Source organism: Eutrigla gurnardus (genome assembly GCF_963514095.1).
Source record: "Eutrigla gurnardus genome assembly, chromosome: 13".
In the NCBI taxonomy this organism is placed as follows: Eukaryota; Metazoa; Chordata; class Actinopteri; order Perciformes; family Triglidae; genus Eutrigla; species Eutrigla gurnardus.
In genome coordinates, this window is record NC_139936.1 from 18,242,997 (window position 1) to 18,531,354 (window position 288,358).

General features: G+C 42.4%; 8 protein-coding genes across 15 annotated transcripts; 3 read left to right on the forward strand and 5 right to left on the reverse strand.

Annotated features, from left to right (window-relative positions):
- Nucleotides 1–1,366: 1,366 nt before the first annotated feature.
- rasgef1ba (RasGEF domain family, member 1Ba) lies at nucleotides 1,367–88,046 on the reverse strand. Of its 2 annotated transcripts, XM_084024221.1 has the most exons (16): nucleotides 87,930–88,046; nucleotides 75,832–75,879; nucleotides 68,323–68,376; nucleotides 18,490–18,672; nucleotides 18,083–18,205; nucleotides 17,839–17,973; nucleotides 13,038–13,253; nucleotides 12,209–12,283; nucleotides 11,343–11,438; nucleotides 10,967–11,069; nucleotides 9,236–9,315; nucleotides 7,960–8,055; nucleotides 5,617–5,712; nucleotides 4,697–4,820; nucleotides 4,308–4,380; nucleotides 1,367–2,629 (listed from the first exon to the last, which is right to left on the reverse strand). In XM_084024221.1, exons 1-16 carry the CDS (start codon nucleotides 87,996–87,998, stop codon nucleotides 2,605–2,607), a joined length of 1,596 nt encoding a protein of 531 aa, XP_083880347.1. In that variant the 5' UTR covers nucleotides 87,999–88,046; the 3' UTR covers nucleotides 1,367–2,604. The 2 variants fall into 2 exon arrangements, with proteins under 2 accessions (XP_083880347.1, XP_083880348.1); XM_084024222.1 differs by lacking the exons at nucleotides 68,323–68,376; nucleotides 75,832–75,879; nucleotides 87,930–88,046 and adding an exon at nucleotides 25,020–25,279.
- LOC311022710 (zinc finger and SCAN domain-containing protein 32-like) lies at nucleotides 28,350–31,291 on the reverse strand. Its single transcript, XM_084024223.1, has 3 exons — nucleotides 31,164–31,291; nucleotides 29,525–30,160; nucleotides 28,350–29,251 (listed from the first exon to the last, which is right to left on the reverse strand). Exons 1-3 carry the CDS (start codon nucleotides 31,210–31,212, stop codon nucleotides 28,743–28,745), a joined length of 1,194 nt encoding a protein of 397 aa, XP_083880349.1. The 5' UTR covers nucleotides 31,213–31,291; the 3' UTR covers nucleotides 28,350–28,742.
- A 21,972-nt stretch (nucleotides 88,047–110,018) lies between the features above and the next one.
- tmem175 (transmembrane protein 175) lies at nucleotides 110,019–116,822 on the forward strand. Its single transcript, XM_084024997.1, has 10 exons — nucleotides 110,019–110,389; nucleotides 111,189–111,227; nucleotides 111,360–111,457; nucleotides 111,547–111,598; nucleotides 111,986–112,021; nucleotides 112,103–112,186; nucleotides 112,659–112,823; nucleotides 112,994–113,072; nucleotides 113,160–113,295; nucleotides 113,639–116,822. The coding sequence occupies exons 1-10, from the start codon at nucleotides 110,186–110,188 to the stop codon at nucleotides 114,306–114,308; spliced, it is 1,563 nt and encodes a 520-aa protein (XP_083881123.1). The 5' UTR covers nucleotides 110,019–110,185; the 3' UTR covers nucleotides 114,309–116,822.
- Nucleotides 116,823–116,961: 139 nt separating this feature from the next.
- cds1 (CDP-diacylglycerol synthase (phosphatidate cytidylyltransferase) 1) lies at nucleotides 116,962–139,024 on the reverse strand. Its single transcript, XM_084025000.1, has 13 exons — nucleotides 138,724–139,024; nucleotides 131,763–131,920; nucleotides 128,508–128,604; nucleotides 128,277–128,374; nucleotides 127,271–127,410; nucleotides 126,000–126,058; nucleotides 124,810–124,892; nucleotides 124,404–124,491; nucleotides 122,844–122,912; nucleotides 122,343–122,495; nucleotides 121,624–121,743; nucleotides 120,605–120,708; nucleotides 116,962–119,470 (listed from the first exon to the last, which is right to left on the reverse strand). The coding sequence occupies exons 1-13, from the start codon at nucleotides 138,790–138,792 to the stop codon at nucleotides 119,347–119,349; spliced, it is 1,362 nt and encodes a 453-aa protein (XP_083881126.1). The 5' UTR covers nucleotides 138,793–139,024; the 3' UTR covers nucleotides 116,962–119,346.
- A 1,452-nt stretch (nucleotides 139,025–140,476) lies between these two features.
- Nucleotides 140,477–224,979, reverse strand: wdfy3 (WD repeat and FYVE domain containing 3). 5 transcript variants are annotated; one of them, XM_084024845.1, is made up of 67 exons: nucleotides 224,796–224,979; nucleotides 207,373–207,583; nucleotides 205,773–205,896; nucleotides 204,099–204,208; nucleotides 200,418–200,651; nucleotides 199,696–199,888; nucleotides 198,550–198,736; nucleotides 198,294–198,460; nucleotides 193,937–194,416; nucleotides 193,217–193,327; nucleotides 191,460–191,653; nucleotides 188,353–188,624; nucleotides 187,696–187,893; nucleotides 186,443–186,526; nucleotides 184,675–184,864; nucleotides 184,188–184,402; nucleotides 183,163–183,275; nucleotides 181,135–181,372; nucleotides 177,520–177,620; nucleotides 173,859–174,077; nucleotides 172,740–172,921; nucleotides 171,219–171,450; nucleotides 170,954–171,114; nucleotides 168,919–169,030; nucleotides 168,587–168,777; nucleotides 168,291–168,443; nucleotides 167,895–167,972; nucleotides 167,626–167,783; nucleotides 167,331–167,425; nucleotides 167,088–167,208; nucleotides 166,131–166,348; nucleotides 165,044–165,240; nucleotides 163,994–164,128; nucleotides 162,511–162,690; nucleotides 161,703–161,936; nucleotides 161,475–161,574; nucleotides 160,722–160,882; nucleotides 158,981–159,210; nucleotides 158,368–158,477; nucleotides 157,970–158,152; nucleotides 156,696–156,853; nucleotides 156,537–156,614; nucleotides 156,046–156,276; nucleotides 153,204–153,372; nucleotides 152,900–153,063; nucleotides 152,552–152,700; nucleotides 151,320–151,440; nucleotides 151,144–151,229; nucleotides 150,790–150,870; nucleotides 150,617–150,671; nucleotides 150,406–150,525; nucleotides 150,190–150,307; nucleotides 149,954–150,060; nucleotides 149,406–149,559; nucleotides 149,201–149,292; nucleotides 148,900–149,112; nucleotides 148,515–148,656; nucleotides 148,179–148,333; nucleotides 147,073–147,231; nucleotides 146,818–146,997; nucleotides 146,469–146,651; nucleotides 146,291–146,384; nucleotides 145,997–146,140; nucleotides 145,646–145,921; nucleotides 145,418–145,529; nucleotides 144,968–145,165; nucleotides 140,477–143,965 (listed from the first exon to the last, which is right to left on the reverse strand). In XM_084024845.1, exons 2-67 carry the CDS (start codon nucleotides 207,550–207,552, stop codon nucleotides 143,845–143,847), a joined length of 10,701 nt encoding a protein of 3,566 aa, XP_083880971.1. In that variant the 5' UTR covers nucleotides 207,553–207,583; nucleotides 224,796–224,979; the 3' UTR covers nucleotides 140,477–143,844. The 5 variants fall into 5 exon arrangements, with proteins under 5 accessions (XP_083880971.1, XP_083880969.1, XP_083880970.1 ...); XM_084024843.1 differs by lacking the exon at nucleotides 224,796–224,979 and adding an exon at nucleotides 217,684–217,701 and having other exon boundaries at nucleotides 167,626–167,787; nucleotides 167,899–167,972; XM_084024844.1 differs by lacking the exon at nucleotides 224,796–224,979 and adding an exon at nucleotides 217,684–217,701 and having other exon boundaries at nucleotides 165,050–165,240.
- A 5,100-nt stretch (nucleotides 224,980–230,079) lies between these two features.
- On the forward strand, nucleotides 230,080–234,061 carry LOC311023396 (C-C motif chemokine 19-like). The gene is made up of 5 exons (XM_084025205.1): nucleotides 230,080–230,209; nucleotides 232,751–232,913; nucleotides 233,001–233,115; nucleotides 233,318–233,430; nucleotides 233,595–234,061. Exons 2-4 carry the CDS (start codon nucleotides 232,853–232,855, stop codon nucleotides 233,424–233,426), a joined length of 285 nt encoding a protein of 94 aa, XP_083881331.1. The 5' UTR covers nucleotides 230,080–230,209; nucleotides 232,751–232,852; the 3' UTR covers nucleotides 233,427–233,430; nucleotides 233,595–234,061.
- Nucleotides 234,062–241,122: 7,061 nt separating this feature from the next.
- On the forward strand, nucleotides 241,123–243,539 carry LOC311022997 (C-C motif chemokine 19-like). Its single transcript, XM_084024628.1, has 4 exons — nucleotides 241,123–241,309; nucleotides 242,617–242,740; nucleotides 242,835–242,949; nucleotides 243,169–243,539. The coding sequence occupies exons 1-4, from the start codon at nucleotides 241,246–241,248 to the stop codon at nucleotides 243,199–243,201; spliced, it is 336 nt and encodes a 111-aa protein (XP_083880754.1). The 5' UTR covers nucleotides 241,123–241,245; the 3' UTR covers nucleotides 243,202–243,539.
- A 2,191-nt stretch (nucleotides 243,540–245,730) lies between these two features.
- rusc2 (RUN and SH3 domain containing 2) lies at nucleotides 245,731–277,991 on the reverse strand. 3 transcript variants are annotated; one of them, XM_084024847.1, is made up of 13 exons: nucleotides 277,872–277,991; nucleotides 262,662–264,380; nucleotides 260,066–260,651; nucleotides 254,614–255,303; nucleotides 253,569–253,784; nucleotides 253,082–253,255; nucleotides 252,572–252,648; nucleotides 251,809–251,983; nucleotides 251,533–251,638; nucleotides 250,732–250,778; nucleotides 249,518–250,592; nucleotides 249,165–249,335; nucleotides 245,731–248,710 (listed from the first exon to the last, which is right to left on the reverse strand). In XM_084024847.1, exons 2-13 carry the CDS (start codon nucleotides 264,198–264,200, stop codon nucleotides 248,503–248,505), a joined length of 5,064 nt encoding a protein of 1,687 aa, XP_083880973.1. In that variant the 5' UTR covers nucleotides 264,201–264,380; nucleotides 277,872–277,991; the 3' UTR covers nucleotides 245,731–248,502. The 3 variants fall into 3 exon arrangements, with proteins under 3 accessions (XP_083880973.1, XP_083880974.1, XP_083880975.1); XM_084024848.1 differs by lacking the exon at nucleotides 277,872–277,991 and adding an exon at nucleotides 269,818–269,835; XM_084024849.1 differs by lacking the exon at nucleotides 253,569–253,784.
- Between the last annotated feature and the right edge of the window lie 10,367 nt (nucleotides 277,992–288,358).

Below are 288,358 nucleotides of genomic sequence, written 5' to 3' on the forward strand. Positions count from 1 at the left end.
TCATAGTATAGTATGTTGAAAATAATCATAAAAAGTCAAAGTATAGTATGTTGAATAAAGTCATAGTGTAGTATGCTGAAAAAATCATAAAAAAAAGTCAGTATAGTATGTTGAAAAAAAATCATAAAAAAAGTCATAGTATAGTATGTCGAAAAAAAACATAAAAAGTCATAGTATAGTATGTTGAAAAAAATCATAAAAAAGTCATAGTATAGTATGTTGGGGGAAAAAAAAAAGTCGTAGTATAGTATGTCGAAAGAAATCATAAAAAGTCATAGTATAGTATGTTGAAAAACAAACTCTTGAGTAGAAGCCTGTATTCGTTTCATATTAAACATTATTTGCAACCTGGCTGTCCACATTTAAGATGATTCTTTATTTGTCCCATGGTAGTTGGTCCAATACGAGAAACACCAGTTAAAAAATCATAGGCCTATAATTAACAAGTAAACATAGCATAAGATATAAGAGAACTGTTTAATCACATAGAGAATATGTGTAATATGCAACAGTCAAATTGACTTCACAAGGAGGAGCTGCTGGACCTGAAGGAGCTGTTGTATAGATTTTGTAGTCCATCATTGCAGCTTCACCTCCGCATCATCAGGTGACATTATAATGACGTAGCTTAGTGAAAAGGCAGTCAGATTCTCTGAACACCGCCGTCGTCTTTTCCTAAATCCTGACAAGCTTTTCCTCTCTCCTTGACCTCATGACATTTTCCCTCAAGTTCAAGGAACAAACGAAAATAAAACGTTTGGTTTTGCACCGTCATCACCTCCACGCACGGCTTTCATTAGACTTTGCTGATCTACACACTCCATTGTTAATTTTATGGAACCTTACTTTGGTGTTATGAACCTTTTTCTCACATCCTATGAGCTAGTTTGTGACAAATGTCATAAGGTAGTACTGTACGTCATCAAAAAGCTAGGTTGAAAAACGTCATAAATGCCATGATTCATTTATAGACTGCAACTCTTTGAATGCAGTTTCTTCTTTGATGTTCCAGAAGGACACCTGAGCCGGCTGCACCGTTTGAAGACGTCTGTGTGACGTGGGAGCACGCTGAGAAAAGTGACAAACACAACCACTCAATACTTTTAAACATCCTTTTTATTAACTCTTTTAAACACTACTAATTCATTTTTATAAACGGTTCCTCTATTCCATTTCAACAGTCCAAATACGAGTGAATGAACACCGGGAGGAAAATGAAACAAACACAGTATGTACACGATAAACCACAACGAACGGCACGGCGTGTTGAGGGAGGAGCGGTCAAGGCAAAGCAGACATCAGTCATTCAACATCATTCTCTGAACAAGTACCTTGGAAAATAAGTGTTTCATACAAACTTGGATACAAAAATAATAGTAAAGCCGACATCTGAGCACTACTTCAGCTATGTTATGTACCTAGTACAAAATTAAATAACAAGAAAACAATAGTACATATTGGCATGAAGACATAATCTGACTACACAAATAGATTCATAAATAAAACAAACATGGAGGAAACTTCTCAATAATATGAAAAAAAAAAAGATCATTTAAGGGTTTAAACAGAAATCCTCAGTTCACATTATTCAACCACACAAAATCCAATCACTTTTCTGGCTGGACCAACAGGGGGCAGCACAAGCACACTCATCTTCTACATTAGAGCAGGAACAAAAAGGGGGAATAGTCGCCTTTAGCCCGGTTTATATTCCCAGCAGCAGTTAAACACCAATCATCAGGAAACTCTGCATCGTCACACCTTCTATTCAAGCTCACTGCTGAAGGCCTCCGTGTGCTTTCAATGCAGCCTCTTAAAGCCCATCTCCGAGAGGAGCAGCTTTAGATGATCCAACACACTGGTTGAAGTCTACTGACGTCTCGAGTGTGTCTAAGCTACGCTAGGAAGTGGCGTTCCTGCTAAAGTCAAACCTTTTATACAACACAAACCAAAAAACAAAACCTCAGTTACATCTCATTAATGCAGCCAGTGCATTTTCTTACACATCAATAAACAAAACATGACGTGACAGGTATCATACAAAAGGAAGGAGCATAAACAAAAGTAATAACGAGCAGCTCAATGGTGAACAACAGCGTTCCAGGCAAGTTCTTTTGTGCTGGTTCTCCATACAAAGACTGCTGGCTTATGGAACCGGCACAAGTAGCGTTTCTGTTGAGTTAGCCAACCAGCAGCTAACGTTGTAGCTTCAGTGGAAAAAAAATGTGTTGAAAACTAGCGGGGGGACAAACGACCCCAACGACTCCATTTCACGCTCACAGAAGGTTCATCAGGGCGAAATGTTTCAGACAGGAAACCTCGGCATCCCGCGGTCTTTTCTGAGAAGATTTGTAGCATTTTAAAAAAAGACTACAAAGTCATACAAAGAGGAAAAAACAGCTGTCCTGAAATATACAGCACAGAGAGGCGAAGGAGAAGCAGAGCTTAATAGAAATCTGAAGCTGGGGGGAACAAAAAAAACATCCTCGCCAGTCAAAGTACAGATTGTCGTTTCCCTTCCAACACGGGATACTTCGTTTAGACAACGGCAGCGTCGACACGGCGCTGGTCGCTGATCCTCAGGGTTCGTCTTCAGTCTAGAGTCTAGACCCGGCTTATCAGAGTGGATCTGTGGAGACGAGAAACAGGATTCAGAATTTTTATTCATCTGCATCGATCCATGAGAAATTTGCAAAAATATTCAAAAACGATTAAAAAGTTGAGCAAATTTTAAAAATTCAAGGCAAATTCACCAATTCTTACATTTTTGGGCACAACTACAAAAGATTTTGCCAACAAATAATCTTTTGATATATTTACAAAAAATGCACATTTTAATGATTGACTCCCAGATATCATCATAAGAGTAACATGAAACTGTACTGTTCTGGGGTTTGTGACAAGGATTTTGTAAGCGGCTTTAAATTGTTTAGTTTCAACTTTATATTTTTATTTTTATAGTGTGCTTAAAGTCTAGAGAGATGAATTTGATTTGACTGTTGAAAAGATTAACTCATGACCTCTAGATCTGTGCAGTGAACACTTGTCATATTTAGTTTTACAGGGAAAAGAAGCAATTGATTTTTTGTCGGCATATGTGATCTGAAAAGGGATTTTTCACTTCAGCTCTGTACCAAATGTTAGAAATTTTGGACAACTGCAGCCAATTATATTGATAAATAGACATTCATATTAAAAACATGGTGTAAATGTTTCAGCCCCAGCAACAGTGGATTTGCAGGTTGATGAGTGTGCAGAGAGCCAGCCTGTGTTGTGTTGAACAGAGGAACGCTGACTCAGCTTGGAGAGAATTAAGTGACAGATCGTGTCGCCGCGGAGGCAAAGCTCAGGGGAACGCAGGGAGGGTTGGCAGGCGACCAGGAAACCCGACCACACACTCATCCTGGTTGGGCTGAACCCAACACTCACTGGGCTCTGGGTCCAAGACCTGCTCTCACCCCCGACCCCCGCTAGCAGCTCTGACTCGTACGTCTACGTGTGGGTGGTTAGATCTATGGGGTCCGTTTCTGTCAGCTTGTCATGTGATCTCTGTCCATAAATACTGGCTGTTTTTTTGACCGGCCTGTCATGTACTTTCACATTAGTTTGACGTCTTTGTAAAAAAGCAGTTTACGGCCGGGGTCACACCAGGACGCTTCGCTACAGTAACAAAGTTTCTAGCGTCTCCTCTCTGTGGGATCAGGCCGATCTGTCCTGTGAGTTAAAAAAGGAAATCCTTTACCGTTAGCGACGCACCGGACAGATCACATGATTGCTGTACGAACCGTTTTGTCACCGCGGCAAAACAACAAAAGTCCCAGACTCGGCTCGTCAATTAAAGTTCAGCGCGCAATGCTGAATCGAGAGGAAATGTTCCTCCGTCAGCTCTCCGGGGCTTTCATCGGCGAGACCAGAGACGACGGAACAAAAGGCGAGTTGCTCTCATCCCTCTTCAGGAACGCACGCGTCCAGCGAGCCGCCGCATCACGCCGCTTGGATGTAATTCAGTGAAAATGAAAATGACTGATGTCCTTCGTGCGTGTCTATGCAAGCGATGGTGTGACAAAAGAGAATGATGAGCACCTGTGTGTCTGTGTGTGTGTGTGTGTTTTTAATGGATTTATTGAATAGCATGCAGGTCAGCATCATGTGACCTACATCCCTCTGTGTCTGCCTGGTCAGCGGAGAGGCAGGATGTGGATGTGGGGTGACAGCTATGATTGAAAGACTCCAAAGCCCCGAGGGTGGATGGTTGAGTGTGTGTGTGACAGAGAGAGAGACGGGGGGAGGAGGGGGTTCATACACACCTCAGAGTCTTCCATCTGTCCTTCTCCATGTTGTTCTCAGGACCTTCGCTCTCGTACGATGCCAGATACAACGCTGCAACGAGGAAAACAACCTATTAGCCTTTCTTATTGCTAAAGTTGAGGCTGATTATACTCAGGAAGTGAAGTGAAAAATACAACTAGAGATCAAATGTGAGTCTATCGCTGGAAAATGATGGAAGTTGTCATTTTTGGAATAATAGATATAGCTGGCTGCTGTAAAACAGATGTTTTCATCCTCACTTTTACTGACTGGTCTGTGTTTTCTACTAGAAAAATATTCATCCAGCAAATCCAATGTCATGTCAAATACATGAATTCACACATTGTTGGATTTTGACTTTGGACACTTGATTGATTGATAAACGTACCGTCTTCGGTGAAAACTGGAGCCGTCAGCAGGTACTGCAGGATCTTGCGATCTTTCTCAAACGGACATTCCACTTTCTTCCAGGCCATGAACTCGCTCACTTGTTTGGCCAGTTCCCAGAATTTCTGAAAAAGAAAATCAGACATTACAGGTTAAATTCAGAAGGAATCAACACCAGTGCTTCCCAAACATTTTGCATACCTTATCTATAAAGTGTGAGAAGAGCACATCTGTGTGTAAATTAACGTTTTTATAGATGAATCACAACGTTGCCTTATGCATGTGTTATTGAAAACATAACCTGAATACTTTATATATGAGACTAAACTAAATGCATTTAGGCAGATCACAATCAGTCTCGATATCCTCTCATCAGTTTAACAAACAGAATAAATGCTAGACCTCCATATTAGGATTCAATGTTAAAAGTAGGCAACAGCTATCAGAACAATACCAACATTCAGGTTCCCTCGTGTGGCTCAAAGGTGAACTGCAGATATAAATGAAATAAAGGACTATGGTGACCCGGTGACCTAATGCACTGTGGTCACATTCAGCTCTCCTGAAGTGTTCATGTGTTCAAATGTACTGTATCAAAGTCCTAACAGGGCAGAAGAAGGAATAAACAGATGTTTCCAGGAAAGGATGAATCCTTAAAATAGTGGCTGATTCAGGCGAGCTGTGAGACCGGTGGAAACACGTAGGAGTCTTTGTTCCATGGAAACACAGCTGAGCTTTACACACTCAGCTCGCTTCTTTATTCTCCCACAGTCTTGAGGGAAGTGAAAATAAATATCGCGGCCATGTGTGGTAAATAGTGAGGTTTTTCTGACAGAGAAGTCAGCAGGAAAAATGAAAACAAATCTGGTGTAGTGTGTTTGCAGGGAAACTCCCTCTGGGGAAATTCAAAATTCAGTTTACCTCAAAGTTGATGTGTCCGCTCTGCAGCCTGTTGGCGCATCCCTCATTGAGGAAGTAGATGTCTTTTATGAGCAGGCTGAAGAACGGGATGACGATCTGCAAGACGACAGAAAGAGAAAGGGATTTTATTTCACCGTGAAGGTGCGACGGGGGGATTTCCACACGACTCCCAGGTGTTTGATTCCCTCTGAACAGCGGTTCAAAGGGGGAATGATTACAATAGACAAAGAGAATCTCTGATCACGCTTAGTATCATTTCCAGGGAACAAACAGACCCTCGACTCTTCTGATCACAAACATATCCAACAAAAGAAAAACCCCCAGCATTCCATCTCACAGGCCTGTAGCGACCTATAATACCTGGAAACATTTACCTCGGAGGAAAGCGAGACCAGAGGACGTTTTCCAGAGAAGAACTGTTTTCCCTTTAAAAGGCCCTTAAATAATGAACTGGCTTACTCAAACGAGGATTCAGGAGTGTGTCCAGACACACCACAGTCCATTCAAATAACGCTACATTCTATGTTGGTGGGATTTCCCCTTCGTGTGATCACAGAATCAACCACCAGGAATCGAAATCGGCCATTTATCAGTTGCTTCGGCTGATAGGTGATAGACACCATTTTGTTCTTGTGAGTGCTAATAGATCGCTGCACAGTGGCCTTGGGGGAAAAAAGGCAACAATTGAAAAAGTTGATTCAGAAGCGGCACTTTCATAAACGACGTTCTTTCCAAGCAGCTTTTTCTTTAACCCTGTTCTTGGCCGACTCCCACTGTCGGCTTGTTTGTGTGAAATCGTCCACGCCATCCTTTAACAGAACGGAGTCGATGAAGTCTGCACACCGTGTACTGTGGAGGGTCTGGAGGGGCTGGAGGATGTTGTTTACACGGTGCATGTTTGTACCCATGATATGAAGACACACATGTCTGAACACACACACATGAGCTTCTCTCTCTCTCACTAAAAACAGAACAGCAGGAGCAGAGAGGAAGTCGTCGTCACAGTCGAGGATGTCGAGGGTCTGGAGCCAGAAGGGCGCCAGGTCTGGATTTGGGGCAAAAATAGATCCACTATAGAGGATGTGTCTATTAAGAGCTGTTGACATCTATTCACTTGTATTTCTTTGAACAGCTGATCAATTATTTGTCCTTATTGGGAGGAAGATAAGCTTCTCCAGCAATTTGCAATTTTGCATTCATAGAAATTAAATTAAAGCAGAAGGGGCATCAAAGCAGCATTGTTCCAGTATGTTTTCATGCCATTTTAAGAGCGTTAAGAACATTAGGATTATTAGGATATCACCAAAACACTTAACAATTTTCTTTTATATTATTCCTATACGCATTGTATTTCTATGTCTGCAGTGCTTTGCATCGAGCCGTCTCACTGGGTGTAAATACTCTTTACGTTCTTCTTCGTAAAAAGTTGAGCTTTTTGTTTCTAGTTAATCACATCTTCACAGGGAACTACAGCAGAACCGCATGAATGGAGCATAATTTTGGCTTTGTTATTCCTCTCAGAAGGTCAACGGCACAGTGGACGCTTGGAGGAGCTCATAAACAACCCCTCCTTTAAAGGAGAGGTCAGCAGGGCAACAACATACCAGACTTCTTGGGAACTTTCCGTTTCAGGACCTCGACCTCTTGTCCCGCTTCTATGTTTGCATTTCTGAGCTCCCCAAGAAGAAAAGAAAAGCTCCCTCACCAACGTCAGGGAGCCAGACACATATTGACAGTACACTTTGTCTCAACACATGATGTACGAGGGGAGACTAAGCATGAACGAGCTCTGTGCAGGTTCAGCTCCGGTCAGGCCGGCGACTCGAGGAGCAGCAGAGAACGCTATGTGACCTGGCAGCCGGCCGTGTGTTCCTTCTCCTCCCTCGTAGGGTACAACATGTTTGACGAGGAGGAAACCAAGACCCTCTCGTATCTTGACCCACTTGTAACGCCGCGTCCCCTCGGAGCTGCGCTGTTATGTAACCGCTGTCCCTCGTCCAAGTCCAGCACAGCGGCTGCAGACGGCGTAAACACGATGGGAATGCAGCCGCCAGACGATAACAAGGGACGGCACTGTCGTCTGTTTTTCTGCGCTCGGTGTGATAAACATCTCCACTTCTTACATAACTGGAATCAGAGCGGAGGGCTGATTCTCAAACTGAAAGGTCACTGTTGGGTCCTCGACCCGAACCCTAGATTATTCACCCGATGTGACTCTGGATGTTGAAATGGAAACCAAACTGTTCTTCTAGCATCGGCATACCGTACAACAACACTACAGTGGCCTACAGTCACACTATCTTGGTATGGTACAGTGTGTGTGTCTCAGTGTCGAGGTCTTACCTTCTCTCTGCTGCTGTTGGCCGTGATCGACCTCTGCGTGGCTCCTCTCAGCGCCGTTCTGTAGTTGTAGAAATTGCTGGAAGGATCCATCTGGTGCTGCAGAGGGAGGAAGATGGAGTCAGTGTGGGTACAAAAAACAAGCGAGAGGAGGAAGAGGATTCTTAAAGCTGTCGATTTAACATATTTAAGCCCCTTTTCCCCAGGGACTAGGAGCCGTTCTTTTGAGTTCAGAGGACAGTTTACCCCCCAAAAAGTATCTGGTCTGGGGGGGCAGTATGTTCTTAAAGCACAGGAGCTTCCTGGGTGTATGTCTATGATGTTTGCAAAGCACAAATAAAAAACCATGAGTCAACAGAAGATTTACTGTGAAGATGGACGCTCTTTATTTCACTTTCCTTCTTTGCATTTTGGATTGGAAATGATAATGAAAGTAATCATTAATTGCATAATAACACGCCTCCACCCTGCACATGATCAAGTAACTCAACGTCTGAGTTAAGTGAGGGAGGAATCAGGAGATATGTCGAGTCCGTGACCTCGAACAAACCGAGGAGTGAAATTAAGTCACAACTCTTTGGGACGGAGAGTTCACCTCAACTGAGGCTCACGGGGACAAAACAGGATTGTATCATCAAATAGAGTCAAGAGCTGAGGAGACATGAGAGATGGGGATGAACTCCGGTGAGACATGAAGGGAATCTAAAGGACCGAGTCCCAGCCCGACTGATCTCAGGTCTGCTGGTTCAAAGGGCGACTGGTGAGGAGACTGCAGGGAGGAACAGCCGTCAAACGGCTTCACGTATCCACAGAGGATGCATTCTAGGTCACTTTGTTTTGTCTTAAAACCAAACTAAAACAGTACTTTTTATAAGTTTGTGAAATTGTTACATATGACACAAATGTAAGGCTTTTTTTTTAACAAGCAATCATATAAACTGGGGAAATTTGCTCTATTTTGGGGCTGAAACTAAACTTAAAACCTAAAAAATAAAAAAGGAAGTAGAACAGATTCGAACTGCTTTTATCCAGCTATCAGACATCTGTCTGCTCTTCTACTCAGAATCATGTTCAAAACAGCTTTCAGCACGGCTTCCATTTGGAGTCAAATAGACCATAAAGCAGGGCATGCTTTGGGGCGGGGCTACTTTGTGATCGACAGGTCACGTTAATTGTTGCGATCACATCATTGGAGGGTCTGATAAATCTTTAAATTAAGGACATCATTTTTCAAATCTTCACAAGTGCATGCAATTTCAATCTTTTCAGTCAAACTTACTTCTAGGATGTCAAACTTGGCTGTTTTGACTTTACTCCAGGTCTTCTTAAGCCGGGATACAGGACTCATGTTCATCCCAGCTGGAAAACAGACAAGGAGGAGGAAAAAAGACAATGAGAGAGATGACTCATCCAAGAAAACACCCAAACATGATCGCATTGACACATGCCGTTTTCCCATTCAGCCAGACAGACGCGTATCCCCCCCCCTCCCCCTCAGCCCCTCCTCCCATGGCATTCATCCTTTAACATCCCTCCACCTCCCCCCTTTTCTTTCTGCTGTTGTTGTTTCTTCTGATGCAGCGAGGCAAAAGGCTTCAGGAACAATGGAGTTAACACACGCCTCGTTTCCCCTCCCAGCGCTCTGCTTCCCATATGGTAATCCTCTGTGTGCAGGTTCAGCACCGAGGGTCACCGTCGCACAACAACACACAGCAACCCTCGAGGACACAAGGAGAAGTCGCATCCACAGACGGACATATGAAACGCTTCATTTTCTTTCCTGCACTCACTTCACTTCCCAGGAGACGCTTTGAGTTCAAACATGACACTCTAGTGCTGCAGGGACCCAAAATGAATGAAAGTCCGACCGCAGAGGTTTACTAGATCCAGTCTTGACAGGGAAACCATCCACTCACAAAGACCCCAGTGTGTGTGTGTGTGTGTGTGTGTGTGAGGACATGTGTTGGCTGAGGTAGTCTCCCCGCTGGGACACACTCCACTTCCTAAGAACGTTTATTTATTGTTGATGTCACAATTTTGCAGAAGCAAAGAAGCGACACTGACAGGTCAGGTGTTTTTCATCCCAGTGGTATCTACTGCTGCAGGATATTGTTGAATACAACAATAACACTTGTTTTTGATACCTTGGACAAACTATGTTCTCTATTATACTGAATGTATGTCTTGTTTTGCTTCTATGGCAATGGTGTAGCTACCGTAAAGCATCAAACTGGGTAAGATGGACATAATTTGGTTGGACCCAGCCCTAATCATGAGTTCAGGTCCGAACTATATTCAGATAATATATATATTAGTTCTGTACTTCGTGGGTCCGTGTGTCAATGCATCCAATACCCAGAACCAAGCCACCTGGCTATTTAAAGGTGACTTGCCTTGCTAAGCTGTGTGAACTAACCCTTTAATGAGACCATTATACATTGTCTAACCCTGGTGGTTCTCTGGAGACGGACGAGGCTGGTGGAGACGGGGTTTGCCTCCGGCATTCTCTCGACAGCTGGCACTCCAGTATCCTCTCTGCCTCTCCTGAGCCTTCACTCTCTCTGCTCACTGCTTACCATCTGCCTGAATGGTTTGTTCTGCATCCTCTTCCAGTTGCCCCCCACCCCCCCTGCTCTGGACACACAGATCCCCCCCCCCTCCAGCCTGTGAAGATGACCAGATGCTCTCTCGTCTGAACACTGGGTCTCTTGGATCCACAAGAGTCCGTCAGCTGGACCTCCAGTCAGGTCTCTGAACTGTCCGAGGGGCTTCAGGGCTTCTGCGTTTTATTTCCATCTTTATTTAACCTGATTGTTTTAATCACTAAAACTTATTGAACTGGAGTCTGGCTTTGAGGAGAACATATTATTGTTTGTTTTGGGCATTAATTAACTATTTTAATTGCCCAAATGTTGATTTTATTTGTGATATATATTCACCTAAATGCCTGTCTGACTGTCGGAACAATAAAAGCATTAATCACATGTCAGGAAAGTAGAGCAGAACTCACATATGATGGCCATGAGGGAGTTAAAGTTGCCGATGTTGAAGCATTCGCGCGCCACGTCGATGAAGAACTCGATGACTCGTGCTCGGTGCTTCTTCTTCACAGGCTGTTAACAAAATGGTGAACATTAGAACACGGTATTAGCCCTCGGGACAGACTGCACTGTCTGGTAAATGTGTTTGTGGGAAACACACCAAAAGTGTATGCTTCATGGAACAGTATTAGGGTATTTGGTGCCTTTATTACCATTTTTAATTAAATATATTTTGGTCAGACACCATTTATTTGATGAAAGTATTCAGTATTTCCAGCCCATTCCTCCGGTTTTCCTCTTTTTTTAATGGAAGAAAGTGAAATTGTCCTCGTGTTCATTACTCACCATGCAGATTTCTGTCGCCACCAGATAACTGAGTCTGTTGAACCATTCGACATAAGCTTCCAGGTTGCTGGCCTTCTTGTGATCACTGAAGCAGCTCTGCAACAACAATAGACTTTCAATTAGCATTCGAGTTAATTGCAAAGCAAAAAAAATGGGAAAATGAAGCAGATATTTACTTTTTCCCCTCCTCAGTCAATCACGCTCAACTTCACTCTGCTATTATCAGCACAATTTATGCATGCTGGTCCTTTATGCGAGTCCCTCTTGATCTGATTCCACACATTCCTTTGGCCTTACGCCACTCGCCCCCATGAAGGGTTTCCCGCCAGTGGACACGTCGCATTTTAACATGCAAACGCACATTCCCGTCTCTTCCAAGTGGCTCGCTGGAATACGAGGCAGGCGAGCCCGAGGCACAAAGGCAGCTTTAACCCCCCGTCACCTCGCTTCCAAAAAGAAGGTGCTGTTGCCTAGCAGCCGAACGCCACACACACAGTCACCCCTTCCCAAAACAAACTCTTGGCGGTGGTGGTTGCTAGGAGATGCAGTGCATGAATGCCCATCTCATCCAGACAATGTGATGATTTGAGGAAATTGTTGGTTAGGTGTGTGTGAGTGTGGGTTTCTGAATTTGTGTGTGTGTGCGTTTGCGGTAAGAGCGGATATTTAGTCTGCTGCTACAGTCTAGAAAATCCCCTGACCTCACTTTGACCTGAGCAGCGGCCAGTCTCTCTGTGTTGTGTAAACTTAGCATCCGTCTGACAGAGAAACTAGGCCGTCTCACTTGTAACCTCCCCAGATGGAGCCGGATACTGAATGCTTGTCTTATCTGGACCTTTATTCTTAGAAAAGCATGCAGACGTTACCTTATCGTTGTCCAGAGGGTCTTTCTGGACAAAGGCCTGGACAAATTCCTCAGGTCCGATGTAACTTAGTCTCTCCTGAGAAGAAAGAGAAAAGGGGAAATCAACTCCCTGCTTCCACCTGTAGTTCTAGGGTAGCCTTTGAGGGTAGCACCGTGTGGCTAAAACAATGCCTTCAACATTTTAGCATTTACCATTATCCTTCAGTCATATGTGGACGTTCATCTTCAGTTACATTGGCTTGTTTTAATAAATAAATTGGTTGATTTGGCTGAGAGTACTTAATGGATGGTAGAAACGTATGATGGATTGGTGCAGTTCTATTCAAATGTTGCACATTTCTGCAAAATCAAATGTGAATTAACTTTCTCTGGTGGAGCATGGTTGCAGCAGGACAGTGAATACTTTGCCTGCATTTAATAGAAGCAAAGAGATACTCCAATGTCAAAGTGCATTAGATTTTCTTTTCAATGCAAACGGTCGTAATGAATATAAAGCTGTGTCAAACGCTGTGGTTAAAAATCAATGCTGTGGCAGGTCAGACGTGGGAGGAGCTATGATGTCCGTTTCACCTCGACCATCACGCTGATCTCTAATCCATCATACGTGTCAGCTGTCCCCCCTCTCACATGTTCTCCTCTGGCACTCATATCGACCAAACCGATGCTGTAGTCATTTCTGATTGTTCTTTAGAAAATAACATTTACATCTTAATTAGGCTCGACGTGTCGCAGCAAATGTTGGGGCTGATTTTAACGTTCAACACTGATGTGGATCGATGGGAAACGCCCTTCTAGTAATAGTCAAATGAACACAATAAGCACATTCTCACCAGTTCTATGTGTGTGAGCTGTTGGGCGACAGTGAACGGGTCGTTGCAGATGGACAGCATGTCTCTCTGAATGGTCCCCTGGGGCTTCGCCTTCAGGGCCGTCAGTCGCTCGGTCGCCGTGGCGTTGATCTTCACCAGCGCCTCCTCGTACTGGCTGAGCACCGTCAACCTCCTGATCAGACCCTGGCTCATCTGGCCGACCGCCTTCCTGTAAACCTGATGGATGGATGAGAGCGGGGGGGAGGTGGAGGGAGGTGAAAGAAGAGGAGCAGTTAGTTAGAGCTGAATGTTTAGGAGCTTATTCACTTCCAACATATTCTTTGTTGAACCCCTTCCAGCATATCAAGGTTCTTTTCACTCTGCTTGGATCATTGAGGAACCTTTATCAACCCTGAGTCTTTACCACAAACTCTGCACTGGTTGGAGACATGATGCTGTTCGACAGTTACATCACTGAGAGCATGAGGACCGCTATTACAGCGGTAATGAGAAGCCGAGTGCGATATAAATTCGACCACAATCTCCAGAAGCATGCATGCAACCGCCCTTATTTAATCCCCAACCACTCATCCGTGGCGGAGGGTGAAAACAACCTCACTGGGATGTACAACACGCACATGTTGACGACATGTCAGCAGAGCTAGCTGCACACGGACGCCAGCTTTGGCCCAAACCACAGAACGACCCTCCAAATGGGACCCGTCCGAGTGTTTGCTTTGCAGAAAAGCATCTGTCTGGTCATGCACTGGGTGGGTCACTGGCCATGTTATGCAAGCGTCTTCCTGTCGCCCTCATTCAGGCCACTCAGCTTGACCAGCGGCAGAGGAGGGAGACTCTTGGCTCCCTGGCCTCAAGAGGTTGAGAGGTCATCCTGTTTTGAACCTTCGCCTGGACTCCAAACAGGCTGCAATTAGATAAGTGTTCCCTCGCTGACAGGGATTAGCAAAGACGTTGCATAAGAGGGTCTGTAGCGGGAAGAAGGACGTGTGTGTTTGATTTTTCTGCATGTGGAGGAACAAACCCGTCTCCTACTAAAGTACACATACAACTAAACTGCACTTTCAATTACATTCAATTTCCTTTTTCTTATCACCTCTTCCCTACGTCGACTTCCACGGACTCTTTTGAAACTAAACTGTGAAACGTCAGGAGGAAACGTAATCCAGGACAAAATACAGTTCCTTTTCAAAAGGTAATTCACGATGCAGTTTTGTTGTGTGGGAACAAAAATATGAGAAATGTTCCCGTTCATAGCCTCTTTCCATAAGAACTGAACATATGAAGCGATGAGGCCCCTTTTCTCACGACCACAACCCTCCTCCATTTCTGCAGACTCAGCCTCCAGAATCCAGGTTCTACAAACAAGATTCCAGTTGGGGAGAAACCCAGACTTATAATGGATGTGTGAGGACTCCCTTCACTCAGGGCGGGACCTTTCATGAAATTCCCTCCCCAGGGTGAGACTAATGCATCCGACTGCTGCTGATGTGGCTTTGATAGGTGTCACAGCACGTGAACACGCACATTTGCATGTCAGCCAATCTACTGTGGCTCTCTGGATAATGCTGCAGTTTTGTAATGACTGCAAGAGCACAAGGCAGCGAGAAGGAAAATAAAGTTGAGGGGGAAATGTGCAGGTTTTCTCTCTTTTACATCATTGTTAATTGAATTTCTGAATTTGAATTTGAATGCTTCATATCCATCTCTCAGAATGATTTATTTTACTATGAAGCAGTTGCACAGAAATTAAAATCTATATTAACAATCCTGAGTTGCAGCCCTCCATTCGGTTTGGTACTATGAGTGTAAACACTGTACACACGCTGCTAATGCTTGACCACGCTCCTGCACAGTTGGACGACAGCGAGACACGCCACCAGCGAAAACCGCTCCAGTTGCCGCTTCAAAGACCGCCATCTGCCGCAGCTTCTGTCGCCACTACAAACGGAGGACGAGCCGCGGTCGGATAAATATAGTTACAGATCTTGGAGACAACAGCGCGCCTGACATTTCGAAGCAGAGGGACTCATCGCGAACTATTGGCGTTACGAGTGAGGGGACCCGGCAGGAGGCGTTCCCTACGCCGGCGACCCTGGCGGTGATCCCGAGGTGACAGACGGCTGCTCAGCACAAGTCGCCACAACCGAGTGCGTGGTAGCTCCTGTCACCATAACATTGGAGGTCCTGTTTTCCTTGGCTGTGTGTCGTTACTTCCTGTGGAGCGCCACCTGACCCACACAAGAAGCCTGCCTGTTCTTAGCAGGTTAGTCAGGCTGCACTAATGGAACAGATCGTTAAAGGGTGCACTGCATGATGGGGCAGAAAAACTCACCCAACTGCCTACTAAGATGCACTAGCATTCATTTGCTACAAGTCCAGGTCCATTCTGGAGTCGTTCCAGCCAAGTCCAGTGTTTGTACGCAATTTGCAATTCTAATGCAAGTCTCTCAGGTTTCACACAGTCGAGTCCCTTTCATTCAAAAGTGCTGGAAGCATTTTATCCCTAATACTGGCCAGCAGCAACTTCTCAAAGTGCTTTGTTTTAAGGTGGAGCTGAAATTAAGGTTCCATCCCTGGTCATATTGTTCACTGGCTATCCAGAAATTGAACTTCTTAAAGCAACATAAAGCAGACAGGCACCTGTCATCAAAGGAAACTGTGCATGCACCATTTGGCATAAACAAGATATCGTCTATCCAGAAATCTGCCTTACATCAAGTGTACCAGGCATCCAAACTGGATATATACTGTGGGGAAATTAAAAAAAAAAGTAGTGCAGAATAAAAACTGCACATTTTGAGGGAAGGCAAGAACTCTGGACCGTCCAATGAGGTCAGATCCAGATCACAGCGCTTGTTTTCCTCTCGACTGCCGCTTCCCCATTTACCCGACCACATCCATAATGACAGTCTTACAACACAGATCAAGGTCCCGGAATGTTTGGAGTGTGGTCTGGACTCGGCTTTGACCAGATGTTCGGGACATCTATTCTGGACTCGAACCGTTTCCCAGAGCCATGTGGTCGGCGCTCTGAAGAGTCCGCGTTTAACTCGAATCTCGAGACCCGATCACGGTTACACATTTCTATTTGGCTTTTGGAGAATCTGTGAGAAACACGAAAACAATTACTTCATCAGACCGTTTTCTCACACTCCCAACAGCTGGGCAGAATTGTCGCGTGGTGTTCGCACTACTCAGATGTTATCCTGTTTTATTATCACGGGTTATCATCTGTGGATATATGAATGAACAATATCAAATCCTCACTTGCACAACATTTCTGATAACACCTCGAAGGAAAGTTCCAGGGAATCTTGTGAATCTACGTGACTCAATTTAAAATCATCACAAGTATCTATTGAGAGCTGGCATCAAACCCAACTGCACCAATCTACTGTGAAACCAACCAATACACATCTGTGTGTATGAGTATGAATGAGGGAGTGTGTATTACTGGGGAACATGTGTTTTATAGTCGGGGGGATCATGTGAGAGGCGTATTGATTTCTAGATTTAATCAGGATCAATACTGGAGCTTGTACTATTGACGAGTCATGTGAAACCTGCATTAACAAACAGCGGGGATGGGCAAGCCGTGTTTTTCTTGCGTTGAAGAAGGGATGGTCAACTAATGGGACGAATGGATGTTTGTGTCCTCAATCACTGTCTCGTCCTAACAAGCCATCGCTGCCTTCTCGCCCACGTAACTCCACCGTGCTGATCTTTCCCGAGCAGAGGACGCCAAAAAGGACATAAACTGGAAGAACCCTACTTCATGACGACTAACCCAGTTTGTCCAGACTTGAGAAAAGGGAAGTGGGAGCGGTACCATGACTGGTGAAATGGAGGGGAAAGAACATTTCATACGAAGCAGAATAAACCAAATTCAAGTGGTAAAAAGATTGAGACTGTTTGTGAAAACTCTGAGAGTACTGTATATACTGGAGAGAAAAGCTGGCAATGAATCGTTACACTACATCACTTCCTCTTTTTACATTTGTTTTTGTCACACAACGAATGAGAAACTAAATGACAAAATACAGGTATTTTCACCTAAATGTTGTAAGTTAAAAGCATAATTTTGATGCAAAATTAAAAGTCTAGATCCATAGACAATTTTGTGTTTTAACTTTGGACAGGCCAGCTGTCACTTCCTGCTTCCAGCTGTTAATGCTAAGCTAATCGCCAACCATAAATCGTCTCATCTAACTCAAGAAAGCTTATTTTTCCCCAAAATGTTGGCTATTCCTTTGGAGGTGCAGGTGACCGTTTTGTTGTCACGTTGATGTTTCCTTTCATGGCACACAGAGCGTGACTCACTGCTCCACAACGCAGCTTTTCTGGATCTGAACGTGTAGCGGCGGAGGGTCTGCGTGTGCAACAAAGATAATGGGACAAAACCAGTTCTACCTCACTAAATAAACTTTGATCCAAACAGCGTAGCAGAGGCTAACGGCGCGCTAAGCCAATGACATTCAGCTGTGCAGCAGTGAGACAATTAAAACGCTGCCTCGGAAGCAGAGCCACATAGACGACCAAAGAGCCACCTAGCCGGCAAACAAAAGGGCTTTTCTCTCAACTCAGCCAGCCTCGAAAAACGGCTTTGTTGCCACAGATACCCCCCTCCACCGCTATCGGCAAATAAAATCTGCCTGCCTGTAGCTTTGCTGCACACGCCGTCTACAAAACAGCACCACACGGCTCAGTGATAACACCTAAACACTATCCAAGTCTTTTGTTACTCAACTCATTTAGAATGAATAACTATTCCGTTGCAGTGGAAATAAAATAAGTGACTGACCTCGTCTCCACACAGCCGGTGGGTCAGCTCCTTCAGGCTCCTCATCATCCTCTCGTCCCTGAAGTCGTACGGGAAGGTTTCCGTCCACTCCGTCAGCAGCTGGAGGATCTTTGGGGCGATCTTCCTGATCTTCATCTGAAAGAAGAAAAAGTGGGATGAGTGAACACACCACTAGGTTTGGTAGTGGGTTCATGGGTGAATGTTGAAACACGATTCCTAAAACTAGCATTTCCATGTGGCGTACCTTGTCGGCTTGGGGGTCAGTGAGTCGCTGTTGCTCCATGCACAGCTGACACACCTTTGACATGAGTTCGTACGGGCGGATAAAGAGACGAGAACTGAGCAGGAAGGTGAAGATGTACGTTCTCTATGGAGGAAAGAAAGACAACACATTTAAAATTGATCATTTAACTTTGATAATGGACTTTAAAACAACATGAAATGAAAAGTCAGTGTGGAGGATGCCTAAACAACTAAATGTATAAATAGGAAGTAGGGGGATTAAAATGTTTAATCTGTACGGTAGGAGAGGGAGATGTGAGGAATAGGGATGGATGATATAAGAAAGCACCAGAGCTTTTTTCCTTCTGACTTTGGTGCACTGCAAAGGAAAAGAAACCACCCGTGATAAAAATAAACGACAATACTCACATCTGGATAATAGTCTCCAGTCGGGACCAAGTGTCGAATGAGGGCCTCCAGGGACCCGGATGCCAGGTTGTTGTCATGGTAATAGAGACCAGCGTAGCCGTCCTCCTTGGTCTGGTACAGGTTCTTGTTATAGCTGCCGGTGTTCAGCTGCCCCGTGAACGGAGGTGTCTGAGGCATATTGTCCTGTAAAGGAGAGGACAAACGGGATCGGTCAGCAGACACTCTCACTCTCTGGTAGATGTTGAACCGCAGACGCTGATGCACGGGTGGCCAGACAAATCCTAAATAGCTCTCAGACGCAAAAGGTTTGGATGCAGCCAACCCCCATTCCTCCTCTGGATCTCTGCCGTCCAGTTCAAGGCTTCCGGGTTTAGTTTATTTGGACGCACAAATGGTTGACTGAAAAAGTTGAAATGCAAACTGCGGTTGAGACACAAAAAGCATGCAAGAGAAAGAGCGAAAAAAAGAGAAAAAAGCAGGACGTTCGTGAGTCCTCTGCATCACAATGACATACACTGGAATAGACAGCTCCCAGATGTTTAATTCAGTTCTGACCCCACTGAGCCTTACAGGGAATCAAACCCTTAACCCTGGCAGCATAGTGCCTTGCCAAACCACTTGCAGGATCATAGTGTAAATTCTCAGGAAACAAGACAGATGGAGGTTCCAGATAATTTGTCAGTAAACTATAGAGAGACAATTCATTAATTCAAAAAGTCTTCTGACTCACTGGCATTTAACGACAAGAGATCTCATTATGCTTGAATAAAAAACCATCATGATGACCTTCCCTTTACCCTGAAAGCACACTGTACCCTCACGTTGCCTGTTTACTTCCACTAACACGTGTGCGTGCACATGATTCAAAGTCAGGAGGCATGCGAGTGTCAAGGAGGCAGAAGAGACCCATGATGTAATGTAGCGGAGGAGCATGTGTGCAGCCCTGTGCTAACGTTGATCAACAGAAAATGCATAAATGCAACTTACTGCTGCAGCGTTAACTGCTTCTCATCAGTCCATTCATTCCAAACACCTGATCGTGTTGGCAGCGATTTGATTTTCAGAACTACTTTAGTCATCCCATTATACTTCTACTTCTACTTCACATGCATATGAAATAGACACTTGAGAGTGAGAATGCATTGACCAGCAGAGTGATGAAGGGAAGAACTGTAGTGTGAACAGAAAGAGGACTGAGGCTCCATCAGGCTCCATCAGGCCCCGATCACACCAAGACACCTTACAGCAGGTGCATCCGCTTCAAAACACCCCTTGGACAAGTGTGTCAGCAAACCACCTGATCAGCCAGTAGTGTGGGCAGCAAATGTGGAATCCAGCAGACGTGGAGCTCATGCTGTTGGATGAGGAGGAGGGAAGAAAGGCCATAACAAGAGGAGATTTGTGGTTCTAAAAAAATATACAGTTCTTTGGAATTACAAAAAACACTAATATCAGCCTTTCCAGTTATCATGTTCCTTCGTTGAAGCCATGAAGCCTGCATCTGATAGGCAGCATGGGGCAAGTGTGACTCCACGCCTGGCACTGAAAACGTACCAATATTTAAACTTTCTAGTTAAAACCACAAGAAGAAACGTGCCGCAAGAAAGTAGCACCCACCAGGCTACAGGTCCACTTTAACAGGAGCACGATTGGTTTGTTAAAAGAGGGCGACGTGTGAGAACAACCTTAATGTCCTCACTCGGAGGTCTAAAACTCCAACCGGTCCTCACAAAGACAGAACAACGAGCTCACACACACTTTCCCCCGCCAGCCTTCTGACCTCTGAACCTGGCACTTCAGCTCAATCCCACGCCAGGCAGACTTATGTTGGGGGAACACAAAGGGCTTTTTCACACTGGGGGTGGCGTGGGGGGGGGACCCCGCCCCCACACACCATCACAACCCTTCACCATCTCGACAACATGCCGCCCGGTGGCTTCCTGCCGAGTCAGGAAGCCTCTAAAACAGTGCGGTGCTGCCAGGGCCGGATCCGGGGATGCCAGGAGGCGTAAACTACACCTGCCCACACACCGGCGAGATGAGTCCAAACACATCTCTGTCCTGTGAGGGAATTAGGATTTGCGGAGGAGGCTTATGTAAGAAAGAAAAAAGAAAACCAGGGATGAACGTCTCCTGCTCAGACCAGAGAATTAACCGACGTTATTTTTTAGCATTTAAGGAAGAAGTCTTGACCTTTAAAAATCACACGACACAAACAGAACGTTTGCTTTTGCAGCAGCACGCGGCTCCATACGGAGACCTAAACAACCTCTTGTTTATTCATAAGTTCACTTAAAGCCTCCGGCCACCCGTCCACATTCACACGCATGCCGCTGCACAATGCACACGTGCACACAAAGACCATCATCATTCAGCCAGACAACCATGGGCATTTCCATGAGAAAGGCCAGTGCGAGGAGTCAGAGCATCTGCTGCACCATGTGGCCTCCATGCGGACCAGGAGAGACCAGGATCACGAGCCTGGTGGAGGGATACCCCGATAAAAGTCAACTGGTTTCAGGTCTTTGTTAACTACACAGATGTTGTTTTTTTTAAGCAATACTGAACCACAACTTATTTCCTTACAGTTTCTTATTTAGTGGCATCCAAGTAGAACCACAGAGGTCCACGGTCCCAGCACGCTGCTGGGGATCAGGAGACGACATCAACAGCAGCAGGTGATCGAGGACTCAGAACACGTCCCGCTCCCTTTTCCCAGCTGGGCTCTAAACCACCAAAGCCCTGATCCCACGCTCGCTTTTATGCCATTAAGATGGGGGTTGTTTTGCTTGGATGTGGAGCTCAAGTGACTAGTCAATCAGCAGAAGATGATTTAAATTATTCTTGATTTCCTTGAGCAAGTGGATAATTGTAGATCCCATCGTCTCCCATGTGAGGATTTGGGGCTTTCCTCTGCCGTCCTCGAGGGTTCTGGCTCAGATGGGTTTTCCTTTTAAAATTGCTAAATCCTAATCTTGCCTCTACATGTATTTACTTTTAAACTTGGGTCTTAAAATGTTGTGTGTTCGTGGTTTCATTTATCCTGTTTCAACCCTCCATATTGCATGGTTGTTTTGTGTGACGGTATTAAATAAATCCCACTATTGTTTAGACAGGAAAATCGCCGTGGGCAAATGTCCTTATTGTCTGACATTTTATACATAAACCATGACTTGCAAAAAGAGATAACTGATGCAGCAATCAATGATTGGAATCAGTGCTGGCACCAGTTATGTCAGCCAGTTTAATGGAAGTCCAAAGTGAAAGGGAAAGTCAAATTAATCTTTGTACTTAAATCGAGCTGAAACTGCATTCGAAGAGCATCTATCTTCCATACGGTGACGTATCTCAAGTGAAACAGGACCGGCAGGAGGGACACAATGTTGGGAGGAATTTGATTTGATGCCATGATATTATTGGCTGGTACTAGCTGATGTAAGCATTCATCATATGTAGGACAACTTCTTGTGATAACTGGGACTCTATTCTCAGACCCCCCAAAGAAACCCGCTAATTAGTTTGGTTTAGCAACAAAAGGATGCTGCTATGCACCACGATCCGCATCTCTGCATTAAAGCCGAGAGTCCGCTCTGCCAGCAGCGACAGCTGAGACACACTGATATACATGTGGCTTCCAGGTGTCATGTTTAGTAGCAGTAGCTGTGTTTATTTTTTTTGGGGGGGGGGACCACATGTGAAGTCCTTAGGCCCGACAAAAGCAAACTCTTAGCGCGTTGCTGTTGGTTTACACGCTGGCTGGGTGGCAGGAGAAGCTAAACAAACAAAATGCCACAGCTTGCCTCCCCACTTTTAGGAGGGTTGGATGGATGGTTTTAATTATAGGCTGTGTGTGTGTGTGTGTGTGTGTGTGTGTGTGTGTGTGTGTGTGTGTGTGTGTGTGTGTGTGTGTGTGTGTGTGTGTGTGTGTGTGTAGCCATCTGCCTCCATGTGTAAAAATGAAGTCTGGTTTGGACTTAAATTGGATTTAAAAAACAGAGGATATTCAATTTTCGGTCTGTTTCTACTCGAAAGATGTTTCTGTTCTTGAAAAAAAAACAAGCAAATAGTCACACAGAATTTACTCACATTTTCTTTGAATTACTGTATTCTTCAAATATACAAACAGGACTATTTTTAAGCTCATGCAGATCCTGTTCCCACTTGTTTTTTTCTAATCTGCTGATTATCACATGGCACTGAGGCTCTCAGATGATTCAGGTATATCTAGTGGTAACCCGGACTTTCCGTCACATACACAAATAAAAAATGAAACAGACAGACGTTGTCCCGATCACGAGTGGTAGCATTTGTAGGAATAGTTTCAGGCTTCACAGAAAGGTTGTAGAAATGTCAACATTTCCTCTTTTTTTGTCCCTGTAGGGATATTTTGAAGGGCAGTGGCTTGAAAAGCACCAAAACTCCCCAAGCAAATGTCATATCAGGACTGAAACCCAGTAGTTTATGAGACATTACCTTCAGGCTAAAGAGCTCTCAATGACACTAGTTTGCAGGTAATTTTGCCTCCAAACGTTTGGGTGGGGGGCTGCTTCCCCAGAGGGAGAATAATAGAGGTACAAGCGATCAAAGAGCCGGCGGACGCTCTTCCCGCCCTGCCCGCAGAGTTAACGACCGCTGGTGATGAGCGGCCATCAGCAGTTCAGAGGCTATAAAAAAAAGCCTGAACACAAAGAATATCATTCCCGCAGTCCACGAGAGGAAAACAGCCAGACGCTCATGTTTAAGCACTTCCCTGATGCCACTTTCCTGAGAAATTTCCAGGATTGTCCTACAGCCAGACACACAAACAAGTCAAAGCAAGAAAACGCAGAGATTTGTGATGTAATGTGTCCGAGAAGGGGTGTTTCCACAGAAATGAAAGCTGAGGAGAAAAGGTAAAAAGGTGTTTCGTTTGGGTTTCATTTGGGCTGGAGGAGGAGGAATGTGATGCAACAAAGTCAGTACCCCCCCCCCCCCCCCCCCCCCCCCACTGTGTAAACACTTAACGGCATGAGGAATCTCACTCATCCGTGGCTTGAGGAAATGAGGGTGGGAGATAGCGGAGTGGCTGAATAGTAGTAGTAGTCCACATAAAGACTCACTGGTGGTGTTTGAACTGGGAAGCAAATACACCTGTCCAAGGACTGCGATCAAATAAGTGGAAGAAGCCACATCTTCACATCCAGTAAACATGTGACTCGAGTCACAGTGAAACAATTCCATAACAAGTCCACAAACTTAAGATTAAAAGTGTAAAATACAGAGCAGAGAAGAGCTCCCTCAGCCATTTAACCCTCCTGACTTCACCCACAGCATCAACGAGTGTTCTGCAACTGTGGCACCCAGTGGTAAAAATCACAGCTTCCATGAAGAACTGTCAGCTGGCGTCATCAGTCCTCGACAGCCACATGAATCGCCCCCTGCAGACATTTAACCATCCCACACACAGCAGAAACAACACCTTTATTTACTCACGATTCAGTGGGCAAGGATTCAAGTACAGGTCGGGATTAGATCGTCAAAAACAGTCAAATTTCAACTTGCTTTGTTTGGTGGGGTGGACTTAGTGTATTGAGGCTTCATTTAAGATGCGTCTGGACTGGGAAGTTCCTGACCTCAGAGACTTCTCAGCAACAGTGATTTGACAATTCACAAGTCAAAAGACATGTAGTCATCCATGTCGAAACAGGGCCAAAAATAGTCAGAAAGTGGAAGTTATTTTTACACATCTCTTTTATAAATCCACTGATTCACCACATTTGAAAGATTGTATTCCAGCGCGTAGACAATAACCCGTCAACCACAAACTATCCAAACAACATTTCCGATAAAAAACCAAGCTTTCACTTTTCAACTGATTTTAGTCCAATACACAAGTCAATACATGAGTGCTGGTTCAAACCAATTTCCCCAAAGCATCCGTGTGTCAGACAAAGCCCACCACAACCACAGTACAGTAACAATCATGTAATCCACAGCTGCAATAACTCATTCAAGTGTTTCTAAGAGGAGGCAGCGAGCCAGCGTCCTGCCATCAGATCACCAATAAAGGGATTTAACTTGTCAGCACATTAAGGAAAGCCCACGCTTGTACTACACACGGAGAGCCAAGGAGACGAGGCCGGACTCACTCAGGAGGGATGTGGGATTAACTTGGCTGATCCTTCACGTCTTGCAGGAGGAGAGGCGGGGAAAGGGGGAATCCTCTTAACCAGAAGGTAGTGAGGGTTAAAAATAGTCCGCCATTGACACTGATTTAAGGGAAAAACCACTACTGTGGTGCAGTTTAGGGGTCACCCACGGGAAATAAAAAAAGATATACCACTTAGTGCATGAGACACCAGAACTCTTATAATAGACATTTGCTATAACGGGTCCATTCAAACACGTCCTCAGCTGCAACATTCACATTCGCAGTTAAATCGGTTTACAGGCGTCTTTATATAAAAGTGCGCTCTTTGCATCACCTGCGCTCGTTGCGGCACAAACAACGACATCCAGAAAACGCTCCCACACACCCGACGACAGCTCACCTCAACAGGCAGCGATCCAGGTGCGAACTCCCTCCTCGTATCCTTCCCACAAATGCACCAAAACCTCCTCTTCAACAGCCGCGGAATCAGGGGGTTTCTTTCACATGTGAATAAGCCGAGGCAGAGGAACGAGCCAGAGTCCGGAGCCTCACTGCGGCATCGTCCGGGTGCAGATTATGGGGAATATAACGCGTGTTGTTCGGGTCCAGCTCCGTCTGTGTTGCTGCTGCTGCTCCGCCGCGTTCTCTCTGTGTTTGTGAGCTCCGAAGCAGCGAGCTGCCTCAAGACTTCACTGTGAGGGGAGAGGCAGCAGCCAATCAGAGGAGAGCACCCCCCTCCTCCTCCTCTTCTCTCTTTTTCAATTTAATTTCTGCTTCTCCATCTGAACTCTCACTGTGACGTTTTTTTTACATCCCAATCGTTCTCATTTTCGATTCTCCATTCTGATTGATTTCTTTATCAGCCTACAGGAAGGACGCGTCACATGTTCCCTAAACATCTAAATCCCCCCAAAAAAGTACAGCATGAATTTATCCTATTTTCTCAGGTTTCAGATCAGTTTCTTCCAGTATGTATCTGTGAATATATGTGTTATGTGTATTAATTCTCACGGCACTTTGTGAAATAATAATACATTTAATCGGCTGGTCAAAGCTAGTGACGTAGGATTAAGTATTATTATTAAATATCGGGTCTAACAACACAGGACCAGTGCTGTTATCACTTGGTTTGTAGGTTGTTCATAAATTAAACTACTGGATGATTGGAGAGAGAGAAAAAATACATTTTGGAAATTCAGAGGATCCCCAAAGTTTTTACAATCCATCCCGAGGGGAACATAAATGATTAGTTAAGATATTTCACTAACAGACACTAAAATCAAACTTGTGGTGCGCTACAGTATAAGTCAGGGGATTGTGACTGGCAGAGGACAGAGGAAAATTAGCTAACAAGGTCCTAATTTCACATTTTCACCCTTTTATATATATTCTCCTCACTTTACTCTCTTAATCCCTTCCCTCTCTACCTCTCCTTTCTCCTTTTTTAATCTCTATCTCTCTCTATTGTATATCCACATGCATCACTCTAAGTTGTGGATATAACCACCAGAAGAAGCTGATTTTAATCATACCGATTATATCATTGAAATGAAACCCAACAGCTGAGACTCTTTCTCAGCCTCTAAGATTGCTTGTTTAATCTTTTTGATCTACAGAAAATGTCATTATTACACAATATCTTAAATTGAAAATGAAACTTCCTTGTAGTTCAGTTGCTCTCAACAGTAAAAAGGAAAGTGATTTATACAGAGACATCATACTGGACGACCGTTTAGCTGTAAAAGCGGTTGTGCTCGGCTGACTTTCTCCACGTTTCCAAGTAATAAGCCAACGGTGTAATAACGGCAAATCATCCCCAAATCTTGTCAACATGCAGAGGTATTGCATAATCTGGTATTAGCGCAGATTTGCGTACATGCACTAATCCTGCTTTTCTGTCGCTTAAATGACCGCACAGACTTTTGCCCACAGAGATCAGCATTGCAGTCATTATGTCACACACAAAGACAATATATGCCGGCAGACAACGCTCAGGTCTGAACCGGGATTTTCATTTCAAGTGGATATTCTGGGGCATTCGGCTTAGAGCTGATCAAGAAACAAAATATATTTCCATGTATTTGGAAAAGGTCAACAAGGCTGTGAACCAAAAATATATTTCAGGTTGGGTCGTTGTCTTTTAGTTTAAAAAACACAGAATAAGTCAGAGGAGGGTGTTTCAATTCCCAAACACAACCATATGATGAAGGGCAACAGCAAGAGAAGGCAGTCCTTATTCTATATTTGTCTTCTTGTCAACTAATGAAAAGCACAAAACACTGTGTGTTTTGTGCTTTTCATGTGCTTTATAAAACTTCAGGGAACTATTGTATTTATTTATTTGTGCTTTAAGGAATTTCAATTTTTGTGTGAAGAGTTTGTTTGATTCTAAATTTGGACATCTTTTGACACTTTTTCTTTCTTTTTACTATTTTTTCTTCAAATATCGTTATTGGTCTCCTAGATGAGTAACAATCATTACTGGCCCTGAAAAAGCCACATCGGTTGAATCCTAAACAGAAGTGACCATATTTGGACTGCAGACTGACAATCTGGATCCCTGCTTTACATTTACATTCAGGGCATTTAGCAGACGCTTTTGTCCAAAGCAACATACAATAAGTACATTTGTCAAAAGAAAGAAACCACAACTTATCATTGCCGATAAAGTAACAGTACTGAGATAATAAGACAAGAGAGAAGTAGGGTCATTTTCCACAGGAGTCGCCCCCCAACGGCTGGTAGAGATGGCTGGTAAAGTTTAAGGCACTTCAGTATTGGCATCACTTTTCAGAACCCAGCCCAACAAGTGATGATTACGATCTGGTTTCAGCATTACAAAAGCTAAAGGAAGTAGGGCTCGTTCACACTCCCTGTACCTTCAGGGCAGCCTGTGTTATACGGCCTAGTGAACGATTTCCAGGTTATCTGTCCAGGTAACAATCAGCATGGGGCAGCTACGGCCTGGAGCAGTGAAGACAGGCATCGGGACGTTACAGTTAAATGCTCCCCATCTGTGCTGCCCCCGATAGTAGTTCAGCGTCTTGCCCATGGACACTGGGGCAAACATCCTGAGAAATGATAAACACGGATCTGATTCTACATGTGTGACTCTGGTTGAAGGGCAGATTCTTTTTAGTACATCTTCACTGATGATGAAGCAATAAATAATTATTCAAGATATTTATACCTCCCCCCATTCATATCAGAATTAGCTGTGCTATGTTTATATTTCATGTGCTGATCTTCTTTATGTAAGAGCTTTAAGTTTATCTTGACTTTAATTGTTTAGTTTTGATCTTAATCTTATATTGTTTTAATGCTGTTTAAAATAGCAAACCTTTTTCTACAAGAAGATACGTTGCAAAAAAAAAATGTTAACACATGCCAAACTTACAGAGGGATGTGGAATTGTTTTTGTTGAAGTTCACATATTAAATCACTTGAATCCCAAAATTGAGGAAAATAATACATATGCATAACCATATACTGTACAGTAGATTTCATTTCCGATAAATAATCTAAAATAATCAATGAATAATGTCCCATTCAAATCAAATGGGTAAATAAACCGTGATTTAACCGCCCTGACGCCTGACTTGGTGTGAATGCAGCTTAATGGAAGTGATGAAGACGTCACTTAGTTGTTGAGGCTTCAGCAACGTGTCAATATTGCCAAATATCAGCACACATTAAGACTTTTCAGAAACTGGTTGAAAATATCTTTTTTTTTTATTTGTATAAAAGTGCATGAAACAGTTCCAATACATTCGGTGCAATAAAGTGACACCTAAGAAATTCCCTCGAAGATGTTGTGACTGAGAACAGAGAGAAAAAACAAATTCTCCTTCACACTTGTAATTTCTTCTTTTCCGCTTGTTCAGAGCCCAACTGGCCACTTATTCAGTCAACAATCATCTTCTTTTACTCACAGACTCTTGGAGATTCTTTTCCTAAATTTGGTTTTAATTAAAATTTCACTCTGTATCACTCGGGATTAAGGCCTAATCCAAACCACCCTGAATGTGACTGTTTCTGGATTATCAGTGTCGTTATTTGGTTCCACCTGAGTTAAAACACCATACTTACCCTACCATATTAAAATCCCTGCCGTGAGCGCATCCTAATTTGCTCCCTTGTTCATGGTATGATTTGGACCGGTTGGAGTCTCTGCTACAGTCTGGCTGCCTCCACATTTACACCCTTGTTCTCTGACTAGACTGGTGAGGAGCTCCAGGACTCTGATCTCATGCTCCATGCGCAATTTCTCCCTCCTCTCCTCCCTCTCTGCAGTCTCCCTCTGCCGGCGCTCCTCCCTCTGCAGCCACTGTGCCAGGAGCTCCTGATGCCAGCGAGCCTGCTCCTGCCGCTGGCTCTCCAGCTGCACCAGCAGGCCCCGGGTCTCCGACACCATCCGCTGGAAGCACTCCGACAGGTGCTTGGGGCAGGCGGACTCGGGGTGATGATGGCCAGGGGTGGGGAAGGCGTTGGGGCTTGGATCCGGGTGTGCGAGGAGAGGAGAGGCAGCAGGTTGGGTAAGAGGGGGAGGTGGTGGAGAAGGAGGCGCAGCTGGAGGTGGAGGCGGTACTGCATGTGGGGAAGGAGTGCTCAAGCTGCTTTCCACTAGTGTACCTACGACACAGAACGTAACACAATACAGGTATGAGGTATCGCTGATGACAGGAATTTCTTTGGAGCTAAAACATGCATGTCTCAAGTCAGGTTATAATATGATATAATATAATATATAATATGGCTGTCTCTGATTATTTTCAGATAATTTAGTAGTAGTTGCACTTTAAGATCATAAAGTAGATATTCACAAATTCATTTTTTAATAGACATTCAGCATTTGGTTGGTGCTAGTTTAACCTAAAAAAATTGATTAATCATTACCGTACATACCAGTAATTTCCCGATGTATGGGAGGTTCCAGATAAACTTCATGGTGTCTCTGTTGGAATCCTGTATTGCTGAACTCAAATTCGTCGGTTGAGTCTTCTCCATCCTCCAACTTGATTTCAGAGTCAAACTGCCAAGGCTGATGGCCTCCTCTCTCCTCTAAAGAGCTCAAACGTTGTCTTCCTGCCCCCAAAGAACCAAAATGGTGTCCACTTATCTCCGTGTTTGAATTTAAATCCGGTGGGACACTTCCTGTCCTGTCAATGGCATCAAGATGACACTCTGTCATCCGTTCTGGAGAAACGAAATAGGACCCTCCATCCCCTCCCAGTGACCTGCGGCCCAACACGGCATCCATCTCTGCATAATATTTAAAGGTGCAAGGCTGCGAGCTGTCCACGCTCCTCTGTAGTTTGGCTCTCACATAGTTCGCCTTCAGAGTTTTGACCCGAAGCCGGCACTGGTGTGGGCTCCGAGAGAAACCCATTTCACTCATGCGGCCTGAGAGGTGTTTGAAGACGTGGCGGTTGCGTAGATTTTCTTGCAAACTCTTCTGAATGCGCTCGTCGCTCCAGGCGCACAGCAGCACCTGAGTTTCCTCCACCGTCCAGTTAACGGAGCGCTCGGCATCTCGTTTCCCTGCACATACAGACACACGAGTTTGTGTACAAAACTATAGAAGAGGGAGCGTTTCTAAACACAGATCACCTGGATAGATGCAAGATCAGAAAAAATAATTCCATTTAAAAACGTATAACTACACACTGACTCCAAACCACATATTTAACTCAATCAGGATCAAACTGTGGTCTGTTTAACAAAATGTGTGCAGACTGCAGTTTGTGGTGCTGTTGAAATACATTGCAACATATACAGAGAGGTGTTACTTTCTAAAACATGTCTCCATCCTCACCGATACAAAAAGGGTAGGAAATATTAAAAACACCTGCTACAACATCTCTCTAAAACTGCATGTTTTAGCTGGATGGAATTAATAAGCTGACAAGCTACTTTGTTCACTTGCTGCCCTGTGTACAACAGCAGCTACACACACCTTCAGTATCCTCATCATGACACACAATGACATTGTCACACAAACGCTATCTAATTTATTTAATTTCCATTCATAACAGTGTGCATGTATTCCAGAAGCAACTGTCTATCTAAACTGTCAAACAAACGTATTAACTGACTTCAATAAGGTAAACATAGTGATGGATTATGCTGACAAATCGGCAGATTTGAGGTCCAGCTATTTAAATTCATGTCCATCTTTTGCAAATCACGTATTTACATTACTAATACTTGCTAATTAGCAAGTTGTTCGTCGACACTACGTTACATCGAAGCTAACGTTACCAGGTGAAAAGTTGAGGGTTAGCCAGCAAGCTAATTCAGATATATACGTTATAATACTAGCTCAATACAATCATTCATAACTCAGTCTGACGTGGCGAAAGAAGGACGTTTAGAAACGAATGGTTTAAGCGCTTCACAACTATACAGATGTTTCTAAAAATACAGCTAAGGTTAGCGGCTAACAGTTAGCTAACCTTAGCTACATGGCTGTTTGACACATTCGGACTCGCTGTTGCCTGTTAAACAGCAAACAAAACATGTCGATTGCCTAAACGGCTCTTACTTTTGGTCGTCGAGACGGAGCTGGTCGAGTTGATCATCGGAGGATTCATTTTAACGGGCTGAAGAAAATGTAAACAATCCTCCCATACAGCGACACTCTGCTGTTCCGGGTTACGTCGAGTCCAGCGCCTGACGTCACGGGACGTTTTGCAGAGGAGCGTTAGCATATTAAAAACATTGATACAGAAAAAAATGTATGACAGTTATAACAAAAAATAAAAAATTATGTCTCTCCCATTAATTTGTGCACCCCCAAGCAATATCTTCGCCATGATACTCATTTACATAATGTACTGATATTGCATTGCAGATTCTTAAATTACATATTCTCTCATCTGCAATGTTCCCATTTGCCCTATATTTTATCTTAACGGACCCTATGGTAATTTATGTATATATCCTATGGGATCATTAAAGTTTTATGGTATTGTGTCTAAGAAGGATGCTGTGAGTTTGACATTACATATTCATTCCTTTTTAATATGCAGCATATTTAAGAGCACCAGGAGTGTTGTTAATATTATGGCTAGCAACATAATACACATTCCTGAAGGAAGATGATGCAAAAGAAAAATGATAGCGATATCTAAAGAAATTTGAATGTAAATCACTTTGTTACCACGTAAGTTATTACTTACACCTGCGTTTACCCTGCTGTCACATGCCAAAATGGCTGCTGTGAAAGTTGCCTCACAATAAAAATGTGTCTTTAAAAAAGTATTGGAGCCAGTATATAATTATAATGAGTCCTTGTTGACACATTACCGTGCTAGAGTTAAAAACAAATACAAAACTAGAAATAACATACATATAGCTGTTGGGTTATGGGAGTGGGGTAAGGTATACGTCAGATATTGCATACTTCTAAGTCTGTGTTCACACAGACGACATGAATACATGCAGCCACCTCATTCATTTCAAAGAGACAGCAGTTGGCACAGTGGGGTGCCAATGCAGAGGCCTCAGGCAAAAAAAAGGCAGTGTTGTAAAGCGAAAAGGTTTAACCTGGCTCAGCTTTTGGCACACAGCACAATGCATTGGCCAAGCAAATACATTCAAGTGCACATTCCTTTGTATCGGGAACAATGTAATTCTACCATTTGTCTCGCAATCATAGCATAAAAATTGGTATGCAGTGTATTGCCCCCTTGAATTTTATCTGGTCTAAATGCCTGTTTAGTTCCTGCTTTGACCTCGTTTCTTAGATGCAGTTATTTCCAGATTGTACACAGATTCAGCTGAGACTTTGAAATGTTTCTTTGTTTGAAAAAAAGTAACACTACAGTATGAGACACCTTTTGAGGACAAGGCAAACGTGAGAGTATAATTAACAAAGTAACAGTTACAGTCTTTATTAAAGTAAATAAGTAGCTATATAATCACTTTGACATGACAAAAGGTGGCTCAAGCACAATTCTGCCCCCAATGCATTTTGGAGCGCAGTCACACTGTTAAAGCTGTACTCACGCAATCAAGAGGCATTTTAACTGTTAAATGTGAACACGTCCCCAGAGGCTGCAAATTCATCTCAACTTTGAATAATAAAAGGGAGGCATTCAGAGGAAACGGCTCCTAAAGAGGCTGTGAGGTGCTAATGGGTTGTCGTCTACATTCTCTGGATGTCTGCTGAGAGCATTGGTGTCCCTCCCTATATGTCACTCTTTCATCCACGAACACAGAAATTAGTATGTGTGTGTGTGTGTGTGTGTGTGTGGTGGGGGTGGGGTTCAGCTTTCTTTCCTGCCGTGACATTTGCATTTCGAGCTTTCTGTCTTTGTTCCATTATAGAGTGACTTGGAATGAGTTTAACAGTAATCTTAAAAAAGTAAGAGGCCATTTTCTTCTGTCTACATCTCTGTATAGCGTTGCGGTGCATGCCATATGCAGTGGTGAAAGGTCAAATGTAACTAAGTACATTTACTCAAGAAAAATGTTGAGGTATTTGTGCTTTACTTAAATATTTTCCACTATTTATACCACTTCATACGTCTACTCCACTGAAAGAGATCTACAGACCCTCTTACAGTTTGGTACACTGGCACACTCACTAACACTAAAAGCACATAAGGCTGGCTGTATAAACAGAGCAAGGAGAAGCTCGGATCACAACACACACAGAGGGAGAGTCTCTCGCTGCTCATAGACATTATTAGTCCACTATATCTGTATAGATACAGCTCTGAGAATGAGTGACCGTGTTAACTGGTGACTATTAGAACATCAATTCTGACAACCGAACGTGTGTGTAACACACACACACACACACACACACCATACATTTAGATACTGGCAACGGTTTTAATTCTAAGTTTTAAGCTCGTTAACCCTCTGGAGGACACGGGCAAAACTGCACCTCCTTTGCCAACATGCGTGCATATTTTCGAGTACAGAATCTACCCACATTCTGCGTAATGAGTCCTTTTATTTCTCTCTTCTTTTATTTACATTTTTACTTGTATAACATTTTGGATTCAGGATGTTTAGGTGTAACAGAGTGTTTTATGTGTATTACTACTTTTACTGAATAAAGGGTCTGAGTACTTCTTCCACCATTGGACATATGCAATAGTTTATTTAAAAGAATACTTGGAAGCAGAAGGAAAACCACCTTCATCACCATTAAAAACAGCTGCTTTTCAACGTTAACATTAAATGTGTGATTTAAATACAGAAATGCACAACTGTGGTGAAATGAGAAATGTAATGGTTTGGCTTCCCAAACCCATGTAACTCTGAATAAAACCAGGCTGACTTTGTGAGCTGGTTGAGCTGCATTTAAAAAAAAAACTTTTGACACAGTACAGCTTTTTCCTTCGGGTTGAAAGTAGTTCTAAATCAAACCTAAGCGAACTGAGTTCCAGGCAGTATCCAATCGACACTACAAAGATGTTCTGGGATGACAAAAATAAAGAAGAAAGAGTTATTGTATGGTGATGATTTTTGAACGGGTATTTCCAAATAGAGACTTGATTTCTTTTCGAGAGTCAGATAAAGGATGAACTCAACCAGAAACTGAGAACGACAGAAACTCTGACCAATGCAGATGAAACCGAATGTTCCTGATTGATGAAAGGGGAGTTTCAATGTAGATTTTAAAGGGTGTTGTTCACTATATCAGCCCATGTTGAGGATGTCGGGAAATAAAAGAGCAAGTTCCCTTTCAATCTTTCAACCACAGGAACCGTGTTTAATTTTGGTTCTGTGGAGATAATCCCTCCCAGAGAGTCAGTGCTGCTGGGGCGGCCCTTTCTCATGGTACGATACGGACGTGATACGGATACGATACAATGATACGATAAGGTGATGCAGATATGATCAGTTTACACTGAAATTCCTTTCATTCATATTCAAAAAGTAGGTCAAAAACAGCGGTATAATCCATGTGAGAAATGGCTAACATGACATTGAAACTATAAATCTCTGGACAACAACCAATATTGTTGGGGACATTTTGTACGGCACACCTGAAAATGTCAGTTTGTAGTTTCAATCTCGTTCTTCACAGCACAAAGCACATCACTGAGTGCTTGGGTGCACACACACACACACACACACACACACACACACACACACACACACACACACACACACACACACACACACGTACAAATGATGCGTCTGCCACAGTATAGGTAATTACAGAGGACGAGGGGAGCGTAGACAAGGGACTGGACATTCATCTCATTACTCACGCATGCCTCCAGGCTGTTCCCCGCCGGCCTGCTGAGGAACATCACACACTCCTCCCTCACACACACACACATAAAGGCTTGCAAATCCTTTTCAAAATACTCACGACACATACCTGGACAGTCAGGGCCACAAGCTTGATACATCGCTCCTTATTACATCACTCACTGGCTAATTCAAATTCATGAATGCTCGTTTGGAGGCAGTAGGGTTTCTGCATACTTTTACAACTCAGACCATTAGCTGACCCCATCAGTAACACAGTGGCCAGGAACACTTTGGTGCTACGAGGTTCAAACCTGTGATCATTCTGGCGTGGGAGATGCTCTAATTATTACTCTTTGTTCTCTCGGACTTCAGGGGACGGACAATTTACAAAAGAGGCTGTACATCCAAAAGAAAGAGTATGGGTTTTGATATATGACCGCAATAAATAAATAAGTGCAGAGCCTGCGTTGTCTCCTCTTCTAGGCTGTCTTCTTTTCCCGTCATCAAAGGGGGAGCGGCAGGCTGTAGATCTTCTCCCGGTGCGAGCTGTCGTGCAGAAAAGCAGGCCAGCAAGCAAACGGCCGGGTAAGCTGAGGCAGAGACGGCTCACACGCTGGAGAGTAGTTAACGTCAGCTGGGGCTGCAGGAGACCTGAGGCTTCCCACTGTGGAAGCTCAGGATCGCTGCCCGCATGCTGCTCTTTGGCGTGGCTCCATTCTCCCCCCTTTCATGTCTCCTGACAACCAGCAGCAGCCTCGTTGTTTAGATCAGTGGTTCACAAACTTTCACACCAGCCGCAAACAAAGACTCGACATGGGAGCAGTGCAGCAATTCATGGAATTTTTTTAGCTTGTCGTCTCCCTGAGAGTCAGAGTGATGTTAGTTGGAGCCCTCGATGCAAGAACTCCTGCTGACTGACAAACACTGCACTAAACTGTGAGATTTAACTCAAGTATGAGCGAAATTCTAACGTCCACATTCCACAAGTCAAATCATCCATCATCCCCGAGCTAATTGAAAAAAACAAAAAACAAACATGTCCGGCACACAAGTCACTCTGACTGCTGCTGCTCACGACTGAAAAACACAACCAATGCACTATATTTGTGTGATCCGTCTCTGCTGCAGTGTGGTGAGCGATCAGAAGGCCCGTTTCCAACCTGCAGAGACAAAACAGAAATGCGACCTTTGGAGTCCATGTTCACGGCTGTATAGTATACGCGCTCGCATTTGCAGACATGTTCTAAAGAAGACGGGGAATCTGGTGTCTTTGGGTGGTAATCATAAGCTCATCATCGCCATTACAGAATGCAGAAAACGTTCCCCCGTAGCCGTCATTTGCAGCTGCACTGCACATGCCTCCGTGCCACAGTGGGACGCCGAACCACAGGATTTCAAAACACACATGGAGGAACCACGGCAGGTCATTTATCAGCCATGAAAGTGGTCTTCAGAGTGGTTGTGATGTGGAGCGGCGAGCCCCTCTGCTTTCAAAGCTCCACTCCGGTCTCTCAAATGAGTTACAGAACTCTTGGTCCGATGCCTGGACGCCCTCTAATTTGCTCGCATTTTTATAGTAGCCACCAATTTGCAGAGGCCACTTTGACCAACAGCGAACGTATGGCAGAGCATCTGCTCTTCAAAAACACTTCCTATGAGCACCAGATGCCAATATGAGAAAAAAACCTCCACTGTAATACATTCAACAACACAGTCTGAAATAAAGTGCAACTAGAGATCGTCCGTGGGGTTAAGGATCGGCTTTGGGAGAAACTCGATGGGAAGATGTCGTCAGGACTACGCTGTAAAGTTCCAGTGCAATAGGTCACCGGCGTCACTGCACCAGCACCTCAATCTAATATTATCATCGGTCACACCCCACACTTCCTGTACGCCTCATTTGAGTCACAGTCATCTGCAAAATCTGTGCGACTCTACGGGCATTTCCACCTTGTATTCCTCCTTCCTTTGTTTGCACGGGCAGCAGCTTCAAACAGGAACTGACGAGCTAAAAGAGGAACAAAGGCTTGAAAGATTCCAAAAATACCATCGATAAAACGTCACATTCCACTAAGTTGTTTTTTTTTTACCAAAAAAGGGAAGGACATTCTTATGCAAGGGAGAGAGCCGGTTTACATGAATGGTGAATGTCGGTCATTGCTCTCCGTCCACTGTCTGCCCACAAGCATGAGAGCGAGCCGGTTACATGACAGCGTGCCATGCAGACGAGGCCGACTGAGGCACCGAACATGTAAACAGCCGAAGGAATGATTCCCTTGACAGGCCATCACTCTGTCCACCTGCCGTGGGGGTGTGCAGCTGGGAAAGTTAACGATATTGAAGTTTCACAATGGGCCCTCCGTCATTATATGTCAGGGTATGTTTGTAAGAATAGGCTCTTTATACCAATATGAGGTTAATACATAACTTGTCAATAAGCATTAAAAATGCTAACATTTTATGGATTGGTAAAATTACACTAATTAGAGAGATTAATTATGGTGAGATGGATATCTCAGGATATCAGTACAGCATCAGAGGGAAAAAGGAACGCCTGTCCTGGTTTGGAGCAGTTGATGCCTTAGGCTGTAATCCACCTGTAAACCGAATAGAAGTAGAGGTTGTCAAAGGAGAAGAAACTCTCTCTCTCTCGTATGCAGGTCCAAAGACATGCAGCTTAGGTAAATTGTTAATTAAATTCAATCAGACTCCATATCCCAGCCTCAGACCACCACCACCACCACCACCATCCACCTCCCCCTGCTTCTAGATAACAGGGATTACAAGGAATGCGTCCCACCTAAGTTACCGAGGCGACCCCCTTTTGGTGGCCGAGGAATGCCCGGCGTTTCACTGCTCGGACTGTTTTCACAGCGCAGACAAGCGTCCGCATTACTTCTGGTAAGCTGATCCCGACCACACAAGAGGAGCCCCACACCTCCCTTCACATACAACCCCCCTGACTACTGTCAATCAACACCTAATATCCGAGCACAGCTGATTGAAACCACGTGGAGGGACCGCTGCTTCCAATTGAACCAAGAATGTGCTTGTATAACGGTAAAAACGGGGCCATTTCCACGGCCGTGGGAGTGGCGTTCCTTTGGCTTTGAACGTATAAGAAGCAGACAGTCGGGCAGATCAAAGACCAAGAAAAGAGGGCAAAAGGTATGAAGTAACAAGACGCAATAAGTAAAACCAGACCAGCAGTTTTTGCAACGTCCTTTGACAACCCAACATTAAAAAACTGAATGATAAAAGAGTATATCACAATATTTATCTACATCCCAAACCCACAAAACATTTGGTTTTTACAAGATAAAGCACTGATACAAAGATTTAAAAATGTTATATTATGTCAGTCTGTGTACATTTAAATGCCATAAATCACCATTTGAATATTCTGGGGGGGTCTCAACCTCTGACCTTTCTGAGACACGACTTCAGTGTTGAATTTGAGCGATGCACAAGAATGTTTGGATATGACACCCAACACCATAGATGAGCTGAAAGATGAGGTGATGAGGAAATGGAAAGAATATTTCTGGGGATCATATATATTTTTGGCTGACAAGGAGTGAGTTCAAGTTAAACTTGGGTTAAACCTTCCGTGGCTCAATAACTCACTTTCCAAGCAAACTGTTATATCAGTGCATCACTAAATTAAAATAACCAAAGCTTTGCTCATTGTTTAATTACCTTTAAAATCTCCATTTGAAGTCTCTTCAAACAGGGATTATGACATTTGGTGGTTTGGTGGTTTTCAGCCTAAACTGGTGTTCAAACGAGGATATTATCTCTCTTGATCTCCCCATGTTTCTCCATTTCCTTTAACAGTGCTATCTCTGATGAGATCAGAGCAGTCCAGATTTATCTCCAACAGTCAGGGTGTTTAGTTAAATAATGCTACCAACAAACAGACTTTTAGTTGCTCTAAATGACCCGGAAAAGATTGTGGTTTTGGATAAAAAAGTGTTTGTTATGTAGTTAATTAAAAGATACATGCATGAAGAAGAAGTTACATAACCTACATTGAGTATTTAAGTCGGTTACGTCACAGAAGTGATGCAGTTAGCGATTACTTTCTGCTTCACACTGGTCTCCTTAGTGAAAGTCCTATGTTTGTTTGACTCATCCATCGCACCCCAAACACCACCCCTAGTGGAAATGTATACTCGGCCACCAGCCTTTCTCTCCCCATCATTCCCTCTGACTGTGAATACAACTACAACGCTCACAGAGAGAAAGCTGATTCTTTAGCAAAGCCTCTGTTATGTCAGAGGCTGAGTGTCAATGTTAACTGGAGCAGAGATGGACAGGATGCACGGGAGAGCTGCTTCACATTGTGTGTGTGTGTGTGGGGATATCTGAGTTTACTGCCTCTGCACCTGCATATACTTCAATGTTGAAACCTCCTGAAATGTACTTCTTTCTCTGCTCTGTTTAAAAACTGTTTTCTATCTCATGTGCGACATTTTTGCGTTTTTATGGTTAATGAGAGCTATGGGAGTGAACCATTTTCACATCGGTAGACCGCAGAGAGACGTAGAAAACGAGCGATTAAGAAATGAGCGACAATCTGTGAACCAAATCTGTTTCCAAGCTTGCCTGTCTGCGTTTATTCAGCTGTCCTCACCCCCATTTGGACTCACAAACTGCCCAGACTGTCCGTCTGAACCGTCATAAACAACGTCTCACCCAGACACACTCGTTGCCAGCTCGTGTACAGATCAGCTCCAGATTGTGTTCGTGGACGAGGATGAGACGCTTGTATTTGATGCCCTTTTCATCGCAGGTATTTGGTACCACCTGACCTTGAATGGCATTGTTCTCACCGTCTGGACAAACCTTGCAGCAATGAAGGGTGTCGGATCAACTGGTGGACCATACATAATAAATACAGACATAATTTAAGTTTTTTTGTAATAAATACAAATTGTAAGATATTTGGTTCAATTGTCTCCTTTCAGAACACTGTTAGTGTATTTAAGATACCCTGGTAAGCAGTGATGCAGCATTTATATATCTAGGGCTTTTATTGTGAAAGGTGAGAACAAAAGGAGCTATATACGTGTATTACGAAGGACTTTGTGACCATGTATTTGTCTCAAATTGCTGCTCTCTCTACTCTCGTCCATGTGCATGTTTCTGTCAGTGCATTGCATGATGGTATATAAAGCTCCGTTAGTGAACCATGAGATCGCATGCAGTGCTGCTCCCTCTTAATAACATCCTGTAGTGTGTGATGCAACATTTTTTTCAAAAGTCGCAGCGTGTGCATGTTTGAGATTAGAGAGAGGAACATCTGTGAGGATTCTCTGCATGTGTGTGATGCAACCTTATTCTGAAATGTGTTGGGATTGTAAAACTAGTCTGAGTCACACTGTTCGTTGACAGCCCGACCACATACAGTGTGTCGGGATGAGTTTGTCGAATATTTTTATAGCATCTGTGGTTTGCTTATTATAAAGCTTCAGTAGTAAAACAACCAAGTATATGTGATGTGGAGTGTTGATTGTTCTAAATCTAAGAAACAGAAAGCTTGAGGCATCCGAGCATTTAGACATTTTGTGATTTTCCCTTGTGGTTTGTGTGTTAGGGAAGAAACATTTGTAGTTTCCTGCAGTAAAACACCTCCTGCATCACCTCGTCTGGACGGGAGTAAAAACCATTATTGTCATTTGTCCACCTGCCATCAGCGGTGTTAGAGGAGGCAGGTGCACTGAAGACCCCGGCAGTGTTGATCCAATAATATCATTAAACTGCATAAAAACTGGAGGGGTTACTGGTCTGGGAATGCTTGTAATTAGCCCGAGCAGCTGGGAGGCTGAGGTGTGTGTGTGTGTGTGTGTGTGTGTGTGTGTGTCTCTGTGTCTGTGTGTGCGTCCCTTTTGTCATTTTCACTCATTTTGAGTTCAATTTAATTCACTGACGGCTTTATTAGTTTGACACAGCGACACAACCAATGTCAGAGCTGTTAAACTAATTAATCACTGAATAATATAATAAGAAAATATTTATCTTTTGTTATTTAAAATAGAATTCTGCTTTTGATGCCTGCATTTACATAATAATTACATTTGCCATTATCAGCCACAGCCAGTCAGTTTCAATGACCTTTGGTTGGATGCCAGAACCTCTCCAAACACTCCTGCAGAACAATGAGTCAGTATATCCAGAAACTGCCTTTCAAGAGGATCTGACTTCTGTATCGTTCTATATTATACAAAGAAGAGCTTTCCAGCAGTGAAATATCAGCATCTATCTCTTCTAGGCAACGGTTCAAATATTTCTCACTGACCTCAGAGAACATCTGACTCCCACTCAGTCTCTGTCTGAGTATCTCTGTTTATTTCACATGTTTGCATAGCGGGGGAAGTGACTCGAGGAAACCAGGGAAACAATGAGATGTCGTGAAGACAAACCGCCCCACCCAACTCGACCCCACCTCCCCCTTCTCCTTTACTCCACTTTTGCCCTCCGCCCTCCATGACAACAGCTGGGGGAGAGATGAAGCCCCGCCTCGTATCAATATGAAACCATCACGGTGTATTTATAGGCACTAAAGACTTGAGAGATCCATGTCTATACACTGCAACTATGGTGGATAAAAAAAAAAACATTTAAAACATGACCAGCTTGTCAGGAACGTCTTTTCCTATTTGCTGTGTTAAAAGAAATCTATGTCGAAAAAAAGACAGAAAATGGAATTTGGGTTAGTCATGCTGGTCATAAGAAACCATTACAAGCAGGCTAAAGTTGCCAACCAGGCCAAATGTAGTCGGATTTCTGGCTCCACCATTACTTGATCCTGAGGATCAAATGTGAGCCGGCTCTTGCTGGTCCATATATGGCTGCCAGATTTGTTTTGGTGTGTTTTTTTTGGAAATAGACCACATTGGGATTATAAAGAAAGGTTAGTATCGCCAGAACTGGACCAGAGTATTTAGGCCAACTTCCATTAAAGTCTTGCATGAATGCGGTGACCAGGTGTGCTGGATTTAGGCTGCTGTTGGGCCAAGACATTCAGGGGATGTTGGGAAATGTTAGAGTACTTCTGAATCCAGGATTATGGGCACACTTGGTTGTGCTCTGGCACTAGGGGACCAAACATGGGCCAGCTCTTGCTAGCCCATATATGGCTGCCTGGTGTGGCTAGCTTTTGGGGTTGTGGGCTGACTAAACTATTCGTTGAGACCTCTATCAGCACCCAGAATTACATTTCTGGCATCATTTTGGGGACCGTTGGTCTAAGACACGCTCACTACCTGGAATCTTTATTTGTGCAGTCTGGCGACTTCCATGTGATCAAGTGATAGTGAGATAGTGAGAGAAGATCCTGGCTGGAGGCGGGTGACAAGAGTTCTTTCTTGAAAAATGTGTTTTTTGGAAAATGACAGATGACGGGAGTGCTTCTGTTCCATTACCCAGACCTTCAGTCAGTGCTGGCTGAAGGTCAGTGCAAGTGTTGGCGGCTCTAATTTTCTTGTTAAATTAATCTGAAGGCGTCCCGTTTATCAGAGACACTTTTTGAAGGCTGCATTTTTCTGTGAGAAGGAATGGCGTGAAGGCTCGATCACAACGCCGACCCTGCGTTTTGACGTCCGAGTGAAAAAGCCACATTTTCTACAGTGGTTCAATAAAGTCTGAACGATATTTGTATTTGTGAGTTTGAGTTTATAATAAATATCACAATTTCATATGGTATGTGCACCATGAGTCTTTTGAATAGAGTTCAGAAGGAAAGGAAAATAACAACGTGGCTCTAATAACTGATCGAATGTACTGACTCTCAGTCTTTTCTGAAAGTGTTCAAGCAGCTAATGTAATTGGTCAAACACATAATACACCAAAGAGCAGGCATTGAAGTAAATGGACCTGCATTTATATGGTGCTTTTCAATCACTGATGGAAGTACTCACATTTCAGTACTTGTCGATACTGAGCACCCATATGAGTACTTAATAATACCATTACAGTTCTAACAGTAATTTTGAGAAAATGTTTTATTTTAGATAATAATAAGATAATAGTCACTTTTTCACTGTAACAAATTTAAAATACAAATGACATGATGTAAAACCAGAGAGAGAGAGAGAGAGAGAGAGAGAGAGAGAGAGAGAGAGAGAGAGAGTCATCAGAGGCCTCCCTGAGGAGCCTCCCTTGTCTTTGAATCACCAATCTGGTGACACACAGCAGGAAACAATGGTCACGTCTCCAGTCTGTGTGTACGTGTGTTTGTGTGTGTACGTGTGTGTGTGTGTGTGTGTGTGTGTGTGTGTGTGTGCAGCCTAGCTGGCAAATATCAGCATCACAACTAATGAGTCTCAGGCGCAGCATAACACACCCTCCAACAAAGACACAAACTGGCATGCATGAATTCTTTCATTCTCACACACACACACACACACACACACACACACACACACACACACACACACACACACACACACACACACACACCGCACACACACAAACATTTCATCACCCACTGGCGCTTGTTTGTTGATCTGGAGGGGAGCCCACGGCCGAGGCTCTTCAGTAAAGTTCCACGCTAAGACTTGAGGCCGCCGTCGTCAGCTACAGCTGCGGAGGAACACTACTGTCCGAAAAACAAGCGCCCACTAATCTGCCTGAGTCAGTGTTTGGAAGGAAACACATTCTCCACGCCGGCTTTCATCCCACCATCCAGCCCGAAGACATGGAACCACCCACACAAAGAACATGGACGACCGGACAAGATTACATAATTTGGAGGCTTTATGTAACAGCAAGGGCGAGTCAGTCAGTTGGAACGGACCTTTTTGGGTCTCTTTTCTCTCTCCGAATTCTTTCGCTATTTCCATTCAGGGAGAGTAGGATGGATGGCTGGATGCATGGATGGATGGTTGTGTGCCACTGGCGATGCCCCTTAGCTCTACCTCTGTGACGAAGAATGGCACAGATGGCGGCCCGGGCTTGGCCGGCGTTCAGGGCACCAAATGGCATGCCACAACAGGTCCAGATGGACTCTCTGCTTTAGTTTTGCCTTAGAATAGATGGTGGATAAACAGGGAGAAAGTGTACAACTGTGAAGCAAGAGGGCAGAGACAACAGCCTGCCCACAATGTGAGAAATGTAAAAATGTTTGACCATGAAAAAGCAATTATATTTTACTTAATTCTTTTTAAAGCTTTTCTTTTAAATCTCTTCTTAGGTACTGCAAAATCAGAATCAGAATTCCTTCTCCAATGAATTTGCAATTAGCAAATGACACAATGCCATTCATGTTAGAAGTCTGTGATGAATTGTCCTGTAAGTAGATATGCAGCAATCTACATCAGGTTGCTGCACAAAATTGGTTTATTCAGAGAGCTATAGGAAGCTTATAGTGTTTGCCTACAGCTACAGTCAGAGGGGTCACAGTTGTGTAAGTGTTAGCTGTGAAAATTGTATTTCGTAGCGTCATGAGGTGGTCAGTAAATACAAAAGAGAAGATCTGTATGCATGGAAAACAAATACAATTATATCGGGGTCAGGAAGAACATTTCCCCCCGTCAAATTAACTTCAGCTTCCCGAAACAGAAGTGCCACTCTCTCTTCCTCAAGCTCATTTCCATTTTACCCAGATCAGACCTCCGATAGCTGCTCACAGTTCAAGCCTGAGGAGCCGGTGGCGCTCACAGAGTGCCGGAGGAGGGGAGGAAAAGGAGAAATTGCTTCTTTGAGAAAATGAAAGCAACTCCGTCTCATGCTTATTATGAAATATAATTACCCGAAGGCTGCGAGTGATTGAGTGTTATTTCACAGATCACCCTTCAAGGCAGCGTCCGGGGGAATAGGGTCCTAAGAAAATATTTTCTCCTGCAGAAAATCACTTTGGACAAGAGGAGCCTTATGTGAGTCTGGTGTCCTTAAAAATAAAACCTGGAGGAGAAAGTGAAATACATCGCAGCCCTGAACTTAACCCATGACGACCTCTGAGCATGTGCAACGTGAAATCTGAGGATATTATGGTTTCCCAATGATAACAGCATGAACCAGAAAATATCGGCTCATTTTTCATCCGAATACCTCCGAGTGGAAGGAATGTAAGAGGGACATCTGTCCGGTGTTGACATTCGGGGTAGCACACTTTTAAAAAAAATAGCTCTGCAGTTTAAAGGTTACGTTGTTCCATTCATTTGAGGTGGTAAACCCGCTGCTCCCCGATGGCCGTCCACAGATTACTTCACGTTCCCCGCGAGGAGAAAACATTCTATTCTTAGATAAGTCATTCCTTCGCAATTAGCATCTATCAGTGCAGACCCTCCATAGTAATCTCTGTAGTATAATTACAAATGGAGCTGTATTCGGAGGGCAGCACGGGGTGACACTGTGTGTGTGCTGGATATAAGTGGGAGAGGATGAAACCCAGCATGAGTCACCAGTAATATCTTTTAAATCACTTCTCAAAACCCATATTTGTACTGAGTGGCTTTGATGCGATGGTTTTTTTTTTAACGACTGCTTTTATAGATCTATTTAGAGACTGTTCTTTCTGATAATACCTGGAGGGTATTTTTTAAAAACAGGATCTATTTTTCACCTCTACCACAATAGAGAGCCAGACCGCTTTTTCAATTCACTCGTGACAATACTCATGATAAACTGCGACTTAAAACAAGGATCTTTTAATTTGATAAATATGATGTGATTCGGGTGACCAAACCCAAGTAAAAAAGAATGTCTCAGATAAAAAATAATCAGCTGAAGAAAGAAGAAGAAAAAAAAAGAACAAAATGCTGCCACATCCTCATCACTTCACTGAATGTTCACGGCTCCAGAAATAGAACCACAAATGACAATTAACCACAATAACACAAACTCACTCTAGTCTACTGCGATTACTACCACTACTAATGCAAACTGCTAATGAAGTGGACCGGCCAGGACGCCAGCACCAGCACCAGACCGGCATATTGGTTGTTATGTTGTCACTAGGATGTGTTTGTGTTGCCATCATTAGGTGTGAAATCTGGAGCTGCTCTTTGGAAAAGAAACAAGTTTAAGGAAATGTAGGTCTCCTGCTTCAAAATTGGTGCTATAGGTGCAAAATAAACCCAAACCACACCATATATATTGTTTCGATGCAGCAGCTGCAGGTTTGCACATCCTGAAGGCATCACCCTCACTTCTCCAGTGCTGGATTCTGGTGTTCAGAAAGCAGACCACATGAAATAAGCTATGAATTATTGTGCTGCAGTACAGTATTCCTCACAGAAGAGACCTAAGTAGGACACATTCCAGCCGTGAGACCGGGGGGCTGCTGAGGTTCTTAAGGTGGAATGTGTAGTCTGTCTCAGCAGAACACACTGTACCGTAGCATTATGTACTGTACTGTAATGTGCTGCCTCGTCTGTCTCTACATCCTGTTTCAACCCTGTTCAACTGTGTGTAAGTGTGAGTGTGTGTGTGTGTGTGTGTAAACCTACCTGTACTTTATATGTTTCCAGCCCCTTTTACTGTTTGTAAACAATGATGATGTATGTTCACTGAGTGCAAAAGATTGTCAATTTCCTGCAAGCAACCATGGATGCAATCGGCTGAAAGTCACCAGTTGACATGGTCACTTGTGAAGCTGCAACACCTGTTGCTCTGAAACGGTCCGGATGCTGCTGGGATTCTGTAGAACTTGAGTCTGCTGGAACATCGATTCTGGCGACTGAACATAAAAAAAAACAAAAAAAAACGCCACTTCGGTTTCAAACGTGAACATGCGTGTTCTTGATGACGTTGGCTGAGCAACGGTCTCTACTCACACACATTCACATTAACACACAATATGCTTTTCATGCAGATGTGACATTTGTAAGATGAGCATCAATGAGTGAGAAAGAGAACGTGTTAAGTAGTTTAAAACTACTTCGGCTGAGACGTTAGAGAACACTCCGAACAAATCCATGTGAAAATAACACTTCCGTCATTCACCTTTTCACCATTGCCTTCGCACAAAAACACCAAGCACGCCTTTTTATATCCTTCTATGCGAGACTTGTCATTTCAAAAAGTAGGACGGGTGAGTTCATCAGTGCCTCGATGAAGCCGCCGTCAAGTATCAAGCATCAAGTATTTGATGGATAGCAGCTCTAACAACAGATGTAGAGCCAATATGATTTACTGCTCAATACGATGACGTGACACATGATGTTAGAGCGTACATACCAAGACTAAATCCTGCACAGAGAGAATCAACACACATAAACCTGCAAACACCATCAGACATCCAGTAATTGAACGTCATGCGAAACAAGTTTACACTGTTTTGTCCATTTGCCAGTTTGGTGTGTTCCTCCCTCACAAACAAAAATACTTTTTGGGGGGGGTTTTGATTCATCATATTCACTCTGCACATTGGCACACGTCCAACCAAACAGCAAACACTGTCATAAAAGTTCCACTTTAAAACAAAAAAACAGGCTCAGCGCAGATGTACCATTGTTTTCAACACACAAACACTCAGCGGGAGGCGACTGCTAGCTGTGACAACCAATTTAAAAAAAATCAACACACATGCAAAAGGACAAAAGATGAGTTAAGAGCATCGTTTTCAACACTGGTGGAGACGCACATATTTTGGGTTGTCAAAACACTTTTTACTGATAGGAGCAGAGAATAGGATTTTCAAATTAGGACTGTAAATAATAGGTGTCTGGGTCTTGGTCTATGCTGTATATTTACACCAACAACAAATCATGTGATTTTCATCATATTTCATGCTCTATACCTTCCTGTAAACTCCCTCTTCCTGTGGTCTGTATATTCTCACGAGCACACTTCCATGTCAATCAATGCTAACTACATGCAGAAAGATACGGTTGTGTTTATTTGTCATTTCACTGCAACATCTTTTTGTTGATTGTTTTCATGCTGAGCAACACGATGAAACAAAAGGACAATCTATGTCCTTAGACACAAAACCAGCGACTATTTCACGATACTAGAAGCAGCTGATGATGAAAGTAACAAAACTAACCAAACTGTAGTTTTTGACAATCAACCAAATCATCAAGTCAGATAAACCTAGAGAGAAGTAATACAACCCGAAAGCTTCCTTTTTGTCTCTCATCAGTAACAACTTTATACTTGCGGATCATTTCCAGACACATTTCTTTCCAAACAACTGAACTAAATGAACTTTCATCAAAGGGCACGCGTGCGATGTAGCGAGTGGGATCGCGGCGTCAGATGGACCGTGAAAAGGGTCGATGGGAATATGAGGAGATGTTCCCCACAGTAGGTTAATCCCCGCTAAGTTATATAATCGTCAGATGGAGCACTTTGAAGAAACACCAGAGAGGATGATCCTTGTGGATTACTCAGAGACCACAATCTGCCTCTCCACATAAAGAACCCTGTGTGTCCGTAACAGACATGGTCTTAATGTAAACGAATGAACACAAAGTGTGAGTGCAGTGAAGGAAACCATCCCATCCTGATAACGTGATTTCCCCGAGCGAACGTCCAACGTCGAGTCAACGCCCTTGTGGAGAAAGTTTGTCTGAAGTCGTCTCAAAGAGAACAAAGTTCGCATGAAAAGCAGCGGAGAGGCGTTTCTTTACTGATGTGCACATCAATTAAGCTCTTGTTCTTGCTGGCTGTGTTAATGTGCTGCAGACTGCAGCACTGCACAGACATGATGATGCATCGCTGTGGCAGAGAAGCCATTATATGAGCAGACAGACTTCCATGACGTGTGATTGAATTCTTTTCTAAATCGTAAGTCAGTAGTTCAACAGTGTCATGAGTAACAACAATACTATATAAGTATATGTGTATATGAGCACATTTTACGAGATGTCGGAACACGGCACTCTTAACATTCGGACTGCCATCCCCACATCACAGGCTCCTAATGGATAATCTGTATTTTTGTTTCTGCTGCAGTTGTCGTATTTTCCCTCTCTCCTCCCTCATCTTCTCAGCGTCTGTTCTTCGCTCACCAGGGAATCGTATCCTGACGAGCCCCACCTGTATGAAGTCGGGGGGATGCTGCCTCTCTGCGGGGAGAATAATTAGCCTCATCTTCCTCCGTTCTCCGTCTCCTTCACGCCCTCTCTCATGCCTGTGGCAATGTGTGTAAATGAGCTGCTTTCTGCTTTCATGTGACGGGGTTCCTCTGCTCGAGAGCTCTCCGACGCCTCGCCTGCATAACCAAGACTTCGGTTTCGTTCTGTAAGGGAGTCACACGACGCCGACGTGCCCCAGATTTCCAGCCTCCTCAATGTCATCCTCAAAGAAAACCAATAACTCTTAAGTAATCAGGAAGTGAGAGCACACAGTTCAAACACTGGCTGAGAAGTTCCAGTTATAGACACGCAACAACAAAAAAGTTCACTTTTTCTTTTTGGCATTTGCATATTTAGAAATCCTCTATGAAATCCACTCGCGTTGTCTCAAAATAGAAACTTGTGTTGTGGTGTAACTTATCTGAAGTTATAAACAGGATATGAGTGGTACGGTGTAGGTCGTGTGATGTTTCTCATTTATATTCTGTCTGGTGATCCGTTTTATATCACAATATATTTATTACATTTGGATAATAAATGTGATTTTTTCTTTCAGTGGTACATTTGTCCTGTGGAGCTGCTTGGTGGTAGTTGTAGAGGACTGCACAGTAGTGAGAGGAGCAAATATGCTCAGTCAACATCACCTGGATGGACAGAGGATGAAACAAGGCGTGGATGATTTTACTTTGTACGGAGAACCAACATGACGTGGAAGTCACATGACCGATATCTGCGGAAAGACCCTTTCATGGGCGCGAAGGCAGGGTTTTAAAGTGGTTGTATAACCGTGCAGCCAGGCAAAAGCAGGTTCGTCTCAGCAGGTTTAAACTAATAAAAATAACTGCAAGCCCAATTATTTTTAGCCACATGTGCTATTGGTGTCAATAAAAGCATGGAAATACCACTGCAAGGTTAATTTCTGAAATATTTGAAACCACTTTTACAAGTGTTTCCTAAAAATGATGTTCCTACACAATGAGTGAGTGTGTGTGTGTTTATTTATATATTTTACTTTTCGGGTTTAAAAAGTATGTCTTTAGAAAAAAGGAAAAAGAAAATTGCCAAAGTATGTATGCTATGAACAACATGGACACACACCTTATTGAAGCTTGACATTGTAATATCAATATAAACACTTTGTTCTAAAATGACTCCCTTTTTTTATTTGGCACTAACCGGATACTGGAAAAAGAAGCCTGGGAAGCCGTGATTGACTCGGCTGAGACCAACGAGTGAGTAAAATGTGAAACCCAGCCTGAATCTACTTGGAGTTTGGAGGGTAAAAGACACGATTATAGATATTTGGAAATTACAAATGTAAATTTAACAAAAAGGCTGTGGAGAAGAACCTTTGCAGGATCATTATTTCCCCCCTCGTCCCTGAACCCGAGTAGATCCGATGTATACTAAACATCCTCCACAGTGCAGCAGCTGTGGTCAGCCCCTTCAAAAGCAGCAACGTGGAACGATTGTGCTTAAAGCTGACAGCAGGAGGTTTAAACGTGGCCTTTGCAGATCAAACAGCTACCATCGGCTCCAGGCATCGAAGGCCAGGCTGAACAATTTCAGCTTGCACAGTAAGGCGTGAATATGTAGCTGTGAGTTTGTGATGAAAAAAGTACTCGGATTGCAATGCTGGAAAAATAGAAACATGATGGGGTTGCAGGAGCCTATAAAGTCAACAAGGCAGGAAGGTCAGGCCTGCCAGGATGATCTGGGGAGGGGAAATTACGAAATGCTCTTTCCTCTCTCAGCATTGCTGTTAAGTTGCCCTTGAGCAAGGTACTAAATCCTCTATTGGCCCACTGCAGCGTTAGTAATTGTCCTCAGCAGTATCCAACTGCGAGTGCAGTAGGCAACATTTCAGTTGAGGACGGATGCTGCAGATGAAGCAGATATGCTCAGCAACCTCCTCTGGCTGAGTACAATTTACAAGTCGGGATCATTACATAATATTACACGAGCTGCTCTTCTCCGCCGGTTGATAACACACAAACACTGACGCAACCTAGAGCCGGTTTATGAAAGCGGTTTTAATTGCTGTGTAAGGATTTTTCTGTTGGAACTCTTTATTCAAAGTTTATTAATACTGAATGTGTTATGTGTCCACATTGCACCACTTTCGACACACCAGGCACGTACTAGGAGCTTTTTTAATTTGGGAGTAATTTAACACTTATAAAGTTTTTGTGGTTTAAATATAATCTGATGTTGCTGAAGATCTTCAGGAAAGTTAAGGGTTGTGCCTGTTGATATCCAGGTCCTTCATAAAGAGTAGGTGTGTTTCTCCTTCTTTTCTTTTGGGCATGCATCTCTACTCCAGCTTTGCAAACTGTTGTGCACATGTCAAGGTGATATATACGTCATAAGGCCTAATTTACAATATCGACACAGAATATAACAGGACCCATAATTCTGAATATTGTCATATTCAGAATAATAGTGAAATATCCATTATCCAAGCAAGTTCAGTTGTGTTTCTTATGAATGGTGACCTTTCCTGGTCCCTCTCGATGACCTCGTCTAGCTCTCGTATAGTTAAACTATCAGAAATGATCTGAGGGTCTCAGGGGGAAGGGCCTCAGGCCGTCGGTCACCCATGGTAGCCATCAAAGGCACGTTACATAACCAGTCTTGAACCTGAAGCTGACCCACAACTGTTTATGTAACCCTTTTTTTCCAGAGCACAGTTATGAAGCGGGGCTCCACATGTTTGTGTGATGGCTAGTTGTCAGGCAGATATCAGTCTTGTTCCACAACAGTGAGGAGGGCACAGTGTCGGCTCAGCGGTGTGATATCATACAGCTTCATCTTGTACTTCAATTGGTCTTGGCCCACAATGGACATCAATTTCCTTTGCATTCATTAAAGCTGCGGTATAATTACAGTCTTTACCTTTTCACAAAAATACTTTCTGGCTATTATTCAAAGATATTCATAGATATTCAAAGAAATGATGTTGACCCAGAAAACGATCACAAGCTAACATGTTTATTCGGTCTCTTTGCTCATTATTCTACGTCAGTTGCGTTCCGACCCTCTAATAATGACGCAGGCTTGCAGTGGAGTTATTTGAAAGGTTTCTGTGTCCGGTACAAACGCTACAGAGATCCTCACTGTGTCGATATCAGACGCTGAGGGCCACGGAACAAGGGTCGCGACTGATTTCTAGATCTTCTCTAAGCTTCAGGGCACTGAGGACATTCAGGACCTTGTGAAACTAAATCAACCATATCTGTCATAAATCTCTGGGGCTTTCAACTGGATCTCACTGCCTTCTTCAGCACATGGAGTGGTCGTTTTTGTCTGTAAACCATGTTAAAGGGGTTATGGATATGGTTGGTAGAAGGGATGGGACGACATAGGATTTGATCTCGGATTGCAATAAAAAAACACTCAAAATTAGATGGTGAATTTCCATAATGGGATAAAGAAGGTTCAACAATACATGTATTTATTGATTCTTTATTTATACAATGAGACCTTATGATTTATGGTCATCTTGTTTGAGATTGTTTGATTGTTTTTCACTAATGATGTTGATGTTCACTAAAAAAAGTGTGTCTTATCTGTGACATAATAAACACAAATACGTGTTCCCAAGCTGCAGGGTCACATTCTAATGTTAATCTAGGGCTCTTCAGTGGTAACAACTGAGTTAAGTATTGGATTCTTTATGTCATACTTTATATTGTTTTATTATTAATGTACATATATAATCCTATTAGATTTTATGCAAATGTATAAAAATAAAAAAAATATGGAACATAGTAGTATAAATAAAATATTTATACTACTATAAATATGGAACATAGTAGTATAAATAAAATATATAGTGAAATATATGACCAGAACCAGAGTAAACAGAAGAGAACATTTAGTGCTCCGGACTATAACGGTCAGGCAGAAGTGCCACAAACACGCTGGTGTTGGAATGCAGGTTTTTGATTTATTCATGAATGTATTATTAAGATCAAAGCGCAGTCTGACAATAGTGAGGTCAGCAGAGGGCTCAGAGGCTGTCACTCACCACTGACGGCTGGAAGGTCACCGATTTAAATCCGACCAGCTCAGACCGGCGGCGAGGGAGAGAATGAGAAACATTCTCCCTTCTGTCATTAACTATCGCTGCGCTGGTGTCCACTGAGCAAGACATCCCATCATTAACAGCTACAGTGGACACCAGCGAAACAAGTGTGTAGTCAAAGATCAGTGTGGATGTGTGAGGTGATTGGTTGCTACTGTCGAACCCCTGGCGGTATTGTTAGTATTCATTTCTGTCAAAAACAGGAATACATTTCCCATAAACCCTTTAGCTTTCTGGAAACATTTCAAGGCCACATTTCCAGACTGACTATGTTACAGGCTTTGCTACACTACTTGTTGGTAGAAGTGTGTGTGTGTGTGTGTGTGTGTGTGTGTGTGTGTGGGGGGGGACACAAAGGAACATTAAGGGACAGTTCATTTACCATTTATTGTGTTTAGAAAACATTGGGAAAGCTTTCATTTCTCAAATAAAATTAGGAAAAGACGATACTCGAAGTTTTGATACTCGTAACCAGAACTCGGGTTTTGTATCTTCAGTGGTATCAAAGCATTTCAAACCATATGGTTGGTGGTGGTGATATTAGTATAATTATTAGTAGTAGTAGTATTGAAGGTATAGTCGCCACATTGTCAGCGCTATCTTTCTGGTATAGGTGGAAAAAATCCATCTGGCTTCTTTGCATTTTTTTTTTAAATTAGGGGTATTGTTGTATTTCAGACCAGCATGCCATGTCGACATCATTTCTCAGAAGCTTAATTCAAACTTGATTCCACTTCTCACTTGATTTATTAGCTCAGTAAACGCCGTAAACATGAATTTACCGTCTCAATCACTAGTTTAACGTCTTCTTCAATACAGCATGATGTTCATTAAGTGAATTATGGTCCATTTAGAGTCAAATAGACCATAAAGCAGGGTACGCTTTAGGGCATGGCTAACTTGTCGCTTCCATGACATCACTACTGCAGCCTCATTACCATCATTGCCACGCTACCAAAACAATTAGCTACTAACATGACTTCAACACTTAGCTGTCAAGTTTGCCTCAAACTATGGATGCTTACTATGTTAACAGCTTTGCATCAGAAGTAGTAGTAGTGGTCAGCCTCTTATAAAGTCTTATTTATAATGTGGGATGGAGAGGAAAGGCTTGACTGATTCTTGATGACCCAACAAAAGGGAAAACGGATGCTCGTCTCGCTTCTGTCCGATTATTCTGTAATGTGTCACCTTTGTGGACGAGCCGCCCCAGGTGTTTATGCTTCCCCCTGTCACCTAATTGGTCAATTATTATCATTGTGTTGTGGGTTGCAGACACACACACACACATGAACCCCTCCATTATTCATTCTGCCGCGGAGGCAGAGTGCACTTTTCTCGCCACAGTCCACCTCAGGGAGTTATTAGAGGTTTTGGAAATGACTGAATCCCTGCTCTCCCTGTGACTCTCTCTCTCTCTCTCTCTCTCTCTCACTCACACACACACACACACACACCCACACACACACACTCACTCATGTACAGCACACACACATTCATCAGGAATAATCAGGGGTGTCGCAGTGGGGGGTCAAGAAAATCAGATTTTACATCAGAAATAAGGAAGAATAAATCTGCAACCTAATTTGTCCATGTTGTTTGTCTTAAGATAAACAATACTGTACCATGTCATAACCAAAATAAAGTCAGTTTATCATTCAACAAACCAAACCCTGCAAACAAGCTGCTCACTGACAAACACACTGTATAGAAGAAGTACCTGAGCTTCAGTTATCTTTTATTTGAGGACATTCTGGCGGTCAGGAATGTTGTTGTCATTCTTCTAAACGCGTCTGAGAATGAAGTGTTTCTGATGTCTGTTGAAAAAAAGATGTTGATATCTTAACTGTGTGGATAGACCTCAACATGCTCCCTCCTCCATGAAAAAAAAATCTAAAGTTCTTCACGGACAAGGACTTCTCCTCATTGAACGGAATTTCAAACACTTTTTTGATGTCCTTTACTCGTCTAAAATAGAAAATTCCCTTTGTAAAATCACTGCGCGTTAACGTGAAGATGAAAATAATGGCTATCCGATGTGTGCGTGGCATTAGACTTCCTTTCATTGCCCCACACCAGAGGAAGCTACATGAATTATCCATGTTGCACAAAGCGACTGATATTCAATACAATGCAACAAAGCAGGCAACCAGACCCTGGTCCCAGACCCTGAGGGGTCCCAGACCCTTAGGGGTCCCAGATTCACTGGATAGCAATTTGTTTTTGGTAGTTTGATTGATAGTGCAGCATTTAAGGGAATCCTCTGGCAGAAATGGAATAATATTCCATGTAATGTAATCACCTGAAAACAAGAATCGTCGTGTTTTTACTACTTCAGAGCCGTTTATGTCTCCGTAGGTAGCAGGTCCTCTTCACGGAGCCGAAGCCAGCTCCCTTTAGAACCAGGTTTTTTATACATCTGAACAGTGCATGAGCAGACTCCACTTTCACTGATGGCATGTGAGGGCTGAGCAGGCGGCGTTGCATAAAAGGATGCTCATGTAATCCCGAGGCCAAAGTGAAACTATCAGTGGTATGTAAGCTATCACTGGCACGGAGGCTTCAGCTGCTGCCAAATGCTTTGCGTGGTAAGATAGCAGAAGGATTTTGTAACGTTGTGTCTAAAATAGTGACGGCGATATTCTCTTCCAATACCAATAGAATTGTTAAGAGCACAATATGTCACACAAACTCATTTACATGATTGGATTTGTACACGACGGAGCCCCCGAGGGGATCTGAGTGAATGTGTATTATACATTACAACAAAAATGACCCCCTTTGAACCAGAAACGATCTGCTTTATTTTAGATTTATTTTGCTTTTCCTCATTTTCTCGATATTATTCTCATGAAAACTGAAAAATCACTCCTTATTACTATGCACAGTAGAGCACTGTATTCAATATCCACCTTTTATTTCTTTATCCACTAGTCAGTACCAACACAAATGCACAGTCCATCGTGTCTACACTCATTTCTAGGGGTGTAACACGTATACGGGGCCCAGCGCTAGTTAACGACATAACAAGTCAACGAGGGTTTGAGCAAAAACTTCAACGTCAAGCTTATTGTTTTTGATGCTGTGTGAACGTAGCTTTAGACTTCTTCAATGATTCACTTACCAATCACATATGTATATGATTAAAAAAGTTAGCAAAACAAGTTGGCTACTAAATACAGATAACATATACAAAATAAGCATAAGTCTGCAAGATGAAAAAGAAATTAACTGCCAAAAGAATGTATCATCAGTGGACCTCTCTTCACCCAAAATAAATCAAATAATGATACCAATACTGAGTGGATGCAGCTAAAAACACATTTTGTGTGGTAACGTTATTTCTATTAAATCAACTGCCAAATCCTAATGACTAGGGAGCTTGCTAGTGATTGGTCTTGATTTACATTTTGCAGATGCTGTTTATGTGGGGATTTTTTTTTAATATCTTTGATTAATTATTGCTGTGGCTTCCACTCTTTTAACTCTCAGCCAAAACATTGAGCTCCTTTGAGTCATCGCAGTGAAAGCAAATATCAGTTACTTCCTTGGTGTCGAACCACAGAACTGTTGGACGGAGCGCTGTCTTTGTGTCACATGCATATGCAGTTTTCCCCCCAAACCGCAAATTTTCGTTGCTCTGAAATATTCAAATATTCAACAAATAGCAGAGTTCGGCTGGCGGTCGTATGAATATTGATGGGAGTCGGATGCCAAAAAAAAAAAAAACAGATCGGCAAGAACTGGTCTCATCGATGGAATAAATAAGTGCAGTGGAGTTTCTGCAGTAAGGATATATATTTCTCTCTATTAACAGTTGAGAGACTGAACTGGAAAAGGAGAAGGTGGAGGAGATAAAGACTCAGCTGCAAAGGCGGCTGTCGGGAGGAGGAAGTGAATGTTTTGCTATACAGACGATCCAAACAGATTCCCTGTCGAAGAAGGTGAGGGAGCTCAATTATTTGTTTGGGGCAGGAGTCATAAGCCTCCGCTGAGCTCAGCAAAGAGATGGAAAAGACGGGAGAAAAGCAGGCTCGTTAAACAGAAATGTTCGTTAACAAAGAGAAGGGAGCATGCGATGGACTAGAGGGGCTGAAGAGTCTCAGCAATGCAGAGACCAAACCACACTGGGGTTCATCATAATGTCAAAAGGAAGCAAAAGAAAGTTCTTCAAATAGACCTTGATTCCTTGAGCTCAAGGTTGAAAGAGATCAAAATAAAGCAGCTGAACGTTTTTTGAAAAATAAGATCAACTATCAGCTGAAGGTTGACGGAGAAAGGAGCGACAGCCTTGAGGTTCAGTCCCGAGCTGAAAGGGTGTGAGAGGAGCTGGAGGACTTGAAGCTGAGAAGGGCTCCAGGGGATCCAGGCCCTGGAGAACCAGACCTCGACCAACCAGGAGCTGCTCACTACGCTCCAGGAAGTGGAAGAGGTCTGTCAGGGGCCGAACTCCGTTGGAACTGCAACGTTTGGTCTGTATCGGTACGCATCCGCAAGCTTGCAGGATACGGACAGAAATACGGACGAAATGTACGCAGAGAACGGACAGAAGGCTCCGTCCGTATCCATAAATGAGCCTTAAGATGAGAGCAGGGGAAGGAGAGTTTAGCAGAGAATAGTATGTGAAAATAACTGACCTGAAATCTCAAGTACCGCACTAATGAGTGCTGAGGACCACTGACAGCCAAACGTGATGATGGGAGAGCCTAGACAGGGCAGCCACAGATCAAGAGCTGCTGCATCTCTAACATGCATTACGGTAAACAACTCCTCTTAAATGTCTATTATCTATTATAACTTCTTAAAGGTCCAGTTTCTTTACATTTGGATTACTCAGGCCTCACACCATTTAATGTAGAAACACCTCCTTCTCATTAAGGCGCACATTTGGTTTGCAAATGACATCGCATCGACACATACATGTAATCCAACCAGTGTGTAAAATTCCCCGTCAATCAAACGCACAGTGAAAAAGGAAACAGTCAACGTGCGGCGGCATAATGGGTGAACACAAACAACAAACCTGCTAATTACTCACTCATTAATTATCTGGCAGCTTTACAATGCGGCCCTCTGGATCAGAGAACTGGAAACAATCGCTCCTATTACGCATCTGCAAACAACTGCACACTTGACCTTTCAAAATCAATGAAAGCAGTTCGGATGGCGTTTTGCAGAGCTGCCAAAGAAAAAAAAGAAAAAAGAAAAGTGCTCACACCTCTGGGAGCTCTGAGCGAATCAACGCGTCAGCTGTGAGATCATTAAGGTTTGTTGATGATAATATATGCACATACATATCTAATATAGAGCATCCGCTTTCTACAGCTGATCCAGAAACAGTTAAATGTCAAAATAACATGGTCCAGTGGCTCATCATCATGGAAAAATAAGGCTGCTGCATTTCTCAGACTAAACACACAAACAACGACCTCTGCGGTGGTTTCCTTTGTAATGACTGCAGTTCAGTTGTGACGTAGCTCAGCTTTTATGGTCAAAAACTACATTCTGAAAACTGTTTTATGGTGTCTGATTCTGGCAGATTTCAGTGATGTCTTGAGGTTACTGTGATGTCCCTGTGGACAAAAGCTGGAGTGTTTCCAAGCACCAGAGTTCCTTTTGGAAAACCTCTGTCTACCCTGCACAGTCCTGGTTCTGGGTCTCTCACACCTCCCTTCCGTCCAGTGGACAACAATACGTCCTGGTCCACCAGCAGCCTGGGGACAGCGTTGACTCCCAGTAGGGACCAGCGGAGTGACGAGACTGAAGGAGCTGCTGGGCTGGAGCTCTTCACCTCCCTCCGGAGGTCCGACTGCAAGTCTAAGGCGGCGGGGAAACCAGATCTGGGTCTGAGTCCGCTGCTGGAGTATGAACCGAACTCAGTGACTAACTGATTGGTTGAATGACGGAAACAATTTATTTATTTCTATAACATTCACTGCTTCCAGCTTCTCAAATGTGCTTTACTTTGTCATAAATGACAGCAAACTGAGTTCGAGCAGTTTTAATCTGTCATCTTGGGCTCTGGTAAATTACTGCAGGCATTTTTGGCAATATTTTCTGACATTTGTAGGGCAAAACAATTAGTCAGTTAGTCGTTAGATCCTGTCATTCCCCACTGCACCCCGTGACAGACGTGCCAACAGCCATGCCAGTTGTGCAAGACTGTGCGTGCAAATTTACACGGCTTTATCGTTTTGTACAATTTAACAAATGACTTAACAAATGTAATCTCACTTAACTGAATAAAAAGGCTTTGCTCGCCACAGGCCAGGACTTATCATGAATAAAACATGAACCAGCCCCTCCGCCCCCTTAATATTAAGAGAGAAAATACCCTCTTTTCAGGCTCACAGTAAGATTTATCCTTACAATACAATGGCAAAGAAGACAAACGGCGTCTTATTTGATCTGAATCCCATTTGTGTTAATAGCTGATTTATGCACAGTGCAGCCTTGAGCAACTTTAATGCATAAATTTAAAATACATTTGTTTTCTGAGGCTTTGTGTTGGGACGTGATAAGAGGAGGTGTTTTTCTGCTCTTCATCCTGGAGCTTCAGAGAGCTTTTGATACGAAAAGGCCAATTTGGAGCGAGAGAAATAAAGACGTTCTGACTGCAGGGCTGCAAATCGGTAGATACTGAAAATCATGTTTCCACATATACTTGTGAATTGATATGTCTGCATGTCCTACAATATTAAATGTTACCTGCGCCCGATATTATCACCTGTGCCAGATTTGCATAGCAAAACATTACAGAATACTTACTTTATTTGAATACAGTAATATCAAATAAAGTAAGGATTCAGATAAACAATCATATTTAATGTATAGATTTATTTGATGTATTTGATTGTATTTCATCCAGGTCCAGGTTCATCCATCCTCCCTAAATGACTAATATGAGTGTTTATGGGTTACTGACAAAACTCATTTCCACACTACACGATGTGACTGCTCATATTTAGAGGTGTCTGACACAGGCTTCATTTTCAGATAGTTATCACAGTACACAAGTATGGCATTGGTGTAAATAAATGACCGGACATTACACTTTGTCTTCGTTTGGAGGTATATACAGATTCAGACTTTAAAAAACGTCACATGTTGTTTGTAATTGAAAAGTCAAATCCCACCTGGTCCATTAAATCCATGACCTAAAACCCCCATTGTAGAAACATTGTAGCCAATCAATGCATTCCTAATTAATCCAATTAGCTGCACTTGCAGTGTTTTGTTTGTTGCTCGTTGTACCAGCGTTTGACCACCGGACTCCTGAACAACAATGTGTTCGTATGGTGTCTCCTCCTGTCGGCACTAAATCAGAAATGGAGGCAACAAATCTCTGGTTTGTGGTCACCTAGAGCTCTACGATAGTACCTCATTAGTAGAGACGGAATGACATAAGTGTATGTGTATAGACTGCCTGTATAAACAACAAGCTTGCTGCTGTATTTATTCCTAGACGTTATTTTAAGTGTTTATAGAGCAGAGTAGCCACAGCTCTGATCAAACCCAACTCCATTCAGAAAACAATTTTAAAAATTGTTTGTTTATCATCTTGCAGTCTTACAAACCATGACTTTGGACTTTTTACAAACCATTAACATTATGTAGTTATTTCGGCATCCTTTTATCTGTTTATTGCAATTAAATTACAATACAATAATAACGCGTGAAAGAACGTACATTGGGTCAACGGTCCATTATAAATAAACCAATATGCCTTCTGTGTTTAAACATAAAATCCTATCAGACATTTCTAGAATTTGGCCTGAGCTGAAAATACAAGTTATATAACCTTTTTTTGTGAGCCAACCTTCATAAATGAACTCTCTGTATTCACTCATATTCATAGAGGCAATCTGGATATAGCCTCTACAGTCAAGCTTTAATAAGATAACCCTCTTTTTTGGGGTTAATCAGCTTAAACTGTTCGCTGCAGTCCTATGTGGAGCTCCCTCCCCAAACAGGTCGGAAAGTCACTAAGCCAATTTCATTTCCTCCTGGATTACTGGATTTGGAGAGTGCGCAGGGGGTGGGGGTGTTTGGGTATGATGGCGGGGGCAGCGGGGCGCAAATCTTAATATTAGCCCACGCTGTAATTTGGACCCTCTGCCACACAGAAGGTCAACAAGGGGGGAATTACTATGTAATATGTGTGTGGTGGGGGGCATTAACAGCTCTACCTACAGGTGTGAATGCACCAAAGATGCATCGAGCACACACAAGGTCAGGAAGCTGAGGTCACATTTGGTCTGGGATGCATATTCATTCAGTGAATGTGTCCTGGGCCACAGCTCCACTCCTTCTATTCTGATCTTTCAGAATAAAAGTCCTCAACATATACAAAATAGCTTACCATTATAGGTGGGGATTAGATCCATACAGCATAGTATCGCAATGTTTTCTACGTGGATGCCAATTATCAATATTTTATTATAAAAATTATTAATATTGCAATAAATTGCCTTTTGGCAACAATTGCTTTTTTCTGGTGCAGTCATGTTTAAAGTCAGCGAGATTGGACTATGTAGTCTGTAATAAACTGTTCGGCTTTTTCATGTGCATGATGCAACATTTAGAGTTTTGCAGTTTTAAAAAAGTGGCAATATATCGCAAAATGTTATTGCAATATTGTAAAGATCGTATATAAAACGTAGATTTGAGGGTGACTGCTTCTTTGGGATCACAGTTTGCCATCTGCAGATGTTCGGCTGAAGATAAGACTCCAAAGGCCATGAGTCAGAGGGCAACTTGGTCTTTGTTTTCGGATCAGGAAGTTAAGTGGAAGGAACTGATGTAGAGGTGTAAAGGCCAAAACATCCACCCCGAGTCTTTCATCAAAGCATCCAAGTCTTCAAGTCATGAGACAAATACTCACAGAGGAAGATGGCTCTACTCATCCTCACTGGGCAGAAGCAGAAACATGCACAACACAAACCATTATGGGGAACAGTGAACTGCATTTCTGGAGTTTAGTGTTGAAAACCTGCCGAGGAACATCTGCAGAGAAATATGGACTAATTTGGAGTACAAATAGCACAAATATATTACAAAAGTTGGTATTTTATTTTGTTTTCCTTGGTAGACTGGATATTCTCTAAAATCTTTTGGAACACATTTAAATATTTGTCATCAGTAGGGCTGGATGTCTTTAAACCGATATGGATACGCTGGTCTACTAATTAGGCCATGAGGGTTTCAATCACACAAAGTATCAGAAAAAGTAGCATTGTGGTCTCTGTATAAAAAAACCCTGACACACAGCCCTTATCATTACTGGTAATGAAGCTCATCGACATATCCAGCTGACAAACTGACATTTCATGGAAGATCAAACACTATTTTAACCTCAGCAGGTCACCGTTCCCTTTATAGAGGGACCATTCAGCACTTAAAGCAGAGAACATGTGTGTGCGTGTGTGTGTGTGTGTGTGTGTGTGTGTGTGTGTGTGTGTGTGTGTGTGTGTGTATGTGTGTGTGTGTGTGTGTGTGTGTGTGTGTGTGTGTGTGTGTGTATGTGTGTGTGTGTGTGTGTGTGTGTGTGTGTGTGTGTGTGTGTGTGTGCAGGGTCGTGTCTATAAAAGTTAGGACAGATACTTCTTCCTCTTAGTTCAAAGCCCAGGCATGTGGAGGATTGCAGAGCATGGCATCAGAGACCATGTTTTAAATGAGCACAGCACAAACACACACTGAAAAGAGAAAAAGGAGTCCGAGGCCAACGTTTAGCCCATGACTAATAATCACAAGACCAGCAGGCCTCTGCTTGCGAGTAGCTAACCGTTAACCATAAACACACATCCAAACACATCACCAGATACTCCCACTGCTCGCCAGCCAGCTAATTTCATCCCCGTGGCTCAGCGTGCATCAATGTGTGGATGTCCATGTGAAGAGACGAGCAGCCAGCTATGACGAGGTTACATAACATCTGAGGACGTGTGTGTGTGTGTGTGTGTGTGTGTGTGTGTGTGTGTGTGTGTGTGACATCGTCCAGTCTGATGACAGCCACAGGTTACCAGAGATCACATACTGTACACAATGTTCAGAGGCAGCAATAGCAGCAACAGCAGCAACAGGAGGAGGAGGAGGTGGTGTTCTTTGGTTGGTCTTAACTTAATTGACAGCAGAAAACAGAAAAGGGACACAAAGTCAAAGGCTTCAGGAAGTTTGAGCTCAGACTTGAAGAGCAAGAAGTAAAATGGAACATTTTGATGTGCCCACATATACAATGTACTACGGAGGCTGGGTGCAAAGAAGGAAGTATGGTGATGTTATTACAGAATGCAGATCAAAATATACAACATATCTGAGATGCACTGATGATTTAACAATGACATTACTCTCCATCTGGTTGACGTTACACTGGTGGTCCAACACAGTCTCACAGGGCTTTGTGAAATAGTTACACAATGTTAATTAACTGATTTTTTTTTTAAGTCGAGATTATGCAACAAAACCAAACTTAAGCTTTAGACAACAAAACCAAAGTTAGCTTTAGACAACAAAACCAAAGTTAGCTTTAGACAGCAAAATGCATGTTGTAAGGAAAAACATCACAAAAGCATCACTCAAATTCAGTGTTTGGAATAACGCCGTTTAAAATAACGGCGTTAGGTAACGCCGTTATTTTTTCAGTAACGGGGTAATCTAACTAATTACTGTTCCCGACGTTACAACGCCGTTATCGTTACTGTACGTTAAATGCGGTGCGTTACTATGAATTGAATTTGTCGGTTAAAAAAAAAGTCAGGATCGTGTTCTGCTTGCGCGCCGCTCGTGCCTGGTCTCGGCAGCCTGTTGTCCGTGGAGAAACGTGCAAACTTGCCGCGAGCTGAAGCCGGAGTTTGGGCTGCTGCTGGTCTGAGCGGCGCGCGAGGGCCACGCGGGCCCCGGTGTCCCGCCGTTCTGGTGTTGGACGGGAATCCGGTATAGCTGTGGAGCGCGGATGGTGAAGACGGTGGTGATGATGATGATGATGAACGGCGCAGCGGCTCGAGGCCGCTCGGGGTCATTATGTCTACTGCTGTGCGCTCTGACCCTGTTTTGTGATATATGACAGACACAGCGTCTCCCACTGTATAATTTCTCCTCAAGTTTTAATTATTCCCGCATGCGAGGTGCGGAGAATGCGATCTCAATTATTATACACAAGACAACACGCTACGCGACTATAGTAGTAGACTACAAGACTACAGTTTGCCATCTCATTACAAGAAAAATCCAAATTCTTTGACATAAAGCAACTTTTTTTTTTTACAGTAACGCAAATAGTTACTTTCCCTGGTAACTAGTTACTTTTATTATAAAGTAATTCAGTTACTAACTCAGTTACTTTTTGGAACAAGTAGTGAGTAACTATAACTAATTACTTTTTTAAAGTAACGTTCCCAACACTGCTCAAATTCCAGTCTCGTGTTGAAAGTTCTGTGTTTGAAACAATAGTCATGAGGTGGAGTAATGACTGAAGGAGGGCAGGGAAGCAATGAAGTCATCCCTCTGAATGGACTTTTGCAGTACTGTTCAGTTAAAGATCAATACCTTAATGACCTCTGGATGAGTTCTGGTTCGGTTTACATTGTCTTTCTGTCAGCAGAACAGGTTACAGGTAATCGCCATCCTATTTAATAATTAATTTACTGAGCGGATGACAACATGTCCAAACCAGATGACATCACATCTGCCATTAAAATAATTCAACAGGGCCATGTGCAGTCCTGTCCCCGACGCAGGCTGGCCCGGGAGTTTAATTCCCACAGGGACCTACATGCTAAAATGTCAATGCTCATGGTACTGTATAGTGCTTTGGAATAATCTGTCCTCCAAATGGCGCTCATCACATGTGGGCTCTAACAGGATTACATGTCCAACTGGACCAAAATGTCAGTGGCGTGTCACAGAAGTTCACGCTGTCAAGTATTCTATAGACAGCTGTACTGCCTGTGCTGTTCACCAGGTCTGACAGTAGGATGGGAATCTGTAGGACTACACAGGGATGAATGCCCGCAAACGGCTGCCTGGAACTGACAAATCCATCATAAATCTGAACCAGTACAGCATGCATTTGAAAATGGTACGCAGGAAGGTGAGAATGACGCTAATCTGTCAAGGTCATGACATTTGGAATCAGTCTTAAATTAATGAAATGACTGGTTTATTTCAGGACCTGTAAACACAGAGTGTGTTTGCATGTTGTATCCATGACTTCCTGGCCGATGCAATATCCCAGGCTCATCACTTTAGCTGAAAGGTACCATACACACACACACACACACACACACACACACACACACACACACACACACACACACACACACACACACACACACACACACACACACACACACACACACACACACACACACACACACACACACACACACACAGACTAAGACACAGACACACACACACTCTCATTCTGGCCCTCATCCATGTTCCCAGCAGTGGGTTGCTGATGTTGGAAAAGATCCGGCCTCTGAGAGAACGCACTTTGGCTTCTGATTTCTTTGAGAACCGAGTTTACATAACCAGCGGCCCTTAAACCAGACTTATGCAACCGCCCTGGATTTTAAAGTTAAACACATATCGTTCGTGTGTTACATACTTATCATACCTTTCATGGTTTAGAGTTATGTAATGGATGCTCTGGGTCAGGGACATCAGCCAAGGGAGAAAAGACCAACATTCTAAAATAAGTGAGAACATGTTGACTTTATTTTGGCAGCAGGGTGGTCCACAGTTCAGACCATCCTTTCTTTGAAAGATCCCAAGAACTGACATTGTTGTGTCTATCAATGGGCATCTGCCAAAGTGCTCTTGAGCAAAAGACTGGAAGCGGGGCCAAACAGCCTGTCTTTGTCCAAAAAACAAGAACATCAACCTGATTATTATTATGGAGGATTGCAGCTTAAGTAGGTTGTAAATAAGTTATATTGATAAATCAATTTGTTTATTAATTAGCTGTTAATGTTCGTAGGTATGTTTGGAGAGAGCAAGGCTAGTCTTTATGCTAGGCTAGGCTACTCACGTCCCATTTCTGAGCGGTGTATATTCTGTGGCTTCCAGGATAATTGTGTCATGAAATCTTCATATTGTCCTGTGTGGAGATCATGAAATATTCCAGAACTGCAGGACTCTCACATAATTATGAGACTAATAAAAGAGGACTGCACACAGCTCTAAACAGGTTCAATTGGAGACACAACAAACCCCACCTTCATTAAAATTCACAGTATTTGCTCCTTCAGTCGGCATCCTGCTTTGGTTGTCATGGGAAACCCTTCCTGCTGTTTTATTCATCTGTTTATTCGTCTTTAATTAAAATCAACTAGCTACGCGACTGTCGGCAAATGACGGCAGTAAATTATCTGTCATTACGTTACAGCAGTCGTCAAATTAATTACAGTCGCACTAAAGACGTATCCGTGTTAGATGTTGTTATTTTGTGTTTGTGTGCATGTCGAGTCACAACATGCAGAAAACCTCAGAGGAAATCTTTTTCCCTCCTGTTCTACTTGACAACGTGTGGGAAATGATAGTGTTCATCCCAGTTAAACCTCTCAGTTCAGTGACGGAGGCTCACGAGTCAAACGCAGCTGCATGTATGATTTATTCACTATGCTGTTGCGAGTACAATGTCCATACGGGTGAAAGAAATCAATTAGGATTTAGGCACAATTCTGGTCTTATTATTAGATTAATCCCACAAAGTCCCCTGATGCACGAGAGTTAAGCCGTCTGTGGTGATACCATGGCGGCTGTCTTCTCTGGCTGCATGTCCCACGGAGAGTGCTATTGTTCAGTCTGCATAATGTTAGCATAATCCTCGAGCAGTGCCTGCCCCCGTTCCACCTGTGCCTTCACACTTGAGAGGCTGAGGCAAAATCCAAAGGAGATTTCCATCAGAGAGGGATGGAAAACCTCGGCTAACTTCACAGTTGCTCAAGAAAAAGGGAAATGAACCCTGAATGGATTATCTGCAGGACAGTAACCAGCTACAAACAAAGTCTAACGTTATCTCATGGGGAGGCTCTCGATAGCTTGGGCCCATCAACCCTAAAAGGATAATCTGCATATGGGACACCGCTCCCAATGGGGCACATATGCAGATTGGGGCAATGAGGGGGATTTTAGCCTCATTTTAAGCTATTTGATCTGGATTTGCTTAGAACAAGGTCTTTAAATTATTTGACCTGAAATTAACTTTAAATTACCTTATGACTCATGAATTATCTCCAAATTCCTATTACATGTTTAAATTATGTGCGCCGAGCAAGGCAGGGAGGGTATGGGAGGGGACCTGCTTACCTGGGTTTAGCAGTCATTTCCTTTAATAGGAGGATATGTTAATCTACTCATTGAAAAATATAATGGTCACACTGGGTTCAGACAGTTAGACTTATCAAGCAAGGGTTTTTGGGTTTGCATCAACAATCCAAACCTTAAAGAAGTGCCAGACTTTGTTCATCAGAGCAGCTGAAAAATGTGGACACATTCCAACAAACGCCACCAAACATCTATAATCCGGCCTGGCTTGGGACCAGGTGTGGCTCTTCACGTTCTCAAAGGGTTTTCATCATCAGGCTCTCCGATACATATTGTACCTGGGAGTGAACCGTGGACTACCCATCCACCTGCTGCAGCCCATTACTTAGAGCGGACTAAAACCAGACAGGGTATCCTGCTGAATGCTCACAGTGGCCCAGCGGTGCTTTGGAGACATAAAGGGATGCTTTTATTGTTTTCTGATAAATGGGAAATGGACAAATCCATAAATCTGCCGGATTCATTCGGTGCCGCAGGGCTAAGTAATTAAACAAGTCATGTGCCAGTTGGCACAGACTCACCACAGACTCCCCTTCTCCAGTAGATCTAGAGACAGGCAAACAAGCGGGCAGCCTAATTATTTCCTTTGTTGCTGGTTAATTAGCTTTCTGCGGCGTCTGCCATCGCTATTTGCATTACACAACAACACAGAGACCAAGGAAGTACTTGTTTTCCATCAAAACATGGTATCATCAGCAAAGAGACATGTTTGCCGTCTGTCATGCAGGAAAATGCTTGAATGGTCGAAATTATTTAAAAAACAAAACTAATTAATAAGAACAAAAACTGAGATCCCACCATATTTAGAAGGTAAACTCAGCTCTGGAGATAAAACACACACAAGTAGCATCACAGACATCTGTTGCTACTTTGGAATTTTTTTGTCCTCAGGAATTTTAGGTTAATTAAATTCCAATTACTTTCTGTTTTTCAATTAAAACCCAAATTCAACCTTCCACCCTCAAAACCCATATGTCCTTGTTTTTGTTTCCATCATCATTCAGCCAAAGAAAAATAACCTTCATATTGAAGTGACTCACCAGTCTGCTGTCAAACAGCCCTCTCTCATTGGTTAAAGTCCCAAAGATGGTTGGCTGAGGAGAGGAAAGAGAAGGTTCTGTTACTTTCATGCACAAACCAAAGCACGGTCAGAAATGATGCATCATTGGTATTGATCAGCAACACTTTCACACAATGAGGCAGGAAAATCAGTTATTGATTCTCCAAGGAAAGTCGACTGAGCAAGCTTGTTTTTCCCCATACAAGCCAATTAACAGCCATTAAACATTAAGCAGGTGAACACATTAGTTCATGGGCTGCTGCTGAATGTCGAATTAGTGTTTCACAGGTACACCGATGCAAGAGAAGTTGGGGCGATACCCAGCCTAAAAGACGTTGCGACAAACTGTTTTATTAGTTGCAGTCCTTTAACTATGACAGTGTTTTAATTAAAGTCGTTCCTATGAGTTCATGTGTGAGCAGCTCTGCTAGAGGACTGAATGGATCCACAAGAGGACGGTTTTAACTGCAGCATTAAAAACAGACACTACAGGTACAGGATTTAGCTAGCATAGCTAACTAGGAGGATGGAGTCAACACATGTATATATTGTAATATTTAAGTAGGACACAAAAAGCACTAAGCATAAATGGGGAAATTCAGACTCAGGACCTCTGTGTATCTTCAGTCTCTGCTACAGTCCTGGATCTGGCCTTTTGCTGTAGCTCAATTTATTAAAGATATGTAATAAATGTTAACACATAATTCTACGAGTGACAACAGAAAAGCTGTTTGACCTGTCCTGTTGTGTCTGGACCTCTTTAAACAATACAAAGCCATATATTCCGGGCGCCTACTGAAGATTTTCTCATCCAAGTCTGTCGGTCACAACCGATCCAACAAGGTAAAACAAATAAATCTTTTGGCAAGATGCAACGGCCGCGCAGAAACCTGCTGAGCTGTGGGCATTGTAGCTAGAGCAAACTGACGGCACGGGGGGAAAAATAATTACGCTAATAAAAAATCCAGATTTATTGCGGCTGGGACAGGTGCCTTTGCCGAGAGGACCGGTAGTTCACATGCGTTTAATGTGGACCTGAACGTGGGCGTCACGTGCACGCTAATTAAAGTTCTAAACAGAAAGAGCCGACAGTGCAGAAATAAGTGCTTCCCTCTGCAAGCCAGGTGACGACCCGCCGCTGAGCAAAGAGACGCACGCCAGCCAGATCTCAGGAAGTTCATCCACACGGGCATATAGTCCCTACATGCAGAGGAAGAGGTGGATTAAAAGAAACGAGGCGAGCTCTCCAAGTCAAGCATGTAATTAACAGTGTTTGTCCCAGCATTCAGGGGCAAGCAGATGAGACTATAAACAAATAGGAATTATGGAGAGCAAACAAAGGTGATTTTACAGACTGTTGATTCGGCTCTTTTGTGATTAACACTGCAGCCGGAGAAACAGAAAGGTACATTCTTCTCAAAGTCACTCCTGTTAAATGTGCACACTATCTCCCTGAGAAGAGATAAAAAGTTGCAAAAGTAAAGTTTATGTGTTGGGTATTGAATCTCCTCCATTGCTGGTAAGGATTTATGGATTTATTTATATACAGCTGCATGCTGTTGCATAACTCAGCCCTATTAGCAAACCTGTTTATCTGCGACACTGAAACAGGAAATCAATGGGAAAGGCCACTCTGATGCTGCCACCGTGGATAGATTTCTTCTCAGGTTGAGGCAACATGTGGGTTTGATTTAGTGTAGTGCAAACTTCTATGTACGTGTTTGTGTGAAGTCAGAGGACAAAACCTTGAGGATGTTTCTACTGAATAATAGGGTCAAACATATGATGCCGAGATAATGAAAAAAGGAAATTATCTCTTCTGAAAATGATTTGCTGATGCCATAACGTATAGAGGAAATCCTCTTAAACCATATTAGCGAAAAAAGAGGGGTTTAGCCGATTAAATCCTAGAGGTTGCGGGCCGTTTGCATTATCTCGCCGGAGGATCAAGAGATCAACTCATATTTCATGAATTCCTAATACAACCTCCTTTTCCTGTGCGGGCCGTTATGCAGAGCTGTAGCAGACTGTGCTGGTCTGAATAAGGCACCTAATGACCAATATAATTTACAAGCTGCTTGGATAATACCAGCAGAACGGGTCCATTTTTTCTGCGGCTCTGCTGGCCTCCTGCGTCAGACGTAGACATTTTGTCTCGTGTAATCTCGGACCTTCCTGACCCTCCACCTCGCCAAGGTACTCGCTGTTCCCTAATATCACTTATCCTTATTAGTTATTAATACAGGCTCAGGCTGAGTTCTATGAATCATTTATGGGGTCGTGCAGGGACTAATTGAAAAGAAAGAACAGATCGTGCATGTCATCAGTTCAGTGTGCTTTTTTTGGAATTATGAGGGTTTGCTGCAAGAAATGTCACAAGATTTTTTTTCTCCAGACCACAGCTACTAGCAGGGCGGCCATAAACGGCCTGGAAATCAAATAATCCTATTGGAGTACCAAATCCATTAACACGATTATAGAGCGGTTTCTGTACCAACTATGTTTGTCCTCAGAATGTTGTAAAATGTAAAAAAAAAAAGAATGCCAAAATAACTACAAAATGATGGTGATTTGTAAAAAGTCTGAAGTCATGCTTTGTCAGGTCTGTCTGCAAGACGACAAGCAAACAACCTTTAAAAGGCTTGTTTTCTGAATGGAGTTTGGATTGATGGATACTAGGCTATGCTAAAATTGTCGTTGCTCCATCAAAACTTAATATAACGTCATCTAGACATAAATAAGACAGCAACGTTGTTGTTTGTACCATAAACATGTGTATAAACCATTATAAACCGTTTGTTCTGGTCTCTGGACTAAGATGAGCCACTATCGTAGAGCTCTGGGGGACAACTCATGGACACAATATTTGTGTTTTTCTGATTCAGCAACATCAGGAACGCCGATAGACTTTCCTGACACGGATCACATGGATCTCACCCTTGAGTTGAAATATCCATTTTGGTCTTTGCATCGACTTTGTATGCAAGCGTGCAGCACAAAAAGGTTCGATTCCATTTTTTACTTTTCATAGACTGAATGATTACCACTGAATTAATAGATGATGAAAAGAATGGGTAGCTGCATCCCTTCTGCAGATGACTGTTCATTGCCAAAGCCACTTGTGGAGGAGTAAGAGAGAGACTGAGGGAAAGGACATGAAACAGAGAATGACAAAGCAAGGATGACACAAGGAAGGAAGCATTAAAGATGCATCGAGTGAACGGAGAACCATTTAGACGCTCCGCAGTGCCACTCAGCACTTTCCTTTCCAGTCATAAGATAATTGCTTTGGGGACTTGGAGCTCAAAGCAGTACTACTACCTCTGACCTCTGACCTCCCACAAGCACAAAGCTGCAGATAGTGGACGACCACCAGGAGACCTCTGATCTACGGTATCGGGAGGAGACTGGGTTATTATCTGGATTGCAGACGCTGGTGTGAACTGGAGGTGAACCGGTAAATATGGATTCCAGGTTTACAACCAAGCAGAGACCCACAGCCTTTTCCTGATTGAATTGTACTATGAATTACACATATGATGTTTGTTTAAAAGATAATTTTGCACGTTATAAAGTCTGTTTGTCGTAGCATCATTTAGTTTTGGGTGTGCAGTCTTTATAATTACCTTCACAGTCTTACACATCAGTTTTACCAGAAAATACTTTCTTGACATGCAAAATGATCTTTTAAATTGACAAACATCACATGTGTAATTCAAACGGGATTTGTCTCTCACCTTTGACTACATATTTTTTCTAAGATTTTTCTAATCATCAAGAATGCTAAATCTGATTTAAACTATTAAATAGTAGCCAAATGTTTAAACCTGAGCTGCACCGTGATCAGCTGATTCATGATACAAAAGCTGTTTTGTAAGAATGTTTGGAGGCCAAGCTGTTTGGTACATATTTGGTATTATTATGTATTATATCTTAAGTATCTGGAGGACCTTTCACTACAAAAGGAACTTCAACTTACATAACTCAAAAAGAAACAGGCATCCTGTGCCTGCAAGGATTAGGTCAAGAGTACAATCTCAATAAAAAAATAAAGAGTATTTCAAAATCCCTAAATACTATGGCTCCATTTATGCAGCCGCCGAATGAATTTAAATCTTCAGATTATCCGTTTCGGGACATTTCGGGTCATGATTTTCTTAGACTCTAACTGACCCTGTTACATTTTTTTTCTTCTCCTAAGACGTCCAATACCTCTCACACCACCTGCATAATATGTTGAGCCCCGAGAGGGGGTCATGTGATGTTGTTACAAGACTTGATCCGAGTTTATGTAATTCGCTGCCCCTGCCCTGGTCTGAAAAGACCTCTGGAGCATGTGACTCGGTCCGTCATTCACCATGAACCAGGTCATGAGCAAATCAGACCAGGCTGCTCTGACTGATTGTGTATTTATAGCCAGTTATGTTATTTTGATATGGGTCAAAGATCCACTTCTGTAGGTTTCTGGTGCCATGGAGTGTGATTCCAATAAAGGCTGTAAAATATGAATACAAGAGTATTTAAATGAAGAGACCTGATAGACATGACTTAATCAAAATGCCACACAAAATCCATTAAATATAAGTGTTCAATAAATAAAAGATCATGGCATTTTTTATTCATATATTCAGAATTGTATTATTGAAATGCGGATTTTATGTTTGCAATCGTTTAAAACAACAATTGGATGAATAGAATAACTAACCAAGCTTGAAAATACTGAATGACCAGAGAAGGATCCCACAGCTACAACAATGGCCAAAATACAGTACGCTGCTCTAACTACATCTTTACACGTTTAAATCACAATCTGATTAATAATAAAAGTGGCCCTGGTTTGCCTCTGCCGCTTTGACTCGTAACGCCCTCTACGGGCTCAGCCTGAAATAACACAACAGACTGGGGATCAGCTCTTTCAGAGAAAACATCATCACGACAAAAAGTGTTAACCTTGAGCTATGAAATGAAAACAAAGCTGACTACACAATGTATGAATTGGAAAATAATCTTGTGGGCTTTAATGCGGAGATGGCATGCACACTGTAGGTCTGGGAGGAAATGAAAATGGAATCAGGCATCTGCAGAAAAGCCATGTAGGAAGCAGATTTGTCAATTGAGAGGGAAAAAGAGGGGGGGGGGGGTACTGACCAGTCATGTGTATATATATATATATATATACACATATACACAGAGCAGTGAATGGTGAAGCTACTGCTTTACCTTTTTATTACTGAGAAAGACAATAACACTTTAACCTACTTCACCTACTCATTGGTGGTTTATGTGTTTGATGAATAATAGGAGATGGTTGGACAGATTCAGAAAAGAAGGAGTCTTGACACTTGACTAGTATCGCTTGTTCAGCACCCATGTGTCTCAAAGTGTTTCAAATGGTTTAAAACTGCGACAGTTGCTTGTTTCCCTGGAAAGTTGATGGTGCAGTTTATGGAAATGTAAGTAATGCAGGAGACAGGGTTGCCTCAACCATGCTATGAAGCAATTTCCACAGGTGACCCACTAACACACACTGTGGTGAATGGAAGAGGCGAGTGGCACTCAACACTAGGGGTGGGTAAAAAAATATTGATACGGCAATATATCGCGATACTTTGCCGCCCAATACACTGCATTTTCAATATTTATTCCAGTGAATTTCATGGGAATTAATAAAATGGAGAGGCTGTTTTGAATGAAATAGTTTTGACTCAATTTGTCCTCTGATCAATATCATCTGATGTACATATACAGGTACTTGTGTTTTCATCTTTATTTATATCGCAATATCGTGATATGTATCGTATCATGACCAAAGTATCGTGATACGTATCGTATCGTGAGGTTCTTGCCAATACTCACCCCTACTCAACACTACATCATAGTTTACAAATTGTAAAAGGGTCTATGTGACCGGGGATGTGGATGGGTTCACACAAGCAGGTTCAGGCCAGGCTGCACCATCAACATCTATTCAAAATGTTCACTTGGTGCAGGACGAGCAGCGTTAAAGACTCATCTCCTGCTTCCCTGTGTCAGTAGCACTCCTGGGGTTTCAGCAGACCTGGCCAGGGAGAAAGGAAGAAGCCCAGGGCTGACCTCATGCTTCTCAAGTGCTCAACGCACGGCGCCTCCCCTCCGCTTTCATCCTAGATGAGGTAACTGCAAGCGATACACCTCCGAACCCTCAATGCCTGGCGACCTCACAGGGTCGCTCGGTGAAACGCAAACCGCCCGGATTACAGAGTCATTCGGGTTTGTTTGATACTCACTAGACTGACAGAGGGAATTAGGAGAGAGAGTGAGATGAAAGATGTGTTTGTCTGCATTCTCAGACAGTGATTAGTTGAGAGACTCAGAAAGAGGGGGAACTGAAGTGACTAATTAAGATGATGTGCTCAAAACGGTTTGAAAATATGAGGATAATATGTTTGTGCTTGTGGAGGTTTCTTTTTAATCTAGTTATATGATACTATATGGATGGAGGATGACATTGAACAAGAACGGGTGAGAGGAGAGAGAGAAAGGGGGAGAGGATGGGAGTCAAACATGAAGAGGAGATCAAAGCAGTGGCCTCCAGTGGAAAGTGTGTGTGTGTGTGTGTGTGTGTGTGTGTGTGTGTGTGTGTGTGTGTGTGTGTGTGTGTGTGTGTGTGTGTGTGTGTGTGTGTGTGTCTGTGTAAATGTGTGTTGTACCATCTTCAAAGCAGTGGCCCACTGTCCCTGCTGACCTTACGAGGTCTTCTATACTCGCACATCTTTTTGATTCACACCTCAGACTGCTGGACAGACAGCCTTCTTACCCATCAGGTATCGCTTTGCTCACATCTTTCTGTTTGTTCACATTTGGGCTGGGCAAAAGTTTCATTACCGCATATTTAATGAATGCAAATATAAGTTACAACATGGAATTTTAAGGACGAATTTAAAAGACATTTTACAACATCAAGATCTTCTCCAATGCATGCTAACAGGTTACATTAGCATACATTTATTATAGGAGCAACAGCAAATATTCACATCTTTCTGCTTCTAAAAAAAAGTAGTCGTGCACATTAATGATTTGTAGTAGTCAGTTTAGGCAAATTATCACTCGACCTGCACTCAACACAGCTAAAATTGACCTTAATGCATCAGCCACACGCTCTTATCACACTGTAGGAAAGGACATCGGTACTTTGTTCAGCTCATTTTCTGTGCAGCATTGGAATTAGCTGGCTAGCTTCAAATTGAGTCCTAATCTTAATTATGGGGTGAAAACAGCTGTGACTTTGTTTTTTAAAGTGTATGAAAATGATGTGTAATGATGCATGTAACTCTTCTCTAACACTGCAACCAAACAGACAGTCTTGACCACAGTTCTCATGTGATGTTTTTGAGACAGTTATCAGCACGTACTGTCGTGTGACAATGTTTTGCACAGCGGGCCGTACGTCCTGTTGCTTCGGCGGAACCGCACACACACGAGTCAAATGAGGTTCCAAGTGTTTACCTACCCGCTGTTTGGAGGATGGCCTCAGGCCAAGATGGGGTTGGCTCCGACACTAGAGGGAGGAAGAGGAGAAAAAAACGTTATGGAGAATATGAAGGACTACGGGTCGGAATCCCCAGAGTTTCTCATTAGGAGGTTTCAACCATTACAGTCGGCAAAATAGCATACTAGTATGCTGTATCCATTTTATTGAGTGTTATCAGAAATATTTATTACATAATATCAACAAAACTGTATTTTTCTTTTACAGACAGTTCTGTCACCATCAAACAAACATCAGAGGTGCAGTTCACTGGCCTGGACATAAAAGGTTGAGCAATAAATATGATCATTTTTAAATAAAAAAGTAAATTGTGCTCCAAACTTTGACTTTGATTTTATGGTAGAAAATATCAAGAAATGATAACGACATTCGAAGAGCGGAAATACTTTCCCGCCATTATAACAATAGAGATTGAGTTGAGATTTTCCTCCCTCTAAGTTGTTTTGTTGCATCAACATCATCCAAATGCAAAATGCAAATGGCCGCATTTAAACTGCGAGCATTATAAGACGAATGGAGCCATTAGTGGCGTTTAAAGACCAACACGCTCACCGAGGAGACAAAGCAACAAATCCTAATGAGTCTGTAAAGGCTCAACATGAAGCTCCCAAAGGAGTTAATTACAAAGAAAAACATACTTGGTGGTAATGAATCCCCCCCCCCCCCCCCCCCCCCCCACACACACACACACACACTGAATAGAGGAAATGCATTATTTGATCTAGAGATTATAAGATTACTACATGCAGCAAACACACTCAAGAGGTTTGTTTAATCATACACACAGCATAACACACACTCCAAACACAAGCTGGTTTGATGTAAAGGTTTTCTCACCCACAACAAACACAAACACACACACAAAAATCTCTTACACACACCTCTTCCATGCCAAAGATATGATTTGATCCATGAGCGAAAGAAACCACAAAGCAGCAGTGGATACGGGAGGAAGCAGGCTTTTATTTTACGAGCTGCACCATCTGGAGATTTTCGGGGGGGGGGGGGATAGGTGTGAGATTGGGGTGAGGAAGGGTATAAAAGAGGGGGGCGTAAAGGTGACAGTTGAGCAGGTGGTCATATGCTGCCCACATTTCTGCTGTAAACTAATGCAGCGGCTTCCAGCTGACAGGGTTGATGGCTGGATGGAGGTGATTTATTCACCCAGAGGTGGGAATCTATTCATCTTTGATACAAAGAATCTTTACTGTGGCCTTTCTTACGATGGCTTCTATAATCAGACAACACGCCATTTGTAAAAAGATATTCAAGTCATTATTTTATAAGCATTCAACAACTAGTGAGGCTCTAGTGAGGCTTCTTTGTAAAACTACTCTGATTAAATCATTTGCAGCAAATAATGAAAACCTATGGAAACCTATGAATTGTGTCAAACGCGATTGAGATTTAAGAGCCTGTGGAAGTTTATGTGAATAACCAGTCAGAGTATTAATATCAAAAAGCGTCATGATACTGCCTGAAACTCAATCAGAGTGATGGGTGTCTAGTCCATGTTTATATTTTACTGACATCACTTTATATCATGAAGCAAATCAACTTGTCCCTCAGACAGAAAGAAGATGTCGACAGTTTCTGTAGTCACGGATAACCAGAAACAGAAAAGATTAGATTGTTCTGTGGTTGAAACAACAGAAAAGTGTTTTATCCTCGCTTCCCTCCACCTGACACTTTCTCCTTTTTGTTTTACTCCTGCAGACAATTGCTGTGACCTTAAGAAGAGTATTACCCTGCGGAGGGAAGAGAGTCATGGTGGTTATGACTGAGCGTAGCTTTGATGGGAGGAGAGGGACGGGGGGAGGAGACGGCACGGCGGTGAAAATGAGAAATGGTGGGATGAGATAGAGGGAGAATCGCCGGCTCGTGTCTTTCCCATCTGATCACAAGCACAGCGGGGGCATTTTGGTTCAGACGTTTCAGTTTCAGACGTCTCATCTCCCATCTATTGGGTTCTTGTCATCTGTTGGCGGCTGCTGGTTTCGGAAGATTTGCGTCAAATGAGATGGGAAATGGCGAGCAGAGTGTGATGGCCGCGTGCACAGACACGCGCACAAAAACGAAAATCTGAAGTCACAGTTTATCATGAGGGGAATAAATGGCAGGCAGAACAGAGTTAGATGCACACACATGGCTAATTATTATGCAGAATTACCTCATCGAACCTTCTTGCATTTGTTGGTTTGGTTTGTGGAGATATCGCATTCAAGAACTGGACGTATGTGAAGTCACAGTGACCTTTGACCGACACAATTTAATCAGTTCGTCCTTAAGTCAAGGTAGACTTATGCTAAATTTAAAGACATTCCCTCAAGGTGTTGCTAAGATACGAGAATGGACGGCACAGATGGACATATGAATGGACGAAACACGCAACGTCTTTTAGTATAGTAGTTAGCCATGTGCTTCTGTTCATTGCAGAGTTTGTATTTTGGGGATAACCTGCTATCTGAAAGGTTTCTGAGTTTTGCATCCAATCAATATCAGCGGAGTCTGACCTGATGGTGGCCCTATAGAAAAGGTCAAATAGTCCACACCCCCGTGCATTTCTTCCTATTGGGAGTGTGAACGTGCACACTGAACTTCATGTCAGCGCAGAGAAACGCTGGTTTCAGAGGTGAAAAGTGAAGCGAAGGTCACAGCATCACTGGAATCAATTGGTTTCCTTGAGATAACACACCAAGTCTTTCCCTTTTACTACACCTTTTATTTATGTTGTTACTTTTTTGTTATCTGCTATTTTTTATGTTCCCGTTTTCAAACAGATCTTTTATCACTTTGTAAAATATATGTTTACGATGTGCTGGGCTTAGGAGTTGATTCAGATTAATCTTTTGTGCATTTATGTGTTGTGTTTGGTAACGAGCAGTGTGTGATTAGAATGGATGCATCCTCTTTTAGGTGAATTCAAGTGAAATATGGTTAAGTTATATATGGCAAGACTTCTTCTATTATCATTTGTTATATGGACTGAGTAAGTCATAAAACTACGATTTACAACAGCTTCAGACAAAGAATGTGCATTTGTCGCTGTTGGTCATGCAGCATTAAACATGTTTCAAGGAGTCCCTTAAGAAAAAGGAAAATGTTTCTATTTTTCCTTATGTCACAAATGTTTACCATGATTTTTTTTTTTACTTTTATGAAATAAAAAGATTAAAACACCTGACAAGTGGGGTTAAAATGAATGATGGTGTCGTCTATTTAAAGAAAGGCATACAGACTGTATACGCTAACATAACATTCTCCCTCTTGTTCCATTACATTTAACTTCACTAACAGAAAACACATGTAATCCACTTCAGTCTTGAACCAACCAACTAATCTAATGTGCTAAACGTGTCCCAGTTGGCGACGACCCTGGCGACCCTTCACTGCTGATCCCCCTCACCCCCCCACAGGTGAGCCAGTTCAGTGGGTCACACACTCATCAGGAAATGTGCTCGCCTGTGGTGGAAGGTCAAATGCAGAAATGTGTGTGTGTGTGTGTGTGTGTGTGTGTGAGAGAGAGAGAAACAGTGAGAGTGTTTGTACAAAGGTCACGTGGGAACGTCAGTGCATCAGTCGTCCTGCAGTAATGAGGTATGAGGCGTCAATGGGGTCACAGCGGTCCTGTGGGGGGAAGTCGCCCTCCTCACAGGTTAAGGTCAACTCGGCGACCTTCTAACCATGTTGACGAACAGCATTAACATCAGCGCTGAGGTGGCATGGGTTTATTGACGGAAAGAAAGTAGAAAACAAGTCAGTGGTATTGTGTGTGAACCGATACAGATGTAGGTCATACTGTTCCATTTGTACACACAGAGGAGAAATGCTCCTTTGAGAGGATGCGTCTACATAGCAGCCAAAAGTGTATGAAATTATCAATTTAGCTTTTGCAAAAACGACGCCATCTATAGCTGCTTATTTTCAAAAGCAAGATGAGGCTTAAAATCTGAAGAAAAAGTATGTAAGGATACCAAGAAAAGTACTCATTGTGCAGCCAAATGAACCCTTTAGTTGTTAGATTACGATCGATCATAACATTACATGATGATTGATGATATAATATTGATAATATTTGAATGTTCTAGCTGGCTATTGTTTTCCAGTAGCAGTTTCTCACATTTACACCTGGAAGAACTACTGCTGACTAGAAAGAATGGAGATGGTTGTACTGTTTCCTTATCAGGTTATTAAATAAGCGACTGTAGCCTAAACTCTTCATATCCACAGATATCATCTGTTCCAGCTGGATGCCGAGTGAATGCCTACTCACAAGAAAATGTGAGTTTATGTTTTCCTGCCTGCTCTCAACCTTGAATCTCACTCTGCACAACATTCTGACTGTCAGCACTGACACTCCAGTTGCTATTAACATGCACATATGGTATTGACGCGGGACCCCCCTCTGCCATGAAGTGCATGTAGAAATATATATATATGCAGCAGTTGTGTATCGCATCTAACTGTGTGTGTGTGTGTGGGCGGTGTGTATGAGGCACCGGTGTGTGCATACGAATGGCAGGGGGTCTCCTCTTCCTGAATGCAGAGCGCATCCAGAATGTCTCATTGCTATTCATGTGAATGTGTCTCCTGGAATCAAACGGCAGCCGAAAGCATTGCACAGAGTTAAAATGCACGCTGTGGTGGAACAGAAATGTACCGGAGTGCCCTCCAAAAATGAAATCTGTCTCAATCCATCAAGGCTCCTTCTATTTACAGTGCAACTATTGAACAATGTAGAGAGATGCTCCCACCATCATTACATGGTATTAGCATTAAGCACCGCATCTCTTTTTCACTCCACCAAGTCTTTTAAACTTGAGCAACGCTGGCTCTGATTAAAAAACATCAAAGCAAACTCAAAGCACACATCTCCACGAGCTCTCAGGAGGAAAAAAAAACATCTCAAAGTTGCTGTCAAGTCACTGTTAGTTGATTTATTGAATGCAAACCTACAGCTATGAGCTTAATATTTTAAGAAAAAGTTTTATGGTTTTCAGAGTCCTACATTTCAACTCTGTACTGCACTTGTATATTTGATGTAATCTTCACAGCTCGGCAACCTTAGGTGTTCATCAAGAGCACACACTCTCAATAAGTGTGAGGGTTTTAGGAAATACTGAAGCCGTTAACCCTTAAACCAAGTCTCTAAAAGTCCTCACAACGATCCTCATACACTTCCCTGTCATGTTCAATGTAATAATACAAGGGGGCTGTTTCTGTGCTACAAGGCCAGCTGACAAAGGACAAGATTTTCAACAGCATCGGATCATCTTATCTAGCAGCCATGTTTTGAGCCAGTGTTGCAAAGCAACAATTTCTCATTAATAATACATTGAAATGCTGAACTATTGTTTCCACTGAGTGGAGAAAACCCTCACCTTGGCCTCTCAGCTGCTGACATCAGACAACCAGTGAGCTGCAATTGGTTATATGTTGCACACCGCCCCCTTGTGGTTGACACACCAGAGGGTAAATACATGGACAAAGCCAAGTCCCATTCCATGTTGACTGAATTATTTAGAGTGCATCAGTGAAAGCTCCCTTTCCTGTATCTTAAGGTCATTCGTACTAACAACATGCACCAGCAACCTCTAAACCACATTTGTCTAAATCATGCAGCGTGTTCAGCACCACAAACAGAAAACCTCCATTATGACTTATTGTGGCAACATTATGAGACGATATTTAATGAAGGTGTAGCTTGTGAGTCTACATGGAAATCTCTCTTTGTTTTTTTAACATGATGAGCTATAATGTAAACTGTAAATCGTCTCTTATTGTCACACATGTACATAGCAGACAGCTGGGCATTTTGGCCATTGCCATCTTGGATTTTGGCAGTCGCCATTTTGAATTTCTGCAACCAGTGAAGAGAAATGACCATATTTGGACTGTGGAGGAGCCACGGGTGGAATGGTTTGGTAGCGTGAAAGGTCACTATGGCGACCCGTCAGTCACAAGTGAGCCACGTCCCACAGCATACCCTGCTGAGGTTGACCATCGACAACCTGAGAAACCTGCCAATGATTATTAAAATATTCCCTCTAAGCCTTTGATATATTCCAAACGGAACAATAACTTTCATAATTGCTTCCAAGACTCAGTAAAAGAGGTAAAATTAGCCTCTGAAAGCTTGACTTCTTCCAGAACTCGCGTTGACTTCTGAACGGTTTCCTTTGAGCCAGTATCCAGCAGCCACGAGAGAAACTGCACGGGCTCCGTCATTCAGCAGCAGCGGTCGACACTTGATCACAAATGGCTGTGGATAATTGGAAAGCTGGTCACTCTTGTGCTTGGCACATTTAGAGGGAGCACAGCTGTTTGTCATGAAGGGAAAGGAGGCTCTGATAACAGTCTTCATCAACAGTTGTTCCTCTGCCAGGAAGGGAAAAAAACCCTCCATGATTAGCAGTTAGGTTTGACTGACCAAACCTCGCTCCGAAAAAATGACATACAAATCCATACAAACGTTGCCGTTTTCAACAGTTTGAAACAATCAAAACAAAACAAGCCACAGAACGGCATAGTTATAAAAATCATCATGGTCGGGTACAATTTCAGTCACACTTAAAAAGTGTTTTAATAATTTATCTGACTTGTACTTTATACATTGTATGATATTTTCTTGTCTATCTACTCTCCACCTTATAGTTTTCTCTACTTCCTGTCTACACACAGGTCTGTTCCTCGCCGTTCCCACACGTTCTGAACAGAAAACCATCCACTTCAGACACATGGAGCTGTCGGTGTGATGGATGGACATCCGGGGATCATTTCCCTCTCAATAACACAGAGGAACTACAGTAAAACAGGATCTTCCTACATGCTGGCACATCTGCCCATGTTAATGATTTATAGTGGAGAGCTCTGAAAATGGTCTCGCTGTCATTTTAGAGGAAAATATTGTTAGTTTGTTTCTTGTTTTAGTTGCAACTTGGTTGTATATCATTATCATTATTATATTAAATGTCCGTTGCAGTTATTCTTCTGCTGGAGTTTATCCAGATCTGGTCTAGATAGAGATTATCATATGTGCTACCCATGCTCACGACAAATGGCAATCAACTGAAGTAGAAACATATGATAATATTGTGTAAATAATCCAGCATATCTTAAAATCTTTTTAGAAATACAGTTAATGTTGCAGACTCTCTCCACCTCCCCACATTTGTATTTTGAGTGTAATTAATTTCCTCCAAAAAATAAATAAAATGCAAAACAAAAAGTTAAAGATGAAAGACTGAGCATTTATTTCTTCTTCTTCTGGCCATGAGAATCTGATATAGCATTAAGCCTAGTTCACAGTAAAGATATTAATGTGCACCGTCCATGCTACGTTTTATCACACTGCATAACCATCTCACAATCGCTGGTGTGCAAGTCCACAGCTGTATGCTGGTCATGCTCTGGTGCAAAGAGCAGCTATAGGATGTCCTTGAGGAGACATTTACTGGGGTAATATTGAGCATTCTTTATTGGACCGAAGAACACCTGACGTAAGATGATCTTATCCAAACTATAAAACCTGACAGGTATTCGCAAGCTGGGAAAGTAAAAGTTCAAACTGAAGTCAAATGAGCGTGACATTTCCACAAATGTGATATTATGACACCATTAAAGGTTCCAATAAAACACTGCTGGAAAATGTTCTGAGAGATATTTAGCCTCCTTTTATGAAACTTAAAATGATCTACCCGGACCACTTTTCCTACGTTTCCTCTCTTTTGGCAGCTGTCGTCATAATAACCTTAGAAATGTTCCTAACTGAAGTTCGCTTTAAAAGCCAGTGTGGTTTGAGCATGAAATTAGCATGAAAAGGATGTTTTCTGTCAAAAGAATATTTGCACAAATATGCACCAGGGAAAGAAGTAAGAAAAATCTACAACATCTCAATGTAAGAGCTTAGCGGGCACATGCACTCGCCATCACAGTTTGAAGGTAAATACAACCCCACAGAGAAGCATTCTGAATAGTTCAAATGTGAAAAGTGTACACTCAAAACATGAACTTAATGTTGGCTTTTACCTGAGTGGAAGCTGTGCGGCGTCTTTATTCAGAGATTTCAATGGTTGTCATGGTAGTGGGAGCTTAAAAAAAATGAAGATGACCTTGAGCTTTATTCTGAAGTTTATTTTAATGCTTTCAAATACTTTCCTTCCCTCTCCCAACCACACAATGAAACCCTGAAAGCCTGCAGAAACAGACAGAGAGTTTGGGATGTAAAAATAGCGGTTGAAACTCATTTGAATGAAAGTAGAGCCTTCATAGTTTGAAGCTTTGGAGCACTGACAAAGCAGTGTTATTTGACATTGGAGTGAGAAAATGCACATATAAGACCTAAAACAAAAATTCCTCACTGCCTAAATGCAGGCTTGTTGATCACCAACGTTATGAGAGAAAAGAAAGCTGCAGCAGCATGAGACATGATGCACAAAAGGATTCTTTTCACTCCAACATGTCATATTTAACCTTGAAATACAACGTTTTGCTGCAGTGAGGTATTTCTATTGGCTCACATTTGTATTGTCTTGTAAAGCCGCAGCTTTCATCATTTAAATAGTATATGATTGGTGTTTTTGCGGCAATAGCAGAGTTCATTGCAGATCACAGTGAACAAAGTCCTCTTGTGGCGAGGCCAGCTCTGAACATGTGAATATTCATACACCTGCCAGCACTTGAAGCTCAAAATGAGAGTGAATACCAACAGAAGAATATTGCAGGGGATTTTGGCACATTTTTTGGGCCACTACCCACACGGTTAGCTGTGTTGCTCATTCCATGAATGCATGATCCTTACAAGTTATACCTCATTGTAAAGGTGACTATCAGCCTTTCCAACGATATAAAATACAATACCAATTGGTATTATTAAAGGGGAGGAATAATCAACCGAAATACATTTTCCAAACTTTTTTTGAGGAGACTTCTAGCAGATGTCCCATAATTTCCATCCATAACTACTTGATTCATATTCAACACCATGCTTTTGTAGCCTTGTCACAAATAATTGCAGAAACATTTTTATTGCCATATAGAAACCCAAATGAATAACAACAAATGAAGCATTAGAATTTGCTTACAGGGATAATGCCCTGTTGCTCTTCCACAACTTCAGCTCGGGCTCTTAAGGTGGACCAGCAAAATCCTCAGACTTTTGGCCACAATCACAGTCACAATCCAGCACTCAATATTTTTCTCAAACTTTCCTCCACCACTTCTTTAGACTATCTTTTGAAACACGCAGCCAGGCCTTGAGAGCACAGTGATGTTAATCTATTTCTTCGCCCTTCGCATAGCACTTGAAAAACAAGCTCACTGCCATGAATAAAGGCTGGCTTTAATGCTGCGGAGAATAAAGAGAGAGGAGGCCTAGCAGCAGTCATACAGTATGCGGGTGAATGACGAGTTTTTAACTGAAAGAAAGACCTTGAGAGGAGAAATGTGGCAAAGTGCAAAGGAAGGGAAAGAGCACAAGTCAAAGAAAAGCAGAGGAGGGCACAAGTGTTGTCATCACAACGGGAAGTTATCAACCTACGTATGACTCTATTGATTCAGAAATTATAGAATGAGAAACTTTGCTCCTGTTGCTTTTCTCTTTTGGAGATAACAGACAAACTTTGTAGATGTTATCGAAGTCCAATCGCATCCTAGCAGCAAGTTGAAGCTAATATTTCATTTTGCGTCCATTCGGCGGTCTCTGTGGACAAAAGCAGTCGCGTTTCATTCAGAGCGCTTTACACAGAACAAGACAAAGTGCACATAACGGAGCTGAACAGCGGTCTCCCGGGTGAAGGTCCTGTGTTTGTAGACGACCCATCCACCCCAAACCTCCTGTCTGCACGGACTTTGTCTCTCTTTATGCAATTACTTAAACAACATGTATATTGATCGCAACAGTTATTAACAAACTACAGCACATTACTTTTTGTAGACAGAGAGCCAAACTGTATGAGAAGTGTTGGAGGAGGACACGTCCTCCTGAACTCATTACAGCACCACAGTATATACAGATTCTGTCTCCAAAAAACACAATTTTCTTCATAGAAATGTCTATTCAATAGATTCATGATTTAAGGTGGAACTGGAAATAAGGTTTTATATAACAGTCTGCGAATCGAATGGTTGTCCACTGTAAAGCTGAACAGAGCAGGTCATCATTTCATTTCCCCAGAAGTTACTATGATGATCCTCTCCGACACATTTCTGAGATGATTTTAATGCTCAGTGTGTGTTAGGCAGATTGAGATGATGCCTGAGAGATTAACAATCCTGTGGTGATTGTGGATTACGGCTCGCGTGTGTTTGTGATGAAAATACATCTAAAACCGATTTTCATTTAGAGTTGGTTATGCAACACCGTCCAGTCCCCATTTTAAACGAGGATTAAATCAAAAGATACAAAGATGAACTTTATTTGCCTTTTGGAATATTTTCATCAGAAATGTTGCATTATTACACAACATCATGCAACACACCTGTTGGTTTGCTGTGTCCCATCATCCCCATTCATCCATGTTACCTTCCTCTTTGATAACAATCTCTGACTGAAACCCAAAATGATTATATAAGTGCAGCTGGAGGCCTCAGGTTTATCCAAACAGCCAACAATCCTTACTTTGCAATAATAAAAACTGGTCTTGTGATACACATATTGCAGTATAAACTAAGAAAGTCAGTCACTGACATAAAATGTTACCAAATAAGGCCAAACATCCTTCAGCTGCATCCGAACAACTCTCCGGTAAACCACCAACAGAAAGTAAAAGAAAACATTAGGTATAATAATCACATTTCTTAGCAGCAGGTTTGCTCTATCTGATTAATCATCTGATTAATCATCTCGTAGGCCCTCACAGTCCCAGGATAAAAACCTCAGCTTTAAAGCAGCACCATTACTTCTTTATCAACAAACCTCCACTGATGCATATAGCACACTGACTGCACTGTAACGCTTTCTGCAGGGCTGCAACTGCTATTTCTTTGCCAACTCAATGGTGACTATTTCATCTATCAATTAGTATTTAATTAGCATAAGCTAATTGGAAGGGGCCTTCAAGAACAGTTCAAATGTCCAGCTACATGTTAAAGTAAAGCCCAGTGGTTCATGTCGTGCTTTTTATGTTCTGTAACTGTAACATGGAATTAGCAAGCTAGCTGGCTAACTAGCCAAAACCCTAAATGAGGCAAACATGCTTTTATTTCTCTAATAGATTAAGTAACTCTTACTTGCAGGAATAGTTCAGTATATAACTGCAAGGTGAAACAGAAGTCCTTCATGGAAACATCTGGAAGGGGACAAAAAAAAAGTTCTGCTCCAAGACATTTTCAAATCAAACCCAGGTATTTCCCAGATTCATCCACCAATTCATAAAGCCGAAATATGTGAAACAGTCCTCAGGCTCAGATACGAAAGTACCGGTTCTGTGTCTGTGTGTGTGTGCGTGTGTGTCCCAGTGTGTGTCCCAGTGTGTGTCCCAGTGTGTGTGTGTGTCCCAGTGTGTGTGTGTGTGTGTGTGTGTGTGTGTCCCAGTGTGTGTGGCACACTGACCCAAATAACAGCAGCATTGGAGTCTCAGCCATTTCTTACGAGAAACCGTTTTTTTTCCTGGCACCACATGCAGCGACTTACAGCCAAAACCACCGCGGTGTCTCTATTCACGCTGAAATATGCGTTTGGCAGGACACGCTTCAGATATCATAAGGAGAAAAAAAACCCACAAATTCGTAACAAACTGATTATGAGCGCCAGAGAAAACGTAAGCGGATATTTTAGGAATATTACAGATGTTCCGCGGTCGTAAAGACGGGACTAATGCGCGTTAATCCGCTGGATGAACGTCTCGTCACCGTACGACGCGGTGAGTGTGCGGGGAGCAGCCCTGTCAAACCTGGGCTCACTGCTCATGAAGTGCTCTACAGCGTAGCGGCTGTCAATCACACTGATGAACCAAGCCTCAGCCTCCCGTTGCCATAGACAACCCACGGGATGGACAGGCAGCCTGCGCCGTTTGGTCCATCAATAAAAACAACTCATTCCATCATGAATTCGGGCTTACCTCAAACAAAGGTGGGTTGCCCTTGTCTGGAAGAGTGCAACCCAGCAATTCAGCCAGGAACTTTGCCATGTGGAGGTGAGCGGTGCGCCGCGGAGACGCTCGTCAAACGTGCGGGCGGGAACTAAGCGGAGCCGAATCAACAGGAGAGCCTCGGGAACTTCTTCGTGTCGTTCAAGGACCCTGCGCGCATCCCTCCTTTCTTCTCTGCCCGAACAGAAACCTCCGGGGGAGGAAGAGAGATGTGGATGTGAACGTGGAGCTGGTAGCTTGTAGCTGTCGCCTGTAAATCCTGTGTCGATTTTACCATCAGCAGCAGCAGCGTGGGCTCATGCTGGGGGGCGGGGGAGGACGGTCCAACAAGTGTCAGTCGGTTTTCATCAACGGGGTCCCCCCCTGAAGAGACGGAATGGGGGGAGGACCTGCACCTGAAATCACTCTAGCTCGATTAAACCTCCAATGCTTTGTTATTCATAGATTTAGACTCAATATCTCAGTCAGGCTGAAACGGGAAAATGTCCTTTTTACCCTTTCAGATCACATCCCAGTCATATGGGACATGTTTCAACATGTCGCTAAAAATGACATTTTTATATCAAAACCCCAAATCTTTTATTTCCAGGGAAACGAAATGGCGATTACATCAGTTACCAATTAATTTCAATCAATAACATAATGGTCGATGAGATGAGATGAGAACATCATGGCATCCATCCATCAATCAATCTGCAACTTCCAGTGGTTGTGAGCTCATATTTTCAACAATCAAATCAAATGTTCAGATTCACACTGTTTGGCCATAGTTTGTTTGATGTGTGTTTGTTTGTATGTCTTTCATCTCAACAACTTGTATTTTTTTAAATAATCTTTATGCAAGATTGCATCACAGCATCAATTTGCTGCAATTTCCCAAAGTACTCTGTCTATCAGTCTGCATGTGTCTATCATAATAAATGGACAATGAACAAATTGAGGCATCAGCAGGGGTTTGTTTTGTTGTATTTGTTGAATATTCATGGACTCATTGGACACCTGGCTGGATCTGAAGCCAGCAGGAGGAGCGGGAGGCATTGCTGTGAGCACATGAATGAGCATTTAATATTCTCTTTCCATGTTTGCATCTTAGTAGATTGTTATTTTTCACAAGAAGGCTATTATCATGCATGACAATGATGCATTCGTTTGTTAAATTATAGTTGTTTTTGTGATATTCATCAAAAACTCATGATTCATTCACAGCTTTGTGTTTTTGTCCCGGGGCTCAGGATGCCTCGGGGGGGATTCATGAACGGCAAAAACATCCGTCTCAGAAAGAATATCAACAGCTTTGATTCAAGAAAGCAAGAATGAATCTAATAGCCTGTATTTAGTTTGGTCAAATGTTTACAAATGTTTTAATTCATTTAGTTATTCAGGAAGAGGTTGGGAGCACTGTGGCAAGTTGGGAGGTAGGAAACTGAAAATGTTCAGCCAGCAGACAGAGACCCGTGACAGAGGGAGATAAATGGGTAACTTCTCAGTCGGATTAACTACATCGAAATTTATATCTCCAAGAATTAGTGCAAAAATCACTCAGACGATTATTGGGAAGATAACATGAAGGTTTTCATTTCAAACTAACATGCAACTTAAAAGCTAAATCTATATCCTGATTCCTAACTAGCTTTTGGAAACAATAGTATTTTAATTTACCACTTACTTATGTGCATTAATGGTACAAAATGAAATCATAATCCAATAATTATTATGATATATTATTTCACCATTTCATTTTCATTTTGACGAGCAGCACGGGTATTCTCTGGGTGACCAACTCTGCTTTTTATTCGACAATGTAGAAACCATTTGACATTTCATTTTCAAAGACTAACTCTGCTTTGTGGTTGCCGAAAGCTCAATTCAAATGTGAAAATGGAAAATGCAATTATATTTGAATGCCGTCACACTGTTACCTCAACTAAATTAAATGGCAAAAGCAAAGTGCATTTGCATTTTCATGTCCTGGCAACCTGTCAGTCATTATCGGGAAGGAGAGACCACGCTGGCTAGCTACTAAAACGTTATCATAATGAAGCTATAATATAATAAAATGTTTGGTTAAGGAAGATTGGTGATGGTGATGGCTTGAATCCACATTTGATTGCCTGGTTGATCATGCATAACGGCTACACAGCTCATCTGCTGGTTTGCCAGACGTACTTTGCCACACAGGCATTGGAAACGCTGCACATTTCACAAAACCAGGTAGTATCTAACTGGATATGCAGGACTGTTAAATTGGGTTAGAGTGTCACGTCACAATGCAAAGGTCACCCAGGGTACACAGGGAGCCCTTCAGTTTCAGGTTATTTACACTTTTTTCACAATAAATAGAGGTAGATCTTATTTTCAAAGCCTCGTGACCTTGTCTGACCTCCTTTTGGCAATTGACTCCTGAGCTTTCTTTCTCTGAAATGGAGCAGCCGTCTGTTCATAAGCTGCTCACGCTCCTCAGGTATGCTCTTGTTCTGCCAAACACCTTTTCTTTACCCGCTTCAACGCCCCCCCACACTCCCCCCGTCTTACCTGTCAAGGATTTTCAGCTCGTCTCCTCTGCGACGTGGGATTCATACATTTGTTGTCATAGTGAGCGAGGTCAAAGGTCAGGCTGCATATGATGTTGTCAAACCCAATAGATGTAAGTGAATAAATCGCCTGGACCCCCTTTCTCTTCTTGCGCCGCAAAGGACAGTGAATGTAGCCGCTTTGACAGGGACAGAGGAGGCGGGCGACGGATCATGTAGTCTGAAGAGGGGAAGAGGAAGATTGCATTCAAAAGGAGTTTGTGTAAACGTTATAGATTGTGTTGTCAACAAAGTATGCAAACGCTATGATCCATGAACAGCAGCTGGATTATGTGACCACATCAGAAATTGAATGATAGGCGTGGGATGAAATTAAAATTTAATGTCCCAATTATCCCGCCCAAAATAATTGTGATTCAAAATATTATCCCAATAATAATCAAAATAGGCTTAAAGCACTTAAAACGGCACTAAAAAAATACTGGCAAATACATAAATTGGACACAACTGCAAAGAGATGGTGTTGTTTCTGAGATGCATATTAGAAACTCAGAGACAGTAACAATAAATTACTATCAATTCATTTTCCACTAATTTTTTCCCCCAATCACCTCAATCAGTGTAACCTTCCATAAGATACAATATATAACAACATAACACATATTTTGTGTGTTTTGTTTTGGAAGCCTCTCTTCGTCTCCTATGCTGCAGTACCACTCTCCACCTGAAGTGTTACTGATCCACGGTCGAATTAAAGGCTGTTTAATGTTATATCTGATTGCAAATATAATCATCATTGCATACATGTATCCTTTTAATTGATGAATTTTTATATATATTTTTGAATTTGTAATTAATAGGAAAACAAATTAAAATAATTGTATCTATTATTAAATTATTTGTCCTGATGTTTTAGATTTTTACCAATGTATCATATCAAGATATTTAAGCGTACAGAAGTCATAATTTTGGTATCATGACAATACTATTGGCATATGTGTCCATCTGTCATGTCCATCCATGGATACAACACCTGGTTTTGGCTTACAGCCACACCCCCATGCTAGGGTGATCCGTTTCCCACATGCTAACACATCAGCATTGACGGACAATTTAGCTCTTGTGTGGATCAAACGTGGAACATTCCAGTTCAGTGCTGGTCTTTCAAACCTTTACAGCACACCGCACGTTTGGCATGCTTGCATTAGTGTGACACAAATGACTTTGATGTGACAACCTGCTGTTCAACCTGCTGCCTTGATTTCACCACATTACATTACACAAACACACAAACTGCCCACATTTTGGATGTGGGCAGTTTGTGTGTACATAATTAGTCCATTTTGAGATGAATAAATGATATTTATCATCTAACCTCCAACACGAAAATGCCAAACTCACAGTATGAGCTTCCCATGAAACAAGATGCTGACAAAAAAAAACCCATAATTAATGAAGCAATCAGCCAGCACCAGTCGAGCCTCTCATTGACACCCCGCTGTGGTATGAGATTTTAATAATGTTGTTTAATGACATACTGCATGTTGGCTGGCAAACGCAGCTCCATATGTTGTTACAGCTGTGGGGAGCAGGGGATCTACATGATCTGCACAGCTTCAGAGCATGGCTCCCTGCTGCACTACAGGGCTTTACGTGTCTGTGTGTGTGTGTGTGTGTGTGTGTGTGTGTGTGTGTGTGTGTGTGTGTTGGCAGGAAATACACTCGACTTGGCCCTAAAGAAAATTATCTTTGACAATTTCCTCTTTTACTTCTTCTGTGCAGTAAGAATACAGTAAATGCTGCGCATGGATGCGTTTAGAGTTCAAAGCAAGCATTTCTCTTCCACTCATTCTAGCACTGATTATTTGCACAATGCAATTGCAAGTTTCTTCTTTTCTATTTGTTTATCCATCTTTGGTGCTTTCATACTCAGATGAGATCCCAATGCAATCTTAATGAGAATCTTAATTTACCAAATTTGATGAAAACCAGCAAGAACACCTGTAAGATTAGTGAAAATAACATTTCTTTTTATTAAGAAAAAAAGACTACTTTGATATGCAATCACTTGTTGGAAACCAGATGTAAAGACATCTGGCTAACATGCTTAATACTGCATGCTAAATGTTCCTTGACACTCCTTTGAGCATGTTAGCATGCTTACTTCCAGCATCCAGCATTCACAAACTAAACCTCATAGTGTCACAGCAAAAACAACTGACCTCTCCTGAAATCTCGGTAAATGTTGATACATTTCTACGTCACCACTACGAACCATAATGTGTCTTTTCATGGAGTAGATTATATTTTGGCAACATATCGCAAACATTTTAAACGTCAACAATTCAAAATGTAATCCTCTTACTATGTTACAGTCATCTATAGTGGTTATTTTTATGAAAACACACAATTCAAATTATGAGTAAATAAATTATGTAATTTATTGCTAAAGAAACTTTTGGCATTAGAAGTTTTAATGTCATATTACGGTATACGCTCCTTATAGTGTTAGCAGGGTGGTCATAATTCCCTCTCTAATCTATTTTATATCCATCCATCCATCCATCCATTTTCTACCGCTTATCCTGTATTTAGGGTCACGGGGGGGCTGGAGCCGATCCCAGCTGTCATTGGGCGAAGGCAGGGTTCACCCTGGACAGGACGCCAGTCTATCACAGGGCCCTATTTTATATCATTTAATTTTATTTACTCAAGTTTCTCACATAAACTACATTTGAACACATCATGATAACTGTATCGTTTACCTTCGCCCAATCATTTTTACTGAGTAGGGCTTGAACGCATCATAATGTAATTATGTGATGTCTCTTTGCGTTGGCAGTTAGCATCGGTGCTGCTCGCTCTCCTCCTGCTGATCTCAGATTTGTTGTACAAAGTTGAGCTTTATGTGAAAGCTTCATACACATTTTAGTTAAATCCACTACAATTTAGTGCTGATAACAACCTCACAGGTTTTATATATATATATATATATATATATATATATATATATATATATATATATATATAAATAAATATATGAGAGATGTGTTTTAATATGCACACGTGTGTTAATTATGCTCTGTGAAATGTGTTGATCCTGCAGCGGCTGTGCTTTTATGGACCTGCAGTGAGAACAAAGACACTCATCTTCACTATAACCTGATATGACTGTAGAAATAAACATAAAGCAGACTCGGCTCTCATTTATTCCGCTGTCCTCTCAAACAGCTAAATCACTTCTTTTATTTAGGTACCCGCTTTTTCCATTATTCATGTTTATGCGTCTGATGTTTGTCTGTGTATTTGTGTCAGTGTGTATCGTTTTTTATGTTAAAAAATAACTTATGACAACAATGTCTCAAACACACAGGTCAAAGGTCAATAATGAAAACTAGAATAAACACAGATACTCCAACATATTACTTCCTGTTCTTGAAGAATGAAATTGTAAAAAAACACAGTTTAAGGCAAAAAAGTGATTAATTTGGGCACCTGATGTGTTTTCATCATTCACTTTAATTTCTCAACCAAGGAATCACATCACTGTTCAACTGGACTTCAGTTTGCACATCAGTAAGCAATCTCCGAAGATATCGGCAACAAAGATTTAAGGGGTTCCTGTGTAGCCAGCGGACATCCGTGCCAAGACTTCCTGTTCCCACTCTGGTCATTGTTTACAGTCTGATCAGCATCGTGAGACATGAGAACGGAGGCGGATATGTGGAGACACACTTTCCATTTCAGCCTCTGCGTTCTTGTAAGGTTTGTATTGTCAAGGTACAACAAGGTTGCACAACAAAATTCAGTTTGTAGTGTGATTGTTGCTACATAGGAAAAATACACACGAGAGGAAAAAAACAACTATATTCTCTGCCCTGATATTGACTGACCTCGGCTCAGTAGTAAATTCAGTCCCTTGTCTATTAGAAGGTCACTAGCTCAGAAAACCCTGCTGGCATGACCTCTTCCTCCCCACTTTAGACAGCGACATCGAACCCTTTTGTACAGTATCATTTTTCTTGTCTATGTGTGTAGTATTATTTTCCCTGATATATATTTTGCCACTTTCCACTTCCACTGATGTGTATCTTATCATGAATTTATGGTACCTTCTGGAAATGTGTGTGATATAATACCTTATGGGAAATATCTGCTTTGTATCTCGTAATACAACGTTTTTGCCTTTAAGATGCTTTAAGAAATACATAAAAGACAAAACGCAACAACACATGAACACATTGATTGCATATTATACTATAGACTAATGATGTGCCCGTTTCTACGGAGCAGCAGATGTGTAAACTAGTCAGATAGTCAGTAGGAAAAGTGTCCGCAGGTACGAAAGTATTTTTCCTTGAATAAAAGTCCAGTACGGGTATAACTGAAACCTGAACAAAACACACAGGCGCTCACATCCCTACACTCTCACACAATCCTCTCTCTGTTCACTGCAGCAGCTGCCTAATGTTGCATCAAAGCCCCAGCCGTTCCCGGCGAAGCCTGTGATGGACTTTTTTTCCTTCTTTTTATCACCCTCTCTGATGGATCTTCACAGCGTGAATGCCACGTGCCAAGCTGCCGCTCCATCATCAAACCCCATAAACTACCGCACAGCTCCTGGGAGAGTGTGAGGGGAACATGAGAGAGCAGAAAATAAAAGAGGGAGAAATAAAGAAGAGGACCGAAGAGAGGAGACCAGCCGCCGTGACCGGCTATTCTCTCTCTCTCTGCCTCTCTCTCTCTCTCTCCACAACAGAGGGTGTGATTTATCCATCAGTTGGCCGGGGGGGGAACCGGGTTCCACCATTAGCAAATGAGCCCTAATTCTCCCAGACAGCAGAGAACTCACTTCCTCTAGTCTTTAGTTTGTGACTCAAAGCCCAAGATCAAGTGCCAATGCTGGAAGCTAAGAGGTCACACCTGTCATCCAACTCCCTCATAGCCCTCAGTACTGGCCTGAGCAGGAAGTTCATTATCAAAGATCCCAACAAAAAACACTCACGATAATCGGGAATATTGTCACATGAGCAAATTGAAAAAATGGTCAAATGGTAAAGGGGAATATAGAGTACGAAAAAAATAGGCCTCAAGGTATTATCAGAAAAGACTTGCATAATGTTGCTTTATTTGTGTTTGTACCATTTTAAGAGTTCCTTGATGAGATATTATATTCGTGAATCTTGTTTATTTTGGCCAGGATACGTGACATGAAATATTCCCATCGTGCCGTGCGTACCTGGCAGTATATCAGTCACCTGAGTGCTGTGTTAAGGGTACCAACAGGAGTAGGAACACAGCATCCATATTCATGAAATCACAAAAAGAGTTGAAAACCATGCCTCTGTGAAAGGTCTCTGAGGTTTTTTCAGGGGTCAGAAGAACTACCAAGCCCACGTCACAAAACGCATTCAGTGCTTCAATGATTTAACTTTAAAAAAAACTTGAGAAAAAGAAACATAACCACTAAACTGCTGTTTTTCCCCCTGCAACTGCAGCAATATGCTTCTGCTTGGTACATCATTTATGAGGCAGGGTGTGAGGGAGCGCACTGGAAGCTCCTATTAATAATGTACTCCAGACAGAAGGTAGGTAAGAGAAATACAGAGTTTCTTCAAAAATCTCTTCTGAGACATCGACAGGGAATGTTGAAGGTTTTACAGGTTATTTCATCTTGATTTATTTATTAGGAAAATCATTCATGTTATTGGCTTTACATCTTAAATGTCTCATGTTTTCTATTCATGCTCAATGGGAATTTGTTTCTTGAGCCGACCATGTGGTCACTTTGCGAGTCAACACAGGTGATTTTATTTTTCTCGTATTGTCTCTTCTTCTCTTACCTCTATAGCTGACATTTTCATTTGATTGTGTGTGTGTGTGTGTGTGTGTGTGTGTGTGTGTGTGCCTGTCACTCAGCAGGCCAGTTGGGGAATATGATGGAGCTGAGGATCCATCTGGTTTCAATGCATGGAATTAATCAAAATTGACATTATTACCCGAGAAATTGCCTGCTCACATTCAGAGCGACACCATCCCGGGACTAGAATTTTTTTTTAAATCAAGACTCAAGCTCCCCGCGATGAATATTTGCGTGTAAAGGGAAATCGTTTGTGTGTGTGCCAGAGTGTTTGTCAGCTCAGCTGTCTCTTTGATGTTGGGATTGATTTCACCTCCCACAACACAACATCTGAGGTCTACATCAGCCTCCCTCCCTTTTTTCTGCTCCTTTGTCACACAGATATCAAAAGATGTCACGTTGTACATGACAAACAAGGAGAATTAAATAAGACACAGATTCCTGGCAGTAATCTGACAATTTCATTCATTTTTAACTACCTGGTTAGGTTAAGGAAAAGATCAAAGCGTGTACACGGGAGACTACCATCCGAGTACTCGATGGAATAATCGGTAGAATGCTGGATTACAAAAACAATCGATAGCTGCAGCTTTCATATGAATTATTACGTTACTTTTCTCCTAGACTCTCTTTTCTAAACTTGAAATACGATAAGCAATTAGAGGACATGGCAGATAAAGATTCCTTATTTAAGCTCTCCAACACTGCAATTGGGGGAGTAACCACTTCTATTATTTATAAGCAGTAGAATTTATTTTTATCTTCCTCAATTTGTTATACTTCATCTCTTTCTAGACCTCATTACTTCAACTTTCGATCAACAATCAATCACTTTTTCTCACACACACAAACACATAATCGTGCTTGACTATCCATGCAACTCATCACTGACATACTTAAATGACCCGTTCTAATAAAATGAGGTATTGTACAGTTTTTAAACGGCATTGGTTTCTAGTATTGGTATTCCATGCAACACGACTCTGCACACTTCACATCGTATATTTGCTCATCGCGGCGTCTGCAGTGAATACTCGGCTATCTTTCCATTCTCTCACCACTTTAATCGTTTTGCCATTCATTCTGTCAGGTCTACTTTGAAAACAGCCAATTAACTGGCACTGTTATAAAACACTTTACCCCACTCTTGCTGTTATCTCTATATATTCCTGTCGATAATAAATCAGCCAGCAGAACTCCTTGAAAAGTTTATTTCCTACTGGGGCCCTCACTTTGAAATAAGCTTCATGTCAGCGTGAGAGAATGGGACAAGTTTAAGACTCAAGAGTCATTAATTCACTACAGCTTACAATCTACCTAAAAGCTGCACAAGCAGTTTAATAGGTCCCAAATGGAGGATGGGAGTACTGAAATGAAGAAACCCTACTGTACTGCCTGCAATGGACTTGCTCTGTGTGGTGACTGGCTACGTCATATAAACTCTCACACATACAGACACACACACACACAAACATACAAATCTTCTTCATGTTTCATGCTTTCATCCCTTTTTAAGAAACACTAAATAGTCCTCCACTCCACCGAGCCCAGTTTGAGATAAGCATGTTTGTTAAAAATGCTGCTCAGTGTGATCCAACTTGTATAAAAAAAGAAGAAATCACAAAGTTCCTGCCTCTGACAAGCAACACACAGGCAGCAGTAAATGTGTCTGACCTCAGACATCAGATGCAGGCGGACGGTCCCTCTGAGCGACGCTAAAACCTGATGCTCTTTAATGATAACATCCTCTGTGCTGATCCTGTCTTACCCTACTGTCGCTGCCCTTTCCGCAGCCCGTTCACCGGCTTGCCCTCGCCCCCCGGATGATCGCATCTTAACCATCAGAGAGTCAAAGGTCTGGATATTGGGGTGGAGGGGTGGGATTTACCTCCCATTAATGGTGCCTGTCTCAAACGGCTTGGACTTTACACACGACACACATACGCAGGTCCACGGCTACTCGGCGACTAGCTACTCAACTGGTGTCCAGATTAAAGAGCAATTACAAGCTACTACAAGTGATAGATTGGACGTGGAGTCAATTTGATGGTGACTCACTTCTGGGAGAGGAGCAAACAGGGAGGGGAGAGGAAATTAATAGAGGAAACGTATACCAGAATTTGAAAAACCAGACATAAAATCAGGATTTCCCTCACGAACCAAAACGTTGGCCGTGACAGAGTGGTATCGGTGCTGCATCAAGGACGAGTGATGAGCAAGGGAATCTCCACACTCAATATTGACTCAAAGATTGGTACAATATATGTAAAATTAAAAGCAACCTTCCAACAGCTCCAGGATGTGAGAGACGTAGTGAGATTCTTCATTACTCCCAAGACAAAAAGGACATTTTCATCTACATAACAGACATGCTGGAGAGTGTGTGGAGAGGAGATCAAATAAAGACTGGGATGATGTTTGGGAAGGGTTGATGGCGATGTTGAAAACATAATATACCAAAGACATTTGTGGCATGGGATGTTGGCAATCTGACGAGGGAAAAGTTGTCTTTGGACAGTAAGTAGTACAGTAATAAGTACAATGTACCTTTGCTTGTGGTCTAATTAATTCTTATTTTATCAGGCGAGGCAGCCCACATACACTGTACTATAATTAATTTATAATTGGAAAGAAAAGCAGGGTTTTATAATGCTTTTTGGGTGGGTTTTCATAACCCCAAAGATTTCAGATTGTTTTTTAATTATCTCACATTGCATGAGTTTAAGTTCCTCCGTGAAACTAAACATATTTAGTTTGCATGACATGAGCTCTTTACTCCACAAGGACATTTCAATTTTGCACCGATCTCAACCAAACAGCAGGTCTGACTGTAACCACAATATGTGTGCAGAGTAAATGTATGAAGAGGGACTTCTGCATCAACTATCTATCTACGCAGGTTATCTAGGACACACAAAGCTTTAGCTCCACCCACATAAACAGCCAGTAAGCCAGTGTACTGGCACTTGACAACAGGAAACAGGAGCAGTGACTTTTAATGGATCCAAAAAATATATTAAAACCAATATTACACATAGATACTCAGTGTGATATCTTCACCAACAAAACACTATTAAAAGGCATATTTTGTTCCCCGCCCCCCATATCGCTCACACATCATAGACCAAACTCATTATATCTACCCTACACAGATCATAAAATTGTCTCTTCAAGTTTATCTCATTAAGTTCATTTTCTTGCCAAATTAATTACTCCCACCTTCTCAGAAGCGTTGTTTTCAAGCCAGCCAAAGAGGAGGAAAGAGGGGAATACCCCATCTCCCGTTCTCCGTTTGACCGAACTGTACAGCAGCCAAGCATGGTTGGGCCGGGGCTCGGCAAAGACTCCTGGGTAATAGGGTTTGAAGTAAAGGCTCATTACCTACCTCATTTCCCTTCTGACCGGCTAAAACACACCGCGGGCCTTCTGGGTAATTCTGAAACACTGACTGGGTCCAGACGTGTATGAACTCAGATGAGTTGAAGTCCAATTACAAGCTTTTATTCTACAGCAAAGAGATTCATATTTTAGGCCATGTCAAATCAAAACTTTAAACAAAAGCTTTTCACTGAGATGTATTCTATTGCAATGATATGCAAAAACTGTTTGATAAGCTCATTTAACTCCCTGGTTACCATGCTATTCAATTTAAGTTCTTGGAGCTGAAAATGTGCATTTATAGCCTGTTATTGAGCTTCAGTGGCCATTTGATTACCACAACATGTTTCCTCGTCTGACAATGCATTCTTGTTTTCCTGCTGGGAGGATTAGCTTTAGCACAAACCAATGGCCGTCCATATCCACTGTACATCGTTATACACAGAGAATTTGCTGGGTATAAGCTCTAACACAAGGACATAAGTACAAAGGAACACTGAAGACAACATTTTTAGGTGACCTGCAATGTGACAATTAATTTTTGAGGAATGTAAACAAACCGAAAGTGTTAAAGTTGTGGTATCGACCCGTCAATCACAATGTAGCCACGCCCCCTAAAGCATACCCTGCTTTATCGCTTTTCCACTTTCTTTGCGAAGGGTTGCCTAAAAATAATAAGTAAACCAAACAGAAGACTGTGATTGTATTGGCAGCTCTCAGCTGTGAATGGAAATTAAGAAGGTGATGACAAAGAGCAAGCTTTACAAGAGTCAGTGACGTCAGACCTGATTTCTGAGTCGTGCCCATTCTTGCAGGAAGCTGGATGCAGGTCAAAGTGAGGAGCTCAATCTCTCTGCAGCCATGCGAGCTCTGATCAAAAGAGCAAGCTTTTCTCATCTCAAGTCCAGACAATCTCTCAGGGTGTCTGCCTCGGGCTGAGGCATGTTGACACTACACAGGCCAGGTGTAATGGAATTGACCTCCACCGCCAATCTGCTCCAGTTGCGCAAAGAGACACATCAATAATATCCACTGTGTGCAGCACGAACTGTAAACTCAGCAGATTGTCAATAAAGGTTGGACGACCGCAGCAGCAGGGACGAGGAGCCTACCTCTCTTTCAAGATGTCTTTTTAGCTGCAGAATGAGCAGAAAGCAGCCGACCTTTACATCCAATACAAAAACAATATAAAAGTACTGCCGCAGTACTTATGGGATTGCTAGGGGAGTTTTTGTCGTTTTCATTTATTTATCCTTTATGTATGCTGGAAAAACTTCCCCAAAAAGGATGTTCACTAAGCACAATGCAGGAATATTTGTTTCAAAATGTAAAATGATGCCATACGGTATGTTTAAGGGCCATTTCAAGAGTTTTAAGCATATTTTGATGATTATCAGGATAATATCAAGAATCTTAGTTTATAATTATGATAATTGTGACATGAAATGTTCATATCTACCCATGCCTGAGCTGCAGTATGTACCAAAAGGAAAAGGGTTTCAATATTCTACACTTTTGTGGAAAAACATGAAATTAAAATGTTTCATATCCACGCTGTGATCGGTCTTAACATTGGCTGATTCTCCTACAATAACTGATAAAAACTTCTATTTATTTATTTATTTTTATATGGCGCAGCATTTTCTCAGAAAATGGATAAAAATCTCTTTTGAAGTAAAACTTGGGCCAATGTGATGGCATAATAACTGGTCATCATTCTTCCTGCGATAATGTCTTCTACTCTGTTTCTCACTCTCAGAGTGTCTGATTAATGGCGGGGATGTATAATCACGTCTCCACAGCATTGACTTTCACATTAGGAAGTGACATAAGGAGGAATGAACGGTTTGCCCGGTCAGACCGCTGCTGGTCAGCAACACATGACCAGAACATAAATGAGGGAGTTAGCAACGGGACAGAAGTACACAGCTTAGTGAGTCCATTGTGTCATTTAGGAGGAAACGATACGTTAGGATTAGTCTCCACACATACATAATACAATTAATTGTTATACTTTCTCTTTCTCTGCACAGGCACGGAGTGTAAAATGTTTTATTTAACAGCTCTGTTTCATACTAACTGCAGCTTTCCCCAAGCAACTGAGGGTAAAACCACCTATATTACAATATATTATTTATTCCAAAATGTTTATACATTTATATGCTTATACAATTAGATCAGACCGAAAATGCTGTGCTCTTTAAAGAGGGAGACCTTACAAAGTTGGATGTTACTAGTTAGCTGAAATCCAAACAGCTGATCAATGAGCTAAGATTGTAAAGCATGAATAAAACCGCTGATGCCAATCCGCTAATGCAAGTGCAACCTTAACATTAGTATTTTATTTCCTGCAATATATGTACAAATGTTGTCCCTGGATTTGGTACTTTCACAAACACTATTGATTTTGTCCATTTGTCTGCTTTTTTAAAGGGATAGTTCAGAATTTTGGACATAAGACCTATTTTCCAAGTGAGCCGGGGTGTTCGAGACGTCTGGAGACGTTTTCAAGACATTTCATTCAGTTCTTCTAGTTGCCGAGTCCGCTTATGCTATGGCTAGCGCAAGTCAAGCGTTCTTAGCTAGACAGGCATTAAAAACAGTCTTGCCCACTCCACAGTGCACCCGAGGCAAATCCATTGTAACGGCAGACTATCGATGTACATATCTGTGTTGATAGAATGTTTGAGGCGGAGTGATATCACCTAGCACTTATAAGTTACCGGTTCTATAATAGTTTGTTTACCTGCTGTCATTGCTACAGACGCAGAGTAGCCTGCAGTGCTAGTTTCTTCAATCTCACAGAAATGGCCACTTTTGGAGAATATACTGAAACTTTTGAAGACTCTGATGAGGAGTTTTTTTTCACCCAAACCCAACCGTACCTGTACAAGCCTGAATATACAGAGGAAGAATTGCGCGAGAGGGATGCTCAAAGGGCAGAACGTGAACGAGCGTCTGTGGAGACCGAGATAGCCCCCGCTGGAGCTGAGAACCGGGACCGAACAAACGGAGACTGGTGGTGCCAGGAGGGAATCCCCCGCAACGCGTCCGAGGGTTTACGGGTCTACGGACGGAGCAGAGATCCGGGTTCGCGGTGCGTAATTGTGGGTTGGCGTGGCCGTGGGCTGCCCGGTGTTTGAGTGAGGACCAAGGGCTTTTCACCCAGGTCTGAGGGCATGAGGCCCGACAATTCGTCGGTGTTCATGTGTCTATTTACCGGAGGGTATCCCCGCAACGCGTCCGAGGGTTTACGGTTCTCCGGACGGAGCAGTGGTCCGGTTCGCGGTGCGTAATTGTGGCTTCGCATGGCCGTGGGCTGCCCGGTGTTTGAGTGAGCTCCGAGGGCTTTTCAGACAGCCTTGGGGGTATAAGTGCTGACAGTTTGGCCCGGTTCGATTGCCTATTTACGGGCAGTATTTCAGGCTTACGGGCACTCTTAGAGTTTTGAGTCCGACGGAGCAAAGTAAAGTTCCGCTGCTGCTGAGAAACTAGTTCCTCAAAAAATGGATGATTAATGCGATGCGAGGTTAGTTTTGTTTCAAATATTATTCTATCAACACAGATATGTACATCGACAGTCTAGTGTTTTAATTGATTTGCCTCGGGTGCACTGTGGAGTGGGCAAGACTGTTTTTAATGCCTGTCTAACTAGAACCATTGACTTGCGCTAGCCATAGCATAAGCGAACTCGGCAACTAGAAGAACTGAATGAAATTTCTTGAAAACGTCTCCAGACGTCTCGAACACACCGGCTCACTTGGAAAATAGGTCTTATGTCCAAAATTCTGAACTATCCCTTTAACAATAACCTTAAATCATAGCTACTGATTTAAAACAGGTGCATTTTGTGCATTTTATTCTCCTTTTTTCTACTTGTATAAGCTTTCTTTTTTATTTCCTGGGACTAATACCATAACGTGAGAGTGAATATTTCACACATTTCTCAAAGCGCTACTCAGTGTTTGTTAGTCCGTCAAAATGAGGCACCAAAGTGAAATGATGCTTCAAATTCTAAAATCAACACCTCAGTTCATCATCGCTTCAGTCACTAACGGTGTTAATGACGACGGTACCCGGAGTAATACATCTCTATTAGCATGTGTCACCTCTCATCTCATCAGCTCAGAGCAGAACTGTTGCCACTGAAAAGCACCTGAAGCCCTGAAACTCCTCACATGACCTTTGAAAGTTTAACAGCAGTTCTGCTGCAAAATTGTCTATGCAGGAAAAACCCTGTACACACGACGGTGAATGTATATACAAAATAAGACATGCAGAATATTTATTTTGCTCATTACACCTGACAGGGGCTCATATGTACAGCCCAATTTATCATTTTAACCTTATTTGTCATGTTATGGTATTTGTATCATTTATTTGGGATTTTCTGTAACAATCAGAAGTGGGCCTGAGAACCTCTGGCCTACACTAACCTGCTGTTTTTAACCTTGTGCTTGTAATGAACCGTGGTCAAGAATGGGGTCTTTGAAGGAAGGTGCCAGCGTCAGCAGGCCTGTTACATCTGACAGAGTTTATTAAGTCGAGGTGATGAGCTGCAAACCCAGACGGCAGGGGTTGTGATGGCAGCCACTTCTCCTGTCAAAACTGATTAAGGTATCAGGGTTCTTGTCTGGGGAAGGGGAGGTTGGGGGGGGGGGGGCTGGCAGTCAACACTCTGACTACAACATCCCAGACTCGCTAATGTCTCAATAATGGGTTGTGAAAACTCAAAGGGGGCGGCTCGAGGAGGAGAGGAAATGAGGGAAAGAGGTCAGGAGGATGGGACGAGAAGGGGGAAATGAGAAACGAAGAGTGATGGTGCTATCAGAGATGAGACCCCAGCAGATGGGCTTCCACCTGGGCGTCTCACCAGGGAAATAGCTTTTGATGTGATGTCAGAAGCTGAGGGGAGGCCAGGGGATCCCTTTGACTACTTTTCCTGGGGTAGTTTGGTGGTGTCTGATATTCCTGGGAGGTCCATTTTAGTGGTTTCTCTTAATATTTCTCATCCAGGGAATAGGAGGACTTGGATGGTCTGTTATGTTTGTGGGAAGGGTACTTTAGTGGTTTATGCCATTTGTTTTGTAGTTGTTGTTTTGTTAGGGCTTTTGCCTCCGCAACACCGCCAGCTAGAGGTGTCACCTGTTTCCATGTGCTGAACGCGATTAACAACAGTGAAAATGATCTTTTGACAGTTTATTGACACCATAGCAGCAACACTACTACAGTTTAATGTCTAAACCCGTCGATCATGCATCAGATGTAGAAATATTTAAAATATTAATTTTCAATTCAACACTTCTTGTTTGTTACAAAATAAAAGCCTGCCTGTCTTTTCCTGTGGACAGAATCCTTCCACTTGTTTGTTTAAATATTCTATTATTGACAACCATTACAAAACAAATACTATGTAGAAAGCAGTGTTACGATACCAAAATAGTGACTTTGATACGAAACCCTGCCGAAATATCTTGATGCCTTCACTGACCCAGTTGCCACCAGAGGAAGAGTTTGTATGGGATAGCTTCAATACTTAAACATCTACTGATTCATTTTGAATTATGTCGGGGAAAATGTATGTTTAATGGAAAAAGTTAAGGTGCATAGCTGACTGGTGCACTGGTGCTACACACCAGAGCTGTAATCATGCTGGTGCTTTCATCACATAGTGAGATGTTGGGTTAGATGATCAATGGTCTAAACATTCCATAAGTCAATATTGTGAGGAATTACAGGGGAAACAGCAGCCTGCAGCAGTCATATTTCATCAATCAGACTACAATGCATTGACTCTCTGTCCAGACTCCTTCTCGTCACTGATTATACGATTTCCCGAAAAAGAAAAAAAGATTCTGAGCAGCAGCATGTCCTGAAAATACACAGCAAAGAAGCTTATTCGTGTTGAGAGGCTGTGCTGCGTGTTTACCTCCGGTGTTACATGGCAGCTGGCTCAGAGCAAAATAATCCCCAACTCATTCAACATGTAGTAGATTTGGTGACAGTCAGGAGAGCAGCGTGCTTTTCAAAGGGCTCTTTAGCAAAGATGAAAATCACACTCGCTTTTTTTTTTATGCTCACACGAGAGACAGAACATAAAGAAAGTGTGATTTTACAAACGAGCTGTTTGTTTCAGCCCGGCCAGATGTGATGCATCACTGATGTTACGCCACATGTTGGGAAAATGAGCTTGAATTAATCTGCAGTCTGGAGGACGGAGTTCAGCCATGGAATCCTCCATCTGCGTCATGTTATGTAACTGTCTGCCCCTTATGGAGGTCAGTTTGGTTCTCTTCATTCTTTAATAACACACTGATCTAGACATAATTTGATCATCCACGAAGCAACCTGGGGGTTAAGATAAATCTTAGTGGTCATCAGATCATTAATAACAGAGACTAAATTAGTTGGATCAAATCATGGGTGATGTTGTATTTTACATTTCAGTCATTTCCTAAAGAATTAAGTATGTGAATGAATAAATGTGTAATTGAGACAAATTATAGGCAGTCATGCAATATCTGAGTGTGTCAAAAGTCAGCTCCCGCACACTGTAAAAATACATGGATACCTAGCATGAATTCACTCTCATTTTTTTTTTTGCTTCTACAAACATACTCATTGCCCTTTTAGAATGGCTGCATCAGTGGAGACATTAGGTACTAATTTGCATGAGCAAGGTTCAGGAGGAGGACCCCAGGATGCAGAGACATCATTAGGAGAGACAGCTCAAGGCATTGCCCAAGGCACTGGCTGCACTTGTCAAGCCTGGGTGGAGTAAGACTGGTGGAGAAACACCTGGACCCGGGCCAGACTCACGGCTCCTGATCCCCCACAGGCTTTGCCCCTCTGTGCCCCCGAACCCTGCTCAGAGGTCTACTGTGGTGTGCCAGCAGAACAGAGTCAACGCAAGAGTGGAAGAACCAAAGACAAAGAACCTGGTCATAGCTATTAAAAGGATATATTCAAAAACCTTAGCCCCTACTGCCTGCCAATAAACATGTCAGTGTCATAGGAACATCCATCCATCATCTGTAACCACTTATATTCAAAGGAATATTATATTTCAAGGTTGTCATAGTTTAAACAGTAGTTACAGGACAACTGGAGTTCGGAAAAGCGCTTGATTGTCGGATAAAGAAGTATAATGTTGCCCTCTAGTGGCAGAAGTGTGCTGCACTTTGTAAACCACATTACAATAAGATGTCTGCATCACTGATGTACTGTAATGTACTGTACAGTATGGCCATGTACTGTAATCTACATCAGGGAGTGATATATATATATATATATATATATACACACACACACACACACACACACACACACACACACACACACAGGTTAGAAGTACACAAATACAGTATGGACATAAACACTGGCGTTTTCGGGTGTGGAAACAATAATAGGGCATCAACATCTTTGGACAGATGCAAAACCAGGGAAAAAAGCTAACGTTACACACTTTTAAAATGGACATAATGCATTAACAGTTTAACACACAGGTGAAAGCCAGACTGGGGACATACCTGTTCTCCTCGTTCTGCTGTTAATACTCCTCAATTCCCACGTTTACAGCATCTTTTAGGTACTGGAGATCCAGAAAACGTGTCCTTGACGAGTCCCTTCGTATATTCCACACACAGGAAGCGAAAACACATCTTCTGTGACAAGCTAATGTTAGCCGTGAGACATTTTTGTCTCGGAAAACCATCCGCGTTAAATGTGTTTATTGTATTTATTTTACCAGAGGTTTGGTTAGTAGCCATATTCCCCGGCTACTCGGTGTTTAATCTCAAATTACTTTTTAAAAAAATAGACTTTTAAATGCGCGCCGTAGAAGATAATCCACGAAGTCCATCGTGAACGCGCTTACTATCGTCTTTAACGTAAACGTTAACAGCTGACTGCTACGAGCCAACGACAACGCTACATGGCAGAGAGCCAATAAGAATTTGCGTCGTCCCCATTTTGTTTTGCGCATGCGCGTTGTTGTTTTCCCACGCTCGTGACACTTGACGTTGTAGGCGCGAGAGGCCACTCCAGCCAAACTCAATTAAAACACAATTTTAAAATGATTCTGTCCAACCACGGGCTGTAATCTAACGCATTCGTTCCAAATCATATTAATTTCTAAATAACTCAAATTTAGAAATGATGTTGCTGTAGGTTTAGCGGCTTCTAGACATAAATACAGTATTTACTCAGAGCTGTAAAATGACAGTAACTTAATCTATATAAGCAGGTATGTATAGTGGAGGGTACATTGATATGCAGTTTAGCTTCTTGTATTTATAGTATACATTATTACGGTATTGTAAATGAGACATGAATTTAAAACACAAAGCCTACTACTGCCCCCCAGTGGCAGGGTCGAGGTATCACGTCACTCAGCACTCCTCCCAGTTTCTCCTTTGTTGCTCCGCTTCCCTTCATCGAAATAATATCGAATATAATCATCACTAATAACATCGCCACTGTTAAATTGTTTTATATTATTTGCAATCAAGTTGTCTTGGAAAGTGCTCAATAAACTGTGTTGAATCTGTTTTACATTCTTAAAACTAATTTACCCAGATCCAAGCAGAGAGGAGATAAAAGTCACAGACATCTCACTCTGCCCCTTTTGCAGGAACTCGTTAGTCACTTACTTATTTAAATATATTTTATATATATTTTTTTTTTATTTTGCCTTTTTTTCATGTTTTGCAGCTTGTTGTTGCTCTCTCTTTCACTTTATGATCTAAAATTGATGCCAACGCCCCAGTGGCCTCCCTCTGGATACCAGGAGACTTTGAAGCGGGAGAAGTTTGACAAAACGGACTGAGGCGAGTGTTTGATGGGGTTGTGGGGAGGCAGCTTCTCCCCGAGTTGCACCAACACGGAGGGGGTAACACAGCTTTCACACGGGAAGGGCATCGGCAAAAGTTTCTGGAGGACAAGAATGCCGGCGCTGCTAGTGTAATCCAGAGGTAACTACAGTTACTTGCTGCATGTAATCGCTTCAGGTCTGTTTTGGGTGCATTGTCCTTTAAGCACCGCTATTACGGCAGTTTTTACGACAGCCACCTGGTCTCCGCCCCTAGTGGGAATCGCGGGCTCAGAGGGATGTAGTGTAGCTGCAGCCGAACACCTTTTCCTCCATGCTTCTCCGATATAGACTCTAATTACTGTGGTGTTTCCATTAGCGACGGTCGTCACCCCCTTGACCATTCTTCAGGCAAACACATATTTAACATACATAAATCAACATAAATAAAAAGAGAGCTCTCTATCTTTTTTTTTGCTGGACAGCCATTTATTTTTATTTTGAAAGGACAATATCAAGACTCTTTTATAAAACACCTGATCGGTGATTCTTTTTATTGTATATGTTAATGGGGTAAATACTCCCTGAACTGAAGGACTATTAACTCAGACAGAGCATTCAAGTGTTTTTTCCTTTTCTATCAAAGGGAAAATTTTAACTTCATTTATTTTTATATGAAAAAGTGAATCTTCTTCTTCTTCTTCTTCTTCTTCTTCTTCTTCTTCTTCTTCTTCTTCTTCTTCTTCGTCGTCGTCGTCGTCGTCGTCGTCGTCGTAGAACAGCCGCGTTCTGTGGCAACATGGCCACCAGGCGCGCGCTGACGGGCCTTTCCTCTGGGCCTGGCTCCAGACGGGAGCTGGCTTCCTCCAGGCCGGGTCACTCCTCTTCTTCCTAGGTTATTCATGGGGGTCTTTTGAACCATTCTTAGTCTGGCCCCTCACCTGAGACCAATTTGCCATGGGAAACCCTATCAGGAGCACAAAGCTCCAGACAACAAGGCCCTCGGGGTCATAGGGACACGCAAACCTCTCCACCACGTTAAGGTGATGGTTCCCGGAAAGGTTTTTTTTATTTAGTTGTGGGAAACCGGAGGACCCGGGGAAAAACCCACATGGGAGGGGATGAGGAGATATTTCATTTTGGGCCAAATTGTTTTTTTTTTCTAGTGGGGGAAACCGGCGCTCCCGGAGAAAACCCACACAACACAGTACAATTCACTGTGCCGCCCTTTTTTTAACAATAATATATAGCTGTATTTTTTTACAGCATACATTATTTTCCAAATTATAAATTTAGGGCCAAATTGGGACACAGCACACGTACATATTTACAACCCTGCCTTCGCCCAATGACAGCTGGGATCGGCTCCAGCCCCACCGCGACCCTGAATACAGGATAAGCGGTAGACAATGGATGGATGGATGGAAAACAAAATAAGGATCCGTTTTTAAGGGCTGAGTGGCTCCTCTTCTCTTTTATCAACGATCTCTGCTGACAACAGGAAAACAAGCGGGCAGCTACTTCCTGGTTCCCCGCCCTCAGTCAGCTGTCTGCCGCTTGTTTGCAAACAAGCTCCGTCCCCGGTTCTGTGGTCCCTCCTGGTCCGTCCTGGTCTGTGGTCCCTGCGGCTCCCTGCTGCTCCCTCACGATGGAGGAGAACGTCGACAGCGACATCATAGAGCACCACGTAGAGGAGGAGATGGAGAAGAAAGGCGCGAGGAGCCACGCAGCCTCCTCGTCGTTCCTGGAGAGCGTCAGTCCGTCCGACCGAGAGGGCCACAGCGGGACGCAGTCCTCCCACAGACTGCTGGCCTACAGCGACGCGCTCATCTCCATCATCGCCACCGTCATGGTGAGACTCCGACTGCGACAACACGTCGTTATAGAGTAAAACGACCAGGAGTAATAGAGATATATTTAGGTCCTTTAACAGCTTTCCAAAATAAATGCACACAACAAAGAATAAGTAAGAAAAAGGCGTCAGATTAAATGAAAAGCTATGTTATACCTACCCTTTTTATTTAGCTTATAAGCAATTAATTGACTGGCAGGTTTAGACAACAACTACTTTGATAGAGGAATCAGTTTTCACCATCTTCTGGCAAACATCATGAGTCGACAGTGAAAGTGAATCATCAGTCGCAGCCCCACAGAACACAAACGGTAACTGAGTCCCAAGTGTTTCACCCACAACGACGACGATATCTCAGGTTTATGGCGTTTAATTGCCTCCACACATCACTGATACTAAAGCTGCTGTGTAATAATATTCGCTCTAAAGATGAGCTTTTTAAATACAGACTTTTTATGGGGCCAACACTGGCTCACTTTTCCAGCCTTAGAGTGAATATTTCACAATAAATGACACCATCGCTTCATACAGGACATTAGAGTTTGAACTTCTGAAAGGACTGTGGAGTTACAACAGTGTAATTGTACAACGGCATGCTGCTATAATGATCTGATGGCTGTTTGACAGTCATTTGATGCCAGAACTGACTGTGAAGTCACATTACACAGCTGTCACTGTGCTGTGATTTACTGGAAGAGGCTGACTGGTCCTTCAGGGATCAGATCGCCTCTCCAGATGTTCAGCATCGTGTCCCTTCCTATGAATATTTCATATTTCTACTAACTTCCTTTATTCACAGATATTACCTGTTGCCCATACGAAGATAGAAGATAACGAGGTGAAGTGCCACAGTACATAGATGTTTTCTGTTATTCAGTGGTGATGCTGCTCTACACATCTTTGCAGTAACACTGCAGAAATGTACTGACATTGTAATATTCATAATGATAAATAAACGTTTGCCTTGCAGGAGTTGAGGGAAAGCGTTCAGCTTTTACTGACGACAAAGATAGCCGTTTACTTGATGACATTCATGATAGTGACTGTCGCGTGGGCTGCTCATATCAGGCGAGTTGTTATTATCATGAGTGTTATTATTAATAATGATAGTAAGACAGCAGTTTTAAGTCCTAATTTATCACTAATCAATTTCACAGGTTATTTCAAGTCATTGTACGCATCGACGACTGCCTCGCGCTGCTGAACCTCGTAAGTATCGTGACGTCACCGTTCGTTCATAACAAACATTTTTAAAAATTGTGTTTATTGAAGTTTCATTAATAACATTTGAGTATGTTTGATATTTCATTAAGGGGGATTAGTGATAGTGTCCTGACGTCTGGTTTTACATTCTCCTTTAGGATTACGTGACGTACTTTGCTCATCGGTTATATTTCATATCCACATAATATTTATAAAACCACAATAACTAAAAAAAAAGGTGGCGATAAGTTCATGAAATATGACGTCAGACATTCAGCTTCATTTGAAAACCTCAATAGAAGCATCAGACGTAAATCCATGACATTCAGTGCAGCCCTGACTCAAGGTGAAGTTCCCTTCTCTCTAATCTGGAGTGTTTTGGTTCCTCTTCAGGCCTGCATGATGCTGATAACCTTTCTGCCGTACACGGTGAGTATGAGTCACTGTTTCAGTTCCCACGGCGACGTGTTGAGCTTACAGACGTTATCATGAACTCCCTCATCTTTGCAGTTCTCTCTGATGGCGGCCTTCCCTGAGAACATCCTTGGGATTTTACTCTTCTGTGGCTGTGTGATGGTGATGGGCGTCATTCAGGTGAGCCGGTTCACCCGTTCTAGACCCACGCAGACCCGGGAAATGGAAATGGGAAAATGGGTTCTGTTGGGACCCGGGAGCCTCGTCTCTACTGATATGCCACCTCTGCCTTTCATAGACTTCATACTAAAGACTAGTGGGTTACCATAGGACCCATTCTCATTCATGTATCTTGAGGTGAGAGGTCGAGGGAACATGGTTGGTGTGTCAGTTGGTTCCTTAGGTTTTCTAGTTTCACTCTAACTTTCTACCTCTGAGTCCGCTACAGTCTCTTAAAGACGGCCAGGATGTGGCTCAGAGTTCGAGCGAGTCCTCCTGTCTTTTGGCAACATACTGAACCCTAATTTGCCCCCAGATCAGATCAGATCCTGATGAGTAGGTGGCACCTTGAATGTAATGTGAAGCTCTGTCAGTGTTCTAGAAGAAACTGGAAAAGCGCTACATAAATGCATTTACCATCGGTTTCCCGTAGTCCGTCATCGTGTTGTACGCCTTCAGCCGCCCCTTCCTGCTGAACGAGCAGATCCAGATCTCCGAGAACCAGACCTTCTACAAGCACCACATCCTTAAAGTCATCATGCGAGTTCCCCTCATGTGCTTCCTCGCCAGCATCTTCTCCTTCATCTTCTTCCAGCTGGTAGGTGCCGCGCCTTCCTTTCTTCGACTGTTCAGACGACTGTAAGGTTAGAGGTATTCTGTCGTGATGCATTCATCTCACATTGTACTTGAAATCTAATTGAAAAGTTTCAGGTTCTGCAACTGCTGTAAGTCTCTTCTTTGCAGTGATGTTTCCGTTTTGTCCCTCAGTCTTACGTGCTGCTGGCGGTCGTCATCTTCCTGCCGTACATCTCCCGCTCTCTTAAGTGGTGTCGCAGCAAAGCTATCGGTGAGCACGAGATATAACGTGTCGGAGAAACATTACAAATATCTGCTTAACTCCGGCCAGATTAAATTAAAATCTTTTCCACTCCAGGTCAGGTGCAGGAGACGCCAGACTCCATGTTGTTTTACACCCACCTGCCTAACGAGCCCCTCAGCAAGGACCGGGTGGAGGCTTTCAGCGATGGAGTCTACGCCATCGTAGCGACACTGCTCATCCTGGATATTTGGTGCGTTTGACTTTATTTCCTTGGAAGGGTGGATGTAGGAAACACGCAGGTTAGGCAGTCAGGAGATCCCATGACCACATTCAAAGTAACCATGTTGTTCCACAGAGAAAATATGCATCTTCTGCACATGGACTGTAGTTATGCACCAGTTAATCCTGCATTAAAGGCACAGTGACATGTTATTTTACTGACTGATATACATTCTATACATTATTTTTATTCTAAAATATTAGATATGTAGCATACTTTTTGAAAAGGGACCATTTTAACACATAAAAAGCTCACTCAGTGTAGTTTTCCACCTGCAGCCTCCGTGTAACGTTGATCCTCTCCGGTTCCTCAGCGAGGACAACGTTCCAGACCCGTCCGTTGTGCAAAAGCAGTTCGGTGGGAGCCTGATCGCGGCGCTGCAGGACTACGGCCCCGAGTACCTCGCCTACTTCGGGTCCTTCGCCACCGTCGGCCTCCTCTGGTTTGTGCACCACTCTCTCTTCCTCCACGTCACCAAGACGACGCGCTTCATGGGCCTCCTGAACACCTTCTCGCTGGCGTTCGTCGGAGGTCTGCCTCTGGCCTACCAGCTGACGCACGAATTCCCGCACAACTCCCGCAACGAGCTGGAAGCCATTCAGATCAGCTGCGTGATCATTTTCTTTGCGGGTATATTTCAGCTCGCCATTTGGGTGGTCGCCCTTTACAGCGAGCAGGAAACCCTGCACCCGTACGTACGATATGGCGGCCGCGAGCACATATTCATGCTAGCTAAGCTGTCGCTCTACCCCTGCGTTGCTCTGGGGACGTTTTTCCTGACGTGCATTTTGAGTAAATTCAGCGCCCAGATTTTCCACCTGATGGAGATCACGGTGCCGTTTGCCTTCCTTGTGCTGAGGCTGTTGGTGCGCGTCGGGCTAGCGTTGCTACGGCTACTTTTCTGTCCTGACAGGGACGAGCAGAGGGGTCTCGTAGAGGAAGACGATGAGACAAGAGTGCCCTTCAACGCTTTAGTCACCTAGCTAGCTCGAAGCAGAGCATCATGGAAAGCTAACCGACAGAGCAGCAAGTGTTGTGAACATGCTCGGTCTCTGAAATAGTTACTGTGAGGTATTGAACTGGGAATGAAATGGGATTAGACGTGACCTCACAAGTATGGAAGAAGAGTAGTGAGAGCAGGATACTGACAGCCAAAGCCTCATTCTTACGCGCATTGAATTTCCAACGACAACTTGAAGAATATACTAATGATTGAATAGTGAATAATCAACAATCATCTTCACTCAAAGGTCGGGTTTGAAATTACCAAATTATTTCATAGCTTGCATGCTCGGAAGTAGCAAACGGCAAAAAATGAGAAATCTCTGATTATAGACGCTTCAGTAGAAAAGAGAGTTCAGTTTCTGTGTTTAGTAAAGGGAACAGTCCGTCCAGCTGGTTTCATTTCTTTAACCTCTGTTTAAGCAGAATGGCTTCACATGTTCAGACATGTGATGTGGGAGCAGACGTATTTAAATATGACAGGTTGTCTCAAGTGTGTCTCCTTTAAGAGTTTAATATAAATGTTGGAGTTGACCCGTTAGTAACTAACATCAGTAGCGTTTGCACCTTAGACATTATTCTGAACGGGTACAGCCATAACAATTCAAACTGCACTGTAAAATATTTTTGATTCAGATATGTAGGGAAGCCCCGAGGAAAAAAGTGGGAATAACATCCTGGTGATCCATCTATATGGGTTTCAACAATAAGCACATGGGGTATGGGTGCACTTCAGCCTCTTGTGGCCAAAATTAATATTACAACACAATGACAAAACTTATTTTTTTTTTTACCCATTTAACAGGTGGAATTAAAGAAAATCATTCAGATCAGACATAGAAAACGTATCATCCACATGTTTCTGTTCCACTTGTCCCTCCGAGGCTTCCGTAGATATTTGTGTGAGTATACTCACTGGATTGTAATATATATATATATTTTTTTTTTGCAGTTTTCTTTTGACAGGATGACTGCAATTAAATGATCTCCAAAGCTTTTTAATTCAAATTCGATAAGGACCAGGTGTCTATGACTGCTGTTGAATTTAATGTAATTGAAACATTTTCTTGAAAATTCTGACTTTGATGTCAACCCAACATCAGAAAAAATGTATTTATTTTCATTTGAATATCACTTTTGTTTTATTTATGGAGTTTTTTTAGGGTGTAATGATGATGTACAATTATGTCTGTTTGATACTGACTCAAATCTGAGATGCACTTTAATGGAAGGTAATGTAGAAGAGTTACATGTATCGACAAGGAGATGGAGAAATGAGGGCAGGTGAAAAACAGCTTTCTATTGTTGGAGAAATCACATTTGTGGCATTTACTCGGTTGATGGTGAATTAACAGCAGCTTCTAGCTCTAAGCTTCATTTATTATTTGTACCCAATAATCTGTAATTAGAATAATTTTATGTAGGAATCGTTAAAGCAACTGTATTTGTGTATTACAGTCATTCCTCCAACATGGTGGCTTGTTTGTTGAGGCCCTCTTCAAATATCCCTTCGTCAATATTTAGTTGATGTTTGTTTTATAATTTATACTTGCAAACACTCATTTGCTTTCCACACTTTAGTTTTTTTAATCCAAAACTGTCAATCGTTGTTTTGTGAATAAATCTGAAGTTGTTCCTTCAATGTGAAAGTGAATTATCTGTCTGATTAGGAAACATAATGAACAAATTGTATGACATTTTAAAGAAAAAAAACCCCAACTTTATTCACCTGCGTACGGTAAACAACTTCACAATATCCCCAACAAGATATCAATGTGGTTTATACACAACTTTGCACTGTCCCTATATTAACAGCATACTTCCTCTGCATCATTTTTAATCTTATCCACTCAAAAAGCTATAGATGTTCATTAGAAAACATTTCTGCTCAAAGCAAATAAAACAAAATATACACAAAATGATAAATTAAAAAGACAAGCGACCAAACATCTGCAGTGCATCCTTTCCTGACATTTTGCGCTACTAGGACTACTTTTTTATTTCCTACGTTTGTTCGTGTACCTCGAGTGTTTAACTTCTTGAATAAAAATATAAATAAGTCCACATAACTTTAAATCTGTGGAGTCTCAAGTGTGCCAATGGAATAATACAGCTTTTAATCAGATTAATTCATTCATGCATTTATATGCTACTGAATTAAATGAGTACATTTACACATCATGACTTATATGTCCATAAAAAACTCTGGGGAAAAAGAATGAATTTACCATTTTAGTCGTTTAACTTCATTATTGTCTTTTAAGAATACATTTGGATTTGCCAACTGCATAATGTTCAACATTTTTTTTTTTTTTTTACAGACAAAAAGAATAAAGTCAAAAATAATTAGAATTGTAAATTAAGACATTAGGTGATTATTTTATAACCGTTAGTTTCCACACAATGTTAACATTGTTTAAATAACTTCAATAATAATAACTTCCTAATAAGTAATAACAGTATGTAATTATTCCGGTGACACACTCCAGACTCCGTATACAACATCTTAAAAATAATCTAAATTATTTGACCATTTGCTGTTTGTGAGGAGTTTTGGTCAGATTGCTGTCCAGATGTGTAGATGTGTTGCATGTTGAACACAGTAAAGCCTGTAAAGCAGTAGTAGTAGTAGTAGTGTGTGTGTGTGTGTGTGTGTGTGTGTGTGTGTGTGTGTGTGTGTGTGTGTGTGTGTGTGTGTGTGTGTGTGTGTGTGTGTGTGTGTGTGTGTGTGTGTGTGTGTGCCACAGAGAGGCTTTAGTTATAGAATTATACAGTACAATCCAGCTGGTCCCAGAGATCCACCCAGCAGCTCCCCCTCTCTGCAGACGGGGGAAACACTCTAAAGTACACTTTTATGAGGAAAACATGAACAGAACAAACAGGACAAATAAATGATAACATCCTCTTCATCCAACAACGGGAGGAAGTGAACACCACTGAGCGACACTCTTACTCCTCCGGTCTGCAGCCCAGTTCCGAACTCTCCTCGTTTTCTTTCTGGTGTTTTTTTTTTTTCATAACAAAGAGAGGATGTTGGATGTTGCATTTTCACTAACGGAAGGAAATCGGTGTCAACCAGACACAGCTTTGGTAAACATTTCTGTGTGAAAAGGTCCGGATCCAATGGGAGACTCTGGTCGGCCCCATGTGGCGCCTTGTAACACGCTTATGCACCTTAGTCACCACACTAGAGGCCATTAACTATAAATGCTTCAAGTTGCCTGTAGAATTCAATCATCTACACATTTTAAGGGAATCGAACTGCAACTTGCATAAGATATTGCTAATAAAACCACCGTCCACCAGATTCTTCCACACGTTAAAGATATGGGTAAATACAGTACTGTGTATAACACACACATTGTACAGTATGTAGGCTGCAGATATTATTTTGCAAACTACATTTAAAACTTAATAATTTAACAGTGATGTAATGCATAAGAAGACATTAAAATAGGAAGATTTTTTGAAAGTTTCACAAAGATGGAGTCCGAGGATGTGGGAAGCCACCCACCTCCCCGCTACAGTGCAACTAAAATCATCAGTTAAAAGAAGGATATTTTTTAAAGGAATAGTTTGCCATTTTGGGAAAAGAGCTTTCATCATGAAATCATGCTGATTTAGAATGGATTATAGGTGTGCTGTTCTCATAAACATATTCAATTTTACTGCCGTTACCTCACCAAAAGAACATGTTCAACTTAATTAAACATTGACCCCCACATGCGCTAACCTCCTCAAAGGGATTCTGGCATTGACGGGAAGCAGAAGTTATGGCGGCAACAATTCGACTGTAGCGAGGAAAGGATGAAAAGAGGATAATTTCAGTCTCAAGCTTTGGGAGGAAAAAAGAAGACAGGAATGACAGGGAGACCAGGTTAGAAAAGTAAAATTGAGATTACTCATTTTATCTTCTAATCTCATTCTCAGCAGATTTTCCAAATGTCAAACTTTCCCTTTAAATTCTGTCCGCTCACACCCTCTAATTCAGTAGCGGCCTCAGACCAAATCTACATCCCTACCTCATAATAATTCATGCTAAATGCAAACTACAAACGAGTTACATCTCTATTTTTGCATATAATTTCTCATAGCTTTAAAGTGATTTTCTCCCCCCCCCCTTCCCCAGCAGGTCAAACATGTCATTATAGTTAGTATTTGTTCAGCTAAATATTTTCAGTATATTTATGTACAATACATTAACTGCTCTAGTTTCTGCGTTAACATGCCAACAGTCAATCTGTACTGACTTGAATTGTGCGAGTTATTTCAGATCAGACAGAAATCTAAAAGCTAAAAAGGTTCACGCTGTGGAAGAAGAGAATAAACATGGCTTAGTTTAACAGTAGCCCGAGACGGGACTTGCATACATGCTGCATGTTTCGTTACGCTGTGAGGTTAGGACCATAAATAGAGCATAGTATAGAAAACGGTGACTACAGTATTTCTGACAAACCTGCTGCATCACTGCTGCACCCACACCCAAACCCAGAAGGACAAGTCTCAACAGTCTGTTTGCTGTCACTCAGGTCCACATGCCCAACACTTTGGGCCCAGGTTATGCTGGTAAAAGCTTCTGAAATCCGTATGTTCAGCTAAAGTCAGTGCAATATTTGCCGTCCACAAGGAAACCGCACATCCACCATCCACCCGCGCTGAGAACGCCATGTGCTTTAGAGTCCGACATTTTATCTTCAGTCTGTATGCTTTCAGGATGGGGAGCGCCCGTTCGCTCGTGAAGCGTGTGGTGGTTTATGTGCCGTCCAGGTGGAAAGCAACGGAGCCGTCTACATTGTTGTTGTTATTATTTTTTTTTACTTACATGGTTATTCCATGTAGTCTGGAGAGTCACCTCAGGTTCAAAGTCGTGATTTTGAGCTGGTTGGAAGTCGAATGAAGAGCCGGCAGGATGACGATGGACACTCTTAGAGAGGCCTGGGACAGAGACACTCACACTCTCACACACACACACACACACTCACACACTCTCCAGTCATCAGCTGGGAAGCCGGCAGTCTTTCATTCAGCTGGGGGGAGCATGCCCCTCTCTCTCAGGTGGGAGTGCAGAGTGTGGAAGATGCTGAGCTGCTGTTCAGGCCGAAGCATCAACAGCTGCTGTAGCACCTTGCTGGGGTTCGGTCCCCTGCAAGACAACAGTATAACATGTGACCAGAATGGAGTGCAAAGAATCCCAACATCTGCAGCTACTCCATCTAACGACCACATTTAAGAAACCAAGAAAGAACAAAGGCAGCAGCTCTTACAGATCAACAGAGCTCACATTTACTGACTCCAAGGCAAATGTAGACGAAAGGTTAATATAAGTAGGTTTTAATTACGATGACCTATATATATTTTTAATGTTTCCCTCCTCCTCATCTAACAGCAACAACTCCACGTCTGCTTGAATCCACATTTGATCGTCTGGTTGATTACACAGGATCAGCCGATGTTTTGGCTGACGCACTTTGCCAAAGGGTGTTTTTGAAGCATCCTGTCACGACGGGTCTTGGTGTGATCGACGCCTTCAATTATCTTCCTTGGTCACGTTTAACTCGCCTTGCAGGACATGGCAGTTTGGAGTGTTTCCTGCTTACCAAAGTTTTAGTCTTTACTCTAAATTATAATATATATATATATATATATATATATATATATATATATATAATCCATCCATCCATCCATTGTCTACCGCTTATCCTGTATTCAGGGTCGCGGGGGGGCTGGAGCCGATCCCAGCTGTCATTGGGCGAAGGCAGGGTACACCCTGGATAGGTCGCCAGTCTATCGCAGGGCCGACATGTAGAGACAGACAACCATTCACGCTCACATTCACACCTATGGGCAATTTAGAGTCACCAATCAGCCTATCCCCATCCTGCATGTCTTTGGACTGTGGGAGGAAGCCGGAGAACCCGGAGAGAACCCACGCTTACACGGGGAGAACATGCAAACTCCACACAGAAGGAACCCGGGCCGACCCGGGAATCGAACCCGGGATCCTCTCGCTGTGAGGCGACAGTGCTACCCACTACACCACCGTGCAGCCCTATATATATATAATATATAATATAATATAATACAATCAACATATATATATATATATATATATATATATATATGTTGATTGTAGCTACAAGTTTCTTTGATGAAAAACCTCAAACAAAATCCTTTAATTGAATGAATTTTTTTTTAAGAATGGAGCTTTTTAAGAACTGATATACAAGCATATAAAACATGTTTGACTCCTCCCCCTCTCAGCTTCCCTTCCTCTTACCTGATGAAACTGGCTATATAGACGTGTGTGAAGGTCGCCATCAGGTACTGACAGTCGAACCGGTCCATGATGCCGCCGTGGCCGGGGATGGTGTTGGCAAAGTCCTGCAAGAGAGCAGAGAGGAGGGTGTCATCACATCAGAACATGCTGATTCCAACAGCTATAACGTGTATCAGTGTGTTCCCTGGTGTTTTTATGCTGCCATTGGTGAAGGTCATTTGACCACAACTTGGTCAGTGTGCCTTAGCTTTAACTAGACTGGTCGAGTGCTAAACGCTGGGTCACTACAGTCACTGTATGACAGAGGTGGACTCAAAGTAAAAGAAGCAGTACCACCATGTACAAATACTCTGTTCCTGCATTGAAATTATACTTAAAAGACCAGTGTTTGGGACCATTTGGGGGAATGGAATATAATATTGAGTGTTTTCTTTTGTATATAATCATATGAAAACAAGAATAGTTGTGTTTTCATTCATATGTACATGTGAAGCGGGTCCTTTTCACAGAGTACGCCACGTTTCTAAAGTAGCCCCGAATGGACAATCCAAACACTGACTCCAGCTAAAGCTATTCTTGTTTTCGCGGCGGCCACCAAGTTTCAGCTGGTTGCAATCTGCAAACTCACCACTAGATGCCGCCATATCCAACATGTTGTCACTGCCAAAACATCAAATAATGCAACTTCTGTCTTCACAGGATGTTAGGTTGAGGCAACAAATATATGTTTAAGTACCATTTTAAGAGTTGTACGCATATTTTACGAATTATCATGATAATATCGTGCATCGTGGAGCTAATGGCACAGAATGCAGAGATGTTAACTACTAACTCGTGGAAAACAATGAGCTGGTAAATCATACCTGAAAAACAGATTTAATGGGTAATTAATCCCAGCGGAAGATGTTAAAACAATGAAATTATATGGAGACAAAAACAAATATCCCCAATGAAATAAAGTGAATCATTAAGTTTGTTGTTCAAGAGAGGAGAAGAGACAAAACAGAGATGTTCTTTACTTTGATTTTGAAGGCTCGCTTGAAGCCGCTGGCAAAGAAGCCGCCGAACGGCCCGATGAGCGACCCGAAGGACGAGAGGAAGATGCTGTGGATCTGGAAGGGGTACAGGTTCACCGTTTTCTACAAGAGAGACGAGGAGAATTATTGACGAGCCTGAAATTGATCAAATAGAATAAAGCCTCATTTTGATCTTCTCTTAATCCAGATATTGACATAGAAGAAAGAGTCTAAATTATGCTGAAGTAGATTGGGATCCCTTCAGTATTTTATAGCGATACCAGCATGTCAGTGTGTTGCATATTTAGAATATCTTCATGTCTCCACCTTGCTGTGAGACGGCCCGTTACCTGAAGGGGAGCTGAAGCAGTTATCTACGCTCTTTTGAAGCCACGAAACTCGTTTGACCAAAACCTGGCCGAATACACACATGCTGGTCTAAGACTTGATCGGCTGGTTTGTTAGTGTTGTCGTGTGAGTTTGGTGAATCTGAACTTAGTTACACAACACACACAACTAACCAAAAAGAGAGCATAGATAGCAGCTTCAGGTCCCCAGCACAAAGGTGGGTACCCCAGTGCAGGTACCCCCTACTATACTATTTCAGTGGCATGACAAGACACTATATGACAACATTTATTTTCTCTTATAATACAAGTGGTCTGATTTGATGCAAACATTAGATTTTTAAGTTCAGAGGAATGAGGAGGACAAAGTCTTACCCATCTCAGTGTGTTTTGCAACACAGCGGGGAGAGTGTACTCCTGCATCACAAAGATATCAGAAGGCTCACATTCAACTGTGAACTTATTGGTGTCACTGTTGAAGCCCGCAGGACACACAAAGTACTGAAACTGGGACAGGAGGTAGGCCAGCTGAGGGTGGGAGGAAACAGACAAGACACAAAGAAATGATCATCAGTATGACTGTGAGACTATCAGCTACATGCTAATAAACACGAATGAATGACAGTGGTCAGCAAATGCAGAGATGCTGACAGTTGGGTTTTTCCCTCCTGGTTGGCGTGTGATTTAATATGAAGAGAACTAGAGGCCATGTGACTGTGTTGTACAAGCACTGTCTAGCAGTTGTGAGCATGATGGGAAACCGTGAAAATGATTTCAAGTTCTTTGGGTCGTGACTGTTGTAGTATTAACATCTCACTTGATTCGGGAGAGGAAAAAAATAAAACAGACCACAAAAAGTGAATAAAGTGTACTCACGATGAAGCCAAAGACCACAGTGGCGAAGAAACCTCCGATGAAGCCCTCCCAGGTCTTCTTCGGGGAGAGCTGCAGGGGGAGAAACAGAAACAGAGGCTTGCTTTCACATCAACATGACATCAGCCTCACCACGAAATACATGTGATTAAAACGGCTTCTCTTCCTGCTCGCTTACTGAGCAGCTCTGTGGAGAGATGTACAGCAGAAGCTACCGTCAAAACGCTCTTTCAAGCATTTATTTTAATACTCATATTTAACATATAATTCATGTCTGATTGGAGAGCAGTTTGCGGTTGAATGGCAGAGAGAGAAACAAGCCCGATCCATCCATTTGTTTATCTGACACTTATTTGGCTCAGACTCATGAGGCCCAGACGTTTTCCTCACCCAGACCTACCAGCTCCTCCTGGGAGGAGATCTAGAGGCACTGGGAGGGCGGGCTGCACTAACAGAATATTAATCAGGAAAATCAAGATTTTGACTTTCAAAATCAAATTAATATGAGCAGACATTTTAAATATGTTTTTATTTTCAATTCTATTGGCTCTTCAATGACTGTTTATTTATTGTATTTAAATGTCCTTTTGTAATAATTCATTTGCTGATTTTTATGTCCTTTGGTTTTTGAGGTTTTGTGTCGTTGCCTTGTTGCTGAAATGCGTGCTATAAATAAAACTTTGTCAAATCAAGTGCCTCCTAAACAAATATCCATCCACCAGCCGGTGATCACGGTCTTTCCAGCTCACGCCCTATAGCGGCAAACTGTGAAAAAACGTTCCTGAATGTTGCAGCTGCAGTCCAGAAATCAGACTGAGTTAAGCGAGTTAAGATGAAGAAGAAGCTTATTTTAAATCTTATTTTGATGTGAAGATTTGTTAATTAGCAGGAATGTAGCACAAAGTGAAAGCAGTACTCTGTTGATTCTTCAATCTTAACCTCTTAAGACTGTAAACTGCTCCAGTATTGTCGTAACTAAGTGAAGCTCACTGATTTTTATTTACCCATGGCTGCATTTATTATGCCAACTTATGCTCCCTCACGTGACGTCCTCTCCCCTCCAGTGACCCTGACCTCATTCCCCCTCCGCAATCACGGAGGATCATCCGATGCCTTAAATGCACTTATTGCCATGAACCTCAGAACTGGCTCGATATTTGCTTATAAAAAGGACCGGATCACTTGAATCAATGGTGCCCGCACCCCATAGACAAGGAGGCATTTTCTTGCTCAGTCCTTTTGACGGACAAGGTTGTAAAAATGCCATCACAATCTATTATTATCCATTTTCATTTTAAATGATAAGACATTTAATAGCATTTCTGTCACATTTATTTCATTTTTTTAGCAACTGATATACAGAACAATCAGGTTCTGCATTTCAAAGGGACCAAAGAGAAAAGATGTCAACATAGACAACAGATGAATGCAAGTGCAGAAGTCTCAACTTTATCATAATGTATGTTAACGTGAGCTCTCTCAACTCTTGCACTTCTTAAAGACAGCAGTCAAGCCATTAAATCTAAACCAGAATGAGAACAACGTAAGACAATATCTGATTACCTTGATCAGTGGAGTCCTCCCGAAGAAGAATCCAAACAGATAGGCCATGATGTCATTGCAGATCACAATGGAGATCGGGACGATGAACCTGGAAACAGGAATTTGCAGAATGTGAGGAGGCGACAGGGGAAGTTAAACAATCAAAATGAAATCTGATAAATTCTGACTACAATGAACTGATAACATCTAGCGTGGAGGAGAAAACTAACAACAAACTGTGAAAACAAAAAGGTAAAGTGTGAATCTCGTCGACTAAAATCATAATTCTCGTACAGCAGGTAATTAAAACAGAACACGCCTCCCCTTATATTAACAACTGCCTGCATGAAGTGCACCACAACAGTGACGACACACGTGCAGCGATTAGAGACAACATGGCACTCTGGTCTGTCCGTGTGCTGCTTACCAGATCATTCCTTCAAACAGGTTCTGAATGACAAGGTGGGACTGAGTTACCACAATCAACAGGGTCACATGGGTCCAAGCAAACTGGAATGGCAAACACAAAACACAAACACCACAGTGTCACTGCACCGGAATGTGGCTGCGCCCACTCAGTAAGTTGGCTCGCGTCAGATATAGTGGAGTCATACAGACGAGGTGAACGTGTGATGAGCATGAGAGGAGCAGGCGGCCGGCGGAAAACACATTTTTGGACAAATTTAGTGGACATATTCAGCAAAATTGCATGCAACAAAATGATTGGAATTACAATAAAACAGTAACATAATAAAACAGGATTAAGTATTCAAGCTGAGAATGTGGGGTTTTTTTGGCCATTAAATATTACTATATAATAAGCAAACGTTTATGATAATTTAGCTGAAAAGCCAAGAGAATCAAGATCCCTTTTGGCAAAAGTCTAAAAAGCATTTTGCCTTCCGCAAATAACTTCTTGCCAAGGTCTCTGGTCAAGTTTGTGCTATAAAAAGGATTTTTGCACAGATTTGAGTGTGTAGATGCTTTTTTTATGCTAGTATGCAAAATAACATAATATTCAAACATGCAAAGTACTCATAAAAAAAATGATACTTATAAAAACTACTTGTGGGACTTATAATGTTTGGGATGAAAATAAATGTGGTTCATAAATGGCAGTAAAAGCAAAACAGATGCATGTGAAGTGAAATAACGGTGAAGCCATCGCAGAAGTCCTGCATTTTAGATCAACAAGATCAAGGGGAAGAGGAGACCTAGTGGTCCCAAGGAGGAAAACTAATCTCACTATCCCCCTTATTCTCCTGTTCTGACTGTTTATGTTGTATTTGTTGTTTTAAATGGACAGTTTTATCATCGGGTCAAAGGGATAACGGTTGAGAATGAGCCTTTAAGCTAACCGTGGCACATTAACAGTGATGTTGATCATCGTGCATCGCCCATGAGACACTTTTACATGGAAAGTTGGAAAGCTAATCTGTGTGTATCAAACCAGCTGAAGAGATTAACTTCTGCAATGGCAACACCAGAGCACAATACGAGTAAAAATCATCTCAGAGGGGGAAAGTAAGAGGCAGTGGAGAGGAAGGTAAGCAGTGGGGTGGAGGAGGAGGAGGAGGAGGAGGAGGAGGAGGAGATCGTTACTTGGCTGATACACACCATATAAAACTGCAGGCGGTAATGTTTCTTCACTAAACTCAGCACAAACATGCAGAAACCTGTAAAAGAGTAGACAACATGCTGTCAGTGTTTAGCAAGTATAAGGTAGATTAAGAAATAATATGCATATCACATATAATACATTGTTCACTGTACAATACACGTGAGTTGTGTGCAGCATGCCTGTGACTGAAAATCACTATTTTCTTTCACACAGACATCTGGGAGTATTATAGAGTTTGGCAATTCTGATGTTTATTATGAACGGAGGAGCTCCTGTGTCAGCTTCGTCTATGCAAACATGGGAGGGTCCTCTGGGAGCGTTCGGTCCAACAGACTGAGAAGATGCTGTCTGTTCAGAATGTCCTTGGGGTTTATAACTGCAGCTGACGGCCAGGTTCAGTAACGCTGGGGAAGAAATTTGTTCACCCAGTAACTCCAAACCACCGAGAAGTCAGTACCACCATTCATCCATTCAGAGGAAGCGTCACAGCAGCAGCTTTTATTTAATGCCTTGAAACACATAAAGGCTAGTTATCTCCGACAGCATTTATGCTCATTTCACATGAAGAGATTGCTGCATTTGTGTTTTTGACTCTGCTTTTTCCTCACTCTTCACTCCACTCTGAACTTCACAATACACACCAATGTAAAAATGTGAGACGCTCCAAAAGTAAATATCTTAAACATTTTTAAATGGGATTAACATCTAGAATAATAGTCCTGAATGTACAAAAGATGTGGAACGTTTTAAAGATTGAATGGAGTTTCTATGTAAACGCATGAATGCGTATCAAATGTGAACATTCATTCGTTCAAAAGGGAAACGTCTTTGTTGTTGAATATTTCTGAGGCGTTAAAGGCATGAAGGAGAGAAGTAATAGCACACATGTCCAAACTGAGCTGAACGTTTTGGTGTTTGAATGAAGTTTCTATGTTTAAAATATTGAAGGAGTTAGATGACTCAGGAAAATGTGTGACAGGGATTGATTGTTTAAAATCTCTAAAAAAGGTCATCGACATGAATGATACCAGACAAACTTATATACAATTTAAAACACTATAATAGCTGCTGAACTCTCAGCAGTGTAAAAGTATACATAATTCATCGTAAAACCAACAGCTTGATGTTTGCGGTTTACTGACACATCCGGCTACCAGAGCAATAAACCAAGCTCCAAGGAAATAGAGGAGATGAGCAGAGGGGTCAAAGAGCATGTGTGTTCTTCCAGATAGGGCACACTTTATATTGCTGCGAAGGTGAGACCCACCTGCGAGGTACAAGGCAAAAGAGATGAAGCGGTGATAGCGAGCCAGAAACTGCAGAGGTTCCTCCCTCTGCACCAGAGCCCCAAAGTAATCCGCAACCGTTTCTCCATAGAAGAAGTAGTTGACGCAAATCAGGAAGTACCTGAAGCAATGAAACAGAGGGCATTAGTTTCTCTTTGTGTGTGTGTGTGTGTGTGTGTGTGTGTGTGTGAAGACGAAGGACCTTGGGGAGTTTCTTTGCTTCCAACATGACAGTGATCTTTGCTCCCGGCTGCACTGAGCCCTGCTGTCACATACATTGGGTGGGTGTGTATGCAAAAGGTGACTTGTTAACTGAACTGCTGGAACAGAGACGGGAGTAAACTCTGGCCAAGTGGTTGTGGGGGACGTTGCACATTAAGAGCAAATACCTGCAGACAGTCTGGGCTGAGTCAGCATTTTACTGGAGGACCAGGAGAGGCAAATGGAGTGCAGTTGCCAGCAGAAATGACTAAGTGCTACCTTTAAAAATAGAAAATTCTGGCCAGGTCTGACTTCTTAATTAGCCTTACATATTATTACACCATAAAGAAAGCATAAAGACCCAACATTCAGGTGGCCTGGGGTCCTGTAACAGGCCACAGTGGCCCAGGTTTGCAATGAGGCTGGATATCATTTATTTCAGTTTCTGCATGTATAGCAAAATTAGACAAATTAGACAACCAGAATATATTGGTTTACTTTGCTGCTATCCTAACACGGACCTCAGCTGTGGCGGCCTGTTTCTACCCCATAATTCCTCTGTGCTGTATTCTGGCTCATATAAAAAGCCCTAAATGTCCAATTCCTGCATTACAATGTTAAAATCGGAGGCCATACAAAGAACACGGCACACAATCTGTAGCCAATCCAGTCCTCAAGCCAGCAATTTACTGGAATGAGAGGATTCATGGAATGATGCAATGAGCCAATTTTACACAATACATCTACAGTATATTTGCTATCCATCCTGAAATCCATTCTCCTTACCAGCTTAGTGTCCTGAACCAGGGCAGCTCATAGGAATGGTAAACTCTGTAGCCGATGGTGATGATTTCTTGGAAACACTTGATTTGGACAGTCATGACCTACGTCGGATGATGACAGAGCAGAAATATGACAAGAAAGCCTCAGTGTGAGGAACAAGCCTAGAGTCAGTACGTTGGAATAGATGCACGGAGGGCTCACACAGCAGCTACAGCATCAATCATCGTCACTTACCACTAATATAAGAGTGACAGGTCCCATATAGATGATGAGGAAAAAGCCTGAAATCATGGCTAAAGACAGAACCCCTCGTATCCAGTAGTTCTTCCATCTGTGGAGAATAGAATGCCTGAATTATTTCCTCCTCAATATTACATGAATATTATAATCACTCATCATTTCACATCAATTCATTTATGCTTCATTTGCGTTTTCATTCAATGTGAGACGGAGAGTGAAAAGTGTGACACAGATATATGATTCACTGTCTGGCTCCATCTCAAGCTTGGCTATTTTCAGCTATAAAACATGCATAAAATTCCACATCACAGCCATGAAATTACAATATTGGAGCCTTTGAGTTAATGGGCTGGCATTGTAATTTATATCAACTGACTACAGACGTCGTCTTCAGTATATTTTCTCAACATAGTCACATGAGTAACTTGCAAAAGCAGTCTAGTATATTTTTTCTGAGGGGGGATCTTATTTAAGATTGTGTTTTTCACTAAAAAGGGATGCGTCACTAAAAAAAGATGTGTGTCATATCTGTGAGGTAATACAATATTATTTTTAACAAAATGTCAGGAAAGGTCAGGTGGCCTGGGGTCATTTCTTTCAGCTTCTGGATGTGTACCAGAATTATGGAGAGAGAAAAAAATCAAATGATGGGTGATATTATGAAGGAATTTTTACATCCCTGTCCGTCAAAATGCCAACAAAATGACCAACAAAGATAAAGTCTAATGCAACCTCTGCTGCAGACCTCCCCACCAACAACCATTTGACTACTACTACCTGTGTTGGACAATAGCATAGCAAAAAACAGATAAAAAAGGTGGAATGAGGCCTCACTCCTCTGGAGTGGTTTTCACAACACGCCATGCAGTGGGTGCTGCTGGGAGGCAAACTGCTGCTCTGCCTGGGAGCAAAACAAAAGAGAGGAAACAGCTAAACGCTGCACGGGAGCCAAGCAGGGCAGAGAGCCTGGTGTCTGCTGTATGAATGGAGAAGGAAAACAGCTGCATCATGAAAAAAGCTGCTGCTGCCTCTTCCACCACTCAGCACTGTGGGCTCATTCTGATCACGACACCGTCAGTCGATCGCTTTCTCTCTAAAACGACGTCTTTTCACCTTCAGGTCCATCTACTCATCCTTCTCTGTCACTTTGCTTGCTCTGTTCGTCCGCTGCCCTCCCTCCTCATCTCTACTGCATCTTCCCCATCAGCTTCTCTTCATCCCTCTTCTTCCTTCTTCTAATTTTCTCCCCCCTCTATCTTTCTCTGCAGTCTGTTCATCCACATGTCTCTCTGCAGCACTCAGGATTAGTGCTTCCCTCCTCGTGAGCCTTTAAGCCCTGTGACCTGGCCTCCTCTCATTGGTTACACCCTCCACCTCTCGTATGTATATCAAACAGGACCTTCCTCATAAGTGTTCAGGGTGCTGCTGACTACAAATGAGTCCAGGTCTGCCAGTCCTGAACTGCTGGAAAGACACGTTTCCACACAACAAGTTATTCTAAACTTTTAACCCCAGCCATCGATGCTTTCCTTGTCACTATGCCATATGACTCTATAAGTGAAGCTTATTCTCCATAGATATCAAGGCAAGGGTCAAATATTTTGTTTATCAAGAGAGAAAAAGTGTATTTTTCCCCAGAAGCGTTGTGTGCAAATAATAGTAACACTGCAAGTTTTCTTAAATTAACGCTTCTACCGACCACCAATGCCACAAAAACAAACTTCTCCTTGTTAAAACAGTTTTGCATGCTGCTCCTTTAGCTTATTTTCATAACATAAAATCCTACCAGGTAACATTTTGTCGCCAATGCGTGACAGAACAGGTTTCCAGCACACCTTTTCAGAACTTGACTAACCACCGTTATTGCGTCTCTTTTATGGTCTATAGTCTATGCTTGTTTATTCATACGTATCATGTAATGATCATTGTAGGGTGCTTGAACCCTAACACGCCTTACTTACTCTACTGTTGTGAATCCCTCTCAATGAGATGGTCGGTTCAAGAAATATAAATCTATAATCCTGTAACTTCTGATTTAATCCAGTGGTGGAATTAAAATAAACCCAACAGCAATCCCTGATCAAATGCTGAGAGATTCCAACTGTGTGTGGATAGAACTAACACTAGGTAAGCCCTTTGGTGGGCAGCAAATTTACTAGCAGCTGCATTTCCTTCTCTGCATTAATATGTCTCTGATGGCTCCAATCTATTTCTGGTACAATTAACCTACATGCAGAGGAGAGAGATGATCAATCATGACGTCAGGGCCACTTCATGAGAGATGGAGGGAAACTGCTTGTTACAGCATTATTAGGCCTGAAGCACACGAACACAACGTCAGGCTTGTTTGGTTTCGATGTATGTATGTAGTATGTAGGTATGCAGTCTGATCTGCATAGTTTAGATAAGGTTTTGCATTTTTGTAAAACTAAGAACATGTTTGCATGTTGACCTACTGTTCTTGTGATCTAAGAAATGTAACATATTACACTTGTATGGTGATAAATAGCACTGTCTAATAGCCAAGCAGCACAAATAGAGTGAAATAGCAAACAACAACATACAGATTTAGTCTTATTTGGAGCTCCACGTTTCATTTGTGAACATGATGAGTTACAGTCAGGCAGTGGGCCAAAGTGTTTGTTTTTATGGCTTGCTGCCAACTCAGACAAAGCCTGTTGAGCTCAATTGGACTCTCGTGAGAATATACACGTGGTGCGTTCACATTAATCAGACTTTTCGTGAGGTGCGATTGCATACTAAGTCAGCACAAAGATGCAAATGGACAGGAGAATCTTGCTGGTTAAGAACCACTTGTTGAAATATTTCAACTGGAGCGAGAAATTTGTTGAGAAACTGTTGTGAAAGCCTTTCAGCATTGAGATTCTCCTCCTGTTGTCATTGACGTTGCTGACTTAGAAATGGAGGAACCATATATTGTGTCCATCTGTGGTCACCCAGAGCTCTACTGTAGTACCTCATATGAGTACCAGACCAAACTATGTGGAGAAATCAGAGCAGAATAGACTATTGTGGGCTAATATAGCTATGATAAACCACCGTGTGTGGCAGATACAGTGAATACAGCTTGATGAAATTCACCGAGCACCTCTGGAAGATGTTTTGAACCCAGACAGGAAGACTTTTGGTTTCCCGGCGTATTTGGGATTTCAACAATACGTACAAATCAGCACGCAACACCCGCTGGCATCCATGCGTTGTGAGTTTGTGTGTGTGAACAGTGTGTACCTGGGCGGCAGACCCTCCAGAGCTTTGTTCAGGTATTGTGGAGTGTTGTCTGTGTCTGCTGTGGAGAGAGGAACATCTGGAGTATCTGCTTTGGAGTCACCGTCACATTCTCCCTCTGTGTCACCTTGCAACCCCAGCCTGTCATCGCCATCAGCCTCCTGTCAGGACACACACACACACACACACACACACATTGAAATAGTGACTTAAGACAGTGAGCATTTGCTTGATACACAGGTATGTGTAAGAAAGATGATGTACAACAAGCGCTTCTGAGATGCCAATGACTAATTTGTAGTCAAACAGAGTCCAGTTAAAGCAGCAGTTCATTAGAGTTAAGTCTCTGGGAATAAGAGGAGACTACAGAAATTTAGACCAGGAGGGGTGGGATGGGTTCGAATATGCAATACTGTCACTACTTATTCTGTACACTTGCCAATACCCGTGTAAAAACCAATACAAAGAATTTAAAAAGGAAAGAAAACTTTAGACCATTATATCAATTCTGAATAAATATCTTAGACAATTACTTATTTGTTGAGGGAGAAATAATGTATGTGAGGAAGAGGCTGTGCGATTTTGTCCTTTTTCGGTCATTTGAAGCACGTTTGACTTTGCCTTTTGTACAGTATGGTTATAATCAAAAGACTATAGCCACACCATGTACATGTTATATTTATCAGAAGATAAACTTTTACACATTTCCAATTGTTCCTAAGTTCCTATTGTTTCCAATAGATCTTCTATTGAGGGTTTTGTTGCTTTTAAAACATACTAATTTGTTTATTTGTGACTCGTACATAAATATATGTAAATATTTTAAGAGAATCTGAACATAGTAATTACAAATATTCCATATATCAACCCCAAAAATTCCTTAAATTGCCCATAAAAGGAGAATATTTGATTCCAATCTCATGGAGGAGCTGGGGGATTAGAGGCTGAGCATGACCGAGCTGAAAGTCTACACCTGTTCGACAGGTAAACCGGCTGCTGCCCAGGAGGCAAACTTCTTATTGGAGATAATTAATCTTTTATCTGGATTTAAACGCAGTCCACAGACTCAGCATCTACAGTCGTAACAAAGAGCAGCGTGGTCACTCTATAGAAGTCAGTACAAGCATCAGATCAAAAAGTAAAGCCAAATACAGGCAAATGGCCTGCAGATTAAACACCCCGTTGCTGGAAATATTTATAAAATATAAATAAAAAGATTTGGCATCTTTTTGTGTAGAAAATGTAATGTATTGCTGTGTGAGGGGTACCATTATTTTTTTTTAGATTAAGCAGCATTAGTGCAGACACGGTCTCAGACACTCTAACATCATGAATAAGTAAGTAAAGTGACATCCTAGAAAAACACTTTTGTTCGTGAGTTAACACCAGTGACGCTCCATCATGTAACAAAGCAGTGAGCGGAGGTGCTTTTTCTGCCCTAAAGAGGCTATTTTTAAAACAAAGTGAAATTCCTCCTGAGCTCAGGCACCAATTGTGGGAGATTAAGTTCCCTTTTGCACTGGAGAGGCTCGCTGATGCTCCAGGACATTTTTCCTTTCATGGTTATTTTCGCTGAAACGTTGCTAAATACGGTCAGTGGGAGCATCAGGGTTAAATAAGGGAGCTTTTCGTTTTAAAACGAGGTCTATGGTCTCGGACAGACGTTGTAATTAGCTGGGAGAGCGCTGACAGTGGGAACAAACTGGGGTTGAGGCACTTGACTTGGTGTCGGAGCTCAGGAGGCGAGACCTGTAATAGAAGATTTCTACTCAGGTTTTAATGAGGAAACGTTGAAGTGGAACGGTGGAAAAGTACAGTACGGGCTCTTCTCTGCCAGTGTCACTGACACACCTCGACTCAAAAAGGAAATAAAAACAACTTTTCAATAACAATTATGGCACTAAATGAACACCAGACGAATGGTATTAATATACTGTGTATATTGACCAACACAAACTTTTTCTGCCACATGAAACAGGCCGAGTCAGCAAATTACTTCATACACACCCAAATGTGTTGGGTGCAGAGCAACATGGTATTATGGTCTAATCTGGGTGAGTGTACTCAAGCTTCTTAATTCAACTGTCAAACACTGGTAATCGTTTTAAGTATGCTAACAGCTGAGTAAACACCTCAGTCAAACACCTCAAACACAAATCTGTGCGATGACAAACCATGTCATGCTATCGGGGTTGAACCGGGATTAAACCCTGTAGATGCCAGTAAACACAAAAAGAAAACACTGCTAACAGAGCATGAAATTAAGCCACAGCAGCCGGTGCATCCAGAAAGTCACTTTCTCCTGTGCATGTCCATGTTTGTCTACTGTCTCAGAGTACGACCGTCCTTGCAGCTCAGCTCACCTCCACTGTTGTCTTTGTCTTACTCGTCCTGGCTATTAATGCCTTCTCTGCAGAGAGGCGAGGGGAAGACAAGGGGACGGGATCAGACACGAGGGCGTTCGAGCGACGAGCTGCTCAAGTCACATCCACACAATTGTCTTGGGCAGCAAAACCAACAGGAAATTAAATAAAAGACATTTAAGTGCGATGGGACAAAATAGGATTTGCGATAAAAAACATTTACAATAAATTGATCGTGGTGGATTTCCATTATGGGGATGATCATAAATATCCTCATGAGTGACTTGAAAAGGCTGTCTAGCTTGGTTTAAAAAAAATACAGGATACACATGTTTTATTTTATTTAAGTGTTCTTTATGCAGGGGGACCTTATGATTTAAGATAATCTTATTTCGGATTATTTTGACGCAATAAAAATGTGTTTCTTAACAAAATGTAATACCAGTATGTTTAAGTGCCATTTTAAGGGTTTTAAGCAAATGTTTGATGATTGTCAGCATAATATTGTGAATTATTTTGGCCAGGATAATCCTGACATGAAATTTCCATCATCACATGCCTATTTACAACACAACAAAATAAAACATAATATTGGATGTATATCGCGCTTCGAAATGCAGCGGCAAAGCTCATTGAGTTAATGGAGAAAGGAAAGTGCCTCTTGTATTTCACCTCAATTTGTGCTTTTTCTGCTTGAAAATCAACCAGTTCGTAACCGGTTAACGGGCATCGAGTTATCGAAAAGCAAAACAAACCGAAAAATGTGATCCCAGTCAATAGCACAACAAACAACCCTCCAGACCTGTAAGGTCCAGACCAGCAGACAGCAGCTGGCTGTGGTCACAGGGGAGAAGATCCCTGAGGAAGCTACAGTCCACATGGGCTCGCTCATGCAGCAAAGAATTAAGCTCATCAGCAACATTGACTCGAAGTAGCGCTGCTGCTAGCAGCAACGTTCAGCTTCCAACAACTCTGCCTTTTTCTACTGCAGCACGGTGCAAATGGGATCAGGCAAGTGAGTTGCTTAATTTACTAACCTGACGTGAGCCCTAAAAACCCTGCAAAAAATGCCTTTACAATCCATTCAATGTTTCAAAATGATATTGATATGGTACATTGCTACACAACTAGCAGAATCCTGATGTCCTATTTTGTCTTTTGCATTTACTTCACAAAGCTTGGGGGTTAAAAACAAACATGGTTGTCTGAATGCAGAGCCCCAATGTAGAGCAACTAAGGCTCCTCTACTGTCCAAAGACATTTCCAACAGTGCAGAATGAAGCTGTGACCAGCAGAGCGTTAAACGGACTGCTGCCGCCACCAACACTTCGGCTGCTGGAGGCTTCGGGACGGCCAGCGACCAGCAGACAGCCTGCCAAGGTCAAGTGGGATGTGGCGTTTTGAGGAGGCGCCAACTGTCCCAGCATGCCATGGGAACCAGGACAGCAGCTCAAATATATCTATTCTGTATCGTTTCATCAACTGATTTCACTTTGAGCTTTCAGGAAAGACACACCTCCATATGGCAGCTTGCTAGTTAAAGTATTTGCACACTTCATAGCCACAAACATTAGCAGCAGTCATCCAGTGGCCATTTGCCCACCTAATAACACACCACAGAGAATAAAAATGCCCTTGCAAACAGGAAACCTTCATCTTGAAGCATGAAGACAGTCCTTTAACATGTCAGGCTGTGTGTGGAGAACCATTTGAGAGTTGTGTTGACAAGAAGTTCATAAAGACGAGAGCAGAGAGGGAGAATCAGCTGATTATAAGGCAAGATCAGACATACAGTGGAGCAAATGTTGTAATTTGTGATCAATTTGACTGCTGGAAGGTTTGTATGGTCACCCAAAACAGCCCATGTTTGTGCTCAAAATGTGTCATCAGAATTGTGACAGAAGTGGAAACATAACCCTGAAATATCAAGAATTAAAGTGTGATTTAATCATGCATTCATCGACTGCCTCATGGAGAACTTTCACAGATTGTATGGATAACTGAGATGGAACAGTGAGACACGTGTAACTTTTTTAAAGACAAACACAGTGATGTGAATGCATGCATGTGTTAAAAGCCTTAAAGTGGAAAAAGGTTGAGAGTTTAAATGTGTGATGTAAACCATCTCTGCCCATGTCACAACAAAGCATCTCGCTGCTGTCGGAGTACAGGAAATGATAAAGTCTTGCATCACGTCTCCTCGCATTCGTCCCAACGATAATAACTGAAACTTACATCACTGTGATCCTTCTGATAATTTACAACAACCGACATTTTAAATTAACTTAAACAGACAGGCTAAGTCTGCTGTTAATGTAAGCAGAACAGGGTTCACCGTGCACTAAATCACTGTTTGAATTTGCCTGGACATGGTCCTCACATGTCTCACGTGTTGGGACGGACGGCTTCCTGGGGACAGCTGAGGGCCAAAAGTGAACATTGAAGGAGGTAAGGAAAAACAAGTTGGGACCCTAATGAGACGCCAAATGTGTCCAGCAGGACCAAACTGTAAACACACACACCCGGGCATTCATACATATAAAAAGATGTGCATCTATTTCAGTTCCACGAGTCAAGCTGTTCTTAGTAAGGGAGGCAACAGTGGGAACTCCAAACCCCGTCTATCAGAACCTGGATTGTGATCCTCAAGAAGGACCATCATGATGAGGGCTGGGTATCGTTAACAGACCCAAAGTATGAAAGGTGTTTTCTTTTTGTATTCAACAGCCCCCCCCCAAAGAACGAGAGAGAGAGAAAGAGAAAGAGAGAGATAGAGAGAGGGAGAGAGAGACCAGAGGACGGACAGGTTAAGTGAAGGTAACGTCTCAGTAGTGAACGATGCGCTAACGTGCCAACAGATCTGTGATTTCATCAGAGCTAGACCAGAGAATATTCAGTTACAACAGATCCTCATTGTTCTCTGTGAAGTTAGCAGGAAGTGATGTAACGTAGCCCCGCTGCGTTACATGAGGAGTGACTACTGGGCCGGACTCCATTCCAAAAAATAGCCATTTATATTCTAGCATGTTTGCTCATCAGCAAACAGACAGCATCCAGCTCTAAACGTGTTTTTATGCAACAATACAAATAAAATCCAGTGGTCCCACAATGTCAAATATGGATACCGTTTTCTTCTCCATCTTCCATTAATGTAAACAGAGTATTTTGGGGATTTAGCCATATATATATATATATATATATATATATATTACACATTTTCTAGATTACATGTTTTCCTGGCACATCCAGAGGAAACCCTATTGTAATATTGAGAATGGAAACGGCAGCAGCAAATTCCCCAAAGAGGTGACCTTGTGTGAAAATACACCAGCACGTGTAGGATTTAATGGAGGTCATGTTGTTTAGATCCATGGCAGAGTTTCAGAGACATTATGGGGAGTGTCGGTGAGAGAGCGCTTCACTCTGGGAGGCGAGTTAATCAGTGGGCTGGGTGGGATTGCTCAACTAGCTCTGCAGACAACAATACTCCAGTGCCGGTCGTTGGACGCCAGGGTGCAGCTGCTAGCTGGGGTTGACTCTGGGGAATAAGGACATCTAAAGTTGTCTATAACCATTAACCTATAAAACAAGAAGTCTGCAAGGTTATGGATGAAACACCTCACTAAACCTTAGAGCCAACATGGATAACAATGGAAAGCTTGAACATGTACAGGTCAATGTCCAATTCTGCCAGAGGAAACCCTTCTCCTTGTGGGAGTCTCTGGATAGACGTGGTCCTATCAGGTGGTGAGGAAAATGAAAATCCATATATGAAAATAAATCACAATAAAAGTTACTGCAACACGCCAGAACAAGTGAGTAAGTAGGCCTTGAGTGGAGAAATGTGTCACCTGCTCTTCCAAGAGTAAGAATGAACCATCAAGCTTATTGACGCTTAATTAATTAATAATTAACTGCACTACATTCTCTACGTGAAAACAAAGTGCAAGTGCATTTGGCACCACTTTGTGTTTCCTTGTTGGCAAAATATGAATGAATTTAATCTTCAGCCTTTGTTATTGACTCACTCACTGTAGTGCTACTGTACTTTCAACTAATGCAGCTTCCATGCAGATAATCAAGTATTTGTTGATCTCGTTGCAAACAATTGTTCAAATGCACAAAACACCGCATAATAAGGTTATTTAATGGCTTTAAAGTAGAGAACTGGACCCCTCGCTCCCACCTGAAATGCCCGCATCTCTCACACTACAAAGGCCTTCGGAGCCTTGCACCTGTTTCTGCCGCTGCAATTAAACCCACATGAATGCAACTTTCAGGCTGAATATCCCGCTGACACATTCCGACTGATCCGACAGGAATGGACGGCAGTGATGAGCCTGTTTCACGATGACAGTGTGGAAAATGTTGCGATAATCCCTGACACGACGGGGACGTGATCCTCACACCAAAGTGGATGTTATCCGTTAGTACGGAGCCGCGTTTCGGTCGTGTTGTTGTGGCAGGATTACCAGCGGCTAACTAACTAGCTTAATTAGCTCCGCAGCTAACTGGCAAGCCAGCTAGCTTGACCGGTTCGGTGACAACAAACCCGACGGACTCGTTTTGAGGACGAGGTATCGGGGGTGTTTTTTTCCTACCTTGTCGCTGATATTGTCGGTGCTGTCGGGGTCTCCTCCGCCTCCGCCTCGCTTCCTCAGCTCCGTCATGTTTCGCTCGTTTCTCCGCTGGGACGTTAATGTGTCAGATAAGCCGACTCCGCCGGGAAGGAGGGAGGGATGAAGGGAGACGGGGGATACAAATCCTGGGGGGGTGGTCCAGATTAAGTCCTGGATCTGAAAGCCGGTTTTGGACTTTAAAGCTCGGTCCGGGAGGAAGGTCAGCTTTCCTGAAAGTCAGCCGCTTGCTGCCAAAGCGCCGCAACAGAGCTGGGACGAGACACTGACGAGTCTACTGCGTGTGTTTGTTTATCACCGCAGTCCCGGCCCCCGCTCCTCCTACCGGTCAACGGTTGATCAGTAAGAGCTCGCGGCTTCCGGCACTCACCTTCAAAGTAAAAGCTGTGCCGAGGAATAAGACGCAGCGTTGTAAGAATGTACAATCAGTGACACCATTTTCACCAACAAAGAAAGAAAAACATAGACACATAATTAATTACTACACGGAACAAAAATATAAACTCAACACTTTTGTTTTTGCTCCAATTGTTCCTGAGGTGACATCAAAGATCTAAGATTTTTTCTACGTACACAAAACACCATCCATCCATTGTCTACCGCTTATCCTGTATTCAGGGTCGCAGGGGGGCTGGAGCCGATCCCAGCTATCATTGGGCGAAGGCAGGGTACACCTAGTCTATCACAGGGCCGACATGTAGAGACAGACAACCATTTACACTCACATTCACACCTACGGGCAATTTAGAGTCTTCAATGAACCTATCCCCATCCTGCATGTCTTTGGACTGTGGGAGGAAGCCGGAGAACCCAGAGAGAACCCACGCTTACACGGGGAGAACATGCAAACTCCACACAGAAGGAACCTGGGCCGACCCAGGAATCGAACCCAGGACCCTCTTGCTGTGAGGCGACAGTGCTACCCACTAAACCACCGTACAGCCCACACAAAAGACCAATTTCTCTTACATTTTGTTCATAAATGTGTTTAAATTTGTGTTAGTGAGCACTTCTCCTTTGCCAAAATAATCCATCCACCTGACAGGTGTGGCATACCAAGATGCTGCTTAGACAGCATGATTATTGCACAGGTGTACCCCTGGACTCCCCGAAACCTCCAGCAAACCCTGTCCTAACTTCAGTCACGTAGCACCACGTCAACAGGAAACATCTACTACAATTGAATCAATGCAGTTATAGTGTTCAGTTGAAGGAAATGTTTATTTTGAAGTGCAAGCCACATAACTTCCGGTTTCCGACGGCGTTTCTGTCTAACTTCATACAGCTCTGCTGCTGCTGCAGTCTCTCTCTCTCTCTCTCCCCAATTCACAAGGCTTTATCGGCATGACATTTGAAATGTGTTGTCAAAGCACAATTACACAAACAGATAAGGTGAATAGCTATATAGTATTATATAACATAATTATATAATTATATAGATTGTGAAAAATATACACACACACACACACACACACACACACACACACACACACACACAAATGATATGGTTTTGGGGCATGATGTCTCTCTCTCTCTGCAGTCACTCTCCACTTGGTTGATCAGCTCTGCTTCATGCTGCAGCAGGCAACAACCAGCATATCAGATTTAGAGTCTTTTAACAGTCTAATATTGTAAATGTGTGATGCATCTCATTTATTACTATGTTGTGTTGCATTCAAGCGCTACACTGTACATCCCATCACGGACTTACCGCCCAAAATAAAAGAGTCTTTTGGTGGTAAACAGCAATTATTTATTGAAATTAAATTAAAAAGTACCAGATCTATTGCGTTATTGTAACATTTTGTTTCTGTAAGGGGGAAGGGGGGTTACTCTAATGTTTTTTCTCTTGTAAGATGTAGTGAACACAAATATACAAGGAACATTCAGCTATCACAGATTGCACACCAGATACTGTAGTAATGCAGTCTAATACAAGACCACCAAAATAATTCAAGATTTTCTCTTTTTTTTCTCTTCTTCATTAGTCCTTAATTATGTTTTTCCCCCCATTAAGAGTACAAAACTCCACCCAGAGTTGGGGACATGACCTCCGGTTCTGTACACAAACCTGCTGTTCGGTCACTTGGGACAACTCATCAGACATTGCCTCCAAAAAATAAGAAATAAAAAAAGAAAGACAAAAATAATAAAACCAACGAAATATAATGCCGAGAACATGTACAATGCACTGACACAGAAAGTCAGCTGTGTTAATAGACATGCAACAAGTAACGAAACTTGCTGAAATCGCAATAATCATAAAATAAAAAAAATCTAAAACCAGTTATAATTGCATAAATACTTTGTACAGTTCATTTATCCACTGTGAAACACACCTTTCTGTTAAAATGACAGCCGCATTCAATAAAAACCTGTTGACTTTTCATCTTTTGTACACGTAAAGGTGCAAAGGGACTTTTGATTGATAGAAGCTGACTCGGCCTTTTCAGCTAGATGGCATGATTGCACGCTTAATTACAGTACATAAACGCAGAATGATATAAGGACAATAACAGGAGTGCATATAATTATTATAACACCGGGGAGCTGTTGGGGAAGTGAATGTTCAACTTTAGTTTCTTTTTTACATGTTTGAGACTGTGAAGACGAGTGAGAAAAAAAGGAAGCAGCACTTGGATGCACAGTTGTTGCCCACAGAACAAACGAAACATCAACGCATGTATGAAGAGAGAGGAGGGTGAAGAAAACAACACGTACGGACTCTACATCAAAACAAAAACCTCAAAAGTCCAACTATTAAACCCAGAAGCAGCAGCCGTCCAGCAGAGTAGAACTATAATAAATTATGAACTTGCTTCTATGACATTTAACCCTTCTGAGGACAACATGGCAGCACGTACGGGGGTTAAATTGTGCCAAAAATAATGAATTGTACACTGTTTTGGGATCTAACTGCATATTTTCCTGTTGAGTTTAGATTATCTCCTTGTAGATTTTGACTGTTGCTCCGCCTGTCGTCTAACATTGTCAGCAAGTCAGACGTGTGAGGTTACATTCGTGCTTTGGTGACACCACAGAAGCACCAACAAAACACTGAGTTGACATTTAAATGTTAAATATGCCCTTATCTACTGTAGCGCTGCGTGATGTTGTAGCAACAAGCCATCTATCTGCATCAGAAATCATAAGGTCACCCTGCAGAAATAAAGGATAATTAAAAAAATTATTATTTTTGTATCTTGTATTTTATAAATCACGCTCTATTCTTCACTAGAAAGCAAGTTCAACAGCTTTTGCAAGTCACTAAATAGAAATAGAAATTCCCCAAAGTCAACATAATAATAAAATTCTACACTGTCCTATTGTTATTTGTGACTCAGATTAAACTCTATAGGTTTGTCCATTATAAATATCTCTGGGCTATTTTTGAGCAAAGAAATAATGTCATCTTTATCCAAACAAACTCAGGTTAACTGGAGTAAAGAAATCCATGCCGGATTCAAGTGATTTCAGTAAGTGTTTGATTTCATCTGGCTGAGATCATGTGCGTTATTAAATAATGTATTTAATAAGTTCCTAGGCATCCTTGATGAGGAACAACAACAGAATCCATAATTGATAAAATATGACAGCATGATACAAATTTACAAAAAGCTATGGATGCTTTCCCTGCATTTGTAGCAAAACCAAAAGAAACAAAGAGGGTAAAACAGCAGTTCTGTCTCAGTGTATTTCACTTTTTAGACAAAACACCCAGAGATATTTTGCGCTGGCATGTTGTCCCGTTTGAGGGAATTCCATAACTTGTGAATTAATGGTTGAAATGATTATTCACATCTTCACCCATGTCTAAAATAACTCAAAGAAAGGTGCACGGCTGCTGCTCCTGCAGTTTAACATCTTCCACAAGGACTCATAATAAAATGTTTGGAGTGCTGATCAGCTGTAATAATGCCACGAGGTCAGAGTGGAGGTCTACAAGCAACAAATCTGAATAGAAACCAACAAGAACATTAAAAAATACACGATATACACTAAGAGTCCCTTTTTGTGTGCATTCAAAGAGCCGCTTTAACGCTGTACAGTAACTAAATAAGGCGACGTGATGGAGAACAAATGTGCAGCAGCATTACGTGTGCGTTACTTTTGACCTAATTGCTATTCTTTCCTGGACATCTTGAAATAATACGGAGTGATATGGTCTAAAAATAAAATCTGAAATGATAATATGTCCAGTTTTCAGGCAGCAACAACAACAAAAATGATCCAAATGGGAATTCATATAAAAAGGACAGAATGGATGATAGATAAAATTTAAAAAAAATCATAGTTGATACATCAAAATAATTTGGCAAAAGGAAAGAACAATCCGATAATAAATCTCTCTGTGATGGCGATGGCTTGACACTATGGGCAACACTCACAAAGTAAATCTTTGTAAACAACAAAAAACTGAAAAAGATCGGGATATTAGAAAGAAAACAAGTCATTTTGCATAACTAGACCTAGCAGTAACCCACAGACATTAATTATTGACATTCATATCCCTTCCGCTAGACTCGCCGTGACTCGTGACGCAGACTACACACAATCAGTTTTGTTTTTTTTAAAGCCAGGAGCGGTTAGTCACAACGCTATGTTACAGGCAATTTGTTTGTTTTTCCTCAATGACCTTATCTTTTGTTCGCTTTGTTCCTCGTAGAATTAAAAAGGCCATGGGAAGTAATTACAATATTAACAAGTTTCTTGTGTGTCGTGGTGAAAGAGGAAAGGGCTTTTCCCTGTTCTTGATCTCTTGAGCAAAAATGGCGGGTGGTTAATTGAAGCGTGCCGCATCGCCGATGGTTTTGCCTTTATGTTTCTCCTCCAGGTGAGTGCAGGTGGTAAAAGTGGTGATTGAGTTTGTCTTCGCTTCCTTTCAATCCGTTACCTCGGTAGTTTCCTGCCGCCGCTCCCTCCTGTTACAGTCTGTCAGTGTGTTACAGCACATGTGGTTACTGGACGTACGAGAGGAGAAGGGGGAGGGGGGAGCGTTTTGGGAGGCGTTGAGGGAACAACAAGGCAGTTGGAGGAATGAAATGCTCCGCAGCAGGAGGTGTTTCTTCCAGGTGGAGGCGGAGCTCAGTTCCTGCAGCCGTCCTCTGCACTCCGCTCATGTTGGAGGTTGTAGTAACAGTTCTGACAAACTCGCACCGGCGACGAGATCTTCAGCCTCTTGATCTCTGATTGGAAGCGGCTGCACCTGCAGAGCAACGTGAGACAAGGTGGATTTGGTTTTTTTAATGGTAGAAAGGAAATTAAAGACAAAAGCCAGATGTTAGCAGCGCTGTGTGAGGGTTTTTTTTGTCGTCAAGGACTAAATATTGTTTAATAATAATTTAGTATCACAAAATAATGAGAAACATTCCCCAAATAATATAAAGATAATAACTGATTTTATCAAAATAAGGCGAAATTAAAGGCTTGGTAGAAATGGTCTTACAGAGAAGTAAAGTGGGAATCTAAAAATGGAAGAAAATGCAAATATATATATACTTTGAAAAGTACTCAGTTTGAGCACTAAAGGCTGAATTATGCTTCCGCGTCGACACAACGCAAGGGGGCTTGCGGACCCCTTACGTCCTTGCAGACCCCCCTTACGTCAACGCAAGGGCCTGACGTGCACCTCCCAAAAATCCTAGACGCGCGTCGAGGCGACGCAACACCAACGCAGCAGCTTTGGCTGTGATTGGTCCGCTAACTACATCCGCTGGAGACCGCTATCCGGTTTCCACTCATAAACACCGCCATTTAAACTTTGAATAGGCTACTTTTATTGTTTTCACCTCGTTTTATTGTTTGCACCTTCTCGCTTTTGCACAAAGAAATAAAAAACCAAGTTCAGAAAAATTGTGGATGTTTAAAGCCGGAAAGTAAACAAATACGCTATAACGAAGCTACGACGATATACGTCAAGGGTCTCGGTCGGTCGGTCAGTCTTTACAAAAACCATAGCGCCCTTTCCCGGTGTGGCTTTGAATTGCATTTCGACACGTAAACCCAACGCAGAACCATCACGGTCTCCAAGCAACTGCGTGGCCGTTGCGTTGCCGTTGCGTGATCACTACGCGGAAGCATAATCAGGGCTTTACTCTCATCAAAATAATCTACAATCCAAACTTCCCTTCCTAAGTAAGTAAAAGGATGGAAAGAGGTTTCAAAAATAAACACAGTAAAGCGTGCAGTGCTGCTGTAACCGACTTACTTTTGGCAGAAGAGCTGCCCGCAGTTCCTGCAGTGGTGGCGTCGCTCGGTGAGGGAGAAGCGAACCGTGCAGCCGGAGCAGCTGTCGACCACCTCGTCCTTCACCCAGTGGTCGGCAGCCGAACGGCCCGGCTGGTCGCTCACCGACCAGCTGAAGACCCGACCACGACTGTCGCCTACCAGGATTTTACTATGATCCCTGAAGAGAGGATGTTTAAAGTGGGGAAAGCAAGGGGAGGGAAGGGGGAGGAGAATAATTCAGCAAGGTCATTCTCTGGCTGGACATCAGGGGGCGACTCCTGCAGAAATTAGTACGATTGCATGGTGTCTACGTGAAAATAACCCTACTTTGTGGTCTCAGTCGCTTGTTCTTTGCAGATGTATCAACAAATATTCAAATTTACACAAACCAAACTAAGAATTCCTCTTTGTCAGTTTGGTGCTCTCTTACTTGGAGATGGCGAGGGATGTGATCTCGGCTGGCTGAGCGTTGTCCTTGCGATCAAACGCTGTGTGCATGGTGAGTTTGCTCCGGAAGACCAGCTGGCGCTCCCATCTGTGGCCTGTGAACACGCAGGAATAAACACTTCAACAATGACGACAACAACACTCAAACAGAGCTGACTTTATTTGGGGGATCAGAGAGGAATCCCTGTAAAGACAACCGGAGGACACCCACCTGCCCTGAGCTGGTTGTACGTCCGTGCGTCCATGCTGGAGGGCTGGAGAGGCTGTGGAACTGAGCCCTGGCCTGGATGAGCCGGGTGAGGGTGAGGGTGAGGGTGAAGGTGTTGGTGAGGGTGAGGATGATGTTGAGGCACCTTACTTTGGCCCTCAGAGTAGTTGACGAACACGAAGCCGTCCTTCTCGTCGATGCTGAGGGTGTCTGACCAGCGGTGGGAGTCGTCAGAGCTGCTGTCCATCGACCACGACGCTCCCGCTCGGCCTGAAGGACCTGAAAGGGATTTTGCTGTTAGGAACATGAGGGAAATACGAGACAGAGAAGAGCGAGTGTTGCTAAGAGGAGTACCTCTGGGTCTGTGCACGGCGCTGCCCGGCTGGCTGCCTCCACCCGTGGAGGGGTTGCACGGTGCTTTGGGCTCCTGGTTCAGACTGGGCTCGTCTCCATCCGACTCACTGCTGTCCTCGTCGCCGTTGTGACTCTCGCCACCCTCTGTGACATGGAAAATTCACTTTCGTTTATTACACGATACAACTTTTTCATAGTGAATTTATTATGTCAATATTTACAAACTAAAAAACAAGAAGGCAAAGATTGGTGTTTTCAGAGATGTCAGCCTGATTGTGGTCCAGCAGGACTCACCGATCTTCTCCTCACCACAGCAGTCAGGCACATCTGGCTCTACTGCCTCTGGAGCAGGGGTTTCTGGGACTTGGAGGAACTCCATCCTCCAAAACTAGGAGAAATATGCAAAGACAGGTTAAACCAAGGGGAGTGTTATAGCGCTGACATACAGCGAGATTGAAGGAGGCGTGGTTACCCTGACAACGCCGTCAGAGTGCCCAGTGACGATGACGTTCTGCGTGTCCCACTCGTTCATCTCCGACACGCAGCAGCACAGGATCTGCTGGCTGCGCCCCGTGAAGGTGTTGGCGCTGGCGATGGGGCTGCCGTTGATGCTCCACACGTGGATGTAAGTCCCCGCGCAGGACACGATATCCCCCTGCGCACACACGCACACGCACACGCACACACACACACACACACACACACACACACACACACACACACACACACACACTATGTTCCTTAGCTCACATGTATTTTGTACCTGCAGTAAAAGAACATTTCTTTGTAGTGACAGAGGAGAGATTAGTGCTCCAGCCCACCGTCAGTTCGTTGATACACAGAGCGGAGACGGGCGCCCGGTGTCCCCTGAGCTGCGTGACGAAGGAAAGCTTATTGAGGTCCCAGATGATGCAGGTTCGATCCCGCGAGCCGCTGACAACGATGTGGTACGCCGACGACGCTGTCAGACACGTGACGGCGTCCGTGTGGCCCAGTAACGCCTTCGAACGAAACAAAGACATTAGATCGGACTCAACTTTTTCCGACACTGACTGAGCCTTGTTTGCGGTTTTTACCTGTTTGAGCGTAAGTGACTTGGCCCGCTCCTTGGAGGCTCCCGTCTCCCACACACAGATGGCGGTGCTGGTGCCGCCGGTGATAACCAGCTTCAGGTTTGGACATATGGCACAGAGGATCTGACCCCACTCTGACAGACACTCGTACACCACCAGCGCCTGAAACGAGATTGAAGATGGAGGATTCTGGCTGTTTGGGGCATGCAACTGGTTACTGTACATCAAAGGGAGCCAACATGGTGCCCACGAGTGCCTGGTAGCCCACAGAGAGCCAATATGTCATCTGCAGGGACGTTCTAAAGATAGCACAAGTCACCGGTCAAAGAGTTTTTCCCTTTTTTTTAATTGCCAGCAGTGTGACGAGGCGCTGAGTATCTTGTCTGCGCTGCACATTTTCAGCTCTTGAACCAAACGACTGAACTCGCCGAGATGGTTCCTCACACGCAAAATCTCATGAACCCACAAAGACCTGCAGGTCCGCCCTCTCTCCCTACGTGCTTCAGCCTCCCCTTCACCCAGAGAAAGTACTAATCCTGCAGCTATTCCGTATCCCAGCAACCAGAGCTCTCAGCCGAAACAAATGCTACACCTCTCAAACGCTTTTGGAGGTCAAACAACTTTGCAACAAACTGTGATATCGTACGAATTTTAAATGTTGAAACAAATTAAGAAATGCAATAAATTCAATCTATGGGTTTGGATTTGAACTTGCAGACACTATATTTCTAGTACAAAATTAAAATACAATCTGTGAGTAAAAATGTTCTTACTAAAATCATGTTCCCAATCAGTCTAGTATTAATAGGAAGGCATGATTTATTAATTAACACTTAAAACAGAAAGTCGTCACGGAAAGAGTTCTGTATGAGGCATTTTGATTCAAGCACCAGCAGGGGGAGACATTGTCTTTAATCATTTCTCACACTCACTGATCAACTTCAAGGTGAAATAAAATGTTTCAGTCTAGTAGTCGTCTCTATTAAAACCTAAGTAACTCTGGAATAAGAAGTCGATCTAAACACTAAATATGAATCCAGTATTAATACCCTGAAGATAAAAGTTTGCTGCAAGTTTAAGTCTCTGAGAAATAATAACTGAACTGTTACCTTGTCAGATTCGTAGTTAGCCAGACGGCAGCTGAGGTCGGCGTAGCCCCAGGCAAAGGTTTTGCTCCAGGTGAGGGGAACCAGGACTTTGTTCTGCTCCACAGCAAGTATGCCCTTGTCGGTGCACATGATCTGTCCCACAGGCTCCTTGAGCTCTAGACACGGTAATATAAAGACATACGTCAGAGTCTAAAGGGATTCATGCACCTCTGGGAGTCGGTGCTGCACAGTAATAATAATAATGGAAAAATGGAGTGTGTCTGGGTTTTCATTTTGTGCTTCCACGACAAAAGATCAAAGTGAAATAACAAAGAGTTAGAGTGTGAGAACAGGAACCTTTGACTGGTGCTAGAGAAGGTCTGAGATTGTCCAGATGATGGAAGAAGATCTTGTCGCTGTTGGAGCTCGGAGGAACACTGGCTACGTCACCGTTGGCTTTGCTGCGGACCCGTTTGGGAGGATGGGGCTTCTTAAACAGCTGGAAATAAAGATCAAATAAAATAAAATGTATTATTTCGGCATCGGTGACAGTGGTACAGCAGCAGTGAGAGTTTTTTTTTTTAAAGTTATTTTTCTTTTATTGAGAGGACAGCATGAGAGTGAAAGAGGGGGAGAAAGAGGGGTACGACATGCAGAAAGGGCTGCCGGGCCGCTGCAGTGAGGACTCGGTACATGGGGCACCAACTCTACCACTGAGCTACCAGCGCACCCCGCATCTGACCTGTTTGGGGATTTGTCCGAAGTTGTTGATGAAGCCGATGGTGGCGGTCTCTTTGAGTGGGTCGTTGATGTTGTAGATGTCCACCTGACCCTCGTAGAAGAGGTGGTGGAAGACGTTGACTGCCTCCACGGCCGGCGGACCCTGCTGCTTGTACCCGAATATCAGGTCGATCCACTCGTGGAGGTGGGCCGACACGTAGTCGCACTCCAATGCCTGCAGCCGGGGGGGAAGAGCAGAAGGAAGTGAATGCATACTCGCTGTAATTGAGGCCTAAATGGTCACAAGTGGGTTCATTTCCTACATCTCTGTGGACCCTGATGAACTCCCGGGGGTCGCCCTTGGCCCAAGGCGGCAGGATGACGTCACCCAGCTTGGTGCCATTCTGCTTGGCACCTGGTAGATCCGACAACAGAAGGGCAGACAGAACATTAATATTCAAGCACTCAATTATCTCGGTCAGTTCGACTTCCACGCGCCGCCATCGTCCACGCCTCCCAGATACTGACCCAGGTCGAAGTTGTTGGCGTTGAGCAAGAACTCGGGCAGATAGAAGAACTCGGGGATGAGTTCCTTAACGTCGGCCATGTTGTGTTTGGAGGCAGACATCCAGGCTTCACGCACACTGTGGAACATCCTGTCAGCCAGGTCAAAATGACCTCCCTGGGAATCACACAGACACACAGGCGCTGGGTTTGACATTTGTTTTATGTTAGCTTAAATAAAATGTAAAATATTACATTTATGTTCCTTATTGGCAAAAGCAGAGAGAAAACACAGCAGCAGAGGACATAATGAACCTCCAGAGAATACATTTGTTTTTGAACCGATTTCATTATTATATTTTTCAAAATGATTTACAAAAGATTATCCGTGCAAAACACCCTCTCTTTCCGAGGGCTGAATGTGAACTTTTACTATGTATCTGTCACTCTCTGTCTGAAGTACAGCCCTCTGGGTCGTATGACATTTCAGAAGTGTCTTTGCCCAGTGACCCGTGGGGAAAATGTAGATGACAAGCAAAGGATTCAAAAGGCTCAAAGAGTTCAGATCTAACCTGAAGTCTGAGGAAAGTCTGTGTGAAGGGCTCCATCCGGACCAGATAAGAGGCTACGATCATGGCTGAGGAGTAGTGGGTGCCGTAGTGGTATGCTGGGGTTTCACCTGGCAGGACAGAAAACATCACATTCACTTACACTGGACCAATTCAAAACACAATGTCGACTTGAACATGCAGTTCTAAATATAAATAACAGTCTCCGTCCTGTTAAATGTTGATGTGTGAGATCTCACCGTTGGGGTCTTCCCAGTCCTTGTATCTCTTCTTGTACTGTGTCAGTCTGTCGTCGGTCTGGGCTCCCATCGGCTTGGCGAGGTTACGGAACGTCTTGGGGTTGTTCAGGTCCAGTTCCTGGTAGACAACGTTATAAAAACAGGATTAATGAGGGAACAGGCATCGGCTTTTCTCGTGGTTAAGCTGCCAACCGTAGTCCCAAACTCTGCAGTCACCTCTGAGTCGAAGTCGGCCAGGATCCAGGGGAAGACGGGATACTGCATCAGGTCATTGTAGGACCGTCCTGCCAATGTGTTCAGATGCATCAGGTACTGGAAGTTACTGATCTCTCCTCGCTGGAAAACAGATGGTAAACACATCAGTGAAGTTTCAGTGTGACTATTCTGCACTTTGTTTCACTGGACAGCAGCGTGTCTCGGTTCTTACCTCCCATCTCTGAGTCACTGACTTCTCTCCGACCAGCGTGCTGAGGAGCCCAGATCTGACAAACACCAGGACAAAGAGGTTTAAGGTCATTAGGTTTCAGTCATTCATTTGATTAGTTATTACAGCAGCTCATATCAATTATTGAAAAACGTTATGTTTGTGCTGAATGTTACCCTTGTTCCACGCTGGTGTTGGGCCGTTGGCCTGAAACCGACTCCGAGCTGTCAGCCAGTGAAGGCACCACCGCTAGAAACCTGCAGGGAAATAATAACACGTGTATAGAATATATATATGCACATATTTACATATACAGGTACAATCTGGCTTTGTTTTTGTTTAGCAATTATATATATATATATATATATATATATATATATATATATATATATATATATATATATATATATTCCATTTTATTTTCATCACACTTTTGTTTGGAGCATATATTGGAAATTAAACTGTGGGTTGAAAAGAAGATGAACATTATTATTATTTTTTTTTAATGGAGCAGCAGCAGTGGTTTCTACCTTTGGTAAACTTTGTTGCGGACTCCTTTCTGGAAGGCTAACAAGTAGTTTCTCCCATCTGCTGAGAAGACTTCCACTGCCATGGGCTGAAAGGCAAAGACAAGCAGAATGGCTAAACTCAAGGATGTGTATTGCGGGCTGCAGCGTGTGGGTGTGTTTGATGTGTGCATGCTGACCTGCAGCAGGTAGCGTCTCTTGTGCACTTCCTTGATGTCCTCATAGGCGAAGATGCTGCAGGTTCTCTTCAGCAGGCTCTGTCCTTGTCTCGCTCCTCTGGGGATGATGGCCTCGTGCAAACTGAACACACACAGTGAAGTATTTATTCAGTAGTACATTCAATTTTACCCATAATGCACTTGTATGTAGAAAGGCTCAAGTTCACAGCAACACCCCCTACTGGAAGTTGATCATTAATTTCCTCATGCTACAAACATAATATATCTATAAAAAAAGAAAAAGAACAGGAACATTAACCAAGATTAATGCAATGAGTTTTCACAAAAATACAGAAGCAAAATAACTGAATGCACTATGGTGTTAACTTTAGTATGGTAGAGCGGGTTTAGCTCAGGAGGTAGAGCGGGTTGGCTGGTAACCGCAAGATTGCCGGTTCGATCCCCGGCTCCTCCTAGCTGAGTGCCTGGTGTCCCTGAGCAAGACACCTCACCCTAATTGCTCCTGACGAGCTGGCTGTCGCCCTGCGTAGTTGACTCTGCCGTCGGTGTGTGAATGTGTGAATGAATGGGTGAATGTCAGTCATTGTTGTAAAGCGCTTTGGACAAAAGCGCTATATAAATGAGGCCATTTAGTATAAATAATCCAATCTAAGTAAGACTAAAATCTTTAAATGTGGTTAATTTTACAATTTAAAAATATTTGGTTGGAAGCATAAAAATGTATTTTTGAAAACTGTTTTAACTACAAGAAGATTTGTTTTTATTTGACGTATGACAATTTATCGATTATAAAAATTGCCATCATTACGTTTTTCCTAATTGACTTAACTAAATCCTCATTTCAAACCTCCCAGACTCCATGTTTTGAGTGTACAGGACTGTGTGGATGCTGATGAGATGGTAAAACAGTAAAACACCTGAGGGGAAACACCATAAAATCAAAGCTGCAGCATCTGTTGGTGGTTTTCATGTTGTGTTTCAAAGGAACAGACAGACCAAGTTCCCTTAAATATATAAATATGTCACATCTCTGCTGAGTTTCACAACGCATGCTCCATCAGCAGCATTACATCATTCCGGCAGCAGAAACTCCCACTGCAGCGGCCAGAGGAGTGATGTCATCTTTTATTCGGGGAGGGAAAGAATGGTAACTTCGGTTTAGCGATGCAGTCGTGTTCCTACCGACTTCCAGACCCTGATATAAAGTGACGGGTACAGAAGCCTGGACCTACTTGGGGGGCAGCGTGTCGATGTCCCTGATCTCCCTGGATATGGTCATGGTGTAGCCGTCGATGACGTAAAAGTGCTCTTTCCCAAACAGCAGCAGACCCTCGCTGGTGTCCAGACCCTGAACCCTGGCACAGCGGTACATATGCTGGATCTGGAACAGCGAATGTAAGGAATAAGAGAGTGTGAAGTACCTTTAGAGAGCAGTTTCTAATGAAAATCACTGTCTTACAGTCCTCCAGGCTGGAGAATAGTAAGGACAGAAAATAATAACAAATTAACAATTCAACACTGGATGCTGATTTTATCCTCTGTTTCCTACTATAGTTTTATAATGGCAGTGTGATGCCGACCTTCTCTCCCTCCTCCAGGAGGCGCAGCAGAGACGTGTTGTCGGTCCTCTGCTCCTCCTCGGGGCCTCCTGATTCCAACAGCTGCTCCTGAAGCTGCTCCTGACTGTCCTCGTCTGCCCCGTCTGCTGTGGACCGAGACCTCTTCAGGGGAGCCTTCACCAGACCTGGACCGCACAGCATCATGTCAGAGGGCTTTCAGGTGAATCAACACTCCAACAACAAGAGTTTGGAGTGAAATAAAAAAAGAAATCTCTATAACCATTTTGGAATGACTAGAATGTCTTCCATGCTATGGTCTGTGTACCTTTGACTCTTGCGATGGTGTCCTCGCCGTGCTCGGGCTCATGCTGTGTGGTCTCTCCTTCTGTGGTGTGCTCCACAGAGTGCTGGTACATGCCAGGGTTGCCAGACAGCAACCGCACGTAGTACTCCTTACTGTCGTAGCTGATGGCTCGCCGGTAACGGAGAGGCTTCTGGAGGGGGGAGGGGGGGTCGTAGTGTAAAGGACATTACCATCCAAATTAGAAAAACGATCGTACCAGCAGTGATGCTAATTTGTAACCAATAAAAGGGCTGAATAGATTCACAGAGATCAAATACCAGCGTGAGACTCTGACGTAAACGGTTTTGCAGCTACTGAAAAATATTACATAAAGTTTCCTTTTAGTGGAATCCTCTGTTTAAAGGCGGGTCCACACCGGACCGAAAATCGGCGTATTTTGAGAGAGTTGGCGTCCGTGACATGAGTCTCCTTGGTGTGGTCGCTCGAATCGGCCCACGTCGGCGTTCATTTCAGCCGATTCAAATGTGTAATCCGCCATTCGAGTCGGCCATATTAAGTAGCCCGACTTCATTTACCGACGCGAGTCGGGCAGTCGGTGCGGTGTGGACCCGCCTTAAGAGTTGTATAGTTTGTGTCTAGTGCTTTTATTGTGAAAGGTAAGAACAGAAGAGGTGGATCTGGTCTGCACTGATTTCTTTAAGATTGAAAGGAGTCATAAAGTTTGCAATGTTGGCTCGGACTATAGAGCCATTCCCATAGTGTACATTAGAATATATCAGTTCCCCATTATGTGATTGGCTGATTCCGCTATTTATGATGCATAAACTCATAAAAATCATCCAGAAAATAATTATGTCACTTTTTGGCCCCAAAAAATACATTGATATTTTATTTCAAATTTGTTTACCTTCAAAATAACTTGATTTACTCAGATTGTATGCATATGGCAGTGTGTTCTTCATACTATGCCAGATTTCCTAAAATTAGATTTAAAAAGATTTAAACATTTAAAAAAAAGCTAAATATCTTTTTCTTTTATATCTTTAAGTGTTGCAATATATTGAATCATCATACATATCATATAACCAGATTCTTGCCAATATGAAGCCCTAATAATAACATTTAACAATGGTTTGCAGATGTATTATTAAAATCTACCAAATAAATGCATGAAGGGGGATTTCTGAAGCTCAGGCAGACATTTCCTGGAAGCACTACATTAACACAAGAACCAGACCCTCCAAAGTTACCTTATCATATTAAGCTGTAACCATGTCGATGATCTGAGATCATGTGTCACGTACAGAAAGAAGACATTACAGTAAATGCCAGGCATGGTTAGCTTCATCACACGGACATTCATCTCATATTGTGACTTCCACACATGTGAGATCCAAACCACCAGACCAATAGGTTGGTATATAATAGATGGGGACATTTTCCATTGGACGGTTTTGTCCTGTGGACTTCAGGGAGTACCTGGTCTCAGTTTAGGACCCTAGCCAAGGCTGAGGCACCAGAAGGGGGGAAGAGGGCTGGAGAAGGTAAAAAAGGAAGGAGGACGGTGTTTTAAATGTCACTTCAGAACCCTGTCGGCTCATTTGGAAAGTCTGTGCAGGAGAGATTACTGCAACGTCCTGGGGCAATGCCATCTGGCACCAGGATTCTGATTTTAGTATAGCTCATATAGTTTTACATTTTTTTTGGCAATTCTTAAAAAAACGTTGACACTTTGAGCAAAACAGGAAAGCTAGGGATGCTGAGCTGAAGTGGCTAGCAGTGGTATTCAGCTGCAAGGCACAAGTGTATGACTTTGTCACACAGTCTGCGACTTCTCCCCGAGCATGTTTAAATCATGAATTATGTTTATGTCTGGAGGGGGAGTCTTTGGAGTTAATTATACAGGGTCGATTTATGAGCCAGAATTTCTCCCCCGAAGGCTGCTGGAGAGTCTAGTGAGCAAGTTTTTATTATGCGATCAATCCAGGGTCATCAGGACATTGAAAGCATTATGATGAGGTCTGCGCAGAATGACATTCCTTTTACAGCCCAAGCTTCAGGTTTTTGAATGAAGCTTCGAATGTCCGTCGTCACATTTTATGATGTCATTACTCTCAAATCCGACCCAACTTTGAAAAAAGCGATTTATTGGATTGAATCAAGTGTTTTTTATTAAATAAACTTCTCTTAAATTAATATAACGCATCAATGTCTCTCTTTGCCAGCAGGAAAGCAAACAGCTCTAATGTCACCGTGATTGAAGCCTCGAAGCGTCAAACCTTTCTAATGATGATTTAAACTTTTCTTTAATCACTTTTAAATGCTTGCGTTGTTGGTAATCTAGACGTAATTTGCTCCGACTAAAAGCAACAACTAAAAGCAGACAAATGTAAAAATAAGATGATGAATTGTGTAGGAAGAGGGCTGACATTAACACAAAGCCAAAAGACGTGCCTGTAATTGTGTGCTATCTCTCGCGGAGCGAAGCGAGGCACCCGTTGGCGAACAGTGAGGAGGGATTATGTGTTGAGCAAACAAAGCTGAGTGTGTGTTGGCGGTGCCAGGGAAAGTGAGCCACCGGCTGTTGGTGTCGCTTCCTCACATGACGAGCTCGTCCCGGAGCAGCTCTATTTCAGGAGAGCTATTCTCGCTCCCTAATCTGCAGGTGATTTGTCGAAATTTATGGACACAGTGGAGGAAATGATTTCTATTTATATGGATTTGTGGGATATAGCATTTGCATCCAAGTGTAATACGCATTTAAACATATAGCTGCTTGTGTCAGTATAGCTATTACTTTACCAGATGCTTGTAAAAACTGCTCGAGGGATCGAGGGAACATATTCATCTCGATTAAAAGTACCTGTGCTGAGTTGGTGTTTGGCTCCATCTCAGGAATGTACGGGTAGTGGATGTAGAACATGTCATTGCGGACCATCTTCTTCCTCATCCGGCAGGGCCCCTCCGTCATCTCCAGCACAAACTTGTCCAGGTGGGAACCGATGGGCGGGCCCCAGAGGCCCCGTTCACGCAGCAGCTCGTATTCGATGGATGCCCACTCCTCCGTCACGTACTTGAGGGCATTCTGCTGCCGCTGGGAGATGAAGGAAGTCACAACATGTTGCTATAAATATAATGCACAGTCAGCCTGTGAAAACATATTTGTGTGTGTTTTTATTTGGTTTATTGTAATGCAGCGACACCCTGTTACACAACAGACTGTTGGTTTGTCAGTATAAGTGTGCTGCAATAAATCATCTGCAGTAAACCAGCTTGTATTCTTTGTCCACCATCTGTGTTCCTCATAGTAACTTTAATTCTATCCATCCAGGAGTAATGACGGAGGTTCAGTACCTCCTGATATTCTTTGTACTGCATGGACACCAGGTCTCGAACCACAGCGATGTGTGTGAACATCCACTGGAAAGTCTCCTGTGGATCAGAAATACAGGTTTGTAACAGAGCTGACCAGCACATACTTGATATACCGTGTCAGCTGTTACGGGTGCGTACCTGTGCAGACAGGCTGTTCTTGTTCAGGCTGTTGTCCCTCTTGTTGCGGCGGACGCCTGTCAGCTTGGAGAGGCCGAAGCCGCTGCTTACTCGGGACAGTTTGGACTGGGTGGCCGGCGCCGCTGCCTCACCACGACTGATGCACTTCTTCTCATGGACTGGACGGCAGAGAAATAAACATAAACCGGTCACATGAGCAGTCACACTCACTTCCAAGAGAGATGAAGCAGAGATGAGAGGCTGCTGACAAAATAAATATATGATGTCAAATGTTTGTCTCCAGCACAATAAAATGAAGGTGAAATGGAACTACCGATAAAAAAAAGAATGTAGGAATAAAGGAAACTCTTCTTTCATTACTTTCAAGAAAACATCTAACAATATCTGGTTACTTGCCAAAATGTCTGGTTCAGCAGACTGAGTCAAACCTTTGGCAGGAGGCTGGTGGTAATTCACCGTTCTGCTTACGTTATCAAAAGTACAACAGTGATGAAGTTAGCGAGACAGAGAGCAGATCAGCACTAATGATCCTTATTGGCAGGGCATCAGTATTTCCTTTGGAAAACAACAAGAGGAGCTCCCAAACAGCTGATCTAATTACATAAACCTGGTTAAGAAACTCACTCAAAAAAAGGGCACCACAACTGCAACATAGACATCAGTAGACATAGACATTCAGCTCAAGTCTGTGTGTGTGTGTGTGTGTGTGTGTTAGAGGTGTAACGATTCATTCGATTAATCGATAGTCAGTCCTATAGATTCTACTAAATCGATCTGCTAAAATAAATAAATAGAATGAATCGTTTTGGCTTCAACAATAATCGATATAAATGCATTTAATCTGATGAATCGTGATTCTTACTTATGATTAATGTTTTAATACGTTTAAGACACTCTCTCCCCTGCCAGCATGAAGTCTATTGAAAAATGTTAAAAAATAGCTGAGCATTACATTTTTGTATTCAGCATAAAATATTATGCAGGACTACTTTTTAATAGAATAAATATGTTATTTTTTCACCTTTCAGAAGAATACAGATAGTCTCACTCACATTATTGTATGTTTATTTCCTGGACATAGAATGTTGGTTACAAGTTACTGAATCGAATCGTGGTTTACAGAATCGAATCGTTCCCAAAAAACAAGAAGAAAAAAAAAAAAAATCGTCCTTGAATCGAATCGCCAACTACTGTATCGTTAATCGAAACACTGTGAAGCCAAAGATTCACACCCCTAGTGTGTGTGTGTGTGTGTGTGTGTGTGTGTGTCTCACCCAGGTGGTTCTGCCAGCTCTTCAGCGCCGGCTCCTCCAGGGCGTGCCGGGCCGTGGCGATGTCCACATGGCCTCTGTCGTTGCAGGGCAGAGACACTTTGAATATGTCCTCAAGCATCTGACGCTTGCTGTGCATCAGCTCCGTCCAAACCCTGTTGACCGCCTTCAGCAGCAGCTGCCGCCCTGCAGCAGGAGGACAACAATCATTTTTCATCAGTCTGGTAAGAATCTCAATTTATTACTCTATATATCAGATTCAATGACCTCATTCTTTTTGGCACAACACATGTAAAAATACATGCAGAAAGAATATATTTTTAGATGATTGGAAAGAAAATCTCAACAGGGTAAAATAGGTTCACTGTCCGCACACATACAGGCACATCACAGCGCCTCACCTTCGCTGACGTCGTGGCTGTGCGTGGCGTCGGCATCGTTCTCCGTGGGCATCATGACATGCCAGGTCGTCATCCTGGCCTCCGCCTCCAGACCGAAGCCCTCCACGCTGCTGCAGAGACAAACACACGGGGAGAGTTAGATTGTTTGCTCTCTCTAGTCGTAGAGTGTGTCGTGTTACAGCATATTGTGTCCTCAGCATGCTTGTAAACTCACTCTCTCCCCACCTGCTCCACTTTTGGCAACAGTACTTCCAACAGAACACACACAGAAAAAGACTTCCCACTATTTCACTCCGAAGGTAAATAAATAAATATGTACGTATATTTGTTCAGTCTTAGCCAGAAAACAGTTGATGATTTGTCAGAAACATGTTTGTTCATCCATCATCTGATTGAACATGCACAGACACCATGTGTTCAATCTGTTATGAATCATGCATGCGTCACATAACACATCAAGATCTTTAAAAGTCAAGTTGCTCATTGACGTGTTGCAGACGACAAACAAACGGCTTTACGAGGAAATGCTCATCTTGAAGTCTGAGACCCTTGAAGAGATGTTTGGGTTACCCCCCGCGCTACAGATCCTCCACCACCGACGAGGCCAGCTTACCTCCCGCTGTGCAGGCAGATAAAGCAGTGAGCGAGGCAGGCCACAAAGTCCTGGTCGTGGTTGCCCGGCCCCAGCACCAGGTTGCGGTTGACGGTCAGGACCCGCAGGGCATCCAGCAGGGCCACCTGCTGAGCGACCGTCTTGTGGGGTCGACAGAGCTGGTAGAGCACGGTCCGGTTCAGACAGTGGTAGATGGCGTCGAGGGAAAGGCCCTGGGAACGCCTCTTAGACTGGAGGAGGAGAACGGGGAGGTCAGAGGGAAAGCACAAAACAGAGATTTGGCACCGCTGTGCTCTGGATATGGATAAAGCTGCAGGGGAAATATTTCCGCAGAAAGAAAATTTGTGTGAGCAACCAGGGCTGAAGCGGTTTAAGTTGTTAGATGGTCAGTGAATGTTGCTTGTTATTCTGCTGCTGTTGTGTCTGAGCAGAGAAGTGTTTCATGAGTTCAAGCAAAAAATAAATCAAACAGGCTTTCCTCCAACAAGACTTTACATTTAGGGAGCAAACAAGAGACTAAAACTGCTACTTGTAAAGCAACTACGAGAGAATATTATGTTTATTTGGCTGGACAGTCTGGCTGCAGAAACGGGATTTATGATGAAAAGAGTGTGTGTAATTTTAGCAGCGTGCATGAATATAGAGGGAACGCTGTCTGTGGATCGCATGCTTCCAAGGACAGCACAACTGTTGTAAAGCACCAGCATTTATCACTGTTTTCCTCAGAGATTTGCAATACAGGATGGGACCGACACAATTCGGTCACCGCTCATCACTGTTTAACGATGCCCAGCCCCGGTCAGGGGTAAATACATTCTAATTCCTTCTGTGTGCCTCATCATGAATTAGACGGCCACGCAAATCACTAATCACACCGGGATATTAATAAGGCGTATTAGGGTTTGAAAAATGTATTAATTAATTTCAGAGCATAATCTCCTAAGCTTCTCACTTGCACAGAAGGCATTGCATAAAAAGTAGAATACAAAGTCCACACACATTACAGGGCTCCGGACTGTGTCCCGACCATTTGCTGTGAGTGTGTTTTACGTGGTCAATTAGTGAACCCATTAAAACAAATATCACACACACGCACGCACGCACGCACGCACGCACGCACGCACGCACGCACGCACGCACGCACGCACACACACCTGTCAGTCAGCCAGGCCCTAAATGGACTAACAGCTATATTGAATCTTTTGTGACTAAGTGAGGCGGCCTGCAGTCAGATGGATGCTGCTTATCTAATTTAAAGCTGAGAGCTTTAATGCTGTTCACTGGTTACATTCACGAGAAGAGATCTCACAGAAGGACTGGTTCATGTCTCCCTCCAGTGCACGCAGCACACCCACGCCTGGTGCTTCTTTAAGCCTCCAGCAATGTCTGCATGTACAGGAGGGAAAACTGAAAATTGCTTTAGAGTGATGCAGGAAATTTCTAATTTAAATTGAAAAAGCAGCCCTTCAAATGAGTGTTGCATTGAACCATCAAAAACAACATAATAACAGCCCTAAAATCTATGATAACTACCTAGCAACCCCGACTTAAATTGTTTTCTCAGAGCTTGATGACTTGAGGTTGTAATTACAACCTACAAGATCGAAAATGTGTGTTGTCCAACTGCTTCATCACAATGGAAAAACGATGTTGGTGAAATGAGAATATTGTTGCATTAAAACCGTTTGAATGAGTCTATTTTGGAGCTTGAGCACTTTTTGGAAGATGGTTTGTTTTGTACCTGTCCGATGAGCTGCACGATGAAGTCCACCACCAGCTTGGAGTCCTTGTTGAACATGCTCTGCCACAGCTTGTCCACCACCCGCTGGGTGAAATAGAAGACGTTGTTGACCAGAATCTGATAACTGCCTCCACTGCTGAGGGGCAGAGAGGCATCTTCACCTGAATGGAGATGAGCAGCAAGAACAGGCACTTAGCTGTCGTTTACTTTCATTGATCCCCAGTGTGATACTGAAGGGTTTTTAGTCTTACAGTAGAATCACATAAAGCACAAAAGTAATTATTTACTTTGGTCTCACAGACTGATTTTAGGTGTAACATTTTGTGAATTGCAGGAATAATATTCTCCCATAAAAATAGAGCATGCTGAGAGTAATGTGTTGTATTTGTTTTATTATTTCTTACCTTGCTATAGATTATGTACTGTAAAATGCGTTAAAGTTAGAAATGATGTCCTTAGCGCATACATTGTGTGTGTTGTCTTATTATTGATATTTAAAGAAGATTGCAGACTATAGACTAAATAAAACACGAGCATGTAAAAGGCTGAAGATGCTTGTTGTTCTCTGGGCTTCAGACTGTGATTTGCTGACTCATGATGCATCACAGCCTCACATAGCACAGAGCCAACTAAGAAATCGGTCTGTGGTGTTCTGCAGCATGCTCATCCAGACCATTTTCTGCCTAATCATCAGCTACTAAACCAGTTTAAACTGGGTCCGTCAGTATGAGAGGTTGAGGACTTAGTCCTGACCTAGAAGGACATCAGCAGCCAGAAGATGCTCCATGACGCCATCCAGGATGTTGGACTGAAACTCCTTCTGCTGAGTTCTCGTGGAGCGCTCCGGAGAGGCCTGGTACCATAAAAAAGGCATATGACCGTTATTTCTTAGGAATTATGTTGGGTAAACAAGATTGTTTGTTTGCTGTCATTAAAATCAAGTTATCAGATGACACCCCGTCACCCTGGTGATGTCCTCACCTCCAGCAGCAGGTCAATGATGGGCGTCTGCTTGCTGGCCGGGGTCATGCAGAGGTTGTCCATGATGAGGACCCTCATGAAGTCAAAGACGTACTTTTTGGCCGGGTGGTTGGTCAGGGACGTCTTGGAGCCCACGTTACAGTATTCAGACTGGCTGCGGTTCATACCCGAGTCCCCGGCGAAGGCCTTGAACTCCTCCGTGGGAGACCCCGCCTCGTCGTCCAAATCGCTGACCTGAAACAGGTGGATGGAGACAATTTACCAATGTTGTGTACCGTTACATCCCTACAAGCTACAGGATAAAAAATAGATTTAGTCCTATCTCTTTCTATTCCAATACATAATAATTACAGCCCTGCTTCCTCGCTGTACTTACTGCTGTTTTTTTGTGGCCCCTGGCAAATTAAATTTTTACTATCAAGCAATTATGTTATTAAGTTGTCTGAAAGCGCAGTTCCTCTGAGGAAAACTGTAGTTTCTTGCGATTTATTCTTGAAACTGCAGCAGTCAAAATTTCCGTGCCAATGGTTTCAAAGGAAATTCTAAAGAGACTACGGTATAACTTTTTATTGCCACATAAGAGAGAATCACAATATATCTGCAGCCGGTTGATGGGTTTAGTGATCAATACTTCATTTGGTGATGGAATTCTTTTGTCTTTAAGCCCAGTTTCAGACCCATTGCACTTTAATTTAAAGTCTTGAGACAAGACATTTGTGGAGGAGAAGGTGAAGTGCTATTAAAGCTGCCTCACCTCCTTCTAGTCGCGGGTAAACCTATTGCTTTGAGAAATGATGTACAGCCTTACCATCTCAGAGTAGGGCCTGATGTTGAAAGGGAAGACCGTTGCTGCCAGGGCACAGAGGAACTCAGCGCTGTGCCACATCGGCGCCAGGTCGGACACGTTGTGGTAAAGATACCTAAAGAACTGCATGAGGGTGACCGGGTACTCCCTCAGCCAGGAGCCTTCCTCCTCTGACTGCCACGGCTGGGAAATAGACACACAAGGAAACGAATCACGACAGAATCGTTTTCATTCAGACAGAACTAACTTAAAATTTGTTTAGAATTGTATTCAACCTATTTCAACCCTTTACATTGCTTGGTTCTTTTTAAATCTTTAGTTTTAGCATTGTACTATAAGAAGTCCCAGCAGAGAGGGCAGCGAGTTTCAGCAAAGAACTCCCTGTTGCGAGCGAGTGGATAAGTACAGGGTGAGAATGAAAACAGCATGTGTGCCGAGTCATTTATGTCAGATTAATGGAGCTTAAAAAAGACACCTAAAAGAAATCCAGGCTGCAACTGCTGGGAAATCCAATCATAAAGAACTGACGAGCATGAGAGACATCTTTCCAAGACATCTGCTGCCTGTGTTCAAAAGTAATCTGCTTTTTGGGGGGAAAGGTGTTGGATTTAATTGGTCACATTATGGGTAAAATGGTTTTTCTTAAAGGAGTCATCACCTGGAAATCGCAATTTCTCTTGTTAAAACATGCATATCTGTGTTTGACCTCAGTTGAAACTTGCCTGAAAGGCTGGAGTTTGAAAGTGGCGCCGTTTTTTCGCTTCTGCTCTTTTTCCGAACAGGAATAGCACACAAGGGTGTGCATTCCTAAAGCACGAGATTTTGATTCTGCGCCTTCGGTGACGTCACCGTGGCGGCTACTTGCATAAGCCCACCCCTCTTTCACCACCCAACCCTGCCCCGTCCGCTACCTGAAATCGCCGAAGCGCCGCCATTATGTTTTGGAGTCTGCATGCAGGCAAGCCCCCCCGGCTCTGTCCTTCCTGCGGCGAATCAACGCGCGCCTCATTACATATTATACAATGCACATCCGGACCAGTCAAAACCTCGCGCGTAATCTCGCGTGATAAAATCGCGGTACGAAAAAGGGTCAGAACAAGCTCAATGTTTGATTAAATTTTTTTTTTTTTTTTCTAATAAGTTTTACGAATTGATCCAAAGCGATCCAAGGGGGGCTGGATACGTATAAAACCAGGTGATGACTCCTTTAAGCCTTGATGCAACATTATGCAACTTGTTTACCTTAAAATAACAACGTCAAAATCATTTAATGGTACACTGACTTTTTAAAGACAGAATGGTGCCTCCAGGGGGTATTTAAGGCAGTCGTGTACCACCCTGAAACTGTAGAGACGATATATTGCAAAAATACAGATTCTCCATTATATCTGGTATCGAGTTATACAGGCAGGGTTTCATTTCCAAGTTTCAATTTAGCTATCGTGAAACCCCAAAGTAGTTGTGTGAGATGAAGGCTGGTTCTCACCAGGTTGAGCATGCTGCGCAGCATGGCCAGCAGCAGGAAGGCTGCCTCGGTGTACACATTGTGGATGGAGCCCACTACTGTCCCACTGGAGGCCGGGATGCCAAAGATGAACGTCCAGATGGAGTCCAGGTCAAACTGAGTGGACAAACAAACACTAGGGTAATATACAGTCACATCAACGCACTCAATATAATTATTAGATTTTCTTATAGTCAAGCATAGACATATGAATAAGCTGCCTGTGTGTTTTTTTCACATTTGAAAATTGCTTATATACTATATTTATTTCTAGTAACTATAGCAACAAGAGCTGCAAAAGTAGATAACTCTAAATAGACTGACGGTTAATTTGCTATCAGAGAACACAATGCTGTAAAATTAGACTCGCTGTTTTCCTGAACGGATGCAATTTCAGTAAATGCTTCAAATCTAGCCCACTTTGCACTGCATCATTCCCAATAAATTTGGGGCATATCCTGATTACATATGAGATGTTTATTTATACATGTATGATTGCAAGATATGAATAAAAACACATCGTATCGTAAAGTCTTTTTCAAGACATTTATGTTTAATTTTTTAAATTTCATATAAATCATACGTACTGATTTTTACAGAAGCCCTGAGAGGCAAACTAGAAAAAAAATCAGGTGATTGATTTTTGAAGTCTGTTCTAAACAGGTGATAAGAAAAGTTATTCAAAATATTTTCATTTAGTTTTTTTCAATTTTATTAAATTAAAATAAGTTGTTGTAATACTCATGTAGGCCACAAGAGGCTGAAGTGCACCACTATCCCATATCCTAAAAAAGTAATTTAGAATTTTTTTTTTCCAATGTTTGACAATCAAAATAAGAAGGAACATAGAATGATTATCAGACTCAGAAAAACAAAGTCTGGTTATCCATCAAATCCATCCATCTAACTTGCCTCTCAGGGCTTCCGTACATTTGGTGTGCAACACGCGTGGAATATTCCATACAGATTCAGAGCAAAGTGAGCAGATCCATTCGTACTAGTAGAAGAAGAAAGAATGTTGGGTATACTAACATGTACCTGCAGGCTGTCTGGCAGCTCGGTGACGGGCTGCTGCAGGAACAGCGCCATGAGCAGGAAGTAGAGCTCCGGCACGTTGGTGTGTTTGGGCAGCAGCGTCTGCAGCACAGGCAATCCTGGGAAGTGGCAGGCGTCCCGGTTGATCTCTCGCACCGTGGAGCGCCCGCCGGCACTGCGGCCCACGTTGAAGCCTAGAGTGAGAGTCAATGAATATTGCATGAAGGTGGTATTACCGTATATGCCCTCTGGCTAAGGCAACTACTGGCTGTTGGGGTTTATCAAGGAGGCAGTTACAGCAATAACCCAGAACTGTGATTATTTAACTGAGCTAATCAGGCAGGATTCAAAACTGGAAACTGAGCACTAGCAAAATAACGTAAAACGAAGAGGATTCGGTTGAGTTGGATGAAAAACTCCACATCTAAATACAACTATGGGCTTCATCCTGAGAGCACACATTCTGCCAGTGCTACAGCGGCGGTAGTTATGTTAGGCCATGTCACTACGCAGCGAGATTTTCATAAGCAAGGTCAGTGGTTCTCAACCTGGAGGCTGGCAAGATGATAGGTCGTTGTGTTGTTTAAGTTATAAAAAGAAAACTAATGTTGAAATTTGCTTAAAATGTGAAAGCATTAAAAGAGCCATGAAAGAGAACATAAAAATCATCATTCCCAGGTTGAAAACCATTGAAATCAGGAGGGACTATGGTCACAGGGAGTGCAGGGAGGCAAAAATGAGAAGACGAACCCTTGGCTGTGAGGCGCACAAACTGCGCAGCTTTCTGTTTACTGAACGAAGGCCAACTCCGACGGAAAGCGTTGCCAGAGTGAGGAGAGGCGTCTGCTGAGCCATATTACAACATACAGTATATACACTGCACATTATTACGGCATGCTTCTGACTCTTGTGGATGGGAGTGTTCAAATTTAAAGAATTACACAATCATTTTAGCTAATATCAAGCACACCTTGCATGCCGATTACCTAAAACTCTCAAAACTACAATATTGTGTCCCAGATTTGGTTGAATTCGTCGGGTCGCCATGGTGGCCGTGAAGCCACCCCGGGGCTCGTGCACTCACCCAGCACTGTGCCGATCTTATTGGTCAGGACGGAGTCGGTGTGGTCCAGCCAGCCGCCTCCACACAGGCCCTCTTTGAAGCGGTTGAGGATGGATTGGTTGGAGAGCAACACCACCAGGATCCACAGAGCTGCCGTGACGGTGCTCGAGTGAAGGTGCTCCTCCATGAACATCAGGAGCCAATCAAAGCCCAGCGTCCGCACCAGCTCCTCACACGCCCTGCGGGGGGAGACGGAGAGCAAAATGTTACCTCTACATGCAGTCTCATACCCATTTGTAATTATTACTTTGTTACTCTCACAACCATTTGAGATGTTTGTCCGTTTCGGTTAATTTTTCTTTAGATAGCCTGACAGCCATTAACCGGGGACTAACCGTTTCATTTTTAAGGAAAGAAAAACAAATGCAAATTGAATATTTGTTCTCATACAGTTTGATCGTTCCAAAGGTGGCTCAGAAGGGCTGATTAGATGACGTATTGATCCTTAACCGTTTTCAATACTCATTTGTCAGCTTTTAAGCCTGTTCTTTAATTTGCTCCGAGAGCAACACAGCTGGACATACATCAATCCAGGCCGGATTTACCGGCGTGTTGCACAGAAACCGGGCTGGGCTCGGCACAACTCACTGCTCTAAACAGCTCAATTCGTTAACATATAGACATACATTAACCTATAGACAAACATGTGGAACTGGTTAAAAAATGTTCTCAGTAGTAGACTGAATAATGAATGATCGTTCACATCCCAAGATTTTAATTAATGGCTGCAGACTGTGTCTGTTAGAAAAGAAAATTCATACAGAGAAGCTTTGTTTTACTGCTAAAATGTTTCTACCAGGAAATTAGACTAGAACACATTCAGTGCTATTGTGAATATTCTCATCTTGCCTTGGGAGTTTTCCTTCTGAGCACAAAGCTTTCACGGTAATGAGAAATGGCAGGAGACTCTTGTCTTACTGGGCATTGACGGTGCACTTCTCTTTGCTGGTGAAGAGCAGTCTGAGCAGGTTGTCTAAAAGTCGGTTTCTCAGCAGAATGAGGCTGGCTGACAGGAGGCCGCCAAAATCTTCGTCGTTACCTGGAGACATACACAAAGGTTTTTACAGGGAAACTGTCACATCTGTAGAAATCATTCCACAGTCAAGACAGGTGGATACGGCTAACAACTCAACATGAAAGATGCATTTAATGTATTGTTACCTCCATCGATCTTCTCCTCATTATTGATTTCCATAATGACAAACTTCTCACACACGGCAAACGTGGGCAGAGTGGAGGAGATGAACTGGCCAAACCTGTGAGGAGGGGAAAAACCAAAAAAGAAAGATTTGTTTCTTGTTTTCTGTCCCCCAAGATTAAAACAAACAAACGCAATATGCAAGCATGACTCCACTTGCTTCTTGTAATTTCTATATTCCATTGTTAGTTGATCTTGCACGAGTTAGATACAACTAGTTTGCACCTTGAGAGAAGGTATGTGTTAACATGTGTTTACCGGAGCAGATCGTATGGGTTGGGGAAGCCCTGCAGCAGCAGACTCAGCACGTTGCTGATGGCCGCTACCGTCGGCTGGGACAGCGAGGTGTCCCTCAGGGTCAGCAGCAGTCTGGGGATGAGCTGGAACTCCCTCAGCAGTTTGGCGTTTTTAGCCGCCTCGCTGTTCAACACAGAAAATGGGGACGTACAGTTACGCTTATTTTCTGGGATGCCAAATGACCATTCATTCTGATTCACTATTTGGGGTAAAAAAGACAGTTTGGACACTTGCCTGGATTCTGTCAGCAGCTCGATGAAATGCTCAAACAGAGACAGATGGAGTTCGTAGGGAGCGTGGAGCCACACCTGAGGAGCAGAAGGAGCAGACTGAGACCCGGGCCACACAAGTTGTGTTTGGCGACACAAACTGCTGGCAAGGAGAGGTGGCATCTTGGCACCGAGTGTTTCCAAAAGGTTGAACAGCAGTGGAAGGAACTTTTTTTCCCCTCATTTGGTCACAGCAGCGGTATGTGTTTTGTTCATTCCTCCCTGACATTTCACTGGTATATGATGCTATGTGACGGTAGATATCGGGGTTGGGGTGACCACTGTAAAAGCCAGCTCAACATAACACTTTACTTCAGTAGCATTTACTGGTTCCATTTGCCCCCCTGAAGCCCTCACCTCGAAGTCACAGAGAAGGTCCTGGAAGGCCGTGGAGTTGGGAATGATGGAGGTCTCATGGCCGCTGTCGACTGTTCCCACCAGAGAGAAGGTGAGGTGGAGGATGTGGCTGTTGAGCAGCGAGCGCTTCTTCTTCAGCAGCATAGCCAGCAGCTGCAAACGCATGGACAATAAATGTTTTTAGCCGTCACATCTCATTACATTGTTAAGGACACGTTTCTGTTCCATCACGGTACAAATATAAATATCCAAGTTTTCAGGTTTTGTTGTTATGTGACTGCAGACTTGTATCTCACCTGGTAGCCTTTGATGCGCTCCATCTCCTTACTGGCCAACGGGTTGCTTTTTACAACACACACCAAGGCTTTCACGGCAGCATACAGCCCCTCCACATCTGAGGCCATGGCAACCAGACCCAAGATGGCCGCCGCCCCACCCACATACTGCAGGTTGGTGGCCACGGGTTTGGCCACAAAGGCACGGACGCCTGAAGGGGTTAAAAAAAAAAAAAAAAGGTTTTCCTTTAGTAAAGCTGCAGCATAAATTTGACAATTTCAAGTTACATTCATGATCATCTCACAGACAACAGGGAGATGATATTATGGATTATTTCACAGACTTGGTTTACCTAAATATCCAATCACAGCGGCTCCGATGGTGCGCGCTGGCCCGTTGAGGTGGCCGGCGGCGTTATGAATCAGTTTGACCGGAGTGGCGTTTTCATGAGAGGACACCGTGAGCTACACAGGGAGGGAAGATGTTCGGTAAAGAACAAACAAAAATCCACTTTCACATTTATGGATTTATTAAGCCATTCTCCTGATTGTACTCACCATTCTGTATTCTCAAAATTCTAATTTATCCCTTATAGTCTATGGTTGTAGATGTTTGTTCTCGTTTGATGAAGGGTTTGAACACTGCGTGTTGTGGATTTGTTATTTCAGGAGCAGCAGCATTTTTCAGTCATCCAGAATGAAACATGGGACCAATTTAGCAAGTAGTGATGTAAAGAAAGAGGCGTCGCACCCTGATGCTCTATAGAAATTACAATGGTGGCCATTTCAGCAAGGTAAAATAATGAGAACGAAGTGATAATGTTTTTTCTGAAACAAAAACATCAATGTATCCTTTTAACCGCTGGTACTATAAGCCACTCGCTTCCTATTCTACAGCGAGTCCCTGCGGCGGCAGAAACGCTGCCTCTGCACTTCTTCTCCGTCTGCTTGCTCTAAGTCGCCGTGGGCCGAGGCTCAGCAGGGACAGCAGAGCAGGGCAGGCTGGGAAATTACGCGACAGGTGGAGAGAGCGATAAGGACGGAGGAGGCAGCTGATTTGATTTGGAGTTCAAACACCATAAGATGGTGTGGTGCTGTTTATGCAGGATGTATGTGTGAACATCCGTGCTAGCAGAGTGACTACATTCTGCTGAAGAGTGAGTTTGACCTTTGCACGCCAGTTTGCATCTGTATCTACATCTATAGGCTATGTGTGAACCAGGGCTGTCAAGAATACATTAGTACCAAGTCGGTGTTGAAATCCTGAAAACATGACGGTACTAGCTATTCCACAGTATTACCAGGGACCTGAAAACGAATCAGTGTTGAAATTAGCAGGAGGGCTGCTAGTTAATGTTAGCCGTTAGCAGCAGCCCTTCTTGGCTAAATAACGGAACTAACAGCTAAAGTTGCATTGAGTTACATTATGATGTGGTGGATCACCGAGTATTCAGAATAAATTAGCCAAAAACTGTATGGCAGCACTAATGTTTGCATGTTGGAGTACATGTAATGTATTGTTTTGTTTTTTTACTGCAGTATCACATTACGTTGCAAGAATCGTGGCGTTTCACTGGTGTTGGTGTATCATCTACTAAATGTCTGGTATTGTGACATCCCCAGTGCAAACAGTTATAAATAGAGAGTGAGCGAGAGGAAGAATCTTTTATGTGTATTCATTCATCATTTATAACATGAATCTTTCTTCTCTGGAAGTCTGCACTGAAAACACCACCACACTCTGCATGGTGTCTGAGGGAAACGCTCAGACACCGACTGCCCTCAGACTCCTGCTTCCACCCACATGAAGCTCACTCACTAAAAGGTAAATGAGAGTCAATTTGATCCTGCAAACAGATACGTGAATTTAATTTGAGCAAAACTGAAGAAAATCTTCAAAAGCTACAAAAGCTTCCTTTTTAAAGTGAATTTCTGCACTTATTAGTCAGATTAGTAATTATTACTTAGTTACATGCTATATTTACAGTTATGTCTTGAATGTTTCTTAGTAAGATGAAACTTCTAGATTCTTAAAGGAATACTTGGAGCAATTAAGTGAATTATTATTATTTGTTGTTTTCTTCAAGAAGTCAAGGTAACAGGGAAATTGATATACAAATTGTCATTTTGTGGGTGGGTGATTTATTCCTTTAAATATCATTTTACACTATATCTGACAATAAACCAGATGATTCCCTTTAAAGAAATACAAGAAATAAGATTCTCCAATGATTCTATTTTGGAAACACTCATTCTCCACTTTTTTAAGTCATTGTGTGGTTTTAAGTTCCCAAAGATGTGCGTTCTCAGATTCTTCACATAGTGGCTGTAATCAACTCTAATCCTAGCATGGTGACGTTCATCCTACAGCGCGGCGGTATGTCTGACCTGTTTGGCGATGGCTTTGCTGTCCAGTTTGTTGTAGACTTTCCTGATCTTGGCCACGGTGAGGGTAGAGACGGAGAGCGCGTATAGGCTGAACGACACCTTCTCCTCTGGTACCAACGCCACTGGGGAGGCAGGTGCTACCTCCGTCTTTGAGTCTTTACCTGGGACAAGAAAAAGAAAAAAAAAACATGTATAACAGATAGAATTAACAAAGAAGATTTTAGACAAAAAGCCACACTGGAAGATGAAACCAAGGGTGGCTCACAGGGCAGGTAGACGGCCTGGAAGCTGCCCACGTAGTTGGGTCCCAGTTCATAGATGGCGGCGACACTGGTGGCAGGCAGGACCTCCTCCAGGAAGTGGCTGGGTCCCAGACGCCACACCAGACTGGAGAGCTGCCGCTGGGCTGGCGGCGTCCCCACATACCCGTACACGGTGCTCAGTACTGGAGGGTTGGTGGAGCCGGAGCCGCCCGGTGTACTGTGGACATAGTGGAGCTGGAGGAGAGGACAGTGATTAGGGTCTTCAGCTATTTACTTCCAGCTTTTACATAGGCAACCTTTTAATTTGAGTGTTGTGTTATTTGCAGCAGGATGTTAATTTTGGAAGCCACACTTTTGTTCTTGTGGGTAAATGCCTTTTCCATTTTTCTACTGTATGAGAGTGCCGTGTGGTCCTCAGAGACCAAACACTCCTGAGAGAAGATGTGTGCTTTACAGACACCCGTTTATTCCCAGAGGGCAACAAAAAAACACAACCACAAGTACACTCGACATGCAGACGCACACACACGATACATATGACCAGCCATTCGTTTCCCGTACGAGGACCTCGGCAGGAAATGAAGCCGCTGTTATCAGCAGTGCTGAGAGGAAGCTGATCCTTGTGGTCTGCCGTGTCGTTTCCCTGCTCTGCTGTCGGATCTCAGGGGGAATTTAAAGTCACTAAACCACAAGCCACATCACAGTGAGCCCGTTGCGTTGCTGCTGTTAAGCCTGATTTAGAAATGTTATCCTTTAGTCAGTGTTCTGAGCTAACGGTACGATAAAAACAATTCAGTATTAATCTACATTATGTGATAATAAACTGTAGCACTTTACATGACAGCCTGGTAATAACATGGTAATAGCTTAATAATTATACGATAATAATAATTTATAATGGGTATGTCTGGGTTATAGTAGACTGAACTTGTTCTGAAAAGGTAATAAAGGAGCAACACATTTAAATAAATACAAAATGATTTAGTTATAGTATAATAATACATTTGCATAAAGATAAAATGTTTATATTGGTGCAATAATTGTACAGTAATTTATCAAGAAAAAATACCAAGTATTCTCTAGTTTCAGATTTTCTTTATCCTAATTGTAAATAATAAATCATTGGGTTTTGGACTGTTGATAAGATCAATTTAAAAGTAGGTTTCATCAGTGATGAGCCTTTTATAAAAATGTTTTACATTGTATGGACTAAACAATGAATAATTTACAAATAATCTATCGATATGAAATCATTAGTTGGAGCCCTAATGGGGAATCTATAAACCACACACACAGACACACACACACACAGACACACACACACAGACACACACACAGACACACACACACACAGACACACACACACACACACACACACACACACACACACACACACACACACACACACACACACACACACACACACCAATGTATACGTTATTGTTTCCATTATAGGAAACTGCTGATGAAGACTTTTCCCGAGATGTCGTGCATGTATGATATCTCTTAACGCATCGCTTTACCTTGACGGTGTTGATGAGCTGGCCATCGATGTACAACGTTGCCATGCTGTTCTTCAGCATGCCTTTGCTCATGACCAGCACCAGGTGGTGCCACTGGCCCTCCGCGATCAACTCGCCGCAGCGGAAACGAGCACAGCAGGGCAGGATCTCATAGAAGGAGGCTTCTTCGCTGGACTCATCAGCTGCTTGACAGCAGGGGAGGACATTACGGATGAGTCAGAGGGGAAGGACAGGTGTAAAAACATGACCTCTGGGTGAATCGCTGTAGCCGACCAGGGGCAGATATAGAAGGCAGTACTTTCACAGAAATAGAAGTAAAAGCTAGGATAATATACAGTGACAAGAAAATGTATGTGAACCCATAGGAGTTATCTGGTTTTCTGTATTTATTTGTGATAAATTGTGATGACAATGTGCTTAAGCTAATGACACACAAATTATTATAATCTTGACTGAACACACCCATTAAACATTCACAGTGCTGGTGGAAAAAGGAAAGGAACCCTTGGATTTATTAGTTGGGCGAACCTGCTTTTGCAGCGATAGCCTTGTGTAGCTGCCAATCAGACCTGCACAACGCTCAGGAGGATGTTTTCACAACTCTTCCTCACAGACCTGCTTAGCCTCTCAGCCTTATCCTCATGGGTTCTGCTGTGAACGGCTCTCCTGAGGTCATTCAACAGCATTTCTATTGAGTTAAGGTCTGGGCTCTGACTGGAACACTCTAAAGGGGGATTTTCTTTTTTTGAAGCCATTCTATAGAGATGGTTCACTTCAGCAGACGCTTCTCGTAAATAGCAAAGGCAACAAAGTGTTGTTTATAAGCCAAAGTAGTTCTATACTAATTTAATTTAATTGACTTCAGGTTTGCTAACTACTGACTCCAATTAGCTTTTGATTACGTCATTAGTCCAGAAGTTCACGTAATTTTTCCAACACACACTGTGTTCAATATGGACAAGAACAATGCAGTTATTTGTGTTATTAATTAAAACCCATTATGTTCATTTGTTATTGGAACTGAGCTGCACTTTACTTTGCTTATTATTCATACTCTGTTTGACATCGAAAACACCACCTGCTGCAAAGGAAGATGTTATCTCCCACTGCTGTACTCACAGTAGGACTGCAGCAGCTCCTCCTTGGTGGAGACGGTGAGCGAGCGGTCCTTGGCGGACAGCACCACCACCAGGCAGACGTAGTGCTGCTCCGAGGACGTGGCCCGACGGACGACGGTCAGCAGTCGCACCGGGTGGGCCTGAGGAGCGGCGCTGAAGCGCTCCACACAGAACCACGTGGAGTAGCTGAGGCCTGACGGAGGAGGGAACAAGCGCTCCCCTGGAGGTGGGAGAGAGTAAAAGGAAGGTGGAGGAGAAGGAGATCAGGGGAGGTGTCGTTGTCTTAATCATGCTGCTCAATAGCCTTCAGCGTGGTCTGATCATCACAATACTATCTTGGCTGCTCTGCACATTTAGCTCTGGGATTTCCAGGCAAACTGACCCGTGTTACATGTAAATCTTGACGCTGCAACACTTCAATGGGACACACATTGTTTTACCTGTGGATTTTTCCCTGAGACATTTCCATTTATTCATTGAGTGCCACAGAAATGGTCATTTATAGACAGACAGCATGTTTACTCTTGTGTCGTTGCTGCAGGCACCGACTGGATATTACAAACAGAATGGAGCTGGAATTGTCTTGAAATGTATTCAGGCTTTACAGCTGCCTGGCTTTATTCTGTTTAATATTGTCACTCTCATTTCACATTGATCTATCTGTCTGCATATTACCGTATTTAAATAGGTGTAAATACCACAGGAGGATCAAGAAGTTACTTGCTTAGCGGTGCAGACTCTTTTTGATTTTTTTTGAAGGTACAGTTGCCTTAAAAGCTGCTAAATGCTGTTGTGAATTCACCCCAGTTTAGATTGATAAGAGAGATCTAAATTCAGCATTAAGTGTCCAATGTTTTTGCTGCTATCAAAAAAAGCTTACATTATGGAGCCCCAACACCAAAACACTATGTTGGACTTGAGTCTTTGAGCCATAGTCCTGCATCTCAGTGAACTAACACCATCACTGTGCATCAGGATCAGGCTGCCGCTCGACATGTTATCGGACTGGACCAAATTCAAACCAGAATACCATCAGTCACTGTCTGTTGGACAGACCAGCATCTGTCTGAGCCAGATTAGCTGGAGGACAGACCCAAATACAAGCTAAATGCAAGTTCACCGATACCATTAAAATCCTTATTGTTTGCAGAGCCGACTATGGACTTGTGGGACTTGGAGTACAGAGAAAAAAACAACATTAATGTTGCAGGAAAATCTGCAGTGCTCCGCTGCAAGAACAAAGACGCTGTGTGAGGGAATACATCTACTTCTTATGTTTGTCAGTAGATGTGTGAAACGGAAGAGGTGCTTTGAGTTCCTGAGCAGACTGAGGATATTTTGATGAATGAGCTTCTACATGATGTCATCCAAGGATACGGGTCAGATAGGAGCAGGATAAGGGAGGGATGAAGGGAGGAGAGGAGGAGGAATGAGAAGGCGATTGAGACAAAGGAGGGGAGATAAAGTGACAGCGGACAGAATGATTAAATAGTAAAGGAGGAAAGTAAGGGATGGAGGGAGAAGGATAAAAGATGGATTGAGGGTTGGACGTGGAGACGAGTGAAGAAAAGGACAGAGAAAAGGAAGATGGGGGTGACAGGGAGAAATGAGGAAGGGGGAAGAGCGAGGTCTATAAATAGTATGACTGGCTCGAGAAGACAAGAGGAGGTGAGTCTGGGATGGAGGAGTGCAGAGGGAGCAGATGAATAGGTAAAGAGATGGAGGAATGATAGCAATGTATGAGTGGACGATGAGGAGGGGGGGTCGATTGACAGATGTGAAGAGAGATGGAGGAGAAAAGACAAGTGGAGATGCGGAAGAGAGGAGGGAAAAAAAGATGAGGAAAGAGTAGAGGTGCAGGAGAGAGAGCAGAGGAGAGGAGGAGTCTGGCTGTGCTTCATAAATACTAAATGAGGCTCCAGACTAGAAAATCAACCACAACGTCACATTCATTTAACTCTGCCTTCAGGTCTTTGGGTTTTATCTGTTGTAGTTTTTCTTCCACACGCACAAGTGATGAAAACTGAAAACATCAAAACAAATACATTGTTTGTGGGTGAGATGAATAAAACCCGAGAGGTTTAAAAAAAAATAACACAAAGAAACAGCGTGCCCCGAGAAGAAGAAATAAAATGAGAATCGAGAGATGAACTGGGGGAAACAAAAGGAAGCGAGGAGGAAGACGGTGAACAAATAAAACTGCAGATGAAACAAGCCAACACAAAGATGGGAGTGAAAATAGTTTCAAAATGGGGCAAAATGTGCATCCAAGTGTTTAAAGGGGGGAATAATGTGTTTCTATGTTAGGATTAGATGTGAAGACTTCAGAATCTATTCTTACTCTTTCACTGCTTGAGCAAAGTTGTTTGTACTTTCTGAAGTAATGGTGGAAAATATTAATACCACAGAGGAAAAAGTATAAGGGCCAATTATCAGCTTGTCGTCTGCCAAACTGGCTGGTAAAGTGACCATGTACCAGATATGTTGTTGGTGGGTGGTAATATTGCGCCTTTATATTAAAATATGTTGCCATGGTTACACAATGTTCCCCCTTTTGAAGAAAATGAAAAGCCAGATGAAATGTACCAAAAATCCAAAGCCAAGTCACTGCAAAACATCAGCTCAAAATGCTTCCATCGGTTTCCTTTTTATGTGTTTTGTATTCAGAGCACATCTTCAGTCAGGTTCAACGACACAGAAAAGGTATTAATCATGAAGGGAAACGGCTGTCACGTTATGTTTGACACACAGACTGTGTCAATATCATGCAGCGCTTGTTGACTAAAAACATCCATCACTCAGGCTGACTGTTCTGTTCTTCCTCTGTTTAACTCATTAGACGTATACCTGGGCTTTCAATTGGTCATCGGGGCTCCACTTTTGTGAAAATGGCAATGGATTATTGGCCTTGTTGTCACATGCAACATATAAAACGCTGCATGTTACAACGCTCCTCATCACAACGCCTCGTGTGCGTTTGTGTGTTTAATTTTTTTTCTGCTACAGCCGTTTCTTCCGCTGCTATGGCAACGCCAGTGCACGTATATGCTGAAAGCAGTAATGCCCATGTATGGTCTAATACTTGTTGTCTTTTCATGTTTATTTCTGGAGCATGTCATATGAAAGAATACACTCATCAACATGGGAGAAGGAACTGCGGGGGTTGGATTAAGAGCAGCCGACCTGGACGACACGATCACCGTCCACTGACGATCGCCCAGCCAGACCCACTGGACCAAACGCCACCAAAACACGAAGGCGACCACCAGAAGAAAGGGAGGAGAGCCGAGATGGAAGCTAAGCTAACCCAGCAACGGGAAGCCGCACACATCTTTATAGAGACCAGACTTCATCGTGGATTCCTCCAGGATCAAGCTGCACTTGACAGGCGGACACCAGGACAGCTTTTCTAGGTTTACGTCCACTCCCACATGTCAGTACTCACCCATTCACACACACACACATTTGCACTGATACTAGACTGATGGCTGCCACACAAACTGACAACATAACTGACCCATTCAAACAGCACAGCCTTCGGGGGTCCAGTATCTTGCCCAAGGACACCTCCACATGTGGACTGGAGGAGCCAGTCTGAATCCCAAATGTAGAGGCTGAGTTGTTAACCAACTGCAACATGAAGAAAACCTGGGCTTTCTTACCTGTGCCCATCCCGCTCAGCACTGCTCCGTCGCTCACAGCCGAGGCGTTGGTGTTGTTGGTGGTGGCGTTGTGGGGCGCCAGGCTGGGCAGAAACAGACACCTACACGTGACAACAGAGGACAGATAACCGGCTTGTTATCTGGTGAAACAGCCGTAACAGACACAAAACCTGCCCGTCAGCTTACATGTGTAGCTGTTGTAAAAGAGACTTACTGCTGCAGTCTGGCTCCATCCCTGAGATAAACTATTAGAAAGCCTCATCTGAGGTTACAAAGAACAGCCTGGTCATTCAACACTGGAGACACAGGAGCTTTGTTTTCTAATATGGAAATCTCAACTACCTAACACTCGACGATTAATTATGTATGAGAGCAGGATAGAGGTAGGATGAAAGCATACATTCAGGCCGGTTTTTCTAAAGGAATCTGAACACAGACAGTTGCATCTCCCTACACTTAAGCTCAGGTAAGTGCTGATACTGATGATAATTACCTGCACAATAAAACATGATGAGGTATAAAATATAAAATGTAAAAGTCTCCAGTTTTTTCGCCAACACGATAGACCTTTATTATTATTATTAAACATCTAAGTGTGGTGTCTGCATGCCCCGTCATTCAGTTGTGTTCTCCTGACACACGTCCTCTTGGTGGAAGTGCTATTGTTTTACTTCTCTTATCACCCTGAACCAGCGCTGGAGACACTGGTGCTCTGGGTAAAGAACATGGGGATTTAGGGATTTCTAGGGATTGTGGTGAATTCAACCAGACAGACCAAAGCTTGGTATTAGAGACGCGATAATATAGGATTTTAATCGCAGATTGCGATAAAATCAATCACAATAAGTTGATCATGGCGAGATTCCGTTATCTGGATAATCGAAAATATCGTCACTAGAAATAAGTCTAGCTCATTATTATGGTAGAGAAGTGAAAAATAAAGTGTGATTTCAAAAAAGAATACAAAAATAAATGTTTGAATGTATTGATCTTTTATTTATGCAGTGATATGAACATTTTGTTTAAGATTATTGGTTCTTTTTCACACAAAAAAAGACATGTCTTTGGTCTTTGATGTTGTTTCCTTATTAAAAGTGATTCCAGTACCAGTATTTTGGTACCATTCAGAGTTTTAAGCATATTTTGCTGATTATTAGGATACTACTTTTTTAATTGGTAATATAATTTTTTACCAAGATTAAAATAGTGAAATAATATGTTCATATCATCTGATGTCTTTGTGGCATTATGCATTTCTGCAAACCAGATATGAGGCTATGACCCATTTTTTGGTTCAGGAACGTTGACGTCTTCCGTGATTTGCAGAAATGTACAATGTCAAGATCTTTTTCGTCTCCGACTGGGTTGATGTTTTTATTCATTCTCTATAAATGATGCATCTTGAAAGAGACACTAATTGAGTCTGAAATGGACCTGATATTTTTGCTTGGCCATCTCTTTTTGTTTGTCCACCTGGAGAGGAAGGTCAGAGGTCAGGGTTAGCTACGAGACAGCATCCCTGAAACTGGCAGGGATTCAATGATTTATTCAAGGACACTTCTCAAGGGCAGACGGTCTGTTTAACAGACAGCCTGTCAAACTAGCAAGAACATCACCCTGCTGGTTCATAGTAATTCCATGGATGCTGTCTTCCCCCTCCATTAGTCGACACCTTGATTAGGTTAAAAAAAAAAAAAAAAAAAACACTCCAAGGATTTCACCAGCTTGCTATGCTAATTTTTCTTTTCCCAGTCGGAATATGAAGTCTTTTTTCTTTCCACCCCCACACACCCACACTGCATGACGGCCCTTGCGAGATGGCTGGCTCGGTGAGTGTGCATCGGTGTGTCGGAGTGTGTGTAAGCATGTTGTGCATGACAGAGAGTGAAGACGTGCATGTGTGTGGAAGAGAAGAGAGCGCCTGTGTGTGTGATTTCTAATAGCGGCAGGGGCATCAATATTTCATGGTGACAGATGGGAGTGGAAGGAGGGGTATAGGTTTGTGAGGTGTGTGTGTGTGTGTGTGTGTGTGTGTGTGTGTGTGTGTGTGTGTGTGTGTGTGTTTATGCTGAGGGAAAGTGGGCCAGCGCCTCGTTGCCTGTGTGCTTCTGCTTTGCTGTGTTTTCAGGAGAAACTCCATGTTCTATTCTGAGGCAGCTGCTGCGACGACTCAAATGGGTTCTCATGGGTAAAAGAAAATGGCAAAGAGGAGAAATTAAGGACCAGGAAATATGGTTTATAGAGGTTTTCTAAAACCAGTGAGTCACAAAGCAACTGATGTGGCTGTTTGGTCTTAAGGATGTGACGATATCCACGATTATCTCGACAACCCACATTCACCAGGATCTCGCCATCGGCAATGTGTTTTAAGGGACACTGGAAATGACAATGAGACAAATTAAGAATTGTCCTCTCTTTTGAGGGGAAATATCTAACAGACTAGATAATTGACATTCATAATTCATCCCTTTGCTTCATTGGTCTATTAACAGCATAATATATTCACATAACCCCCATCAACGGGATCTAGTAATTAAATGCTGGTCACATAATTAGAAGAACTAACCTTTGGCTTTTGGCAGCTAATCTGACAGAAAACATCGACAATGACCTTTTGCAGGATGTCCACCTATTTCTCTAACCTGTATCCTTATGAATATTAAGGAAGGGTATCATCCCTAAACAACGTTTACTTTGGGTCAGCGTAACATGTGTCATGTATGTGTTGCTAAAAGAGCGTGGGCGAAGTGCCAAGGTCACATCCCACACGCCATCATTTCCACTGTGCTTCTAACATACAGCATAGAGCAGGTTGTGCAGCCGAGCCTGTCAGCAGCAGCGCCCATAAAGCATGGAGTGTCTTTGTGTGACATAAAAGGCGGAAAATTAGCCTATTTGTATGTGCGGCTCCACACCTGGAGGCCAAAACAGCCTCCTGCTGAGACGGTTGCAGGTGGTGCAGAGAAGTTAAAAAAACCTGTTAAATTGCAGGAAAAACATGTCATGTGGCACCCTGAGTTGTGTGTGTGACCGGTGAGAGATATTGCTCCATGAAGAGAAAGATTTAGAAAACTGGTTTACAGAGGATTTGCATCATCTGTTGCCGCAGCAGCCTTTTTTTTTTTAAAGGCATGGAATGAAGACTGGTACAAGATGAAGTAAATATTATGTATTACATTAACAATTGATTGAATGAATGATGTAATGAATTAAAAAAATGACAGCTTTATGTGTGTTAAGTTTTGATGTGTTTCAGCACAATCTGTCGGCTCTGAGTTTCCTGCAGCAGTTTTCAAAATGATCAAGTTGCTGGTGAAGAAAGCGGAACCGTTAGCAGCTAAAGAGCGAGATATATTTCTCAGGAATTACATCAAACAGGAGCTAAAAGCAAAGGGATTGTTGGACTTCGATTCATCAAGTGGATAGAAACAACTCCAAATGAATGGGAATGTTGCTTGGTGTCTGCTGGGTTTGTCAATAGGAAAATGATGCAGTATGTTAGTGCAGTTCAGATTAGGTCAGATTTTTCCCTGGGTAACAAAAAGGAAACGAAAGATTGGGGGGAAATGCATGTTATTGGAAGACCAGATATGTCAAAGTTTCATGCCGACTAACCCGAAACCCTCCAGCGAGGTGTCAAACTCCACAAATGCAGGCGTGACGGCCGATCCGTGCAGGCGTATGTCATGGGGCGTTGTCATGGAGACCAGGCACTTGACTCGGGTGAGGGGTACGGTGCTGCCCTCGGCGGAGCGTACGAGGCTTCGGCTTATGCGATACTGGCCGTTGTCCTCCGCTGGCGTGGCGAAGACGCTGTCAGGACCGAAGCCCTCCATGGACATGGTCATGCTGTCTGTGAAGTCAGGGCAGACATTTAATTAACTCCAACATCCTGGTTAAATTCAATTCAATCAGCTTGGTCGTGGTGTTTGGTCGTTCTTTTTTTTTTTTTACAGCTTTTAGATCAGATTTAGAAAACATACAGACATTTGCACCCCGATAACATCATAAATGATAACATTTTTAAGTTAAATGCATCAATTTGATGCACTTTGACAGCTAAAAACTATAAACCACTATTCACTCATATTCATAAACGGTTGTTTCGATATGAAAGCACATATCGAAAGCCACACCCACAAAGCATGGTTAATGAGACGGGGTCTTTGTTTCAAGACAGGCCAGGTGGGTCGGTTCCACGAGATCCGTGGGTCGGATCCACGAGATCCGTGGGTCAGATCCACGAGATCCATGGGTCGGATCCACGAGCCACCTTCAATCCGGGGCCTTTCCAAGCCGACCTATGTATTCTCTGGGCAGGATAAGATCAGCCTGGATTCATTGTCCCAGAAGAACTAGAGGTGACTCCTGTTTAAGCTACAATATTTCACCCGCTGCTCTTATTTGTTAAGAGTTAGCACGTCTGACAAAGACAACTTCGATCAAGAATGTGATCAAGAAACCGTGCTAGATAGCTCTGTGTGCTCTAGCAGTGGCAGCATGTAAAGAGCACTAATTAGTCGGGACTTAATATCCATTCACAGCTGGGAGCAGACACAGTAAGTAATTAGGACACGCTGAGGAGCCCACACAATTACAAACATTAATGGCTGTTAATAGAAAACAAACCCTTTGAGTTAGATTCACAATGGCAAGACAATCTTTGTTTAAACACGGAGTTTACACATCAACTCGGGGTCTAATTTGGTTTTGCTGATTTGCTTAGACAAATTAATACATGTCTATTCTACTTGCTTTGCAGCCGTTTAGCAACGCAAACCTATTTAATTAATATATCATTTAATAATAACACTTGCACTTCTTATGGTGAATGTTTGTAGAAACTCAAGGTAGATCATAATCTAACATACATTCTGATTGGTTTTTCTACCAACTCTGAGGAGGAAATAAATTGCACTGGTTAAAATGTAAAGGCTGACATTGTACTCATCTGAACCCTTCTGAAAAACCTGCAGAATCGTCCCCTTTCCAGCACTGGTAATTTCAACGGGCAATTAAATGGCAATGAGAAACTCATCCTCTGCAATCACAGCCTATTCACCGGAGTATTCGTCCCAATGAGCTCGCAGAGGGAGCAGAGAAAAGAGCTGAATTTCTTGAAGATTGATGGACTTTTGCCAAGCTTTTAGCACAGAATGAAACTTTCTCCCACGAGGAAACTGTATCACTGTGGCAGATGGGAATTGCTCCCAAATGACATCATCATTTTCTTCAAACTTGCCGGAGGACTGATACAGACTAAACTCTTCAATTCTCAGCCTCTCAGCTAAAAACTGAGAGGTTCACATGTAAAGAACATTTTTGCCCCAAAATTCAACAACATACCGTATTTACATCGATTAAACAGTGTTTGTTCCCTCAGCCTTTGTTTCACTCAATGATTAAATCCTATTTGATTAAAAGTTTTAAATAGTTAGAAATTGTTGGTAAAAAATGTTAATTTGAAAGCTAATTACTTTAGGTTTGGAAATCTTTACATTATTAAATAACAAAATGTTCTTTGAATTGGCCCCTGCTGTTATGGCGGATCACAGTGTGGCGTACAGGCATGTGATAAATAAAACCCGTGGCACCGTGACTATCATATGATCAAAGCCGGGATGAGAGCCGGTATTGTCTTACTTCTCATCTCTGCGTCGTAGCTGAGAGAGCTCGGTTTGTGAACCCGGTACTGCTTCAGTAGCTTCTTGTCCCAGGCGCCGCAGTTCAGAGGGTTTCCAAGACGCAAGAACTCCCTGGAGGGGAAGATCACAGAGATGTCAAGAATAAAAAATAGAGCAACAAAGATGACAAATAAAACCCCCACAAAGGATGAATGAAATGTAATATTAGTGTTCTTCTGTCTTCTTGATTATCAGGGTTCCAACACATTTTCTCCTCAACAGCTGTGGTTAATGGCATGTCTAAGTCTGTTTACAAGTCAATGATAAGGCTGACTGGTATGCGAGTCCCCGTGATGTCTTGTGTCAGCTGAGTGAGCGACACCGGCGGCCGACCAATCAGAAAGACTTACAGCTTAGCTGGGGCTGATGTGAACGGAGGAGACAAAAAAAATAAATAAATAAAAATCACAGGAAGGAGAGGAATTATGAAGGAAACGAGGCAGACATAGTCTGACAGCCTAGTGTGGCAGACAGACAGGCAGACAGACAGGCAGACAGACAGACAGAGACAAAGACAGGAGAGAGGGTGGGAGAGAGACTGACAGCTACACATGTTTGACTCCAGCACAATGACAGGGGGGAGAACATATCAGCCAGGGATTTACATATAAAAAGAGAGGACTATTTGCTAGTCATGCGGGAAATAAAAATTGCTCAGGTATGCTGCATATATATCCCTTTCTTTCACACCCGGTCAAAGCAGATTACACTTCCGAAATGGAAAAACCTCACTATGTATAGCTCAATCGGTAATAAGCAAAGTAAGCATGTCAAGATAAGCTAAGCTTAATGTATGCATGCATGTCTGTACGCGCCCTTAGAGTCGGGATCTATTTTGCAAAGAGAAGTCTCACAAAAACATGAGGGAAAAGGAACAACTCGGCGTGATGTTTAGGTTCGCCTCGTAAACATGTGTTAATGATGGATGGTTTTGGATGGAGTAGCCCCAATAAGAGAGGTTAAAATACGAGCTAAATCCAGTACCTGAGTGCCATGGGCTGCAGGGCCTGTGAGGCCAGCCTCTCAAACATCCTCTGCAGCGGAGGGTGCAACGGATGGTCCTCGTCGCCCAGCGCCTGACTGCAGCGCTGCAGCAGCCGCTGGTGGAGGCAAGCCTCACATAGCACCTGCTGGTTCCTCTCACTGTTCACCAGAAGCTGGAGGATGTTGGCCACTGCCAGCTGCAGGTCCAGTGCATGCTGGGAAACACAAAGTTCAGTATTCACTATTACATTTGATGAACAGGATAGTTGTGCCAATAAGTTGAAGGAACATTGTTTTTTTCCAGGCATGTACTTGAGAAAAAATGTGCAATCCACTCATATATATTATATTTTATATATTATTTAATTATTAATATTATTATATTTATATATTATAATATATATTTTTTCTTTGTTCTAATTGCCCCAAACTGATGCCGTTTAACAGGAAGTGCGTGTTAGCATATTTCATTCCTGCGTTTCCTCACCTCTGGCTGGCTGTCGGAGCACACAGAGGGCAGCAGGTCCAGAATGGCGAGGACGGCCCCCGGGTGGATGACCACCATGTCAGATGAAGATGAGGAGGAAACGGGATGAAAGGTGTTGGCTAAGTGGAGTTTCAGGTCCGTCACGGCTTTGACTGGGGCGGGTGGGCCCGACGTACCGTAGTAGCCTTGTCTGTGAGCACAGCGAGAGAGAAAGTCGCATTAAGTTAAGTCCTGTTGAGGCAAGTTATTTACCAAAAGTCTTCCATTGAAAACGAGAGAAAACAAAGATTCCAACACAAATGATAAAGATGGGTAAAATGTAAAAAAAACTGTCTCATATGTACCAGTTGCTGCGTAACACAACTTTTGAAGTTCTGTTTTACTTTTGAGCAAGAAGAGGTATGAATACTATCATTATTTATGTATATGGTTATATGCCAATTAAGAAATTCCAGTTAATCAAGTGGGTTATTAACACCTGGCACTAGTCTGTTTACTCTCAGAGTCGCCACCGTTATTTGGAAGCCCTACTTTACTGTAAAATATGTAACTGTGGCTGCTAAATATTCAGATTTACAGCTCCAGTTTCTTCCGGAAAAAGACTTTGCTCCACAGCTCAGTGGAAGCATTGTATTTTTTTAACACTTTGACTCCAACTTTATTTAACATGAGTCAGCGGTCCTGACACTTCAGAGATCAAGGTTGGATCCGAAGCACCGAGAGCCTCCTTATGTGCTCACGGCGCAGAGAGCAGAGATCTGCTGGGGCCTGCACTGAGGCAATTAGGAATAGTTGTGTTGCTAAGATGCAAATTACAGAGCGGCAAATCCCCCCCCCTCCCCCCCTCCAACCCACAAGGAGAGAAGCTGGGCTGCAAAAGGCTGGAGTCAGCATAAATTGCTGGAAGGGTTGGATGTAGTGGAAACAAATGTTTTATCTGCTGCACTTTAAGACAAGAGAGGACAACGTTACCAGCTGAATTTTGATTGGCTGATGGGTGGGCTACATTAGAAGATCCAGCCTTAATTCAACACAGTGCTAAAAGCATAGACAAGTAAAAGGAAGGGGGGACAAGCAGTGGGTCTAAATTCCAGACAGCATACTAATTGATTACAGTGTATTGCTAAGTAAATCAATCCATATAAAATCACATAATCACAGAACCTTGTAGGTTGTTGAACGGTGACTGTAAGGCAGGAATTCTTTTAAAGGCAATTAAATCCACAAAGAAGAGTTTCATCATCTCTAATTGTCAAAGTAGTCCACCTCATGAATATGCAGCCTTGAAGTGGATCCAGAAGAGCACCAGTTTTAACTTCGACAGTCATTACAGCACACTTTTAAAACATCGCAATCGTTTTCCTTTTTAAATGAATTCTGAAGAGCGGCAGAGGTCTGGGTTTAGGTGTGAGAAACTTCAGCAGAGAGAAAAGAGAAGAAAAGGAGTTGGAGGAGCAGGAGAGTAAGGAGGAATGTCATGAGGAGGAGAATGCTACTTTAGAACGAGAGTGATTTGGCTGATTCTGGACACGTTTTCCTGCCTGAGAGTAGCTGCGGAAAAGTGGTTCAAATAAATGGGAAGTAAAAGGAAAAATATACATCATTTCAGTTTATCATCGTATACTATAGTAGTATTACACAAATGATCCCAGGGGCAAGGCTTTGATTAATTTGCTAGGCGTTTGGTGTGAACATGGCGTCGACTGAGGGTGAGGGAAATGGAGAGGAAGGGATGAGGGTGAGGAAAGTGGCAGAGCGCTGTAGCTACCTCTTCCTGGCGAGTGCTGGTGTGCCCCACGGTGAGGGCAGCGAGGTCTCATGAGTCAGGCAGGGAGGCACCTGCTCCGCACGACTGCACGGCAACAACACACACACACACACACACACACACACACACACACAAAAATAAGTGCACACACACACACACACATACACACACACACACACACACACATACACACACACACACACACACACACACAAAAATAAGTGCACACACACACACACATGCAGCCGCGCAGATGGACCAGGCCGAGGATGGACAGCCAGACAGGTTAGAGGAAGGAAAAGAGACAGAGAGAAGAAGGAAAGAAGCTGTTAGTGGAAAGCTGACAGGAGGAACAGAATCAGAGCTCCTGCTGGAGCACATGCACGACGCCAGCTAGAGCTGCACGTGAGCCGTGCAAGTGGTGTTGTCATGGTGACCAAGGGCTGCAACTTCAACACGGCTGGCAGCCGTTAAAACATAGAGTTTAATACTTTCAGGTGTATTCTACACACAGAAACGGCTTTTGATTGTGACCTCAAGGTGATGCAAACAAGCTGAAAATGATTGTTATAGATGATTGCAAAGACTGCATTTTTATTTTTGTCTACGCAGTCTTGATGTCTTTTCTCATTTGTTTGGTGTCACAGTTGTAATTCATTTCCTCCAAATCATTTGCACTGATTTCACTGTCATTCTACCAGGCTGTGCAGCTAAATCAGAACCACAGTCAAAGTCCTTTGTTAAATCTCTTTTATAGCTTTCACTGTGCAGGGTCAGGCTGCGATAAACAGCCGTGGACCTGCTTCTACACGTCCACCTGACTGATCTGAAGCCACAAAGTGAACCTCCTGACATGGGATTCACGAGCATCTCTTATTTAGCTCTTCATAGACTACAAAAATGTTCTCCAGGAACATTTGGCTGCAATCTGCAGAACTGTAGGCTCCTTGAGAACACGCTCATGTAATAACTCAATCAGTCATGACAAGTACTCATTAAAACAATGACTCATTTAACCACCAAAAGCAAATTAATAACTTGACGGTGTACTGACACCTAGGTTTAATCCTTATTTAGTAGCTTAATGACCTGACTACTCAAATCACTCACAAGCTCTTGATAACGTTTTGGCATTTGGCTCTACAACATAACATTAGAAACACAGTGTGATTTATTCCCATGATGGAGTCTCACATTTTGTGCCGCATCAACAAATGTCTCTGTTCAACCTGGGGTGTGTGTAATCCTCTGACCTGTCAAAAGAGTCAGTGGCCATCTTGTACAGGTAGATGAAGAGCTTGCTGCAGTGTTTGAGCGTGGGACAGACGCTGTCTCCCGCGCAGCCTCCGGGGGCAGCCTCGTCCTCCAGCAGCCTCTGGAAAGGCTGCGCGTTGGAGGGGAAGACTCCTGTGGGACTCAGCTTCTTAGTGTCGGAGAAACAGCCCAGCAACCTGGAGGCAAGAAGAACTCGGTTTTAAAAAGACAGAAAACATAGAATCACTAAATTCTGTCTTTTTTGGACTTTGTTGTGCTTCTGGTTTGGTGTTTTTTTTCATTGCAGGAAAGGTGCCAATAACTCCAGTCAGGTTTCCACGTGCTATTCTGCATCTGCACTACTTTAGTATGGTAGTAAAGAAGCACTAAACAAAGCCCAATCTGAACTGGACTATAAGTAACAGAGAAATCATTAAACTTGCATGTATTATATGACAACCCTACGTATTACATTCTACACTGCAGGTAGCTCTCAGTCTCAAAAAGGTTGGTGACCCCTGTAGTAATCTGTAACCTTTTACATTTTAAATGTAATCCATGCGTTTCAGGATGAACGCAGATGACCTCTGCAATTAACACAAATCACAAGAGAGGCCTCAGGTGTCACTGGTTGAGGGCGACTAGACCTTCCTTACCTCACAGCGTCGGCCAGCTTCTCATACTGGATCTCGGTGCGGAAGAAGTTCGAGTTGGCGGGCTCGTAGCGCATGGCGGCGGTGAGCGTGCTGAAGACGGTGTGCAGGAGCTCAAAGACTTGGTTCTGGTTGACGCGCTCCCAGCCGTGTCGCGGCGGCTGGCACAGCGAGCGCTCCATGGCCACCAGCAGGGAGGTGACGTAGACGAAGCCGCCAACCTTGCGGAACACCGTCCGGGTGCGGTGGCTCTCGCGCAACACGGCTAACAGAGCCTGAAGAGGAGGGGGAGAAGAAACAGAGGATTTATTTATTTATTCAAGACGTCTACAGTTCAAAAAAGAATGGGCTGTTTACGGAGACGTATGACACACTCAGTGACAGGAATGTTTTTTATATTTGTTGTCACACAATTTATTCTATTTCACCTTCATTTAGTTATTTTAGATTTTGCAACTCAATTATTCGCTCCGATGTCAAGTTTTCACGTCATTTGGACTTTGTTGCCTCTTCCAGTCACATCAACTCATTTCACTCTTCTTCTGCGTCAAGACGGATTTATAAGCCCCTCTGGGGTTTCTTTGTCTCACTGCATTGACTGGATTTTCTTCTGCACTTTTTTTTTTCTTTGGTTCACATTTGCAAGTAACCTAAACTGAAACATCAAACTGTAACCCAGATATGAGTTTGGGAAACCTCAAAACAGCCCGAGAGCATAGAATGACAGTGACAGGCAAAGTTTTTTAATTAGCGGCTGAAAAGTGGAGACAACGTCTGGGATCGGCAACAGATGAAGCTTTTCAACGACACAAGTGTAGTTCAGCGTTGGCATCCGTCGGGGAGAGAGCGCTTCAGTACCACTAGGGGCATTTCCATTTTTGAGCTATTTCAATTCAGCTTCTGAAGGAATATCTTTCAAACTGCTCTTGTTGGAATGATAGGACAAAAACATATTGCATGATAGGATAGTTATCATTTCTGAACATGTACGCTGTGCCTTTGGCGAGAACATTTGCCTGTGGTTAAAGCCACATGCTGAGTTGGTGGTACCAGAAGTGCATTGAGAAGGGCTGTCCACTCTAAATCATTCTTTTATAATGCAATCACAGTCGTTTCCTGAATCTTTTTTGAAAAGACATAAGAATGTATTGTTGTTTCTTATTCAATTTAATTAATTTAATTTGTAATATTATTTTTCTCTGCACATAAGAGGAAAAATGTATGTATTTTATTCATTTGTATTTTAGTGTGTATATATAAAGTCTGTATATTTTACCCTCATTCAACACCTCTCAGATTTTCTGGGGAAAAAATAATCTGTGTCCTCATCACTCTCCATTACAGCAGATCATTAACCAATAATTGACCAAAAGTTGGTTCAATAGAGTTCAATATCTGTCAGATTGTGCAATGGATGTCAGGTGAAGAGCAGAGCTATAATGTGAATAAAAGAAAAAATGCCAGCAGAGAATAAGCAAAGAAAAAAGACCTTCCTTCAGGAGGTTTGGATGTATTTGGCACAGCCCCTCAGGCTCAGTCTCATCAGCCTCAAGCGCATTTATACTTTGCCACATTGATTATTGCAATTAGACACAATTAAGGGGAAATTAAACTCTGCTGCAAAACTTCATGGTTTCAGCGTTTATGCTGTAATGTCATTAGTGTAAAATCTTTAGTGAATCGGACCTTAAAACGGGTCGGATAGCAAATTAATATCATTTTGACACTAGGAGTAAATGAGAAAAGTCAAAGGGTGAATTTACAATTTAAGAGGTCAATTAAAGAAGCTTTGAGTACAGTTAAACATGAATCCCAAAAAGAGAGTTTTGACAATACAAACCATGAGACTATATCCATTTTAAGACAAGTTTATAATTGGGATGGTTTCAGATATAATGATGCATCACAGTGGAGGAAGAGAAAATAAAAGAGTTAAAACAGTGAGATGTTGCACCGCTGAGCCAGCTGTTTCCTGCCGCATTAAAATACTGCCAAAATCAGCACAATGTGTTTTTAAACTAATCACAGGATGTTGAATGCATCCCCTTCCTGTCCTCCAAGCTGGGAAATTACCACCAGGCTGCCGCTAAGCGCTGGTATAATGTGGGTTTAAGGCGCTAACTTTACCAGCCATGTTTGATGCCGATATAATAGGATCAAATGTGCTGCTCATTTTACAAGGCTAATCAGTTTAAGTTTTACATCTATTTGTGTGTCTGCACTGCGTAACTGTCGGTACATAAACCCTTATAACGAGCAAGGTAAAAATGATTTTACTCAAACTGGATTTAATATAATTTCTTTGCCGTTTTTAGATTTTTTTTTATGGTTAATCCAGTTGGCGGGTTAATCCAGCCGAAGCCTTCAGAAGGCGTGAGAATCACCTCGTCTGAAGGAGTGGAATTTGAAAATGCAATTATGCTCCAGAGAATCAGCCTTGTGTGTGTGTGTGTGTGTGTGTGTGTGTGTGTGTGTGTGTTTTTACACTTAATGCCCGAGGTCTGAAGCAATTACTGAGGCGTCAAATGCCTATGGATTTTTTAAATAATAGATTTTCCTTTCCTCACTGAGACTGAAGGTTTTCTTGGTGCTGACATCATCTTTCTCAACATCTTTAGCTACATTACAGGACATCTACATAAAATAAAAAAGAATAAACTGATTTCAGACAAAGTTTAAAGCCAGATAATATGGTGAGACAGCCTGTGGTAGATAAAGAACAGAGACTTCTGTACCCATGTTATTTATGTTTTTTTAGTGACTAATAGTGACAATCATAACCATAATTATTTTTGTTAGAGCCAGTTGAAGGCACGATGCCACAGCACACATGATCAGGATCACCTCCGTCTCATTTTGGAAGGAAAACCTGGCCTGTCGTGGACATATCTGTGTACAGTATTATGTAATGATGATTTTATGTATATTACATTTATTTAATTTTTTCTGTTGTTACTATGTAGCATTACTATGCTAAAAACACAATACAATTTAAAATGATAAAAAAGTGACTGAAAGTGTGTGAACTGAGATTAATTCAAGACACTGAGATTAAATAATAGAACTGAAAAGGTGTGTGTGTGTGTGTGTGTGTGTGTGTGTGTTGTTACCCGCAGGATGTCGGTCTTCAGCTGTAGTTCACTGGACGGTGCCGAGTGCATGAGGCCCAGCAGCGTGCCCATATCGTCGTCCCCGCTGGGCGACAGCACCAGCTGCTGGATGATGAGCAGGGCGTGCTCCCGACACTGCCGATACTTCACGATGTTGTGGACGCAACGAGCACCGCCAAACTCCCTGAACAGAGCTGGGAGACGGAGAGGGAAGATGTGTTTAAGTGGACACAGTGACACCAGGCCAGGTTACAATACACCATTATCCATGTTCCCTTCAAAGCCACCAGACTCCTTTGACAAACACAATTCAACCCCCCTGTACACAGGCTGCTGATCAACCACTGCCTTAATCAGTGATGGGAGGTTTTAAAGGATAACCATATTTTGATGAATAACTGTGATAGAAGGTTAAAGCACTTCTACGATGACATTGTACATTATATGTCCACTATACCGAGCAAAATATCTGGAATATTTTCAGTTGTAACGATGCATCGCAGTGAAGGAAGGAAGGATAAAAGAGAAAATAACACAAACAAACTAACCGATCAATGGATGGAGTCTCGTGGCCTTGAAGAGAGCCTAGATAATGGCTCCAGTTCCCCTCATAAAGAGGCCGGACGCATAGTAAAGCAGTAACAATATTCTAAATAAAGCATTTTGCTGCTCCGGTGCTGGTACTCCATCTGCTCCTCCAAACTCCATCTACTGTAGGTAATAAACTGACTATGGAGAAGTACCTCAAACAACTCCATTTAAAGAAATCAGAACAATCCTTATGAGGCTTTGCTGAAGACGTTTTGGCTGGATTCTTATTTCAGACCATGAAATGGGGTTTTATTTTTGTCATTCGAACTCAAGGTCTGAGCTTGGTTATCATGTTTCATCATGTGGATTTTATAAGGGCAATTGACAATCTTGTTATTACTAGAAATTGGTTGTGCATGATTTGGCTGGTCTTCTCTGAAGAACCATAATAGCAAAAAGAAATCTGTCTACTGATGGGCTGATGTGGCTTTGACCGTGAACTTCAGAAAATTGTCTATCTTGTCATTTTAGTGACGCACTGTGTTTCTACTTTACTTCTTAAGAACTAATTGCCTCTCTAGATAAGAATCCCACCTGAGAGCTTCAAGGTGTCACCGAGGAGGGCATTAAACACAACACATCATCCTGTAAGCAACGAGTCATCGTCAAGGTCAGAGAGACCTCTGAGCTGTCGGTATGCAAGCCTGTTGGTTTGTCTCAGTGACTCATCACATTTCTACAGCTGACAGCTGAGGTGCAGCGCTCACACACACACACACACTCACATACAAATGGTCAATAAGAGAGAGAGCGAGTGGGAGGAGAGGGAGGTTTCAGGACATGTACAAATAGACTTAATTGATCCCTGGAATCAGAGTTCAAGGTTTAGCAGCCAGGGGGAGACTTCAGAAAGATGGACACACACGGACACAATAGGCCAAATTTGAGCGACTTTATATTTTTTGCATAATTCACAATCAAATCAAACATGAGACAAATAATTAAAGCCAATAGGTACAATTTGTGTGTCATCAGTGGCCCTTAAATCACCAATAATGTGTGTCCTTCAATGATCCTGATCCTGCATGACATGACAAAAGTCACCTGCAGCTGCAACGTAGCTTTTAAAGAGACGTATAGGAGTATGTGTTTGGATTAAATGCCCCCCCAAGGCACCATTGACTCCGTGGATGGCATAATGTGCACAAGCTTGTGTGTGTGTTTACCTGCATTAGTGTTGGTGGTGTTGGAGCCCTGCAGCAGCACAGTCAGTGTCTCCATCACCAGCCAGGCCAGCTGCTTCTGCTCCTCTGCCACCGTGTTGTTTTTACAGTCAGCTGAAGAGAAGAGAGCTGACCATTAGATGACAAAAGTCTGCAGTTAATGCACAATTATCTTACAACTGTAATATTATATATAAATATATTTGGCCATAATGAGTTTATAATCGGCTCTTGATTCAGCTCAGTGCATTTGAGGTCAAAGCCTAAAGTTCAGGGTTTTATTATCTTGGATTTTAAGCTGCTTGATGCCAATTTTTAGGCATTATTGTATGCTGTTGACCTTCAGTAGTTTAACTTTTCACCTTTGTGCACTCGAGGGCGTGTCACTGTGTCACCATGACATCACTGTCAGGTGTATCATTGGTTCTTTTCAGCTCAGTTACTCTTCTCACTCCCATGACCTGATTCATCTCTTGTGTACTATGTAATTTGGATCTTCTTCGCATTTAGCAAGTATTTACAGCATAAAAGTCCATTTTATATTTGTTAAATTATGACTTTCAGTTTAGTTCACTAAATTCCCTTTGGGCTGCTGCTACACCACTAAAGTTCCTCTAGCCCACAAATAAATAAAAGGAGGCGTCATCAATGCTGCAGCCCTGCAGTAACAATCTGCTCATTTTCAATCTCACAAGCAGGGTGAAGAAATAAAAACCAACTCACCTTGGTCATTATTGTGTGGTTGCTGCTGTGTGGCCGGGTCTTTGAGCAAGGCAGCGTACTTGTGCAGCAGGTTGACCAGCACCTCCAGCAGGCCGACCTCCCGCAGCACGTCGCTGAACACCGGGTCGTGTCGGGAGAGCTTCAGCAGCGTCCGGACGGCCAGGGTGCTGCAGGCGTGCGACGTACTCGACTTGAGCAGCACGCTGACGCTGAAGAGCTCTTTGCACGGCACGTAGTTGAGGCTGAAGACGACAAACTCCAGCAGCTCAAAGTACTTGGTCTGGGCCTCGGGGAGCTTGGCCACGCGCTCCGCAAACTGAGACAGAGCGTGCTGCGACTCCAGGATGAAGTAGTTGGCCGGCTCGGCAGAGTAGATGTTTCCGATGGCGTCCAGCAGCGTGGAGGCGAGGCGGCTGGTTTTAGCCCTCAGGAAGGCGTTCTGAAGCACCGAAAAGGCCTGGATATTACGCACTGTGTGGCCTGGAAGAGAAAAGACCAAATGTTTATGAAAGTGAATGAAACGCACATGAAATACATTTTTGGTTCTTTACCTGCAAGTATCATCAGAAACGTTTCAACATATGATCTAACCTATGGTCCTTGTTTCCCCTATATTCATGTAACGTCCTGGTAGGGAACAGATTCTGTGTTTTTATCAAAGCTAGGGCAGAGAATATTCAGTTACAACAGATCCTCATTGTTCTCTGTGAAGTTTGCTGGAGGTGATGTAATGAAGCCCCGCTGCGTTTCATGTGGAGAGAGCACTGCACCGGACTCATTTAAAAAATAAATTGGTTTTCAGCTGAAAAGTTAGTCTTTAACAGAGTGGACAGATGGAGGCTGATGACATTTACATTTCTCAGGCTTACATATGACTCTGCTGCTTAATCCAGCAGTGACGAAACTGCTTTCTTGGCTAAACTCACAACAGTTATCTGAGACTTGTGCTGATGCGACATAAAAAAAAGGGGGACCAAAATGCCTCCAAGGTGCATGAAACCTAAAGAGCATCGACCGAGGAGAAGTGAGACTCTGAACAATTATCTCATGCAAAAGTGCTAGTGGTATGTAGAAGAATTATGTATCCTTTTCAAAGCCTTTCACAGTATTCAGTGCAGTGTTTGTTGAAGGGAAACCCAAAACCCAGTTATAGGCTTTCACCTGACAATACAAACACTAGTTGCTCTAATTTGCTTTAATTCAGCAGCATCAGTAAGCCATGAGAAGCTGTAGCATGAGAGGGTCAAACAATACATTATTTTTCTCATAGCTTTATTACACACCATAAACCTTCACACCCCCGCAGCGTGACCAATAACCGACATGAAAATGCAAAATACAAAGAATATTTTTGCATGAAAACTATTCAAAGCAGCAGCAATGCAAATTTGCAACAGTCCCAGCACATTTTCAATAGAAGGCTTGATAAGATTGTTGCAGGCAGAAGACTAACTACCAGCCTCTGATTGACCTGAGCAGCTTCTGGCAGTCTCTGAGGTAAACCGGTGTATAGCCTCAGCTACTGTAGACAATTTTACTGAGTTTCCTTTAAGTCAAATCCTCTGAGTGAATTTGAGTTCCCTCTGGTGAACAGTTACAGTGTTCACGTCGAGGCCTTAAAAGGTAAGAATGGAAGGAATTTAGTTTGTTTCATTATCATTACTAAACAATGATAATTGCACAACAAAGCTTTAATTTGGCGAGAAATAGTTTCTTCAGATATATATGAATGACTCCAATTACATAAATAGAGTTTTTAAATGCAAACCTTTCATCTTATCTGTGATGGGAATTTTTCATTTAGTGGTTTGTTATAGGTTAATTCTGTGATAGACTGGCGTCCTGTCCAGGGTGAACCCTGCCTTCGCCCAATGATAGCTAGGATCGGCTCCAGCCCCCCCGTGACCCTAAATACAGGATCAGCGGTAGACAATGGATGGATTACAGGTTAATTAGAAGGTTGAATAGTTTTGACTTACTATTCCATGAGGTTACCTGTATTCTGCACTTGTCATGTCATGTTATATGTGTTAAAATATATCTTGTGACACAAGAACAGCTGGCAAGTCAATATGGATCTATAGACACTGATGAGTGGTTCAAACCACATTCTGGACAAAGTTCTCCACCTACACAAACAACAGAACTATGTTTCTCTGATGACACATCACAAACAACTGTATAAAAAGCCCTTCTCAAGACTGAAGACTTGGTCAGACTCTTAAGGAGTCTGCCCCTACCTGGCCAGATAGTTTGCTCTGAAGCTGTATGTCGGTGATGCGGTCCGCTTGGACACCCTGTTTGCGAGGGCTTTGAATATTAGACTTTGTCTGTAGCGACTGCTAGCCTGTTTTTGGACTCTTTATAGAATAAATTACTCAAAGCTCTGTTAGGAGTTGTATTCTTAAACCGATTTCAACCACATTATCCTCAGGTTATTTTAGACTTTAGGTTATTTTATCAGTCCACAGCCCACAACACCCCCTTTCAACATAACCCATCGTCTTTGTCATATTTCTGCTGTTTAATGATAAATGTCTGCAATATGTGATGTAAAAATTCACTTAAACTCTGTAAAAAGCAAAAAAACAAAAACACACAAAAAAAAAAAAACAGCAAAGAATCGCTTAAAATCTTTGAGGTATGCCCTTAACTTAAGATAAAAATAGACAGAAAGGGTGAAGTCCAGGAGCAAGAAGGATGAGCGTTATCCATGAACTACGCTCAACAATAAACCTGACCTCCATTTCAGGGTTGAGCACCTGACACAAAAACACCAACTATGACTCACACACGCCAAAACACACACACTGAAGCACACACAGTCGTTAAGTGAATGTGGCGGGCTAATTAGGCATGTAAGCGGACCCTCGCTCCATGATGGCTTCTGGTAATGACTTTGCACACAGCTGGAGCTGTCATTAGGAGGGTAAACACGAATGTGTGTGTGTGTGTGTGTGTGTGTGTGTGTGTGTGTGTCGTACCAGGGTGCATGAGGTTAGAGACAATTTTGTGATGCTGCATGCTTTTCAACAGGGAGCTGGCAACAGTGTTTTACCAAGGGCCAAAGGTGACAGTGTTCAAATCTGCCACATGGAAACATTTCACCATGTTTGCTTCCCTAAAACAAAAAAAGTCGACCCAAGACAAGATCATGAGAATTCTCCTTTATATTTTACAACTTGATATAATCACATACTGTTATGAGCTGCCATAAAAAGTGCAGCCTGTTTCTGTAATGACAAACTGTAAAGAAAAGACAGAAGGTCTTGGGCAGGAGAAGTAAACGATTCTTTAAACCACGGCGACAGCATCTCTGGACTCCAAAGAGCCCATTTGTATGCTGGAGGCTTCAGGCATTCATCTCCGCCACTGTGACAGGCAGCAGAGTTGCCATGGCATCTGTCAACAGGTTAAGCTGAAAGGAATCAGTCAAGCATCAAAGTCATTTCAGGGATTAAGATCTGAGGGGGAGATACGGCGGCTAGAGAATAAATTAAGAGTTTTCCTCAAGTAATTCTTCTCGTTTCAGGGCCTTCGGGCAAACCCAGTTGGTGGGATTTAGATTTAGATTTAAGAGGTGAGCCTGCGATCAAAAAATCACTGGGTCGTATCCTGGATGGGGGAGGGGCAGAACATCTTCAACTTCCTCAACTTTAACTGTGGAAGTGTCCCTGAATTTAGGGGGGACAGGGGATCTTTAGGGGGAGATAGCAGATCAACAGTGGCAGCCACGTGGAAGTGGCGTACATCATCCGAAAGCTGGAGATCCAAAGATTCATTTGAGATGCAGTGTTTGTGTTTTGCTTCATAAATCTGCAATAAACATTGTGTTTGGCACCTATTCATATGTTGAAGGTTTGGAGTGTATAAGGGCTTCCATTATGATGGAAGAATATAATGACCATTCCCATGCTCCTTTATGGCTCATACGTTTTTTTGGTTGATATTATTTGTTACATAGATTTCATACAAATGCTTACAAATGTATATAACCTTCAAAAATCCCTCTAAAATACCACATTTACACACTGAGACTTTAAGGGAACGCCACAGAAAAATCCATGCAGTGATTTGGTAAACCTGGTGGATATTTCTGTAAGAGCTGAATTCTTCAGAAATGTGGAAACTTTGGAGTGCTATTTAGCTTCCTTCCCAACAAGCTAGCATGACATGGTTGATATCCATGGATGCCTCGTGCTGTGTTCACACTACGAGCGACAAAGCAACAGGCTACAAGTCATTTGCAAAGGAAGCAGGTGACATGAAGCTAAAAAAGGATTGTAACATGAAATGTGATGCATGACAAATAAAAGCTGAGCTGGTCTCAAGTGGCCGGTTGCTGCCATTAACGCACCTTTCCCAGAAGGCTGTGGGAGAACAAAGCCAGGCAGCAGGAAGGGAGCTCCGGTTGTCAGGCCAGTAGGTTTCAGCTCCGTCACCCCATATGTGGTCAGACAGGTGACCAAGTTAACCAGGTCCTTCAGTGCATCTTTCGACTCGTCCTCCTTGGCCTGCTCCAGTCTTGAACACGGACAGAAAAGCTTTTATGAACGATCATGGATCAGAGAACTCCAGGATGACAGCGTGTTAAACCGGAGGAGGATTTGTACCTGAGCATGAGGTCGCAGAGGAAGGCGTAACCCTGGCACATTCGGAAGTCGTCCAGCAGGGTCTGTGACACGTCACTGGAGTCCTTGAGGAAGCAGGAGAGGCCGGCGAACATCTCCACGATCTCCAGCGGTGACAGGTCATCAGACTGCTGCATGTTCTGCACACATGTGCCCAGGCATTCCTTCTCTGTAGATGGAGAGCAGAAGGCGTAAACGGTCGTGTGACAGAATGTATAGAAGTGATGAGAGCTGGGTATCGGGTATAGACGGTGCACTCAGGCACCGACACATAATGCCGGTCCTACTTTATTGAACATTTTGGAGGAAAACGGTGCCAAATTGTGTTGCTTTACAGTAGTTATAGCTGTAATTATAGCTGTAATATTCTGTTAAAATAGATCCTCATTGTTCTCCTGGAAGACTCTTTACATTATGAACTATAATTTCACAAAAATGTTTTCCATATTATAGAGAGAAATTAGCTGTAGTCTTTTTTAGAAACATAGTTAGTCTACTAATTAGGCTATGAGGTTTTCAGTCAAGTATCATAAAAAGTATCATCGTGGAATCGCGACTGAATTAGTATCGAGAATCATTTTGAAATGATCCCCGGCTCTAGAAATGACTGTGTATGAACTCATCTCTTTTATTCCATACATTGAACGGAGAATTGTAAACTGCATGATGAAATTTGGCAAACTGTGTGTTGTCGTTTGAAAAACAGACCCCTTTGAATTATCAAGCATATTTGCTCTCGGCTTACTTTGATCATGATTCTACAAAAAGGAAACATCTGCTCTGCTGGAGAACATCATTCTCTGTGAGCTTTAAAAAAACCTCAGTAAACAAACGCATGTGTTTACTGTTTGTTAGGTTTTGCATAAGCTCCCTTGTTGGAGCTACAGACTCAAGACTAGAGCTCCTCTATGTGGATAACACCCCACGTTCAGTTTTTACAAGTGGTTGAATGGATGTCGGACAAACTCCAGATGTGGTTTGGATGACTTGATCCTCAAATTATCTTGAGGGGGGCTTATAACTACATAAACACAATTTGACCCCAATTAAACCATCTATGCATGTTAATACGGAGTGTGAATAATTAATAAACACAGACAGATGTCCATACTGAACATTTGTGTATACCGTGTATGTATTTGACCACGTTGACGCTGAGGCCGTGTCGGGAGATGGTGGTGAGCACCTCCCCCGCGCTCCTCCTCCAGGGCAGGTTGTGGGGGGGACACCAGGAGGTTATGGCACTGAACAGCAGCTGGAGGTCGTCCTTTTGGGCCAGCTCCTCCGCCGGAGACACGAAGGTGCAGAGTTTCACCAGGATCTGCAAGAATGGAAAGGGCAGAACATTGAAAAAGGAGCTGACAAAATCAGTGCTGTAAAAAAACCCAATCTCTCATGGTGGAGTAGGATGAGTTTGTCACATGTGCCTTTTGTAAATGGCATCATTTATATGTGAAAATTAAAATGATTCAGGGACTAAGCTCAAAGAGGCAATGGAGAAAATGATCATCATAGGTTTTCCATCCATCTTTTGAATCTGTGCACATGTGTATTTAAATAATCAAATTAAATCAATAACCCTCTAATAATCTGCTGATGCTGATTCATCACACATGTTGCACAAAACGTACGTTTCTGCTGAATCAACATGAAATGGTTTCCTTTTTCTCCAGTTTTGTTTTTTTCTCATTTTTGGATACATGAAATACATCTAACTAACATATGAAATCAAGTTGAATTTTATTTATGTCCTTAGATTATGTAGCTCTGCTGTGGTAGTAGAGGCATGAGCAGAAACACAGCTGTGGGTCTTAATTGACCAGTTGTAAATTGTCTAGTTGTCATTTTACCTGGACGAAGACTTTCTGGAGCAGCACCCTGCGGTCAGCCAGGGGCAGCTCCTGCTGGGTGTGGCCCTGGCCTGGGGTCTTCTCCTGGCTGGGTGGTGGTGGTGGCAGTGGAGCTGGTGGCTGCTGGGTAGGGCCCACCGGGGGCTCGGCCATGTGAGGCAGGTCGAAGAACAGGTACAGGCATTTGACCAGCGTGGAGGGTACGGACATGGTCGTCATGCAGTCCACCGTTTTCTGGTGGGGTGAGGGGAGGAAAAAAACACATTGTAAATTATAAATAAGACATACATTTCAGAGAAAAGCTCAAAAAGACCGTAGAAAAGTAATATAATTCAATGAACATGTTTTTGTTCTTAGTGCCATTTGGTTAATTGGTATATTTGTTGGTGTAAAGGTTCATGGTGATATTTCAGAAAGGAAAAAAATGGCAGGAGCAGCTGCAAGGGCTTCGTGTGTGTGTGTGTGTGTGTGTGTGTGTGTGCGTGCTTGCTTGTGTCATCATGGCAAGGACCGGAGAAAGAGATGGGGTTTTTGCTCACTGAGGCGGATGATTCAGATAATCAAATGCTGCCTCCTACACACACACACACACACACACACACACACACACACACACACACACACACACACACACACACACACACACACACACACACACACACACACACACACACACACACACACACACAGGCTAGCTGAGATAACCCTCCCATAAGGATAAATAACAGAGCACACTGAAATTCAGTCCCTCAGCTCATCGATGGGGAGAAGGAGTGGGGGAGGGTGACGGAGAGAAAAAAGAGCAAGAGCAACAGTGAAAGCAGGTCTACTGGAGTCTGTAGTTAATAGTGTGTGTGTGTGTGTGTGTGTGTGTGTGTGTGTGTGTGTGTGTGTGTGTGTGTGTGTGTGTGTTTTTTTTTAAATGCAAGGAAAAAATTGGAATAGAACGGACATTTTACGGTTTTCAGTTGTCATTTGACTGGTACAAAAGAAAGTGGTGATTGTTGTTATGGTGACAACACAAGAGTCAGTGGGGCTGGAAAGTACATTGAGTTGTGTTGTCACAGCTCACCAGAAAGAGAGCGGATTCAGTCAGTTAGCTAGTTAGCGGATCCTTCTCCTGAGAGGCAGGGTGTGAGGCGAGGGACCGCTGCTCAGCTCATTTTCAGTTTAGCGTTAAAGAATTAGCAGCAAGCACGCTAACTAGCCAACCTTAATACTACTGCAACGGTCACAATGGCTGAGCGGTACGCATAAAAATGGCCCTTTTATTTCTATGGATGTGACAGACGTGGCGGCGCTGCTGCAGCATTAAGGTCAAGGTTACAGGGAGCAGTCAATCAGATAGAAAGGAGCAGAGACATTTTATTGTGTGTGAGAGAGTTAGAGAAAGAGATAAAGACATCGAAAAAGGAAGCATTTCTAGAAGCGCATTTGTGTGTGTGTGTGTGTGTGTGTGTGTGTGTGTGTGGGTGTGAGAGACAAGCACATGGGGAATGCGGAGCGTGAAGGGCATCTTATAAAAGAAGAAGACAGTGTGGAGGTAGAGAGGCCCAGCAACCAACACAAATATGGTTGTTTTATCATCTTCGGGGGGCCAGGAGATGAGAGATAGAAGGGTAGCATTAAAGAGAGAGGGGTGACGTCAGGTTTATGGTAGGCCAGCTGCCAGGAGAGTCCTTTGTTTTACTGTCTGAGACACCAGAGGACAGGAATACAAATCCATTAAACCCTTTCACTCTTGCAGACACACAAGCAGCACCATGAGCCACTCTGCCTGATGGTAGGTACTTCTTTTTCCTGTCAGTTTGTCAGCTTTGTGTTTTGCCGGACTATCACAATGACATAGAAAAGGGTTGGGAGTTTTCCCAGTAACAGACAAATGCTGGTAAATATTGGCTGTGGTTTATTTACTCAATTGGAAACTCATTAAGGCAGAAAGAAAGCAGCCCCTCACTCATTTAAATGAGGCCACTGTGTTGGCACAGCATGTACGTCCAGCAAAAAAAACCTGCAGTCAATCAAAAATGTGCACATTTCTGTGGCAACCCTTGAAGTGAAGCCAATGCTGAAATGACTTGAACCTGCATTCTCTCTAATAATCATCAGGGGGCGGATCCTGAGTCTATGAGAAAATTACTCTACTTCTCACTTGATTTATTATCTCATAAACATTGTAAACATGAGTTTATGGTCTCAATCGCTAGTTTCAAGTCTTCTTCAATACAGCATGATCTTCATTTAGTAAATGATGGTACGATATAGACAAATAGACCATCAAGCAGGGTATGCTTTAGGGCGGGGCTACCATGTGATTGACAGGTCACAACCACGGCATTGTCCAGTATGTTTTAGGCATTTATCCTTCAACTTTTCTGCATTAATACAGAGAACAATGTTTTATAACCAATGTAGCAAGAACTACTAGTAACACTTTACTACACCTCACCTTTCTCTCAAGCTCCCTCGCATGCTTACATCAGCTAGTCCCAACCAATAATATCATGATATCCATCCATCAATCTATCAGCAGCTTCAGCTCGGCAGAGAGCTAGAAAAGGTTGTGCGCTAATCTTTTGAACGATCAAATTAAATTCCTCCCAACGTGATGTCCCGCCTGCGGATCCTCTTTCACTCAGAAATACGCTACGATACAAGGGAGATAGATGCTCTCGAAATGCTGTTTCAGCTGGATTTTAAAGGTGAAGTACATGTGTACGAAGCAGTGCTTGGGAAAACCTAAAGTGAAAGGCTTGTTCAGTAAATTTGTGGGTGTGACTAAAATAGGAAAAGCAGAGTTGATTTCGGTGGTTTTTAAAACACGTCTGCGGGATGAGAGAGGAAGTGTTTGACCTGGCAACAACAACGGTGAATTTCTGGTGTGCAGCGGAGCAGGAAAAGCAGCCGGCCAGCTGACAGCGATGCTCCCCTTTAAGACCTCTGGAGGAATGCAGACCGAAAAGGTCTAAAGATGTCTGCTGGCCACAGTGAAAGAGCACGGGCAACGAGAAAAACAAGACCTTCATGTCAAACCTTTAAACCAGGAGCCCAAGAAGCTGCCATGTTAAGATTCTCATTTATGTGGAGTTGTGCTGCTTGGGGGCCAGATGCTCAATGCAAACGCAGAGGCAGCAGTACAATTAGCAACTATAAGGTGGAAACATCAAGAAATGTTTCAGATATAATTTTAATCTTCTAGAATCCGATGCAGAGTATTGATCCGACTACCAGTGTGTTCAAAAAGTTCACACGGTCAATGTGCTACAGGATGCACGGATCGCGTAGCGAGTGACACATAGTTTTGTCATTCCTGTGTAGCGTAAATTAGGCTGTATCCGAGGCATTTCTGATACTGGTATGGGAAGAAATCTACTTAATTCAGTGCAGTAACGCAGATTTAATAAATAATTATGTTTGGGGAGAATAAGCTGAGGTCAGATGGGAATTTTTCCTTGTACACAAGAGCCTGTTTCTTTGGTTCTTACAAAGGCTGATGCTATTTTCTAACATCAAAGAGCAGAGATGTAAATGGGTCAAAGACGGACAAAATAACTTTTTGATGGACGTTTTTTCCTCTGATTTCTTCTTCCTCACATGCATGATGGTGATCCTTACACACAGACAACTTCAATGACATCACACAGAAACACGTCGACATGAGTATGGTGTGATTCTCCCAACCTGTCCGGAGGAGGCCAGCAGGTTGATGGTAGTCAGAAGCATCCAGCCACGACTCGCCTCCTCACTCTGGTTCACCTCCAGGAACTGGACGATGGCTCGACTGGCTGCCTCTGAAAAAAGCAAAGACACAAGGACATATGAATACATAGTTACCTAGATTGGAAAATGACGGCTCATTGCGGCAGGCAGATGGGCTGCTGGAGCAATCATCGGTTACGTAACTAATTAAACATCTCAGTAGGAGTGAAATGTTACATCCATAGAGATAAAATAGAAGTAGAATGGATACTGAACAGTGTCAGGGGTCGTTTGACTAAACCAAAAGAAAATGTCAATTGTTGTTAGTCATTATGGTGACAACGTAGTGGGAACAGAAAGTGTTGTCTACACACTACTAAAGAAAGGGGAAACTTAGAGGTGTTGTTAATTATACATTATGCAATGATTTTGCTGGTGAGGCCCACTTAAAACTAGTCAGATGAAACTGGGCTGTGTGTGGGCCATGAACAAAAATGACCCCTGGTCTAGTTGTTATTTAAAAAAAAAAAAAAAAAATGTATTTATAGTGAACCCAAATCACTTGTTTTGATGATGACAGAGCACTGCAACGTCAGTCGAGAGCCTGAGTCAGCTTCTGACTCAACCTACTGAGGCCTGGTGACCAGCTGGAGGAGTGTGTATTAAGACCCCGGTGTTGCAAAATCACAAAATTTCAGCTTGAAAACAACACATCACACGTTCAGACAGAGACAAGAGAGAGAGATGGAGAGATGAGATCGCGGTGGGGAAGCCACACTCAAAGCTGCCACTACTGTGAAGTGATGCTGCCAGTTCACCTGGAGCGAGGACTAACCTTTCAAGTCACATTAAACTCCTATTGCATTGGTCCTTTGTAGGGCAGCACAATACTGGAACAAAACTGACTTTGCATTTTTGACATTTTTTTTTCCTGCAATATATATCGAGATATAAACACATGCAGGAATTTTCCTCCTAAATTTTGTACATTTTTAAGTTGGATGCATCAATTCGATGCACTTTGAGAGCTAAATTAAGAGTCTGCATCTAAAATCAATTTTGCGCTCAAGTATAGACTCACTGGTTGTATAATTATCAAAGCAAAGAAGCCACACCCACAAAGCTGAATGCACTGTTGATGCTGAAACAATATATTGTTCAGGCCCATTCCTTTGTAGAAAAAACCTGTACTGAGCGAGGAACAGATCACAGCTCATTTTAAATGTAAAATTGTGTCAATGTCAATTGTGTGTTATAAGACGGACACTGTTCTGAATGGATGAAAACCGCCTGTTTATCTTTATCCTGCACATGATCTTTCTGAGCAATCTTCTTGCAATATATATTTTCTGTAGCTTTACAGCAAACTATAAATAATAATCTTGGCATCATGCTTTAAACTATAAAATCTTCAAAATTGGAGATAATGGAAGATGGGAAGGGGGGAAAAATCCCTTGAAACAGCCATGTTTTTTGCAGCAAAGCCAAAAGGAGAACAAAGAGGCAATAGGGAACATGCAGACCATCACTGTGACAAGAAGCAGACAAGGTTACAGGAAATAACCACAACTGATGGCAAAGACATGATAAATTGATGTTTCCAAGTGCTTCCTATTACATCTTTACCGTTCGCTGTGTGCGTGTCAGCGGGCTCACCTGTGGATTTATTGGAGGCTCTTCGTCTGATCTCAGTCACCATGAGTCGTGAGACCTGGGTGGTGAACTGCAGCAGGTCGGAGAACTTCTCCATCATGCTGCTGGGTGGAGCGTTCCCAAACACCTAGAGCAGACATACAGCTTTGGTTAGATAATAAAAAATAAATTAAAACTGAGTACAAATCTAAAGACAAAGACAGAACAATTTATGTCAACCATAATAAAAAATAAATAAATAGGCTTTAAACTTTTAAAATGGCACTGGATTCACTTTACATTTTGTAAAGTAACAAATATTGTATTGCTATAAAAGTTTGATATATATATTATTGACATTATCAAATAATCTTAAATAAGATTATCATAAATCCTAAGGACTTGGTGAAGGGTCAAATGGATATAATTTGCTACTAAAGCCTGCAGTCCAGCACAATTACAGCTGTGATCACATCAAGCAAGGACACACAGGAATCATCCAGGTGGAGCAACACTCCTGTGTGGGGTTTTCCTGGCATGGCCACATTTTACAGCCACAGAGGAAACTGCAGCCTGAGCCTTCAGGGGAGCAGGTCAAAGATAAACTACACTTCATTCAACAAAGGCCCATCATGTATTTATTTACCCAGCAAATCTGACATGAAAGTAGGCCTGGAGCCTGGCGTCCTGCTGCACTGGGAGTACTCTACTTGTGAATTCTGACATGAATTATGCCACCAGTGAGTGAATCACGGCTAGCGCTGTGTAATTAGCTGACAAGTCAAGAGTCCCTCGGTAAGCCACTCCAGTTTGACGAGAACACTTAACAGGACTGTTTGCAGCAGCAGCTATGAAACAAAGAGGCATACTGCTCTATCGGTGCAACATAAAGATAGACTGTAAATGTAAACATTTTTGGATAAACACTCAGAGATTTAAATCTATCCGTATGCTTATTCAAAGCTTGTATGACTTTTTGATATATGCATTCAGTCACTTTCTTTGTGTTATTGTGTGACTTTGGTGTTTTAAAGTGTTAGTTCAGACCAGCCACTCTTGTGTTCTGCAACGTAAAATTACCTTTTTGGTCAAACAACAGGCAAATGAAGCAGCTGTCTGGCAGCTAAGTGAAGCTGTGAAAATATTCCAAATATAGCGTACACTTAGGTTGATATTTATCTTTTGAGGATACGTTTCACTGCGGTACACTGCTTTAGTCCTGTTGCTTCTCCAATCTGGCGGACCGCTGTCTCCTGCAGGTGATTCACTGACTATGAATAAGTACTGCCTCTCTCTCTTTAAGCCATAAAGTCAACACACCCGCACAAGTCAACGGGCTCATTTCCATCACATTTAACTGCAGGCTGTTGAAACAGAATCTGTGAGGCGTCTCGTCAGGTGTGCATGCAAATTAGCTGTTAACCACGGGATTGTAATTCAAGCTCTAGATCCAAGGCATGCCCGACAACAATTCATCTTTTTTAAAAACCAAAACAACAAGGTATGAATGCCAGCTTCATACATCACAGAATCCAAATCCTTTCCAGTAGACGGTCTAATGAGAGTCCTTAGAATTTATCTTTGTACTTGTATCTGGACCGCCTGCAGTCCTGGTGCGACTTACCCTGTTGAATACGGGAAGCATCATGTAGAGCTTCTCCTCCTGCTCCTTCTGGGTCATGTGGCGAGGCGGGTGGCACAGTTCGGAGAAAAGGCGCCGCAGGTGCATCAGGCCGAGAGCATTGTCCTGGGGGCTGCACTCCTCCTGCCTCGGCCGCCCCATGATCCTCTTCACCATGTTCATCTTCAGCGGCTTTGTCAGGGCAAAGGCAGCCCTGCAGACGGGGGAGAGGAGGTTTAGGAGACGGCTTAGACTCAGTACAAAAGGGTTTTTAAGAATAACTTTCATATTTCTGAAATTATAAGTTCTAATACTTGTACTAAAACGCAGGCATTGTATCAGCAATATTGTAAAATAATGATATTTGGTTTGAAAATATATTTTAAATTAGCCTCCCTGCCCTTTTATACAGATGGGAACATTTAATGTAGAACAAGCTCGACATTAACAGCACTGTCGATGAGTTAAGATTGTAAAATAATAACAATATAAACTCATATTAAGTCACTATAAAACAAAAAATGTGTTTTAGGCGATTTGACTTCTACTCACTTAAACAAGTCTTCAGCTCTGAGAAAACCACAGGCTGGTTGTGATGTCAGTTGCATAAAAGCTACAACCCAATCTTGGCTTATGCCTTAGGCTGAGGACCAAACCTCAATACTGCTGAGTACCAACTATTGAAAGGTGGCATCACTTTACATTTATGGTCCTGTTTCTTTGTTTTTAAAGTGCTTATACGGCTGAAACACTGATGCACTGAGAAGTTTACCGTATACCATATAATATAAGAATCATGTTTATCTTTCTCAAATGTAACTACTACAAGGAACTATATAGAAATAGCTGATGGTCTTGTTCATTTATGTAAGTCACACAGAGGCATTAGTATTATATTGAGACTGTTTCATTGATCAGTAGCACTAAAATATAAAATTCCAAACAATACTGAGTCATAGTATTTCAAACTGTTCTTGTGAAGATCTAAACTTCACATGGCTCACTGTCCAGCAAATAAGGTCAAAGAAGTGTTGAGGTTAACAGATGTAACACTTTGTAGTCTACAGCTTGCACTGCGTTGGAGTACAGACTGTATCCCGAGTTCAGGTTAATGGGTTTCTTCAGGCAGTCGACTTTTAACTGTATTTATTATCTCTTACTTCATAGCACGGTTAATAATACGGTATATTTAGCCATTATTTCCACACATCGAATTCTCTGCAGACTATCTTTAAGATGGTTGCTAGGAGACTTCACAGAACTGCAAAGCCTACACACAAGACAGATAAACATCCGCTGATATCAACAGCGAGGAAGAGTGCAACGAATCTCAAATACAACTGCACTGATGCACTGTACTTTGCTCAAGGGCTATCGTGGTCAAGGGGAAGATTCATCATTTCTTTTCCACCACATGATAGAGTATGAGCTTCTGGGGATGTTTGACATTATAGAAAGGAAAAGAAAATCAAATTGTTTTGCTAATATAAAAACCCTCAAGCTCTTGCGTCCCTTCCTAGTACTTCATCAAACAAAATCACTACTGAGTACATTTTATTCCATAGCAGCATGCTGGCGCGAAGCCTTGAACACGTTCATACTGTAAAAGGTAAAAATTCATCAACATTAGATTGTGTAAATGACTGGACACAAGACATTTGCTCAAACATCTCGGACATGTTCATCAACTTTTAGATCTATGCTGAGGTGAAATGCAGCAAATGCAGTTCAGTTCCAGTCCTCAGAAACTCAGCCAGGACCATGGACAGTGAAGAGAGTCCATTATGTCTCCATGTCTACCATGCAATCCCTCTTTCCCCCACGTTGACTGATGTAACAATTTTAATTAGGATTATTTCTACGAAATAAAGGATATATCATATCCTGACTTCCTTTTTGAACAATGGCAACTTTATTTGTTTTGATAAAAAGCTAAAATCAAAGTGGTTTAATGGCTACAGTAAAGTGAATAAAGTCTTCAGTTCAAAGCCAGCATACGACCACTATTATATGTCTCTCTCCCATTAATTTCTACTATTTAATAAAAGGTGACAGAGCCATAAAATGATTTCATAAATAATACTTAGGAACTTAATATTGCAATGAACCTGGCAGGGCATCATAATAAAAACACATTAAGTTCCAAAAGGCGAGTAACATTTTATTATGAATGTATTTACTTTGGTACATAACATCTACCGTACCTACATATTTAATCAAAATCCATGTTGAAATCAGCAGGAGGAACGCTTATATCCATTAGCTGTTAGCAGCAGGTGGGCATCACAGTCCTGCAGAGCCATCAGCTAACATTAAAGGAGGTTGCATTGCGTTTCATTTTGATGTGTTCGAGCTGCATTCAGTACAAGTGAGTATTAGAAGAAGGAAGATTACATTTTGATCATGATCTTGTAAACTGTTGTTTTTGGCAAGAATCCTGAATCAATGCAGTTGTTTTAAGGAGATGTTTTCAAGGGGAATATAAAATAAATATTAGAGAGCGAGAGAGAGAATCATGGCCTGTTTAACTTCATAACACTAGCTCTAAGTGTTTATTGATTAACTTTTTGTTTTACCACAGAATAAAATGAGGTATTGAGGTTTTCACTGGTTTTAGCACCAACTACTAAATATCTGGTATAATGACATCCCCAGTTGATGTAGATTGTTTGTTATTAGGCGTTCTATGAGGTTTGCCCTTTATTGAGGGCTGCTTTCTTGTTGAAACGTCTGCTTTGCCACGACCGACATCTCTACAACCTGCGTCTTCCTCCACCTTTCTCATCCCTTTAAGGACCGGCATAAAGACAGCAAGAACATGTAAAGAAATGTGGCTACAGAGAGACAGACAGGCTGCAAAGAGGCTTCCAAGCTCTGATTTACAGGAACTGTGGCACTAACCACATTACTCCACACTGGTGGCTTTGTAACTCATTTTGCACACACAGCAGAGCTGCCCTCCGCGTGAACTCGCCCTCAAACGGCACCACTTGGTTCACTTTTATCTTAAGTGCCCGTCCGTGATCGTGTGCATGTGTTTTAAGCGTGCACAGTTTCGAGGGATGGAGCTCCTTCACCTGGCTGGTGCCTTGCTCTGCTTTCAGTCATGTTGTGAGTTACATAATTAGTTCTGTCACATCAGTGTTTTGGGGCCTTTTTCCTCCTTTATGACATTTTCTCTCAAACATGTTGGGTTAGTCTCAGACACATGATGGAGATCCAGTTTGACATTTACAATACAGCCTGTGTTGGCAGCGATTTGCTCTACTATTCAGCTTTTACTAACCTCCAGCTCTGCCGGCCTGAGATAAGGCTTAGCAGGCCCTACAGTATATATCCTTCCATAACAACAAAATTATACCACAGCCGGCTGCAGACACTGATACAGTTTAGGGAACGTGACAGAAATTTTGTTTGCAGTTGCATGTGTTTTTTATGTGCTGGATGGACTAAATTAACGGCATGAGTGTGTACATAGTGGGAGAAGACATTACAGAAGGATTCCATTCTAAAAAAAGAAAGATGAAGCGGCCGATAGCCGATTATTTCAAAAAGCAAGATGAGGAGAGAGAGGAGACTGTCGGGGATGGAAAGACAACGAGATGTTCCGACTCACTGATGATGAACAAGCGTCATTATAATTAATACCAGTGGAAGAAGTACCAAGATGTTTTAGTAAAACTTAAGTAAGGAAAAGTACTAATACCACTATGTATGTATATAGACATTTAAGTTGTTCTAATTCATAGTATGATAGCTTTGACTTCCATTTCTGTTAAGTGCACAAATTCCTTGTATGTCAACGAATACTTGGTCAAATGAAGCTGATTTCAATTTAAAAATAACACGGTTAAAAGTAAAAGTTTTGCATTCAAAATCTTTCTCGAGTAAAAGTATATAATCAGGAAAATGAACTTGAAATATAAAAGTAAGAGTACTGATTTTGCAGTCAAATGGTTGGAACATTATTATATATTGTAACATTAGATTAATATTATTAATGCAGTAGCATCTAAGAATCAATTCCATGTTGTAACTGGCTGCAAAAGAGCTAATTTTATTCATTTTACACTGTACAAGTACAATTTTTCTATCTGAAATGCAGCAGAGTAGAAAGTACAGGATTTGAGCAGATGCACTTAGTTGCTTTAACGATGTTTGTGAAAATAGAAATAGAATATGTAAAGGTCACAGATAGAGTACTTCTTTTTTCAGGCTATTAACTACTTCTCTATATACTGTCTGTTGACACACTACTGCTGCACTTTCATTCCGGTCATAAGAGGAAGTGACTGCAGAACATGAAGTCTTTTCAGCCACAGGAACTTTAAAGGCGAGGTGTGATTAACACTGTTAACAGAAGATTTAGACGAATTCACTCAGAATCTAAAAAGTGAAGAAAATCCATGTCTGCAATATGACAGTGGGACCGATCACAAAGAGATGTTTACCGTAGCTACTGCTGTTTGTGTGGCGAAATGCAATTAAATCATTATTCAGTTTTATCACTTTATAGTCAGACTGGGATATTGCAGTATCAAAAATTGAAGTCACTCATGAGGATATTCATGATTATCCAGATAATGAAAATTGACCAAGATGAATTTAGTGTATTTTTCAAAATCTTATATGAAATGATTAAACTGAAAACCCATGGTTGAACTTGAAGTTATCCTGCTTCGTTGGACAGGGCTCTGGTTTTCTATCACTTAGCTCACTGAAGCTCATCATCAGTGAGAAGTAACCACTGCATTAATATGAACCACTTATTAATTCTTAACCTCTTTATGAAGATTAGGTCTGTGGACGTACAGGTTCATTATTATTTTGGCGTGTGATGAGGAGCTGATCCCGGCAGCCGAATCAGCTCTCTGCACTGCTAACATCCTTCCCCTTTCTGTGTCCACACGCGTTATGCTCTTGTTTCTGACATGATGTGTCACGAATCAAATCCTCCACTGGTTGAACGGACAGACGATTGGTGGTGGGAAAAACAAAGAGACAGAAAAAAAAGAACAGAAAAACAGATCTAGTGCACATTTGGCCCAGTCGACACACCGACAGATGGGTTATGAAGTGATCAACATGCACCGGCCTCAGCAGCATCGGCAGAAAAGCCGGTCTTCAGCTGTTGGCTGAAATGGGAACTCGGGCTGAGTCGCAGACAAGCCTGTAGAAAAGCTGCCAGTCAGGGAGAAAATCTTGCTGGATGTCAGAAATTGAAATTCCAAAAGCAGAAGCAGTCGGTCTGTGGCCGGTTTAAAAATATCCGGCCCAGTGGACCCAGTTCCTGAGTCATTGTTTAAAGCTGTAAGTTTCACCATGAAACAACCAAAAAAGACAGCAATGTTGAAAAAATCTGTGGACGCATGGATTTGTTTACTACTTTCATGGAGTGTCAATCACTGAAACTTGTGAAATTCCAAAAAGACACTGACAGAATAATTTCAAAATGTATTTTACACACATATCACATGTTAAGCTTATCAAGCTTCAGAAATTCACAGCAGTGGTGCTACATCATGAAGCACACGGGTAATGTGTTCGGTTTGTCATCTACCATTATTAACAAGCAGTGATGTATTAAGATCTCTCTCTCGATCTTAATTTGATGGTTTAACATAACTGGTCGTTTATGCGAACATTGTACCTGCCAAAATAACAGTTTGAAGAAATTCAAAGATTCAGACCACAGCTTGTCTAAATTAGCTACGATTTAAAGTAAAAGTAAGCCCTCTTGAAATGTAATAACAGGCAAACTGTGCATTGACAACTATAGCACCAAGTACAGTAGGTGGAAAATGAACCACTTTGTCTTTAAACTTTAAACTTCTTTTGTATCTTCATAATAGGTTTGGTGAACCTGGGGCTTTGTTTAATCAACAGAATATAAAGTGGAGTTATCCTTTAAGCTGAGTTACCTTTCTTTTGTACTATAATGTGCCTCAGATCAAAGCCAGCATTTACCTCTGAACAATGCTGACTGTAACATTGCTGTACCGGGCCCTGCGTAACAGAAAGCCACTGAAGCAGACATGAGTGCTGGGAGGATGGTGGAGTCGGAGCACAGCAGGGCCGGGACCGCAAACTGGGGCAAACACATGTCATGCGACTCCGCATAAGGCTGAGGCCGGAAAATCAACAAAAGGAAAGGCAGCAATCCACAGACAGTATGCAGGATTACAAGTCACTCCACCTATTTGGTAAGCAGTGAGCGTCACGAAAGTTCACAGTCTAGTGTCGAGGACGCATCATTTAGAGTTCCCTTTCAGCACAGTCAAAAAATATATCATATCTGGTTTTTGATAGGCTTCCAGAAGCTTCTCCTCAGATGAGATGGTAACTCGTGTTTATCCAGTCTGGTGTGCCTACACTGACATGAGCGTGCATGCTAGGCAGTGACTAGACAATCTTGAAGTAGTCTCACATCTGTTTAACTGTACATTAATAACAGAGAATTAAATCTATTCTCATTTCACTACACTATGCTTTTTTAACTAAAGAGTTACCCACTGTTTGAGACATTGCATGTTACCGAATGCTAATAATAACAACAGTAATTCTGGTTCTACATAAAAATGCATTGGATTAAAAATAAATATAATCAGTAGGATTGAGGAAGTGCTTCAATCCAAGTGTTTGGCTCCGAATAAACGATTCAAGGACTTAATTGGGAAAAATCAACAAGACGCCCACACTGTTGGCAACAGAGCTCGCTTGCTTCCTTCAGAGATATGAGGCCACCTTATCTGTTGATCCAAAATATGAAGCTGGAAACAGTTCAGTAGAAATTCACTGAGAATTAGGAGCTCAAGCGAGCTAGAATCCTTGCACAGCGTCAACATGATGCTGTTGTTCTCTCCAACGCTGCCTTTGAGCAGCTTGGTCAATGTCACTCAATTATTTAAAACCTAATTTAGCGTGTAAGGGTGCATGTATTCATACCGGAAAGTTTTGGTGAAGGATGTTGGGTTCGGTGTGCGACATCCTTTCAGTGATCCAAACAGCTGTTAGTGTCTGGAAAGATTTGGCAGCGCACCAGCTGTGGATCTTTCTCCCCACAGCGATCAGGCAGCCTCCCGATACAGATTCACACTGAGTCAATAACTAATGCTAGAGAGCGTCCATTGTATTTGTATTGTATTGCATTAAATAGTACAGAATTCAAGCATATAGTCAAAGCACTTGAGTACCACTACGAGTATAAATCACAGCCCAGTTCAGTCTTGATGGAGGATTATAGTATGAGAAATACATTTTTGATCCCCGGGGGAAATTGTGTTACATTTACATTAAAGACATTCCTGATATTTATTATTGTCTTAAATTTGTATGTATTTTTTTATTTACAATATGGCACTATTTGAGTGTGTTAACTGTTGAAATAAGAATTATGACCAATGAGCAACTCTTGAATGTTTATAATTTTTAAAATAAATTAACAAAAGAAGTATTTTTTGCATTTTTGTTTTTCCCTATTGTACCAACAACCTAGGTATTTTGTGTTCCGTGACACTCCTGATCCTAATATAGGCAAACAAGTTTATACCTCGGTGGCTCATTTCTCGCCTCTCTACCCTGATGTGAGTTAGATGTCCAGCAGTTGACCTACGCATGCATACAGCTCACTGCATTACAAACCTACATCCATGACAAAACAGAGAGATTAAGATAGCAGCTTTGTTGAGGATTAGAAACCCACAGCATCATCATCATACAAAATCATTACCAACTTACAGCTAATGATCCTTAGAAAAGTACTACACAGAGAAGAAACTGTTCATCTCTGATCACGCTATGCTTCAGTCAGAACCAACCCAGTTTAAGGGAAAAACAGCATCAAACTGTGTCTTGTCTTGGCCAAACCAAAGAAAATGAGTCAATGGCATCAATGGAATGTGGACTCCCATGCAATGGGGAACTGAGCAAGCTTTCTTGGCCCTCCAGTCTTTTTCAAAGCATTCTCTTTTAGCGGACGCCAGCTTCAATGAACATCGCACGGAGTTCACACTAGCTCCTGGGAGATGAAGGCAGCCAGTGCCCTGGAAAAGCCAAGCTCTTCAAAGGCTTGTGTGGTTATTCCTCAGGAGAAAGTGATGTAATCACAGAAATGTCTCCTGTCTTGACAGTTTACACGGGTTGACGGAGGCTGGGAAGCTCCACAGAGAAGAAATAAACTGGGCTGACAGGAGTTAGATAAAAGAAAAAACACACTTTTAACACAGAATGCAAATTCAAAGTAAATAAAAGCCTATTATAGGCAGGGTTGCAAATTCACACCAAGCTGCAGTCAAATGATGCTATATTACGATGTGTGATTTCCTCTTCATGCAACTGTGACACATAAACTACCCTTAAACAACTATTTTTTTGCTGACCATCCACTAGAAGACAGGAAATATGCGCTGACACCCGAAGACATTTTGAAGTTATGGCGTCTTTTCAAATTAAACTTCCCTCTTCAGAGGAATTTAGGTTTAGGCAACAAAACCACTTAGTCAGGTTTAGGAAAAGAGTTGACAAAATGTCAACGGTTTTAGTTTCACACTCGACATGAACAGCGGTCTCCTTAATGAAAGTCCTGTGTTGGCAGTGATAACAGGTTACTTTGATCAACAGCTGATGCATGTGAGTGTGAGTGTAACAAGAACCTGTGTGAGTGGAACAAGAACCAGAAGGGCAGGAAATTATCACATGCCAAACAAGTCCGGACAGGACCAGACCTGACAGCTCCCTCACTGGATATCTAGTCAGGCCGTCAGTAAACACGACCAGGGGAATCATCATCACGGGCTATTACCACCAGTCAACAACCACATGCTGGTGAAATCTCTCTCCTCCCAGCTGTTTTGGCAGATAAACACTTATCACTGTTAATGGTGAATGTTGAACTCCAACAGCTTTTGTGACTGGAGGACAAAAAGTAATACTACGTAGCCAGTATTTATTTTTTCAGTCATAAAAAATAAAATACAAAATTGCTGGATTTCAACTATCATAACTACAAAAACAAACATGTAATTCCAGAAAATCACAACTATTATAGTCATGTTGATATTACACAGACTTTAACATTACTATTACGCATTTCCTTATTCCTTTTAAATAATGTAGCATCAGCAACAACATGCTGTATAACACATGGAAGACTTAATTTAAAAATGATACATGTCCATTTTAACACCTAGTAAAGGTGTTAACAAAATTTCCAATTGCTGTATAATTTGTAATATTAGAGTGAATTAGTATTTTTTACATCATTATTCTCACTTTTATTGAAAATCAAAACAAAGATCAGAAGTCAGTATGATAGGACATGATATGATATGCAAGCCAGGACAACTATTGTGACTCCTGCGATTTGAAAAGTGGGTCATATTGCAATTTTGAAACAATTTTGATTAATTGTGCAGCCCTAGTCTTGAAAATGTATGCTGTGACACTGCAGAAATATTGAGCTAAAAGACTCAACATAAATCAAAAGGAATCAAATGTCTTATAAGTCAACACTGACACATGTATCAGCTGCTTTACACTTGTAAAGTTAAATGTAACCCGAGTCAGCCTTGCTTCTTTTTTATCCAGCACGCGATGGATCTAGAGACATCAGGGTATTTTGTTACATACAGTAGCTTGGACTCCCTCACAACTCAGTGGTAGCAATGAATATAATCGAAGCTTATTACATCAAATCAAATCAAATCAAATCAAACTTTATTTATATGGCACCTTTCATATTTGCAGTAACACAAAGTGCCCTACAGAAAATAAAAGCAAAACAAAAACAAAAACAAAACAAAATATGAACAACAAAGAAACACTATGAAACCCAAACCTCCCACCCCCACAAATATACACAGAGATACACAGAGACATACACACTCACGCACACACATAGCCAAATGCACCGACATACACACCCACACACACAAACACACACACACCCACACACATACACTATCTGTCACTGAGGAGACATGGCTGGGCACCAAGATCTGAGGTGAGGAAAAAGCTACCTTTGGGGGCCGACGCACACCGAGAGGAATCATGGTCCATGACTGTAGGGGGCGCCACCACAGGGACCACCCCACATGACTGCTCTCAGTCACTCTGGATGTAAGCATTTACCAAACTGCTGATATGGGAAGTATACATGTAAATGAGTCCATCACCGAAGCTGAGAGGCAATGCGAATGCATCAATAATAACATGCTATACAGTATATCCACCAAGATGAGGCTCGCCAGTAACAGTAAACAAGCTCCCGGTCGCCGCGGAGACGAGCTCATCACCCAGCTCCTGATTTTCCCCTACCTGCTGTTCTCTCTGCGCTCCGCCAGCATCTCAACTCATCAGCAGCAGAAAGGACAAAAATATATCCACTTTATACCAAGACCGACTCGTCTTCCACCTAAAAACTGGCGTCTTTCTGATAAGGAGAGGCAGCGACAATGGTGTCATGCCTTCCCCTCACGGCGGGCGTGAAAAGAGGAGAGGCTAAGCGCGGAGGCATGGCTTGTCTTTATTGGCAGTGCCAGGGGCTTTGTTCGCCGGCCAGCAGCGTACTGTGTGTGTGTGTGTGTGTGTGTGGTCTGCCGGGACTGGCACAGCTGATCCCCCCCTGACACCGGGCGGGGTGTTCAGGGCTTTGGAGGAAGAGGAGGGGAAGGTGGAGTGTGTGTGTGTGTGTGGGGGGGGGGGCACAGCAAGAGGAACATACCATTTAGACTAAAGGGGGGGGGGGACTGCATAACCCATAAGCATCATTAAATATTTATCTTATGAGGATTTTGGCAACATCATTTACATCCAGTTGAGTTCTCCATTTTCCATCATTCAAGAGAACAATCAGAATAATAATTGTCAGTAGGGAAACATGATATATATCGGACCCGGTAACTCATCAGCTGATGATGGGGAATTTATATTATTATCCATTATTCTGATAATTAAATGAAAGCTGATGAACAGGGCCACACACTCCAATAGAGTAGGTGGCTGTACGGACCTTTAACGTTAGTTTGATATCTCGCAATGAGAGAGCTATGTAATATTAAATCATCCATCTATGCTCCTGTCTGCATCCCTAATGGTCTTGACAATGAAAATAATGGTTACTTTCAGTCCTACAGAGTAAGTACATGTCAGTCACAACGTGTCAATAAACGCTTGTTACAGGCATAGTCCAAAACAAACTTCCTTCTTAACAGGATGTAAGGCTTAGGGAAAGAGTGTAGTTGACATTAACATCACTGACTAACCACTCACAGGACAAGTAAGTGACAAGAGAGTCCAAAATGCACAAACCAAGCTGCATTATTTGAATCCTGGCGGTGAGAACGGGTTGAGTAGATCAACCTGTGAACCGCTGAGCTCTCTGGTTCGCTAGGAAGACATTGAAGTGTGGTTTTCCAGCGGGGGCAAAATGGGCCGTATGGAAATGAGGCCAGCGGGGGGAAAGCAGATCATCCACCTCACTGAATGAAGCCTGCTATACAATCTCCTACACAACATAACCACCAGCGGCAAGGTTGGTTGTAAACTGGAAAGTCAAACAATCTGTAGTAGCAGAAGCTTCACTGCAGCCAGACCTGTTGTGTTAATAGAGCCTGAGGGGTTCTCAGACACTTGAATACACTTAACACTTGATTTGAGCTTTTCTCTGCTCAAAACTGCAGTTGCGATGTATACCTGACCTGATGTAGACTGTTAGAGTACTGTCTGTACATTTTGTTTATCCAACATTTATAATGATAAACAACACACGTGATCACAGTAGTTACTACCGTACAGTGCCTGGTGGAGCAAAGTCCTTGAAAATCACAGCCATTTAAACTGCATCAATAAACAAGCGCTATGAGAATATCGCTCCTTCCCGTCAGCCTGTCCAGTGAAACACGACATGAAGTAAATGAGCCATTACCCTGATTTCATACATGATCTATCCTCTGATTGACACCCTCTGACAGAACCAGTTTAAACATATGGAAAAATTATACTGCCTTTAAGTCATCCCATTTTTACGAAATAGTCAATGCCACAAGATCCTCAAAAGGTTGATGGCTTTTGGATTAACTACTTTATACTAAATTCATGAACTACTTTAGATGAAAATACAAGTGATTTAATCAATTAAATTAATAAATAAATTGAAGAATTCATACTGAAACTGAAATGTAGTGGACTGCAAATATAATTTTTACTAAAATGGTAATACTCAAGTAAAGTACAAGTCCCTCAAGATGATTAAAGGATGAATGCTGTATGTGGTTTCCTGGAACAATTACATAAATGCTCTGCAGTTTCATTTCTAAAAAAAAGGCTCAGTAATTTCCTTAAACAGATGGGCAGAGTAGTTTTGAGTAAAGGTTATTTAAACAGGAAAAAATATTGTATTTATTCGGGACTATTTTCAGTGGTGAATTAATATAGATTTGGTGGTCTAGTTAGCATTCTCAGCAGCAGGATGGAGTATGTGGTAATGACCAAAATAAACTACAGGTGTGATACTAGTGTTAAACAGTAGTGTTAACTAATTACAGCAATTGGTGAATATGACATACAGTGCAAGTGTGTCTCATTGATGTGTTTTTAATAGTTTAGTAGGAAAACAATGGAGCCAGATGACACAGAGGCATAGCATATATTTGGCTACTAAAGCAAAACATTCCCAGTAGGATTAATTTATTGTTGGCTATGCTCAGTACACATAGACAAATACGTGTGCATGCTACAATATGTGTGTGTACTGACACTTATTTTCAATGCTCTGATGACTCTCATGACATGCAGGCCATTTCCCTGGGGACTAATTAAGAAATATCCTCTACTAGTTTATGACTGTGTGCTGCTTCTTCTCAAGAAGGACGACAACTGTAAACTGTAATTGAAGTCTGGTGTGTGACATGGCATCTAGTGACAGAGAGAGAGAGAGAGAGAGAGAGAGAGAGAGAGACTTGTGCATTGAGAAGAGAATTAGCATTGGCCTTGTGCTGCTTAATAACACATGCACAATAACAAACACAGAATGCACGTTGTAGCTCCCATCCATGCACAGCAAGGGAAATGCAAAAATAAATAAATATATAATAATAATCTCAGCCAGTAATCTCTTGTTTGTCTGTATGCATTAGTCTTTAAGCTTTGATCTCATCCTACTTTGTGAGAACTGCTGCAATTATTAGAGTCGACAACTTTGTTTTTTTTCCCACCAATTTGGCTTCAGGTACAACATTCGAACACCAGCAGAAAACACTTGTTTATTTAGCATGTTGTTCCTGAAAAGTCACAATAATTACTGTGACTTCTCAGATACTGCATCCATCATTTAAATATTTGGAGATTTTTGACAGTTGGTCTGACAAAACAAGCAATTTAAGACATCATCTTGGCTCCTGATTACATATAACAATAAACTTATCATAAAAGCATTAATAGTTTATTGGATAACTAAGCACCTATGAGTTGGAGCCCCTGTCCAAGACCTGTAGGTTTTCTGGCATAAATATATTGGGGGACATCGTTTTGAAAATGTGATTTACCTGGTCAAAATCTGAAGCTATGAAATGTTCTCAGGGTTGCGAAATATTCTTTCATCTACCAGATTCTAAGGCTGATATTTTCCCCAATACTCAGCAGATGCTTTTACATATTTAATATCCAAATAGCTTTTTAAAGGACTGCGCAGGATCTCCAAACTACACTTGGTCAGCAGCAATTTCTGGTTCAAAACACAAAACCTGAGATATGGGCATGATTTATTAGCATTTGGATGGTGGCTACAATTAAAGTATCGGCAAGGGAATATTATATTATACTATTGGTAATCTATCACAGAACCTTTGCCATGTTTAAATAAATGCCATATAAAGCAGCTGGTAAACATGATGTAATTTCATATAGATCATTGCTGAACTTAAGGAACTCCAAAAAACAATGCAGATCAAAATAATGTGAAAATATTTATGAAGTCACACCTACTGGACTAACTTCTGTTTCTTCCCTGGAAACAAACTGCAAACATACAGGAGTCAAATTCATGCAACTAAAGAAAACTTCAGTTGTGTATGTAGGGACAATGAGTGTTTTATCTATTTGGTGCAGCAACCCTATTTTTCAGTCCAGCAGATAAATCCCAACCTCCTGACTGACCTGTTAGCATTGGAGAAATGCAGTAGAAAGGAGTCAGGAGACTACATTTATGAATTTACTTCATCACACCAATTAACAAGAAGTTATAAAGAAACCTCAGTAAATCACAGCAAAAAATATAAACAAAAATAGATTTCTGCAGTCTGGTAAAAAGGCCCGATGGTTATTCCCATCTTAGCTTCACATATCGTACTAATTCGAAAAATAATATTGTAACAACTTGTTTTTGAGGTCCATATTTGACTTTCACAAACAAACCCGGTGATGAGATTTTGTCCAATAGTTTAGGAGAATTTTCATGTGACATTATTACTATGTTTTTTACTGTATCCAGAGTCCTCTGTGCTAAGTGAAGGGGCCATTCTCTGTGTTAAGAGGCACCAAAACAGTCCATCAATATGAGCCAATGTGTCACTTATTCCAAGAGGTGAAGACAACACTTGGCAATAAAGTTCAGCAATTAGCAGTTAGCAACGTCATGTTTTCTACTTCCATAAGGAGTTACACAAAGCTTTGGGTTTGATGTTTCCACTGTAAACAACATGAACAACATGACAAGTCTATCTTATTCTACAGCTGAAGCAATAACTCATTGGACACAGCACCATTGTGGGAGGTTAGCAATCAAATCTCTTCACATATGGCTTTTGTGTTTACCTTGTTTTGCTTTTCTGAAAGCATGAAGGACGGCGAAGTCCAATGTTGTTGCCCAATTCTTACTCATTATTTTAGTTAGGGGTTGCAACAGATGGTTATTTTAATATACAATTTCCCAGAGCCCAATTTGCTTATACTATCCTGCCTGCAGCTCAAAACCAAGATATTTAATCTCGTCAACCAACTCCCTTGATTCAGCAGTATTTCTGAATTAATGCCACCTAATTAGCTTAGCTATCTTAACTTTCTGAAAAGATACAACTTGGAAGTACATAAAACCAGAGCCTCCTGCTCACAACAGGCCCTGTGTGCAGAAAGAAACTTAATTTCTGCAGCCCACACGTCAACAGCTACTTTAACTAATCAGGTTTTTATATTAGATTAGGACATTCAAAAGATGATCAGTTATCTTCTAAGGTGGCTGATAATGCAAACAGACTGTAGCTACATTCATTTCGCTGCCATTGCCTAGTCTACTTCGACACTGCTCCTCTTTGAAGTGGTAGTGTTGACGTGCGAAATGATTAGTTAATATGGCCAAATAAACTGAAATGGAGTAGCTACAATAACTTCACCATCCATGACAATTTAAGCTTTAAAGTGGTTTGGGTTGGACAAACCAAGGATTTCTAAGCTAGGAGTCTGGAGACCAAGATGGGTTTCTATCAACATTTATGGTGCATTTAATAATTAAAGAAAATCGATATCTAATTTGGAAATGTAGCTTTTAATTATTAAATAACGGTGGCTTTTAATGGCGAAGTTGCACTATGAAATGTGCCCTTTTTGTTCAATAATGACTCTCTTCTCCATTAAACATTTTTAAAGGCATTTTTTCTTACACATGCTAACTGTTTTAATTACCTGCATTTGTCTAAAAGCCTCTTTGAATACTCTTTGTGACAGAAGAAACAGTATGTGGTTCTTATAGCCCTGCAGGAAATACCAATTTGGTCAAGCTCATAAACCTAAAAATATTCAATACAAATTATTATTTTTATTATAATTGTATTAATATTAGTATCATTATTGTGTCTGTGTGGGTTAAAGCTAGAGTTAAGAGTGAGCATGATGTGTGATGAGACAACCACAAACTATTGAGCTCCATGTAACATCTATGACATTGCCATCAAGTGTGACGGAATGCGTGTAAATTAAAGGTGCCAGTGTGAATTATCAAAAGGAAACAAGTACAGTAAATAATTGTTAGTCATAGCCTGGTAGCAGCATCTCAGAGCCAATTAAACAACCCAACACTGAACATAACAAATGCTTCTCACTAATGTTCCTGTCAACCAAGGTCGGGAACACAGGTAAATGTTGGCCGAGGCTGATAAATTGAGTAAATTATCTTAATTACATGGACTGTGTTGGCACTGGATATAATACTATTCCTTCATAGCAGTTATTACACCATTGGGGGAAGCCAACAGCAATGTACGGATTGACACAAATTACACAACCATAAGATACTTTTCACAATATTTAAATGTGCTTCTACACATTGCAGTGACACTTTTATATATTTAATTTACAGTATCAAAAAGTTTGCCATCTCTTTGAATCACATCTATTATTGGCCACATGCAGCACCTTCCTCTGGATGCAATGTCAAGGCAAAACCTGCATAAATAAAACCATTTCTGTCATGTGATCTGTGTCTGGTGCCTCACACACACACACACACACAGACACACACACACACACACACACACACACACACACACACAGTCAAGGGACATAGTCAACAGTACCACAGCATGACAAGTTTGTGAGAACATCAGTTGCACCACACATTTTAGCCCCAACCTCCAAGCCGGACCGAGCTGATGTTGGGCGGTTTAGGTGATTGTACAGGCAGCCAGGCGGTCAGCCATGTAATCGGGAACAATGCACTGGCTAGTGGCCCCACACACACACACACAGGTGACTTTCAGTTGCATATCAGTCGTCAATAAATTGGGCCAATGTAATCGCACTAAATATGCCAGTCATTGTGAATTAAATACCAACCGCCCTTGGCTATTACTGGACAATCGTAATAAGGTTACAGCAACTTTGCTTCGCCCATAATGTAATTGTTGCCGACGCCACAAACTGTAGCTGTGCCTCCAACGGTTAACTTAAATCGGTCTGCGTCCTCTTGTTTTACCCGGTGATTGTTTATTTACATTTACTAAAACACTGCAGTTAGAGAATAACTGGTTGAAGACACAACACGGCACCCAACCTGTAATGTATCACCGAAAGGCTAGCTTACTATCCCTACCACCAGTTAGCTAGCTAACGACCAGCTGATCGCACTAGCATCGCAGCAATCTGGACGACAACTGTCAAGCTAAAACGGTGACGTTGGCCTTTAATAAATAACACTAAAAATAAACAAAACTGGTTTGTGTTTCCATATGGAAAAACTGCAAACGTAATGTATTTCCACACACTACCGCTGACATGCTAACGTTAGCCTTAAAGCTGCTGTAGTTGGAAAGTAACCGTTAGCGCAAGCCGAGATGCACATTCCTGTCTATGTTGGCTAACATGCTAGGCGGCTAGCAGCGCAGTGCTAGCTAGCCGATCCAGAGACCGCAGCGTCTTCAGTGTATCCGCCACCCACTTACCAGTAAGCAGCAAAATCATTCGGCTAGAAAGTCGACGATAACTCCCAATATATCAGTTACGTGTGGCACTGCTTGCATGTCCATATGTCACAAACAATGCTTTACTCCCAAAGTGGTCACTGCTTCCTCTCCTTCCTTCTGGTAGCCATCTTTCCTCAACATCCAAATAAACCCAGCAGCTCGTCCCAGCCTGGTCCCACCGCTGATTCTGCTCCGAACATCATCATCATCATCCTCTCCCGGCGCCAGCGGAGGCCACATCTGAAAGACAAGCCTGACATCTGTTGGATCAATAGAAGAAGGCACCTTATTTTATTTATTTATTTATTTATTTATTTATTTATTTATTTATTTATATTCAAAACTCTCTATTTTTAATTTTCTATTTTCTATTCTGATGAAATTGATTATTGATTCAGTTAAACTTTTCTCTCATATTAGAACTTACAGGACAGAAACATAAATGCATATTTCCTATACTATTCCCCCTTATTGTGAAGCATTATTGCTTAAAAAATAATAATAACAAGCGTTTATTTTTCTGTTATGTATCTTGAACAAGCTGCATTTTAAGGAAACAATTACAGAAAGGGAAGAAAAACATGTCACATGAACAGTAAATATGACCTAATTTCTGCATAAGGGTCATTCCGTGCCAACTCAGCCACCCATGTACATGACACCTCTCAGATTTAGCTGAAAAGCAGGGAAAATATGCCTTATGTTACCAAACAAAGGAATCTGAAGTTTCAGGTCAATATCTCAAACGGTTTGCCCGTGGCATCCATTTGAATTTCAAGTGCCACACCCCTTTTTGACACATTGGAATTTCGCATTTCATTTGTTGGCATTTTTGGAGGCCCATAACATAAGAATACTTGTGATATTCTTTTCATCCGTATCTTATTTTTGGAAATTGGTATAAAGCAATGATGCGATCATGTTCCACTGAACGTTTTGGCCAAGGCGTAACGTCTCTCCAATTTGTACGTTTCCTCGTGTTTTTTAATATTTTCTGCACTAACAAAGAAGAATGTAATGTTCTTAATGTTTTCTTTTGCCCATTGAAACATCTCCATTGGTGTCAGAATGTGGTTTGCATCAGTGGCCTGCAGACTTGCTTGTGCTACAAGTCGCTTGTCACAGGCGGGTCTCTTTCATCGGGGATAAGGGGTTCATTTGTGATTTTCAGGAAATGAATGGCCAGCAGTCTAAATATTTAATTGTTTGCCATCACTGAGCATAATACTGAGTTATTTCCACTATTTTCATGCTTTATCATCACTAAATTCTCCCTGATCCACATTCCAGACTTCTGGAAAAAAAAAAGTCCAAAATGGTGCATTTTGACGAATACAATTCATATCAAGGAGCTTCATAGTCAAAGGTTTTATTTCATTAAAAGAAAGAACAAATATGTATCTTTATCTGGTATAAATCTCATTAGGATCATCAAGTGCCCACGTGGTCATTTGGGGGTCCAAATATGGGGTTCCAAAAGAGTCACCTCTGCCCGGGAGGGTTTTTGGACCCCCATAAAACCCCCACCAGTGGTACCATACCCTTCAAATTCATTTTGGCAAGAGCAAAGGTCCCAAATATAACAAATAATCCTGTTTAGAATAAATATGATCATTCATCGTGGTGCTAGGAGCACCCAAAAAGTGAAAAATAATTTTGGCCGTCAAAAAAAAATCGGACTTTGGTGACCCACCTCTCACCCAAACAGTAAGGAATGTGGATTCTGCCTGTAAAATTGTGAAGTACACATTACAATGAACTAACAGAGCAATTCTCAGCCTTCTATCACTATTAGAACAGAAGTTATGGGTCTCCAAAAATGCCAACAAATGAAATGCGAAATTCCAATGTGTCAAAAAGGGGTGTGGCACTTGAAATTCAAATGGACGCCACGGGCAAACCGTTTGAGATATTGACCTGAAACATCAGATTCCCTCGTTTGGTAACATAAGGCATATTTTCACCGCTTTTCAGCAAAATCTGAGAGGTGTCATGTACATGATACCCCGATTTTGGCTGTTTTCACATGGAATGACCCATAAACAAGACATAAAAACAAAAACACTATTTTTTCTTCACATGCATTAACTATGTTTTTCTTTGCATGAATTGTTTTTATGTATACTGAAAGGGTATGTACTTTATATTGTTTCCATTTTTACTCCTGAAATGTATTGCAGAAAGCAGAATATATTGTACTAAAAGGTGCACAAAAATATGAAAATAGAGGTTTATCTCAGTTAATATACAGAAACACAATGCTTTTTATAATTTTAATTATATTTAAAAGGTTGATGCCTTGAACTCCTGGCTTTAAATCAATTACTGGATACATTCTTTGAAACTTACAGCACTTTCTTATCATGTTTTGGTTGCTTAGATGCAACATTTGAATGAACTTCAACTTTCAAATATGTGCGTTGTAGAGCCCAAAGTTGCCCATTTGTTTAAATACTACATCAGCAACTAGTATGGAAGTCATCTTTTTATTTTGTGACATTGCGTCTCATGCAATTTAAATAATCACATGTTCTTTCTGTTTTGTGTGGTTTATTTTTCACATATACAGATTTATCTTACCTTTAACATATTTTACAATGTAATTTCAATTACAGGGGGACCGCTGGAGTTCGCTTCCCAATGTCACCTCCAGCAGAGATCTTAATAATTTGACTCAGTACCATTGTAATATCAAGTCTGAGGCTCTAGGTGACAGCAGTTCTCAGCTGACACAGGAAAACCTACATTCAACCACAGCCACCTCGTGGGCGGTTTGGTTTGCTTTGAACAATATAAACCACAAACCACAGGAGCCTCAGCCAGTGAAAGTGATACATTGGTGTCATTGTAGTTTTGTGATGATACGGATTCATTATTACAGGTTTTGAAACGATCAGTGGCCTAAACCCTTTTATTGAATTGATCACTCTTTAAGCAAAACCTTAATCAATTTTTGACACTTGACACTTTGCAGATCTCATTCACCTTTTATGCTAAACTCTAAACACACTCACAAACTCACTAAAACACATTTTGCACTGTGAGGTCCTTGTGATGCATAATGATGACCACAGGGGGCAGAAGTTAAACACAATTACAACATGGGGGTCACAGTTTAGAGTCAAAACTGAAAAGACTTGCTGCTAAAGATGAAGTGGATCAGAGTGCACAAGGGAGTTGAAAGCTGATATCAAAGATGCAAGGAGACAATCTGAGAGGCAGAGGAGGAAGAATGCATGGGAGAGGTAGAGGACCACAAGGACGAGGAAGACCAAGACCAAGAACAGTAGTTTCAGATGAAATTCAAGCAAGTGTGATGGACCTACTTGACAATTATTATCGGATTATTTGTGGCTCCATAAGCAGATTGGTCATTGTTGTGTTTTTGGGGGTTTTCTTTTGGTCATTACACATTTTCAGTGTTCAGATTTCTATGACGGTTTGCATGTTTCCTTTCTACCAGACTGGCTCATGAGGGTGGAAGGCCTCCTATATTCTGATGCTGCAGCATGTCAACCCGATGAAGGTCTGAGTACCGCAACGTTGTAAAGCAACACAGTAAATTGCATGCGCAGACTAGAATGTGCAGGGGTCTTTTTTTGTGTGTTTGGATTGTTGACTTTCTTCTACACCTTTCCAGGTCTGCAAGCGTTATTGTGCTTTCAATATTTCTTTTGGAAAGTGTATGTGCATTTTTAGTCCTTGTATAATTTATTGTTCTAAACTTGACTTGCCTGACTTACTTACTAAATTCCCCACTGTGGAGATGATTGAAGAAGCACACAAAAAAAAAATAAACAAGCAGGCTCCCGTAAACAGCGCCGCTGGCTGCACTTCAAACCACTAAAACAAGCCCGAACACAAAGTTTACTGTCAGAGGGCACAATGAGATAAAAAATATGAGAGAAAATGAAACTTAAGGCATGCTTCAACAACTATCAAGTGCTAATACTCTTAAAAAAGATGTTACGTCCGGAGGCTTTTCAGTGGATTTCTCATGCAGACAACAATGCTGTAGGTTAACCGCAATGACGCTTTTTGTTCTCGAGTATTGACTAAGAGGACGATGAAAAGGTCAACCACACTTCCAACGAAAAAGAGAGCAAGGGTTTCATTTCAACATTCAACACAAACAAGAACAAAACTATAACAAAGTCAAAAATGTCAACGGTGTGGGAAGCGTAAATGAAAATATTGCATTTGTGAATAAACTTTTATTTTTTCAAAGGGAGATCTGTATTGCGCTGCACCTTGTGTGTCATCCTATCAAATGCCAGAAATAGTGTGAGAGCTTCAATGATGCATGACATAGATATGATCTACTTTCACTGGACTCACTGTGTTCATCCCAGAAGAGCAGCCTGCATGCTGGTTAGTTTTCATGTCGACTTGTTATCTTATTATTGTGTCCATCACTGTCAAACTTCCACTGTAAAACTCCCTAAGGCTACTTTCCAGCAGGATGGCTGAGAGGAACCGTCATACAGTTCAGATTATTTTTTTAATCTGCGTCCTCAATCATTGAATTGTCATCATGCAGCTTTGAATGAGTTTCCAACTGATAGTAAAGGAGAACACTTATGTTAGTTGATTATGAAACTGGAGCCGTCTAAACAACCGGCCGTGTTCCCCTTTTCTTTTCGTCAGCCAGCTGCTTTCAGTCCTGTGTTTACTTGACATATGATAGTGATATAAATTTTCTCAGCAAATAAGCAAGAAGTAATATAGTATCATATTATATCACATAGTATGACTATCATGTCTCTCGCAGTATAGTATTGTATGGTATCGCATAATATAGTATAGTATAGTACTAGATGTCAAACTTGACCCCCAGTGCAGCTGGTTGGGACTAGATACATTACCTTTCACCAAATCATGTTCTGTGAGGATGCAAATAATAATTGTCTTTTTAATTAAGCTTATCGTCACATGAAATTTAAAGACAGAGGTGAAGTTTTTAACTAGACGATCTAAAGTTTAAACCCGAATCAAAGCGAACAACTTTCAGAGCGAAGTGAACTCAGTAAATAAAGATGCAGTATATTGTGCAAGCGTTTTGTTGCCAACACTCCCAGTCCTGCAAACAGAGCTGTATGAAATCTGGTTTTGATTTCTTATCAAATGGTTGTGTTTGTATAATTCCCTCATAGACACAGCAAGAAATTCTTCTCGCTTCCTTTTTCTCTATTTGCAGTTAGAGTAAAAGTCTGTCCCTGTGTTTCCTGAAAATCACGTGGTGTCCCATGACTTGTTTACTCTCATGTTCTTTTTCCCCAGTGTGAGAACGGTATTCATGGAGGAGTGAGGAGGTGATTGTCCTGGGGGGCAACCACAGATCAGGCCACAAAAAAGAATATTCTGAATCCATGTTTTTGTATTCAGAGATAAAGGTCAGTTTTTTGTTCAATATTAAACGATTCCACTTATTTTCAAATGAGACAAATGTGTTTTTGATTCTGTTTGAATTGCATGAATTAGAGATATGGTGTTCGTCAATTGAAAAGATCATTTTGAAGGGAAAGAAAGTTGCCTTTTGCAGCATGACTGTTGAAATAAGACTGTGGAAAGACAATTAGAGAGACGATAAACCCAAAAGTTGTTGCTTCTTGCTGAAGCTATGATGCTTGTGTGTTTCGTACCGTGATGTATTCACACTTACAATCATGAATCAGTTCCATTAAGTAATAATTCAACAAGACATACATTCAACCGCCATGCTAGCATGTGAAGCTAAACGAAAGTAATGCTAATATGCAGGTTCCTTTCAGAAGGTGGAACTTCAAATACATTTGGATAAAGGAACAATTTGAAGTGTTGAACCTGAGTCGTCGATCACAAAGGTGCACGTTTGGTGTGACTTACTCTGATGTCTGCCAGCCTTTCAGTCTTTTCTGTCAGCCCTTCCACAGATAGGATCTTGAGTTTAATCCGACTGTAACCAACCCTTTACCAGAATTGGCTGAAACAGGAGCGCAACTTGTTTTTTTCCCAAGCTGTTTTATTAGGACCAGAGCCAAACACCAAAACAGGTGATGCGTAAAAAAAAATCCATTTACACATTAACAAATTAAAGTAATTGAATGTGCTTCACTTAGTTTCGCTCAGTTTCACTTCATCACCCTTCATTGAGAATTAATCTACAAACACGCCGCAGTAATGTCTGAAATGATGCATGAGAGGCCTCAAAACCTGCAGGTTCACCTGGATTAAACCTGCCGTTAAAATGTGCCACCTTCTATGGTGTCCAATCAGTGTTGCTGTGCTGCAACACAATGGCAACGCTGTGACCTCTTCACATTTTGTTGGCTTACACATTGCACCTTTACAATTGTGATTATAGACATTAGATGGATATTGATACGGATCTTCTTGTGATACAGAAAAAGCAAATAGGCATACTTTTCCAAATGTTGCACTATTCCTTTAATAAAAGGACATTAATTCATCCCGGATCACTGTGGAAACAGACTGTAACTGTAAAACTGATAGGAAATCAACTCATATTAGTCGGAAAAAAAAAAAGTTTCTTTATTCTTTTATATTAAGATCGCCATTAGCTGCTACTGAGGTGGCAGCTCTTCCTGGCGTCCACAAACAACAAAACATAACATGAACAATATAAAACCATCAATATGTATACATGTAGTCCAGACAAGCATGCATAAAGGGGAAATCAAGAATAAGCAAAAAACATCAGATAAAAACATCAGATAAGATTAGTTGAAAAATTCTGTGAAATATTCTGACATGCCCGATCCTTGGCATTATTGCATCACTCTGGCAAAATGTACGTCTCTGTCGGGAAAGGTTTGCTTCCTATTGCTCAACAACTTCCATGCTCCCAGATAATAATCCAGTACTTGGATGCATGCACACACATGCATACACCCACAAAGACGAGCACCCTGCAGACAAACTGACGTGTGTATGTGGGGGGGGGGGGGAGACAAGACGAGAACAATTAAGATAAAGATCTTGCTGACAGTAAAAACTTTCCACTTTGCATTGATGTGTATTTCTCTCTAGACACACTTATAGGACACGAATGTCATATTCCATTTCTGTTAAGAGTCCCATTAATTGTGCTGCAGGAATGCGGTTCTGAAAGACGGAAATGAGTGAGTATGTTCATACTTCCAGTTCCCTCATCTGGAAGTCAATGTTTTTATGTGGCTTTGGTTAAGGTCAGTGGTTAACATGAGCTTAAGAGAGTTTAACGTTTTGTTCTACAGTAGAAACTACGTCAGCCAATATCTCATTCATTTTGATGCTGTTACTTAAAGAGGCAGTTAAATAAGACTTCAAAACACCATTAGGCCAAACACTGGACATCCTTTAGATCTGTGGTGATGACGTGAAGTCATGTGACAGCCATGTAATCAGCGTTAACCTTTTACTCCTGGCGATTGCATTCGTCATATCATAAACGTGGCGATCGTTTGTGGAGATTACCTAAGAGGTTATGTTGCTGAAACCATGCATGCATTCGTTTTGTTGCCTAAACCTACTTCTACATAGTTATTTTAAGCCCAACCATGATGTTTTCCTAAACCCTACCAAGTGGATTTGTTGCCTGAACATAACTTTCGTTGCGTGACCTGTAATGTCCTCCAACAATTGATTCAATGGACAATTTGTGTGGCTCAGCAGGCAACCAATAGATTGAGTGTTGGTACTATACACTTGTCACTGCAACTGTGTCTTTAAGGGAAACGCAGAAACCAAGGAATTATTTGTATTGCAAACTAGTGAGCTGTAAAGATTAAGATGGATTAGATAAAGTTCCGTCTCAGAGAAGCATCTTGGTTAAACAAATAAAAGAGAGAGGAGGAGTGAAGAGGTAATTGTGTACAGCAATCCTGTCCAATGCCAACTTTCGCCCCCATTTCCAGTCAATGAGCGCCCTTCACACTTTCACTTTCCCTCCACAGCTGTATAAATACACCTGCAGCGCTGCACCTCACAGCAACACCTGCACACTCCTGGAGAGACAGACAACCTGAGCTCAGAGCTACGAAGAGCTACGAAGAAACATGGCATCTCGAATTGCATTTCTCCTCTTGCTGGGCGCCATCTGCGCTGGCTTTGCAGCAGGTAAGATGCGTGCATCTTTTCTTTTAGCTTCCATAGTAAACCCACCTGCCTGTTGGTTTTACAATTTGTTTCTCCATCCTCCTGCAGCTGAGATTGTGGTGGACTGCTGTCTGACGGTTGCGGAGAAGCCCATGCCGCTCAAGCTCCTTCATCGCTACATCATCCAGGAAGCTGGGAAAGGCTGCGAGATCAGAGCCACTGCGTAAGAAGCCAACACATGTCAAATATCAGCATAATGTTAAAGAGTCAAAGGGAAGCTCTGGTTCATGGTTCAATAGCTGGTGTATCTTATTTTTTACCTATATCCTTATTTAGAAAAAAAAAAAAACTGAAATTATAACAGAAGTTTATGATTTTTTTTCTGCATTCTCATATTCTCTTTCTCTCATCTGGTCATTTTTCAGGTTTATTACCAAAGTAGGAAGGACACTGTGTGTCTCCCACCCCAGTGATAAAGTCTGGGTGAGAAACTACATCAAATATCTGGATGAGAAAAACCAAAGACTTCAATAATCAGGTAAATACTTAAAAAAAAAAAGCAACATTGTATTTCTACTTTGCTTTTCCTGAGCTTCGATAACAAATATTGCATGTCTGTATGCCTTATGCCAATTTGACTGTGTTTCATTTGAAATGCTTTATATTCTTGCACTGGCTAATCACTGCACATCCTGTCTGCAGGTGTAGAGGAGAGGACCCTGGAAAAGATGGCTGATGCTCAAGAAGGACCGACTAGAGTGAGAGTGACAGACACAAGCAAGGATCACTTCCATTTCCCAGAATGGCCATGCTGTACCATAGAAGATCTAAACAACGCTTCATATTATTTATGAGGATTTATCGTACGAGCAGTCATTCCAGTGAACCAGACAGTAGTTAAATGTACAGTGTTGTTTCCTCTTATATGTTGTAAAACCCTTTGTACCCTTTTGTTTATCTTCTGAAAAGATTTGCCTCGACTTGCCAAAAGGAACACCTTTGGTTGTTTAATCATCACTGTGGTGCCACTAAATGATGTTTGACAAACTGCGTTAATGTTTTATAATGAAATTTCAGTTTGCTCTTTTTGTTATAACTTGTATGAAATGTTGTATGTAAAAACTAGTATTTAGAGTCATTCTGAAATAAAGTCTGATATAATTTTGTAACCTCTAGTTGTCGCCTTTCATTAAAACTGAATCCTCTGCACAGAGTTTCACTATCAAGTATGAAAAGACAAAACATTAACACTTCTTAGTTAACAGCATTTTTACGTGGATAGCACATTTTCAGCAGGACTATCAAAACAGTGTCCTTGGTTGGAATGTAGGAGATGTTTTATGCAGCTATGAGCAATAATTATTTGTCACAACCCTAGGCAGTGGTAGTTGATGAGATGGGTGTACTGCTAGATAGATGGGTAGGTTACAGCCGAGGAAGTGAGTATACTCTCCTATATATTCCAATGGCTTGCTGGCTGATAGTTGGGTATACTGTAAACCGCCAGAAAAGTAGGTGGGTAAACCCTCCACTACACCACTGACCCTAGGCTAATATAGGCAGACAGGCAGAGAAGTTTAAAAAAAAAGACAAGAAAGCAACACATGAACTGGTCTGGCAGGAATGCTTGGTGGTTATATGAACTGAGAGAATAAGATGCAGGTGAGCAGGTGAACAGGGAAGGTCACCGTAATTGACCTGGAAAGTGAGACAATCAGGTGAAATGATGCATGAGAGGCCTCAAAACCTGCAGGCTCACCTGGATTAAACCTGCCGTTAAAATGTGCCACCTTTTATGGCGTCCAATCAGTGTTGCTGTGCTGCAACACAATGGCAACGCTGTGACCTCTTCACATTTTGTTGGCTTACACATTGCACCTTTACAATTGTGATTATAGACATTAGATGGATATTGATACGGATTTTCTTGTGATACAGAAAAAGCAAATAGGCATAATTTTCCAAAATGTTGCACTATTCCTTTAATAAAAGGACATTCATTCATCCCGGATCACCGTGGAAACAGACTGTAACTGTAAAACTGATAGGAAATCAACTCATATTAGTCGAAAGAAAATCCTTTTTTCTTCATTCTTGGATGGATGAGGAAAAGTCTGAGAGCAGCTCGTCGATGGATCAAAACTGGCAACAAAAGGACCTCCAGAGGGACACAGACAGTGTGTCCCATTTCAGCCCTGATTCTGTATTTAGTCTTGTCTGCTTAGTTTCACTTTGTGAGTGATGAGTTGATATTCATTCCTGACATTTATGAGAATAGGCTGTTATGGAAAACTGGGCCCTCAGGGAACATGAAGTCCTTCCAACTTCATCTGACCATTTGACCTTCCCATGACAGGAAAATGAGTTCACAAGCATTAAGTGTCCTCAAGGTCAAAGAACAATGGTCCTAATGTCAGACATCCCGTGGAGTTCCCCAAAATGCATGTGGGGCTGCGTAACGTCACCGCAGATGAAAAATAAGGGAGGCTGGACAGGACGCCAGTCTATCACAGGGCTGACATGTATGTATAGACAGACAACAGACATTCACACTCACGTTCACACCTACCACCTTTAGTGCAGCTGGTCGTTAGTTGGGATCCCAACTCACTGCTGAATGTAGAAAGACATTAAAGCTGCTCTGATCTGTAGTTATGCTAACATGGGTCACATGACAACATATCATGTAAAAGGACCCACTTGTAGTGACGAAACCAGAAATGATTAAAGCCTGAGTCTTCGGTTTCCACTGGTTTCTACCAGGTGTTTTAGCATCTTTTAGCTTTAAGCTATTGCTTGGGTTTTAGGCGCTGCAACTTTGCTGTTTCGGTTCGCTCTTTTCAGCAAAGAAGCTCTACACCCTTCACTCTATGTCATGTGTCCAGCACTAGCTTGTGAACACAGTGAACCATTTAGCTGCTAAAGAGCCATGTATTGTTTCTCATTGGCTGGTGGAGACCAAACCGATGCTAAAAGCAGAGTGAACATTGGACTTGGTGATGAGAAACACAACTCTAAATGGCTGTGGATGTTGTTCCGTGTCTGCTGGATATAAACTTCTTCATCCTATCTGCTGTATAAAACGATGATTGTGTGTACGCTTTAATGTACTCATCCAAATAGATGACGAGGCTTTTTGTATGTTTAAATTAATTTAATCAATTCAAATTCAATTTCACATGTGATTTTAATCCAGAAAACATGAAAAAAAATGTATTTGCATGACGATAAAACTTCTCTTTCACTAGGCTATATATTTGGCTTGTTTATACATGCATGGCAGATAAAGATTTTCTCTTAAAGTCTTCAGATACAACTCAGGTGAGGTAAAACATGTCCTTCCCTGTTAGTCCAGGATGTGGATGTGTATGAACATGCTCACTCCTAAAACACCCGACTAGTACTCCTGCCAGATTTTTCGCTACATTCAGGTTCATCGGCTTTTTTCCTTTTCCTGTAAACTCTTTCAGCAGGGAAAGTCCAAGAGAGTAAATCCAGCAGATAAGCCAAACATCCGAGTGATTTACAAGAAAGCAAAACTTGCTCAGTAAATGGTACGCTGGCAGTTACAGCTTGTGACTGAAATGTTGTGGGCTTGATGGTGCAACAAGGTCAGCCACATAAATAAACGATAGTTGTTCATTTCTAGAGTTCACAGCTCAGACCGACTGCTGTCAACTTTCCCATCAATAAGTGGAGAAGAGAATGTGGCTCTTTACAAAGTGTGGAGGTTTCAGTTTCTCTATAGAATCAATGGGCCTCATTCACCAAACGTTCTTAAGAAGAATTTTCTTCTTAAATGACACTTACGCAGTTTTCACAAAGACTCTAGCATTCACCAGTGTTTTCTTATGCAGGATTGTTCTTAGGTAAGAAGAAATATGCGTGTTCAGAGCACAAGCCTTTGACAACACAGACAATGTTAAAGTAAAGGTGTTCTGTCTTCAAGTTCCTCTCAAAAGAGAGTGGGGATTTCTAAAGCAGAATCTCACTTGCTCATTATCACACATTTTGATAAGTGGAGAAGAGAAAGTGGCTCTTTACAAAGTGCAGTGGTTTCAGTTTCTCCAGAATCAACTGTTCTTAGGTAAGAACAAATCCTACGTACACTCTAGAGCACACCCACATTTGAGTGTTGACACAGTGTGCATTGCGTTGTGAGGGAAATTCCTATTTAATCATATATTTCTGTGGGCAAATGGCTGTCTGTCCTCAATGCGTATTGCAGGATCATTTGCCACCAGGGGCGTCACCAAACAAGCCCTTTGATGCAGGGTAAGGCAATGACCCTTTGATCAAAGACAACATCTGGGGACACATGGAGAAGGGGGGCTGCAGGATGTCAGACCTATATGTAAATTCAACTGCATTATAAGTGCCGACAGAAAGAGTGACTCTTCAGTCATTCCTGCGTCGCACTGGGGATGGCTCATGCTGCAGCATTAAAAGATCTTCAGATTCGGATATTATGTCTACTGGTATTTCATTGCCAACTCTCACCTGCACTAGACTAAACTGGTATTTCAGTTGCAACGACAGCGTTCTCTATACATTACAACAAATATGGGCTCTATTCCCATAATGACTTTTATAAGGAGATGACACCACTCACCATCAAGCACACAATCGCCATCTTAAAGGACGCAGGTGGCGCTCTGCTTTAATAGAAATGTATTTGTGCAAAAACATTATAGCCTCAGCCAAATGCAACATCGCCATGAAACGCGGTGTAACATTTCCCCTTCAGCCAGAGGATGCGTGTCCTGACCCACTCCTGGGACCGGACAAGAATCCTGGGCCACTCCTGCGACCGGACAACAGTCCTGACCCACTCCTGGGACCGGACAAGAATCCTGACCCACTCCTGGGACCGGACAAGAATCCTGACCCACTCCTGCGACCGGACAACAGTCCTGACCCACTCCTGGGACCGGACAAGAATCCTGACCCACTTCTGGGACCGGACAAGAATCCTGACCCACTCCTGGGACCGGACAAGAATCCTGACCCACTCCTGCGACCGGACAACAGTCCTGACCCACTCCTGCGACCGGACAACAGTCCTGACCCACTCCTGGGACCGGATAAGTGGGGAAATTTGCGGTCAAGGTCTGTAAACAATTAATCGGTCGTTAAATAAAGGCTTTAAAATTCTGACTTTTACAGTGGGATTATTGTGGTCGGCATCTCTCTTCTGTGTTTGGCGATTTCTTTTTTTGCCTCAACATAAGAACAGAGATGTGAACATTTCTGCAGTTTAAGAACACGTCATGACTCTGACGTAGACTTTCTTAAGAACAAATTTAAGAAAACAATGTAGGAAGATATTGGGAAATGACACCCATGTTATATAATAATGCACGGCTTTGTCTTACTTTAACTTTGATGTATAACACACCATGATGACATGATGTATTGCGGTCATACAAGAATCTCATGTGTCATCCCAATTGTCAAAACACTTGTCTTAACAAGTAACCATCAAGTTCTGCAATCAGGGCGCAGTAACGCATTTCTATTTCATCATGAAAGAGAAAGACCAACGTATGTTGTTATGGTGAGAAACATGTTTTGAGGAAATGAAATTCGCTGGAAAATTGTGTGTTGTGTTGTTATTACAGGAAAAAAATGTGTGATATTGAGCAAGTGAGATTCTGCTGTAGAAATCTTCACTCTCTTTTGTAGAACAGTGACTTGAAGACAGAACACCTTTACTTTAACATTGTCTGTATTATCAAAGTCCTGTGCTCTGAATACCCATTATAAGACCCTGACAACCTTCCCTTGACTTCCATGCAGTACAAAAATATCATATCAAATGTTACCAGTGAACATAATCCAGGCGGTAAAACATGATTTCTTGGAATATATGAAGAGCCACCAAAATTAGAGGTTCATGCAAGAGCAAAGGTACCAAATCTCGAGGCGTTCCTCAAGGAGCCGTACAGAATTCACTTTGTTTGTAATACGCAGTCATTTTTTCTCTACAGCGTTTGTATTTGTGTTTATTTTAATTGACTAGAGATACACAGGAGACTCACAGACTGATTTGGAAGGAGAAGCTGTAGTTTCACAGTGGCAGCAGCAAAATCAAATGTGGCCACTTAAACCATTGAGGAAACCATATTTAAGTTTTCTGGAACCAGAAATAAAATACTGGATTTTGATATAAAATTACAAAGAAATTGATTTTTTTATTGATTTTGACTCATGGTTCTCGACCGGAAAAAGGTGGCTTGCTCCCTCCAGGTCGGGGGGGAGTTCCTGCCTCAAGTGGAGGAGTTTAAGTATCTTGGGGTCTTGTTCACGAGTGAGGGAAGGATGGAGCGTGAGATTGACAGGCGGATCGGTGCAGCGGCTGCAGTAATGCGGTCGCTGTATCGGTCCGTCGTGGTAAAGAGAGAGCTGAGCCGAAAGGCGAAGCTCTCGGTTTACCGGTCAATCTACGTTCCTACCCTCACCTATGGTCATGAACTTTGGGTCATGACCGAAAGAATAAGATCCCGGATACAAGCGGCCGAAATGAGCTTCCTCCGCAGGGTGGCGGGGCGCTCACTTAGAGATAGGGTGAGGAGCTCCGTCACACGGGGGGAGCTCGGAGTAGAGCCGCTGCTCCTCCACATCGAGAGGAGCCAGTTGAGGTGGCTCGGGCACCTGCATCGGATGCCCCCTGGACGCCTCCCTCGGGAGGTGTTCCAGGCATGCCCCACCGGGAGGAGACCCCGAGGAAGACCCAGGACACGCTGGAGTGACTATGTCACCCTGCTGGCCTGGGAACGCCTTGGGGTCCTCCCGGAGGAGCTGGGGGAAGTGTCTGGGGAGAGGGAAGTCTGGGCGTCCCTGCTCAGGCAGCTGCCCCCGCGACCCGGTCCCGGATAAGCGGAAGATAATGGATGGATGGATGGATGGATTTTGACTCATAGACTTCCATGTTATCAGGCTTATTTTTGTAACCAGAGGAGTCACCCCCTGATGGCCAGTATGGAGAATGCAAGTTTATTATTATATTACATGTTTGTTTTTTAAGGCTTTTTCTACAATACAAAGTTTAAATTTGAGTTACAGAGTCAAAGCCTGAATAAAACCGAACTCCTCTTCATCCCAGGGAAAGACTTCCCTCGCATGGACCTGTCGGTCACTGTCGAGGGAAGTCAGATTTGCCCTCTACAACATCCGCAGGATTCGGACCTTCCTCACAAAGGATGCAACGCAACTCCTGGTCCAAGCACTGGTCATCTCCCGCCTTGACTACTGCAACTCTCTCCTGGCCGGACTCCCGGCCTCTGCGATTAAACCATTGCAGCGTATCCAGAACGCTGCAGCACGCCTTATCTTCAATCTACCCAAATTCTCCCATGTGACCCCCCTCCTCCGTGACCTCCACTGGCTCCCTGTTGCAGCACGCATCCAATTCAAGACGATGGCACTGGCCTTCAGGGCCATCAATGGAACGGCACCCATCTACCTTCAAACACTGGTCAAACCTCATGCCCCGAAGCGAGCACTTCGCTCCTCTACTTCAGCTGGCCGGCTGGTACCACCATCGCTGAAATCAAACAAAGTCCAGACTCTTCTCTGTTCTGGTCCTCAGTGGCGGAACGAACTCCCGACTAATGTCAGGACAGCAGAGTTACTTGCCATCTTCCGAAAAAGGCTCAAGACTCACCTGTTCAGACTTCACCTCGACTCTGCATAGCATGACCCACTAACACCCCCCCCCCCACACAAAAAAAACCCTTACCTATAGCACTCTGATCATAGCACTGTCTACCTTTATATGTTTTGCTGAACAGCTACTACGTTACTCAGACGAGGATCTAACACTTGTTCTATTTTTAGCTCTTACTTTATCGGCAATGATACGTCGTGGTTTCTTTGTTTCCTTCTTTTGACAAATGTACTTTTTGTAAGTCGCTTTGGACAAAAGCGTCTGCTAAATGACCTAAATGTAAAGCCATTATTAGGTTTAATAATGATTATATATCTGCTTCCTTGTTTTGTTTTTGCAGAAATGGCTGTGTGAGCATCAACTGCTGGTGTTTGTTCTGTGACTACAGACGTGAGGGAGTGCTGGGAAATGAAATAAGATTGTCTAAATACATACAAGCGTAAGGAGGGGGCTGTAAGAAGTCCCTTGCTTCAGATTGTTGGAGTAGAGTGACCGTTGTAGGAGGAGGGGGGGAGGGGGCAGTGAAAATGAAACTGCTTGGACTGCATATAAGAGCAGCCAGACACCAGACACAGGCAGTAGTCTCTCCTACTTTGCCACTGCAGGTGTTGAAAGGAAGAACAGGCTCAGCCAATCAGCCTCCAGAGAGACGAAGAGGTGACCTCGCCAGCTCAGCACACAGACATGGCTTCGTGGGGCGATGCCAAGCTCTTCTTCTGCTTCCTCTTCATTACCTGCTGCTGCACAGGTGAGTGCTGGCATCCTCATCATCAAACTGTAACGGCGATGTCTTCGTCTTCCATCTCGTCTAAAGAGTCATTGACAATGAAAAAGACAACAGAATGTAATTTATCTGAACAAATCCACTTGGAAAACTTCCAAAAAAAGGAAGCAGCAGTTTACATATTGAGCAGGTAAAAGGACAAGAGGAAAATCCTCAATAGGGGTTACGTGGTTGTAAACTTGACTTGAAAGTTCTGCTTTCTGAGATTGTGTGTGAATTAAATATCACATTCCCTTTGTTATTCCTCTAATCTAAAAAATCAGTTTGTCTGAGGTTTACAGAATTAGACTCATATTCCAGATCAGGAAATACAACATTAAAAACCCTATAAGAGGATGTCAGAATGCCAGTATTAAGTAAATAGAGGTAAAGTATAAGCTATGAGATAAGTAAATATCAGAAAAATACCCAGCTGGCATACTTGAACAGCACTTACAATGAAAGAGAGAGTTTTGTATGTAAGTCCTAGTTACCTGAGTAAACAGAGCGAGGCTGTGGTGAAGGAGGGCCGAGCCTGCTGCTGGTGTTCCCCTCTTCTCAGCTCTTTAAACTGGAGGTTAATCATTAACCTTGAAATCCCAGTCAGGTGACAACAAACCATGAGGCAACTTTTGTTATGTCAATGAGAGTCTGTAGTTGTATTAGTGTGTGTATCCTGCACTTGTCACTAAACCCTGAGCAGGCAGCAACCCCCGGGCTACTTTGTGATTGACAGGTTGCTAACCATGCTTTTAATGCAATTATCCACTAGGATTATACAAGTCCCGCCCCTCTATGGAAACAGCACAATCATGGCTAGAAGTAGGTAGAACTCAGACATTTCTTAAGTGCAGATTAACACCGTCATTAGACGTAAATCATTAAAAAAAGACAAAGAACACAAGTTGAAAAGAACATTGAGCCTCCTCTTATTAGACATTAACTATTTACATTTTTATAACTTCGGTTTACATCCTGTTTCCTGTCCGTGTAAACAGTCCAAGTGTGACACGTGACTGTTGCTCTCAGTGGAGTCAGCCAAATCTTTTATTTTCATTTTAAATTAGAAATGTACCATCAAGTGAGTTTGATGAAATTTCACTTCATTTTAGGCTAGGATTCATTTGTTTTTCCTGATGGAAGCATTCGGCACACGTTCTGTGTTTGAAAGCCATCAGGAAGTTGTAAATTCGATGATGTCTATTCTAAGAGCTTATGATAAATGTTGTAGTTTGGGTGAAGGAGTCAGGAGGGTGTCACCTTGTGCTGAACTGATCTCCTCTGTCTTTCAGTGACTTTGGCCCAGGTACCCATGGACTGCTGCCTGACTGTCACAAACAAACCCATTGAAAAATATGTGGTTGTGGAGTACCACCAACAGATCAGCGGACACGGCTGCTCCATCAATGCCACGATGTAAGTCGAGGTGGTGTAGGACTCGGGATGTGCACATACACTGCAGTTCTTTTGGAAGTTATCTCATCTCAACCTTGATTCCACGTTCTTGCAGTTTTGTGACCAGACGTGGCAGGAAACTCTGTGCGCCTGCTGACCAACCGTGGACTCAAGTGGTGGTGAACCATGTGGAGAGCCGGAGGCAACACTGCAAGAAACACCCACAGAAGGTACCTGCTCTCCAGATACGATGTCTCGCCATATCTACATATCCTATCTAACGTATCTAGTTTGGCTTTTCTTTTTGTTGGTGAAATTTAAAGGAACAGTTAAACACTTTTGGAATACATTGTTTTGTTTTTTTATCCCAGAAGGGGATTAGCTTAGCTTAGCATTCAGACTGGAAGCATGGGGGAGAGCAGCTAGCCTAACGATTTGTGTGTCTACAGTGCAAAAGAAACAATGGAGTGAAACATGGATAAACGGAGAGCGACCTGTGGCGACGACGACGACGACAACAACAACAACGACAATAGAGCCAAAGAAGAGGGAGGAGAAGGGGATGAAACCTATGAATAAATTAATATGTCAAGAATAAAATAATCACAGAAAGTAGAATCCATTTTGAAGGATGTTTATATATTTATGGTTCTCTTTGAGAAGGCCACCAATTATGGAACAAATAAAATGTGAAAGTTTGTAAACATGTGCAACTACTCACAAAGTTAACTATGAATAAATGAACAACTCAGGCAGTTTGTTTTTTGTATGGATTTCTTTGACCTGTTTAAAAAAATAAAACCTTGTTTTTTACCCCAAATCCTGAGCATGCCTACTCTTCTTTGTTGATGACACCCTTGGCTCTGTTGGGAGTGGAAAATAGTCAGTGATTCATGTTTTTCACAGCTGCAAACACTAATTTGGTTTCCAGTAAGAGGCTTGGGGCTTCAGTTTTAATGCATTTGAGAGGAATTTCAAAAGAATATTATTAATCCGGCGTGAGATTCAGTTAGCCCTGCAAAAAAGCAGCCAGTAGAACATTTTCTACTAAAGGATAGGAACCAATGACGATGCAATCATGCCATTCTATGATTCAGTGCCAAAATAATGGCTAAAACAGGCAGAGGGCCAGAGTTGGGGTAACGTTCAGGTTCTGATGGCTTGAAAGCAAAGATACAAAGCTCAATACAACTCTAACAATCCGGAAGGAGTGCAGAAGAAAAGGAGCCAGCTAAACATCTGCAGGATTGATGAGGAAAGTGGGAACAGGTTAGAAGGTCATGTGACTGGGCCTGGAGGGAAAAAAGTTGCTGCATGACAGGAGGTGAGGACAAGGTACTGGGACAGGGAGAAACAGTCAGTGGATGGGCTGAAAATAAAAGAATGTGTGTGGGTTGAGTAAGGTCTTTTGGTAAAGTAAGCAACATCCAGATGGTCTGGGGGGGAGGATGAGGGATGGAGAGATTAGAGGTAAGGGATGAAGGGATGAAGGAATGTGGGGAGGAATCAGGGTTGTGGACGGATAGATGTAGAGCCAATTGAAGGAATATGTATTTGATTTTATGGAAATAAATGCAAACGAACACTGAATAAGACTTGAACTTTCATGAAGCGAAAACACACTGAGAATGGGTTAAAGTTATAAAGACAGAAACACAGCCATGAGACCTGTCATTCACAAGAACACACCCTGCTTTATGGTCTATTTGACCCTAAATGGGACCATAATTTACTTAATGAATCATGCTGGATTAAAGAAGACTTGAAACATGAACTCATGAAGAAAATAAATCAAGTGAGAAGTCGGGTCATTTTCTAGTTTGTCTGAGCTTGGCATCTTTTGAGAGATTGCACAATGACCCCATTAGAGTAACTTAAAACTTTTACCAGCTTAAGTGCATGAGACGTTGAAGTTGGCATCTGTGTTGAGGTGATTCTGTATACATAAGATACAGAAAAGGACAGCATGACATGAATGGTGGGTTGACTTTAGTAAAAGCACATTTACAGGCTGCTAAATGTACCCGAGTGTCATCAGAAAGGTCGGGGTTGAAGGCAGAATTATTTTTTAAGCTTTCGTTTGATGAGCAGATCAAATCCCCAGACCTCAGCGTCCCCACCGCTTCATTGGACCTCGAGGCCATCGTGGGAGTGAAAAGGAGTGTCACCCATTCACCCTTTTTTCACATTTTGGGTGTTTGGCAGAGCAACTTGTTTCCAGTGAAAGTAAAAAAAAAAAAAAAAATGTATCGATGTCGTAAAAGGACATTCCAAGAAAGTAGTGCCAGGACGTCAGAGGAACCTGTTGAATAGAAATAATGATTATAATTATAAGAAATATAATATAAGTGAGCGGATGGATCAAAGGTCTGTACCACATCTTTGATGTCAGGACGTAAGCAGTGCAAATCTCAACACTGCTTTTGTGCAGCAACTTCCCCGTGTTGCCAAATCTTGGGCTTTTTGACAGACCTCAATGATGCAACCAGGAATCTATTTCCTTCTTCTCACGAATGTATAAAACATGCCTAACCATGACACAAATTAAATTTGCAACCAGTAATATGATGCATTTTTCTTTTGAACAACTTCATAGACACTACAGTTGCAGACTGATGGATGTCATGATGTAATTGGTTGAAATTGGTCTGATCATATTTTGTTTTCCAGGAAGAAAAAAACATTGGATTTTGATATAAAAATACAAAGGAATTGACTTTGTTCAATAGGTGCACTATAATCAGGGATGTGATCTAAAATGATTAAAAAGGGAAACAGACTGCCAAACACTACGGACTGAAAAGACAAAAAGAGGAGAAACAAAGAAATATAAATGTAACATTATTGTGTGCAAAAGAACCATAAATATTATAACTAACTGAACTCACAGTGGATGAAGCTCATCTTTAAAGCGTCACCGCCATCTGGTGGCTGAAATGCATCCTCTTCACCAGTAGAGGTAACACAGGTATCAAACCTCATTTCAATATCGTCTACAAACCTTTTATTTCACTTCGACAGCAAACCGATTTCAGGACAAAAGACACAGGAGCCATTTAAGCTTGTGATCACATGAGCACTTTGTTATTTAACATCCATAGTAGTTTGATAATGTCATACGTACACATCATATATCCTGGAGAGAGGAGCAGTGTCACTGATGCTGAAGGTATGTACAGGCAGGAGGCAGCAGCAGCGAAGGAGAGAGAAAGCAGATAAAAACGACGAGAGGGAAAGAGGCCATGGTGGCTTCTTTCTTTCTCTCCGTGGAGCACTTTAAAGCACAACCTCAGCTAATCAAATGCCAAATGAGAAGCTGAACTGTTTTTGCCTCTTGCCCCCGGGCCTCCATGTCTCTCTGGTTTGAGCACTACTATGTTGTTTCCATCTGTCCCATGTGAACTCTGAACAGGATGTCAATGAAGAGCAAACAGCCTGGAGGACCAATAAAGGACGCCGCTCAGCGCCCACGACCCCAACCAACGGCCATCGTGCTCCTTCGCACTGAAACTAAAGCTTATTCTTACTTCCTGTGTTTAACATATCACCTTCATATGTGTAGCTCTGAGGGATTTAAATATATTTACAGTTCAATTTGCTAAAATAAAAAAAAATATTATTAATGAAAAAACTGTACAATAATGCAACAAAAGGATACAATTATATGCATTTATGTAAGTTTTTCAAAAACTACATAAGCATTCATTTATTTAATAAATGTACACTGACTTTACCATTTTATAAGGTGTAATATTTGTACTGGGCATCAGTCTATCCAGGTATTCTGTATATAGCTGTGATTTTCTCATTTTTAACCTAAGGCCACATTTTACACTTGGGCACGGCAGGAAGCAGGTACAATACAGCCACCACCACAAAATGTGTTGGAGTTTTCCCTTTAAACATCAACAAAAATATCACCTCTATATCATCTTTATACTTTTCTTTAAGTCAACAAGACGTCATAAATGTGGGGAAAAGACGGATACTAGATCACTAGCCTTTAAGTGTCTGAATCTCCCTTTTTATCTCAAGCTCTTTAAGGCATAGATATGATTCCTTTCAACTCTCTAAATGCAACTAATTAGCAATATTTCTCCTGGCTGGATCCCCAATACAATCAAAAAGGCCTCCTTGCATATCCTCAGTTATGCTTTGCTTTCATTGGACATCCTTCCCTGTTTTCCTGTAACCGTTTATTGAGATGCTTCCCTTCGCTGTTTGAACTAGTCAACAAATAAATAGAACTCACCACGTGTGGAAGTCAAGTAATGCATTTACAGTGTGTGCCATGAGATCAAATGCACATGTGAAGCTCAGACTGCAGCCACTCACTTGAATGTGTCCTCTTCAAAAGTCATGATGTGTGCCGGGTTACGGGTGAAACAGAATAGTCGGGGGGGGGGGGGGGGGGAAACAATATGTTTGTCATGCTACATGCACTTAAAGCTACTACGAGGAACTTTCATTTTTATTTTGGCGGTCCCTGTGGACAAAAGCGGTAGTGTTTCTGAGCACCGGAGTCCCTTTAGAAATCTGCTCATTTTACTGCAGCAGGGTCCGACAGGTATCCCTGTGCAGTCCTGGTCCTGGTTCTCCTCGCCTCCCTTCCCTCCAGCGTGCCCAGCAATACAGCCTAGTCCTGCAACAGTGTGGTGTCGGCGTTGGCTCCCGGGGAGCAGGGAGGTGAAGCTCTGATCCTGGTTGGTAGAGGAGCTGCTGCTGCTCGGCGCCTCCTGCTGGAGCTCCGACTGCAGGTCGAAGGCAGCAGTGAAGCCGGATCTGGGTCTGTCTGTAGCGGGCTGGTCGCTGCCGGAGCCCCCGCTGGAGTCTGAGCCGAAGGAGTTTCGACGACATACAGAGAATAATGGAATAGAAATAACAAATCTTCCCGCTGATGATCTTCTACTTCATATAGAGGCCTCATTGTTCCTAACCAGTTAAAAGTTCCTCATAGTAACTTCAAACAATGTCACTGATTCATCCCATCGCTGTGGTGGGTGGTGTGAGCGAAAGGAGGAAAAGAAAGGCCATTTGCTTGTCAGTTGATCATCTCTTCCTCTTCATTCAGATGAAGAGCCATCTGAACAAACTCCTGTGTGCTTTTCTACTCTCCCAATAATAATAATAGTAATAATAATAATAATAATATGCTGAATCTCTGCACCAGGAGCAGACGTGGATCAACCACCTTACCTAAAACAGCACAGGTTCATTGGTTTCTACATGAATCTAAAAGGCCGATAGGCACCAAGTAAGCAACAGGACATCAAACAGAGGTTTTAACTGATGGCGATAACTGAGTACTGTGTTCGGAGTATGGCACAGCGAGGTGAATGTACAGACAGCACAGCCAAGTGCAGCTAGGCATGTTATATTATCATATTGTGAAGTTTCCCATCTGTGAGCAGCGCCTCCTCGTTTCTTCGCAGGTAGAGATGGATGATATAGCGACCGGACAGTCACAGATAAGCTAGTAGCGCAGCGTGTTGGAGTGTCTTTGGGTTTCTCGTCTGGTCTTTTGGTTTTTTGGATGTATGCATGCATACATACTTGCCTGGATGTAGCAGATGTGTTTGTGTTCTAGCCTGCATGCGTCCCTTGCATGTGTCTGTACATCATCTTCATATTTTCTACAGTGGTGTATTTTTCATTTCGGGAGTCGTCCACCAATGTACAGTTATCTCAAAAACAGGTTTTTGTTTCAGTGGCAGGGATACCCTCCGTCTCCAAAGCAGGTTTGCCTTCATCTTGCATTATTTCCCTTTAGGGGTGTCTGTTGCTCAACACTGTCCGAGTCCAGCGGCATCCAGGCTGTCCTCCGTGCTTTTGAGGGTAACGTAGATGATGGGAACCAGACCCCGGGTGGAGCCCAGGGAGCACAGCAGCCAGTCCGGATCCGCCTTGCTCAGGACCTGCAGGATATCACCCTTGTTGAAGCTCAGCTGTCCGGGCTCGGTGGCTATGTGGTGGCACAAGGCTCGTACTTCACTAAGGGATGACAGAGGACATGGAGAAAATCTGTCATTCACGGGTGGAGAATTACTTCTTCATTGAGAATGAATAATATTAGCATTTTTTGAACATTTCTGTGTTACAGCTTCACAAACCCTCAGGTTTGCTGCTTTGTCTTATGTGATAATAATGTGAACAACTCAAAAATAGGGACCGTTATATTAAAAAAACAGCAGCTCCACGTGCCTAAATATGACTAAATATAGTATGATAACAACTGTACTTGTCAACCTTAAAAGTTTTTATAGATTTTTAAAAATGTCTTCGCATTTGTGCTCAAACAAGTCCAGAGAACACAACAACAAGGAAAGGGTGATGTAGTAGTTTGTGTTTGACCATATACAGGATTTGTCTCTAAAATGTAAGATCTTTCATTGAATAAAGGTATAATGGTGTTCTTCCGAAGTACAAATGTATAGTATCTGGTTACCATAGAGACGGTTTTCTGGCTTCAGTTGGTTGGGTTGATGTTGGCGGAGGTGTGGTTTGGGTGTGGGTGGGCGTTGCTGGAAGCTCTGCCTTCTTTCCTGTCCCGGTTCCGATAGTCTGAGCTACCAGGTCAAGAACGGACCTATCCAGAGAAAGCCAACCTGATGGTGGTCTGAGGAAAAAAACCAACGTGAAAGATTTCACACTGACAGTTTGAATAAATGTGACATTGGTTTTAAACTTAAAAGTTTGTGTAAGCAGAGATGTACAGAGTTTGTAAGTAGATTGATATATAGTTGCTTTGATGAGATTTGTTGACAGTAAGATATATATTGTAATCTATTTTTTAGTTACCTGGTCTTTGGAGCTTTTGCTTTCTGCTCTGCTGCCTCCCCCCTTGAAGGAGAACCAACACTAGATCCAAAGAGCCTGCCCCAGCGCCGACTCTGTCCCTGTGAGGGGCTCTCCTCTTGGGCTGCAGCTTGAGCTGTGGTCCCTGTAGCCTCCAGTGGTTTTGCCTCTTTGTCCTGGTTGAGGACAGAGTCTGGTGGGCTGCCCATCCACGAAGGCCTCCCCCTGCATCCAGCTGACTCCCCGCTGGAGCTGCTGCTTTTCCTGCTTCTATACCCCTCCCCGTCTTGGCTCGACTCGGCCCCCTCCACCACTCCCTCTCTGGTGGGCGGTAAATGGTTCGGTCGTCTCTCTGATGACTTCTTTCTTTTCTCAGTCTTAACAAACTTTGAGCCCTCTGAGGACTGGTCGATGTAAACCTGGGAGGACTGCATGAGCTGGTACCACCAGCCTGCCTGTCTCTCTTGCCGCTGACGCCCCTCCTCTGCCAAGTCCTTCTCTTTTTCCTTCCTCCTCTCCTTCTCCTGTCCATCGTCACCTTCTCCTTGGCTCTCTTGTCCTACGCCTTTCATCCTCTGTCCACTCGCCCCCCTCTCCTTCCAGAGGTCGGGGAACCCTAACTCCATCGCTGGCAGCCTGCTACCAGGCCCGGCTGCCATGCTCTCAGTTGTCGCCCCCTCGCTCCTCAACCTCGGCTTCACTCCTGCTCCCTCTCTTCTCGAGCCGACCCCTTCCATCCTCGGCCATGTTCCCTCTCGCCTCAGCCCCGCCCTTTCCTTGTGTGCCTCTGCACTCGAGTCTCTGACCATGTCGCTGACAGTGGTGCTCCATCCCCTCATGAGCTGGAAGGTGGAGCGCGTGGACTGGTCGGCACTCTGGCCTGCGGAGCACAGCTGCTCCTTGCGGCGGAGATGCTCCTGGCCCTTTTGGAGGAGATGTGGTTCAAACAACAGGTCCAGGTGAAACGGGAGGAGCGACAGCGGCTGCAGCAGGAGGAGGAGCTCCTCGAAGAGCGGCTGGCACACCCCTTGTGACAGGGGAAGGAAACCCCACGGGTTGTAGTGTGCTGCTATAATATCTGGGGGAAAACAAGGAAAACAAAACCTGAACATGATTCAGAAGGAGATAGACTTCATGCACATATGGACATTAAATTATATATAATATAGTGATAATTAAACTACCTGGGTACGTGAAGATGGATAGATGACACTTACCTTCATGTGTGTACAAGTGATTGAACCAGAATTCCAAAGATTTTAGGCTGAAATGTAAAGAGAAGCAAATTATTTTTAAAATCGCAGCAGCATAAACGTACCATAACTTTTTGTCCACTGGGGGGAACCATAAAGTTGCACACACATCCACATACAATACAGATCATCACCTTTGATATGGTGAACATTCTAGCAAAATGTTGCCTATTTACACATCCAGCTGTTGAAACAATTATAATGTATTTGGATTTTCTGGCCACCTGGCTAATATGAGCCTGATATTAAATCACACAAATCCCTGGTGTGGTTTGTGTCCTCTACCAACACCAGGGAGCTGCAGATTCAGATGATAATCCTATAGGTCTATCTCTATGAGCATCACAATATTTAGGGCCCGAGCGCCGACACCATTGGGCAGCGAAGCCCTATTGAAATTCAAATGTTTATTATTATTATTATTATTTTTATTATTTCGCAAGTTCAACGGCCTTTTTGGGGGCCTTATCATATATACGCCGTGAAAAAAATCGGTGTGCAGATGGGGACTGGCGAAAAATTTTATATTTTAAAAGGTTTCAAAGTTGGCCACAAAAAAAGTGTCTCTCTAGCGCCACCTAACGCGCCATAGGCCGCGCCCCATACACCGTAACTCCAATTGACACAACATTTGGCACACATGTGCAGGCAAGTGTGCTCTACAAAAAAGCCTCTTGGAGTACTAAAGTCCGCCTACTGTTGTTATAAAAAGAATATGGGGAAGACAACAACAGTGAAAACCGGACATAAAGAAGAATAACTCACTTGAGCAGGCCGAAGATGAAGGCGTTGAGTCTCATGCTGTGGCTCGTGAGCTCAGAGTACTGGCTCACCTTTGAGAACAGACTGTGGAGAACACGTGTGGACGGACCTGACGGAGACAAATATACAAAACACCTCTTACTATGTTGTGTGTTACCCAACCCTAACCCAAACCCAGAAAATAGTCAGCAATTTTGCTCGTCCAATTCCCCTGTTCCCTTGTTTTTGTTAGTAATAATAATAACTATAATAATAATAGTACTGATGTGATGGTCTCACCCAGCTGTGTGGAGGCCTCCACCAGGCTCCAGGGCTGACAACGTCGCTGTCCAATGATCAGGTCCAGTACGTAGGCCTTCAGGCCGTCCTGCAGCACCTCATGCAGGGCCGGGCACAGGTACTTCAGGATGAGGTGAGCCACGTTGGGACTCACCCAGCTGTTCCCCAGCTTGGCCTGGCAGAGCAGCAGAGAAACATTCGGGATTAAGGAAATGAAAGTGAGACACATCAGGGAACTGGGAAAAGTACAAAGAAAGTTACTTTTTGTTTGCCAACGTTTTGTCTGTGTAGATAAGTATTTTTTTTAATCTGTGAGTGGTCACATTAAGAAACAGAGAGTAAATATGTTAGTGTTTAAAAGTGTTTAATGGTGACAGGCTGTGTTTGCCCGCCTTTTGTTCTATGGATTGCAGATCTGCCTCTTTTATTGACTGGCTTATCAGCTTTGTGTCAACAAACACATACAGTAGGAAGTGAAATTCAGTTTCCTGATTGAAGACACTAATGAAGGGAAGAATCGAAGGGGACTAATTATTAGTATTTTGTACACAGTATTTTTGTATTTTATAGTATTTTGTTATAATATTTGTGAATGTTGAATGTGGAAGCTCAAAAATGAGTTGGTCCCAATTGAAAGTAATTTTGTCCCATTTTTCTTTTTAGCGTTATTAAGCGCCATCTGAGTTTAAAACTAATGTAATGTATTAGCAGTCAGTCAGTCAGTCATTAGTAGTCATTAATCTGATCCACCAAATACTCCTACCTTTACATCTGGATCTCGACTGGTGCCAAAGTGTGCCACGATGAGATCCACCGCTGTGTTCACGGCTTTCACCAAACCTGCAAGAGAGGAAAGAATAAAGATAGTCAATTATCCTTTTCTGCTAGAAGTCATTTTCAATGGTTGTCACTAGATGCAACCGTCTTCCCTAGTTTGTAATATTCTACTTAATCTATGATTTGTCTTTCCCCGTTTCCCCCTCCTCTGCAGGGAGATGACAAGCATAAAGAACATTTTGCTCCCTAAGTCTCTCTGGGTTCTGCTCAATGACACTTCAGCAGTGCAGATGTCCTTCAGTACAAGAAGAAAAACCAGCACAATTATACAACTACATGCTGCCTCAAATTACCCTCGTCACTGTCAAGTAACCTTCCTGCAGCGAGCCGCACTTCAATTAAGCACCTTTCAACTGGATCACTTCATTGTTCAATGCCCTGTTCTGCTTGTCAACAACTCAGTTGATCACGCACACACACTTTCACACAGCCTCACCTCTCTTCTGTGTCAGGTCCACAGAGATGTGGGACTGTGAGGAAGAGCTGGAGGAAGAGGAGGAAGTTGACGCGTCGGGGGACAGGCAGAACTCCTCTGGAGGCTTCTCGGTCAGGGAGAAGTAGTCCGGCAGGAAGTCGCTGTAGATCTGCTGCAGCTTTGTTGACTGGCCCACTGTTGACACACACACACACACACACACACACACACACAAATGATCAGACAACGCATAAACACACACTTTTAAAAGCATCCTTAAGAATGAAACTGTAGGCGAAACTTTGAACACTTTTATCACCCTCTAACACATTTGTTCTCTGAGGAACCCTGCAGCATTACGCTTTTAGTCAGTGACTTTAGCCTTAAATAACACAATCTTTGCACTTTGAACTCCTTTAAAACTTCCAAAGATACTAAGTCACCAAGTCTACTTTTCAAGGATCATTATAATCCTGCATTTTTCCAACGCTGTCAGTAAAATGAGCACCATTAAGCCGTCCCAGTGCATGGCCAGAGGGGGCTGAAGGGAAATCGAACACGTTCCGTCTGGCAGGTCGTGGTCCCCCACCACTCCTGGGTTCCACGTTACCAGAGAGGGGGCCTGATCCTGCAGAAGAGGGCCCCTCTGTGACCCTCTCCAATCCCAGAGGGTTTCGACGACGGTACTCCCTCCATTTGAGAGCCTGGGGAGAGAGGTGGTGTGCTGAGGGGGGGGAAGCGTTCAAGGTTGGTGGGTAATGGATGGGTTATTGAGCAGATGTATAGAAGAAATATATGGGAGGGAAATAGAAGAAGAAGGGCAAGTGGAAAAAGTGAAGGAGAAGATTTAAGTCCATGCATGAAGGGAGAGAAGAAAGAGAAAAAGACAACAGTAAGAATGTAGACAGTGAAATTCACATAACTGAAACTCCAGGCAGCCAGCTGTTGTCTTATCGAAGCAGCAAATCAACCATAGTAACTGTAGAAAGCAGTGTGTTGTGTCAACATGGTGTTTGTGAAGAAAATCACTCTTACTTTAACAGCAAAACAAAACTTCAACACATGCTCTTTGTTGGACTCTTTGAGTCTAATTGGATCTCTACATTTGTTGGTAATTAGAGCCGCGTTGTTATTTTCCCTGTTTTTTAATTCTGCTACAGACACCAGCTCAGAGCAGGACGGTGTAGAAAAGCTCATTTTAATACAATCTTGTTGACTGATTCTATTATAAGAAGAACAACAGTTGCAAGAGAGCTAATGTGAAGTACAGCAATAAAGAAGAACAAAACAGGAAAGAAGACCAGTCTTCAAGTTAAAGAAAAAGTTGAACAATAGTCTGAAAATCTTAGAATCCAATGAATCCAGTAGTAAAAATATACTGGAAGTTGTGAGTAGAGTAAATATGCTTCCTCCACAACAAAATGGTGACAGAGCCTATGGCCCAGTGCATCAAGGTATTGCAATATATATATATATACACACACAGTATATATATAATTTATTCTCCATTGTAAACTTGGAACGCACATCACAGGACTTTGTGTAAAACCTACCATTATGTGTCCTGGCTCCAGCTCCTTTGCTTCCCTCCGTGTGCTTTCCAGAGTCCCCACATCCCAGCGGGCTCAGTGTGTCACTGTGGAGTGCTGGTAAGCTGGGCAGAGATCCACGATGGAAACAGTGTCCCTGCAACGGCGGCAGCATTGGTGGCACCACCCCTCTCTTCACGCCCAGGGATGGTGGCGGAGGGGTAGACGGTCCTGAACCCCCTCCCTGCTTTCCTGTCGATGAGGTGTGCAGGGGGCCGAGGCCAGCTGAAAGCGGGCAAGAGAGGCTGTGTGATGGCTGAGGGCTTGGAGTGCAGGTGGAGCAGGTCCCAGAGCTGGGTGCCCCCTGGAGCCGCACCGGGGAGTAGCTCCCAAGAGGTGAGGGTCGAACCGATCCAGGTGGAGGGGCTGCCGCGGTCGCCTGGTACCTGTGCACATTTTCAGCTGCATCTTCGTTTTCCTCCCCTACCTGACCACCAGAGCCAGAGCCAGAGCCAGAACCAGAACCAGAGGTGGAGCGGGGCTGCATCCCAGAGACGTAGCCTGTGAGCAGGGGCAGCAGAGGCTTGGGCTGCGGGGGTTTGGAGGCGAACTGGTGGTGGAAGGTGAAGGGCTGGATGGGGAGGGTGGTGGGCCGCTGGTCCTTACTGTAGCGGACCACCGCTGGACGGCTATCTGAGGAAATGGAGAGGCCACCTGGATGAGCAGAGGAAGGACAGCAGGGGTGGAAAGGGAAGGAAAGACAGAAAAATAACTTGTTTTAATATTGTATTTACGTGTATTTAAATTCAAGGAATGTCCTGTCTTTTCTTTTTATTAATTCAATTGTTAGTTTTTTGTCAGCCTTTAAAAAAAATGGTTAGTTGTATTTTTTAAAAATCAATTTACTCTGACAGCAACGTTTAACAAAGCAATATGAAGATGGAGTCAATCAAAGCTAAAAATAAGGATAAGAATAAGGTTTTCACTACCATAAAATAAATACTACACACACTATATTATATAGTATATTATTCTCCAAGGTGCTTTCTTCCAAACAGTTCAAAACCAAAAGCTATTTTTAAGTTGCAAAAATAAAAAACAGAGCACATGTTCACATTTCAGAAGCTGGAACCAGTGAATAAAAAACTGAAATAATTCAAATTATTATAAATTCTTAACTGTATGAAGAAGATCAACATTGCGAACACAGAAACTGCCCAGTCATGAATCAAAGCTCAACAGCCCTTACTGCACACAACCATGCCACAGTTCACCGCTGCTCTGACAGACCCATGTGCACACACACACACGCACACACGCACACACACACACACATACACAACTACACTTTGACAGAAACACACAAAGACAGACAGACACAAAGACTAAACCTGTGTCAGGAGGGACACCAGCGAGGAGAAGCCTGTTTCTGCACTTCTTCTCTGCCACTGAATCAGTATCTGTGTGTGTTTCACGGTGTGTGTAGCTTGAGTAGTGTAGGAGGCACAAGCTCGTGTGACGTTGACGGTGTTGCGCAAGCTGTTTGTCACCTTAAAGGCCAACCTGAGCTGGGTGCAGTGACGTGTCTCTGCCACAGAGGGCGACGTTGCACTGCTTTGGAAAAAAGAGTGGGGAGGGAGGAACTACGCACCCAGCAGGCCTGCTCTCCCACTGGGGATGTTGGAACACTCCCTCTGGCCCTCTTCACTCTGCTCAGTCATCCCTCTAATTGACATTTTTTGCTCTCGCTCTTTTTCTCTCCACACCCACCGCTCCTCTCTCCCTTCTCCATCTGCTTCTTCCCTGCCACCCCCATTTCTCCTCTGCTTCACCATGACTCCATCACAAAGCCGAAGCTTTTCCTTTGCAGCTCCGTGCATCATGTTAGCATCATTAGCGAGCAAGCTGCTTGCAGTTGCGGTGAACCAACTCAGCTGTCTTGAGTGAAGTCTGATGAATAATATATGTGCTGAGATGCTGCACGGCATCTCATTATCATCTTGAACCATCAGGCTATAAGAAGACAGTGTTAGCAACTGAAGAGGATGTTTTTTAAGGCATGTACGTACAAGGTGTGACTACACCTTATTCGTATAAGGATGACCTATTTCCTCAAATGTTTTTTTATGTATTTGTATTGCAAAAAAGACCCTACTCATATCATACCGGGTTATTTCATAGTTTTTTCTATCCGACTGGTTGGTCCGACTAGGGTCACCCCCGGAACCTTAAAGGTGGGAGCTTGATCCCTTAAAAGAAAACAGCCCCCGGTCCCGAGGACACCCCTGTTTATTAGGGACTGGCAGTCATTTCCTTTAATAAGTGGATATGAAAGTGTTTCCATTGCAGCTAACCGAATGGAGCTCCAGCCGCCTGGGGAAGGGCGAGCAGGGCCTGACAATTACATATACTGAGGTTGTCTCTATCCAATATTAACAACACATAAATTAATATGCTAATAACAAACAAAAATGTATAATAAAAAAAAAGAAAAAAAGAAAGATAAGATGTTCCTTAAATGTCTTTATGAATCTCCCCTTGCCGTCAATATCATTGTTTCCTTGGTCTCACTGCTCCAGTCAACTAACAAGCCACTGTTGAAGAATTAAATCAGGAGGGGAGCTGCTGTTTTGTTATACAACTGGTGCACCGTGGAGGAAACATGTAATCATGAGCAGCAGGGCAACTTTATTGACATTACATTAGTTCACTATATTACATTGTTATCTTCTCAGGATTTGAACCTCTAGAGAGGGAATATGATAAATGAATGACGTGTTCCCTTTTACAGGTAAAAACAGAATGATGAGGCTGACACCAATCCTGCTATTTGTCAGCTGATTTGTCGAAACATGAACATAATAGCAGTGAAATAATTTGCATTGTTATAAGAGACAACTATAAGAGACAATTATTATTTATAAAGGATTTTGGGAGCCTGCCTGTATGAAAGAAAGGCTCTGGAGTTTCCTGGGACACTCCGTTCCCCGGTCTCATTCCAGTGGAATGCCAAGCACTCGCTGTTTGTGTGTTGTTCTAACACCCACACACACACACACACGCCCACACCCACACACACACACATGTGCACACAGACAGCCAGCAGCTGAACTTCATATGGTGACGGTGGCGTCTGTTCTCAACTTACCAACTGAATGTCACATCATCTTTTTTAAGCTGATGTATAACTGCAATATATCTTTACTACTTACAATAAAAGGCAACTGAAAATATCAATTAAAAGTTGATGCTTGGTTGCCATGGTGGCGGCCACTCTTTAAACTGCTTACATAAACTGATCAAAACCTCCGTGCAATTAAAAAGTATTTTCAGAAAAGATGCATTCAACAGAGAGAAGCTATTTCCCTGTTTAATTAAATGACACGATGGACGGTTCAAGGGCTTTTGAGACCTCATCAGTGTCTGGAACCTTGATGAAGGGTGAGAACAAGCCAGAAAATGTCCTGTCATCTAACTGAATTAGGCTGTGGAAAGATACATTGTGTTAGTCACCGTGAGCTCACTTCTTTGTGTGCTGTTGTTTCAAACAGAGATTGTCACACGATGCCTCTGGGCCCATTCACACTCACAGCTTGTTCAGATGTTCCCATGGCCTCCTTCACTCGTTGCACATGCATGTGGTTCTAGTCTCAAGAACTACAATGATCCTCCTTGGGATTTATTTTCATGATTAAGTAGTGCTCTTGCTGGCAGCAATGTGACCACCGATCTTGATTTACCTAATTAAATGTATGTTTCTGTTTGTGGCCCAGTTCAGAGTACTTTTTATTTCATCCATCCATGGTCTACCGCTTATCCTGTATTCAGGGTCACGGGGGGGCTGGAGCCGATCCCAGCTGTCATTGGGCGAAGGCAGGGTTCACCTGGACAGGACGCCAGTCTATCCCAGGGCTGACATGTAGAGACAAACAACCATTCATGCTCACATTCCCACCTACGGGCAATTTAGAGTCACCAATGAACCTATCCCCATGCATGTCTTTGGACTGTGGGAGGAAGCCCGGAGAGAACCCACGCTTACACGGGGAGAACATGCAAACTCCACACAGAAGGAACCCGGGCCGACCCGGGAAACGAACCCGGGACTCTTCTTTTTATTTACTGTATATATTTAACAACTCTACTTCCAGTATTTATTTACTCAAACATATATCTTCTACTTACCAATATATTAAATTGAATTACTCATTGCTTCTTTTAAACATTCACACCTTTTATATCTCTCAATATCTATCAATTTATATTTATCTAAACATGTAGTACTTCTTGTATACACAAAGTATCGACAAAAGTATGTGGTGTCGAAATCAAGGTACTGGTATTAGAATGAGTATCGAAAAATGTTCTTTTACTTCTTGTGCACCGATTTGCTTAAGCTAAACAGCCAATCAGAATGACTTTGGGCTCCAACTTGGATAAACCTGATGAAAGTCATATTGCACCTGTCAATGACAAAACAGCAAAAAGAGGTGACACCAGCATGAAGAAGCTTCAAAAGCTTTTCCCAACCTTTCCGTGTTTTAAGGACGAGTCAGGCCTATGGGCTTTCTGCATGAGAATAAAACACATGCACACACACACGCAGCTCAAACCGCTAATGAAGAGCTCAAAAGGGGGGTTTTCTCTGCACCTTTATCTCCCCTCTCACCTGATTGTTATTCAGAGCATGTTTGTCCCACTTCAACCCTTCATTCCCTCTTAAACCGAGGATGTACACTCTGCTAGAGGAAATCTATACATGCTGGCACAAGAAGATTTTCTCTTACAAAGAAAGCAAGTCTAAACATGCAGTATGACAACATCCAAAAAGAGAAGAAATGTTTCAGAAATCTGAAACATGCAATGAAGAATGTAATACAACATACTGTTTTTCTACTTGTTTGGTCTTTAAAATGTCAGAAATTGGTGAAAAATGTAGATCAGTGTTTCCTAAAGTCTAAACTGATGTCCTCAAAAACCTTGTTGACTGTCTCTCATCTGCGTGATGCCTTCAAATGCTACCTGTTGTGAGTCAGCAGTAATGAAATGTACCTCAAACACTTTAGACTAGAGGGAGCCTAACTGAGAAGTTGGAAGTTACCGATTTCCGGTTACAATGAAATGCAGCATAGCTTCTGTGAGTAGCTCCACCTGGGCAGACCAACCGCTGCTGACTGAAGGAAAAAGCATCACTAATTTTTAATTTTGCACGGGAATGTCGCCATAGACACGGAGATCCTATTTCTGGGCAAAGCAGCAAGTACAAGCACTTTCATTAGTGGGTCATGTGATCAATCACCATTGTTTTAACTCTTTGATAGATAGTAACTTAAAAGTCAATTAAATAGATGAAAATGTTACGGACTGCCACTTTAATGTCAGAGTAATGTGAAGAAACCTGAAAATATCTACATTCAGGAAGCTGAAATATGTGTGTGCACTGCTCCTATTAAATAAATAGTAAGAAGTGACAAACCTTCGGCGTTGGCCCTGGCCTCCCTGGCCCCATCCAGGTGTCGTTCAATGCTGCCTTGACTGTAACATCTGCTGAAGGGTACAGGTGATAGACTGGGACGGTCAGCCTCCCCGCGCTGCTCCAGGATCGGAGAGAAATCCACAGAGGAGTGGGAGTGGGTGGAGTGGGTGGAGGAGAACGGGTCTGCAGCTGCCTTTGGGGGTAAACCCCCCGAACCTCCGTTTCTCCGTTTGCTTCTCGCAATCTCTGCGAAGGAGGTGACTCGCGGAGGAGGGGTGAGGGTTGGGTCGGCGCCGTCGCTGAGCCGGACGGGGCAGCTCAACATGCGCTCCAGAGATCCCAGCCGAGGGGAGGGAGACTTGTCCAGGTTGCGGTCATAGCTGCGAGAGCGGGGACGACTTCCTGAGGAGGCTCCGATAAGACTGCGGCCAGCAATGGGAGGGGAGATGTTGACGTATACCTGGCCTTCAATCGCAGCAGGAGCAGCATCAGCCCCACCGAGTGCCTGCTGAGCTTTCTTCTTCTCCTCGTCATCGTCGTCCTCTTCATCATCATCATCATCACCACCATCATCATCATCATCTCGCTGAATGGTGAGGAATAAGGAAAGATGGAACACATTAGCGACTATGGTTTAGAGCTGAAACAAAATAAACAACAACATCGGCTATCGGCCAAATAGTTATTTTAAATATAGGTACCGGCCCAGAAATGTATGCATCTCTAGTTCGTAAAACAACCAATCTACATTTACATTTAGGTCATTTAGCAGAAGCTTTTGTCCAAAGTTTGTCAAAAGAAAGAAACCACAACATATCATTGCCAATAAAGTAAGAGCTAAAAAATAGAAACAAGTGTTAGATCCTCGTCTGAGTAAAGTAGTAGCTGTTCAGCAAACATACCTTAAGAACAACAGTGCTATGATCAAAGTACTATAGTTAAGGTTTTTTTTTTTTGGTTTTGCATCTACAGCAAACCAAAGTCCTGAACTGATTTGCTCCCACACAGTGGCACAGGCATTAATATTCTTCAGCTCTACACGACTAAAATAATCCTCAGACATGACACCAGATAATTCCAGACAGTGGCTGTGGTCTAAAGTGAGCCGGACTAAAAACAGTGCCACGGCTATTCTCAGGGTTGTTGTCATTGTGGGTCATACTCACATGGTTGATTGCACACAAGTATCAGGTAATTAAATAATATTTATTCCATACCATTTACTATCTACTTATGCCACATGTTTATCACAATATTCCCTTCATTGTTGAGTCTCTGCTCACTATTTGGATTTCTACCATTTTCCTTGCATTACTTACTCAGACTATATTTTTTATCACTTAAAGTAATAATTACTTTTTGGTATAAATAACCAAAATGTACTGCATGGACTTAATTTATTATGCATAACACCCGCGGAAACTGTGTGTTTGAAGGAGAAATAAAAGAGTGAGGTTTTTTATTTTTATTATGTGGATTATGTAATCATCTGAATTCTTCAAATCAGAAATCGTTGGTTTTACCTTATAACAAATGCTGCAGTAAATAAGCAAAAAGAATAAAACAAAAGTAGAGTCACCTCTGAGTAGGTATGGGACAATATAGGATAAAAAAATGAATCTCCTTCATTGGGATAACCATAAATGTATCGTCATGACTGATTTTAAAACTTTGAAAAGCTGTTTATCATGGTAAAGAAGTGAAAAATAGAGCCTTATTTTATATATATATATATATATATATATATATATATATATATATATATATATATATATATATAAACTATTCATGCTTTTATTTTGGTCACTAAAAAAGATGTGTGTCGTACTGTGGCGCATTTGTGAACAAAATGTAAAGGGATTTGAGTATATATTAGTGCCATTTTAAGACTTTTAAAGGAGTCATCACCTGGTTTTATACGTATCCAGCCCCCCTTGGATCGCTTTGGATCAATTCGTAAAACTTATTAGAAAAAAAAAAAAAAAATTTAATCAAACATTGAGCTTGTTCTGACCCTTTTTCGTACCGCGATTTTATCACGCGAGATTACGCGCGAGGTTTTGACTGGTCCGGATGTGCATTGTATAATATGTAATGAGGCGCGCGTTGATTCGCCGCAGGAAGGACAGAGCCGGGGGGGCTTGCCTGCATGCAGACTCCAAAACATAATGGCGGCGCTTCGGCGATTTCAGGTAGCGGACGGGGCGGGGTTGGGTGGTGAAAGAGGGGTGGGCTTATGCAAGTAGCCGCCACGGTGACGTCACCGAAGGCGCAGAATCAAAATCTCGTGCTTTAGGAATGCACACCCTTGTGTGCTATTCCTGTTCGGAAAAAGAGCAGAAGCGAAAAAACGGCGCCACTTTCAAACTCCAGCCTTTCAGGCAAGTTTCAACTGAGGTCAAACACAGATATGCATGTTTTAACAAGAGAAATTGCGATTTCCAGGTGATGACTCCTTTAAGTCTTAAGACTTTTATCGAGATAATATCTCCTTATTTTGGCTTATAGACATGACAATCAATTATTTTAAATGTGTGTTTTAATGAATATGTACAGTAAATCAACTAAATTGTTAAAACTAGGATTCTCCACTCACCCGAGACGACTCTCCATCTTCGTCGTCTTCTTCTTCCACAGCCGCCTCATCAGCTCTCTGCCTGAACAGGAAGTACTCGTTGGGCTGGGTTGGGGTGGGGCTGCCTTTGCTGTGCTCGTCCGAGCAGCTGTTGACCGAGGAGCCCGCGGGGCTTGGGGAGGACTGGGATGACAGGTCGCAGGTAACCAGCTTGTAGTAGTTCTGGGTGGCGACAACCAGGCGCGCCTGACTCTGCAGACAGGAAGCAAGGTCTCCGGATGACCCAGAATGTGGAGGGTGGAACGAGTTGCAGTTGGCGTCAAGGTCTAGAGCCCCCTGGTGCTCCACCGCGCAGGAGCAGGTGGAGGAGGTGGACAGGAGTGGTTCACGGATGAGAGGGAAGGTGCTGCCAATGCAGGAGGGTTGTAGCTGTGAAAGGGGAGGTTCAGTCGGAGAGGTTTGGAGGTCCAAATAGAAAGCCCCTCCAGTTGAGTCTCGCTTGTTTCCTGGTGGATCAGAAACAGACGAGGTGCAGGACTGGTCAGTGGAACTGTTGAGGTTGGTGTGCCCGGAGGCTGGCGTCTTCTCCGGAATAATGTTGTTCATCTTGTTGTAAATGGCGCTGAAGTTCACCAGCACGCCATCCGAGCTGTTGCAAGACGAGTCACTGCCGTAGCCTTGCTGGCTCTCTGAGAAGGTTTCGGGGAAGTGCTGTGGGTAGTTCTGGGAGAGTGCACAGCAGGAGCAGTGCTGCGTGGAGGAGCTGGAGGAGCTTCGACCACACCTCATAGGATGATCTTCGTCTTCTCCGTCCTCATCGCCCCAATCGTGCTCTCCACAATCCATGGACATGTTAGAGCCGCTGCTGCCGAGGCGAAGCTGGCCATCCAGTCCAAGAATGTCCAGATCCTCCAGGTGGGTCGAGAGATCTGAGGCCACTGCCCTCTGGGACTCCCGACTGCGTCCGCCCATCGACCTGTGCAAAATAAAGGGCTCAGAGGCAAATCCGAGGTCATGTAGGTGGAAAGGAGCCATCTCATCATTGAGGGCAGAGTTAGTGTCACTGTGGAGGTGAAAAGAGGAGTCTTCCAGGTAACCATTGAGGTTGTCCCCATCCTCCTCCTCTTCTTCTTCTTCATCCTCGTCTTCGGTATTCAACAGGAATGGATTATGACGCAGCGGATTCCTGTTCCTGGGTTTGGCTCTGGGTAATGTGTGAGCTGTAATCAGCTGGTCTTCTGAATTGCTTGAGGTAATCGATGAATCATCACTTGCTGTGCTGCCTCCCCTCCCGCCGACCTTTCTCTCTCTTCCCCCGTTGTGTGAGGCACAGGAGCCACTGGAGGTCTGGATCAGACTGCTGTAGAGCAGAGCCTCTCTCTGGAGGATGTCTCTCTCGGGAAGGGAAGTGGTGCGACTCAAGCCCAGGTTCTCTGGCGGGATAAACGGGTTGCTTCTCTTCAGAGACCCACCCTGCCGTCGGCCTGACACCTGGCAGTGCACCAGGGGGATGTGATGCACAATCAGGGTCTCGCCTGACAGCTTAGCAGGGCTGCCCATGGTCCAGGAGGAAGGGTGGGACTGGAACAGAGGGAGGCCCTGTGTGGGTGAAGTGTGGGTAGATATGTGGTCTGTTGAGGGTTGTGTTCACTCTCTGTTTACTGGGCCCAGCTCTGCAGCGCTGCCAGGGATTTGAAAGGAGAGGTCGGGGAAGTCAACACCGTGGTCAGAGTGGTACATCTGGAAAAGATGAAGAGACAGAGAGGAAAGCCGTTAAGGGAGCGAGCCGGTACAGGCATTAAATGCTTAAGTCTGGTTGTGTAAATATAGAGAGAGTCCATAAAAAGAGACAACATTTCTTCACACACAAGATTTTCATGTTTTAACCTCAGCAGACAGATAAAAACAAGTTTTCTATTATATTCCTCACTCTGCTTTTAATGGAGTGCCTCCTTGTCATCTCATTAATTTCTTGTGCCTCATTATTTCTTTTTTTGTGTGTTTAATGTCGCTAAATATTGAAGTCAACTTCACCAAAATAAGCTCATTTAAATGAGCCAGAACCGTACCCTTCTGGTCTCAACTGTGCACTGAGCTGAGTGAGTCATCATCACACAAAACAAGCAGCTGATTCTCAAACAGGGCTATGATCTCATCTCCATTCATTTTACACGAGAAATGACACATGCATGCCGATACACACCGCAGCTGGTTCCACCCTCAACATGATGGCGAGGGAACCCGCGGCTGTGCATAAAGTTTTGCACCTTTCAACGTTGCAAAATATTTTGCAAAGTTGAAAGGTGCAACATGATGTCAATAAAATAAATGGGTGTAGTACCTCGGAGCAACAGCAAACAAATTAATATTATTTAGTACTAGTGTTTCTTACAATAATAACAATGGTATCAATGTTAAAAATGCCGCAGCAAATTTAAACAGACACAATTTATTTTAATCAATTAATTTGATTTATTGGATTTCTGACAAGATTTCTGTGGTGCACCTCAATCCTCAGGTTCCCTGCTTTCAGATGATGTACAACACTTCTATGTGGCACCTAACTGTTGACCTGCTATCTCCCCCTAAAGCTCCCTGTCCCCATCAAAAAAGACAAGCATGGATGGATGTGGGTCTCAGATTATAAAACAACATTTCTAAGATATGTTCTGTTTTGCTGCAGGATGTATTTTTTCTGTCAACAGTTCTTCTATTTGGCTAGCTGAAGAAGATAACATGTTGAAAGTAATTTTCCATCAGCCTTTCACTCTCAGTGTCTATTGGCCAACCTGCCAGGCCCAGGTTTATCAAATCTAGCTTGTGTCAGTCAATCATTGAACCTTTGTAATGTCTTTAATTTTCTCCAGTAAAGTATTATACAGTACAGTATTAGGAATGAAAGTTTGCTTTAAATTATCTGCTCACCGGATCATGACCTGGTTCAGACAAGAGCTCTGAAACTAATCTCTCTATTATTCCTGCTTAGTAAAACATAATCCCACATACGGTAGTTCGAGCATATTTGAAATTACAATTTTTATTCATAAATACTTTCGGCACTGGAGAGGAAAGAAAAATGTGGGAGAAGTGATACAAATTAATGAGAGAAAAATCAGCTACAAGACAAAAATGTACAATACATTAGAGATGTTCAAATACAGATTCACATGGATAATATGTAAATGATGCTAACACCTTTAAGAGACAGGCGCAAAGTGAACACCGCTTCATAATTTTAATTACTAAATAAAGAGAATAGAAAGGCCAGGTGAGGCTGAAGCCTGCAGGTCTAAATGTTGGGTCGGTGGGACGGGGTATTAACTGGGATGCCACTCTTGACAAATTACCTTTTTAAACGCAGGGGTGAGATAGAATTTGTTGTCAGGGAGGCTTTAGCTTCACCTACACAGAAGTGGAGCTCAACCTTTTTATCTGACAGCTCTGAATAAAGGAGCTGGCTGCCCATGACCTCCTGCTGAGGGTATCAGTTTGACAGATACGACACCCCTCACCTGGACCTTCCCGGGGCCGTGGACTTAATGTGCGCTGCTCCCTCTCTCACTGCAACGCAGGACACGCAACTGTCAACCAGCGATTTCCCAACCCTTCCTCAAACACCTGTCTCATTAGCTACTCTTGTTGGCGTGCCTTTTTTGCTGTGTCATCCCCATTCATATCTATACAACCCAAGTATTGGTTGAATTGTTTACAACAGCACAACATTGTTCTTCTAGCCTCTTATGTTTGCTTCAAAGCACACCAATTACGTTTAACTTGAACATGTAGCCTACAAAATGTTTTTTTTCATATTGCAATATAAATCGCTGAAAAAGAAAAATCTGTTTTCCCCCCCTGAATTGTGCAGCCCGAATAAACGTAATAATACAATACTCTGCCCACTGCGATAACCCACATAATAACACATGATTTCCCACCATGACTCCTCCTGGCGTCTTGAAACTTGAAGATGCCATCTATGGAAACTATTATTCTAATAAATGACACATTAATCAATAAAAAACAATCATTAATAGCAGCCCTCAAATTACTATACATGCATACAATCCTCTAATATCCCTTGGACTGGTTTTAATTGGCTGATTTTACTTATGACATCATCATTCGACAGCATTGTTTGTTTTGAAAGGTGATGCACAAATGAAGCTTAAAATGATCGTTAATTACTATAATGAGGTTGTTAGGAAGGCATTTTGTACTGTGAAGTAAGGGGCAGAAAACGCCTGATATTTTACTACTCTCTGGAAGCCAGAGATCCTCTTGTCATGTAACACCAAAGCACTCGACGGCAACAGCCTGTGAGTGGAAAGTGACAATAATAAGATTATCTTGATGGTTCAGATGAAGAGTAAAGGCAATCTAACACATCACAAGGGATACAGAAACTGGCTTAAGAGATTATCTGCAGGGTCAGGCAGGCTCAGCTGTGTAATGTGAATTCAGACAAGACATTAACATTGGCTGCTGGCAAATCTGCCTGAGCTTACTTTTGGCTCGCCGTCTTTGTCTTTCTTTTCGTTTTTTTAAATTGACTGTTCTTGTGGATATCCTTGTAGAGACAATGTAATGTTAGTAAATGACTCATATGATTTGGGACACACCTATTGTGCTGCAGGGATGAAGAATTTGTAGGTCAACCCCAGATGTTTGCATCGCAGTTAGTCTTGTTAGTGTCAACATTTCTGTCCAAGCGCAACTCCTTCCTAAACATGTAAACAGTGTAAAGAGGATTTCTATAAAAAGAACTATTTGTATTATTTTTATTGAAAAGAAAAGTTTTAAAAAGAGCCCAGCAATAAAATTGTTGAAGGATATTTTAATTGTTTTTTTGTGAGTTAATACAACCGATTGTGTTAAATGGTCTATGGTATATAGTCATTTAACGATCGCTGGCTCCTGAGGTGAATCAAATTGAAATCAAACAATGGCAAACTTTGTGAAATCAGTAAATATCGGGTCGTTTTCCAAAGAATTCATTTAATACGGTATTGTGATGAAAGTGTGTGGTTATGCTGGTCTCTGCTGTCCCTTACAAAAGTAGCAGCAAGGGTATGCATTTGCACTACCACACTGTTCAAGTATTCAAGTACACACACAGAAACAGAGAAACTTGTGAATGGGACCATTGAACAGACTCGGCCATTATGCTCCCTTGTTTTCAACACCACAGCAAGAGGAACCATTAATCTTCCAAGGACACTGCTCAGTAATGCAGCTTTTCAATGCTAACGGATGCCCATAAGTTGGCATGACTTTTTATATATATCTCAACATGAACTTGTCAGATCTTCCAGCATTAACGGCAAATTCAAAACAAATTAAAAGTTAAAAGATTATATTGTTTTGCTCCTTCAGCAGCTGACAAACCAGTCAGCAAAGATCTTTTCACACAGTCGGTCAAAATGCCCTTCCCCCTTTAAGCCAACAATAACAACCCTGAGATCTGTGTTTTTACCAGATTACAGCAGATCAGATCTGCTAACGAGAACAAAGGAGCTGAGCCTGGCCAATCAAATTTCATTTCCCACGCAACATCAGAGACCCAACGAGCCAATCAGGGGTGAGCCATGCTGTGGGAGAGAATCATGGGGAAAACAACTGAAGTAACCATGGCAACCAGTGTGGCTGAACAACAGGACAAGGAAGAGACACAGATGCCTTTAGACTGTCTTTACAAAAATTCCTCCGTTTTGACACTTGTGAGCAGTTGTCCTATTCCATTTCTGTTTTTGGTCACTATTTCTGGATGTGATGAACTTGCAAACACTTGTTAAAAACAGATGGTGTTTCTGGCATTTCTCTGGTTTGTTCCCCAATGAGAAACATCAGTCGATGCACAAAATCCAGATTGTGTTATTACCCTCACCTGACAGTTAGAAATACTGCAAACCAGGTAAAACACAGAATTCATAAAAACCTGAACATGCTCCTTTCAAATTTTACTTCTGTCAATTGCATTCACACTTCAAAAATCATAAAAGTGAATTTGTGAAGTTTATCTTGCTGAGCAGAAGTATCAAACTTGTGCTTGCAAAAAAAAAACCATTTCTTTACTTCTATTTACTGTAGTACAATGTCTATTTACCCTAATTTTCATATTTTCCTCTCTTTTCACTCGGTTTGTCTACTGCAGACAAGACGAGAAAATAGTTTTTTTCCCATGTCAATACTCGGATAAGAGATTTATTGAGGGTTCTTGTAAGAGCCAATTAGCTTTGATTCTTCTCCACAAACACATCCTTAATGGCTTCTTTGGAAACCCCACATTATTGTATGTCATCATTTTGCAGAGCACTGTAGGAAATCAACCTATTTATGAAACTAGCACACACACACAGAGGGGAAAAGGAAAGCAATGCTGTAACAAAAGGACATCCTCCCTGTTATAACAATTGGGGCTGTACTTCCAGGTATAAGTCTGAGCCCGGAAAGGAGGGAATCCAAGTGAAGGCACACCCTAGCCAGGCGAAGACAGAAGACACAGCCAGGGAGATGGCAATAATGATGATGAATGTAGTCCACTCATAGTGGGACTCGTGATTATTGAATGCAATCCTGTGACTATTTGTATAACACAAGAGAAGGGAAGAAGACAACCTTTTTGTGTAGAAGCCACAATGGCAATAGCTGATATAGCCAACATACAATGGGGAACAAAGTCAATTTGATATTGCCTTGTAGCAGAAAATAATTGTAATTTCATTTGTGCATGGTTTATAATGTTGACCAAACAAATATTGAGATTTCTACTATTCTCTTCCCATTATTAAAAAATAAAAATAAAAACAAAAAGATACATTTCTTTCTATTTTTAACTCAAAATCCCCCAATTTTTTTCATCCAGGAAAACGAAATATAACGCAATATTACATCAGCTAGTACCTACCAATCTCAACCAATAATATCATGACATCCAGCCATTAATTATTCTGCACTTACACTTACACGACCCCACTATCTTTAGTTTTTACTTTGACAACATAGAGCAAACTTTATTTTCTTTTGTACTAGTCAAATGACCACTGAAAACAGTTAAATGTCCATTGGATTCCTATTTTATTTCTGTGGTTTATATGATAAAGATTATTATGGGATAAGTAACCTCTCAAAAATAGTTTAACACGACTACCTGAACAACACAGGCCAAAGATCTAGCTACCTGTTGGCCGTCCTTCTTTCAATGATGATGTGGATTCTGAACAACGCGTTCTTCACGTATCCTCCATTTCCTCCTGTCTCCTGCACCAGTGGTACTGTCTGTCGCTATCTGGTTGTTCAGGAACAGGCTCAGTGTGAGTATGCTGCTGCTGACCGAATGAAAAGAGCCTTTGTTTGTTGCACACATTCAGCATCTCAGAGCAGGGTCAAATGAAGCCTGACAAAGGGGCTGGGAGAGCTAAAAAGGAGGCGTGCTGAACCTGAACAACCTTGACGGTTTCTAGGGAACTTGCGTTCGTCTCACGTCACAGCCTGCAGCTCAACAAATCGCAATTTGTTAAGCGGTTTATTAGTAATCTAAAAAGGATAGTGTGTCAATAAATCTGGACGGATAAATCGAGGAGAAACATGGGAAGGAACCAGGAAATGACCCAATGTCAAAGTCAGAGTGGAAATTTCCCACCAACACCTGCCATGTTTGTCACATCAGACACAACTGCAGGTTAAAAATGTAACAAATTGCTGTTGACTACCGTACACATTTTTCCAAAATAAGGTCCCAAAGGCAACACCCGAAGGGGCGGGACTTAGTGTGCATGCATTTATCTTACTGCAGCACATTTTAAGAGCTATTTCTAACATTTGACAAAACTTTTTGACCATCTGTAAGAGGCAGAGGAAAGTCAAGGGATTCCCAAAGTCAATGAATTGTCTGCATGTCGATATAATCCTTGGCCAAGATACTGAACCCCCAATTGAATCCAGATAATATTAGATCCTGATGTGCAGGTGTCTCCTCTGCCATCAGAGTATAAATGTGTGTGAATGGGTAAAAGTGACTGAATGTAGTGTGAAGCACCTTGAGTAGCCAGAAAAGCGCTATATAAATGCAGGTCCATTACTCTGGACTAAACTAAGACCAATGCTGTCACCTCTGAAGATAGCTGCATCAGAAACATCAGTGTTTTATGTATGGATTTGTATACAGATATATGGATTATATGGTTATTTTGTGTTCAACTAGCCCTGACTCTACACAGGTGACAGTGATTATGCCGGTGTGAACAGATCGTTCACATACTCGTTGATACAGCGAAATGTGAAACCTTATCGATCGCTAGTTGAAAGTGCTCCCATCTCTTTGCCTAATGCGCAGGTTGAAGGTCTGGCCGAGCTACAGGACATCATCGCTGAAGCTGGAAGGGATTCAGTTCATCAAATTGGTTTCTTTAAAAGTGCTATATCAACATCAGTAAATGAGCACAGTGATGTTGAGTCATTAGTGGAATTGCACCATCGATCACTATCCTCCACTGACCTCTTCTGTACATTTCACATCGTGAGATGACGGGCTTAGCTTGGCTGACTACTGTACGGATGCTGCCGCTTTGAGGCATGAAACAAGATGCTTGGCGCTTTTCTTCTCGAGCAAATTGAGCTGAAGTGAACGGTGAACACTCAAGTCAATCCCTTGAACTACCTGTGTGTTCTCAGCGAGCTAAAGATGAACACACGGCCTTGATCCCAGCTTAGTGACACTTTCTCTTCCTCACCCGTTTCCTCTGCTTGAACTTGAACAGATTATAGACGCTTGCGTAACAGTGGAGCGACAAGCTGCCACCACTAACAGGTTTTAGTGTTCGCTGACTTCCAGCCACAGCGGGGAGTCATTTGTGGTGCTGCTACATTGCGGAGGACAATTTTTTGACCATGGTCGCAGTGAAAATTCAAACATCAATGTTAGGAATAAAGCTTCAAACTAGGTGGTAGGTTTTATCCTGCAGTAATGAGAAACTGATTTTTAATGTTGGTCAGTCTACCACCCCACCGAGCCTGTTCGTAAACGCTATGTCATTACCTTCACCTCTCACTCTCTTTCCAGCCCTCTTTCATCATGTCTCCCAATCCCCTCTTAGCTTCACTAAATCCCTGCTCCCCGACTCTCTCTGCTTTTCTTCCATCCACTGTGTGCTCTGCAGTGTGACACGTCTTTTCCTTAGCCCGTTGCCTCTGCCTCTCTCTCCTCCAATGCTGCTGCACACGCAAATATGTCTGGCCAAGACGGACTGCGGATGATTAAAGCAAGATTGTCTCACAATCCCACAGCACTTTCAGTTTAGGGAGCCACGCCGCATTTCCCAAAACCAATCCCTTTGAGAGTGGGTTTGTAGGAAACACCCTACTAGCACTTGCCACTATTAAACCACCTCATGTCTACTTCCAACACAGAGACATCCAACTAGAACCACAAAAGCAATTAGAGGCTTACTGCCTTGCTCAATGGCAACTAAATGCTGATTGCATGAAGCAGAGGAGATTGCTGACCCAGCCACTTCTGTTCTCAGGCTTGGTTTGACCCAGGAATGATTTCAGGTGGACAGCAATTCATATTAAGATAACAAGTCATTTTATGCCTTATGAGCAACATACAGTATGCCACATGGTGGATATTTTTTCCTTGTGTGTTGTTCTGCCTGAACAACCATCTTATTGTATTGTATAGCTTGTCTTGACTCTGTACCATGCGGACAGTATCAGTTCTGTTTAGCTGTAGAATATGGGCCATAATGAATTTTAAACAGTTCCAGCCATTTCAAAAACGCATGCGCGTGTGTCGGGCAAAACAACTGATGTTGCTCTGTTGGAGGTTTTGGGTTCACAACATACTGAAAAAGTAGAATAATTTATCATTATTAAAAAATGCTAATATCAACCATACGTCTGCATTTGCCATCGTCTGATCCTACCACATCTACCAACATCCAAACAGGAAAGAAGTTGTTAAGTAGCAAAGTATGACTCGATTGGTATGATTTGATTGGTTGCTGGGCCAAATGTGACATTGATGAGTGGTGCGACTCCACGCCCGTCGACACTTCTCAGTGTGATCAGTCCATTAAAAGTGGAGGAAAAATTTGGGGTGTGTGATATGTGAATCAATGATAGGTGAAGTAATCAAATTTATGTTCAATTAAATAAACTATGGTTCACTGGTACATGAGCCAAAACTCTTTATACTGTATATATAACAACAATAAAACATGCCTCCAGTGCTAACACTAATGATGGCTCTGTTTTATGTATTCAATACAGACAGTACAAAGGCATTGGAACCAGCCAACCATAATGGGACGGTATCAGGGCTGCAACTACTAACATTCATTATCAGAATAAATTAAAAAAAAATTCACAATTTTTCCAATTTATAGATTTGTCAATTAAGCTACAAAAATATAATTTTGAAAAAATGTCCTTCACACAATATGACAGACATCTACTAATTTGGCAACCCAATAATATAAAACAAATAAATGCAGCAACTATAACATTGTCTAATGAACTCCAAGTCTGAAAGTCTAGCCTTTACTCCTCTAAGGCAAGTATTAATCTGCATCAAGCTGAATGTGTCTGCCAGAAACTCTGAAGAGTCTCTGTTGAGTCAAATAATGAGGAACCAGTCATGCACTCAGCTCTACTTGAGGCTTAACGGATATATATTTTTATGGCTTTGAACCATAATAAAAAATATTCAAATAAGTTCTGAACTCAAGTGCACTTGTTGCATTTGCTGGAGAAAGTTATTGCCTTACCTTCTCCCTCCATATTTCTACCCCAATTTAGCAGCTGAACTACCAGTCTTCATGTAATTACCAGCAGACCGTTGTTCAATTCCTGCCAACAACACAGTGATAATGTCCCGAGTATATTGATAGTGTCCCGGCAGCTCTCAGTGCTGTTTCAAAGTCAGACAAATGGGCAAACTACTGAGTAGGTCTGGTGGCATTCATCTGCTGCTGCAGTCTCTCTCTCTCTCTCTCTCTCTCTCTCTCTCTCTCTCTCTCTCTCTCTCTCTCTCTCTCTCTCTCTCTCTCTCTCTCTCTCTCTCTCTCTCTCTCTCTCTCTCTCTCTCTCTCTCTGGGACTTTAAATCAGTGAAGCATTGCAGACAGGGAGCCATAAAAGAAACAGAACAACCATAACAAGCCAGAGGGAGAAGCTATGTGTGTGACTCAAAAGTCTCAAAAAGGGCAGCTGCACATCCACCATGCACATATTTTCCTTTCAGACGCACAAATTATGGTCAGGTCTTTGCTCTTTGACTCAGAATCACAAAGCCAAGAGGAAAACATTCACATGACAAAGTTAACATAGATATACCACAAAGTAAAATACTTAATTACAAGAAAAAGTATCAGCCGCAAATTGTACTCCAATATGAAATGTGGTAGTACAGTGGTGGTGTTTTCACCATGCTGAAAGTTTTCTGCTTATAATGTCACTTTCACTGTATCCCCCACAGCCAGTGGAAGAGTTCTCAAATATTTCTTGTAAATAAGTAATTCAGCATGAAAAAAGAAATTTGTTTAACAAAATTGCAGCCAGACGGATATATCAGCTTTACTGATTGATTGTGTTTATGTGGAAAGAAAGTATGAAATAACATAAATGGTAAGTGTGTTCCTTTTGAACTGCTGCCCACTCAAAGCAAAATTACTCTTATAGCCTTTACTCTGATTAGAAACAGAAAAGGACCCTGATCAGTTCCCTGAGGAACTCCTAGAACCTTGACAATACTTTCACAAACCTGTGACAGAAATGTTGCATCAACATCACAAGGTGGTTCATGTCAAGGCAAAACCAGCAAAGGCCTGCAAAGGCTAGACATGGGCTCAGCTGGCTGGTTAGACACACTGTCGTAAAACTAATATCAATGACTAGGAGAGTTTACACAATGTTCAAGACATTTCAAGGACTGTCTCAAACAACTCTATAGAATCCACTCAAAAGAAAGACAGGGAGTTGCACCAGCGACCTTTTGGTCACACACTCACTTTGAAACATAATGGATTTCATACAAATGTAATAACAGCAATTAGGATTTAACCTACATGACAAATGTGCCATTTCCACCTTTCGTCCTCTTAATAAATATTTGAGTCTGCAAACATAATTTGGTGGACAGAATTTAGAATTTTAAAAGACACAGATATTTATAGCACTAATCACATTGGTGGGAATAGGATGGTCCAACTGTGTAAGTACCTCAAAGCCTTAGGCACGCCATGAAATGTATTCCTTCAACAATGGACAACCTTCAAAACAAGCCATTTTTATTGTTCTGAAAGTCTATTCAGGGAATATAGATACCACATAATAGGAACAGCATGATATCTACATACTCCACTTTTACAAATCTGAGTAACTCAACGATCAAAGCACACAAATGCAAACACACACAGAGAAACTATGCACATCCGGCCTCCGCAAACCCTCGGTTACATAACACATTCAAAGAACAGTCCAAGACCGGGAAGAGCTGCTGAACACTGAGAGAAGGCACACTGCCACACAGTTTAAAACATGTGCATGACCAAGACATTGGTTTAAACTTGTAAAGCTCAATACCCGATTGTCAGTACAAGTAGTCTTTGGTATGATTGTTTGGTCCAACCAAAAATCCAAACCCAAAGATATTCAATTTAGAGAAATGCAGCCAATCCTGAGAAGAAGCTGGAATCAATTAATGGATTATGAAAATGTATTCTATTTTATGTCAATCAAGAAAGGTATTCATTTCAGTGCAGAGGAGGTCGAGACTTGAGTTAACAGTGTCTTTATTTCTGTCACTGACCATCACTCTGGTCAAAGCAGATACTTCAATTTGCATTTTACACAACTGGCTTCAGGTGTGAGGACTACCAGTCAGTCTGTGGACACTCATTTTTACTTTGAAGAGACTGACCTTTAAGATTTAGTAATACAGGAGTCCACAAACCAACAGTAATCCAAACAAACAGCATCATTGTCATTAAGCTAGAGGTTTAAATCCCAGTGACTCTTTTACTCTTACAAGCGGTGACACAGTTTGGGTGTTGATTCGGGGTAATACTGTCAACTCACTCTAAGCCTGTGGTCCTCAAATCTCTCCCTTGATCTCTTTCTGTCTTTAATCTTTGAGTTCTATGAATTTCAGCTTGATTGGATGCATGATTGGGTGCTTTTCGAAGACATAAAACAGTGATTGTAACATTTGACTTCAGCACATTTATCAGGCCCTTTTCAGTGTTTGTCTTTTCATCATAATGTTTTGCAGTAGAATCACATCAGAATATGTTTACCGTCTTTCAACCAACTACTTAGCTGAACTGATATAGATGGAAAAAAAGCCCGCATGATGCAATATTATCATGATACCTAAGACATGACATGATTTTATTTGATTTTAAACGTTTAACAATAACATATATTGGGGTATATCGTGATACGTTCCCTTATTTCGGAAATTTCAGTTTGATCTGAATTTATTTTTATGGCAGCAAAATGTAAAATGCAAAATCAATAGTAAAGCTAATAACAAAAAGTATCTTCAGTGTGACTTTCTCATAAGAACAGATACCTTTCTGTCTACAAGCAAGTAATACCTGGATTATGGTTATACTGCAAAAGTAAGCAGGTTGACAAGCTTGTTCAGTATGTAAACAAATCTGATTTAAGTTCTGGGGAACGAGGTAGAAAAAAACAATTTACATAACAACAGGATAACCTTGCATTGAAGTCTTTGCTCCGGAAATGATCAGGTTTTCCCTAATAGCAGAGTTAGTTAGGTAAGTAGACCACCTGCTAAATCAACCAACATGTTGTACCCTTCCAACATGGATTCTTAATGTCAAATATGACACTAACTGTTGCACTCATCTATTATTTATTCAAAAGATAGAGTAGAAATATCAGGAAACAACCAAGACCCAATAAACACATCACTATATAATGTCACTGATAAATCACTCCTGAGTACTGCAAGTCCATGAAGGAACATTATAAGATGAATATGATCATTTATATGCATTTCATAATCATTCATCTAAGTAGTAAAATGTTAATGCTTGAGATGTGACACAATGGTATTATTTCCGTTTATGCCACATTGCATGTAATGCACCTTAAAATATCAAACTGCATGTATCAAATACATAACAAACCAGGAAGTGCAGTTAGTTTGTTTTCAGAATAAAAGTCAGGGAGCGTGCTCTAGAAAAAACATGCATGACCAACAACAATCCCTTCAAGTTCAAGGGCAACTCATCTAATATCTGTAGCTTTAAATTGATATGAAGTAAATTGTCCGTCGAAGGTGACTAGATTCCTTTTTTTAAAACAGCTATGCAATACTTTGATTAAATAATGAATACGGAACCACCTATTATTGATGTTGTATGCCTACCTTTTATTACTTTATTCTTGATTTAATTCCTTGTTTTGTTAGCATCTGATTCTTTGAAAATACAAATGACTGTTATTTATATTTTCTACATTCAAAGACTGTTATTTTAAGATGTCAATGTTATTTGAACTGTTTGTATCACCATCCTTCTTTGTGTGCGTTACGTTGCTTGTGCTTTGCTCGATATTGTTAAATATAACATAAATATACAGTTAGCTTCATTAACTTGTTTTTATCCAAGTGATTTGGAGTGTGCTGGAACTTTTTTCAACCCTTTCACCGCACAATTGTGATTCAAGTGTTTCCAAACGTCGCCGGCTTTTATTTTGGTAAATCTAAGCGGAAATCACGTACATTTGTTCTGTCAATTTAACAGTTGTTATGTCCCCCTCCCCTGTTGTTTCCCCCGTGATATCGGGTCAATATGGTGATAACATTGGGGTTGCAGGCCGCTGGTGTGGCAACGTTCAACCCAGTCCAGTGTCTTAACGACTAAACACCGTTTGTTATTGACTAAAACGTGTATTTCCATCCCCCGTCCACGGCCCTTTCTACCCGCATATAAACGATTGGTTTGTTAAACCGTTACCAGCCGCTTCGCATGCCTTTGTACCACTGCGTTAAAATAACGCATAACGGCACCCCACCAAGATAGCTAGCGTATTTTATTAACAACGTTTGACGACAAAACAACGCTACGTCTTCGCCGTTATGACCGAAGCCGAGGCATCATTTCAGTTTCAGTGGACCGTTTTTTCTACCCCGTTTTCCTCCGTGTCTTCACCCACCTTTGACGGAATAACGCCACTAAAAATCCAAAATAAACACACTCACCTTGCTTGGTCGCCAGTTGGTCTGTGTCGAAGCATATGTTAGCTGTAGATAAACCGGGCCGGTGGCCTGCACTAGTCCTTGTCGTCTCTGTGGGAGACTGCAGGCAGCGCAGACAGCGGCGGTGCATCTCGGGATGGGCTGGGCCGGAGCGGCGCGTCATCCTGAGGTCACAGTTTCGTCCCAGACTGGATTATCTAATCCTGGGTGGGACACCCATTAGGCCTGTCAACTCAACTGGGTTCTAGTCATAATAAAATGTAAAAAAAAAGAAAAAAAGTCAGTGGTTTATTATGATATTGGTTATTTATTGGTTATGCACCTCTTTGCACGTTAATTCCTATTTATATACCGAAGAGTTTTTTTTACAGAGGGGTTTTGTCGTATATAATTCATAGCCATACAATTGTATTTTTTTAAAGGCGATTTTTGAAACTTTGATTTATACTGTAAATTTGAAATTCTTTTAAAATTATACAATAACTCTGAAGCCGACTTCATCCAAAATTCCGATTTTGGAAATGTATGCAAATTGGCACATATTTATATTTATGTTTTTTTACCCTATTGAACTAAGGGGTGTCTCTCGTGCACATGGAATTGTAAAATAGTCAACACTTGTTTCCCCACAACAAATGGAAATTGGAATTTCTAATCCTATAAGTGATTCTGGAAAATTGCTTTAATTACTTGCACCAAGTTACATTTTTGACATCATTGTCACTGGACGATGTTTTGAAGGCTCCACTCTTTATTAGTACACAGACTGCTGTTATGTAGAAAGAAATATCATAAACATAATTACTTTGTCCTGGTTTCCATTGGAGTTCATGTGGACTATTTCAGGAATGAGGACAAAATAACAGTTTAAGGGGTGCTCTACACCTTGTTATTATAGATTAGATACTGATTTTGCTATTACAATATTCCTTGAATCTTGTAACAGTGATGAGTGCTTGGGTCAGTCAGGCATCCATGAGTAGCATCCACATACTTCAATGTGCCTTTTGTGCCTTGTATAAACCAGGCGCCATCTGCTGGTTATGTAATTTTACTACATTTACCAAAAAACTTTTCAACCTAAACCTAAATTGTACTAGTTTGGAAATCCAATAAATGTTCATAAAAAATCATAAGAGCTTCGCTACAAGCCGGTGTCCCAATGGAAACGATAAAACAAATGTCATGGGTCGGCCTACAACAAAGATCTTATCAAAGGCTGTCTTATATTAGCAAATTACTGCAGCTAGCACAGTAAACTGACGCATACAACGGTGCCTTATTAGACTTAGACCAATTTAATAAAATTGAATAACTGATAAACTAATGGGCTTAATGACAATATTATTCAATTAAACTATGCCTTGGAAAATCATGCAGCCACTAATGTTTATTCTCTAACGGACTCTGTATTGCATGTGTTATGCAACCCATTTCATGCACATCATATATACAGGTGGCATTGAGCCTTCTTTATATAATTCCCACTTTAAATTTCTCTTCATGGGAAACATTTAAATTAAATGCTTCATGCTAGCCACTGGTTCGCCTGCTGGTGGTTTCATTACATTAAATTGTACAATGACTAAAAATTAACATTTTTTTTTTAAATATTCAAAGAAAAAACTTTTGCACAACTACACAGGTGTTGGTCTTCCTCCTCCTCGTGGTCCGCCACCTCTCACACGCACTCTTCCTCCTCTGCCTCTCAGATTGTCTCCATTCGACTTTGATATCAACATTCAACTCACTTGTGCAATGTGCACACTGAACTGGCTTCATCACTTCTGCCTGTGGTTACAATTAAGCATCACACAGTGCAAAATGTTTTAGTGAGAGAGAATGTGTTTAGAGTTTTGCAAAAAGAGTGATCATTCAATAAATGGCTTTAGGCCACTGTCCGTTTGGTTCAGAGACAGGGATTTAATGTTTAAGCTTGTGAAAAAGTAATTCCTTGTATGGAAGTATTGCATGTTTCATTTAATTTCTTCAGGTTCTACCTTTAATTTCATCACCTGTTATACATGCTAGTCAACTTGATGACCAGTGTTATCAGGGTATCCAATACTTTTTCTCTGCCACTAGATGGAACCACCTGAGCAGAGCAGCCAAAAGTTAGAAGCAGTGACGACAAGAAAAATACATTAATAGAGATACTGGTTAAATTTAGGTTTTTGGGGAAATATGTAGTGTGATTAACATGAAAAGGCAGTCATGCAATCATTGCAAATATGGCTGGTTGGCATAGTAGTAGCCTATAATTATATTAAGTGTTGCATGTAATGCACTTAAGCTGAACAAAGGTGATAAGCAACACAAAAGCCCCTTTCTGAATACGTGTTTCATCATTAACACAGAAGATCTAAGAGAAAAAGTCAATCTATTTAAAATGAAAGGCACCTCTGTATCACATTGAATGGAGCTCCATTACTTCCACCTGTTTTTAATCAACCTGTTGGGAACAGAGAGCTGTGATTGGCTGTCAAAACAAGTTAAAATAATTGCACTGCAGCTCTCCATCACTGTGGAAGGAAAGCAGACTTTTGGTTGTGTTGGGACACCTGCAGTCCGCTTGACACAGTTTAGTTTGCCTTTGACGTTATCGGTGGGACCATGGGACTTGTTCTACGGTAACTCTGATGTGGTCATTTGTATTCTAAACATTATATGTTCAAAATTTCTAAAATGACTGACTTTATAAAGTGACTTTCTTTTTTTTTTTTTTTTTTTAGTGTGGCGCTGCTGTGGATGCTGGTTTTTGGAGAGGTTCAGCCAGGCATTGCATGTAAGGCTAAGGGTCAAAACTATACCCCCAAGGCAAATTTCAGAAGTCTTAATTTTGAACCAAGTTTAATGAGTTTTAGAACTGCTCTCTTGTAACATGTTGAGTTAATTGACTTTGTGGTTTTAAAACAGAAAATTGATGTATTGGGCTTCTAAAAAGAGGGGTAAGATTAACTGCCCTTGTTGGGTGATTTATCAACAGTTGGCTATTCTGGCTCATGGCCTAAAACTGACGGCTACCCTGCCCCGTCTCACGGCTACCCGTCTCACGGCTACCCTGCCCCATCTCACGGCTACCCGTCTCACGGCTACCCTGCCCCGTCTCACGGCTACCCGTCTCACGGCTACCCGGCCCCGTCTCACGGCTACCCGTCTCACGGCTACCCTGCCCCGTCTCACGGCTACCCGGCCCCGTCTCACGGCTACCCGTCTCACGGCTACCCTGCCCCGTCTCACGGCTACCCGTCTCAAGGCTACCCGTCTCAAGGCTACCCGTCTCACGGCTACCCGTCTCACGGCTACCCTGCCCCGTCTCACGGCTACCCTGCCCCGTCTCACGGCCACCCGGCCCCGTCTCACGGCTACCCGTCTCACGGCTACCCGGCCCAGTCTCAGTCCAAGCCTTCTGGCAAACCAACCAAGCTTCAGTCCCAGCTTCCAGGCTACCTGTCCAAGAAGCGGTTTAATGCCATTCAACCCAGATCTGGCTTTCGGCCCCAGCAGAAACCGGTGCCTGAGCCCCAGCAGCCTCGCTACAAGCCCGTGTCCCAAGTTCCCAACTATCAGCCCAGTGGCAATTTTCAATCCCGTCCTTCTGCCAAGACTGAAGCTGCACCCAGCATTGGAGGATCAAAAGGGTAGGCTTCCATGTCGATCCAATGTCCTAATTATTAAGGTGATGCTTGGTTCTCATTATTTTGTGGCTCTCACTTTTAGACAGCGTGGACCTCTGCTCTATGGGAAATAAGGAAAGCTTTTCCTACAACTGAAGGGTATGTGTAAAGTTGCTGCTGATGTGATGTATGGCTTGGGTTCAATTTTTTTTTCTGCTTTTGTCAGGACCGTAATGATGATCTCTCTCTCATTTCAGATGTGGATGGGCCTTAATTGACGCTTGTACAATGACTGTATTTTAAATAAACTGCATTTGGTAATTGGTGTCCAACTCTTGGCTTTTAATTTCTTTGTAATGCCCTTGCTACATTTTTGGGGATTTGGAAGCTGCATCAGCTTGTCTGAGGGTGACGTGAACATGGCCTCAGCCGGTGCCCCAGCAACTATGCAAAGAGTCTCAGTCCCAGGTTCCCAACTATCAGCCCAATGGCAATTTAATAATGCACCTTTTTAAACCGTTTGACTTCAAGAACTGCTCTCTTGCAACATGTTGACTTCATTGGCCTGGTATTGTTGAAACTGAAATTATTTTTTATTATATATTTTTTTGTCTCTCTCAAGAGCTAGATCATTGACCCTGTTGGGTGATGGCCCCAGCAGCCTAGCTGCAGACCTGTGCCTCAGCCCCAGTCTTGCTGCGATCCTTCAGTGACTTTGTCCTTTACACTTTTGATTTGAATACATTTCAGTCTGTACACTTTAAGAGTACTTTGACTAGTATCTACTAGAGTCTGTCTGTACATTTTGACAGCACTGATATAGTCATCTGTGGTGTGTTTGTTTTTTCTTGACCGACATCGGACGTATGGTAGGAGTGTTTATATGTATGCTACGTTCAACGTAACGAGATGAGTACCGCACGTCTCTATTGCGCCGAGCAATCTAAATTCCTACCTTTTTACTTGAGTCCATGAACGCAGCACGAGCCGCCCCGCTTTGGCGGATTTCAGCCGGTAGTTCGTCGGTGTTTGCCAGTGACGGCCATCCCTGCAAACCCACAGGTCGCCCGGCTGGATTGTCTACCTTGTCTGCACGTATTTTGAAAGAAATTATGCGATGACGCGGAAGGAAAGCGACCAGTAGTAGCACTTTAAATGACTGCTGTGCAATAGGCAACTGGGCTGCAAACTCAACGGAGGGCTCATCGGCTTTGGAGGAACTGTTGCACAAAATTCCGCTGCGATGTCCCTGCTGTGTGTCAGAGGTAAGGGCTCACTTCATACTTCTGCAGGGTGCCCTATTTGTGTTTTTGATTTGACAATAATGAAAGTAATATACAAACAGGAGACTGGCAACAAAAAAAGTATGAACTGTTCTGTCTTTTAATGATTTGCTGGAGATACAACTTATATGAAATCTTCGTCATATGACTGGATGTATACTCTTATCTGCCTCCTTTCACCACAAACATGTAGGTGATGAGAATTAAGAGTGAAAATGCATAAAATCGATAATCTTCAGAAGTTTGCTGCTGTTTCTCTGATTGAAATCACATAGTGACAGTGAAGGTTTGACCTCTTTTCTATGTTGAATGCAATTCCTGGATGGGGGTCATGCTGGAAATGCTCTGTTCTGACATACCAGGTGGTTGATGGGAAATAGACCACATAATAAGAGGAGGGCACCTGGAAGGCAGCTCCTTGGAATGTGTCGTGATTGTAGCCATGGAACCATTCTAATCACGATGTTATCCTGATAAATCGGCAAAAATGGCACTTAAACCTACTGGAATAACTTTACATTTTGTTAAATGTTTTTATCATGTAGCAGATAAGAAATGACAAAGAATCCTAAATTTGACATGCATAAATCATAAGGTCTCCTATCCATAAATATATAAATAAATTAAATGTATTTTTGTATCCTGTATTTTTTTAAATCAGGCTCTATTTTTCACTTCTCTACCATGACAGCTTTTTCAAGTCACTTTCACGACACTTAGCGTGTCGCTATTAGATATGATCAATGTGTCTTTATTAACAGGCTATGTGCCACAGTCATTTAAAGTAGCTGTAATTAAACCTCTTCTTAAGAAGCCTACTCTAGATCCAGGGGTTTTATCAAACTACAGACCAATATCAAATCTTCCTTTTCTCTCTACGATCCTTGAGAAAGTAGTCGCCAATCAGCTGTGTGACTTTCTCAACAATAACAGTCTACTTGAGGAGTCAGGATTTAGAGTACATCATAGTACAGAGACAGCTCTGGTGAAAATTACAAATGACCGTCTTATTGCTTCTGACAAAGGACTGGTTTCTGTACTTGTTCTGCTAGATCTTAGTGCTGCATTTGACACCATTAACCATGAGATTCTAATATGTAGACTGGAAAAATTAATTGGCATCAAAGGAACCGCATTAAGCTGGTTTAAGTCTTATTTATCCAATCGATCTCAGTTTGTGCATGTCAATGAAAAATCCTCCAGGCACACTGAAGTTAAATACGGTGTTCCTCAAGGTTCTGTGCTCGGACCAATTCTTTTCAACTTATATATGCTTCCTTTAGGCAACATTATTAGAGGACACTCTATAAACTTCCATTGTTATGCTGATGATACTCAGTTATATCTATTGATCAAGCCTGAAGAAACCAATCAGCTAGTTAAACTCCAGGCATGTGTTGATGACATAAAATCCTGGATGACCTGCAATTTCCTGATGTTAAACTCCGATAAAACGGAAGTTATTGTACTTGGGCCTAAACTCCTCCGAAGCTCGCTGTCTAAAGATATAGCGACTATTGATGGGATTGCCATCGCCTCAAATACTACTGTAAGAAACCTTGGAGTTATCTTTGATCAGGACCTGTCCTTTGACTCGCATATTAAACAAACCACGAGGACAGCCTACTTTCACCTGCGTAACATTACTAAAATTAGGCCAATGCTGTCTCAAAAAGATGCAGAAAAACTCGTCCATGCATTTGTTACCTCAAGGCTGGACTATTGTAATTCTTTATTATCAGGCTGCTCTAATAAATCTCTTAAATCTCTCCAGCTGGTCCAGAATGCTGCAGCTCGTGTTCTGACTAAAACCAGAAGAAGGGATCACATTTCTCCTGTATTAGCTTCTCTGCACTGGCTGCCAGTAAAATCCAGAATATAATTTAAAATCCTTCTCCTCACTTACAAGGCTCTTAATGAACAGGCACCATCATATCTTAAAGAGCTCATTAAACCCTACTGTCCTCCTAGAGCACTACACTCTCAGAGTAAAGGGTTACTTGTAGTTCCTAAAGTCTCCAAAATTAGAACAGGGGCCAGAGCTTTCAGCCATCAAGCTCCTCTTCTGTGGAACCGTCTTCCGGTTCTGGTTCGTGAGGCAGACACTGTTCCCACATTTAAGAGTAGGCTTAAAACCTTTCTCTTTGACACCGCTTATAGCTAGGGCTGGCTCAGGTTTGCCCTGAGCCAGCTCTTGGTTAAGCTGCTATAGGCCTAGACTGCTGGGGGATTATAGTGGCACACTGAGCCTCTCTCTCTCTCTCTCGCGCTCTCTCTGTGTATGTTCCCCCGGAGTCCCTGTGCTCTCTTGCCTAGCAGGTCTCCCTGGACCGTGGTGGAACCTGATCTGGACTGCACCGATGTTGTGGTCTTGTTTGCCTCTTACCGCCAGTATTTTTAATTAAAGTAATTGACTAAAATCATCATCTCTACTGTCACTAACTTGACTACTCCCGGGATCACTCCCGGGAGTCTGGCTATGCTTTCTGGTCCAGCAGAGTCCACTGAGGTCCTGACCGATGCAGACTGCTAACTGGCCTGATGCTGGAAACACCACATTGTAGCTCCACCTGCCCGCTGTGTGACTGCTCAACTACTCCTGCTCAACTACTCCTGCTCAACTACTCCTGCTCAACTACTCCTGCTCAACTACTCCTGCTTTCTGGTATACGGGGACGTGGTTGGGATGGATCCATCTCAGCGTGGCTGTGCCTGCTGCCATGGACTACTGTTGATTCTACTGCTTCTGTTAATACCACCACTACTGTTAATGCTACTATTACCATACTACCAACACCAAATGCAGTTGGAACCCAAGGGCCTGGGCTGCACGAGATTTCTGCCTAAAAGCCTATTAAGGCAGTTTTTTCTCGCCACTGTCGCTGTAACGCTTGCCCCTGGGTGATGTTGGGAATTTGAAATTGTGTCTACTCTTGAAATTTTGAGCGTATTCTAGTCCTGCTCAATGTGTTAAGTGTCCTGAGATGACTTCTGTTGTGATTTGACACTATAAATAAAATTGAATTGAATTGAATCACTCAAGTTCACAATCCTATGTCGTCCCATAATTGATTTACAGTGTTTCCCCTACCATTGTACAGGCCTGGCGGGGCGCCAGGCCAAGGAGGCCTGCCGCCAGGCCAAAAAGAAAAAATCAATACGCCAAAAATAAGCTACCTATCAATTAATTCATAAATCAATAATCATTTACATTAGGAGCGCCTCCGCGCAGCACAGTAGACTTGCTCCGCAAGATGCGCGGCCGCAACAATCCTCGCGGCGCGCTCCCGCTACGTTCTTCTTCGTGTACTTTACACGCTTGATGTTGTTCTGATGCCGCTCTGCCTCGTTAAACCACCACGATGTCGCTTTCTACTTTGAAAACACGGAAAGTTGACACTGTATTTTGATAAGCTGTTGCACTCTTCAGACTCATGGTGTGAGCGGAACCGGACCGGTACCGGAACCGGACCGGTGCATTTATAAGAAAAATGCTGCTGTGTTTCTCCGTCCAAAATCCGCTTTCCTCGCGCTGCCTGCTTGCACAGATCCGCTCGTGCGCACATTCGCTGATGCAGGTCGAGTGTTTAATATAAATATATGCAGAGATGGCGCTCCTTCAAAACAACATCAAGCCATGCGTGTGTAGTATTAGGACGTGATGACGTATGTACAACCGGCTAACGGGCCAAAGCCCGTTTGGGCTGGAGCAGTGTGAATGCAAAGCCGCGGGGGACCCCCGGGGGCACGCTACTTAGGCAGCCTATAAAATAAGGATTGTTTTTGATAAGCTGTGGAACTCTGAGTTAACCTATTTCTACCTGAATTTCTATGAACTATTAGGCTGTAGAGTAAACCTATAACTTATATTTTACTTGATAAAATAAGACAATATATGCACTCATATGTCGTTATAGTGTTTTACAGTATCTGTAGCTATTAATGTGATGCTCCTCATTTTCCAGACATATTTTTCCAGCCCCTAATTTTGGATCATTTCCATCAACCGGCACCTTAATAAGTCACTCTCCCCTTGAATCCTTGAAAACCTTGAATACACTCTGGTTGAACAAAAATGTTGAATGCAAATATAATAATTGCAGAATTGCAGACTGTTTGCTGTGCCACCTGACTTAATCCAACTGCACCAATACACCATCCCACGCGTCTCGTCTGTATAGGGTTTTTTCGGCGGGTACCACCGGGCCTGAAAAAAATTCTAGGGGAAACACTGGATTACAATTAGAAGTTTGAGAACAATCCATTTCTCACAACATGAGAGGGTTATCGGCATTTTAATAAATATATTGTATAAATATATTTAAATATATGATATTGTTGGGTCATGTGTTTTATCTTGAAGAATCTGTTTCACTGAGTTTTAGAAAAGTAAGTCATGAGTTCTGAGATGAACCTTAATAAGAGCGAATAAGGACTAAATAGACCCTGGAAGTCGAGCCAGGCCGCGCTGTTACAGCAGATACATCTTTTTTTAAATTATTATACATCTTGGCTGAAGAGTCACAAGACATTGCAGTACACAAATGCTGATTTTTTTTTTTTAGATTTTTAACTCTAATTTAACTGCTTTAATATCATGATGAATATTAGATTATATATTGTTATCAGATTTTATGGTTGATATTTGGTGCAACCCTGTAAAGTAGGGGCTTCAGCGGAACCTCTGGAGTGCCACTGGGATTTTTTTTATTGATTTTTAAATTAGCCCTAAAATAACTTTTTTAGTTGTCCTTTGTTTATCTTCCAAATGTCTCCCTGCTCTGACAAGATATTGGCTCACACAGTGCAAAATGTTTTAGTGAGTGAGAATGTGTTTAGAGTTTTGCAAAAAGAGTGATCATTCAATAAATGGCATTAGGCCACTGTCCGTTTGGTTCAGAGACAGGGATTTAATGTTTAAACTTGTGAAAAAGTAATTCCTTGTATGGAAGTATTGCATGTTTCATTTAATTTCTTCAGATTCTACCTTTAATTTCATCACCTGTTATACATGCTAGTCAACTTGATGACCAGTGTTATCAGGGTATCCAATACTTTTTCTCTGCCACTAGATGGAACCACCTGAGCAGAGCAGCCAAAAGTTAGAAGCAGTGACGACAAGAAAAATACATTGCAAATATGGCTGGTTGGCATAGTAGTAGCCTATAATTATATTAAGTGTTGCATGTAATGCACTTAAGCTGAACAAAGGTGATAAGCAACACAAAAGCCCCTTTCTGAATACGTGTTTCATCATTAACACAGAAGATCTAAGAGAAAAAGTCAATCTATTTAAAATGAAAGGCACCTCTGTATCACATTGAATGGAGCTCCATTACTTCCACCTGTTTTTAATCAACCTGTTGGGAACAGAGAGCTGTGATTGGCTGTCAAAACAAGTTAAAATAATTGCACTGCAGCTCTCCATCACTGTGGAAGGAAAGCAGACTTTTGGTTGTGTTGGGACACCTGCAGTCCGCTTGACACAGTTTAGTTTGCCTTTGACGTTACCGGTGGGACCATGGGACTTGTTCTACGGTAACTCTGATGTGGTCATTTCTATTCTAAACATTAAATGTTCAAAATTTCT

Excerpts from the sequence above, each read along its gene's own strand:
- rasgef1ba (XM_084024221.1), bottom strand. The coding sequence starts at position 87,998 with ATGGCAAAGTTCCTGGCTGAATTGCTGGGTTGCACTCTTCCAGACAAG. Across the intron at positions 75,880-87,929 it reads GCAACCCACCTTTGTTTGAG|TGTCGGAGCCAACCCCATCT; the intron begins GTAAGCCCGAAT and ends TCCTCCCTCTAG. Across the intron at positions 4,381-4,696 it reads TCCAGTTTTCACCGAAGACG|CGTTGTATCTGGCATCGTAC; the intron begins GTACGTTTATCA and ends TCCTCGTTGCAG.
- cds1 (XM_084025000.1), bottom strand. The coding sequence starts at position 138,792 with ATGACGGAGCTGAGGAAGCGAGGCGGAGGCGGAGGAGACCCCGACAGC. Across the intron at positions 128,375-128,507 it reads CTGTCACTCTTATATTAGTG|GTCATGACTGTCCAAATCAA; the intron begins GTAAGTGACGAT and ends CATCCGACGTAG. Across the intron at positions 124,492-124,809 it reads CTGTTTGAAGGAATGATCTG|GTTCATCGTCCCGATCTCCA; the intron begins GTAAGCAGCACA and ends TCCTGTTTCCAG.
- LOC311022710 (XM_084024223.1), bottom strand. The coding sequence starts at position 31,212 with ATGAATCCTCCGATGATCAACTCGACCAGCTCCGTCTCGACGACCAAA. Across the intron at positions 30,161-31,163 it reads CTCCGTCTCGACGACCAAAA|GGAAACGAGATGCCGAGCGC; the intron begins GTAAGAGCCGTT and ends CTGTATGTGCAG. Across the intron at positions 29,252-29,524 it reads CATACATCGGGAAATTACTG|GTACACTAGTGGAAAGCAGC; the intron begins GTATGTACGGTA and ends TCTGTGTCGTAG.
- rusc2 (XM_084024847.1), bottom strand. The coding sequence starts at position 264,200 with ATGGGCAGCCCTGCTAAGCTGTCAGGCGAGACCCTGATTGTGCATCAC. Across the intron at positions 260,652-262,661 it reads AAGATGGAGAGTCGTCTCGG|CGAGATGATGATGATGATGG; the intron begins GTGAGTGGAGAA and ends CTCACCATTCAG. Across the intron at positions 253,256-253,568 it reads TGCACTGGGACGGCTTAATG|TGGGCCAGTCAACAAAGCTG; the intron begins GTGCTCATTTTA and ends GTGTGTCAACAG.
- tmem175 (XM_084024997.1), top strand. The coding sequence starts at position 110,186 with ATGGAGGAGAACGTCGACAGCGACATCATAGAGCACCACGTAGAGGAG. Across the intron at positions 111,458-111,546 it reads GCGTGGGCTGCTCATATCAG|GTTATTTCAAGTCATTGTAC; the intron begins GCGAGTTGTTAT and ends TCAATTTCACAG. Across the intron at positions 113,296-113,638 it reads CTGCTCATCCTGGATATTTG|CGAGGACAACGTTCCAGACC; the intron begins GTGCGTTTGACT and ends CCGGTTCCTCAG.
- LOC311022997 (XM_084024628.1), top strand. The coding sequence starts at position 241,246 with ATGGCTTCGTGGGGCGATGCCAAGCTCTTCTTCTGCTTCCTCTTCATT. Across the intron at positions 241,310-242,616 it reads CATTACCTGCTGCTGCACAG|TGACTTTGGCCCAGGTACCC; the intron begins GTGAGTGCTGGC and ends TCTGTCTTTCAG. Across the intron at positions 242,741-242,834 it reads TGCTCCATCAATGCCACGAT|TTTTGTGACCAGACGTGGCA; the intron begins GTAAGTCGAGGT and ends ACGTTCTTGCAG.
- LOC311023396 (XM_084025205.1), top strand. The coding sequence starts at position 232,853 with ATGGCATCTCGAATTGCATTTCTCCTCTTGCTGGGCGCCATCTGCGCT. Across the intron at positions 232,914-233,000 it reads CTGCGCTGGCTTTGCAGCAG|CTGAGATTGTGGTGGACTGC; the intron begins GTAAGATGCGTG and ends ATCCTCCTGCAG. Across the intron at positions 233,116-233,317 it reads TGCGAGATCAGAGCCACTGC|GTTTATTACCAAAGTAGGAA; the intron begins GTAAGAAGCCAA and ends GTCATTTTTCAG.
- wdfy3 (XM_084024845.1), bottom strand. The coding sequence starts at position 207,552 with ATGAACATGGTGAAGAGGATCATGGGGCGGCCGAGGCAGGAGGAGTGC. Across the intron at positions 168,444-168,586 it reads AGCGCATCAAAGGCTACCAG|CTGCTGGCTATGCTGCTGAA; the intron begins GTGAGATACAAG and ends ATGCGTTTGCAG. Across the intron at positions 162,691-163,993 it reads TGCGCAGCATGCTCAACCTG|CCGTGGCAGTCAGAGGAGGA; the intron begins GTGAGAACCAGC and ends TCTATTTCCCAG.